The 286,878-nt window shown below is 50.1% G+C and overlaps 2 protein-coding genes and 1 non-coding gene across 10 annotated transcripts; all 3 read right to left on the bottom strand.

Moving 5' to 3' along the window:
* Positions 1-7,922: 7,922 nt before the first annotated feature.
* Positions 7,923-205,557, bottom strand: Sh3pxd2a (SH3 and PX domains 2A). 8 transcript variants are annotated; one of them, XM_051146740.1, is made up of 15 exons: positions 205,141-205,553; positions 162,585-162,665; positions 136,886-136,961; positions 117,993-118,069; positions 107,411-107,502; positions 86,000-86,028; positions 60,233-60,277; positions 54,291-54,422; positions 28,334-28,447; positions 25,804-25,887; positions 21,494-21,611; positions 15,482-15,816; positions 14,020-14,069; positions 11,546-11,665; positions 7,923-10,660 (listed from the first exon to the last, which is right to left on the bottom strand). In XM_051146740.1, exons 1-15 carry the CDS (start codon positions 205,210-205,212, stop codon positions 8,714-8,716), a joined length of 3,372 nt encoding a protein of 1,123 aa, XP_051002697.1. In that variant the 5' UTR covers positions 205,213-205,553; the 3' UTR covers positions 7,923-8,713. The 8 variants fall into 8 exon arrangements, with proteins under 8 accessions (XP_051002697.1, XP_051002700.1, XP_051002698.1 ...); XM_051146743.1 differs by lacking the exon at positions 25,804-25,887 and having other exon boundaries at positions 205,141-205,557; XM_051146741.1 differs by lacking the exon at positions 60,233-60,277 and having other exon boundaries at positions 205,141-205,551.
* A 7,000-nt stretch (positions 205,558-212,557) lies between these two features.
* LOC127190257 (U6 spliceosomal RNA) lies at positions 212,558-212,664 on the bottom strand. Its single transcript, XR_007830754.1, has one exon. It is a non-coding gene; the product is annotated as a U6 spliceosomal RNA (small nuclear RNA).
* Positions 212,665-247,505: 34,841 nt separating this feature from the next.
* On the bottom strand, positions 247,506-286,344 carry Stn1 (STN1 subunit of CST complex). The gene is made up of 10 exons (XM_051146749.1): positions 286,214-286,344; positions 285,306-285,497; positions 277,312-277,407; positions 273,025-273,093; positions 264,253-264,420; positions 263,268-263,391; positions 261,058-261,229; positions 256,342-256,464; positions 253,753-253,825; positions 247,506-247,758 (listed from the first exon to the last, which is right to left on the bottom strand). The coding sequence occupies exons 2-10, from the start codon at positions 285,457-285,459 to the stop codon at positions 247,601-247,603; spliced, it is 1,137 nt and encodes a 378-aa protein (XP_051002706.1). The 5' UTR covers positions 285,460-285,497; positions 286,214-286,344; the 3' UTR covers positions 247,506-247,600.
* Positions 286,345-286,878: the final 534 nt, after the last annotated feature.

Genomic DNA, 286,878 nt, shown 5'->3' on the forward strand with positions numbered 1-286,878 from the left:
CAGGTGAGGGGCAGCAGAGGGTAGCCACTCAGAATCTGCCCCCAGGCCCCGACAAGGCTCATGGGCAGTTCTGTTAACCATGAGGTAGAAGTCCAGGCTGGATGTCTCCCAAGAGGTAGATGAGGCTCTCTTGGGTGGGGGACCACCCACATCCACCCTTGGGTGGGAACTTTGTTAGTATGGTTGCTTCAAGGGCACCTATACTCTAGGAGTCCACCTCTATAAAAACATGGAAAGTTCGAGAAGGTTGGGGAAGATTATTGACTTATGGGCAGAGACCAGAATGGAGACTCTTGTTAGAAAAGGGAGGCTGGATCCTGAAGGCCAGGCTTTTGGCCTGTCGTCTTGTGCTGTGGCCCCTGTAGCCCTCCTACCTGTTCTGGGTTACTGTGGCATCTTAGCCTAGACTCTCCCAGCCTTTCTGATGGCTGGCTTTATACCCTCAGAGGTGGTTTCTGCCTTAACAGGCAGGACCTGGGGCTGTGTCCTGGACACTGGCCAGTGGTCACCCCCCAGCCCCCAACCCCCAGCCCTCAACTCCAGCTTCTCCTGTGTAAAGTGCTTCGGAAGTGGAGCACTTTCCATGTAGTTCCTGGGAGTTCTTCTCAGGTGTCTCTCAGTGAGGGATGGACCTGGGAGGTGTTGAGAATGGGATCTCATGGTGGGCCTTTGCCTGCACTGGCTTTGCAGGGACCTGGGGAATCTGTGCCACCCTTGGTCTCACCTCTTCTGTCACTAGCCCTGGTAGACACCCTTCTGTGGGAGCAGGCTGGAGCTGGTAAGTCGCCCCAGCTAGTTGGGAGCTCAGCCTAGAGAGTGAGAGAAGTCCCAGTGTAGAGCCATCTGGTTGGAGGTGGAAAAGAAGCCATCATCCATTCTGCTAGTACAGAGGTAGCACTGCCTCCTTTGTGAACTGGGTCACTGTGTTTATGAATAAAGATGATTTCCTACTAGCCTGAGGTCTGTGCTGTGCGTCTGGAGGTTGGGAGGGGGACCAGTGTGTGAGCACAACTGAGTGATTAGGGGTTATCAGGAACTGCCCCACTCTTCTCTCTGCTAACTCTAGACCCCTAAGGCCCAAAGGGCCTGTGTGACAAGGAAGCCTAGGAGTCAGGCTCTGGAGCATGGCATGGGGCTTGGGCAGTGGGGTCCATAATACCAGACAAGCCTTTTAGGTTGCAAAGCTGCTGCCCTCCTGCTGGCCTCATGACTCTTGAGTTTGGGTAGCAGAGTCAGGGAGGTTAAGTTACCAAGGGAAACCACAGTCATGTGCTGGAGATCCTGTGGGGTGAGTATCGCCATCTAGAGATGAGCAGGGGGATGACAGGTCAACCCTGTAGCTGGGAACAGGTAGGTAGATTGGGCCTGAGGTCTAAACATTGTTAGAACTGTGCACATATGGCTGGGCCAGGCCTCAGAGACACGTGCGATGCCTGCCCACACCCTTTCCTGGGAGGAGGCTTTGGCCATCTAATCTTAGCCTGCCTTTGAACCGGCCTCAGGTCCAGTTTTTCCTGCTTACTAGAGCCAGGAAGTAAGGACCAACAGTCTGGCTTTGGCTATTCCCAGACAACCACCTGCAGGTGCGGAGGGCAGGTGGGGAGGGCTCAGAGGAGCTGTGGGAACTGACCCCTCCTCCTCCCTCCACCCCATCCTCTTGAGTAGGCTGATATTTGGGCTGGTGGAACTTTGCTTGTCAACTGAATGGGTCTTTGGGGGCCGGAAAGAATCACCTGATTCTGTTCAGTTAAAAAGGCCAAAAACTTTATTTAGTTTTTAGGGAAATACAAGATGCCTGTAAACGTAAACAAAATATGAAACAAAACAACCCAAAATTTAAAGTCTAGAAGCATGCCAAGACAGATCATTTCTGACCAGAGTCCCATCATTTTTTTTTTTTTTAATAAAGGACACCCGGAGAGTGGCAGGTCAAGGGGGCGGGGTCCCTCCCTCAGCGACACTGCGTGTTTGTGATGAGACTTATAGAAACAATCCGTTATTAGAATTATGAGAAATATGGAGATCGCTTAGCACCACCGAGGATCCTGGAGATGTGTCAGCACTTGTATGGACCTCTACTGCATCCAAAGTCCTGTGTCAGTTTCTCTGCTGAGGCGGGGAGGGAAGGAGCTGGGGGAGGGGCTCCTGCCGGCCCCATTAAGCTGGCTGGGGATGAGTGGACACTAAGGCCCTGTGATTCAGAGTCCAAGTGACATCTACCTGCTCCTTCACAGTCCACATTCCCACACTGCAGGAGAGGCCATCCACATCTGCCCTGGAACTTACCTCCCACAGCTCTCAGTAACTGGTAGGGGCACCCATGTTCTCTGTTGCAGGGGACAAGTTGCAAATCTAAGAATATTAACTGTGTACCCTTTGAAATATGCTCAAAAGCCGTGTGCCTCAGTAGACACCCCTAGAAGACAAAAAGTATATGTGGGGATGTTGGTGCGCTTCACCTGGTCTGACTGACTGCAGGAGGCCGACCCAGCAGGTAGAACCGTAGGTTCCAGTAGAGCCTTGGGAATAAATGTCCTAAGTCAACAGGACAGATGAGGTCACCTGCCTCCTGGACAAGCCTGGGCTCTTGAGTTCTGGTGTGGGGATACTGGGTCCCTACTGTGTTGCCTGTTATGGTCAGTGGTCTCTGATTTCTACAGTTTGACAGGCTAGCTCTGTACTGGACAAAATGCACTGGGCAAAAACTACTGGGTTTCTGGGAAAGGGCCTCTAAACCCAGCCAGGCTTATGGCTTGCAGCACCTCTTCCTTAGGATGATCCCTGATAACTGGATCCAGCTGTGGCCCAGTGGGTGAGTTGTCTCTGGCTGGACTCCTGGCTGGTGAGTAACAAAACTACTCCCTGTAAAAACCTGTCCTTTTCAAACACCAAGAACTCACTTCTTCCTGCTCTAAACACAGTACATCTCCAAACTCTCTCTTTCAGCCTTCCTACACCTTCTCTGCCTAAAAGACATCCCTGGAAGCCTCCGCCCGGTGCAGGGACGGTAAGCCCCAGTAATTCCAAACATGCGTACTCGCCTTGCCAACAACATGCCTCCCACTAGCTTCCCAACATGCTAGATACACCCGTTTTGTACTAACACACTTCCAAAGACACAGCCCCTTGTCCAGCATGAGACTGGGAGTAAGGCAGGGACCTTCAGCAGGGGTGACCTCACTCTAAGGCCAAGTCCTATGATTGCAATGGAGGGGGCGGGGTTACTGACTATCAAGGTCTCTTGAGATTTAGACAGGATAGGGGAAGGGCGGGGTGTCACATGCCAATTCCTTGCAGCCAGGTTGGGATCAAGGCTTTGGAAAGACCCTTCCATTCAGCCTACAAGCACCAATATGCCCACTTTGTGGCCTGGAGGCACAGAACAAAACAGTAGTTAAAAGCAGAGCTAAGGTCACTGACCTTGTCCTATCACTGGCTCTCAGTATTGAGCTTGGGAAACACAGGGACTTAAGACGGCACCAAACGGGACTTAGCCAGAAAGCTTGGAAGGTCCTGAGGAGCCTTCCACACACTCTCAGGAAGCACTCGTAAGGCTTGCAGAAGAGACGGGAGCCAAGGCTGTGTGGACACCCACAGGTGCTTCATTTCTCAGCCAGTCCAGCCTGCCTCTCCCTCAGAAACAAGCCAAGTATATGTAGGATGCAGGTGGGTGCCCTAATTTAATCACCTCAGCACTTTCCATACTCAACGTTATCTCTTCCACATCTTCATGTTGGTGCCTGGCATGATGGCCTGGGCTGCTTCTGTTAGCTCTGTTAATGCCAGTGTGAAGTTTCCAACTAAATAATAAAATAATTACAAAAACAAATTTAAAAAGACACATTGCACTCTCCAGCCAGAATCGTGTGAATGACACACATACTTACTGCTAGAAGCTGCCAGTCCCTTGGGACCTGCCCAATGACAAGGACTAGTTCAATGGAGACCGCCTGCCCGGTATTAATTTTCTCTAACCCCGTGCTATTTAGTTCAAGTGGGAAATTACCATCAGTCAGTCTCTCTCTCTCTCTCTCTCTCTCTCACACACACACACACACACACACACACACACACACACACACACACTCATGTAATTTCAATGCACATGGAGATTACTACCACCACCACCACCACACACATGCGCGCGCGCGCTCGCGCACACACACACTCACACACACACACACGCTTTCTCAGCCCTCAAAAAAGCGAGGGAATATGAACTGGTTGTTGATGTGGGCTGCTGGCTTTCCAGAGAGCTGCATGGAGATTCTATCTCATCAGCTATGCAGCAGATCTATTCCAAGGGAGCCCCCAGGAGGGGCCTGCTCCCTCTCCCTATCTGTATAGAAATTCACACAAGGTGGGTCGGAGCAGCAGGCCTACAGTACTATATAAAAGGGATATGCCAGCAAGGCTTTGCTTGCTATCCTGCGGAGCTGAGTCCTGGAACTTGCTCCTCGGCCCCAGGAAGCCATCTTATCCTGCCACTTCCCTTGCTGCATGTGAAAAGGAGGCTGGTGCGCACCTGCCATGGCCAGGGCTCATGCCTTTTGCCCAAGTCACTGAGATGAACAGGCAGGCAGCTGCAACTCAGCCCCAGGCCCGACTACAGGCCTGGAGGAATTGGATCTTACTGGGTACGGAGGGGTTAAAGCACCTACCCTCCAAATGAGTTTGTGGATGGCCAGGATTTCCTGTCCATAAGCTGAACTGAGGTTCCATAGTTTTAAACTCATTCACACATCCAAAGCATCATAGCCCACACATCAGGAGGTTGGGGTGAGAGGGCTACTGGGAAATCACTTCTAGGACGGGTCTCTCTTGAGCAGCTGGCTACGAAACAATGGGAATAAAAACCGAGTGGACAGGGACCCAGGAGGTCAAGAGCACCATGCCACTGACCCAGATCTCCTCCTTCCAGGTGGACCACACTAATGGGCTGTCCTCTGCTAGCTATGCTTTCTTCATGCTGGGGCGTGGGGGTGGCCTGCCTAGAGATCAAAACCATGATCCCACCCATGTGTTCCCCAGTGCTGACTCCTCCCAGCAGCCCCTCCCACTTTCTGCAGAGAAACTCAGCAGGGTCTCTCTCCACTCTGTCCCACATCCCTTTTGGTAGTATTGCACTTTTCCTGTCTCAGATTTTCATTTTTCCATTGAGAATGCAAAGTATTTGGAAGGAACAGGGGAAGTGAGTAACCTTAAGGAAATTTTGTATTAGTCAAGCCTAAGGAAAGTTGGGGCGATTTCACCTGGTTCCCCCAGAACACCACAACTTAAATAGCTCTACATGTACTCTGCAAGTACTAGCCATATGAAAATAATATTCGGCTGAAATTCCCTTGTCTTTTTTTTTTTTTTTCTCCTTAGCTGATAAAAGTAGTAATGTGCCTTTGCTGAGGAAAGCCATGGATATAAATGCCAGTAAAATATGCTGCTCTACCATTCAAAGTGACTACAATGATTCTATATAATGCCTTCGTCCATTTAGGAGTGAGAAAGAGAGGAAAGACCTTGGGGCCAGGCTTGGGTGGGGGGAGATTTGAGGCCTTGCAGACAGAAATGTGCCCCCCAACACACACACACACACACACACACTTTGAAGGGAGCCCCCAGGGCAAACAGGAACCTGTGGCTGGTGGAAGTCCCGCCAGCTCCCTTCTGCTGCCCCGTGAGAACACAGAGGAGCCAGGCAGTGTAGCCAGGCCTGCTAGTGACAAGGAAGGATAAGGTTTGAAGACTTTCCCTCCACCCCGGGAATAAGAAGAAAGGGGTCTTTAAACTGAAAGAAAGACAAAGCACCAAACGATGCATGTTCGGGCATTATATAAACCTCAATAATGACCTCAGAAGGGCTCATTATGATTAAAGTTGCAGTATACAGCAATACAATGTCATTCACATTTTCAATCAGAACTAATGGAAAACTAGGTTTGGACATTGCTGAGATTCCACTTTTTTTTTTTTTTTTTTCCCTTTTAGTCCGATCTGGTTTTCCTCCAGATGGGTCAGAGCCCTGGGCCCTTTCCTCCTCTTCCGCTGCTGCCAGTCAGTCCAATATCACAAAGCAGCTCATTGGCTCCAGGGACACAAGGGCTGGCATCCCTTGGCCACGTCTGGGAAGGCCTAGCATGCACCCTTCTTGTTTCAAGTATTCTTTGGGCTTGCGGGGGTTTGTGCTGTGCCCTGACGGGTTGCTGGTGAGGGACCTTGGCTATCACTATTCGGTGTCCAAGTCTACGTACTGACGCTAGGTGGCAACATTCCCCACTTTCCCCAGACGCCTGAGCAACGCCCAGCCATCCCTGGGGCTGGATGTTACAATGTAAACACAATGACCACACAATAAACTAAAGGGGCGGGAGAGGAACACAGTATTAACGCAGTGAGGGGTGGGGGACCTGCCTGTTAGTTGGGCAATTTGGGGAAATCCATTTCCTGTCTTTGGGCTGATGTGACAAGAAAGGATGGGACCGAGTGACTTCTAGGGTCCAGCTTTTGACGACCTGATTTTAGGACACTGGGAATTGGGAGAGGGCCTTTGGGGTGCAGAGGGCAGGGCAGGTTGGAAAGGCAGGTTCTGGGGATCCCGGTGGTCCAGTCCAACTGAGATGCTCTGTGCCTGTCTGGCACACTAGTCATCACGAGCTGGCTCAATGCGGACATCTGAGGAGTGAGGCTGTGGGCCGTCCCCCTGGCAGACAGCTATGTGGAAGGTCCTTTCACCTGACAGTCACTCTACTTTTAAATTTTATTTTAAATAGTCATAAATTACTTTTTCTTCTTTTAATAAATATGTGCTGTTTAAAATGAGAAGAGTATATACTGCATCTTTAAGTAATGCACTTTGCTCTCCGAGTTTCTTTCCATTTCACCTTAATTAAAGTGCACTAATTAAGAAATAATGAACCACTTCTTTTATCATTATTGCTCAAATAAGTACAAATATCATGAAGACACTAACCCACTACCATTAGTACTGCAATCTAGCAGATTAACTCAACGTCCTGCTCTATTTAATACTGTCCAGCAGAAGATAATAACTAATCTCAATTTAAAACAAACTCATGAACACAGAAGATGAAACAGAGCAATGTCACCGCGGGCTTTTGACAGAGGAGGCTAGCGGTTTGTATGGGGATCCAGGAGGTTTGGGTTGGAAGCTGAAGGCAGCCCTGCCTGGGAGGAGGGGTGAGGGGAACTGGTCTGTCCTCCCGTGTCGGTTGGGACCAGCGGCCCTTGGTCAGGGGAGATGCTGGCAGCTCAGCCACAGGCTGTGAGGCAGGATCTGTCCCAAATCAAGGCACGTGTGGAATCCGCTCCCAGCACAAAGGGGAGTCCTCGGGCTTCCCTCCGGAGGATCCCCTGGGAACATGTCATCTATCGAATCACAACCCAAAGCAGACAGGAGACGGCAGCACACTCCATGCCTTTCCTTCTCTGTCCTCCATCTTCTTGGGCACTCATAGCATTGCCAGCAGGCTAAGGGGCACAGTGGGTGGCGTCTGCTCCAGGCTGACCCAGCCAGAGTCCCTTCTGCCCACGGTTGGTGGTGACTTTTCTACAGTAAGGCTTTCTTTGGGCCCTGCCCAGGTTGGAGAAAGTGGGCAGAAGCAGGCAGAATAGTCACCCAGCAGCCTGGCTTCTAACAATGCCCCCTTTCCCTCTCGGGGCAGGAACCTGAACACGTTGTTTCACGGAGCCGGGGATTTGGCCTTACCCGGTCCCAAATTCCCTGGTGAGGTGCCATGCTCGGGCACTGTGCACACAGTGGAAACCTAAACAAATAACTTGGCTTATGGAAAAGCAAAAAACGTTAAACCAAAATCCAAATAAAACATCCCTCCATGGAATTCAACAGAAAACCCCACCCACCACTACTCCCTCCGCTATGTGAGGCCGAGCCGCTCGAGGGCCCCCAAACCAAACGCATGATATGTAACCTCCAAACCAATAACCCTTTCCCAAAGATGCTAAAAGAGCTGCCTACCCAGAAACCCTTAAGCAATCTCTAGAGTATGAGGGGCCCGGCATCCTCTAGGTCAGCTCCCACACTGTGTCCTCCATGTGCCCTGAGGAGGGCAGGCTTTCTTTTCCAAGGCCAGGCCAGCACAGCAGAGGAGGCAGTCCTTGTTGGCACTGGGAACTCTTTAACTACCAAACATAGGCCGTGGCCTGGCTCCAGAAAGGGCTGAGCTCTCAGGAGCCACTGCCAAGCCCCAGAGCTGGTGGTCTTCCAGAGCACCCCCACCAGTGGTCGGCGGCAGACTAGAAGCCAACATAATCTCAAACATCATTAAGACAACACAAGGGTGACTTCCAGAGGTGAAGCCAGCCGCTGAAGTGGCTTGAGCAGGGGCAGGACCCTGGACGCACCTCATGACATCTTTTCCAGATCTGCAGCAAAGGCACAATTGGGCTTTCCCACACGGCCTGTACTAAATAAACGGTCCATCGGCAAAGCCATCAGTGTGCGTGCGGGGTCCCGGGTCCAGGATAACCGGGCTCTTCCCTTTCTCCTACTAAGTGTGCACACCCGTCACATCCTCCCTTCCAGCTGGAGGGTGTATTGGGGGGGTGTCACATGTTCTGCAGGGTTCAATGGTGTCACCCCCTTCCCCCTCCCGCTTTGTCCCTCCCCCTGTCTACATGCCACCACTCATCCTGTGACAGCCAGAGCAGCACACTGAGGCTGGAAGGACTCTGAGCTCTGTCAGTTCTTCTTTTCAAGGTAGTTGGAGGGGACCCAGCCCTTGAAAGGCTTCACCTCGTCCAGGATCTGGCAGTACCACCAGCCATTAGGGTTCCTCTCCAGCACCTCCATGGACACCCCCTCCTGGAAGCCAGCTGTCTCCTCATCGCCCTCGTAGTCTGCGATAGAGATGTACACGTCTTTGAGGTTATTGTGGATGAACTGAGACTTCTCAATGGGCTTCGGGCGCACTGGGGAGACGGGGATGCCGTTGCGCTGGGCAGACAGCAGGGGTGATTCTGAGCCCTGGCTGGCAGCGCGCTCTGTCAAGCGGCCCTTGGCCTCAGTGGCTGCTGCCCGTGCAGTGCTGAAGGAGGAGTTCCTGCGGACACCCCTAAGGTTGTCGGTGGCTGTTAGCGACTCGTTTCTCCGAAGGGCACAGGACAGGTTGTTGTCCTTGGGTGGGGGAGACACAAACACAGACTGAGGCCTGACTGCCACCTGCCGCACACCATTCCTCATCTTCACTGCTACGGTGCCCGAGGTCTTGCCAAAGCCCCCAGGAGGCTTAGAGGGGATCGGTGGCGTGGCCCTCTTGTTTTGGTTCACAGTGTTCAGTGCTTGCACCCGCTTCTCGATCTTTTCCAGGCTATCCGACTTGCCCTCATTCTGTGTGCCCTTTACTGTGTCTGGCTCCTTGCCAGCAATGTCAGGCTGTTGGTTCTCTTCAGGCACCAAGTAGTGGGAAGGAGCCCAGCCTTCCAGCTCCCCAAACCTCACATACCACCAGCCACTCTCCACCTTTTCCAGCACCTGCACCTCAGCGCCTGCAGGGAAGCTGATCTCGGAGTCCTGGACCTTCTGATAGGCACTGCACGTCATATAGGTGGTGCCTCGCCCTTCCCATTCCTTCTTGGGAACGCATGGGGGGGTGGTGGCTGGGAGCGGGATGGTATCTGCAGAGCCTCTCCTGGACCCCTCAGAGGCTGTCTGGGGGGGCAGCTCTGAGTCCTCACTCCTAGAGCCCTTGAGGCCCCCCCTGAGCTGGCCAGTGGGCCTCAGCTGGCGCCGTAAGGAGCTAATGTCCATCTTCTCCTGGCTTTGAGACTCAGCTCGGTTCAGGACTGGCTTTGGTCGGACCGATGGCTTGGCTCGGCCGCAAGAGGCCAGCCCAGCCTTCACATCGGCATCTTTCTTGGTCCCGACCTTGGGGGTGCCACGAACACCTGCGTCTGAGGCAGAGCGTGGCTTCAGGTCACCACTGTTCTTGGACAAGGAGGAAGAGGAGGAGGAGGAGGAGCAGGTGGTGCTGATGGTGATGGAGGAGAAGGAGACGTTGGACTGGTTTTTCCCCAGCTCTGCCTGGGCGTTCTTCTCTGCCTTCAGCTTTAGGAGGGACGATGATTTGGGAGACCCTGACTTGGGGGAGTTTTTCATGGCAAGAGACAGTGAGGAGCTTCCAGGGGAGTCGCTATCCCCAGAGGAGCATCTGGCGGACAGGGTGTCCTCTGTGTGTGGCCTGAAGGCCTCGTTCTCATAGATCGTCTCCTCTTCCAGGGCCACATCCTCAGAAGACTCGCCCACCTTGAAGCGGGCCCGCTGCAGGGAGGAGGCAGGCGAGACTCTGCGGGGCTGGGCAGGCCGCCTGTCCCCTGAGCCCCTGTCCTCTGCGGGCTCCTCACTCAGCTCGGGCTCTGAGTCAAAGCCAAAGGCAGGGATGTCGTACTCGGGTTCCTCATACGTGGACTTCAGTGGGGAGTCTTGGCCCTCACAGGCAGCCGCGGGGTTCTCCTCTGCCTCCTTAGCTTTGTTGGGGGGCGCGGGGGGCGGCACCTTGGGCCGGGTCAGGGTGCTGGTTCTGCGGTTCAGGTTGGGCTTCTTTCGCTTGTCGATGTACGAGGCGGGGGCCCAGCCCTCCTTCTCTCCGATCTGCACGTACCACCAGCCGCCTGAGTTCTTGTCGATGACCTGGGGGGAAGAAGGGCAGGACAGTGAGTTGCAGGGGTCTCTGAGTGCCTGTGATGTCCCAGCCTGTTTTATAGACACTGCAAACCTGAGCCTTTGAATAAGTGGCCCAAGACCCATGGCAGTCGGTGGCAGGCTGGATTCAAACCCCGGTCCTGATTGAGAGGTTCCTGCTCACTCGCCTGGTTTCCTGGCCCCCTAAGTCTGTGCCAATAACGTCATAGAGAGTAGGTTTCCTCTACAGACCTCCATGACACCCCTCCAATCTGTCACATTGTTCTTAGCCCTTAAAAAAAAACCCAACCTGTGAAGGGTTATATGTCTAAAGAACCAGTGTTCTATTGGCCCTGTCCTCCACCCACGCCAAATATTCCTCGAAAGGGCCTCTCAGATGAACAGGCAGATACCACACAGACCAGCTCCTCCTGCAGAATCTCCTCCCAGACTGCACGAAAATATCAACAAAATTTCATCAGGATAAGAGACTTCATGGGTCAGTACACAGTACTGCCCTCTGATCTCCATGTGTGTGCACGTGTGCAACTGTGCGTACATGCCTAGTCCTTCCAAGTGAAATATTCCCAATGGAGCAAACTGTTCCGCCCTGGGAATTCACATGCCCCCATCAAGACTTCATTTTGAGCCTCTTCAGGCTTAGCTCTGCCTATGCTTCGGAACATGCCACTACGGGGCAAGCACTCCAAGCAAGTGAAGGGCAGAAACCCAAGTCCTGCGCTTTAGACCTGGTTGTCGCCCTGACTAGGCAAGTCGTCATGGCTGGGGGGCTCATTTCTGCTCCCTACTCTGGCTGGCCCTCAGGAACCTTGCCAAGAAGGCAGACACATTATAAAATACAAAACACAGGTCTTTGGCCAGAAGGAGGCTCACCTCTGCCTTCTGTCCCCCGCGAAAGCTGATCCCGTCGGAAATGCACGACTGGAATTCAGCAATGGTGTAGTATTCTACCTCCACAGAAGGGGGCTCCGGTGGCTTTGGCAGCTGGAACCCCTAAAGCAGAAATGATCAGTGAGCAAATCCAGCTACTCAGAGCAGCACCAAGGCCAAGGACTGGTGCCCACTGGCTCCCCAGGTGCCTGTGGCCTTTACTGCCTGCTGGATGGCAGCTGGATGGCGGCTGGCTCTGCAGGCAGCTATTGATGATGCTTCAGGCCTCCCTCCAGGAGGTGGTACTCAGGGTTCACATAGCACTAGTTTGAACTATTGGGGATGTTCACTATAGAGGCCTCAATAGTTGTGCCCCAAGGTGGAAAGTTAAAGACAGAAGAATCATTCTAACAAAGTGGGGACACCACCATTTCCTAAGTCTAAGGGTGGATCCTAAGCCAAGTGGGCAGCTGCTGGGAGAAGAGGGAGAAGGAGTCAACCATCCCCACAACCGTCAAGTAGACATATGGGAAGGAGTCTGTTGGGGGGCGGGGCGCGGGGGGGAGGTCAGCTGGCACACAACTTTTGTTAGTGGTATTCAAGGACACTTAGCACAGTAGGCCCATGATCTGTGAGCCATCCTCCCCACCCCCCACCCACCAGCCATTTGCTGTGCACCTACTAGGTCCTGTTCTGAGGCAGTCAGTATAAGCCACACAGTCAGCCAGCCTTGTGGACTTTAACTACACCCTGGTGCACTCTGGGTGTATTTTCTTGTTATTTCTGTTATTCCTATACTGAGGGGTTAACACAAAGCAACTGAAAAGGCAAGGTGGGGGCGGGGCCTATGCTGTGAAAGGGAGACCTAGAAGACCCCACTCTGAACTTTAGTTTCCTCTTCTGGAAAACAGAACTAAAGTGGGGCCGTGAAGACGATTGCTGAGATATTCTGGTCCAGGGATGAGGAGTACAGGAACAGTTGAACAAAGCCAGGTCACTGCCTCTGGAACTCTCTTTCTTTACCCTTCAAGGCTCAGCTACCACTGTCTTCCAGTCTAAGCTGAGCTGTCTTGGGTCACTCTGAGTGAGAGATGGGAGAAAGATAGTTTTGTGTGTGTGTGTGTGTGTGTGTGTGTGTGTGTGTGTGTGTGTGTGTGTGTGTGTGTCGACGTCCCCTGCCCCTGGAAGTACAGCCACACACGGGGGCTGGCACAGCAGGCCAAGCTTCAGCCCCTCCCATACCCTGACAGGGTGGGATTCAGCCAAGCCTGGCGGGAACCAGCACCCCTGCCTCGGCCAGCCTGCATTTGTAAGTGTGGAAGGAATGATTCTGCTCTTGCCAAAGTCAAGTCTGTCCGAAAATAATTAGCTGCGGCTCAAATAAAGGGAGGAATGGAGAATTCATTGTTTAGTTGAAAAAACAAAAACAAAAACAACCCAAAAAACAAAAAAACCACCTGGGGACTAAGGAGACAGAACTTTTCACTGGGACTAATGGTCATGCCAGAGGCCACATCTTGCGATGTATGTAGGTCTCCCAATTCCCATGGATGGCAGATGTTGCTAGATTAACATGTGGCCAGGTGTGACTTAGGATCTGTCCCATGTAGAGTACCAGATGGTGCCACCTAACACCCAAGAGTCCACATAGCAAAGGAGAACCTAGCCGCCAGTCCTGAATGGGTACCATAGCATCCCATCCTCACGACAGACCTGGTGGCCAGTGCTCTTCCCATCTCTCAGAGAAGGAAACTGAGGACATTGGAGGGCAGGTGACTTACAAAGGGTCTTCCTTTGGTCCCGTGTCAGAAATGGAATCTATTCTCGGTTCCAACATCCCCTCCAGGCCTCGTGCATGCTGAGCAAGCACCCTGGCCCCCTGAGGTGTGTCTTCCAACTCTATCACACCATCCACTGCCCCACTTCCCGATCCTGTAATAGTTCTTATTTCAGAGCTCTCAGCTTGTCACCAACACTGCTGTTCCCCAAGCTCCCGATTACACATCTCCCTGCCTGAGATGTTAGTAGGCTGCCAGTCACCCACTCAAGAGCCAAGGACCTGAGCAGTGTCAGCCCTCCAGGTCTCCTCTCCTTCCTGGAGGATAAGCAGTCCTCTGTCCTCTTTACCCTCTAGGCTGTGACATCTACCATGTCCACTGGGCAATCCCGAGGAAGCTGTAAGGCTTCCGGGCCAAAGTGGCCAGAAGCTCCATTGCTAGACCCTTGCAGTGCCCCACTGGACACTCCTGCTGGCCAGTCTAAATGTTTACGTCTGCTAGTGCAGTGGCTGGGATGGATTGATTTGGCCTTGGAGTGCAGTGCATTTCCGATTACAAACGACTCCCGTCCTTGTCCCCAGCATTGTAAAGAAGGAAACCCAACCAACTCCTGGGCCCTAGGCTCTGCTTCAAAGGTATCAAGCTAGTGAGGGCGCTGTGGGTCATCCCAGAGAAGGAACGGAGAGACAGTCCACATACCAGGCTGGATTCTCTGCGTGGAGGGGGTCTTGTCCTCAGATTTGGGGAGCCTGAAAGAAGAGCCACAGCTTTAAGACTCCCAGTGGACAACGGTACCCACACCTGCCTTCCCTGGGTGGGGTCCACTTGGATTCTTGAAACTTTTTGCTTTGGTTCTGTAACTGTGAAAGACCCTGCGTTCTAAGTTACTGTAGGCATGAAGACTTAGGCTTCTTTGCCTGTTCTTTGGAAGGACCCACAGCCCCCCTCAGATGATATGTACAATCTGCAGATATTGCAGGGAGTTGTCAAGGTAAAGAATATATGAATTTATCACATTTCTAATAGAAGCAGGAGCTGCATCTGTTTGCTCACTAGTCCCGAGTCCTGAAGGTAGCACAAGGCCAGAAAAAAGTCTTGCCCACTAAATAACAATAAAGAGCTAACAATGAAGAGCTAAATATTTAAAAAGCAAAACCCAAAACAGCTCTCCTTTAGATTATTGGCTGGACACAAAAGCCCCCACCCTTACCTCACCCCATAATACCAAAGGGGTTGCTGGGCCAGAGCTGTGTATAGGGGGGGACAGGTTTTAGTAATTTATTGTGTATGCAGGTGGGAGTGGGCATGTGTGCCACAGCTTTAGGGAGTCAGTTCTCTCATCCCACCTTTTTTCCCCCTGAGACAGGGTTTCTCTTGTAGTCCTGGCTGTCCTGGACTCGCTTTGTAGACCAGGCTGTCTTCAAACTCACAGAGATCTGACTGCCTCTGCCTCCCCAGTGCTAGGATTAAAGGTGTGCACCACCACGCCCAGCCATCCCACCTTTTAAATTTTTTTCATTTTATTTTATTTTTTGGAGTTTTTCGAGACAGTTTCTCTGTGTAGCCTTGGCTGTCCTGGACTCAGTTTGTAGACCAGGCTGGCCTCGAACTCACTGTGCCTGCCTCCGCCTCCCAAATGCTGGGTTTAAAGGTGTGCATCACTATGCCCAGCCTGGTCTCATCCCACCTTTTACGCGAGTCCCAGGATCAAACTCGGTTTAGGTTTGAGTGGCACGTGCCTTTACACACTGAGCCTCCTTGCCAGCTCTCCTCCACATTTTCCACCCCAGAAAGCAGATCAGCACAGAGGGCTACAAACTCGGGGGCTTGTGGGTTTGTAAAATCACCTAGATTTCAAAAGCCTTTTCTGGAGAGAAAAGATGTCACTTAATGCTCTTGGGGTCTGTCCCTCTGCTAAAGAGCCATCCCTGATTCTTTGTCAGAGAGAGGGAGGCAGCAGCCTGCTTTGTCCTGCAGTACATCTTCAGAGCAGTAGCACACAGGGACACGGCCACTCCCTGGCCACCTTCACTCTTGTGACCAGCGCCGGGCACGCTGCCAGTCACAGCCCAGACTGCATAGTCCCTGGATTCCCCTGGACCCACGTCTACCCACTCTATGGGAGCTCTGTAGGGAGAAACTGGGGCCTCCTGGTGCTTACTGATCTGGGCCCTCTGAGGGGCAATCCTGGCCACGGCTGGGGAGCCCTGGGCCAGCTTGGATGTAGTCCTCTCGGGGACGCCCAAGGCACTGCCGTTGGAAGCATTGCAGAGGATGGGCAAGCTGATCTCCTTCTTGGAGATGGGGGGTTCGGGTCCCTCGCCATCAGCTGGAGCCTCCTTATCCCCAGATGCCTTCTTGTTGAGCAGGTTACTGATCTCCATGATGTTCCCAATGATCTCCACTGGACCAGCCAGGTTCTTCTTCCGGGTAGGCAGGTCATCCTTGGCCTTCTTCAGATAGGATGCTGGCGCCCAGCCCTCTTTGCCTAGATACCTGTTGAGAGAAAGGACCACGCCATCATTAAAGCCCTCATTTCTGGCTTCCCTTCTCCTCCCAGGCCGCAGTCTCCACTTGACCTGGCCAAGCTGAGCCTTCGCTTTCACGCTTTGCTGGAGGCTTGGCAGTTCCACTGTTCCCGGGGACACCAGAGCTGGGGTCAGCGGGAAAGATACCTGACGCTGAGCTGTGGCTCGCAGACGATGCGAGACCGTAAAAACACTGTTCTGCCTAGAAGGTAGACTGCATGGTGGCCTGTTACTACATGACCCAAGAAGTTGAAGGTAATTCTGGAGAAAAGAAGTGAAGTGTAGGTGGGGTAGGAATAGTCACATTCCTAGAGAGGGAAGTGTGACTAGAGAGGAAAGAACCAAGCCCAGGTGACAGTCCTCACAGTGCCCTCATTCAACACTTTTCTGTAAGTGCTAAAATGGACCCAGCAGGACAGATACCGAAGGACTTGAGACCAAAGGAGGATCTCCATAAAGATTGCTGAGTGTGATGGAACATGCCTAAAATCCCAGCAGTCACAGGGCTGAGGCAGGAGGATTACAAATTCTAGGCCAGACTGGGGAAACCAATTACTTTGGGATTGGATTTAAGGCCTGTGCCGTAGGAGGAGGTTCACGCTTGGCACCATGAACCTGGTCATGAGCCCACGGGGGGTATCTACTATTGCTGTCCTGCTAAATCAATGTTTCTCAACCTTTCTTAGTGCTGCCGCCCTTTATTACAGTCCCTCATGTTGTGGGGACCCCCGAGCCATAAAGTTATTCCTGTTGCTGCTTCATAACTGTAATTTTGTCATGGTTATAAATCGTAATGTAAGTGTCTGTGTTTTCCCTGTGAAAGGGTTGTTTGACTCCCAAAGGAACCCACAGGTTGAAAAGTGCTGTGCTAAATGGACAAGGCTGTTGAGCTTCCTTCTAAGCATTTACTATTTATCTATTTAGTTTTCTATTTAGTTATTTATTTACTTTTTGACATGCTTGTCCTGGACTCGATTTGTAGACCAGGCTGGTCTCGAACTCACAGAGATCCATTTGCTTCCGCCCATGAGCGCTGGGACCAAAACTGCGTGCCACCACACCCAGCTAAATTTATTTATTATTTTATTTATTCATTCTTTTTTTGTTTGTTTTTGTGTTTTTGTTTTTCGAGACAGTGCCTCTCTGTGTTGCCTTGGCTGTCCTGAACTCACTTTGTAGACCAGGCTGGCCTCAAACTCACATCGATCCACCTGCCTCTGCCTCCCAAGTGCTGGGATTAAAGGCGTGCGCCACCACGCCTGGCAATTTATTTTTATATACATAAATTAGTGCGACCCTCAACCTTGGCCAGAGAAGCTTCTTTCCGTGGTGGTCAGTAACTAACGCAGAGACTCACACTGGTTTTAACTATTTTAATTCTAAGTATAATTGACTACTGAATGTTCTGCCCTATATGGATATCTATATCCACCCGCTCCCACCAAAGGCTCTCGAGAAGGCGTAGGAGCCAGAAGGTAGGGAGGAGAGCTGGGAAATGCTGTTCTCTGCATGTGACAAGGCTACTGCACCCATGAGCTCACAGTAGCTACAGTTACCTGTGTAGTAGGTCCAAGGCCACAAGGTCAATAAACACTAGAGCACTAACTGAAGCCAGAGGGTTACATGAACAAAGGGAGAGGAAACGAGGAAGGAAGGGGATGTTTAGGGGTGTCTTCAAGGAGTAGAAAGGGGGATATGGGAGTGCATATGGTCAAAATACAGTGTTTACATGTACAAAAGTGTCAAAGACTAAAAAAAAAAAAAAAAATTTTAAGTTCTAGGTCGGCCTGGGCCCTATCTAGAAAAAGGAGGCAGGAAGGGTTTCAGCCTTAGCACGCCAAGAACAAGCACGGGCACACCTGTAACCCAGCACTCTGGAGGCAGAGGCAGGGGATCAGGAGTTCAAGGCCACCCTCAGTTACAAAGGCCAGCTTGGATACAAGAGACCTTGTGGGGTCGGGTGGGGAGGTAGCCACCACCTAATGGGAGAGGGGTTTGAGTGCGGCAAGGGAGCCAGGAAACATCAAGTTGTCACAGAATAAGTCCATGAATACAACCTTTCGATGATGTGGGGCAAAACAAACCACCCAACTGGTGAGTTAGGGACAATTAGGAAAAACAAATAAATGAGATCTAGGGAAAAAAGAAAACCCAGGCACGGTGGCTGATGTCTATAATCTTACCACTTGGGGTGCTGAGGCAGGAGGATTGACTTAAGTCACACCAGCTTAGGTTACATAGGGAGAACCAGGCCAACTGGGTCTGTATACAAGGCTACAAAACCTTGTGTTTAAAAAAATAAAAAGTCATATTTATGTAATCTTTAAGGTTGAAAACCCTTTTTTTCCCCCCGGGGGGGGGGGGACGGGGGTGGTGGGTTGAGACAGGGTTTCTTTGTGTAGCCCTGGAACTAGCTCTGTAGACCAGGCTGGCTTTGAGCTCACAGAGCTCTGCCTGCTTCTGCTTCCTGAGTGCTGGGACTAAAGGCACCCACTGCCACCAATGGAAAAAGCCCTTCTAACTAGGGCTACAAATCAGAAACATAGATGCACATGAAAGCACATGACTGTGTAAAATCCAAACCACTGTTACGGCAAAACCAAACCAAACCAAGCCAGCAGCTCATAAACAAAGACTAACAGCAAATGACAGGGCCCACTTAATTGTTGGCGATTCCTCGACTTTTAAAAACAAATCCCCTCTCTTCCCTCACATGGTTCTGAGTCTTTACCCGAATCCACAGGGAGCTTGCTTCCGGCCCCAGCACCAGCTGGCCAGTGCTTCCAACTCTAGGTTGCAATGGCCCCATCTGCTCCCTGGGACACAGCTGGCTCTTACAGACAAGATGTCTCACAACCCCTACCACCCTTCCTGATGTGACCTTGATCTTTTTTTTTTTTTTTTTAAGACTGATTTATTATATATTCAGTATTCTGTGCGCATGTGCACCTGCCTGTCACAAGAAGTCACCAGATTTCATTACAGATGGTCGTAAGCCACCCTGTGGTTGCTGGAAATTGAACTCAGGACCTTTGGAAGAGCAGACGGTGCTCTTAACCTCTGAGCCACCTCTCTAGCCTGTGGCCAAGCACTGACCTGAGGATGGCTCCTGGCTTTGATGGGTACAAACAAGCACAGAATGTCAAGGGTGGAGAGGAACAAGGAGTAAGCTTGACTGACCTTACTATGGCAGAAAGGCAAGACAGTTAGCAGAGAGGCCTGAGGAAGAGTGTGTCACACCAGGCCCAGAGTCTGGGGTTCTTGAAGCTCAGAAAAAGATCTCGCTGGCATCTTTTTATATGAAAGTAGCAGAGGCGTAGGGACGGGGCTTCGGGGCAATAGGCCCATATGCAGCCTGGGGTATCCCATTTCATAGCCTTTTTGTTCATTACACTGTATGGATAAAGCTATGTTCCAGGCTTTGTGTTACAGGATACAGCAGGCAGAGCAATACACAGCATCAGGGTGTCTGTGTGTCTGGGATACAGGGCATCGGGGTGGCTGTTGTCTAGGATACAGCATCAGGTGGCTGTGTTTCTGGGATACAGGGCATCAGAGTGTGTGTCTAGGATACAGGGCATCAGGGTGTCTGTGTGTCTGGGATACAGGGCATCGGGGTGTCTGTGTGTCTGGGATACAGGGCATTGGGGTGGCTGTGTGTCTGGGATACAGGGCATCGGGGTGGCTGTGTGTCTGGGATACAGGGCATTGGGGTGGCTGTGTGTCTGGGATACAGGGCATCGGGGTGGCTGTGTGTCTGGGATACAGGGCATCGGGGTGGCTGTGTGTCTGGGATACAGGGCATCGGGGTGGCTGTGTGTCTGGGATACAGGGCATCGGGGTGGCTGTGTGTCTGGGATACAGGGCATCGGGGTGGCTGTGTGTCTGGGATACAGGGCATCGGGGTGGCTGTGTGTCTGGGATACAGGGCATCGGGGTGGCTGTGTGTCTGGGATACAGGGCATTGGGGTGGCTGTGTGTCTGGGATACAGGGCATTGGGGTGGCTGTGTGTCTGGGATACAGGGCATTGGGGTGGCTGTGCGTCTGGGCCCAGCTTCCTCACAGCTGTTTCCAAGCTCTGTAGAACTTGGGGATGCAGGCTGCAGAGGGAATGTGTAGGAGAAAGGGAAGGAAGGAGAGGGGGAGGGAGGGAGGGAGGGAGGAAGGGGAGAGGGAGAGAAGGAGAGAGATGGAGAGGGAAAGAGGGGGAGAGAGGGGGAGGAAGAGAGAAAGAGAGAGAGAGAGGGAGGGAGGGAGAGAGACACTGAGACTAAGGCTGGGGGAGGAAAGAAAGACAGGAAATGAGGATCAACAGACAGCTTGGAATGTTGGGAAATAGCATGTTTAAGGAGGTATCTGGCAGTCTTCTTAAGGTAGAACGGGATCACTAAGGTCTTTCTCAATTCAAGTCCTCACTGGCTAAAAAGGACCAAGTTATAGGGTCAGTAGCTGACTAGAAGTAGCCTAGAGTGATGCTATTCATTATCTTAAAACACACACACATACACACAGAGTCAGACAAACAAACAGAAACCCCAAAATATAAAAGGCAGCTGTCGTGATCACATGCTTAGGCCATCGGCCAGCTGGGATGTCTATCTGCTGGCCTTTGCACATCATGGACTTGCAGGCTGGTTCCAGCTTCCATTGCTTAGAGAACATAGGAGACCAGGCGTGGCTGCTTTGGATAACACGTGTGTAAGTACAGAGTCCCATGCCACATAACAGGATAGAAAGGTGCATCTCAGTCCTCCAGACTGACGGGCACCTGGGCAAGGGTGCCAGGGGTGTCAGTTCACACTCACACTCAGTTATCTGCACCCTCCCTTGCAGCGCACACTATCCTTTAAGACCATCAAGCTCTGCTGTGTTCTTAGCCACTGTTGCATCATTACCTGCACTTATGGGTCACAGGATGCTGTGGCATTGGACCTTTGAGAGCGCCCACAGTGAATCTGGGGGTGTGGTGTACTGTGACAGCTGTCCCTATAGCCCACATAGGGGACTGTTTCTGTTAGCTGGGTTGCAAGCAGTGGGGAGAGAAGCTGAGTAAATTCCCCAAGACCGAAGCTTTCTGAACACAAAGCAGTTTAAGGCAGGTTTAGGGTTGGCAAGAGCAGGAGATCCATGGAGTTTGGTTTGTGAGACTCCTAGACACATGCCAAAATGAGTCTCTCAGCTGAGAAAGCGGCCGAGGCTCTGGGACAGACAGTGAGGGAAGGAAGAGATCTCACTCTTATCCCACCTTACGTCAGGCCTGCAGCGTGCAAAGGCCCACACCCACCAGGGACATGGATGCCCAAAGCATTTGGAGCCTTGAGTGTCGAGCTGTGAAGCACAGTTGGCCTGCTGGGGCTTAGTAGAGCCTGTGGAGGCTGATGTTTCAGGTTGTCTCAGCTGAAGAACCAGCTCGGCAGCCAAGTTCAGATGTGCTGGACCCCTGGCAGATGCACTGGAAGGGATTGCCCCACTGCCTATAGGCTGAGCCAGCCCCCATGCCCCACTGGCTGAGGCTCAGCCTCTGCTTTCAGGGCCAAAGAGACAATCGGTAAGCTGAGCAGAGCTGGCACACCATTGTCTTTAGTATCTACCTGCCATTGGCTACTTTGCACTGGGCTCTGTTGCCCAGGAGCTAGGCTCCTACCTGATGTACCACCAGCCTTCCAAGTTCTTTCGAATCACCTCCACGGTGACGCCCTTCTCGAAGCCAATCTCGTCTTTGCTCTGGCTGGTGTAGGGCTGCACGGTGACATACTTCTCCTCTGGGCATGGGTGGGTAAGTGAGAAAGCACAGTTAGTTGAGGCTGCGGTGCAGAGCTTGTGTCCCATTTCCCTCTGCCCCGCTGCCGAGCCTTGCTCAGCACTCACTAACGTGCCTGAGCCGGCACTGGATCTTCCAGAGAAGAAGAAGGAGCAGGGCTCAGAGAGTGGAGGAGGAGTGTCACTGGGTTAGGGGTCATTGCTGTGCCCAGGATAAGCCAATGCCAGGCGGGTTTCCAGGGTGCCAGCAAAGCCTCAGGCAGCATGAGAGCAGGTCCTCCAGCCAGGGTGTCAGCATACACAGCAGGGGCTGTTAGAGTTTGGAGGAATGTTCTAAGTCAAGCAATTGAGACCCATGTTGGGTGTCTCCTGAATGCCTTGGGAACCCTAGCACATCCCCCTCAGAACATGCCAGGTCCCATCTACACCCCACACTCAAGATTCCAGCCCTGTAAGCCTATTATATTTTCTCTCAGTCTGACTTCCAGATGCTTCCAGGAGTGCCTTCACTGAGCACCTCAGCACCATTAACAGGGACAAGTTCTACAGGAGTGGTTGTGGGTCTTGTTACAGTGAAATTTCTGCCCTCACAGGCAGGAAGACCTCAAGGGCCCCACCACCTGCCCCTCCTGTTGAGCCACATGCTCTATGCTCCGTGTGTGCCTTCGGGAGGGGGGTTGGTCCTCCAAGTTTTCCCATAGCACTGGAATCTTGGAAAGAGCTTGGTGGGAAGGCTGAGCAGCAGGCATATCCCTGGGCACCCCTAAGGGCCTTTGTTCAGGCTTCCATGTCAGCTGACATCCACTCCTATCCTCACGAAGTCCTGCAACTGACTTGGTGAGGACACCTGCCTCTTGTAAGACTGTCTATAGGATGGCCCCTCCCCCCACCACTGGAAGAAGTGGTTCTATGGAGATGCCATTTGGGAGGACTGCCCTGAATCCTGCTGTGCTGGATGCTTCCTGGAAGTCACAGTGGTACCCCCCACCTCCGGCACACACAGCAGGGGCTGCTACAGGAGACACTTGGACTCTCTCAGTGAAGAGCAAAGCAGAGACAAGCAGGGACTGAGTGAGAAGCTTGCTTGGGAACCTGGCCTGCAGATCCAAGCCCTGCCCAGCCAGATTCTGACTAGGGCCCTGGAGAAGTTCCATAGACTCCTGGCCAAGCCCCTGCTCTCCTGCCTGCTCCATTTTTCCAGTGGGGCACGGTAAACCCTGGCCTAGGCGGTGGCCATCGGGACAGCGCCAGGTCTGTGAATCCAGGGCCTGAGGTCCAGGCGAGGAGCGGCCTGGGCTCCATGTTTTGCCTTTGTTCAGCCAGGCTATTTTTAAAAGCCTGTGGTTCTAGCAGGAAGCCATCAGGAACGTTTTTCCTAGGCAAGGCTGCTTTTGAAGAGAAAAATGACAGCCCTACTTAGGGGGAAGATCAGAGGAGGCCTGCCCTGCCCCGTGGCTGAGAACAGGGCCTTGACCATGTGTTTAGCCTCTCGGATGCAAAGCCTGGCCACAGCAGCCTTTTAAGAATGTGTGGTGGGCAGAGTCCACAGCCAGGCACTTGTGGCAGGGCAGAGCCGTGGATACTGGTTCTGGCTAATGAAGCTGACTGCAGAAGACCCTGTACTTGGGGCACTGGGAATGTCATACTCTCCCAGTTAAACTTGTGACCACCACAGAGGCTCACTCCACCCTGGTCACTGTGGGGTTTCAGAGGAGCGTTCAGTCCTGGGTCATGACAGGGAAAGACAGTCAGACCACCTCTCCCTGACTGTCTTTAGACAGGTGGCTTCCAGCTCTGGGAGGCAGGGATGTCAGCCTCTAACTGACACAGGTGACTTGGATCTTGGACCATCCATCTTAAAGAGGAAGAGGATAAGCAGAGCCCAGTCCCCTCACCCTGTGGCCAAGGGGGATGTCTAGACAAGAGAATGTTCAGACAGATGGAAATGGTCTCTGTAGGTAGCTGAGTCTGCAATTGGGTTGGGGGGTGTCTTTAGAAGAGACTCCCCTTTTAGAGACAGGATTGAGGGAAGAATGAGCAGCTAGGGGCTGGTCAGGGCTCCTGGGTTCTATGATCATGCCGTGCAGAGACGATGGCATTCCTGCCCCGGTGAATGAAGGCTGGCCAGGAGGCCGCTGGGTGGGTAGGCTGGGGGAGGTGGCTAGCCTGTCCCAGTTTGGGAGGCAGGGGCTGGAAGCCCTGCAGTTTCCAAACCGCAGAAGCCTCCTCGTTCCAAACACTTTCCTCCCTGTCAGCAGTCTCTCTGCTCCCCTCCTGGCTCCTCCACACTAGCGAGGCCTCTGGTTCCAAAGGCCTGGCCAGCTGAGGTACAGGGGGTGGAGGGCCCGGGACGCACTGACTTTTCTGATCTGGTTACTCATGAGCTATTGCTGGCTTCTCCCTCCAGCTCCACTGCTCACGGTACAGCGCCGGCCACCCCGCCAGCTCTCTGCTCCCCTCCTTGGCTGCCTGATTTCATATAATATAGTTCCTATGACTAGGGCTGGGCAGTGTGTGATAAGGAACATTAAGTTATGGCTTGTCTTTGCTCATGTATAGGTGGCTACAGAGCTAGGATTACTTGGGGACTTGCAACTACACGTATTGTTTTGTCTGAATTTACCGTGTCTTCATGGTAGGAGGGGTTATGTATATGTGTCATTTGTGGGTATTGCTGTGGTTATATGCCGACGTGACTTGACGTGACTGGGAGCCATTATTTGTATGCAAAATCCATTTGTGACTATGTAAATCGGCCATATGTAGGCAGGCTTGTTTGGTGGTGCCCTGGAACTACTCTCTCTGAGTGGCTATGTCTACAAGACTGGATGTACAGCTGAGGTGCTGGTTGGATATTGATATGACACAGCACTAGTCACACCCATAGCCTTGAGGCCCTTGTGTGGGCCTGTCCCTGGTCTCTGTGTGCATCTGTGTGGTCATGCAGGCAACGGCATGTCTGGGACTCAGCAAGTGACGGTATGTAGAACAGGCCAAACCTTTGTCTCTCTTGTGTGATTCTGGGCCTCTGTCCTATTTGTCTTCTAGAGCTGGAGGCCGTGCTCCACCCTAGCCTCCTGGCAGCGCTGTCCCTTCCCTCCTCATTTTAGGGTGGCCTTTGCTTTAAATGTAGCCTGTTGGTGCTTCTCCAACTCAGGCCCCGTGCATCAGCCCCCAGGGCCCCGCACTAAGCCCTTCCACCGGACAAGCTGGGTCCTTTATGGCCAACACTATGAGTCAGGCACAGGCTGTGGCCACCCTGGAGTCCAGACGTTCTGTAGCCTGACTCTTGGGGTAGGCATTGAAATACACTGTCATTTGGGAACATGCTTTGAGGCTGAGCATGTTGAGTCATGGGTACCCCTGTTTTCCAGAGAGGCCTGTGTTCACTATACACCCATGTCAGCTTCCAGCGTGTTGTACAAGGCGTATACACTTCTGTGGGGCAGGAAGAGGCTGACCACCCAGCATGAAGGTCTGCGTATGTTTAAGGGTGCATCCAGAGGCTAGCCCTCCTGTCTCTCCCTCCCTCCCCACAAGTTCCTGGATGTTGGGAAGGATCTGAGCCAGACGGTCCTGACTCAGCAGATGTCAGCTTCTTCCCGGTCAGCCCAGGGCCTCCCTGGAGCCCTTGATTGAGCCCCTCCTGAGAGCCTATGGACCAGTATTCCTGCTGAGAGATGCTCTCTCGCCATGATGGGTTAGGCTTCTGTGCCCTTATTAGTTCAAGTGGAGATGCTGAAGAAGGGCTGTAGGCTGGCACAGCAGCTGGTGAGAGAGCTGCGGCCAAGGGAGTCTTCCTTAGTGGAAGGTGGTGGTAAAGGACAGAAGCCATGGGGGGAGCAGAAAGCTCGGTTCTAATGTGCAGTCCACAGTACCCCAGGACACGGATGGCCTTCCCTTTGAGACCCAGGGACTTCCCTCATGTCTCTCTTCCCTCCCAAGGAACATAAAAACTCATCCTAAGCCCCATATCCCCAATGCCCAGGACACTAGCAAGCCAAAACCACCCCTAGCACTACTCCAACTCCCAAGAAAGGCCCTGTCCCCAATCTGCACTGCAGTGAACGAGAAGCCGAGCTGGCCAGATCTGGGTGAGTCAGGAGACTACAGACAGAGAGCATTGCAGGTGGAGGAGAGGGTGTTAGTGAGAGGCAGGCAGCTGCGGGAGGAGAGGCAGGCGCCCGTGGTCACCTCGGCTGTGCTGCCTGTTGACCATCCCGCCCAGGGTCCACCGGCGATCCAGGCGCCGCAGGTGAGCTTTGCGTCTCTTGGACACTGACGTGAGAGATGGTGATGGTGCCCATGGCCCACACGAACCGAACCGGCGGAGAGAATGGAGATGAGGGTGAGAGGGGGTGGTGGAGGGGAGGAGAGAGGGAGATGTGTCCGCATTGTCAGGTTACTGTCGCCTAGACTGAACCGACTGAACTGAGGGGCACACCCTAGCTGGGTGAGGAATGGTCTGACGGTGGCACTGTCAATGTGTACAGACAAATTCAACCAAACCCCTTAGCTTCTACCTGTGAATCTAGGAGTGGACTGAAGAAATTTGAGACCTGTCCCCTTAAAGACAGGAAGACCTTCTCCTGTGGCCCCCAGAGCTTTCCCTTGAGCTCTGGACAGGGCCGTTACCCACTCAGCAAGCATGACTACCAACCTGCTACCATGGCCAGGAGAAACAAGGGTCCCTTTCCATGCTGGGCCAGAGCTCTCCCTACTAGGTGGGGTCTGTTGAGGGCAATGACCTTGCCTTGCATCTGTGGGTCCCCAGGGCCTTACACATTACCAGGTCCTGGCCCAGGAGAGGCTTACTCAATGATATAAAACATGGGCGGATGCCAGAGACAAGGCTCGGTCCCACTGTGTTATCCCTTTATGTCTCCGATGACCAAGACCCAGCTCCCTCGCTTCTCACTGCGCTTGTCTGCTTGGCTTGGACCCCACCACCACCATGACAGATGGGCACTGAGTTCCCACACACCCTCAGCCCTGGCCTGGCTCCCTACACCCTGTCTTCCTATGTGACTCCTAAGAGAATGTACGCTGGACCAGGGCCCCAGAGTGCCAGCTCACCTCACCTCCTAGCACCAAAGGAAGCTAGCTGCCAGGATGCCTATTCTTGCGGGGGGCAGGAGGTGGGGGTTGTTGGATGGTAGAGAGAATAAAAATAACATTGTCCACACACACCTGGACCAAAATCCAGTAAAACATCTGGGAATAGCCACTTGCCTGTGGCCATGCAACATGATTCTATTCCTCTTCTTCGTAAGCTTTATTTTTATTTTATGTGTATGCATGTATGGCCACTGATGGCAAAGGAGAGCATTAGATCCCCTGGAACTGGGGATTGAAATGGTTATGAGCTGCCATATGGATACTGGAGACTGAACCCAGGTCCTCTGGAAGAGTAGTCAGTGTTCTTAACCACTGAGCCATCTCTCTGGCCTTGCATCCTGCTTCTTACGGGGGCCCAAGCAACAGGCAAGGAGTGCGGGCTCTAGTCCAGACCCACTCCCACTGCCCCACGAAGGTAGGAGAATTCTTAATATGTGACCAGAGTGCTGGCACACAGGGTCCTACCATGTCCAGGTATGCAGAGCAGTAGCTCAAGTGCTGGGATTATAGGCATGCATTGCCCTTCCCAGAGAGCTGCTGTTTTGTGAGGCCTGGCAGGCACTAGGTAGGTGACAAGGTTTTGGGACTGCAGACAGACTGGATGGAACCAGCTCAAGGGTACAACAGAACCAGAATAGAGTCAGATATAGGCTCAAGGACGCAGGGAGGGACCTTGGATCTGGAGCCTGTTACAAGGTGATGTGTACTAGGTACCTCTCTAATCACAGGGCCAAAACAAGGCACTGACACAAGCAAGGAGGGGTCCCAACCACCAACAAAGAAATAGCATCCTGGGGAAGGGTGAATAAAGATTTGGCTCTGGCTGCCTATTTGGCTTGGGCAGCAGAGAGGAATGGGCCTGAAGGTGGCCTGAGCTGTGGGTGGCCTTTAGACGTGGCTGCCTGGGTCACTCCTACTGACTGTTAGGGACTGGAGTCCCCCTGCCATGCCATAGGAGAGCTGGAAGGCATTAGGAGCATGGCACTGGGAAGTGAGTGGCTCACACTTATTAGGGTACTGATGGCTTAGACGGTGGAGGCAATCGCTGTGAAATGCACAGAGAAACATCCAGAAGCATCTCACAGAGCCAGAGCCAGCCAGAAAGTGCTTGTGCAGGAGCCTGAGCACCCCAGTGTCTGGGAAGCTGAGAGGGGGTTCACAGGCCAGCCTGGGTCTGTACCACCAGGCAGATGTCAGTGTCCAGAGCAGGATCACAGAGGAAGATGACACACAGCAGGAATCATGTCCACCTGACTGCTCAAGATTGGCTTTGCCACAGGAAGTCCAGTGTGTGGCTGGGAGTAGAGGCAGGTCTCTGTGGAATTCTTGGGAGAAAGCCAGGGTTTCTAGCACTAAGCCTGGTCTCTACCTCAATGGTATCAAGAGGATTTTCCCTATTCTGGGACCCACATGGGGGCTGACAAAGACAGGCCAGGGTATGAGGTGACCTTGTGGGGGGACTTGAGTAAAATCCAGCCCACTGTAGCAACTGAGGTGGCTTAGGGAGAAGATTCAGGGAACTGTCTCCCCGAGGGGTGAGGGGCTGGCCCCTATACAACCCTTTAGCTGAGCTTTTTTACTCTCCTAAGAACACACAGGCCCTCACCTTCCCCAGTCTTGGAGGTGTTGATGTCCGAGTCATCTCGTGTACCATTCTGGGCCTCCAGGTAGGTGGCAGGGACCCAACCTTGCTCTTCAGACGTGCTCACAAACCACCAGCCTGCAAAGGGGACAAGAGAGAACAGGCTGTGAATGCCGCAGGATGCTTGAGGCAGGTTGGGGCCAGGATGTGGAGAGTAGGAGTGGCCAGGGGGCAAGGCGTGCCCAGGGGGCAAGGCATTAAACCAGACAGCCTAGGCACCTGGGAAAAGCCTTGAGCAGCTACAGCACAAAAGACAAAGAGACTTTCTGAGAAGAGGGCCTGAGAGACTCCACCCACCAGAGACTCCACCCACTGTCATGCACATTTGATGAAAACATTAAAGAGTACTGGAAACAATATTGTCCCTTGCCCCTTGTGGAATGCGTCATCGTTCAGGAAGGTGGAACAAGCTATGCTGGGCACCACTGAGCAATTCAGGACAGGGAGGTACTGGTACCCACCTGCAGGGACAACGTTGTAGACACCAGTAGGCTAGAGGCTAGTAACACTCTACTGATACCCCCTAGCATTTCCTGCCTCTGGGGCTGTACGCAGCATTCAGGGCACCAGACAACCAGGCTCACTTGGCTTCTGGGGAAAAAGTCTGGTCCCAGGTAGCTCATATCCTGACAGAATGTGCTTTCAGCACCACTGAGAAGTGGTGACAGTGAGAGAGGAATGCTCACTTGGAGGCCAAGGGCAGGCAGGAGGTGATTCTTGACTATGGAGACCCCCCATTCACCCTCTGTTAGTCAGTGGTTGGAGAAGACCCATATGGTCAACATCCATGGATATGAAGAGAGGGCTTTCGTTAACCACCCCTCCCTCTTGAACCAGGGAGGCCCCTGAGCACCACAAGCTGGTCAATAAGTGTCAGGCTCTGTCCGAATAGGTTCCTCTGTCTACTCTACAGAGATGGCTGGCAGGCGTCTCTGCGAGGGCTCCCTCTGGCCACCTGTTCATGGAGGGAGCAGGGAGGTAGCCACAGTGATGGCAAGATCGCCAGCTGCTCCTTGACCCTAGGCTTGAAGTGGAAACCTTTCTCCCTCCTCTGCCTGATTCAGGTGGGTGAAACACTTTACCAAGCAGGCTTACCAGGTGGACCCCCCAAGAATTCATGGGATCGTTACCAACTTGGGGTTACTTTTTAAGAGGCTCCCAAAAGCCAAAGTTCACACCTAGGTTTGCAGCCCCAGGTTCTAATGCTGAGAGCACAGCGGCCGGCATCCGTGTCGTATTATCACAGACCCTTCCTGTGCTACAAAAGCCCATTCAGCTATGCTAAGTGGGCATCCAGCAGGGTGCAGAGTGTTTGCAAAGCCTGGCCTTCATGGGATCCGTTCTTCTGGGAGCTCATTTCTCTGGGACAGATCTGGATTGGGGTCAGGGGGTTTCTTGTCATTGGACAAAGATGTGCTTTACAGCTCAGAGGCAGATGTCCTGGTGAGGACTTGTCAAGATCTTTTCATGACCAAATTTCTTCTATGGCAAGGTGTCCCTACTGCCAACGGCATCCTCTAAGGAACTTCTCAAGGCCCCAGGTAGGCAGGTAACGTGGTGGTCTTATGGAGGCTGGCTGGTTATCTTCCAGGATTGGGGCTCCAAAGTCATCCTGGGCAGGAGCTAGGGCTGATCGCCCCTTCTATAGGCAGAGAGCTTGTGGAGGATGCCAAGGATGATGTTTCTTCTGCATATGAGGTCTAGAACCGTGACTTTCCTAGGAGGATTTTTCCCGTCAGTCCTATCCACTCAGTCTGTATCTGAACTTCTAGATGGCAGGTCCCTAAGTCTACCAGATTCCTGTTCCTACCCTCTGCTTCCTGTGTGGACCTTTCTTCTTGTTGCACAGGCTACGACACCAGGAGTCAGGGCCCCTCTCCCTTGGATACCTTGTGTCCTCTCCCCTAATTTCCCTTGTGGGCGCTTTTCCTTGTACATGTTGCTTCCTCCCTTCCTGTGGAGCCAAGGATGTAGAGGAAGGAAGCTCCTAGGCCAGGGGCAGGCCTGTTGTCTGGCCTACCTCTGCTGCACAGTCCTTGGTACTAGGTGTGGGGCTGGACAGAGCCTTGCTAAGAGTCTCAGTGGTTGACACTGGCATCCAGTGGACAGAACTTTATTGCTAGGTTCCTGCGTACCCTTTTCTAGGTGCCCTTTTAAAAAGGTGACATGCCAGCAACTTCTGGGGTGTCTCGCTACACCCACATATACCTTCTCCCCGAGACATCAACTTAGAGGACTTCATTCTCTTGCTGTGGCCCTGGGACCTGGGGTTGAGACGGCTGTCATCCTTACAGCCTAGTGGCCAGCACTGCCTAGGAACACTAGCCTGGTCTTCTCCCACCACAATACTTCCAGGACTGGGGTGGGTAGCTTCCAGGCCCCCAGTGGTGCCAGGTGAGATGATGGCTGTAGAGAAAAGCCTAACACTGGCTCAGCTGTGGGCAAGTCCACCAAACTGTGATGGGCAGGCTGAAACACTGCCTAGGTGGGCCTGAGTGAATATGGGCAGAGGACAGTGTCCACCTAGCTCCATGCAGACTCCCTAGGCTTGCTCCCACCATGACTGCTAGCAGGCCTCTCCGAGATGCCAGTGACTCAGGCATCAGTTGCTGTAACTGAGGTTCCTGACCCAAGATGCTGCTGTTCTACTGAGGAACAAACAGGACCCAAACCCCTGAGTATGGCCAAATGGTATGAGCCAGAGCACACTGCGGGGTTTCCAGGTGCACTGTAATACCCACACTTTCCTGCAGTGTCTGTGCATGTATGTGTGAATGCACAAGCGTACACTGGGGAGCAGGGAGAGGTGGCTATGTATGTGTGTCCATCTATGTGTGGGTAGGCACATGTATGTATGGGAGCAGAGCTAGGTCTACATCTGCATGCATTACACAATGGCAGCCAAACACAGTAAGAACTCTCAACTCCTGACGTAGATTACTTTATTTACTCTGTAGGACATTGAGAAATAATGTCACTGTCATTAAGTTTCCCACGTTACAGAGACGAGGAAGGGCTTAAAACCTATGGAGTTCAGCTAGCGCTCCAAATCTTAGCCACTATAGAAGAATGTGTGTGTGTGCGTGTGTGTCTCACACATGACACATGACTCCTTGACACTCTGGGTCCCTGAGTATTGACACTTAGGGTATCCTAGCTTAATATATCCTAGCTGTGTGACCTTGGGCAAGCTACTAGACCTTTCTGAGTCTCAGCTTCCTTTCTGACATCAGAGTAACCAATAGGCCCATCTCCCAAAGTTGAAGAGGAGAACAGGGAAGACAGCAGTGGCTGGGTTGAGCTAGTCCTATGTGGTGGAGCTGTTAATCACTGTGTCCATACCCTATGGATGGCTGGGGTACTTTCCACACAAAGAGGATAGCTACTCCACCTACAGGACCCACAGGGATAGGTGAGGGGCTCCCGCTCTCTGCTGCTGAATGGACAACTGCAGAGGGACTTGTTTCAGAAAGGCCCGAGGGAATACCTTGTGGGTATGAGACACGCTGGTATTCCCAGCAGAGCCCCATGCTGGGGAGTCACCTTGAGAGCAAACTCCTGCAGCCACTCCTCTTCCTTCCCTGGAATTAAAGGCCCGCAGGAGCGCCAAGTCCTCCTCAATAACCCCCTCCTTTATCTTGGTCCAAGTGCCAGGAAGAGAGACAGAACCAAGAGGCATGACCAGCATGTTTGGCTAAGGGTGGGGTGTGGAAGGCAAGGACCGAGTCCAGCCCCAGGCTACAGAGCCAGATGCCCAGTCTCAGGCCACAGGTAACTCTTTGGTGACCATTCGGCTGTTTGCTAAGAGTCTACCTCACTGGCCAGTTTCTGGGAATGGTTTTAATAGGAGGAAGAGCGATGGGAGAACAGCTGGGCCTGTCTCTCCAGGAGGGGGCTGAGCCTGGCTGGGGGTTGGCAGGAAGTAATGGGCACTCCCAGGCCACTGCTGTCCCCAGGGTGACCAGGCCACAATGGCCTCCTTAAGTAGGGAGGATAATGAGCTCATTAGGGCCAGAGTGAGGCCAGCTGTGTACAATTAGGATGTTAATAAAGTCCTGTGAGGTCACTGCTCAGCCTAGGACAAAGCAGATGGTGGGGGAGGGGAGACCCTATCCTTCCTCTCCTTCTGAAATCCTCCCAATCCTCCCAGATGTTGAGATGTGTGCTCTTTGAGGCCCCCCACTGTCCCCACTCTTCTGGCTCTGCTAACCCTGGGACTGGGCCCGGTCTGGACCCTGGCTTCACCATTTCCTAACTGGGACACTGATCATCTGTGAGCCTCACTGGCATACCAGGAGAATAACTATCTATTGGGGAGGAGAGTTTCCCCTCAGTTGGGTACACAGTATTGTCAATCATCTGGGGGTTTTTATTGAGCTCTTGGTATGTGCCAGGCCGTGTTCCAGTGAAAGAGACACCACTTCCAAGAACACACTTGGAGGTCCTCCTTCCCCACCACCCCAGGCAGGGCCTGCAGCTGTGAGGACCGGACCGGAAACAGTCTGTCCTCTCTGCTCCTGGTGTCAGCCCGTTGGCCCAAACCCAGGATTTGGAGACAGGCTACAACTCTGACTTTGGAATTTAAGAAACCTAGCAACCTTTAGGTGAGCTCCAGGCCTCAACTCACTGCAGACACCATATGTGGCACTGTCTCTAACCCAGGCCCCCTAAGGCTTCCATACCCGGTGACCAAGGGTGTCATGGAGCCAAGCATGGAAGAAACTGCAGACATACTGGATCTTGATGGTTTGGATATGGGGGGGCCAGAAGCCCATCCTACCAGAATCCTCATGCAGCACCCCAATCTGCTGCCATAAATGCCTCCGTCCCTCCGCAAGCCTTCTCCTTGTTAGAAGTGTGATGTGCCTAGGCACTCCTATGGTTTTTCCCTGGGCTTAGAGAAGGTGGGAGAATTAGGATCAGTTAACATCAAACGATGAGAGTCGGGAGATGTAGAGAAGAAGGACTGACCAGGCTAAGTCACCAGCACTCACTACCTGGCCAGGGCCTTAGGCTTCATCCCTCTCTGTACAGAAGATCCAGGGCTTCTCTCTAGAGGGGCCAGGGGAACAGGAAACGCAGCCCGGCTCATACATGCTGTGCCTTTAAGAACAGTGAAAGGCCAGCCTCCCTGGGCCAGGCCTCCCCTGGTCAGAAGGCTCTGTCACTGTATCCTCTTGCCAAGACACACTCCAGTTCTCAGCATGTGGTCTCCACTGTCCAAAGAAAACAGGAGAGGCTTTGGAGCCAGTCAAAGGCTCCCCAGTCCCTCCTGTGTACACCCACACAGCCCTGCCCTCCTGACCCACTCACCTAGTCCTACCCTTGGCACTCATCCGGTTTTGTTGTCCAAGGCCCACACCCTTCCCTCCCATGGAGTCTTGAGGCCATAGGGTCCAGAACCTTCCCAGGGTGCCTGGATTCCAAGACCATGAGCACAAACTGCCTACATCACCATTTGGATGGCTCCGTGGAGCCCACGGCAAGGAGACTGGAGCTGGGTTGCCGCCACCTCTCCCAGCTTAGGCTGTCCACCTCACTGGATGAACCCAGAGTCAGGCTGGGGTCTGTCAAGCCCACAGGGCTCTGATGGAGCTGGGCACGTTAGTGTTCTGGACGAGCTAATGAGAAGGTGGTTATCTACCAAGTGTCTGTGGGCAGAGAAGGGTACATGACAGAAAAGCAGGCAGAGAGAGGTTTACTCAAGAGCTCTCCAACTATATACTACCGGATCAAATCCCAGCCCTGCTACTTCCTAACTAATGAAATGTAGCAGTTTCCTCATATGTAAAGTGGCCCGACATAGTATAGTGCATGTATAAGGAATAGATACACACTAGTATTCTAACAATGTAATAAACATATAGTAATAATAGCTGATTATATATTAGATAAAAAAGATTCAAAATGACACCTGATTTCTAACAAATTTGCCAAGAGCTGGTCTCCCATATTTTAACTGCAAACTATGGAGAAGAAACAAAGGCCTCAGGGCTGGGCAGAAGATCTTAAGTGGGGTGGGTGGGTGGGTGGGTGGGTGTGTGTGTGTGTGTGTGTGTGTGTGTGTGTGTGTGTGTGTGTGTGTGTGTGTGTAACTAAGACGTAGTCTTGGTGATGCTGTTATTTGGCTTTGATCCAGGAAGGTCTCCATTGAAAACACGTGGATCTGGTAAATTGGGCATGGCAGTGCATGCCTAGCACTGGAAGGCAGAGGAGTAGGAATAGAGTTCAAGGTCACCCTTTGCTTCATAGTGAGTTTGAGGCCAGCCTGGGCTTCATGAGACCCTGGGAAGGAAGAAAGGAAGAAAGGGAAAGGAGAAGGCAGGGAGGAGAAAAAAATACAGATCTGGCAATATTTAGGACAGACAGAGCGGTGGGGAATGGAGAGTGATGGGTGGCACTAGGAGCTGCAGGACAGCCAAGCACCAGGGCACAGGCACACACTGGGCAAGCTGTGGAATGAGACTGTTTGGTCAAGTGCCACAGGAGGGCCCAGGCAGCTCCAGCCCTGTGCGTGCTGGTGGCTGATGCAAGGCTTGCTGCAGAAACTGAAGATGCCCAGTGATCAGATCTGGAGTGATGGGAGAATCCAGAGGCGGGCTTGAGCTGACTAGCAGTTAAGGCCTGCTGGGGAGTGGAGGGGTCGGTCTGTGGCAGCATGAGCAACGCAGAGTGGAGGAGGCGGAGCTTGTCCTGGGGACTGATGGGCACTGTTTCCTGTCCATCTCTTTATCCCTCAAACAGGAGGTAGCTCAGAAAGTCCTACAATCCGGCAATGTAATGTTTAATAAAAAGGTAAAGATATGAACCGTAGGACAGAAGTGGTTGTAGGAAGGAAAGCTCTGAAGATGACGGAGGAACGAGAACTACAAAAAGTAAACAGAGGCAGGTGTGAGCTGCTTAGACTTGGGGTTAAATGGTCGCATTCCTAGCAAAGCGCTAAAAGGACAGGCCTCCCACAGCTCCCGACAAGGCCATTCTGTCTACACTCAGGAGTGGGTCCTGGATTGAGCATGCTTCCTAGACATGGGGGGAGGGACAAGTGGACCCAGGGAGAGGAGGCAGCACGGTGAGCTACTGGCAAATGCTGCCGATCTGCTTCCAGAAGGATTCTGTGAGCACTTGACAAAGGTTCTAACCACCATCAGGGGTCTCAAGACACTGAAACAGGAGCAAGGCCAGGGGCCACAAAATGTGCAAGGCCCCAGCTTTCAAGGAAGGGGGTTGGAAACTGCCAGAAGAGAGAGTATAGGACTTCAGTGATGATCTTGGGATTGGCAAGGCAGGTTGCCCAGGATTGCTCACAAGGCACCGGATGGGGTTCTGCAGACTAGCCAAACTATGGCGGACAGAGAGGAAGATCTGGGGTGCTGATAGCCAAGTGATCTGCTAACCTGGCTGGTCAGCATGTGCCAAAGCCCAGACTTCTGGGCCCCAAATCTATGTGATTCCCCCAGCCTCTGGAGCTGCAGGGCTGCAGCAGCCCCAGCTGCTGGCTGGCATGTCTACAGAGGGCTGATAGGAGCACATTCTGCTAGATGTTTTAATCAGCCAACAGGGTGAGGACATACACGCTGCGCTGGTGGCACCGTCTCATTGGAGAAGAGGCTATGTATGCCAGGACCAGAAGGGGGGGTGGGGGGAGTGCTAAACAGATGGTAACGACAAGTCAGAATCTAACAAGATGCTAAGTATCAAATGGAGAGATGAAAAGGCACAGCTTAGAAGTGTGTTTAGAAGTTTGTTTCTACTGGCTCGTTGGACCTGATGGAGGATGCTGGCTGGCTTGGAGATGTGGCTCAGCAGTTAAGAGTGCACACTGCTCTTGCAACTTGGGCAGCTCAGAACTATCTATGACTCCAGCTCCAGGGGATCTGATGCCTAGGTGGCCTAGCTCAGTTACCTGAAGGAGTCTTGTGATATAACCAGGAGGGGCCATAAATGTGAATTGTGTGAGACCAGTAGTATCATAATATAGCAGACTGTTAGAATAATTTTTTAACTATATAAATAGGAGTATATACTAAAACAATGTTAAAAACTACAGTATAGTAAGTCCACATTAACTAACATAGTTATTCTTCAGTTACATATTTTATATACATATATATATCATAATTGTGTGCGCTGTATTTTTATGTAATACTGCAGCTTAAATTGTTGAGCCAGACATGGTGGCACACGCCTTAAATCCCTGTACTAGGAGGGCAATGGAGGCAGATCTCTGTGAGTTCAAGAACAGTTGGGGCTACATAGTGAGACCCTGTTCTAAATAAAGATGGATAGATAGAAAGGCTGTCCTTGAACTTGCAGTCCCCTGCCTCTGCCTCCTGAATGTGGGGACTATAGCAGCATGGGCTTACTTACACTTACATCAGCATCACCAACATGAATTACACTTTCCACTATGACATCACAACAGCTCCATCACCACCAGCAGACAGGAGTTCTTCAATTCCATTCTAAGCTTATGTATGGGGGTCGCCATGGTACACAGGACTTGTCACTAACTGAGCGTTAGATGCTGTGTGGCTGTATTTAAAGTAATTCATTCTTTTACTTCCAACTTCAAAGAAGAAACCTGTGTCCACTATGAATAAATAACCAGGGTAGCCAGCCCCAACCAGGAGGAATGGAGGCTGAGAGTGGATTTGAACTCTGCTACAACTGACGAGCTTGGCTGTATCCTGTGCCCGGTTACTGGGGAGCTCGGAGAGAGCCAGCCACTGCAGAACATCAATGTGCAAGGAACCATGCTTGCAGGGAGGGTAGGTAGGGCGGATGATGGTTTCAGGGGCCACGCCTCATAACAGCATTGACACCTGCTTGTCAATGCAACTGGAGGAAGAGGCTGACGGACGGGGCACTTGGGGGTAGGGAAGGGAGTCTGAAATCCCGTGGCCTGCCAGGGCTGTGGGGAGAAGGGGGTAAAACAAAAGAGCAAAGTGCCTAGGCACATGACTGGCTGTGTTTGGCAGTGTGGAGATAAGGCTATGGACCACCCTGTGGTTGTTAATTTGGGGTGGGGGTGGGGTGGCAGTGCTGGGAAGTGAACCCAAGATCTCATTCGGTGTTCTGTTACTTATCTGTTCCTCAGCCTGCCTGGTCATCTCAGTTGCTTTGTTTTTGTTTGTTTGTTGGTGTTGTTGTTTTTAATGATTTTGTATGTGTCTGTGTGTGGGCGTCTGTTTTGTGTGTGCAGGTGCCTTTGGAGGCCAGAAAAAGGTATCAAGATACCTTGGAATTGGAGTTAGAAGCAACTGTGAGCCACTTGGTAGATACATGCGCTAGGAGTGGGACTCGAGTCCTCTGGAAAGCAGTTCTTTCCAATGACTTGCCTCTTCTCTTTTGCTAAGAGCAGCAGTTCTCTGGCCTTAGAACCGAGTAGGTTTCCACTGAGAGCTGTGACCTCCCTCCCAGCTGAGTCCAGCCCCTTTCAATTGGGCAAAAATAAAACGGGGGCAATTGCAACTTTAAAGACCATCTCCATAAACAAAACAAACCCACTCTACAATTTGTTGAGGGCATTACTCCCTCCAAACCCTCCTTATTTAATTTCTGGGGAATTTTAAATAGAGGGCTTACAAAACTTCTGCTCCGCCTGACGTCAGCGGCTTTCTGACAACGTGGATTCCTCTGCGTGGTGTGGGGAACAGCCACCACCAATGCCCATGCTTTCCAGGCCCTTTTCCCAGTTGGAAATTGGGAGCCACTAGTGTCATTCTAGTATGCTGTGGGCCAGGAGAAGCTGTCCCACTGGGGGGTCCTTTAGACTTCAGTCCTTACCCCAAACCCTCAAAGAAGTCATCACGCTATCTGAGCATCACTTGTCCTGGTGTTTGCCTAAGTTGACAACTTTAAAACAAATACAAGTATGCTTTCAGAATGATGTTTTCCCATGCCATTAACTGAATGCAAAACCACTATCCCAGATAGACGATAACTGGAAAAGTACACACAGCAATGCCTTGAAGTTCAGCAAGGTGCTAAGGCGTTCAACAAGATACTCGACTAGGTCACATTTTTCACTTAAACAAAGGCTATCGACCCACTGTACTGGCTCTTCAGGAGTCCCAGTGAACACTTTATCCTCCACCCAATGTGGAGTGAAAGAAAAACGAGGCGATAAAAGGGCTATTTGGCAGGTGCTCAGCAGCACACACGCACAACTGTTCTCTGGGAAACACTGACTTGGTGATGTGGCTTAACCATCCTGCAGGCCCTGGGCTACACACAACTCGGCCCCCAGCAAACTTTGAGGCGGTCTGTAAAATGGGCGCCTTACCCTTGCCCTCCTTACCCTGGGGCCACAGCTGGGAAACTTGCTTTGGAAAGTCTCTCAGGTCCTGGAGGGTGGGGGCAACTTCGGGAATCCAATAGACCGCCCCGCCCCCCAATCCCCGGTCATTACTGCCAGGGACTCGAGGGTTGCCTACCCCTGCCTGTCAGAGGAAAAGGATGGGGAGTAGCTGCCCCTTGGTTATTTTCTTTCTTTACTGCCACACTGGGCTCAATATTATCCTTGTTTACAGACAACTGGAGCAGGCAGTTAGTTGCACATTGGCCACCAGTTTGCTAGTCAAGGCTGGCTACTCAATAGCGTGGGAGCCGAGCACGAGTATTTCATGGGCCCTTGGGGGAAAGGATGTCTGTCTTGTTTTTTTTGACCCTGTGGGACTCAGAGTTCTCACTTGTGCTGGTTTCTCGGATCCGTCACTGTTCAGGCCCTGAACTTCAAGCCACCCCCTCTGTGACGGTCTATGTCTCCCTATCAGCCGTCACTCTGGTTTCCTCCCCTCAGCTACCCCGGCACCCTGACCTGAGGTTTGAGTTTGACCATGTCCCCAGCTAGAGGAAGAGATCTGTGAGGACAGCATCTTGTCGCTCAGTGTGGCATCCTGTGGGGGGCCCCAGCCTGGCTTGGGTGTTCTGGACCGAGAAGGGGCTTAGAAATGAGAAGGCCACAAGGGCTTCTCACCCCAGTCCTCTCTGCACAGGCTCAAGATTTCCCAAGCTCAGCTCCCAGGGCCCGTGTAAGCTGGTACTGGGCTGGTTCACCTCAGCCCCCACCCCCCAGCCCAGTGCCCTCTGTCCTGCTCGAACCCTTGGGCAGTCTTTCTTTTCCAGTTCCTCAGTGCTGGAAAGTAACTGCAGCACCCCCTCTCACTCAGGGGGATCTGCCACAGGGAACTGAAATACAGAGACTGTTATTGTTGGCTGTCTGGATGGCCCTAGCCACACAGGAGGCAGGCACTCCCATCCATGAGGGCCGGAGCCCCTGCAAACTGCTGGTGAACCCAACTGGAGCATTTCTGCTTGGGCCTCTCCCCTCACGGGAATGGAAAGGCAAAGTCCGGGGAGGACAGGAGGCCACTCAGCAGAGACAGACCTACTCCCTGGTTAAGCCTCCTAAAGGAATGGGGGGCAGGGGGTGGTCCAGGGAGGAGATGCCCATCTGAGGAAGCCATATGTGCATAGCTCCACATACCAGGATACATGAAGAGGCCCTCCTAATGGGTACAACTAGGAGTTCTGTAGTGGGCTGCCCCAGGGACCCACTCCTTTGTCCCTAAGAACAGAGGGGAGACAGCTGTGGCCAAAACAGCTCCCTTGCTGTGGTGTCCTACTCAGTGCTCGCAAAGGAGTGACCAGGGTGCTGCAGGGCGTATGTGAAGACCAGCAAATGGCCTGAGTCTGCGGCCGTGGCTGTTTGATCTGTAAACAGAGGTCATGTCACCACACTGTGCAGGACTGTGGAAATAATAATCACAGGAAAGGGCACTCTGCACCATGCCTGGCATTAAGGGAATTCTAAGGCCAGTCACATCTCCAGAAGGTGGCAAATCTCTACCTCTCCTTGTCCTGGCATGACTGTCTTGGAGCCTTGGAGGGGTTGGCAGTGGCCCCAGTAGGAGGCTCTCTGAACGTTGTGCTCCATTTCACTTCCGTGTCTCCGTGGGTAGACAACAACTTATTCTCTTGGTCCCTGAGAATGTGCCTGTTGTAGATGCTACCCCAACATCAGAGAAAGATCACATCTAACCAGATATTCCCCTGGTCTGTGCCCAGCTCACTACATACTCTCCATAATGATTGGCCAGGCAGTGGTGATAGTTACCAATGAGAGAGGCAGCTCTCCCAATACTACCAACACTAGAAGCAGGTGGGTGGGCAGGGGGTGGTGTAGTGGGGGGGGTGCAGTGCAGAAGGTCCTCTTAGTTGAATGATGATGGATAAAGGCTTAGCTAGAGTCTAACAGCAGAAAGTGGGGGACAGGGATGAGCTATGGGCATCTCTCTCCTCTACATATGTCTTGGCAACGACAGGCCCCAGACACTCCCATCTAAGTACCTAGCCATTAGCCATTGGCATGCTATTATATCATCTCACAGAGAAAAGGCAGTACTGCTAACGCCATGTCCTCAGCTTAGCCTGTCTCTTGAACTGGAATGCAGTGTCTCTGTTTCTTTCCTCCTGCCTTGGCCTCTGGATCAGAACCTGCCCTGCTGGCTTAGAGCTCATCCACTTTCCCACCTGGGAGCCCCATCTCCAAGGTAAGGTGGTGGGCTGTCCCCATGGGGCTTGAGAGATGGGGTCCTTGAGGGCAGACTAGACTGAGATCTGAAATGTTCCCTGTTGCTGTGTCAACGTCAAGGGACTCTGGCCCCATTGTAAGCGGAGGCCCTCCGGATCCAAGGAGGCAAGTTTATGCTGCCTACGCAATGAGGCCCAGGACAGTGCTGGGTCCTGGAAGCAGAAGAGGGCATATACTTATAAGGGAGCCAGTGAGGCAGGAGCCCTGGATGCTAATTTTCCTTATGCAAAGCCCAGATGATGAGCTAAAACTCCTCCCCTCTTCTCCAATGATAACTGGTTATAATCCCACTTTGGTCCACACTGCCCTCAAGTTCTGCTCAGCACCTGGATACCATGCTCCACACAAAGCCATGGCTCTGCATACTGCCACCTAGAAGTGTGACAGTCCATCTGAGGCTTACCTGGGAAGCACCAGTTGAGGCAGGGGAAAAGGAAGAGAAATAGCTCCCACCCCTAAGGCTAGGCTAGATCCCAGCATTCCACTGTCCTAAGGCATATTCTTTGAGCCAGCCATGTGATCGGCCCCATCATATACTGTGAAGGTATATGGTGCACATGCAGAAAATGTCAGGACCCTTGGACTGTGAGTGTGTCAGTGGGGAGGCAGCCCCAGGAAAACAGGAATGACTCTGGGGAAAGTGGGGTTCCCCAGGTCACCTCAAAGAGTAGTGGGGAAGGCAAATTGCTCAGGGCAGTTCCTAGCCCCAACACTAATGGAGCTCAGTGGAGCCCACCAAAACTGGCTCCCTGGCTTGAATTCTGGCCTCTTTAAGACCCAGAGCTGCGGCTTTCACAGATCTTGTTTAACTCGAGAGGGTGGGGGAAGGGCCGAGGAGAACTGCATTCTTCCCCATCAAAGCCAAGAGTCTAAAGTAATACTTCTGGTTGTAAGTGATCGCAGTCTGTTTGTGATTATGGCCCTGGCTTTTTCTGGCAGGGCAGCCCTGGAACCCCACAGTCTTGCTGACGGGAGGAACGCTCTCCCTCACTTGGGTAATCTTGTCCTCATCTGACATGACCAAAGACATCCATCAGTCCCGCCCCCCCCCCCCCCAGTTTCAACAGTTCTCCATGGTAACACCTCAAAAACATCATTTAAAGAGGGGGAATAGCCACCCCAAAACCCTAGCACCAAATTCTTTCTGTTCCAGGCACGACCTAGAAAATACAAGATGCCCCAGCTGCCCCCATGGCTGATGTCATCTGCAGGCGGGTGGGGGCACCGGGCTACCCTCGGCTTTGTCCTTTCATTGGGGAGAACAATGCAAGCACATGGAAGCCCCTCTGCCGCCACAGCTCCACAGCTCACTGCAGCGGCAGCGGCTGGGGAAGCTCAGCTGTTCTCTCTCAGGAAATTCAATCTGCAAAGCATTTGGCCTCGCAAAGTCAATTCCAAAGGTGTCCAGGAGCCCTCAATCCCTGTGATCATTGTTACAAACCCAGGGATGCTTGCAGCCACTGACCCAATTGGCAGCTGGGGAGAGCTGGCTGGGGTGGGGGTGGGGGATGGTCAACATGGCCACTTTCCCTTCCCTGGTGCTGCCTGTGTGTGGAGACAGACTATGTTTACACAGGCCCCAGGGGTGGTGGTGGTGGGGGGGGAGAGACCATAACTCTAGGGATCTCCGCACCATGGGGACAAAGAGGCGACTTCTGGCTCAGTTGGTAAAAGTACAATGGTTAGGAAGGGAACTGGGGAGCTCCAGCTCAGAGAAACAACTGTGGCCACTGCTGTCACCCTCTACCCCTTCAGAAAAGGGCAGCCAGTGTTCTAGGGAACAGAGTCACCCGTTAGCTGTCAGTTGAGCTCAGAGCCCAAGCTGACCAGAAGCATTTTACGCAGTGCCTGGCATTTCTTCCAGAATGGCTCCACAACACTGCCCATTAACACAACACCCTGAGCACTGAGCCAAGTGGCAATCCCTTGGCCCAGTGCCTCAGGCAAGAAGTGGGTGTCTGGAGCTGGCAGCAAGCACCACAGGGCTAGAGAGAGGTTAGCTGGTCAAGCCACCATGGTAGCAGCCTGGAGTTGATGCTGTAGTGCTGGCTGGTACAGGGGCCCGAGGCCCTGTGTTCTTGCCACACCTTGCTTGCTATCTGTCTCCTCCCATCAAAGCAGCTCGAGCCAGCCAACAACTCGACTATGTGAGCACAACCAGCCACAGGCAGGCCGGGGGCCCTGAGAGAACAGAAAACAAATGAGAAAGACAGTGTCCAGGAGTGCCGGGACTGGTATCTAGCCAACCGCAACAGAGACCTTGGTGAAGGGAGAGAGAAAAGGAGGCTGGGGGGGGGGGGGGCAGAGGGGGCAGAAGGGGGCGGGGGCTGGGGCCTGACGGGGACACCAGTCAGCCATGGGCAGCACTACATCAAGCCAGTCTGCATTTTCAGGCTGTGTGTGCATACATGTAAAGGGGGATGGGCCTCTAAAGGTGCAGCGCTGGGGACGTGAGTCTAAAACCTAGCCTGGGCTACAGCCTCAAGTGGTTTGGCAGGGAGAGTGGGTCCAAAAGCCCTGTTCTGGTCCCTCGATGGCTACTACATTACTTCTGGGGCCTTAGAGACTGGCTCCTCAGTACCAAAGTCCCAGAGCCACAGGCAGCCCCGCCTACCTCCTTCCCTTTGCTATCACACTTACTGCAGCTGGGCTCGCCTGCACAGTGAACCCTCTTGTTTCAGCCAGATCACGTCCATTCACTCTGCAGGCCACGCCTGACTCCTCCACTCTTGCAAGTTCCCTGCCTCTGCTTCTTCAGAAGCCTTCTCGCTACCCAGTCCAACCCTGGGCCTCCACAAAACCGGTAGCACCGGGCCTAGCCTCCCGTGGTCAGCATCACCTTGCTTTTGACCTTACATGCTGAATATTACCGGCTCACTGTATCTAGGCCACAGGTAGAGCCCCAAGGATGTCACTGACAGCAGGGGCAAGCGGCTTTCTGCCCACTGCTCTCCCCGAGTCCTATGCATGCCCTAGGTCACACAGCAGCAGCGTCTCCATGCTTGTTTCCATAGCTGCCTGCCTGCTATGGAAGCAGGAACTCCTTAGCACCGAAGGCTGGAGGAGAGGGAGGAGAGAGGAGACAAGGACGGAGGGTCTAGTCCATGTGGGATGGGGCTGGTGCAGAGGGGCTCAGATGGTTCTGTTTGGTTTCAAGCAGAGAGGGCAACATGGACTGGAGATACCTGGATTAGGGCCAGGGGGGCACAGCTCCGACTCTACCCAAACCCTGGCCCCCCACCTGCCACTCACATAGACCAGCCCTTCCTGAAGGACCTGGGGAGCCAAGAATGTTCTCCGCTCTCCTTCAGAGTTTCTCTGGCCTCTAGCCCTTGCTTGTCCTTCGCCTGCTCCAGGGGAACTGACCTCTGCTTCCTAGCTCTTGGGGTGTGGTGTGGGGAACTCACACAGCAAATCTTTCCAGGGCACGTTACCTCACTTTTCTGGGTTTCGATTTCCTCCTTAACAAGCTCCACTAAAAGGTTTTAAAGATCGCATGGTTTTCTATCCTGTGACGCAAAATATTATGATTCAGAAAGAGATCACCTTGGGGGGAATAAAGCTCAAAATCCCCAGATAGCTAGCATGTCCCCAGGAGGTCTTAACCTCTCTGGTGATGGTACCCAGCAGGCAACTAAGAGAACACACATACAGACTTCTGGCCGCTTAGGTTCCAAGACATGGTGAGCTAAAGGTGGCTGTGGCGGTGCAGATGGAGCAGACTGCAGGAGAGGGAGACACGGTGATCACGCATCAGTTTCGGGCCCAGGCACAGTTTTACTCCCTTTGCCACTAGTCCTTGGCAGACTGACTCTGAGCTTGGCTTTCTCTTACCCCCTGTGGTGCCCCTGGGCCTTCCCCAGTCCAATAGAAGCTTGAAAGAAACAGATGAATTTTATCGGGAGCCTGAGAGATGCCCAGCTAGAAGGGAAACAGAGCCTGAGTTGAGACGATGAGTCCTAAAAAATAGTTTCATATCATACATTTCAGTCACAAAGAGATGAACTTGAGCTATAGGAACCAGATGCGTCCCTACATTTTAGGGGGTTCAACAGGCTCCAAGATGGGGAACCCTATGGAACAGTGACTCCCATAAGACTTTTTAGGTCATCTGAGCCAACTGGGTCACCTTAGCTGCTCCGCATCTTCAGACTAGGATTCTTGGTCAGCACTGGACACCCAGAGCATGAAGCTATGGAACCTGAAAAGATGCTGATAGGACTGAGGGTGGTTGCCATGGGCTACCCTCAGCTGCCACCACAGTGATTGCTAAAAACCCAAGTGCTGAAGTGTGTGACATCCAGCAGCCACAGGGTAAGCTAGGGAAAGAACAAGAAAGGGGCAATTTCTCAACCCAAATTCCCCTGAGGTTCTGACAAATTATACTCCCCAGAAAGTGTGTGCCCTACACTTAGCTAAAGCCCATTACATAAGTGTAGAGGGTGTGTGGGAGGAGCTTCTCCCTGTTCTTTAGCTGGGGAGTGAGGCCTGCCACTTCCACTGGGGGACAAAGCGTACATGCATGCCTATGTGTAGAGGGCAGCGTCTCCAGGACTGCCCACTCACAGGCTAGAGCAGCCTGAATCCAGAGAGTCAGGTCACCTCTCTACAGAGACAGCATCAGGTGAGGGTACCTGTCCAACTCAAGCAGGGAGAACATGAGACAGAGGGACAGTCCAGCACCCGTGGCCCTGCCCTGCTGTCTGGCAGCTGGTTCCTGGCATGTGGCTGGCAGCACGGTGCTGACAAGCTCTTGGATGCCTTCCTGACGACAGCCATGGCACATGTAGCTCGAGGGAAGAACTATTTCTAGAGCCTCCTTGTTGCCTGACACCTGCTCCTGCTGCCCTCCCCCACCCCCCGAGCCAGGAAGATGGGCTCCAAGCTCCCCTCATCAGGCAGCAGGGAGGCCTAACTTCCACATTCCTTCAGCTTTGATATCCCTGCCCACCACCCCACATGTCCCTTCTGCCCATTGGAATGTGTTTATTTTCTTTTTTTCTTTCTTTCTTTTTTTTTTTTTTTTTTTTTTTTTTTTTGGTTTTTTGAGACAGGGTTTCTGTGCAGGGTTTCTGTGTGTAGCCTTAGCTATCCTGGACTCGCTTTGTAGACCAGGCTGACCTCGAACTCACAGTGATCCGCCTGCCTCTGCCTCCGGAGCTGGGATTAAACATGTACACCACCACTCCCGTCCCATTTTCTAAGGCTCAGCCCCCGTCCCACTAGACCCAGTCTTGGCCCCCAGCACTGCAGCTCTGCACCACGTGACAGACTTTGGTGGCCAGCACAGTAGTGTCCCAGGTGGGCCTCCTCTCTGCCGGCCTTGCACGAAGCATTCTGATGGAAGGTATCCACCCCTGGATTACCAATAGCAGTCTGGCCTCTGTCACAAGCCCTTCTTTCTTGTCACAGGCTGGGACAAGGACAGCTGTGGAAGTAAGAACTCCAAAGCAGGTGGCTCTGGCGGGGGCTGCCCTAACCTCACAGGTAGTAACTCCTCTGCTGCTGTCTCTGCCTCAGAGACCCACAGAGCTGAGTTAGAAGCGCTGAGTATAGTTCAGGTGGGGGCACTGTGCCGTTGCTGTGTTAGGGTGATGTGGCTTGGGTTTGAGGCTCATATAGTCCAGACAGGCCTCAAACTTGCTATGTCGCCAAGGATGACCTTGAACTTCTGGTCCTCCTGCCTCTACCTCCCAGTGCTGGGATTACAGATGTGCACCTAGCTTACGTTAGGGGTCAAAGCAAGGCTTTTGCCTGCTAGGCAAACACTGCCATTTAACTACACCTCAAGTTCCCAGCCTAGTTTCCTATCTGTGCTGTCATACACTGTCACTTGCTGTGTCTCTATCCCTGAACACGGAGCCCTTTTGAGTTACAATATCCCAGCTCTGGTATCAGGGGCTGTGGCTGTACAGTTATCCCTGTCATATAGGTAAGAAAGTCGACAGAGGATCCAAGGGACTTTCTGAGAGTCGCAGAGTAATCAAAACTACAACTAGGTTTATGTAGCAAGAAGTATGGGATTTTCATGAGGGGGCTATTCTGTAATCTCAGGGCTAAGATGGTCTCTGTCCTACAGTGAGTAAGGCTGAAGAGTCCCAGGCTCACTTGCTCAGGGACTTATGCTCTCTGGCCCGCTTTCCTCCAGCCAGCTTCATGAAGTGAACAAACTGCATACCAGAGATGGCCTTGGACCAGAATGGACTTAGGAAGTGCTGACTAGGCAGATACAGCAGGGACGCACACATGTACTTAGGAAGAGAAGAGCTATCAGAGAGCAAGGCATTGTGATGCTCCTATAGGGCCTCGTGAGCGCCAGACTGTACCTCCAAATGCACACGGACTCGGGGACCCTCACCTCACAAGGCTGTTTGGAGACAGGAATGCCAGTTGACTCATCTGCAATGCGTCTGGCAATGAACTACCCTCCGGAGAAACAGCCTGGAGTGTCTTTACGGGGTGTCCGTCTCTTGGCAGCACAGCGTGGAAGTCTGGGTCAGTATTCAGGCTGTTCCTTAGTCAAGCACAGTCCAAGCACAAGACTTAGAAGCTAAATGGAGTCAATTTAAGATAGAGGAAAGTCAAGCCAGGCATTTAATCCCAGCACTCGGGAGGCAGAGGCAGGCTGATCTCTGTGAGTTCAAGACCAGCCTGGTCTACAAAGCGAGTTCAGGACAGCTAAGGCTACACAGAGAAACCCTGTCTTGAAAAACCAACCAACCAACCAACCAACCCAAAACAAAAACACAACCCCACCACCACCATCAAAAAAAACAAAAGACAGAGGAAAGTCTGTAAAGCTATGCCACGTGGATGAGACGGATCAGTGGGTGGGGATGCTTGCCACGAAGTATAACCACATGAGTTCATCCCCAGGACCCACACAGTAGAAGAGAACCAGCTCCCACGTGTTATCCTCCAACCTCCATATGCATAACGTGGCATGAATGTCTCATACAGGCTTCTACCCATAAGAAATAAATGTAAGTTTAAAAAAAAAAAATGGAAGCTACCCTATCTGCACAACACAGTCCACGTTTTTAAAAAAAGATTGTATTTATTTATTTATGTATATAAGTACTCTGTCTGTATTTATGCCTGCAGGTCAGAAGAGGGCATCAGATCCGAGTATAGATGGTCGTGAGCCACCATGAGGTCACTGGGAATTGAACTTAGGCCTCTGGAAGAACAGACAGTGCTTTTTTTTTTTTGTTTTTGCTTTTGTTTGGTTTGGTTTGGTTTTTGGAAACAGGGTTTCTTTGTGTAACAGCCCTGACTGTCCTGAAACTTTCTTTGTAGACCAGGCTGGCCTCAAACTCCCAGAGATCCACCTACCTCTGGGTGCGCCACCACACCCAACTACAGACAGTGTTCTTAACCGCTGAGCCATCTCTCTAGCCCTACTGCCCACATCTTAAGTGCTTGAATTCTCACACCAATTGGACATGAATACTGTGGGTGTATAAACAATTATCACAGTGCCTGAGACAAAGGAAATATGCAAATATCATGAAATAAACAAATGAGCACTATGTACAGTACATTTCACCTTTTTAAAAAGTCCTTGTTTAGGGCTGGAGAGATGGCTCAGAGGTTAAGAGCACTTACTGCTCCTCCAGAGGTCCTGAGTTCATTTCCTACATGGTAGCTCACAACCATCTAGAATGTGATCTGATGCCCTCTTCTGGCCTGCAGGTGTACACACAGGCAGAGCATTGTATACATAATAATAAGTAAATATTAAAAAAAAAAAGTCCCTGTGTTACATGTCACCGTCCACCTGTACTCTGGAAAAGGAAATTGAAAGGCTGGAGTTAATAGCACTTGGATCTTACAGAGGACCTGGGTTCAGTTTCCAGCATCCAAATGACCATCTGTAACTCCAGTGCTAGGGAATTCAATGCCCTCTTCTGGCCTCTGCGGGCATCAGACATGTATGTGGTGCACACGCATACATGTAGACAGACACTGATACACATAAAGTAAGTAAATCTAAAAAAAATTTTTAAAGAACTGATTCTTGTTTCTAATGCCAGGGTAACATTGGATTTCTTCTTTTCCTCCTCCTCTTCCTCTTCCTCCTCCTCCTCTTCCTCCTCCTCCTCCTCTTCCTCCTCCTCCTCCATCGCACTGAGGGTGAAGTCTAGGCTTGGAGCATGTTAAACAAGCACTCCACCACAAAGCAACAGCCTCAGCCCCCAGCACTAGATCTGAAACCCAGTATTTCAATTCTAGGTTTGTGGTCTTCTCTGCTTACATACATAGCCTCTCAAATAAATGGTTGCAGATACCCATGTTCTGGGGTCACCCCTTACCCAAATAGCACTCTTCTTTAAAACATGCCTTCTAGCTGACAACAATAAACGAAAGCATTTGTCCCACAAGCTGGATGACTTGAGTTTGATTCCCAGGATCTCCAGCAAAAGGAGAAAAGCAACTCTGAAAACTGGTCCTCTGACCTCCACATGAATGCCATGTGTTCTTTTTCTCCACCTCCAACCCCCACAGCAACAACAACAACAACCATGTTTTCAACAGTCACTGCTGAAGAGGTTAGCTAAGTAGTCATAATTACACCCTGTGACAACTCTCCTGGATTCTGCCAATTGAATCAGGCTTGTCTCTAAAAACTGTCAATCCACTGGCTGACAAGAAGCCAATCAGATTCGTATGCATTCATATACACAATCCGTTTTCTCACTGGGAAAGTAAGGAGATTGACAAGAGTATACACCCACACTCACTAGGATACAGACAGGGTATCTCCCTCTGTTTCTCAGAAGAGTCTCCAACTTGTAGATGGAAGGGATCCTCCTGCCTCAGCCTTCCCATGAGCCAGCTCACACTTCAAAATCTGAGCTCAGAACTGGAGCCTATAGCAAGTCCCTCAACTGAAACCTCACAGAGGCTGGGGCTGACAAGCCACCCGGATGTAAACAAGCTGCTATCTTAGGTGAAGGAGAGAAAGAAAGCTGGTCTGCAGTGAGGAGTGCACAGCTCGGCTTCGCGTCCACGTGGAACCAGAGAAAAAGAGATCAGAACACACATGCCATGCAGAGGCAGGCACGTGCACAGAGTGGGAGTGGGGGGCAGAGGCAGAGCCAAGAAAGGACAAAAGTAAGGCCATGCTGACTGTGCGTCCCGGTCCCAGCCCCCCCCCCCCCCCCCCCCCCCCCCCGCCCCAGGGCTGGAGTCACATCCCGCTCTTGGCTTGAGTTTTTCCTGTAGTTTTTCAATAGACTCTTGAGCAAGTTAGAGGAATTTCCAGCCTTTAGTCACAGATCAAATGCACTAAAGAACTAGCTTTGGAGGGTAAAGCTTCTTGAGGCTTAGTTTCCTCCCCGGGAAAGGGAGTGGATTAACACAAAGAGCGCAAAAGCCCTAGTTTCCAAGGAAGGATGAGAACCCTCGGTGTGTCACAGCAGTGCCAGGAAGTAAGGCTCAGGGTGAAAGCTGAGGCAGGAAGAATTCTGTTGACTCACCACCCACACTCCCAGCCCTGGCTGCAGTCTTGGAAGGAAACAATCCTGGAAAGCTGGAGGCAGCTTCGGTCAGCTCGGAAATCGGCAACCAGGGCCCTGACCTCACCAGTCTGCAGATGTCAGACCAGTTATGCGGCCAGAAGGTACGGCTGAGGCAGTCTTCGAGACATAAGAATGTCCTATGAACACACACTTCAGGTACCATTGCTCAGGTTAAAGGTGAAGAAGGGTCAAGGGGTTTCCATAAAGAAACAATGGCTGTTGCAGGCCCTGGCCATGGCCTGCTGGATGGTAAAGCCACCAAAGCTGCTGTATCTTCCTGTTCTCTGTGATGCCACTGGACAGTGGAGAACGGTCTTCTTATATGAGCTCTTTCTTTTTAATCAAAAAGGATGCTTGTAACTTCTGCCCTTATATATGCTCCTTGGGATGGATTATCCTTGGTTTGGGAACACATCATCGTCTTGAGGTCTTTTCAATTGATGCCTGCCTCCAAGGTCAAAGGATCAATTTAATCACCAATAGCCCACCACCTGTGACCACCATGCCAGGAGGACCCGAGGGACATCTTTTGGCACGGGTCCTCCAGGGAGATCTATGATCATCTTGACCAGTCCATGTCTCTAATCCACTCATCACAGACACAGGCATCACAGACACACACTTTTACCCACTCAACACTCCAAGATGAGCAACTTCTCAGCCTCCTCCAGGGCCTTTTTGGAGCGAGAGACCTCAGCTCTTGGATTCTAAGAATCACTTAGACGCTTTGCCTATTTCTTTAGTTGCAAAATGGTTAAAGTGTCTTCTCCCACATAGGATTACTCCATGATGCTGGTAAAATTATCCTATTTAGTATGGTGACCTGGGGCCTGGTGCTTACGGTTTATGGACTTGGAATCACCTTCCATCTCTTTAGATGGATGACAGCCACAGAATGCTGGCATGTCAAACATCCCACATTACCTTGTGGCTGTAGTTCAGGTCACGCAGGGGCCTCTGACAAATAGGCAGAGCCAGAGGTTGCTGGTTCTCCCAATGGACCCTCCATCTGAGCAACTCCCAGCTAAGTAAAAGGGCACACAGGCAGAGGCCTGCACCCAATGGGAGGCCTGGGGGATGGTACTCACTGGGGCTACGGCCCAACAACGCCCGTGGAAATGTTGCAACATGCTCACCATGTCCCAGGTCAAAGGCATCACAATTGGGTCTTTGTTCCGGAGTTCAGACGCCTCACTCACCACTCTGAGACAGCTCACAGGATGCACATGCCTCACCTACAACCCCCTCAATCCAGCCTCCTGCTTCCTTACCAGAGAATTACTGCCCAGGGTCTTAAGTCTGGTCATGTAGCTTTCTCTCCTCTACCCTCTCTCTCTCTTACTAAGCTGGATGTACATACGAGCCATCTTGTGACAGACAGACAGGTAGCCACAGTACTCCAGAGATCCACAGTGTAGCTACATAACGATCTCCACAAAACACCAGAGCGGCAGAGAAGCCACAAATAATGAGGCTCTCCTCCCTCTGACACCCAGGGCCTTGCTGAGTCACCCAGCAGTTCAGACACAAGACAGGGCTCAGGGAGACTGCTTGTTCCAGCCTCCACTTCCAAGCAGCCATGAGGTTATCCAGAAAAAACAGGTAAGGCCCAGAGACGTGAAGGGCTCTGAAGTCACCCAGCTATGTGGCAGTAGCCAGAATCCTGCATCTTATGCGGTCTCTGTGCCAGACTGGGCTTCTCAGAGGATGGGTGTAGGGGCAAGCTGAGGCACCTTTTAACAGCCAAAGGGACTCTGCAGGAAAATAGGCATCTCCACACTGTTTCTAGGTCTCACACAGATGCTTAGGAAATAGTCCATGTATTCTAGGGTTATAGATATGGAACAGGAAGAGAAAAGACAAATGAATCCTGGAGGGTTTTGTTTTTGGGGTTTGCTTGTTTGTTTGAGACAGGGCCTCACTATTTAGCCACAGATGGAGTCAAACTCACTATATAGACGAGGCTGACCTCAAACTCACAGACAGTGCCTACCTCTGCCTCCTGAGTGCTATGGTTAAAGGCGTGTGCCACCACCCTCAGCATGCAATCATGTAGCAAGACCCTCTGCCATCCTGGCCAATGGCTAACTGACCCCAAAGACTCAGGGGCTTACCCCTCCTGCTACGCTGGGTTACATAGTGACGGTGGCGAGACAGGGCACGTGTGACAGCACCCAAGAAAGCACCTCTCTGGAAGAACTGATCTTGCATTCAGCAGTGAGCTGTCTTCCTAGAAGCCTGCTCCCAAGCAAACACCCATCACCACCACCACTTCTCAGTCTGTCATGAGACAGCAAACCCTCCATGGCGCCTCAGGGACTCAGAGCTTCCAGAGCCTGCCCCCAAGACAATGCCAGCTTCCTTACAGATCAGAGAGTTAGGGACACCACGAAGTTACACAGGGAGGGAACCAGTGCGGTGGTCACCTGGAATCAAGATCTAATTGCCAGGTCACGTTCTGTCATGTGTGCAAGTGTCACTGCCAACTGCCCAGGCACGAGGACAGAGCCTGACTTATCAGGGACGGAAGTGGACTATGATGACACTGGCCTAAGGAGGGGGTGTCCAGCCTACGTTCACATCATAGCCTGGTGCTCAGGAGCACCAGGAATGTCCACTGAGATTTCTTTAGTGTCTCCTCAGCCACCCAGAGACATTATCGTTCAGGAGTTTGGGAGTTGACCTCAGAACACTTAACACCCCCCGCAACAGCTCTCTGTGCCTCAGTCATCCTATCTATAGAATGGACACAGTGCTCCTTTAGACTGCTTTCTTTTCAGAATATTTGAAGGGAACAGAGAAGGTGTGCCTCTCTCTTGAGGGGCCCCCAAATACAATCCAGGGGTACATCTATGTACAAGTCCTGCCCCCAGAAAAATGAAACCAAAACCAAAACAAGATCCTGACCCTACTCACATACCACCTGGCAGGGTGTGGGAACGCTGCAGGGGACTCTGTGGCTTCAAGGACCCTCTGCCCCTTCAGGAGCCACATGAGCCTGCAACACAGACCGACAGACTTGACCCCTCTTTTCTCTATCTGCTGTGCCTTTTCTCATCAAGGATATCAAGGGACTTTGGTCCACTCTGCAAGGACCCTGGAACCAGCAGACCCTGGCAAGCCATGGGCGTGGTTCCCATATCAGTTCTTAGTGACAAAGTGGCTGCTACAGGACCCCTCCAGGACCTGGCTTCATCCAGAGCCTGGGCCCTCTTCCCAGGTCCTGCTGCTTTCCAGCTCAGCAGGAGGCAAGCAGCTCACCACCCACTCACTGCCCAGACACTAGCCAACCTCCCACAAGGCCTGGCCCTTCCTCAGACATCTTGCCAGGGGTCTGGGGACTCTGGAATCCATTGTGATGCCATGGCCTGCCTTCTCCACCAGCTGGCTGAGTCCTCCCACTCCTGCCTAGATCCTGGCAGATAGACAACTCAAACTGGGAAAGCTGTCACTGGGCACCCCTGAGCTAAAGCTACCATCTCCTCTGGGCCTGGGATGGCATTGGGGTCCCCGAATAGAGAATGGATGCTCCTGCTGCCACCTTGGCTTTGCCTTAGCACAAGCTGGCTAATCAGCCTCAAGCCAGGGAGACATTCTTCCCCCACCAGGCAAACTGCTGGCCTGCAGCCCAAACCAACAGGGGAACTTCAGACTTCTCGGCCCTCTCCCTTCCAGATGGAAATAACGTATAGCTGCAGAGGTGGGGGGGGGGCTGTGGGGGGGGGAGAGAGGAACAAAAACCCAGCAGGGCCCAGAAGCCCCGCTGGAACGGGGAGGGGACAGCCAAAGGCCAGGCACTCACCACTTTCGTTCTTCTCGATGACATCTACCACCTCCCCGGCCTGGAGGCTCAGCTCTGAGTTCTCTTGTTTCTTATAGTTGGACACCACCACGTACTGTTCCAGGATCATGGGCTCGGCGTTGGTGTCGGCACCTGGCGAGGGCAGAAAGCATGCGGTGAGCCAGCGGCCGGCTGTGGCCCCGCGTCCGGGGCGCCCTCTGTCCATCGCCCTCGAGGGAGGCTGCTCGGTCGCCAGCTCTGCACCGAGGAACAGCCCGTAGCCAGGGCTCGCAGCTTGCTGGGACCCAAGGACAGGCCATATAGCAAGGCCCCACACCGGCCCGCTGCACCGCGGGGACCGGGGGACATGGAGAGCCAGGGGATGGGGGGGGGGGGGCGGAGAAGGGGGTGGAGGGAGGCAGAGAGAGACAGAGATGGAAGCCAAGGGAAGTTGAGGGGAAAGCCTGCTGCTGCGTGTAAAGAGTTAGTCACAGGCCAGCATGGGGGAGTCTGCAGAGAGGCCTGGGGCCTCCCATCATCTCTCCAGACTCTAGGGCTGGCTGGGGTGTGAGAGGGAGGCCACAAGAGCACAGTGGGCGGCCCATGAAGGCTGAGACCAGAGCACAGGGGAGAGAGAGAAGAGAGGGAAGTGGGAGGTTCAGGACACCGGCTGCCTCTACCCCAAGCCTGTAAACCCAGAGAGAAAAGGCAGCAAGGGCTCCCCTCAGGAGGGAGAGAGAGAACTTCTCCACAGCCTAGGTCCAGCAAAGAGTCAAGAGGGTTGGAGACCGCCAATCACTAGGGCTTACTCGAAACCCTTAAATAGAAACACATGAGACCCGTCGAATGAGGAGCTGGGGGTGGAGGCAGGGGATGGGAGGAGGGCCCAGACTGTTTACTTGAAACCCAAGAAGAAAGTCCCAGCGCCAGTGCTGGCGAGCCTAGCCCCCCCCCCCAATCCCACCCCCACCCCCCTCGCCAACTTTTCCTCAAGTTCTGCTCCATTCCTGTCCTCCTGGTTCTTCAAGGGCCGGGCAGACAGCAGCCTCAGGGGTTCTGGAGGAGCCTTCCTGCCCCCCCCCTGCCCCACCCCCCTTCACCATCTCAACCAGCAGAGGCTGCCTGGTCCCTCTTGCCTTGAAGTGCTAGGCAGTTTTTTAAAGCCTCAGAGTCAAAGGCTGGGGTGTATCAGAGAGAGGGCACGTGAGCCCTGCTTCCAGGAGCAAGCAGCTCTTTGTCCTATTTGGCTACTGGACCAGTGTGACATTCGTTAAACAAGCACCAGGCTGGGAAAGGGACGGGCTGGGTGCCCATCTCAGCTTAAAGGGAATATGGCTGGATGTGCTGTCAGATCGTCTCTGCTCTTCAGCAGTTACCTCAGACACTCCGGAAGACGGGATGCCCTGCTAGTGTTGTACGAATCTGCGAGCCAGAAAATGACTAATCACCTCTTTCAGGAAGCCTTCCCAGACCCCTCCAACCCTAAGGGAATTCCTAGCACATTTCTTACACCATATGTTTGCCAGTCAGCCTGTAGTTCCCACACTAGAGGCAGAGGCAGGAGAGTCAGGAGTTCAAGGTCAGCCTGGGTTGCCACTCAAGAAACCTATCTCAAAATCAAAACAAATGCAAAACTCTACTAGCAATATTCCAGAAGGCTGGGCTCTGCACCATCAGAGTAACCAAAGAAATGGCCCAGTGAGTGTTCCCAGTCTCCTGTGGTGCCTGCCTCACCCCTCGGACACATTCCCTCTGCATGACCAAGTCTGACTCACATGCTGGGCAGGTACAGCTTCAGTCTACCTTGAGACACCCTTTTCTCTTCCCGTTCCCACAGCTCATACAGAGACAGCCAAAGCACTCACGGTCTTTTTAAAGGTTCAAGTCCACTTCTCTTCAAAATCACAGGACACTGACCTGTTTCCATACACACTGTCCTTCAGACACAATGACCCTCCACTTAGGAACTCGTCACAGGAGCTTTTAAACCTCCAAATCTGATGCTTGGGCTTTAGAGGGCCAGCTTTAGTGGGTGGGGCCTCTGCATGAGTCACTTTGCATAGCCCAACCTGTCAGTTCGGAGATGCAGCCAAAAGTAAGATTTGCTTTTCTGGCCCCAGCAGGGCCCCACTGGAGACTCAGAAGCTGAGGTGTGCCTCATGAGTGCACACATGCAAGCCCCTGGACGGTCCCTGCCAAGCCAGAATTGTATTTCAGGCAGAAACACAACCAACAGCTGGGCATCCCAGCCTCTATACTCCTATGTCGCCAGCTTGGGCACCAGCTAGCCACAGAATAGGCCCTGGGCGAGGGTATCAGTGCCTGTCCTGTGTAGCACAAACCAAAAGGGGACCAGACACTGAGAGGACCTTAAATGTGACACAGGGGTATGAAGAATATCAGACCTGAGTGGGGGGACGGACGACAGGGGTAGGAATTCTGGACCAGGTTGACACTTCTAAGTCCTGACAGTGGCCAAGCACATGCAAGTCACCACCAGGGCCCCTCAGGGTCGGTCAGTCCCATACTCAGCATCGTGCTAGGTCCTCACCGTACCCTTCCACAGTAGGCTCCACATGGCCTCATGCTACCCACATGTAAACTGAAAGTCACGAGGGGATGCAGTGTCCTGAGGTGGGACTGTACCCAAGCCCCATGCCTCCGAGCACATGATCTTAACTCCTGTACCACCCATGGCCTGCAGGTACTATTGATGCTCAGTCTCTAGGCGTCCCCAGACACCTGACACACAGATGGTGCCTGATAAACACTGGAGTCCGGGATTCTTATAGGCTCATGCTGTCGCCTCTGCTGAGTAGCCCGTGCATCCATGAGTGGCAGGCACTGAGCGTGAAAACGAATGTACTTCCAGACAGATGGCGTGACTGCAGGTTCATCTGGGTAAAGCAAGAAGGGCCTTACCCCCTCCTTCCCCCAAAGGGGGGGGGACAATAAATGACTGAACTGGAAGGGAGGAGAAGGAGATGGCAAACTGAAGCGATAAGGAGCAAGAAGTTCTGGGACCGTGGCCAGACGATGGACAAAGATGTGAGGACAAAGATGAGGTGCCAGTGGAAGGGGACAGATATCAGCTCATTTTGGCTCAAGCCAAGAAAAATCTGAGGCAAGATTTCAAAGCAGAGGAAAATCTACACACCCACAGTCCTCATGCGCGGTCTGCCTGGAAAATTGGCTGGAGTCTCTAACGGCTAGCGCTCTATGACTCAGGAAAGTAAAGCAAAGAGAGCTTCTTCCGGGGTCACACAGCATGGGCAGGCTGCCTCTCTTCTTGCAGACAGCTGCACTAGCTGTGGGTTCCCTCTCTTCCTTCCTCTCTCTCCCCCCTGGCATCTGCCTCTTGGGGTGTTGGTGCATGGCAGCAGGCAACTAAGAGCAGGTATCCAGATGAGAAACGGCTCGGCTTGCTCGGCGGTGGGTGGTGATGTCATCTGTAGAGGCAGCTCTGGATTCTCTCCAAGGCAGGCAAGGCCTGGAAAATTGGGGTCTGGAGGAGTCTGCCTGAGGGAGGGGGGAGGGAGCCTCTTGTGCTCAGATGAGGCTTTGGCACGGAGCAGAGGGGTGGACCCTTCTGGAGAGCTGTCTCTCCTGCATTAGGACAGGACTTGCATAAGAGATGGGTTCTTAAGCTTTACTGGAGTCCTTGGCTGGGCCCGCTGGGCTCCTGAGGGTCTCTGCCCTACCCTGCCTCACACCTGCATCCCTCCAATTACCCTCTGCATAGAAATTTGGGGTGTTTTGCTGTCAACTTAAGCTTCTAAACTAGGTCTTTGCCAAGTCATTCCCTGGCACCCAACCCTTCAATGGCTCCTGGGCACTTGAAGAATCAAGGGTAGATTGGAGCCCAGTCTTTCTTGTGATCGGTGCTCCTCTGGCTCCCTGATACTCCTCCTCCATTCCGCGTAGCATTTGTTGCTCAGCACCGTGTACTGAGTTCTCCCTAAGTCTTGCCTGTAGGTCCTGCCCCAAATGCTTTCCCTTCCCTTCTGTTACTCTCAATCCTACCCAGGCATTTTTGCCTCTCAGGAGGCTTCCTTAGCACTCCGTCTCTCGGTCTCTCCGGGGCTTTTGCTTGGGAATGGTTCTCCAGACTAGTCACCTCTGATTCCCGTGCCAGACAGAACCGTTACCCAGCATTCCTGAGGCACAAACTTAGCATCAGCGTCAGAGGCTCTGGAGTCCAGTCGGGCCTTGCCCTTGCTTGCTCTGTGACCTCGGGGAGGACACTTACCCTTCCTGAGTTTAGCTTCCTCATCTGTAAACAGGAACAGTACCTCATGGGACTGTTCCGAATGCCCTGAAAATACGGGGCCAAAGCCCTGTGCAGAGTACAAACAGCTGGTTAGAGAGCAGAGACTATGGAAGGAACTAGAGACCTCACTACCAGAGGCAGATCATAGCAAAAGCCACAGCACCAGGAGGGTGGAGAGGGAAGCTGAAAGCTACTTCCCCGTGATGCGCCTTTTCTAGACCCATATCCAGGAAGGCACAGGTTTACTAGCTAGAGAGAGCCAGCTCAGAGCCTCCCAGGCCACTCTGGGTTGGATGCCAGGCTAAGCAGCCCCAGGACCCTATCCTTTGGGATCTCTGACTCTCCTGTTTGACAGAATTCCCCCGACATTCCATAAGGGAAACCGAGGCTGGGAGTCTCTAGCCCTGGACTCCCAGTTGGCTGCCCCCCCCCCACTCTAGGGTGTGTGTGTGTGGGCCTCTAGAGAATTGGATTTATCTTGAGAAGCCAGGTCTTATGGGACCTCAGCCACTGGTTCTCCATGACACTCCCAACCCTAGGCACTCCACCAAGCCCCAACGGTCCCTCAGTCTTCCCAGGCTGCACTGGGCCTGCTGGCCTCTCAGCTATACGTTTGGTGAATAGAATGCATTGCCGTGGGCCAAGTGTGCTCTGCGTTGCTGGCTTGAGCAGAGGGGAAAAAGGGACAGGAGCCCAGTGATTAGCTCAGGCCCAGGCAGGCATCATAGGGAACGCCATAAGGACGACCAAGAGGGAAGGGGACCTCCCCTATTGCCTTCTCTCCTGGCCTGTCTCCCAGGATGCTAAACGCCCCCTTCCTTGCCAACAGCAGTGGTGTAAGGGGGGAGGGGGGATATGGAATAAAGCTTGAGCTTTGACCCTGCAATTCGCCCAAGACCTCTTTTTATCCCAGTCCTCTGCCGTACCTCCCCACCCCTCAGCCTGAATATTTGCTCTTAGGATGGAAAGGGTCCTGTTGAAGAGTCTTCTGGAAATGCTGCCCCTCTCCCACTATCTACTTCAAGCCCTACTGTCTTGCCAGCAAAACTGACCCTTTCCCCAGATATAGGCTAGGTTCCTGGGCCCCGAAGGGCACCTCACCAGGCAGCTAAAGGCCGTGGGGCAATTCCAAGCTCTGAACTACTGGGATATGGGGACTGTGATCCACAATCACACTCACAGGAAGGCCCCCCCCCCCCCCCCGTGTTCCAGATCTCTAGCTCCCCAGAGAGATCTCTGGAAAGTAGGTTTGGGAATCAGAAGCTCACTCGCTGCCTCAGGCTAGAGATGGCTCCTCTTTGGCTACTCTCCCTGGGAAGGTCGATGTGATGAGGTCAAAGATCACAGCAGCCCACCATTACCCTGGCACCGAGAGACCCAGAGATGGCATTGTATGCCTTTGGGAAGGTTATGCAGCTCACCCAGGGCAGCACAGGCAGGGCATGGCTGAGCTGGGATTCAAACCCACAGGCACTGAGCCAGCACTCGCTCACACTCTGATACCTGGTCACCGCTCTGCAAGGCTCCATAGCTCATGAGAGGACTACAAAGGGTTCTCCCTGCAGGCAGAGGGCCCAGGGAGTGGGAAAGCCTGCATGCAGATGAAGGGAAGCATGCCTGTGGGCACCAACTCCCCAGCACACATGCTGGGACACATGTTCACAAGCATGCATGCACGCACGCAAGGCAGTACCTGTCACGTCCTTCTTGGGAGACTCAGCCCAGCTGGATAACCACACTTCCGAGTCCCCGGGAGAGCAAGGAGAAGCAGGAGAGAAAACCGTTAGGCAGGCAGGAGGACCACGGATGTGTGGCTGCAGACACTGAGGCTCAGGGCGCCCTGGGCGGAAGGCGGGGGAGGGGAGGGAGTGATTTCCTGGCCTGGGATGACTGCTGGGCGTGGGCCCGTATGATTACAGAGACTGGCTAGGATAATGAGGTGTCTGTAGGAACACAGGAACCTCTGAAGCAGATTCCTGACCCAGGCCCTCCCTGCAATGGGATTCGGCTTTAGTGTGGGTTGGAGAAGGCAGCTGGGCTCTGCCTCCTTAGCCATGTGGGAGGCTGGTCCCATGGGGCCTGGTGGCTCCAAGGATTGTCAAAGGCCAGCAGGCTCAGAAGACCAGCCCCAGGACCTCAAATGTCAGGATAGTTTTCTAGTTTTATGGTACCACATCTACTATGCCTTGAAGTTCTGTTGAGCTCTTGCCTCAGCTGCACCCACCAAGGGAAGAAGCAGGCCTGAGGGGGCAGAAGACTCCCTACAGCAGTGGCCCTCAACCTTCCTAATACTGCGACCCTTTAATACAGTTCCTTATGTGGTGGTGACCCCCCACCATAAATTTATTTTTGTGGCTACTTCATTACTATAATTTTTTTCCTCTTATGGATCATAATGTGAATATCTGTGTTTTCCAAAAGTATTAGGTGACCCCTGTGAAGGGATTGTTTAGAATACCAAAGGGAAGCCAGGCGTGGTGGCACACGCCTTTAATCCCAGCTCTTGGGAGGCAGAGGCAGGCGGACTCTGCGATGTGAGTTCGAGGCCAGCCTGGTCTACAAAGCGAGTCTAGGGGAGCCAGGGCTACACAGAGAAACCCTGTCTTGAAAAGCAAGCAAACAAACAAACAAAAAAGAATACCAAAGGGGTCACGGCCCACAGGTTGGGAACCACTGCTCTTAAGAGACTGTTACTTCACACTGGACCCAGGAGCTAGTGGCCAGGAGATGAAGACCGTATTCTAGGCTCAGACAATGGTATCCTATCTGGATCTCAATTTCCTCACCAGAGAAACAGTGTCTCCTGACAAGAGGGAGGATAAGACCAAAGTGCTGTAGAGGAACAAGCCATGCGCTAGGACACCATTAGCACTGTGATGGGGTAGAAAGGTCTCCACCTGTCACCTCTATGAGCATTTCTAATTTTCTTGTTTTGTTTTTTGAGACAGGGTTTCTCTGTGTAGCCCTGGCTGTCCTGGACTCACTTTGTAGACCAGGCTGGCCTTGAACTCACAGCAATCCACCTGCCTCTGCTTCCCGAATGTTGGCATTAAAGATGTGCACCACCATGCCTGGCGCATTTCTAATTATTTATTTTTTATTATTTATACAGTATTGTGCCTCATGTATGCCTGCACACCAGAAGAGGGCATCAGATCACATTATAGATGGTTATGAGCCACCATGTGGTTGCTGGGAATTGAACTCAGGACCTTTGGAAGAACAGCCAGTGCTCTTAACCTCTGAGCCATCTCTCCAGCCCTTTTTTTAAAAAAAATTATTTATTTGTATTTTATGTGCATTGGTGTTTTGCCTGCATGTATGTCTGTATGAGGGTGTCAGATCCCCTGGAACAGGAGTTACAGATAGTTATGAGCACCCATGTGGGTGATGAGAATTGAACCCAGATCCTTCGGAAGAGCAGCCAGTGCTGTTACCTGCCAAGCCATCTCTCCAGTCCCCACATTTCTAATTTTTTAAGTGTGCATGTGTGTGTTTGTGCGTGTATGTATACGTTGGGTGTACATGACACCGGGGAACTTTAGGGGGTTAGTCCTGTCTTTCCACTTGCCATGTGTCCCAGGGGTTAAGCTTGAGTTGAAGGGCTCGCACAGAAGCTCCTTCACAAGCTGAGTCACCAGGCCAGCCCTGGCTCAGACACTTCTGTACTGTCAAAGGTCACCATAAACACCAAGGACACCACAGGCTCTATCTGCCCATAACAGACCATTTACTCTCGTGATGGACTCAGGGGGTGGGCACATACCTCTGACCTCACACTGTTAGGGAGACATTTTTCACATGGTAAGTGTCCGCCCCAGGCTTCCATGAGATAGAATGGAACCTGGCCTGGCGCAGACCACTGGCCGCAGGAGCCGATCACAGGGCTCATGCTGGGCTGGGTGTGTGAGGCAAACCCTTGCAAGGCCACCTAGCAGTGGCCTGGGGGGAGCCTCCTCACAGCAGATTAACGGCACCCAACACTGACCCAGCAGCTATGGCCCGCCAAGCTTTGCATCAGTATTTCACAAATGGGCTAGTTACCTTTCAAGACAAACCTACACCAACAGGTACTGTTACCCCTCCATTTTGCAGACTGGACCAGAGAGATCAAGTTACTCACTCAAGGCTACACAGCTAATACTGTGTATTAATCCCTCCCCAGGTTCCCACCCCTGCCCTGGCTCCCACCCCTCCCCAGGCTCCCACCCCTCCCCAGCTTCCCACCCCGCCCCAGGCTCCCACCCCTCCCCCAGCTTCCCACCCCACCCCAGGCTCCCCCCTCTGCCCAGCTTCCCACCCTGCCCCAGGCTCCCACCCCTCCCCAGGCTCCCACCTCTCCCCAGGCTCCCTCCCCAGGCTCCCACCCCGCCCCAGGCTCCCACCCCTTAAGGAGGTCACTTACTCTTTTGGAGCCTATTCTTCTAAATTAAATTTCTTTTTCATAACTTTATTTTTATTTTATTCTGTGTATATGAGTGATTTTTCTTGCACATGCGGCTGTGTATCACTTGCATGCTTGGTGCCTGAAACAGATGGCTGAGAGCCACCAGGTGGGTGCCAGGAGTCTAACCCTCTGGAAAAGCAGCCAGCGATCTTAAGCACCTCGAAGCCTATTCTCGAACTTGTGAGATTCAGGATGAAGTGGTATGCTTGCCTTGCTGGTTGCTGTGATGACTAACGGAAGGCATAGCAGTGGACAACATAATGCCTAGTAATTGCCAGTGCTTACTAAGGACGCCACCATTGCCAGCAACACTTCCATAACGTAGCTGGCAGGGGCCTGGCTCTCAGCTTCATTCAGCTCTGAGAGCACCAGGGAAGTCAAGGGTCCGGGGATGGAAGGATGGTGATGCAGAGTGACATATGCACTAGACACACCAAGAAACCCCTGCGCCTGAGATACCTCCCAGCATTGCCCTCAGATCGGGTCAGTTGGGATTATGGACAATCAGGGCTGGGTCTGAGGCCGGAGTCTCTCAGCAAGCCTGGCAGCTGGCAGGACTGCCCTCATGGGGCTGAGACCACCAAGGCTCTGAGTGGCTGCAGACAAGGAGGGCAGAGTGTGATGGAATGGTGGGGCGCTTACCTGCCTGAGTTCACATCTTGCTCCCTCTCCCTTTGGGTTCCTCATGAGGAAGTGTTGTGAGAAAGGCAAATCTCTTCCAGGGAACCACAGCAAGGCATTGTGCCTGGGTGTGGACAGCCCAGGAAGAAATTAGTCTGCTATCCAGGGTGGTCTCTGGGAAGACCGCTCGGCTCGGCCATTATAGTGCAAAAGTGGGCTGGGCATGGCGAAAACTGTTAGTCCCAGCACTTGGGAGGTGGCTGCAGGTTGACCAGAAGTTCAAAGCCTGCCTGGGTCACTTTCATTCTGACTCAAAATATAAAGCGGACTGGGAGTGTAGCTCAGTGGTAAAGTGCTTGCCTAGCATATTTGAGGAATAGGGTCAATCTTCAGTAACAAACACACACACACACACACACACACACACACACACACACACACACACACACACCATCCAGTGATTATGCTAAAAACAGTGACTGGGCCATCTCCCAATAAAATTTTATTCACAGGAGCTGGGTGTGGTGGTACATGTCTTTAATCCCAGCATGCATGAGGCAGAGGCAGGTGGATCTCTGTGAGTTCGAGGCCAGCCTGGTCTACAAAAGGAGTCCAGGACAGCCAGGGCTACATAGAGAAATTCTGTCTCGAAAAAACAAAAATAAAAGCAACAACAACAAATTAGTCACAGAGGCACCAAGTAGGCCGGATATGGCCAGCTACATGAACGTGCACCCATGTGCTTCAACAACCTCGAGACGCAGGCATTTTCTTCCCTGCCCTCAGAGGAAGACGGAATAGACTAGAAGCAAACTTGTGGGTTTTTTTGTTTGTTTGTTTGATTTTATATTTATTTATTATGTATACAGTGCTCTACCTGCATGTACTGCATACCAGAAGAGGGCACCAGATCTCATTGTGGATGGTTGTGAGCCACCATGTGGTTGCTGGGAATTGAACTCATGACCTCTGGAAGAGCAGTCAGTGCTCTTAGCCTCTGAGCCATCTCTCCAGCCCCCAAACCTGTGTTTTTAAAGGCGATTCATCCCCCAGTCCCTGGATGCGCAGAGTAAATCCAGGCCTGTTGCTCCCAGCCCGCCCTGGCAAGCTCCTCCCGGGGTGGGAAGGACCCCTTCCATCTCCTTCTGATGAACAGAGGAGAGCCACTGGCTCTTACAGCCAGGCCCTCCAGCCAGCAAGCAGAAAGGGCTGCTGGCTCAGGGACAAGAGGCAGGCACAGCCAAGAAATAGCTGTGACCAACACAAGCCAGCTGCTGCTTCCCTCCCCTCTCCTCCACTGACCAAGAAGCCAGGGTCCTGCAGAAAAGGGACACAGCCTGCTACAAAATGAGAGGTATGGAGCTGGTAATGTGCACGCTGGGCCTTGTGGAGAGCTAGCTCTGTGGCCTTGGGCAAAGAGCTTAATTGCTGTGGCCCTCGACACTCAACACCTGCCACCGCCAGCACTCAGACCGCTAAGACAGCACTCAGATCGCTAAGGTGGTTGTCTGACGTCCTAGACTTTCCTGGCAGGAAGCTGGTGCTTGCCATAACACATGTGATTAGATGAGAACTGGAAAAAGACAGTCTTGCCAGAGAAAAAGAAGCACTCGAGGGGGCTCAGTGGTTAAGAGCACCATCTGCTCTCCCAGAGGTCCGGAGTTCAATTCCCAGCAACCACACGGTGGCTCACAAGCATCTCTACTGGGATCTGATGCCCTCTTCTGACGTGCAGGTATACATACAGATAGGGCACTCAAATATATAAAATAAATATATAAATCTTAGAGGGGGGGGAGAAGAAACATCTCCCACAAGCTTCCAGACTGGAAGTCTGGTCGCTAGCTGATGGACCACAAGGAACTGACTGGATCCGGAGACCTTGGACCTAACGGGTGGAATGGGAGGCGGAAAGAAGTAGGAAGTGGGGCCTACCTGGAAGGAAGTGGGTCACTGGATGCACCCTGCCCCCTCCCTTCCTTCTCTCCTTCTCTCTCTCTCTCTCTCTCTCTCTCTCTCTCTCTCTCTCTCTCTCTCTCTCTCTCTCCCCCCCTCCTGAGCTGTGAGAGAGTTTGCTCTGCCGCAGGGCCTTGCTGCCAGGATGCTCTGGCTCTCCACAGCCCAACAGCCATGCAGCTGAATTTGTTAGTTCCATTTGCATCGCTGTGACCTGGCAGAAACAACTGGAGAAGAAAGCTGAATGTGGATCCTTGGCTTCGGTCTGTCGTGGTGGGGAGGCTCATTTCGTGGCCATAGCTGTGTGGAATAAAACCTGCTCACACATCCTGGTGGACCAAGAAACAGGAGGCAAAGCTAGAGCTGCAGCACTTGTGCCCTCCAGTGGCCTGTTCCTGGTGAGCCACACCCATCAGCGAGGCACCCCCCAACAGTGCTACAAGCTGGAGAAGCCTTCAGACCGTGAGCTCAGGTGACAGTGACCACAGACGGGTGCCTCTGTGACACCATGAGCCAAAACAAAGCTGTCCTCCCTTTAAACTGTTTCTTCAGCTATGTGCTATTGCCATGAAAAAAAGGGGGGACATGTCATCAGGGACAGAGATGAGGAGCCAAGTGCATGTAGCAAAGGCCTGGGCCCTGTGCTCACTTCGCCACTTACAGAGGCTGAGGTGGGACATTCAACTATCTGATCTTCCTTTCCTCGCATAGTCTGGCAGTGAACCGGCCTAAACCACATCTTCTTCCCAGTATTTTCACACTGACAGGAGCCCCTGCTGGGAAAGCTCCAGGACAGGTAGGAGTTAGGCCTCTAGGGTATGACAAGAAGTGGATGATCCACACATGCAAAAGCTGTGAGTTCCAGGACGGTAAGACAGCGCAGAGACAGGGTCTTTTTTGTCATGTATGGTGTCCGTGCTTGTCACAGCAAGAATCTAGGCCCAGAGAAAAATCCAGTGTCTGCAGATGTGGCCAAGCACTGGGTTTGGTGTACACTTGGGAGGCTGATCCTGGTTCCTGTCAGCTCTAGGTGATGAGGAAGAAGCCAAGGACCACAGACAGGTACCCATAAACTTCCAGAAGCTTCCCCTCCCCAAGGTCTGGCTTGCCTGGCTAGTCTAAATGAGGAAAGGACACCCGCTCTCCCCTTCCCCCCAACCCTTAACCTTGAACAACTGCAGAGCTGTGGAGACCAAGGTCCACACACCCCAACCCAGGATGCTTCCCTGGAGAAAAACAATCTCTGCATTCCAAACTAGTAAGCCCTGAGTGGGCAGCAGTTCTAGGTGGAGGAGCAAGAGAGCCGGGGGCTGCCCACTGCCCAAACTCTATGAAGGATGACAGTGAGCCAAAGGCTCATGGGACCAGGGTGGATCCACCACCCCTTTACCAGTTTTACAGCTCAGAGATTCTGCCAGGCCCCATGGAATGGAAATCTCTGGTCTCCCTGGCCTTCCCTCCTTCAGGATCTCAGGAGAGGCCGCTCCCTCTTTGGGAATTCTATTGTTCGTACTGTGTGCAGCTTTCTGATCTTTCCTCCTCTTCCCTTGCTACAGCTGGACTCTGCACAGGGCCAGTTTCTCTCTTTCTTTTTGTTTATTTACCTTTATTGGTATGTGCATTGGTGTTTTGCCTGCGTTGTCTGTCTATGTGACAGTGTCAGATCTTGGAGTTACAGACAGTCGTGAGCCGCCATGTAGTTGCTGGGAATTGAACCCGGGTCCTCTGGAAGAGCAGTCAGTGCCCTTAACTGCTGAGCCATCTCCCCAGCCCCTGACCAGATTCTTTTTTTTTTTTTTTTTGGTTTTTCGAGGCAGGGTTTCTCTGTGTAGCCTTGGCCATCCTGGACTCACTTTGTAGACCAGGCTGGCCTCGAACTCACAGCGATCCGCCTGCCTCTGCCTCCCGAGTGCTGGGATTAAAGGCGTGCGCCACCACGCCCGGCTCCCTGACCAGATTCTTAAGTTCCTTAGATTCCAGGTGCTTCTTTCCCTTTTTGATTATGCCACCAGGAAACCTGGCCACCACTTTCAGCCCTGTAATTAACAGTAGCAGCAGCAACAGCTGTCTTGGTGAGCCGAGCATGCCCCTGTCTCCCCCACTGTCTGCCATGGACACACAATGGCTCCTTTTGTTACAATGGCCCCACCTGATTCATGGTGTGTTACAGAGCAGGAGCAGGCACAACAGGGTCTCAAGCCTCATCTGTCCCTTCTGCACATGCCTGCCTGCTGGCCTGTCTGCTGTCTGCTGTAGAGCCGAGGCAGCTATATGACCATGGGCTTTTTTGGCCTCCTGAACCTTGAACCAAAATATAAACCCTTTTCTCTGTGAAGCCCTGGATGTCCTGGAACTCACTTTGTAGACCAGGCTGGTCTCAAACTCAGAGATCCTCTTGCCGCTGCCTCCCCAGTGCTGAGAATGAAAGCATGCCCCACTGAACCTGCCTAAACCCCTTTTCTTTATAAATTACCCAAGTCTCAAGGCCGAGGACATGCCTCAGTTGGGAGAGTGCTTGCCTAGCATGTGTGAAGCTGTGGGTTCAAATCCCAGTAGGATATAAGGCCAGGGGTGGTGGCCCTTCCCTGGAATTCCACCACTTGGGAGGCAGAGACAGGAGAGCCGGAAACTCAAGGTCATCCTCAGCTACAGACCAAATTTGGGGCTACCCTGGGCTACATGAGACCTGGCCTCAGGAACCCTGTTCCTATAACAGAGCATGGCCCAAGATGGTCTATGAACTGTTTCTCAGATGGGCAGCGCTGGGAAGGGGACATGAGCAGAAGCCACAGCCCCTTATGCGAACCCACTGATGAGGGAACCCTTCATCTTGGACTGAGGAGCAAGGGGTTACTGCCACCACAGCAATGATTCCGCCACATGCCCTGCGTCCTCCTCCCAGCCTCTCAGGCAGGCTTGCTTCCTAGAGGCTTGCTCTGCATAGCCTTCTGGGATCCTGTACACTGAGACAAGGGCCCTGGGATAGCTTAATGCTATAGTGGGACTGGAAGCATCCATCATTTATGAGCAAGAGGTTCGTGTTTTCATTTTTTAAATTATGTAGCTTGCTTTGCCCAAGCCCTAAGTGGCTGGGCTGCAGCTTCAGAGCCAAGTGGGTGGAAGCACTTAAGGATTTTAGTGGCACTGGGTGACCAATGGGGAGCTAAAAGACAAGAAAATTCCAAATGTCTCCAGTCTCCTCTCTGTGCTACATCCTTGGCTGCCTGGTCTCATCACAAGGGCCAGGAAGATCATGTGGTAACTCGAGGCCAGAGAGAGAGAAAGCCACTTGCCTAAGGTTCAGGTAGATGACATCACTTCCCACTGAACTGGACGCGGAGAGTGGGGCACAGTGCTGAACGGTTAAGTACATTTCATCACTTAATCCTTACAGTAATCTGCCTTCCACAGACAAGGCAACCGAAGCTCAGGGGAGCCAAAGTCCTGTCCCAAGGCCCCATAGCAAGAAAGAGAGGGTGTCAGGGTTGAGCCTGAGCAAGCAGGTAGGAATTGGGACCCTAAAGGGAGCCATCACTTTCTGGTCTTCCCCTCTGGCCTTATTTATTTCTGCTGTGCTCCTCTGTGCAGAAGCAGCCATGTTCTTACATTTTGCAGCTACAAAGGTCTCCTTCCCCAGAGTCTTGCCTTTCCCAGAACCCAGGCTCCACAAGGGTCAGCCCAGCCTCCGGCAGGAATGTACTAGATCCTGAGGCCTGAGCTGCTCAAGGAAAACAGGCCGACTGTCTGCTCAGGTGGGGAGATGGGAGGGGTCCACAGCTTAAAGGACCAAAAACAAGGATGCCCAAGCCAAGGCTGAGACCAGGTCACCTAGCCTAGTGGTGCAAGGAAAGCCACCACTAGGACCACTCAGCTGTCTGGGGGAGGGGCTTCAGCACACTGCTGAAACAGGTGGCCACACTGGGAAATGTGTGGGCAGACAGAGGAGCACTGAGTGGAGCAGTGGATGGGCGCCCCCCCCCCCCAGCATCTGCTTCCAGCAGCTGCAGCTTGACCCCACACAGCCCCTTGGGTGTGGCCTCCCCCTCAGCTCTCAGGTCCTTACCTCTCCTAAAGTCTGAGAATCCCAGCATCCCAGCCACTCCCTCCACTGGGTGGTCTGCCTTGGTGGTCCACCCGATTTACTGAGCCATCTCCCAGCCGCTCCTCCACCCCTCCCCGGCAGCCCCCACCTAGGCCACTGTGTAAGGTCACATACACACAAAAGCAGCTCAGAAATGGGCCAGTGACTTCAATAAGCCAGTCAGCTGCCGCTGCCGCCACCACAGGCCTATAGCCCTTGGCCAGCCCCTTCAGGAGCCAAATGGGAGGGAAGGAGCATAGGGAGGGAGTTACAGGCAGCATGCTCAGGACGGACATTTCCACCCCGGACAGTGTGGAGCAGAACATCCTGTCTCTCACTGTGGACTCTGGTTATCAGATCATCAAAAGAATCAACTGCCAGCTATTTAGAGAGTGCTGCCCGTATGCGCTGCCGGGCCCTGCTGCAGATCCTGCTCCTTTGGATGCCACTCAGCACAGGAGGACGGACAGACAGTATGTACACAGTACATTTTCCTCCCCCCCCCCCCCCCCCCCCCGAGCTACCCTGTCTGCTCCAGAAGCCCCTGCCTTGAGGCGGTCTGGCAGCCTTGGCTACCTGCTTGATTCTCTCCACGCCACCTCTACAGGGTGTCCTTCTCGGAGGCTCATGGAGTGGCCTGGGAGAGAGAGTCAGGGTGAGCCCTAAAAACCTTACTGGTATAATAGGGCCTGACTCTGAGCAAGGGTCACAAGCTGTAGAGGCCAGGTTAGGGGCTCTTATCTGAACTGAAGTTGGGGACATCCCTTTTTTTAAACACAATCTTTTTAAAGGTTATTTGGAAATTTCCCATAATGCACCCAGATCACATTTACTTCCCAGTCCTCCCAGGGCCACCCCTCCACCCTTGTACAAGAAGACGAAGAAGAAGAAGAAGAAGAAGAAGAAGAAGAAGAAGAGAAGAAAGAAGGAAGAGAGAAGAAAGAGGAGGAGGAAGAAGGAGGAGGAGGAGGAGGAGGGAGGAGGAGAAGAGGAGGAGAGGAGAAGAAGAAGAGAAGAAGAAGAAGAGAAGAGAAGAAAGAAGAGAAGAGAAGAAGAAGAAGAAGAAGAAGAAGAAGAAGAAGAGTGCAATGTGTGCTGCCCATATACTCACTGGAGCATGGTCACATTCCCAGTGGCCAGCTCCTGAAAGAAAGCTGAGCCCTCCCCACCCCAAACCCAACTGTGAAGAGCTACACTTCAGCATCCTATCACAATTTTTGTTTTTTGAGACAGGGTTTCTCTGTGTAGCCCTGGCTGTCCTGGACTCACCTTGTATACCAGGCTGGCCTTGAACTCACAGAGATCTGCCTGCCTCTGCCTCCCAAGTGCTAGGATTAAAGGTGTGCACCACCATACCCAGATCCCTATCATACTTTTTAAGAGTTTTCTTCAGGGACTGGAGAGGTGGCTCAGAGGTTAAGAGCACAGACTGCTCTTCCAGAGGTCCTAAGTTCCTGAGTTCAATTCCCAGCAGCTGCCTGGGGGCTCACAACCATATATAATGTGTTTTAATACCCTCTTCTGTTGTGTAAGTGTACATGCAGGCAGAGCACTGTATACATAATAAATAAATAAATCTTTTAAAAAAGCCATCTTCAATGGCTTCCTGTCTAGACTGTTTCTTTTTTTGGTGGGACAGGGAAGTTGTCACAGAAGCCTTTGCCTGGTGGACAGGCTGGCAGGGGTTATCCATTTTTTGGAGGGATGCCCATTTTTAAAAAGAAAGATTTATTATTATGTGTATAATGTTCCTCCTGACTGTACACCTGCATGCCAGGAGGGGGCACCATATCTCACAGATGGTTGTAAGCCACCACGCGGTTGCTGGGAATTGAACTCAGGACCTCTGGAAGAACAGTCAGTGTTCTTAACCTCCAAGCCATCTCTCCAGCCCCCAGGATAGCCATCTTTTAAGGTTGGTCTATCTCATTCATCTTTGCCCTGTACAGTTTCAACTAGCTCCAGAATGCCTGCTGGGGCTATAATCTTAGCAAATGTTTGGCACACAGAACGTGTTGAGTAAAAACACCCTGAGCTAGGCTAGGTGCATATCCCAGTGTTAGAGCACTTGCCTAGAATGTACAAAGACCCTGGGTTCCGTTCCTAGCACACACACGCAAACTGCTGTGTCTCTCCAGTTGGCCTTGATGGTCCTTTTGTCCTAAGCCTGCCTACCATCCTTCCACACCTCACATACTCAGTGCCCAGATCAACCTCAGTGGATGACAGGAGCCCAAGCTTACTTGAAGCCTGTGTCCCTGACCTTAATCTAGTCCAGCCATTCTCAACCTGTGGGTTGTGATGCCTTTGGGGGCCCATTATCAGATATTTACATTACAATTTATAACAGTAGCAGAATTACAGCTATTTACAGCTGGGTAGTGGAGGTTGTTCTGATGTATTTTGATGCTAATTACGCTTGCTGTCCTTTAATGTGCCTCAAGTATTGCTATGTAATCTTACCTAAAAACTTATTCCTACTTGACCAGTAAAAAGTCGACACACCTGGGCAGGCAAATGGAATAGGTGTGGCTAAGGCTGGTGGGCTTTGAAGACTGAGAGGATCTTAGACGAGAGATGGACAGAGGAGGAAGGAGGCGGAGAACCACCATGGGATAGGAAAAGAGCCGTGTGGCCCCAGAGGAGGAATTCTGAAGTTCCTCACAGAAAGAGATGGCCAAAACGAGCAACAATAACAAGTATTTTGGGGTTATGGATGGGAGGTAGCCCAGATAGAAATTATTAGAAGCAGATGGAATGGGATGGAGACTGGGAGTTATTGGAGGACGGCTTAGGAGGTAACATCTGCCTTGCCCCGGGTAAAGGCTCATTTTAAGATACATCAGGCGTCTATGTTCTGACTGATTGTTAGTGGGTTAGAAAATACTGCCATCATAACTACAGCCTAATAATAAGCATTTATTAGGCCATACCTCTAAATTAGCCACAACCCTGGGGTCACCACAACATGAGGAGCTGTGTTAAAGGATCACAGAATTGGGAAGGTTGAGAACCACTGGTCTAGTCTCAAGTTACCCTCCTGAGCCACATGCAGGCATTCTGATGCTGGGGAATGCCCTTGACCTTCCTGGGCACCACAGCCCTCAGGCCCAACCCAACAGCCCAGAAAGGCTGCCTGGCAACATCTGCTTCAAAGCCTTCCAAGGGCTTTAAAAAAAAACCAAAACCCCCATAACCAATACAGGCTTATGGCAAGATGGCTGTCACAGGAAATGGGAGCCTGTGCAAGGACAACATACTTATCTACCATGACTGGTGGAATCCAGGGTCAGTCAACCCCTCCCCCACAGCGTCTGCTAGAAAAGCCCCTGGGCCTCTCCTGACTTGGCCCACCCCTGCTCTGCAAGGGTTTGGTCAGAATGCAGAATGTCCTCTGCATTCACAGATGACCGCTAAACAGTTGTGCATACTAAGCGAAGCACGCGGGCGGACACACTTACACACACACACACACACACAGATGCATGCATGCATGCTTCACTGCTGGGGAAATCCCCACAGCTGGTGCTCACGTGACTAAGCTTTGTCCAGAAAGCAGCTGCAGAGAAAGGCTGCTGGTCAGGGGAGCTCTGGGGGTGGAGTTAACCCTTCCATACCACAGCACAGGCCCAGCTTCCTTCCCTCCAGGGAGAAAGGACAATGTGCAGCGCACAGATTCTCAGTCCTTGTGTTTCCTGCTCACGGTGGGCAGACTACTTCTCTTATACCAGTCCATGTTTCCTTGTGCTAAGAAGAGGAGCGTGTCCTGATGCCAGATACCCAGGTGGGGACCGTGGCCAGGAAGCCAGTTAGAACTATTGCCCCCCTTTTACAGGTGTGAACAAGTGTCTCTGAGCCACTGCCCAAGGATCCCCATTAACCAGAGGCTGGAGGAGGCCCCAAGAGCAAGTTTTCTCTCATTCCGGCACACTATTTCTATTAGCCAGTGGTATCATCAGACCGTTATGTCTCTGAAACAGTTCCCAGGGTACCTGGAGATGTGGAGAAACTAGATGCCCAACTTACTCTGTTTCCTTACTGAGATACTGTGTAGCCTAGGCTGACCTCAAACTCATGACCCATGTGTCTCAATGTCCCAGGTAATAGGCTTTTTAAAAAATAGTCCCATGCCTTAAGTTTAGAGACAATGTCTTAATGTAACCCAGACTGGCCTTCAACTTGCTATGTAGCTGAGCATGTCAATGAGCTCCTGGTCCTCCACTGGGATTGCAGGCATATGCCACCATAGCCAGCCATAGGATATGTTTGCACGCTGGGCCACTAAGTGCTGTAACTGGCCAGTCATCTTCTGCACAGTTGTCTTCCCTCTGTTGGGCATTCAGGAGGCCGAGGCGGGAAATGTACAAATTCATGGCCAGCATGGGTGTGTTGGCTAGTTTTTATGTCAACTTGACATGAGCTAGGGTCATCTGGGAAAAAAACTTATTCAAGAAAATGCTGGACTGATGTGGGAGGTTACGCCCACTGTGGGCGGGACTACTCCTAGGCATCAGTTCTGCATGGTGTAGGAAAGCAGGCTGAGAGGACCAGGAGGAACAAGCCAGTCAGTGGTGTTATTCCATGGCCTCTGCTTGAGTTTCTGCTTCAGGTTTCTAGCCTGCCTCCCCCCTAGTAATAGAGTGGGATCTCAGAATTGTAAGATTAAAAAAAAACAAATAACAATAAAACCTTTTCCTCTCCACATTGTTTTTGGTTGTGGTATTTTATCAGCAACAGAAACCCTAGCTAGGACACTAGACAACTTAGCTAGGCTTTGTCTCAAAATACAAAATAAAATAAGATACAAGGGGTGTGTGTGTGTGTGTGTGTGTGGCAGTGTTGGGGGATATATAGCTCAGTGATAGACAACGTGTTTAGCATGTGTGAGGTTTAACCCCCAGGTGGTGGTTTAAATGGGGATGTGAGCCGCCCCGCATCCCCCGCCCCATAAGATCATATGTTTGAATGCTTGGGTCCTAGTTGGTGTACCTGTTCGGGAGAAATTAGGAGGTGTTGCCTTGTGTTGGATGAGGTGTGTCAGTGGGGATAGGCTCTGAGGTCTCAAAAGTCTCCTACAATCAGCAGTGTGCTGTCTCCTGCGTGTGGGCCAAGGTATGAGCTCTCAGCCGGCTGCTCAGCCACCTGTTGCCACGCCTACATCCCCACCATCACAGACTCTAACCCTACGGAGCCATAAGCCCAATTAAACTCTTTCTGCTATAAGTTACTATAGCAGTGTTTGTCTTAGGTGTTTTGTCTCACCATGTTTTGTCACAGCAATAGAAAAGTGACACACCCTAGCACAACAAAAGTACATGAATAATAAGTAAATTAGCTGCAGGAGGCCTAGCACTTCCCTGGCAGGTCTATGTGCCTGGATTGGCTCACCCCACCCACCTATGGTATTTGTGCTATTATGTTTATTGACCCGCTGGTGGACTTATTCTCCCATCCAACTGGGGGTCCTGGAAGACAAAGACCTCCTCACGTTCATCCCTGGGGCTGGGACCATACAGACTGGCACACAGCAGGTTCTCTCAGTTACTCAGTAAACAAATAGATAAGCCAGCCATGGCCAGAGCACAGGAGGCCAATTCTAGGTCCAGCAGCAGCCACACAGCTCTGGAGAGAAGATCTTAACCCAGCACTTTCTCGGAAATTTGCTTCCTATCTATTTAGCCTTCAAGGACCCCCCCCCCACCCCGTGTCTCCCAGAATGCCACTGCTGTGCACAGGCACTGGCCTGGAGCAGAGGACAGGAGTGTGGGGATGGGCTCTGAAATCAGAACCCTGGGATCAAATGTAAATGATGACCTAGGGGCCACGAGACTGGTGGTGTGAAGTGGGGAGCTGGGGCACCTGTGCATGGAGGGAGGGTGTCTACATCTGTGCAAGGTCTCCATGAGGCCATGCTGACCTACAAAGGCGGTCTTAGTTTGGCCTTGGTCACTGGCCTGTCATCTCTGCTTTCCAAGGACCTCATCCTCCTGCGGGAATGGTTATAGACTCCCTTGGATCTTGTTCAACGCTCAGGGAGCCTACAGGGATCCCAGGTGAGCTAGGGAGACCCCAGAGATGAAGGGAACACTGTCTCTGGGACCACAGATGGACCTCACGTACAAGTCAGAAGCAGAGCTGGGAAGGAGCGACAAGGAGCCAGTGTTCCTCTGACCCCAAGAGTGTGACGGGATCCTGACATGGCCCAGCTATCTTAATGCAAGTCACCTGTCCTAATGTTAACTCAGTCCTTCCTTATGCCAGCTGTTGGTGACAACAGGATCCAAGGGGGCAAAGAGAAACTCAGGGAAAAAAGCATGCTTTTCCTGCAAACTTCTACGTCTCCTGAAACTTTGGAAACATCTCGCTGCCTTCCCATTTCGAAACTGACCAATTATAAAAAGGCTGTGAGCCAACCAAGTTCCACATGGCACATTTCTGTTTCTAAACTAAGTAACTTTAGATCAGAAAAAGGCGCTAAAACAACAAGCAGGGCGCGTTTCCCTCGAGTCTTTGTTTTTCCACTGGCCTCATCGTTACTGGAAGTGTTGCCCCAATGTCACATGTCTATAAACCAGAAAGCTGGAGTGAGCAACACGCGCTTCCTGGCTGAGGCCTGTGGTGGGAAGCACTTCTTTGCTGGACCACAACTTGGGTGCCTTCTTCTCCAGGACCAAAGCCTTATGGCAGAGTCTCACCACTGCCTCGTGATGAGGCCAGCTTTGGGGGGGGGGGGGGGGCGGTATTAGGCAGCCGATCTCCAAGGCCCAGCATTAGTCCAGCCCAGTGTTTTAGGAGTGCTGGGTTTAGAACCTTGTTTCCTGACAGCTCCTTGCAAGTTACCTCCAACTGTAAGCATCTTCAAAGAGCTGGTCCAAGAACAGGGGGAATCCAATGACAGGCTTCCTGCCAGCTTCACTGTCTATCAAGCCTGAGTGTGGCCATCAGTCTACAGAACGTAAGCCTGGGTTGGCTTAAGAATTCTTAGGCAGCAGGCTGGAGACATGGTTCAGCAATTAAGAGTACTGTCTGCTCTTCCAGAGGTCCCGAGTTCAATTCCAAGCAACCACCTGGTAGCTCACAAACATCTATACTGGGATCTGATGCCCCTTTCTGGTGTGCAGGCTTTATGTGTAGATAGAGCCCTCATGCATAAAATTCCATGATGATGATAATAAAAGAATCCTTCCGCAATATAGTATAGGCTCGTGTCTATGATCCCAGCACACACAGGAAGCAGAGGCAGAAGGATCAGGAGTTCGAGGTTAGCCTCATCACAAAGAGGATTTAATGCCATCTTGTACTACAGGAGGCCGGTCTTAAAACAAAACAATCCTTGAGAGTCCATGCTGAGTTAGTTGTCCTGAAAAATCTACATTTTAGTGAGCAGGCCCAGCTTCCTACTTTCCTAACAGGAGAAAGGGGGCGGGGAGGGGGGAGGGGAGGGGAAGGGGGGGGAATGGGAGATGTGGACAGACACAGCAGGATACAGGGCCTCAAGGCTATCTCTACTTCTTTCCTGAGATTCCAGGATCTGGGAAGTGCTCCCCCTCCTGCACGGCGGCTTTGTCGTGTGTCCAGGCCAGCTGAGCAGTGGGTGCTGCCTTGGCTGGAGTTGTGGCATGCACCCACGTATGCGGAAGCGCACAACACGTGAGCAGTACTGGCACTCCATTCACATCGCTGCCACGTGGCTAGCCGTGAAACGCCACCAATCAGCCTCGTTTCCAATTAGATGGCTTTGTATTTCAGGGGTGACGCGAGGCTGAGGAGCCAGTGCCATAAAAAGTGAAACTGTTTCAAAACACAGCCCCGGGGGAGATGTGCCAGACGCCTGGACAAGACAAGACATTGCTCACTGGGGGCCTAGCCAAAGGAGGACGCCAGGAGGATTTTGGTTGTGTTCACAAAACAGCCCAGGTCTTCCACTGGGGACGACTGGTTTAAGTAGATCAGGGAGCCCTGGAAATAGTGGGAATGCTACATTCTCCAAGGCTGCCTCTCTAGTTTTCATCTCACCCTTCTCCTACCCCAGCCCTTTCTCCTCTCCCCACAGCTCCTGCCTCTCCTCCGTGGGTGACATCTCTCCTGCTTTCTCTGGTCTGCCTCCGCAGTCCCTGACAGCATCCTTCCCCACCAGGGGGGGGGATGGGCATTCCATGGGCAAGGAGCCAGCAAATGCCTTAGAGAGGCAGAAGCCAGTACTCTGCAGGAAGATGGCTGGTCAGCACTAACTCGGGGAAAAGCAAACCTCCAAGGCCTCAGGGATCTGCTGGCTCAGCTGCACTGTAGGTCTCCTCACACCTCACTGGGTGCCAGGGCCTTCTGGAGCCAGCAGGAAACCAAGCTCTGTCCAACTTTAACCCTGGGCAAGTGGGCACTCTTGGCTACTTTATGTATAAAAGAAGAGTGGGGGCTGACGTGATAGTGCAGCAGGTGAAGGGGCTTGCCACCAAGATTGACGACCTGAGTTCGATTCCTGAGAAGGACACAGTGGAAGGAGAAAAGTAATGTCCATAAACTGTCCTCTAACCTTCACATGCATGCTGTGGTGCATGCATGTGCACACATGTGCACATAAATAAATGTAAAAATATGCATTTTATTTTTAAAGATTTATTTATTATTATGTATATAGTGCTCTGCCTGCATGTACACCTGCAGTCCAGAAGAAGGCATCAGATCTCATTATAGATGGTTGTGAGCCACCATGTGGTTGCTGGGAATTGAACTCAGGACCTCTGGAAGAGCAGTCAGTGCTCTTAACCTCTGAGCCATCTCTCCAGCCCCCAAAATATGTATTTTAAAAAGTGGGCTGGGTGGTGGTGGCACACGCCTTTAATCTTAGCACTTGGGAGGCAAGCATAGGCAGGTCTCTGAGTTCAAGACCAGCCTGGTCTACAGATGGAATTCCATGACATCCAGGACTACCCAGAGAAGCCCTGTCTCTAAAACCAACACCAAAACAAAACAAAAAAGGAAAAGAAGGGCCCAGCTTTTCTAGATAAGATAGCTTTTTATCGTAGCCAGTATTTATGGGTAAGCCTTGCCAGTACTTATGGGTAAGCCTTACTATTAGAAAAAATATACTTTGTTTAAAACAGAACTTAGTGGGTTGGAGAGATGGCTCAGTAGTTAAAAGCACATGCTGCTCTTTCAGAGGACCTGGGTCTAATTCCTAGCACCCACATTGTGGCTCACAGCCACCTGTAACTCCAGTCCCAGGGCAAACACTGACAAACATAAAATAAATTTAAGATATAAATAAATAAACTTAAAAAATAATAAAAACTAAACTTAGCCAGGCACAGTGGCTCATGTGTCTAATCCTGTACAAGAGAGGCTGAGTCAGAAAGGCTGCCGTGAGTTCAAGGCCAGCCTGGGTTACAGAAGGAGACTGCTCAAAAGTTACAAAGCAAGGGGCCAGGGGGATGACCTGGGCTCGCTCCCTGGACCTCACATGGTAGACAGAGAACCAACTCCCACATGTTGCCTTCTGACCTCCATATATGTCACACATAACCCTACACACATAAAATTTTTTTTCAAATATGTGATGTTTTTATTCTCAAGAATTTTATAATAGGTTATAAAATTAAAAGCTCTTAAAGTAAGAACAATTAAAATCAAAGAAATAACAAAGCAACAAAGCAGGTTGGAGAGATGGCTCAGTGGTTAAAAGCAACGTCTGCTCTTCCAAAGGTCTCGAGTTCAATTCCCAGCAACCACATGGTGGCTCACAACCATCTATAATGAGTTCTGGTGCCCTCTTGTGGAGGACAGGCACACATGCGGGCAAAATAATGAATATATAATAAGCAAATCTTAAACACAAAAACAAAGCAACAAAGCTGCCCAAGCTCATAGCCAGGCTTACGGACACAGGCCTGTACTGTGCCTCTCAGGAGGCTGAAACACAGGGCTGGAGAGATGGCTCCGCAGTTAAGAATCTTGCTGCTCCTCCAAAGGCCCTGGGTTCGGTTCTCAGCATCTACTCAGGCAGCTCACAAACCACCTGTTACTACAGTGCCAAGCATCTCACGGGCTTTTCTGGCTTCTGCAGGCACCCATGCACACATGACATCTACTTGCTGCCTGTTCTGGAGTGGGGAGGAGCCTACACCAGCACCCTCTCCTAGAGGATCCTGGGTTTCTCTCTGCAGCCTCCTGCGTACCATTTTATAGATGAAACAGAGGCACAAGGAAGATGGGGCTCACTTGAGAGCATATAGTAGGCAGAACTAGGGCACAAAGCAGGCATTCTGGGTCAGAATCTACACTCCTTTGGAGCTCACAAAGAGAAAATAAATACTATGATTGAGTCTTTTTTGTGTGTTAGATGCCAAACCGTAAACTCTCAACTCAACAACAGAACCACATCAGGGCTCATCTCATTAAGTGGGCCCGGTAAGACTGGTTACAATGAGGCAGGCGGATCTCTGTGAGTTCGATGCCAGCCTGGTGTACAAAGTGAGTCCAAGGCCACACAGAGAAACCCTGTCTCAAAAACCAACAACAACAACAAAACCAAAAACAACAAAAAGACTGCTTAATGATGGAAGGCAGGCTGAGCTCACCGCTTTTCTAAGTACAGAGTAAACGACTTCGCCAGGAACATTGACACTTGCCCAAGAGAACAATCTTGCAATACTCTTGAGCAACCTTATTTGCATTTAATTTGGAGCTCGGAAAGGAGGAGCAGCAGGCTCCTCTGCGTGGCAAGTGGTTGCACACGGAAGCTGTGGTTCCACTGCGCCCCCTAGTGGCGACTCTTAGAACTCAATCATCTTTCTTGGGAGCAGTGGGAACTGGGAAGGGAAGCCCTGCTGGGGGGCTCCTTTGCCCCTGAGGACCCTGGGAAGAATGTCTGCCCACCATAAGGAGCTACCACAGCTACTTCTGGCCTTTGCTGCTGCTGCTGGTTGGCAGGAGGCCCTCAAAATGTATGGGTTCACCCGCTCCCTCCAGAGTGCTTCTGCAGTTGCTAGTCAAGCAGGTGTGACATTCAGCTAGAGAGGCCAGCCAGCCCGAACACATGCAGTCATTTTCACAAAACATTTTTCTGTTGGTGGCTAAGGCCTATCCTTAGTGGATGTTGTCCAGGACTGAGGCGGAAGTGAGGGAGACCGGAGCCAAGAAGCCATAGCTGCGCTGCACGGAAAGCCGAGACTCCCTGAAGACCCACACAGGTGGACAGCAATCCCAGCCTGTGCCTGGGGTCCAATCTTGGTTTCTTCAGGGCTGCTCTATGGGTTCAGGCTAGCCTAGACAGCCCTGCTGGTGTGTAAACCTGTTCCTAACAATAGCCCCCACACCCTGGTTCCTTCCCTCCTATAAGGTCTAGGCTGGCCTTGAACTCAGCCTTTTGAGTGCTGGGGTTAAGTCATGGTCAATTACAATAAAATCTCTTACTATCTGTCCTCTGTTGCTTAAGGTTCTCCAGCCGAATTCTGACTCACACAGGAAAACAGGTGAGCTCCAGCTGAAGGAACATGTCCAAGGTCACATGACCGACAAACTGTGGGCCTGAGCTAGGAAACTCAAGTGTGCTGGTCAGTTTTTGTCAGTTTGATACACATTAGAGTCATATGGAAGCAGGAACCTTAAGTGAGAAGATGATTTTATCAGGCTGGCCTGGAGGCGAGTCTGTGGGGCATTTTCCCGATTAATAATTGATGTGCACAGTGCCACCCCCAGCAGGTAGTCCTGCCACGGAGAGCGAGCCAGCAAACAGCGTTCCTCAGCAGCCTCTGCTTCTGTTCTTGCCTGGCGTTCCCGCTCTGACAGTGAGGGGCTGTGAAAGTGTAAGCCACATAAACTCTTTCCTCCCCAAGTTGAGTTTTATTCCGAAGGTTTTTATCACAGCAGTAAACTGAGAAACTAGGCTATCAAGCAGTTTGCCTGACACTCTCCAGCGCCCACACCTTCATAGGCTCATCACGGCAAACTCTGGGCATATTTCTTGTAGGTCCAGCATTTGCTCAGCACCTGCCTTGCATACAGCTGGGGCTCAATCAGGTCAGAGAAGCCAAGCCTTGCTTGCCCAGATTTCTGAGTGTACTCTCTCTGGAGAGCCAAAGCCTCCAGCTCTCTGCTCCCAAATCAGGAAAGTTCCTCCCATTTCCAACAGCCCCCAAGCTGCGAAGAGAAGCCACCTTTCCCGACTCTCACAGGGCGGTCCAGGTATTCACAGTCTCCAAAGCACTCAACAAGTGAGCGGTGCTTGTACTGGTGCAAGCCCTGCAGCCCGGTTTCCGGGTGGTGGGAGATGGGCAGTTAGCAAGAGCAAGCACAAGGCGACAGGGGAGGAGCGGGGCTTTGAGAGGGCGAGGCTGGGGTAGCTCCTCTGAGCCTGTAAACAACAAAGAGGGAGCCAGCCATGGGGAAAGGAGGAAGAACAGCAAGTACAAAGGAATGAACACGATGTCTGAAGAGCAGAGGAGGACCGCACGGTTGAACAGGTTCGGCCTGGTGGGAATGTGTGCTGGGGCAGCGCCCGGGTCAGAAAGGCAGCGGGAGTCAGTTATACAGGGCTCTGAAGCCAGAAAAGGGAGTTGTACTTTACGGTGTGGAAGTCCCCCTGGGGCCGGTTCAGCAGGTTTGGAATGTACTTTAAGAGTGCCCCCTAGCGGTGCTACGGGGAATGGCAACTGCTGGGGTTAAAGGTGGAAGCCTCCGAGGGGGCGACTTGGGGAGGTGGGGGATTCTTGGGGAGGTGGAAGGCGGGGACGGGGAGAAGTGAGTGGATCAGTAAGTCGAGCTGATAGGCAGAAGGGAGGGAGGGCCCAAATATGGCTTCTAGTTGTTAGACAGATGGTGCCAGGTCCTGGCAAGGAAAGATTTATAAAGAAACAGGGATGCAGGAAAAGCTCAGGCGACACGCTCTGCCCACGGTCCTGCCCCCTCCATGAGGCTGTAATCATGAGGCTGAAATCACTTTTCTCTGCTCTGTACAAGTCTTGCTTCTAATTTTCTTTGGACAGGGTCTTGCCAACTAAAGAAGCAGGTCTCACCTCAAAGGAACAAGGTGACAGTTTATTCCAGAGCCCGATATGAGAAACCACAGGCCAGGAACAAAGATTCAGGCTTCCCCAAAATACATGTTCCAGAAGAGGGAGCCCAAAAAGTCACAGAGTAATCCGCATTCGCATGCACTGGTAGGAAGCTACAGCTGCACTGGAGGGGACAGCATTCTTAACCCTTTGGATGGCACAGACTAGGATTCTGTGCATACATTCCATAGGATCTACTGATGTCACCAGGTCTCACACAGAGGATGGCAATAAATGGCTATCAATGAGGCTAAAGATGAATCAAGATAATTAGGCTCTGGACTTGCAACATCCCAACCCCTCCACACCACTGAAGTTCTAGGCAGTCAATCAGGCTTTGCCATCACAGCTTCTTTCTAGGAACTCTAGGAATACTCAGAGCATCATGTAACCAAGGCTGGCCTTGAGCTTCTTATATGGCCAGTGATGCCTTTGAACTTCTGATGCCCCCGCCCCCGCCCCGGCCTCTGGTTCCTGAGTGGCATGCACCCCCAGACTGGGTTTACTTGGTTCTGGGGATTAAACCTAGGGGCTCAAAGTAAGTACACTGTCTGTGCAGCAGGACACAGTGACACATACCTGCTCACCTGAGCATGACACAGAGGGCAACCTGGGCCCTACAGCCAGCCTGGGTCTCTAGAAAAGTGTCCTAGGTCCCATCCTCAGCAAGAATCATCCGAGGAGGAGCCAAGCTTTGGAACTAGGCTGGAAAGCAGACAAGATGCCGCCTCTGCCTCCCTGTGTGAGGTTCACTATGGACTGCAAGTGAGCCCTGCCCCCTGGATTCTGATTCTGTGTAGGCAGCTTCTCCTTGTAGTGTGTCTGAGTAGAACATGAGGGAACACTTGTAGGGTTCTGGGCACAGGGTGCTCACTGAGTGACAGTAGCTCGCACCTCAGGAACGCTTCCTCGGCTGCAGGCAGTGTGACCTGAGTACACTCACAGACACTGACCCATCCAGTCTTCATTACCACCGACATGAAAAGCGTATAGCGAATAAAAGGATTATTTTGGAAGTTGGCTCACGTGACTGGAAACTCGGTGAGCACAAAGTCTGACGAGGGAACAGGCAGGAGTCTGGGAACAAGCTGCAGTCAAGTCCAAAGGCAAGCTGCAACAGAGGTCCTGGCTGGCAAGTGTATACATACACGTGTGCATGCATGCATGCGTGTGTGTGCATGTGTTTGTGTATGCATACATGCATGCCTCTGTGTGTGTTCTATTAATGGCTTTAATTGACTAGATAAGGCCCACCCATATTAGAGAGGGTAATTGGATTTATTTGGGGTTCACTGATTTAAATGTTAATTTTATTAAACAATAACAGCATAGAAACACACAAATTAAGACCTGAGCCAACATGCAGGTGCCTAAGGACATACAGCATAACTGTGTAAAGAGAGAAACTTAGCCACCACAAAGTGAATGCAGATGCCCTGGGTTTACAGACAGAATAGGCATGAGAGGGAGAGTCTCAGGGAAAGAGCCTGGCCCTGAATGCCTGCCTGCCTGCCTGCTGCCTAGCTCCAGCCTGGCACTTTAGCCACGACACTAAGTGGCCATTACCATAAGCATACCAATGTAAATTAAATTTGCCTCATCTGTCCTCTTCCTGGATGGAGGTGGAAGGCAGAGAAACTGAGGAGGCAGCCTGGGTGGGGTGTGGGGGAGGGGCAGGGCCCCCAACGTAAACAAGAGGACCGCAAGTAGCCACGACTGCTACAGTAGTATATAATATATATATACATATATGGTTACATAGTACTATAGCTTTACGGTGTACTAAGGGCTATTCTGCATTAAACAGGACAGGCGCTATCATTATTGCTTTATACATAATGAAGAAACTACAAGGAACTTCCCAAAGCCAAACAGGAAGCTGGAGCTCAGTGCACTAGACTGAAGTTCAGGGCAAGTGTCTTGGTTATCACAACCCCAGTTCTGCCCCTCCAGCCCGGTTCTCCTTTTGGGATCTGCTTGATAGTGTTGATGACAACATTTTTCAGACTCTACACTTTCCTTTTCACAAAAGGAGATGCCCGTCTGCTTCAGAGCATAGCTGAGATCCCCTGGCACAGCTGTCAGTCGTGTGTACACACACATCTTACCCCACGAGAGCATGTTTGAAGAACACACAGAGGGCACCCACCCTACGCACACGAAGACGGAAGGTACTGCACAGTTGTCAGCAGGGACCACCCATGTCCACACAACCCGACACTTGGCCTCCCACACACAAGTACACAACTTTGCTCCTCGCAACAAGCAGGTAAGATAGCATTTGTACACAGAACACATCCAAACCTATACTTACAGGGACACAGAATACAATTACTTCCACTTCAGAGCCCACCCATCACGGGCAGCACACAAGGCTCTACTTGGTCTATAGACCCCCAGCATTGAGATGTAGGGGCCTTGAACAGGAGCTATTTGACATATCCCCAAGGCCAGACTCTACAGAAGACTGTCCATAAGGCCCCACCACGACACATACAGTAAACACATATGCCAACATAGCTCGATCAGTCTGTCCCAGCCCCACACCCCCAGAATTCACCACACTAACTTCAAAAGGATCACCCTTCCCCAACTAACTACACCCCGCCCACACACCACTTGGGAGAGCCTCCCCCATCCAGAAAGAATCATCTCTGACCCTCCTGGGACAGCAGAGGACAATCTTGCTCTTGGAGGAGCGCCTACACCTGCAGGCTCCCTCCTCCTACGTATCTGCAAGACACCGCGGCTTCATCGGACCCTCCACCCCACCCCCACCCCGCCTCCCCCCAACCCAGAGCGCAAGCTCAGAGCTGGGGGAGGGTTTAGGCCCGCAGTGTGGTGCAGCAAACTCAAGTCTCTCAAGAGCGACACTTTCTCAGCTCCCTCACTTTCTCACGCAGAAGACCCTGCATATCCCTAAACTCTTCCACTGCATCGCGAAGAGGAGGGGCGCATGGGAAAGCCACAGCAGTACCCAGCAGTGGCTCCTGCAGTTGGGGTGCAGGATCTAGCTGAAGATGTTGCGAGGGTGTTTAGGCTCTTCACAAGTCACCCCCTTCCCCATGTGTCCCCACTCCCACCCAGGAGTCAGAGGGACTAGGGAGGAGAATGAAGGTGTGAGTGGCCGAGAACTTAGAGGGCAAGGGAAGGGGGAGGGGGCATGGATAAATCCCCCAATATACTAGATCACGGAGCCAGCCGGCCAGGCAGACATTCCCCCTCCCCCGAAAGTTCTGCGCAGGATCAGAGGGAAGCGTGCAGGCAGCTGGGAGGTGAGAGAGGAAAGAGCCGAGACTCTCCTACCTGATTTCCTCTTGGAACTGCCATAATCTCTGAAAAAGAAACAACAACAGATAGACATGGTTAGAACTGGCAGGGGCCCGGGGCTTGCTGCAGCTGTGAGGGCGCCCACCGGCGGGCTGCGGCCGCTCCCGGCGCCTCTGCTCATGTGATGCCTAAGCCGAGCCGAGCCGAGCCGCCCGCTCCGCAGTCGCACGCACTGCGCGCTGCTGCGATACCCGCCCGCAGACCCGACAGCCCAGCCTCCCCACTGGGGCGACCAGCCTCTCGCCCCGCCCTGCCTCTCCACAGCCCGCAGCGGACCACGCCCCAGCAGCCTGTCCAAAAGAGCTCACCTTTCCCAAATCCTCACTTGAGAGAGTTATCAGGAGGTTCAAGTGCGCTCCCTAAACAGGGAAACTGAGGCTACGGGAGGGTGGATCATTGCTAGAACCCAGGCTCTGAACCAGTGTAGAGCCCACGCCCACCCCTAGAACACTCCCAGTATTTTGCATTGCTAGCCCGGTGGCATGCTCACACTCCTACAATTAGTCTGTTTGAGTCTTTGACTCAATGGTGCCCTCCCCCCACCCTCCCCTCAAAGCATGCTGGCTGCTTTAAACCACTTCTTTTGGGACTGGCACAAATGGGGGCAAACATCGCCTGCAGGAACAATAGTTTAGCGTTTGTAGTTCTTTTTCTTTAAAGGCTTAGGCTGACACTGAACATTCTGCTCTCCAGAACGCTCTGCAGACATACCAAGGAAGCTGGGAGAGGTAGGAATGGAGACTAAGCTTCTGAAGTGAGCACAGAGTTCAAATCATGTCACTTAAAATAACTGTTGCTAACCTTAGGCATACAACCTGCCCCACACACCATCTTCCATGTCCTGAGTTGGACAGCTTTGGGGTCTGCTCACTTCTGCCCTCCAGGCTCCCACAGACCTAGACTCAGTATCAGGCCGAGGCAGACTCCCCAAAGCTGGCTGCTCCTGCACCCTTCAGTCCTTCAACTTCCCTTTCCCCAGCTTCCTGTGTGCCCACAATCTGAATGGATTCTGTTAATGCCCAGGAAACAGCACAGTAGCCTGCCTGGGACTTATCTGGAGACCAGAGGAACTGCTTTCCTGGTCCTTGGGGACCAAAGAAAATGCCACTTGCTACCCATTTTTGGCCAAGCAAACTAGCTAGCTGGATCTGCTCCCTGGAGGAGGGTCTCCCTGAGAAGGGCAGGGAGAGACTCCCAGCCAACAGAAGTGATTGCTTACACATCACACTGAGAGGCTCAGGCGCTGCCCCGCTGCTCCCTCTCCCAATGGCTGGCTGCACAAGACGCAGGAAGCTGCACTTCTTGTTTGGTATTGAGACAAAGCCTCACCATGTAGCCCAGGTTGGCCTTGAACTTTTGCTTGCCTCTGCCTCGTGAGTGCTGGGGGCTGGCATGGGCCTCCCCTCCTTCCTGTCCAGTTTAAAAGCACCACTTTGCAGATGAGGTTCACTCACTGCCCAGAATCACCCAGAGTGAGGAAGTCCCCCAAGAAGAATCAAATCTGGAGAGCCTGTGGTGGCAGAGGTAGCATTGTGTTGCCTCCTGGAAGAATTAGGGAGGGTGGAGAGCAAGGCTTGGTGGCACAAGTTTGTATCCTATTACTCGGAAGAGAGAGGGCTCGCATCCTGCTTCCCTGGATGTGCTGGCTAGTTTTCTGTCACCTTGACACAAGCTACAGTCATCAGAGTGGAGGGAGCCTCGACTGAGAAAACACACACACACACACACACACACACACACACACACACACACACACACACACACACACACACACCTCCACAAGACCAGTCTGCAGGCAGGCCTGTAGGGCATGCTCTTAATTAGTGATTGATGGGGGAGGGCCCAGCCACTGTGGGTGCTGCCATCCCTGGGCTGGTGGTCCTGGGTTCTATAAGAAAGCAGGCTGAGCAAGCCATGAGGAGCAAGTCGACAGGCAGTACCCTCCATGGCTTCTGCATCAGCTCCCGCCTCCAGGTCTCTGCTCAGCTGAGTTCCTGCCCTGACTTTTCTCCAAGGATGAACAGTGATGCAGAAGCAGAAGCCAAACAAACCCTTTCCTCCCCATTCTGTTCATGGTGTTCCATCACAGCAACAGGGCCCCAACCAGGACACTTGCCGTCGCAGAAGGAAGACGGGCAGGAGCTGCGCCCAAGCCCGCTTGCCCTCTTGATGTCAAAAGTGCTAAGAACTCCCAGCAGGGAAAGGACCATGACATGGTGCCTGGTTCCCACCCAGAGGGAATTCCTTCTCTAGCTTTTCCAGTGAGGCCAAACCAGGGGGGGGGGGGGGCGCAGGACATGGCCGGCCATCCAGAGCCACCATTTCTGCAAAGGGTTTGCTGAGTTCTGGAACTCCGCTGGCCATTCCCAAGGCTGCCAGTGGCCAAGCAGGAGGGGCTCCCTCACTTCAATGGCTACCTTCTCCTTGCTGGAGGCTGCCTAAAGGTTGTCCCTGAGCTGGTTAGCAGCCCCAGTGGGGAGGCCAGCAAGCTGTCCCCATGGGGACAAGGAGGAATAAGTCACATGTCTGGAGTGCCTTTGTAGCAAAGCAGCACACTGGCGAGTCTTGGGCTGACCATTCCATAGCCATCATCTAGAAAGCTGGCTAGAAACTCAGGGTGGAGCCGCCCAAACCTACTTGGTTGTCTGTGCTTCCCTGGGATTCTGGGGCTGAGCCAGGGTTGCATAAGCACCAGGCCCCAGCCACCTCTTAAGAATATCTGTGTGAAGAAGCAATGTGTTCAGATTTCCAGACAAAACTCTGGCCTTGCCCTACAATCAGAGCCTGTAGCCCTTCTCCCAGGATTCCTGGCTCTCTCTCCCTGCAGGTACCATGTTCTCTTCTTTCAAGTAAGAAAGGCAAGGATGAGAGATACTTCCTTGTCCAAAATCAGGCAATGAGTGGGTGTGGTTGGGTTGGGCCCCAACAGGGAACCCTGGTTTAGCTCTGGGGCTACACACTAACTCTCAAGCCCCACCCTCTTGGAGCTCTGGATGCAGGAGTAGAAGGCAGAACCCTGGGGCCTGACAAACAGGTGGGTAGGAGAAGAGATGAGGTGGGGGTGGGGGCGGGGTGTACAGGGCAGCCAGTTTATAACCGAACGTTAGGGGGGCAGTTAGAGGAACCCATAAGGTGCCTGACTTCCAGCCCAGAGGAGGCATTGCCCTAGTGGAAAATCTTTTGGAGGAGGTTTCCGGTTGGGCACCTTTCAGCAAAGCCATTTTGTATTTTTAGCTGCTGAAATGCTGAGTAGCAGCTTAGGTATCTGGGACTCCCCCATCCCGCCCCTCACATGCCAGGCAGGATATGGAAAGGCCGGGCTCTCCCACCTCAGGCACACCCACTCTCACTGCTCTTCAATCAGTCAGTTCTGGCCTGATAGGACATGGGGGACCCTCTGGTGGCAGGGGGAGGGGGGGACGGGGGGAGGGAGGTCCAATTCCCCAGCAAGTCAAATCCCCTCCTCACTTGATTGTAGCTGCCTTGACTATGCTCCACTCCCGGGAAGTCACAGTCTAGCCTGCCTCGGACCTCCTGCTGAATCACTAAGTCCCAGGGAGCCACAGGAAGGAGCAGAGGACGGAGGACAGCATCTCCCTTTCAGGATGCCAGAAGCTAATGTAATTGAAAAGGTCTCCCAGGCTCCAGCAGGCCAGCCAGCCTTTTAGCTGGCCAGGGGTGACTAAGACAACAGGCAGCAACTGTACTGAGGAAATTGGAGCAAGGGTCCTGTGGGGAGCAAACTGGGCAAAATGGGACTGGTGTGTCCTGTGTGGTCCACAGGTTGGACTGTAGTAGAAAAGGCTGAGTTCCACCTTACTGCTCTTTATCTGAGTCTGCAAAGGGAGAGTCTCCTCACCCTGAGGAGATGTGATCAAGGTCATGAGAGGCAGGCTGCTTGTGGTGATGACCCTGAAGCTCCACTTCTCCACCACAGGATGAGGACAGTCACAGGGCCAACGCCCAGGCTTTGGGGAGGATGGAGAATACGGCGCTGCTGTACTGGACTGTTGAGGAAGCCAAACAACAGCCATCGTTGGGAGTTCAGCTTGACCGTTTACACCCCTCATACAAGGGTGGGCGGGGCTGTGAGACCCCTCCTGGGTATCCAGATGCACCATACCACGCGCAGTATGCACCTCTGCCCCAATCGCACATGGCCTGGGAGAGGGGCTTGAGTATATAGTCCAGGGAAGACTAGGGGAAGGAACTCCTCCTATGAGGCCATGACAGAGCCGTTGTTCCTGCAGGGTAAAGACTTTCTGGTGTGGCCTTTTTTTTTTTTTTTTTTTTTTTTTTGGTTTTTCAAGACAGGGTTTCTCTGTGTAGCCTTGGCCATCCTGGAATCACTTGTAGACCAGGCTGGCCTCGAACTCACAGCGATCCGCCTGCCTCTGCCTCCCGAGTGCTGGGATTAAAGGCGTGCGCCACCACACCCGGCATTCTGGTGTGGCCTTTTGAGGGGGAGCCCCCACACACCAGAAAGTAACCCCCAACCTCTGCTTTGTAAGGAAACTCAATAACTGCACTGGTTCCCCCAGAGTGAGCTCTGGTGGAATCTTGCTTTGATTCATCAGCTGAACCTTAGGGGTACAGTGTATGGGGCCATGTCTTCCCCTGGGGAGGAAGTCAGGCAGCAAGTGTGCTGGGAAAAAAAACACGGCCTTGTAAAAGTTATCTTTAACTGTCACTATGACATACTCAAGGATCACCAGGAGGCCGGCCTCCAGGCACACCTTTAAGCACTCTAGATAGCAAAAGTTTCTTTTAAACTTGGGGTGCTTGGCTCAGGAAGAAGGCTCAGCAGGCAAAGGGGCTTGCAGCCAAGCCTGATGACCCAAGTTTGAGTCCAGGGATCCACATGGTAGAAGGAGAAAAATGGCTACAAAAGTTGTCCTGACTTCATATGCTCTAGTCTCAGTCTCTCCCCCACCCTCTCTCTCTCCCTCTCTCTCTCTCACACACATACATACACACACATACACACTAAAAATGTTTTTTAAGTTTTAAAAACAATCTGGGATACGCCTGTAATCCCAGCACTTGGGGAGGCAAAGGCAGGCAATTTCTGTGAGTTTGAAGCCAGCCTGGTCTACAAAGCGAGTTCAGGACAACAGGGCTCAGTTACACAGAGAGACCCTGTCTTAAAAAACAAAACAAAACAAAACAAAACAAAAAACCAAAAAACAGTTTTTAAAAACGAGCTCCTGAATGCAAACATATATATCACCATTACGCTGTGCTTCCCAGCCCAAGGCCTTTAAAAGAAACACAGGCCTTATCTGCAGGTTTTAGGGTGATTCTTGAGCATAGGCCTGTTCCTCTAGCACTGCCTGTTGGGGGTCTTATTAGCCATTAGCCCAGGCTGATCTTAAACTGGAAACCCTCCCGCCTCAGACTTCCCAGGGCTCAGATTGCAAGTACGCATCAACCCTTGCAGCTTCAGCTTCTTTGCTCTCCCGTTCAGTTCATTCTCCGGGCCAGGCCTGTGCTCTTCCCTGGGTGTTCTGGTGACACAGGAGAGGCTGCAGCGGCGGCCAGGGAAAAGACTTGCTCGTTTGTGTTAGCTTCTGCACCTCACTCTGATGGCTAGTGAGGGAGGAGGGAGTCACTAATTTAATTCAGGCACACCTGTGAGGGATTTCTCGGCCAGACTTTGCAAAGATTATCTAGGTTCAGATAACTGAGGTAGAAGAACCCAACAATATGGCCACCATCTTTCTTTAGACTGGGGTCCCCCAGAGTGAAGAAAATGGTGGTTTTCCGTGGGATTTTATCACAGCCTGGGGAAAAGTAAAACAAAACAGCTCCTCTCCCTATACCACCCTCTTGGAGATCTCTAGCATTTGGCCTTCGGAGCTGAGGCAGGTGGATGAAGAGACCAAGGTCCTAAGGGAGCAAGTGGCTTGCCCAGGATCCTGAGGTAGACTGACACAGTCCTGACCCCCAGTGCTCCAGTAGGACTGCACCAGGGCCTGCCAAGAACTGGAGTGGGAGAAGAGGACACCAGCAGCAGCAGCAGGCTCAGACTGCCAGAGTGACAAGGAAGGCAGGAAGAGTTTGCTGAGGCTGGGGAGAAGGGAGTCAGGGAAGCTAGGTCCAGGGTGGCCATGAGGAAGGATGCTAGGTCCTTGCAGGTAGAATCTGGCAAGCGAGCAAGCAGAGCAGCCTGAAGCCTCTATGCCTGCTCCCCCTCCCATTGGGGATGCCTTGGCACAGAGCTAGCTCAGGCTTGCACTTCCATCCCACTGTCCTTGCCCTGCTGTCTGCTGGCTGACTTTGGCTGTGTGGCCTGGGGTGCCCATCTGCAGGTCTGCTGCTGCTGCTAAGAACTGCTTACTTGCTGCCAGGTGGCTGACTTGGGGTGACTTTGAGAGCTGGGACACGGGTACGCCTGAGAACAGGCGGGCTGGGGAAGACTATTGTGCAAAACCTTCACTGAGGCAGCTAGTCCAGGAGAGAACGTGGTAATTCTGACCAGCCCTCAACCTATAAGCACGTTGTAAGCTGCTGCTGTGCGACCTTGGGGCCTGCACAGGTAGGCACAGGAGAGCCTGGTTGACAGGTTTGTGGTGCAAGTGGGCATCATGCCACACAGTACCAAGTGGAAGGTAACATTCTCAGACAACTGATCCTGAGAGTCACAGGGTCCTGGGGCTGAAGCAGGGTACCCTCAAGGAGGCCTTTTGAATCCAAACAGAGGACAGGAGCAAGGGGAAGGTTCCAGGAACAGAGACAAACGGCTTCCAATACAGGCAAAATTGACCTCTGTAAACAGGTGACTTGGTGGAGGGACAGATGGACTGGGTTTGAAGGTCTAGCTGTGAAATCCAGGGTTCGGAGCAGGGAGGGAACTGTACCGAGTCCAGCTGAGGAAAACTGTTGGAACTAGGAAAGGCAGATAGCTATAAGGAGAGCCTAGGGCTGGGCTCTGCTCTGCCAACAGGATCGGCAGCCCTGGGTGAGCCACCTTAAACTATTCATTTTAGCTAGGCATTGCAGGGCATAGCTGGAGTCTCCATTTGGAAGATAGAGGCAGGAGAATTAGGATCAGAAAAGGTTTTCCTTTTTACTAATTAATTAAAGAATGCTGGGGTGTTTTCGGAGAGTCTCGTGTAGGCCAGGTTCAACTCACTTTTGTGGGTTGATCCTCCAGCCTGTGCCTACAATGTGCTAAGATTACAGGAGACCTACCATTCCCAGCAAAACCAACTCTCATCAAATAAACACTTTGTAGTGACCTCTGTGGCTGATTCCAACAGGCACTTTGTTTGTTTGTTTGTTTGTTTGTTTGTTTGTTTTTTAAGACAGGGTTTCTCTGCGTGGCCTTGGCTGTCCTGGACTGACTTTGTAGACCACACTGGCCTGGAACTCATAGCGATCCAGCTGCCTCTACCTCCCAAGTGCTGGAATTAAAGGCATGCGCCACCACACCCACCTAGGCACTAAAAAAAAAAAAAAAAGATTTATTTATTTATTATGTACAGTGTTCTGCCTACATATACATTTGCAGGCCAGAAGAGGGCACCAGATCTCATTATAGATGGTTATGAAGCACCATGTGGTGGCTGGGAATTGAACTCAGGACCTCTAGAAAAGCAGCCTCTGAGCCATCTCTCCAGCCCCCAACGTTCTGTGAAATGTCAGTAGTCAGCCCATCTGTCTGACTCCTCATGTTGGGTTGTGATGTGAGATGTGTTTCCTAATTGGCAGGGACATTTTAAAAACACTGACAAGAACTCTGGGCTTTGCTTTCCCCAACTCTAGAAGGAGGCTGCTCTGAGGAGCTGACAGAGCTGCTGTGTCACTCTGGTTCTGCCTGAGACACACACAGAAGGAAGGAACATGGTCTTCTTGGAGCCAAGTGAGTACGTCTGAGCAAAGGGTGCCCCAGGTCAGCTGAGGTCTGCAGAGCTCTGGGAGCTTTCCTTTCCCCCATAGCCTGGAGCTAGGTTTCTGTTCTGGCCTTTGAAAGCCTTTGCACAGCATGGTCTCAAGAGGCAGCGACCTCCAGGCAGGACAGAGGGAGCATGGATGCCATTCTATACCCTCATTTGTGCCCGATCTAAATTGCTGCACTGAAGGCTCTTGTGTCCAACAAGAAGAATCTGGCCTTTCTCTGCAAGGCCTGCGTTTTCCAGGGTGCTGAGAATGGGCCCCATTGTGACCATGTGGATAGCCCAGGGAGGCCAGATTCCTGCCCTGGGTGAAAAAGCTGAATTCCTGGGGGGAAGAAAGGGGTCTTGGGTCCTCTAGCCTGTAAGCCGGCTGTTATGACCATCACAGACCTCAGAAGACAGCACACACACACACACAGAGAGAGCGAGAGAGAGAGAAAGAGAGAAAGAGAGAGAGGGAGAGAGAGAGAGATTGCTCCCAGAGTCTCTCTCTCTGCTGCTCTGTCCACAGAGAATAGTAAAAAAAAGAAAAAAAAAAACACTGTCTGTCTGTGTCCTCTGGCTTGTCCACCACGGTGGGCAGAGGCCATGGCTGTGTCTGAAGCTCCAAAGTCTGGGCCTTGGAGCAACCAGTGAGGAGGGAGAGTGGGGGGGGGGGGGGGGGCGGTGCTCAGAGCCTGGTCTAGCCACCTGCCACTTCGGAGCTCCCTGAACCTTCAGTTATGAAGAGGCTACAAAAATTCCTGCTTGACGAAGTTGGCCTCAATTTGGGCCACGTGCAAAGCTCTTAGCATGGTATTAGGCACATGGGGAAGACACCAGCTGAAAGCCTGGGATAGGGGCTAGACCTGGAGTGTGGACGGTGGCCCTCTCTCACGGGAATGGATGCCAACTTAGGGTCATGAGAGCGAGCAGAGCCTGATTCTCACCTGTGTACCTTAAAGAGTCCTACCCAATGGGAAACTCTGACAAGCAGTCTATGGGAGAGATGGGGAATGAAGAACCACAAAGCTGAGCTCCTCAGAGAGAGAAGGCGGGACAGACCTACTGCCAAGGGGTAGTACAAGTTCTGCCTTAGGGCACTGACATCCGGCCGCTGCCTCTGCTGCCCCTTAGGTGGTTCATGGATTTCTGAAGGACTCAGAAGTATCAATCACAAAATATAGTGATGGGGTTCCACTGTGAAGTCCACATGGAGGATGGCAAAGCAGCCCTTCCATGTTTGGAGGCATTCTCTGTCTCTTTCAGAGTCCACTGCTTATCCCCCCTCCCCCCCCAGTTAATCCATCATGTACCCTCCATCCATCTCCACCCACCCATCTTCCATCTTCTATCCTTCATCTGTCACACATCCACTATCTATCCAACACTCACTCTTCATCCACATCTTAGCTGAGAGGTTGTTACAGACTCATTCCCGTGCCTGAAGCAGGAGCGCGGCAGAAGATACCCCGCCCTGCCCGAAAGCGTGCATCATCTAGTTAATAAGAGAAGACAAACATGCAAGGAAAGAAAGAAGAACTCAACTTGTGGTTGGATATCAGAAAGCTTTGTCAAGAGTCTTCTGTATTGGAATTCCCAGGGCAGGGGGGTCAGAGTGGCCTGGAGTGGTCAGGGAGGGCTGCTCAGATGAGGGAGGCCCTAAGGCTAAAGGCCAAAAGAGAAAGGACATTTAGAAAATTAGAGCGGAGACAGGAGGGGAGTGGGGTGGAGGGATGCATAGACGCAGGGGTAGGAGTAGGGGTGAGGCAGGAAGGGATGTAGACAGCACGCCTGGGTCTCAACTCAGTCTGGTTTCTCTGTGCATAAGACAGACATACAGGCCCACCTCCCTGTACCTGTCAAGGATCCTTGGCTGTGGGCTCCTAACCTCCCAGGCCTGACCAGTGCCTCAACTTCGGTGTGAAAAGGTGGGAGGAGGAGGAGGAGGAGGAGGAGGAGGAGGAGGAGCTAGAGGAGGAGGAGGAGGAGGAGGAGGAGGAGGAGAGAGAGAGAGAGAGAGAGAGAGAGAGAGAGAGAGAGAGAGAGAGAGAGAGAGAGAAGGTGGGAGGAAGGCAGTCCCTAAGCATCCCCAAGGCCCCCAGGTCCTTGGGGCACATGCACTGCTCTGGCAGGGCTAGGGTCCTGAAGGTCATAGTTTCTCCCAGGAGGTCGTAGACCCTGTATCTTTAAGACAGATCTTTTACTCTAATTTTACTGATGCGACTCAGAGAGGCCAGGTCACTCTCCTGGTGTCACATAGCTAGTAACAAGGAAGCAAGACTGCAAACTAAGACCTGCCTTGCAGGGCTAAAGAGATGGCTCAGAGGTTAAGAGCACTGCCTGTTCTTCCAAAGGTCCTGAGTTCAATTCCCAGCACCCACATGGTGGCTCCCAACCATCTATAATTAGATCTGGTGTCCTCTTCTGGTGTGCAGGCAGACATGCAGACAGAACACTGTATACATAATAAATAAATCTTTAAAAAAAAAAAAAAAAAAAGAGCTGTCTATGCTTATGGCCATGACAGGTACCTAACTACCCTCTCTCTGGTGTGTCATACCTTCAAGGCTCAGGGGGACAAAGGCCTCTCTTCCAGAAAGTCCTCTCAAGCTTTTGACCTCCAATGTGTTCCAATTCTGCACGCCCCCCACCCCGGGGCACTTTACGAGCTGTCCAGATTTGTCCAGATGACAGTAATGGCCTCTGTTGGCACTATCCAAAGCAGTAAGCACTAGCTCTGATGGCCACTAGGCACCCCCAAGTGTGACTACTACCTCAAAAATGTGACAGCTGGGTGCTGTGGCACGCATCCCTAGCCACAGCACTTAGGAAGCCGAGACAGTACAACTACTGTGAGCTGAAGGCCAACCTAGGTTACAAAACAAAGACACCGTCTCACAAAAACAAAACAACCAGTTACACACACACAAACACACAGAAATCGTGGTACAGGCAGTGCTTACCAAAGTTCAATTCACAGTGCTGAAACAAAAAAAATAAGCCTGGAGAATTTTAATTTTGCTTAAGATTTTACTTTAAAGGAGGGATCACGATGGCCAGTGACTTCTCTGAGCCCAGCTCCTCCCTATAACTCTTGTTGTGGGGCAGTTTCCTCCTAGATTAAAATATTCCATCCTGCAGAGAGGCTCCTTAAGACAGAAAGTAAGCTGCTCAAATAGCTTCAGGAAGTTCCTGGAGCTGACCAGACTCACCAGGTCTCTCCCTCTCTAAGAGTGAACAGTCAAGAGAGCGGTTGTCAGACAAGCCAAACTGCAAACAAGAAGCAGAGATTGGGTAAACAGACTGAAAAGAATCAGAAGCTTGGGGGGCAGGGGGAGGGGGGGAGCCTGCCTGACAGAGGCTTGGGGCAACTGAGGCACCTGGAAAGGACACTCTTCAACCTGTTGAGCTGCCTGCAAGCTATGCAGTGTGCTCTAGGTGTCCAGCTTTTGTGAGCTGTCACTGTACTTGGGTGAGCTTTGGTGCTGCAGCTGTCTGTTTTTGAGTTATTTCTTCTGTAAGTAACCCTTCACTCATATTCCTGTAAGTAACCCAAATAAAACTCATTGGTTCACCAAGTTGGACTTCAGCAGAGTCCTTATTTGCTCTATTTGGCCCCTATCTGGAGTGAATAGATGCATGTGTTTGGTCTCCCCAGGAAAAATGTGTCACACAGCTCTGAATGTCATCTTTCCAAAGTAAAGAGACTCAGCACATACCTCCCTGGAGGAAAAAGGAATGAGTGAAAAAGCATAATAAAGTATGGAGTTAGCAGCTAGGCTCAGCTCACACCATCCTCCTCCTGCTCCATCTCCACGGCTGGCCTCTGCACTGGCCCAGGGGAGCCAAGATCCATAGGCAAACTGATAGCACCATCTGGGACAGGCCACCAGAGGTGGTCACTGAGGGGAGATGAGGAAGTTGGGTTGCTAGAGAGGATGGGCCTGGGAGGGATGTGGGAAAAGTAGCCAGGCTGAAATGATGGAGCATCTCCATAAGATGGGAAGAGGTCCCAGCTCCGTGGGCAGAGTTACTCTGCAGAGAACACAGGGCTGCGGGGTTGCAGAGTTGGGGCCCCAAGACCCCGGGGAAATTCTACTGCTTTCACAGTACCCAGGACTCCCCTCTGCTGCGAGGCTGACTGGCCTCTTAGGTCTCAGGGAACAGGAATGAATGCCAAGTCTAGACGTCTTCAGTGTGGCTGGCCAAGAGGAGGACTTAATGAGGCAACTCCACAAAGGGGCAGGCGGCCACCACATTCCACACAGTGGGCTCAAAATGCAGGCCAGGGGCTCACAGCCAAGGGCCGTCTGCTGCTGAGGAAACTTGGAGAAGAGCCTCCCTGGGGCAGCTTTGGGCTTTCTGATGGCTGAAACTCCAATGGACTCCAACAGCAGCTCCAGCACTGGAGTCAAAGCCCTAGGCTTCAGGTCTTGCTTTGTCTGAACAGGGAGTAACAGCCTTCTTTGTGCCTCAGTTTCCAGGATCCGACTGAGTTCCACCAGCTCTAGGTCTCACACAGACCTGCCTCCCTTCAGGCTTTGGACCCCAGATAGGGGCAGGAATGGTGGCAGTCACTACTGAGCCATCCTCCCTATCCGCAGTAAACACTGCTCCTCAGAGATGGGGAGACAGGGTTAGATCATTTGTTGCACCATTACTAATCCCACCATTGGCAAGAGTTGCCACATTTGTCAAGTGTTCCCACCATGTAGCTTTGAAACCATGTCCTTGAGAGTGCTTGGCTCACCACATGCCTGTGGCAGATGTGCCTAACCCCATGTTATAGAAATTCACCAGGAGGCTGCTCCCCACCACAGCCTTTCCTGTATATGGGCCTCATGGGTTCCCCAAGGTTCCTGCCTTCCTGGACTGGGCACCTTTTCCTGTTCAGCTACTGTACCTGGGACACCAGCAGAGCCTTCCTGGGCGTCCTGGCCTCCTCCAGGGAGCACCGAGCTCATGCCTTGAGGCAGTGCCAGCTGAGCCTCCACTAGGTAGGAGAGCACCAACTAGCTGCTCCTCTCAGCACTGCTATTCAGCCATGGTATCTGCTGAGAACCTACTGGGTGTCAGGCTCAAGGGTCTTGGGTTGAAAAAAGGTTCACTCTAGGGAGTGGAGGACCTGGGATGTAGCCTGGAGGAGGATGCCAAGGTGGCTGTGACAAAGAAGGGAGTGAGGGGTAAATCAGAGGGTGAGGGGCAGATCAGGGTAAGACAGGACCTGAGGTTACAGCTAGGGAAGTAGGGTCCCTAAGAACAGGCCCCTGGGGGCACTTAGTCTCCCTTAGCAAAGGGGGTGCTGGGCATCCCTGTAGTTGGGTAGGCAAGCCTGGAGCTGAGGCTACTGGTTCCTGCCTCCCTCCTCCCTCCCTCCCTCCCTCCCTCCTCCCTCCCTCCCTCCTTCTCCACTGGTGTCATCTCCCAAATGAACTGCAAGAATCAGGTGTGACAGATGACAAACCAAGACATCCATCTCTCTTGGGAGCATTTTGTCTTAAGGGGTGTGTATAATAAGACCCTCATAGTCACTAGGTCTGGACCCAATAGTACACAGACATACATGCAAGCAAAACACCCATAAAACAATGATACTGCAATGGTAAAAATGTTCCCATGGAACCGTGATAACTGCACAACTGAAACTGTGAAAGGCTAGGTGTAGCTTAGTGGTCGAGCACTTGCCTAGCACATGCAAGGTCCTGGCTTCCAGACCCAGCACCATTTAAAAAAAAGTGAATTATAATATAAAAAAACACATAATTATATATGTAAATTATACCTTTCTAAGGGAGATCTCCTGCCCTCTGACCCTCACCACTGAGCTAGGCTCTCAGGCTAACAGCCTGTCAGTGGAGGTTCTAGGCCGGGTGGGACATGGGGTCAGCTGTATACACTCCAGGTCACCACTGCCCAGTGACGCGTGATCTGGCTACCTGGTGGGAGGAAGACTGGGCTTTTCTGAGTGCTTCTAGGAACAGGCTCTCTGATTGCTCAGAGCATATTGTACCCACAAGAGGGCGCCCATCCTTAGACTTTCATCTCAGAGTAAGACCCAGAAGCTCTGGAGGCCAGAGGAATGGTCTCCATGAGCACCCTTGGGGGTCTCTATAGCCACATGCCTTCAGGGTTGGGGGTATAGCCTGTTGCCTCATCTGTAGAAGGGATCACCAACTTCCTAGGAGAATACCAGTAGTTAGACTGGACCATTGCAAGTAGCTGTAATACCCAGTGATACCACCAGGTGGCGAAAGATACACACAGCTCTGAAGTGACGCACTGGTTCCAAGCATCCCAAAGTTAGTCTGGTGCTTTACAGACCGCTAAGGGAACATATCACAGGGTTTTCACAAAGCTTGTACCTCACTTTGAGGTTGTGTGTGTGTGTGTGTGTGTGTGTGTGTGTGTGTGTGTGTGTGTGTGTGTGTGTTTATAGTTATTAGACCTGACTTACTGCTCACTTAGACCACTGAAATAGCTATCTAGTTTTGACAGGCCCACAGGTTGTCAGAGCTTCAGTCCCCATATCTGATGCCAGAGTGTTGCCTTGCACCCACCTCCTCCTAGAATACTTCCTAAGGTTCCTTTGGAGACAGACTCCTGAGGTTTTCTGTGGACTCCCTCTGGCCTGGGTGCCCCCCACCTGCTACCTAACTTGAGTAGCTTGCCATACCCTGGTCTCAGGTTGAATGCCCTCCCCTTATGAGAGCCCCTGACCACCTCGCCAGGCTGGCCTGTTGCTGTGGGTGGCCATGAGCCTACACAACTACTTCTGCCTGCGCCACTGGATCGGCAGCTGTCACTGTTACAGGAGCCCGGGAGCTTTACCGATTCTTAGGCACCGTGCACATGGAGAGAAGCTGGGGCTCCAGTGAGCACCTATGATGCTCCCCACAGGGTGAGCCCATGCCCTGCAGTGTGCTTTCCTCCCTCAGACCATGAGTTCCCTTGCCAGGGACTAAGCTGTGCCTCAGGCACTGACCCTTCGGCCTCACATTGTAAATGGGCAACTGATGAAGAGCTTCCTGCCTGACGTCAGCAGAGAAGGCCCTCCACAGACAGCCTAGGACCCAGCTTTACGTTCAGCTATGACTTGGACTGTCCCTGAGAGGCCACCATCCAGGCAATTACAGATAGAGTAGTCAGCAATGCTAAGAATGAGGCTTTGGACTTTGAGGAGAAAGAGGGCTCACCTATTCCAGCTGGAGACGCCTGGGTGGGAGTAGGGCTCACCTGTCCAGCTGGATGCCTGGGGGGGAGGGGTTCACTTGTCCTTCTGGAGATGCCTGGTTGCGGGGGGGACACTCACCCATCCAGCTGGGGATACCTGAGAGGGCACCTGTGCCTCAAACATGAGAGAAGACGCATGCAGGTATGACAGACACCCACACCCCAACTCCTCCCAAGCCTGGGGGTCAAGAAAGAATAGAAAACACAGCATGAGAAAATCCTAGGACCCCAGCACCCCCATATTTTCACTGCATTCTTGCTTGAGGGGCCTGGAAACCCTGTTTCAGCCTGTCTCCATGTGCCAAGCCCTCACTGGCCTTTGCTGGAGTTGTCAAAGCCAGAGAAGAGTTTTTGAGTCCCCTTGCCTCCTGCTGGCCACGCAGCCTGTCAGCAGACTCAGGAGCTCTGTTCCTCAATGCTGACATCCTCTCAAGCGGGGTGGACACATTTCCTGTGAGCACCTTCCTAGCACCTTCTCACCCGGGTGGAAGGGACCATGGCAGAGGCGGACAGAATCCAGTTACATGGAGTTTTGCGCCCTTCCTCCTCCAGTCTCTCTTGGACCCTGCGTCCAGCTGGCTGTCTTGCCCCTCCCTGTGAAGAGGTTTTCTGCGCATTAGCCAGTAGCAGTGGGTGGGCTGCTAGCAGGACAGATGAGTAGAGCTGTCTAGCTGAGGGTCCAAACAGGACACAGCCCAGCATAAGGTGGGGTTGGCTTTCTACCCCAGTCCCTAAGCCGGAGACCAGCTGGGTGCCTAGCCACCCAAGGGAAGAGCTAGAGTGAGGCCTCCGCGGGATGCCTCCAAACACTAACCTGCAGCTAAACCCAGTTCCCTTCTCATTTATTAGTCTGCCCATCTGTACAGGGTGGTGGGAGATACCACTGGATCTGGGAACAAAACGGGAAGCCGAGAACTGAAGAGAAGTGGTCCAGTGAGGGCCACAGCAGGGCTGGGTGTTCCCATCCCATCGCTATGATCAACTCAACGCAAGATGCCAGCCTAGCAGTCACCTTAAGCCTTGCATTCACTGGCTTGTGTAGTTCCTGGCATACAGTAGGTGCTCAATAAATACCTAGGAGTAAAGGAAGGCTGCAGGAGACCTCTCCATGGCTCTTTCTACCACCTTCCACGGAGAGTGGGGAAGAGGTGCGGTAAGCTGCACACCCAGCTCCCGTTGCTCTAACCAGCCATGCTGTGACTACTGCCGTCAAGGCCCAGCCACAATGCAGCCTGGACTCTAAAATGTCACAGGCAAGCTGACTCCCTGCCTTGTAGGCAGGCCTGGAGTTCCAATGCATTTGACAGTGTGAGGACTCCCCAAAACAGTTGCCCCAAACTCTGGGGAGCCTGACTGAGCTGCCAAGATGGCCTTACACTGTCTCCCTGCTTGGTCTGAGGCAAGGCTCATAGCTACTTCTGTCCTAGACCGCTACCTTTCCTATGGGGGAACGTAGTGATCACCCCATCTCCTCCTGGGACCCCCTAGTTTTATCAGCTCATCCTGGATGATCCGCCATCGCCAAGAAGGGGATGGGAGGAAGCTGGACCCGTCTGTGCTGCGACTCTGTATGGCCCTTGTCCTTCTCTACTCTACCTGTTCAGTACCCGCTTCCGGGAAAAGGCTTATTGCTGTTTCTCAAGTATGTCAACAACTTACCCCTGAGCCAGCCTGTCCCTGTCCCCACATCCAGTGCTCTGGCTCAACTGGACCACAGCTCAAGACAGTCTCCTGGGTTCCAAAGGCAGAGCCACCATAGGGAGGCTAGGGTGCATGCCAAGGGTGCGTGCCAGGGTGCTGGGACTGCTGGCAGCAGGGGTGCTGGGGGTGGACTTGGCCTTGTGGAGAGTACAGTGGCTTGGGGTAGGGATTTTCCAGCAACACTTGGGCCCCTGAGTCAGAGAGAAGCTGACCCTCCAGGCAGGCTGGGGCAAGATGGTTCTGATTTGCCCACAGCCCATCCCCTCCCACCTCGAGCCTCTCTGAACATTGGGACATTGTTCTGGGCTCTGTGGCCCCGAGGCTGAAGAACAAAAACCAGCTTAGCAGGGCTCTGCTTGTCCCATAACATCTCAAGAATTTCATAAGGGCCCAGGCTGGTTGGGCAGGGAGGAACAAACTGGAAGACCAGAGCGCTCTGCCTGAGGGGTTCCGGGGGAAACCAAGGAAACAGGAGTACTGAGTCAGCGTAAAAGGCCCCACAGCACTGAACTGGACAAGTGGCCATGTTTATGAGTGATGGAAAGGCACGGGTAATGCACTCCACACTTGTCTGGGCTCCTCCTGGTGGTTGGAAGAAACACAGCACGCTGGGGTTATGTCTGAACTGAATTCCTTCTAGTTTGAAGTGTGGGTTTTAAAGTTTAAAATTTTAAAAATCTGTGAATCTTATCTGGGTGTGGGTGCATGTGCAGGCAATGTGACATGGTGGATGGATCTGCGGAGCCTAGAGGACACTTGTGGTGGTCAGTTCTCTCTTTCTATCACATGGGTCCCCAGACTGAACTCAATCAAGGTCACCAGGTTTGAGGGCAAGCACCGTCACCCACAGAGCCAGACTAAGAAACCCCATCACTAGCCTTTCCTGCCCACTAACCTCTGTGACTATAAGGCGAAGAGCCACGCCCAGGGAGGAAAGGTCTGAGGGAGGCATCTAAGGCAGCGAACCTGTGTCTTAAGACCGACCTCCCTGCTTCTTAGCTGTGTGGTCTGGGGCTTTGGGAGCCACCATTTGCTAAGTAGGGTGAAAGACTCTTCCTCAGGCATGTCAGGTATGACATAATATCGTGTGGGAGACTAGTAAAGCGGACTTCTCCTTCTGCTGCACTCCTTTCTTAGTAGTTTGTTTGCACACACACACACACACACACACACACACACACACACACACACACACCTTTTTATATGCTAGCACTCCAAGAACACAGCTATAGAAAAAAATGTTAATTAAATTCAATGACAGCATTAGATCACGGTGAGGCCTTAAGAGGTGATTAAGCTGTGACAGGGAACCTACATGGATGGGATCAGAGTCTTCTAAGAGATCCTACGGAAGGGGCTGGAGAGATGGCTCAGAGGTTAAGAGCACTGGACTACTCTTCCAGAGGACCCAGGTTCAATTCCCAGCACCCCATGGCAGCCTGTAACTCCAGTTTCCAGAGATCTAACACCCTCACCTGGATGTACATGCGCGCAAAACTACCAATGCATGTAAAATAAAAGTAAATAAAACATTAGGAGGTAGCGAGAGGGCGAGCCCAGACAGTCTGATATCGGATAAAGATGGCTATCTATGAAGCAGGAAGTACCGTCATCTTTGCCTACTTAATACTACTGTGATACAGTTTCTGAGACAGATGAGTGTGGGGCCACACACATTCTGCTGACGGGAGTCAGTACGGAGGACACAACTGGTAAGTTCTATAAAGAAACAGGAAGCAGCAGAGGATGCTGGGAGGTTCAGAGAAGAAGGAAGACTGTCCTCATGGAGAAAGAGGGGTGAGGGGCTCTCTCGGGGGCTGCGTGTCCCAGGCCCAGAAGCAGCAGTATCAAGGCCCCAAGTATGCACGGTCAGCAGGGCTGACCAGAGCTGAAGGAGGAGGAAGAATAGATGCTATCAGAGGGAGGTGACAGGACGAGTGACCCGGGAGTGACATGAGCTCATCACAGGGAGCTGAGGTGACCTGAGAGACCAAACAGGAGGCCGGTGATCCACAGAAGGCTGGCCCCAGGTTAGGCCAAGAGATGGCAAGACTCAGACCAAGTGGAGAGATAAGCTGAAGGAAGCACCTGCAGGGTTTGCAGAGGGAGGAGATGGAGATGTGACGCAAAGATACTGATGTGCCTGGAGTTAAGGTGTAAGTCAGGGGCCGTTAGAAGAGCATTCTGTTCTCCGGTGCATGGGCCAGTGTGTTCACAGTCGGTGGGGGGGGGGGAGTGACAACGGCCCCACAGCACCCTCCTGGGATGTCTGCGGGAGGACGTAGCACCATGCCTGCTCTGTGCCAAACCCATCAAAGGGGTCTAGAGGAATGTCCTTTCTGTGCCAGGCAGCAGCTGGCCACCACAGTGGCCCATGAGGGGATCAAAGCCTGGAGAGACTGTTCACACCCCCAAGACTGGACTCTCCAGATCTTGTCTTCCCTATAAGATGGCAAAGATGGCCCTGGTGACCCGGTCCCACGAAACCGAAGAGCCCCCACAGCAGTGCACTTGAGAGAGACTGGGCTGTCTGCAAAAATTCCAATGCCATGCACTGGCTTTGATAATTTGATAATTCTCTGCAGAGTCGCCACACGTCAAAACATTCTGTTACTTGATCCATATTTATGTTTCTGGAGGAGGGGCAGGAGCATGAACGGTGGCCAGGAAAGGTGAGCAGCCGTCAGAGGGCGGGGCAGGCGCTTGGCTAATAAATCATCAGGCAGTCAGACCAGGGTCACAGGGTCTGAGGAAGGAGGACGGGCCCAAAGGCGGTGGCCAGGGCTAGAGGGTCCCTTGTGAACTCATCTCACACCTGCCACACTTCTGGAGCCACAGGTCATCCAATACTATCTCAAGAAAGAGGCAGCTGGCTCCTGACTCCATGGGGACATGAAAGGCCAAATGTTTTTTTGTTTTGTTTTGTTTTGTTTTTTCGAGACAGGGTTTCTCTGTGTAGCCTTGGCCATCCTGGACTCACTTTGTAGACCAGGCTGGCCTCGAACTCAGAGCGATCCGCCTGCCTCTGCCTTCCGAGTGCTGGGATTAAAGGCATGCGCCACCACGCCCGGCCCAAATGTTTTTTCATGACGTGCTGTGTACTCTGCAAGGCAGAACACACCCTAAGTCACACAGCCTGTTCTGACCCCAGGCTTTTGCAGACAACAGCGTGAGTACTTACTGCGTGCCAGTGGCACTGACTGAGTATCCTCATGGGGCCCTCTTTACCACCAACATGTATCCAGTATCAGTTTGCATTAGAGACAGGAAAATGGGATTCTAGAAGTTGCACGAATGGTCAAAGAGCCGTAAGTGACAATGACTGACTTCAGAGCGTGATTCAGACCAGTCATCCCTCATTGCCTGGGCTGTTGCATGGGAGCTACCATTCCCGGGAGGGGGTTCCTGGGGCTGGGCATGAGGCTAGTCTGTTGTACAGCATTACTTCACAGGACCACACGTGAAATGGGGCCATTTATTTAGCTGACTTGCAAGGAGCAGGAGCTAGAATAAAGGTGAGGTTCCCTGCGCTCAGCCATTAACACTCCCTGCTTTCCTTTTAAGCACCTGATGGTGGCTCTTCCACCACACAGGACTAGAAGTGTTCCCCCCACCCTAAGGGAGGAGGGGGAAAGGCCATCGCGACTGAGAACACTAGCAGGTTGGACCCAGAGCCACGGTTACCCTGGAGAGTGAGGACAGATCAGGGAGGAGCAGGGCAGGCAGGACAGAGCCAGCTGAAGAGCCAGGGCCGCACAGTCTGAGAGCGGAGGCAACCTGGAGGGCTGCAAAGTTTCAAAGGGCTTATTTGCAATCTGGAGCTGCTGCTGTAGCCTGCTTCCCTGTCCATCACATGCAGTGAGACTCTATAGCACCTAGGTACGAGAGCCTTCCATCCCCTTTTGAGACAGGGTCTTACTATGTAGGCCTGGTTAACTTTGATTTCACAGAGATCTGCCTGCCCCTGTCTCCTGAGTGCTGAGATTAAAGATGTGCGCCAACATGACTGGCTTTCCCTTTTTTAAGAATTAATTAATTGGGGCTGGAGAGATGGCTCAGCGGTTCGGAGCACTGACTGTTCTTCCAGAGGAGCCAGGTTCAATTCCCAGCACCCACATGGCAGCTCACAACTGTCTGTAACTCCAAAATCTGACACCCGTAGACATACAATGCACATAAAATAAAAATAAATAAATTTTAAAAAAAAGAATTAATTAATTGAATTAATTAATTATGTATCTATGTATATATGTATGTATATTTTTGTGTGTGTGGTATACGTATGTATGCATAAATGTTCACTGAAGCAAAAAAAAAAAAAAAAAAAAAAAAAGAACTTTGACTATTCCCTGATTTTAAAAGTTTTCTAGATTATGGCTCATATGCCTGCTGAGAATAGGTTGGCCTTTTTAGGCGGGTATCTACAGCAACCCTCTGCAATAGGAGCACTGGGAATGGCGAGCTCTAGTTCTTGGCTGCATCCTTAGCTGGGCAGCATTGGCAGCTCACATCCCCATGGTCTCAGACCTAGCCCACACCTCCCAATCATGCAGAAGAGGTAGGAGTCACTACTCACTCTTTTGGGGGGTTGACATCCTCAGGCCGAGCCTCGAAGAACCGAAAGACTTCATCGCACTGTGAAATGTGAGGAGGCAGCCGGACAAGTGCCTGTGAAGACAAGGAAACGAGGTCATTAGGTAATGATGACCCAGATGGCATCAGGTCAGCCAGGGATGAGGGTGGCCCTGAAGCACTACGCCAACCAGTCAGGCCACAGGGGACTGAAATAAAGAGAAAAGAATAATTTATCAATCCATTCTTCTATAAGAAACAAAAACCAAACCACCACCACCAACAACAAACTATCTAGGGTCTGGGGACATAGCTCAGTCAGTAGAACGGTTGCCTAGCACAAAAGAAGCCCTGGGTTCTACCCTTAGCCACTCATAAGCCAGTCCTTGTGGCATACACCTGTAATTTCAACAGTTGAAAGGTAGAGGCGGGAGGATCCGATGTTCAAGGTGGTCCTTGGTTGTGTATTTTTCTGGTCAATCTAAACTAGTGAGACTTTGTCAAAAGAAAACAAACAAACAAATAACAACAAAACAAAAACCAACAATCAGCAACATCAACTAACAAACATCGTGGCGTGGTGCATGTCCTATAATCTCAACACTTAGGAGGCGGAGGCAGAAGGATCGCTGGAATTCGAGGCCTGCTGGTGTGAGCACCTGAGCTCACATCCTCAGAATGCCCACAAGGCTGGATCTGCAATCCCAGCACTCCTACATCGAGCGGCAGGCAGAGAGAGGAGAGTCCCGGAAAGCTTACGGACCAGCTTAACCTGGTGTAGGCAACAAAGAACGAAGAGACCCTGGGTTTTTTGTTTTGTTTTGTTTTAGGTTTTTTGAGACAAGGGTTCTCTGTGTCGTAACAGCCCGGGCTGTCCTAGACTCAATTTGTAGACCTGGATGACCTTGAACTCACAGCGATCCACCTGCCTCTGTCTCCCCAGTGCTGGGATTAGAGGCGTGCGCCATCATCGCCCGGCTCAAGACCCCGTTTCGAACAAGGCAAGAATCAACACCTGAAATTATCCTGATTGCCACACAATCTCTCTCTCTCTCTCTCTCTCTCTCACACACACACACACACACACACACACACACACACACACAGAGACACACACACAGAGAGAGAGAGAACCAGGCAACCAATCTGCCAGAGCACTAACAATCTTCCAACTAACCATTCCACCAACAATTTCAGGAGCTATGTATGCATGCCGGCTTGAATGACCCCATGGGTTCTGGCGTTTGAATACACGGTCCCCAGTAGGTGGCAGTGTTTGAGGTCTTGCTAGAGGAAGTGCCAGTTTTGAGATTCCAGAGCCTTGAGACATTCCCCGTTTGCGCTCTCTCTCCCTGCCCCAGCCACCACTCCTCCAGCTCACAGCCATGGTGGACTCTCAAAGCTCTGGAACGGCAAGCCCCAATAAAGCCTGCCTTCTCTGTGTTGCCTTGATCATGGTGTTTTATCACAGCCATGGGAACGTAATTAATACACCATGCAAACAATTGGTCAATTAAACAAGTAGAAGTTAACCAAACCAAAGCGATGAGCACTGAGTTCAGGTTTCAGTTCCATAGGGCTGGTCACTCCTCAGGAGCCCTAAAGGAAACTCACCCTATTCAAAGACTAAATCTGAGGGCTTTAGCCTAACGAGGTGAGGCTCACCCTCACCTACAAGTCCAGACCCTTCAACCTATCAAGAGAGCGCTACCTACAAGCCGAGCCACAGCTGTGCCCCACAGTTGCATTTCCGCGACACCCAGCTGCAGAGCTGGTTTTTAGTGATAAGGTGAGAAGGCCAACGAAGGGCAACAGTGTGCTACGAGTCAGACAGGACCTACAACGGAAATGAGATGCAGAGAGGGCCCGGAAGCTAAACTCTGGGGAAGGGGTCTTGCTCAAGCATAGTGACTGAGGAAGCTGCATGAAGCTATAGGCACTTGGGTGCAGAGAGCAAGGGAATTGGGGTGCAGGGGGGCAGTTGGACAGGGCTTGCCAGAGCACAGTTCATGGTAGACTGGACAGTGTTGGAATGCTATGCTTAACAAACTCCTATGATGACTGAGTCAGGCCAAGAGACCCCCACATTACAGATGAAGAAACACAGATTCACGGGGAACACCGCCCTGGGGCACCCGCAGGGGCTGGGAAGACTTTAGTCTGTTCTGTTAATGGCAACTCAGAGCAGAAACTCAGACCAATAGGGCTTGATGTCCAGAGGGCAGTGCCTGAGCAGTGAGGCAGAGGAGGTAGTCCAGGAGAGCACACTTGGCCTTGGGTGGCCACAACTGAGCTACAGTATGGGGCAAAGAGGAGCATTGGCTTCACTCTCTAAGGTGGTCAGACAACCCGACCCAGCATTGGGCATCCAACCAAGAGGCACTTTTCCATGCCCAATCCACGCCAAGGCAAGATGGAACAAGATCTGACGAGACCAGACCTTTGCTAGCATATGAGAGCATTGGGTAGCTCTTCCTTAAACTCCCAGCCATTTTTTTCCCCTAGGCCCTGTGGCTTTGCAAAGGTCTCCAACCCCCGCCCATGCCCCCAACAACAACAACAACAACCAGGAAGCTGCAAAGAAGAAAAATGATGAACAACTCTGCTGGGCATTGTCCCAGACGCCAATTCCCCCGGTGCCCTGACAACAGGAGGGCTTCTCTGTAGGTATGGATGTGATGCTGGAAGAGGAAGGCATGACATGCACTCTGGGGAGCATATCAAGTGACACACTGCCTCTGCTTACAGTGGGGACACTGAAGCCATGATGAGCAAGGAGCTGTAAACAGAGGAGGAGGTGGCAGGAACCAAGTGCCCCAAATGGGAAAGGTGGGTGAATCTGACCCCAAAGTATGACTAAGGGAGAGAGAGAGGAAAAAAGGAAAGAAGGGTGTGGCTAGGCATGGACAAAAAAGACTCCTTGGGGGTTGGGGGGGGGGCGGGCAGTGGTTGCCAACCAAGACTGGCTTTAAGGATGTGAGTGAGGCAGAACCAGGGGAAACCATCACCAGGTTGCACTGTGCGCAGCGACTGTCAGGAAGTTACAGCTGGCCCTGGAGAGGTCCCCGGACCCTACCAGACACCCACAGCCAATGCAGAGGGCTCTTCATGCCCAAAGAGAGCAAGTGGCACTTGGAGCAGAGGATACATGGGCCACAGACAAAGAAGTCTTTAGGTGGAGTGACAATGACATCTTGACTTATCAGGGAGCCTGCAGGGAGCTTGTCAAGAGTTCATCCTGATTGCTAGCCAACAGCAGAGGCTCTCAGCTCGGAGCAACCCTGTTTTGGCCAAAACCACTTGGCAAAAGTGGCCAGTGCTGAGTAGCATGTCCCCGGGCAATACCAGTGCTGGCACTCGAGAACAGGAACCCAAGCCTGGCCACATTGAGCAAGATGCGGGCCGGGGTTCCAGCTCAGGCCTTGGGTTCTGCCTATGGGCATTCATGGTGCACGCCCGCCATGTGGGAAGTGAAGCCGGGCAGCTCTGGCTGTGAGTCCTGCCTCTGCCGTGAGATGATGAATGCCTTGCCTGCCCTCTCTGAGCTCCACACACTGGATTTGACAGCGTAATGTCACCCAATAAGAGGTGACGATTCTGAGGAGGCCAGCACAGTGGCTAGGCTGGTGCTATTATACCACTGTCATTCTTTATTTAGGTCAAAGCAATGATGCACAAGCAAGAACTCCAGAATGTGTCGGGAGCCCTTGACTCTAGTCCCAGCACTGCAGCTGTGTGTTTGTTGTGTGACCCTGGGCAGCTCACGTCATCTCTGGTTATCAGTTCTTCTAGGATTGGGGGAGAAAAAAAAGGCATTCTACAGGAATGTTGCTGAGACCAGTTTAGTATCAGTAAGGACAACCTAGGAGTCCGGCTCGTGTGCTGTATGGATGCAGAAGAAAGGGTGTGACCATGATTCTAACTTCACAGAAGAAAAAAAAAAGCCCAGAGAAGTTAGTGGGTCCGAGGAAAACAGGGGCACACGCAGCTAGGGCCACGTAGCCAGAGAGTAGCATCATTCTGCATCAGTAGCCTGTATCCAGATCTGGGCTTTCTGCTTCTGGAGTTCCTCACTGGTATCTACGAGATGCCCTGGGGGTCCTTAAGCTCTATGGCCAGTACAGTCATCAGTAAGATATCTGTCTGACCCATGGCTCTGACAGCCTTGCTCTAGGGTATGACCCAAGTGAGATCACAGGGTTGACCTCAGGCCCTGGCCAAGGGCCAATGCACCGTCCTCACACCCTTGTATCCAGGCAGGAGGGAATGAGTGGCCACACGCAAAGGGGGAGGGGAATGGGGACATTCCAGCCTCTAGGCTGCTCTGTCTCTGCATGGTATCTGATGAGTGACCTCTCAGGCCTTGCCTTTGGTGACTGATTGGTGAAGCCACTGAGAAGGAAGAAAGGCCAGGGGTATGGGGACTGACACTGTTCTGCTCTGACGGGCCCACCAGTGCCCTCTTTTTCTGTCCTAACCTGTCCCAGAGCCTCTGGTTCTTGCCTCATTCCTACAATATTTTCTTAGCACCCAATGCCAGGGCAGATAGGTCATGTTGAACAGGGTGCAGGGAGGGCAAGAGGGAGGGAAGGCGGGAAGGAGGGAAGGAGGGAGGGAGGGAGGGAGGGAGGGAGAAAGAGACTTCCATTCAGTTGTGGGGAATGTCAGTGGCAGGAGATGAGTACGGTAGGTCAGACCTGTCATCCTGGCACTCGGAAGGCTGAGTGTTACATAGCAGAATCCTCTTAAGTTAAAACCTTCCATCTCGGAGGAAAGCTAGTTAATGTTAGAAATAACAGGATGTTCTAAGTGGAGATGAAACACTGCACTCTGTGTGGAGCATTAAGCACAGGAAGTAGACTCAGGAAGTCCCTGAAACTGATCAGAACCACTAGGCCCCGCCCTCCCAAGAGATTCTCAGATAGCAGTTGCCTGAAAGAAGAATGAACCAGCCAAGCTGCCTGGAAAGGACGTTCATCAACTAGTTAAGCTTCTCGCAGGCTGTCCACTTCCAGCTGTCACCGATGCTGGGATGGGCTTTGTCAATGTACACTTAAGTCATCTCTGCTCCTGTAAGTAACCCTTCACCCATGTTCCTGTAAGTAGCCCCATTAAAACCCATTGGTTCACCAAGCTGGACTTTGGTCTGTCATCACTTCTATCTGGGGTAAGTAGACATTTGTTCACATATCCCAAAGGAGAGTGTCACACAACATTGAGACAAGAGGTTGCTTGGGAGATTTGGAGACGGACAGGGCTACACAGTGAGACCCTGAATCAAACAGCAAACAAACAAAAGGACAGGGGCCGAGCTGTGGGATAAAATACACATGACACTGGCCATGATGGCAGTGGTGGTGGGTAGTAACACTAAGTGGTCAGAGATTGTACCATCTGGTGGCAGAGCTGTGGAAAGCACCTCTGGTGGCAGTGAGCACTGACCTCGGTGAGCACATCTCATCAACCTTGGAAGGGTCAGTGGGCTTCTCAGGCAACTGCAGTACAGACCTCAGCTTACTTGCTTGCTTTTATTGTTTTGTTTGTGGACTTTTGTTTGTTTGTTTTGTTTTGCTTTTTTGAGGCTGGATTTCTCTGTGTAGCTCTGGCTGTTCTGGAACTTGATAGGTAGACCAGGCTGGCCTCAAAATCAGAGATCCATCTGCCTCTGCCTCCTGAGTGCTGGGAGTAAAGGCATGTGCCAGTACGCCAGGCAGACCTCAGTTTTTCTAACTCAGCAGGATTAAAGGCCAGCCTGCATGGCCCTGCTCTGACACATTCATAAAGTCTTGGTTGAGAGGTGACCTTCAGATGGTGGGCCACCAGCCCCGCTCTGGGCTGCTGCCATCCATGCTATTGGGTCAGGAGGCCCCTCCCCCCTCTTACAAACCCCATTATGGTAGCTCCCCTGTTCAAAGCGGAATACCCGGGAGGTAAGATGCAGCTGGCTTCCTCCTCAGGCTGACCCACCATCAGGATGCCTCAGGCTCAGTAGTTCAGGCAGCAGGCTTGATCTGAGCCATAAGTTACAGCTGGAAGGCTTCCTCCTGCCTCTGCCTCACCTCCCTTAGCTTTGCTCATTCATTTACCTTCTTAAAGCAATAAAAAAGCTAGGCCGCAGCCATCAGTTTAGAAAGAGTGAATGTCTTTTAAAGAGGAAGGAAGGATACTGATCTGAAGAAGAGCGCTATCTAGCTTAGGGCCACTCGTTCATCATTTACAATAAGGCAGAACATGTGACCCAGGCCGATCTGGACAAAAAGTCAAACCTGGGTTTCATGGGGAGAAGGGAGCACTTGTCTTCCTAGTGGCTAGAAATGACAGTTAAGGACTCAGTTCTCATTTTAAAATTTGTAGGATGGGTTATTTACTAATCTATAGCTAGGTCTCAGATAGCTCAGTATAGTCAACTGAGGCTGGCCTTACATTCCTGGTCCACTTGCCTCCACCTTCTAAGTGCAGGGCTTATGAACATGTGCCACTATGCCAGGCCTGACTTAATATAAAATATTAGAATCATAAAATCTGTGTCTTGGCTACTTTTTTTTTTCTCTAATTGTACCTAGTTCAATCTAGAGGAACAGTTACATTTGAGGATCCTTCTAGAAACTCGAGACCTTTAAAAAATTTTTATCTATGTATTTATTTATTATGTATACAGTGTTCTGCATACTGTATACATCAGGGTATCAGATCTCATTATAGATGGTTGTGAGCCACCATGTGGTTGCTGGGAATTGAACTCTGGACCTTTGGAAGAGCAGAGGGAGCTCTTAACCTCTGAGCCATCTTTCCAGATATTGGCTACTTTTAAATTGCTGTGACAAGACATTCTGACCAAGACAGCTTATAAAAGAAAACATTTAATTTGGAATTTATGGTTCCACCAAGGCTGGGAGCATGGAGGCAGTCAGGCGACATGGTGCTGGGGTAGTGCCTTAGAGCCCACGTCTTGAGAAAGCAACCATGAGGTAGAGAAAGAAAGCTGGCTGAAAAACTGGCATAGGCTTTTTGAAACCTCAGAGTGACCCCCCTCCCCACAACCCAATGACATACTTCCTCTAACAAGGTCACACCTCCTAATCCTTCCTAAACAGTTCCACTAGCTGGGGACAAAGTATTCCAATATATGAGCCTATGGGGGAGGAGGGTGTTCTCATTCAAAGCACCACAGAAATGGACCTTTCCAGTAAGAGCTCAGTATAGGGACAACATTTCTGAAGTCACTTAACAGGGATGTGTATTTCCACTCAACCACTGTGGGACCATGGTTTTCACTGCCATTTGTTCAGGGTCACACAGCTAGCCAGGCTGTGGGACCAGGCTCCAGGGCTTCTTACCCAAGTATGCTTTAGATAAAACAGGCTTTTCTTCCCTCCTTAGGAATCTTTAATTTGAGTCAGCCCAGGATGGCCTCTTCCATTTCCTTACCTTAGATTCCTGAGCATTAGGTATCACCAAACCCAGCCTCCTTGGGATTGCATGTGTCTGTGGGTGTGTGTCTGTGTGTGTGTGTGGGGGGGTGTATGTGTGCGTGCTCTCACGTGCAGAGGTGAGGGAAGGACATCAAGTCGTGTGTTCTATTCTAAGATCCTTTGTTTATTCCCTTGAATAAAAGCATCTCTCAGAATCTGGAACACACACACACACACACACACACAGACACACACACACACACACACACAGGCTAGGCTGGCTGGCCAGCCCCATGTATCTTCCTGTATCTGCTCTCCCCAGTGCGGGTTACAGGTGTATGAGGCCACATCTGGCTTTGAACATGAATGCGAGGGACTTAAACTCAAGCTCTCACACTTGCACAGAAACATTCCTACCCACTGAGTCATTCCCCCCCCCACTTTTCCCTTAGGATCTTTTAAATACACACACGCACGCACGCACGCACACACTCACTCACACACATACATATATATGGGGCTGGAGAGATGGTTCAGCAGTTAAGAGCACTGGCTGCTCTTCCAGAGGACCCAGGTTCAGTTCCCAGCACCTACATGGGAGCTCACAACCACCTATTCCAGAGAACCCCACGCCCTCTTCTGGCCTCCATGGGCACTACATGCACATGGTGCACAGACATATGTTCAGGCAAAACACTCACATACATAAAGTAAAAATAAAATTAAGCCAGGAGGCAGAGGCAGGCAGATCTCTGTGAGTTCGAAGCCAGCCTGGTCTATAAAGTAAGTCCAGGATAGCCAGGGCTACAAGAAAAATCCTGTCTCAAAAAATTTTTTTAAATTAAAATACGTGCTCTTAATATTCCTGTCAGTTTCTGCCCTCCCTCCTTGTGCTGTACATGTACAGGCCATACATGTGGAGGTTGGAGGACAACATGCAGAAGTTGGTTCTCTCCTTCTACCAAAGGGTGCTGGATTCAAGTCATCAGGCTTGGCAGCATGCCTGCTCCGTCCCTGGAATCCTTGCGTCACATTCCACAGAGGGAACTAGCGAGCTCTAAGTCTGTTTTACTATTTAGAGCCGTGGGGTCAGACCCAGGGCTCTGGACACACTCTACCATTACACTGCATCTTTAACTGCTGCTTTTATTTTTCTCCCTTTTGTTTTTTGTTTGTTTGTTTTTCTGTGACAGGGTTTCTCTGTGTAGCCTTGGCTGTCCTGGACTCACTTTGTACACCAAACTGGCCTCAAACTCAGTGATCTGCCTGCCTCTGCCTCCCAAATGCTGGGAGTAAAGGCATGCGCCACCACACCTGGCATAACCGCTGCTTTTTTGAGACATGGTCTTGTTCTGTATTCTAGGCTGGTCCTAGGCTCATCATCTTCCTTCCTGCCTTATAGGATTACAAGCTCGTACCACTAACATAGCTTAACTAGAGATTCCACTTCTTTTTTTTTTTTTTTTTTTTTTTTTTTTTTAAATATTTCTTTATTTATTATGTATACAATATCCTGCCTGCAAGCCAGAAGAGGACACCAGATCTCATTATAGATGGTTGTGAGTCACCCTGTGGTTGCTGGGGATTGAACTCATGGCCTTTGGAAGAGCAGTTGGTGCTCTTAACCTCTGAGCCATCTCTCCAGCCCCGAGATTCCACTTCTATTAAAGCCAGTGGTATCATGAATAACAATAAATTTTTTAGTGCTTTTTGTTTATTCTTCTTATTTTGAACTTTATATTTTACTTTTTCAGTACTAAGTACTGAACTTACTATGCAAGTACTCTACCCACTGAGAGACGCCCCCCAGACTTTACTTGATTCTAATATTTTAAAATATGTATTTATTTTATGTGTTTGAGTGTTTTGCCTGCATGTATGTCTGTGTGCTACATGCATGCAGTGCCTGTGGAGACCAGAAGAGGGTGTCAGATCTCTAGAGGTCCAGAAAGGTGTTAGCTGCCATGTGGATGCTGGGAACTACACCTAGGTTCTCTGCAAGAGCAACAGGCACCCTCAACTGCTGCTCCATCTCACTAGCAGCCTTTTAAATGCATTTAAAATGTTTACTTATTTATCTAATCCAAATGTCTGTGCTCTGTAATAATAACAAAAGGCCCCCACTGAACGCTTCCTCTGAGCCACACACCACACTGGTACCTAAAGCACTTCAGCTCCCTCTGCCCCACAATGGAGGAAGCACCCTTTTCCTATGAGCAGATTGGAAACAGGCCGAAAATGAGAAGTAAGTTCATAAAGCTAGACAGGGCTTTGAGCCCAAACAGTCTGGATGCCCATAGACTAACAGCACTAATGAGTATCTTCCGGGAGGTCCCAGACTATAATCAGTATAAAAGACAGGATATTGAGGCCTTGGGTTCAGAATTAGTATCATGTCCCCTAAACAAAATAAAACAAAAACACAAGCAGAAAGACAAACAGGCTCTGGTTTATAACATACTGCTGTTCCTGTCTGCTCTTTGACATTGGCTATTTTGGTGTTGTATACACACACACACACACACACACACACACACACACACACACACAGAGACCAGACAGACAGACAGATAGACTAGACAGACAGACAGACCAGGCAGACCAGACAGAGACAGAAAGTGAACCACAGTGTACATTGGCATCTACTACACCGATAGGAATAAACAAACATGTACACCAGATGCCACTGCGCTCAGAACTGATTCAAGCCATACTCAGAAGAAATTCGAAGGACTACCCCTCCCTAGCACCCACCTGTAGGGTCCTGTCAGCACTCATCTCCTAAGCTGGAGGAAAGGGTTTAACCCAGCGTTTAATAAACTGGACGCATTCCGAAAGGGGATGCATCACAGAGCCTTGCCTGTGAACCATACCTGTGCTCTCTGCCCTGACAGTGGTCTAGCCCCAGGAGCGATCCCTCCCAAGTGACAGCCACTCCACACATCCCACCCCCAGGCAGGAGACGCCAGGCCCGAGGTGGGTCCTACACAGGCACCTTCCTTCGCCCCAACCCCAGCCAGGCCCGAGGTGGGTCCTACATAGGCACCTCCCTTCGCCCCAGCCCCAGCCAGGCCCCAGGTGGGTCCTACACAGGCACCTCCCTTCGCCCCAGCCCCAGCCAGGCCCAAGGTGGGTCCTACACAGGCACCTCCCTTCGCCCCAGCCCAGCCTTACCCTGCAGTACTCATCAATGGGCTTCAGTCTCTTCACAGCCACGTCCCGGATATGGCTTCTCCGGAAGAGGATCTTGCCTGGGAGAGAAAGCCTAGTGAGCAGCAATTCGGCATCCTCCCATTCCCTCACCCCCTGGGTTTTCAACTGGTCCCCACCTCAGCCCCTACCAACAAAGCAAGAGAGAAACTGTCACCTCTCCTGGGGGGCAGGAGGCGCCCAAGGCTGAAGGCCCAGGGCCTCTCGCTGGAGGCTGCCATCTTGGGCTTGTGTGAACAACCTGATCAACTCACCGTGTCTGGATCTGTGGCGGGATCAATGCCAGATGCTAGGGTGTGGCTTTCTAGTGACCTCACAAGTGACTATGAGAAGTGTTTTGCCTTCTGGCCCCTCCTTAAGAGATGAGCATTCCCTCCTGCTAGCCAGCAAGGCATTCCTATTCTTAGCTTAGGTGGGTGGCTATTTCCAGGGTGAGACAAACAACCAGAGACTATAGCTGTCCCAGTTGGACTGTCCCCTGGCCTCTCTGAACACAAAGCCTTCAGCCATTCAGGCTGGGGCATCCCATAACATGTATGGGCAAGGCTTTACAGGAAGTCCTGGTTCGTCAGGTCTCACTCAGTCATGATGAACAATTCAGAGTGTTCAGTCATCATAAACGCATCAAGACATGGTCAGCCAATCCTGAGCACACCAATACATGGTTCTCCTCCAGTTTCGTAAATGCAGCTGGTTCTATCCCACAATCCTCATGCTGGGGACTGAGCCCCCCAGGATCTCACATGCATTAGGCAAATGCTCTGAATTGCACCCTCAGTCCAGCCTGTCCAGCTTAGAGTCTGAACTCACGAGTCTGATTTTCAAGGCCTTATACACAGACAGTTCTGGGCCCAGTGAGTGTCAGAGTCCATCCCCTCTGTCATCTTCCTCTTTCTAGAATATCCACAATTACATATTCCTAAGGCAACTGCTTCAGTCTGTTGTGTGTGACAGTGTAGGTGACACACCAGGGGACCCATGGAGCCGGCAGGTGATGAAGGGCACACCTAGAGCTCTACCACCTATCTGCTGTTCCCATCTGCCCACTGTCCTTTGGAGAAGGCCTCCTCCATGTTAGTGCCCTGTAGTACCAATATGGCTAACCACATCCCCTGGCGATTGGTAGACTCAGGACCCGCCTCATCAGCAGAAGACACAGTGACTGGCTCAATCATGGGTGGGACCCAATCTGAGCCAATCAGATTCACCCCTGAGCCTTCTCTTTCCCACTGTGCTAATGTGGCTAGATGAAAGCCTGGCGCCCCCAGTGGCCAATTTTATTATTGCTTGAAAAGAAAACGAAGAAGAAAAACTGCATGGGTTTGTATGAGCTCAATAAAGGCCTCTTGAGTGACACACAGAGAAGAGACCCTAGTGAGGGGCAGATTCCTTCAGTAACTGGGTGTGGCTGTTTCTGAGTCCAGGGCTATCTTTGGACTTTTCAGTTGTGTTTCTCTCCGGGTCCGAGTGAAAGACAATTGAGGCCATTGCCTTAATCCGGGCTGTTCTCCCCACAGCAGCCCCAGAAACAAGAATTTTAGTGCAAGCCACCGACAAGAAAGTAGCACAGTCAACACCACTGAGAGAGAAGAATATGGCAAAGGAGGGAGAATGCTCAAGGCAGGGGCTCCCTGTGGGCGGCTGGCTCCTGGTCCTCTGGGCTACTCAGAGTGCTCCTCAGGGGTGTCCCCTCTGAAGCTGCAGTCGAGACCCACCAGCTCCCTCCTACCACCAAAAACTGTGCCCAAGGGTACCACTCTGCCACTCTGGCTAAGAGGGTTCCTTCAGGTGGAGCCCAGCTGTTCCGTAAAGCAGAGCAGAAGGGAACGTAGGGGACCTTGGGTCCTGCAAGAGGCTGCAGTGGCCTCTGACTTCCCTGTCACCACAGTAGAGGTCACCAGCCCTGCATAGGTGAGACAGGATCGCCAGGACAACCAGCGCGTGTGATCTGCTCCCCTTCCCCACGTCTCATCTTCCCACACATGGTCTACAGCTCATTCTCCAGGCTGCCCCCAGGATCCACCTAGCATGCTTTGTCATACAGCATTGGTCCAGCAAGTACCTGCTGGCATACTCACTCCCCCATCCCCACCTGAGCATCTGCCCCAAGTGCCCTTCCTCCACGCTTTCTCCAGTCAAATGTCTGCCCATCAGCAAGAATCCCCCATGGGATTCCCTTGCAAAAGCTTCGGAAGCTAAGAGCTGATTTATTAAGATCCTAGTGACACCATTCCACATGGAAGAAAATGTCATCAATGTTCCTGCCTCTTGGTCTCTTATCCTTTTTGGTTGCTTGTCACTTTATTGCTCATAAGTCAAAGGTGTGCATGTGTGTGTTGGCTGTGTGGATGCTGTGTAAAGTGGCCTTTATCCTTAAGCTGATGCTTGGTATGGGGAGGCCACTCTCAGGACTGATAAAATGATGGGTGTCCCTGGGTTAGAGTTCGGGCTTTCCACCTGAGCCAGTTGTTTGTCAGAACAGCCAGACTCTATGATATTAGAAGTCTAGAGGTGCCCAGGAGGACCCTGAAGGACCATGTGAGGAATGGAAGAAACTAAGAGCAGCCTAGAGAGGCCTCACCCTCCAATAGTGGCAACCCACCCTTTCTCATCCTATGAGGACAGAGAGGGAGGGAAGGAGATGTGGAGGCCACCTGGGTTCCCTTCCAGCCTTCACCTCAAAGCCAACTGCACCTCTGCAGAGCTTTATCTTACAGGGCTGAAGGTGGAACCAGTGAAGGTTTAAGGATATGCAGTTCAGGCCTCCAGGAAGTTCAGAGGCTTGGAGAAGGGGGAGGGGAGGGGAGATTCCATCTGATCAAAGCTGTCCTGGCTCTGGAGCACAAATCCCTGATGGCTGCTGGAAGGAAGGCCACCACCCTATGGGTGGCATCGCAGCCCCTCATCAAGGCCACCACACCATGGGTGACACTCTCTAGCCCCTCAGCAAGGCCACCACACTATGGGTGAGGCCCCCAGCCCCTCCACAAGGCTCAGGAGTCAGCTGCTCCGGTGCAAGGCAGCTTGCAGTTGGCCTCTCTGAACCCTAGAAAGGTGGCTCTCGTGAGCAATGCTTCTTTTCTATACTTGGGGCTTGGGCCTAGTCAGCCCACAGGGATGAGGGAGGGGAGGCCTGGAAAGATTCTATGGTTTTGACTTCTCCATGAGGAATCCAAACCGCACTGGGAAAGCCAAACCAGGGACCATATTAAAGGAAAAGAGGAAAAGCAGGGGGAGGGAAATCCCCATTAAGGAAGCCGTGACCACAGGGCATTAAAGGCTGCTTGTAAACTGTCCTGCAGCCCCTTTATGGCGGGCTTGGCTGCTGCCACTCTTCAAAGCCGGGGAAAGCTGCCCCAGAAATACGATAAGCACCACAGGGCAGATTACACTGCAACCTGAAATAGACCCATCTCAGCAGGACTTAACTCATTCCTGGAAGGCAGAAAGAAAGCTGGAGCAACCAGCTGGAGTACCCAACAGTATCTGGGACCTGGGTGGAGGGCTGAGGAGGTGGGGCCTCAAACAAGAGTCCTGGGCTCCTGAGGTGCCAGATTCACAGGCAGGCCTTGCGGTGAGAATGTAGCGCACACCTCCTGGCTGGGACCTCTGCATTCTCATCAGATCCTAAGCTCTATAGACGTTTAAGAGGGGAACCCTCAATGTGGGTGGGAACCCTAAAGAGGCAAAAGGAAGGGGCAATGAGCACTAACAGTAGCTAAGGGTTTATTGGAGCTAGGTGATCCTTGCAACAACCTTAAAAGAAATGCTTATTAATGTATTTTAAGATTTAAAAGATTTTCAAATTGCCAGGCATGGTAACGCACGCTTTTAGTCCCAGGATTTCGGGGGCAGAGGCAGGCAGATCTCTGTGAGGTCAGCCTGGTCTACAAAGTTGAGTCCAGTATAGCCAGGGCTACACAGAGAAATATTGTCTTGGGAAAAAACTTTTTTTTTTTTAAATTATGTGGATGTAGGTATCTATGTGGGGGTATGTACGTGTGTGTGCATGCACACACGCACATGCACAAGCATGCACAAATGTGAGTCTGACATTGTGCATGCATACACGCAGAGGTCAGGAGAGGTCGGGGGAATAACCCTCAGAAGTCAGACCATATACGTCCCAGGGATCAGGTCATCCGGCTCAGGGATCACCTTTATCTGCTGAGCCATCTCACCTGCCCTGGTCTGTTCTTGAGACCCTTCACGTACCCACACAGCAGAGACCCTTTTCCAAATAAGGGCCATGTCCACAGTTTCTAGGGCATAGGACTTGAACACATGTCTTTGGGGCCACAGTGAACCCTCTATAGGAAGTTACAGGTGAGAACCTCTCAAATGCTGGCATTACAGGTGCATATCACTACACCCAGTCCATATAGTGCTGAGGTCAACACAGGGCTTAGTGCATGCCAGGCGGGCACTCTGTCCAACTCCCTGGCTCCTACCTGCACGGAAACACTTGCAAACACCCACTGTTTCACCATGGATTGAAATGACCACCATTAGCTGGCTGCGATGGTCCATGCCTGTAACCAGCAGTGGACACCCGAGGCAGGTGGGGATGGCCATGAGTTCCAGGCCAGGCTGGGCTGCAGAGTGAAGCCAAATTCTAACTGTGCTGTTGCCACAACCCACACAGCCTAAGGAAGAGCTGCGACATCTTGGGGAGGGGGGTGATGATTTTTAGCTCCCAGAGTCAGGCTTAAGGGGACAAAAAGTTTTAAAACTTAGGAGCACCAAGCCAGAGGTCAGCTGTGACACCACCATGCTCCTGGACACAGTATGCTCTCTTAAGTGTCAGCTGTCTCACCCACCCAGAGAGACCACGGTGTGGAAAACGGGTCAGAAGCAGTGTAAGGGTCCAGCGCCGTCATACAAGGTGAGGCTACATCACTATCCAGGGCCTATGTGAGTCCTACAGAGCCAACTTTTGAGTCCGTATTCCTTCCTTTCTTTCATCGCTTCCTCCCTCTTAATTGTTTGTTGAGCCATTCTGTCCTCGAACCTCTGGGCCCAAATGTCTTCCCATCTCAGGCTCTCCAGCAGCTGGCAGTGCACCACGGAGCCCACTACTGCCCCTTTCCACCTTCTAGCAGCAAGAATAATCTTTCTGTTGTGGTAGTTGCTGTTGCTGTAACAGGGTCTCATCTGTAACCCAGGCTAGACCTCATTATGAAGCCTAGGCTAGAACTCATTTGTAGCCTAGGCTAGACCTCATTAGGTAGCCTAGGCTAGAACTCATTTGTAGCCTAGGCTGGCTTGAACTGGTGGTAATCCTGCCTTAACCTCACAAGTGCTAGAGTACAAGTCTGTGGCACTGTGCCCAGCTTCAGAAAACTACTATTTCATTTTACATTTCCTATAGTTTTTCACTGTCTTGTGTGTGAGTGCATGTGCGTGAGTCAGAACACAACTTGCAGGAGTCAGTTTGTTCCCAGAGTGCACCACTCCTTTCATAGCACTGCTGCAGAACAGACTACAACACAATGCTATCAGATGTGGCCTTAGGGCTCACCACAGGCCTTGCATGCAGCCCGCCGCTGACTTGTACTGAACGCAATCAATGTACTAGCAAGCATGTATCCACAGTCTTGCTCTGAGCATCTCTCATTGGTGCACACTCATGTACCTACACACGCACTCTCTGTACTGACACACTGGGGCTGCAGTCTCTAAGGCAAGGGCTGGACTCATCTTCCAGGACCCAGACATCGTGGGGCCAGAGAGCCTGGTTAATAGAGAGGCTGGTACTGAGGCCAAGTGTCCTTGCTCAACTCCTCCTGGCTTTGGGTGTGGTGGGCAGTGGCTCGGCCTCCCAGTGGGAACTGGGGATAAAGGGCCCCATTCAGCCTGGCTGCCTCAACTCCACCCCTATGGGGAGCTGTCCTTGGAAAGGGGGTGGAGGGATACTGGCCAAAGCATCCTGGCTGCCTCTCTTTGTGGCATGGCCTACAGTGTGTGGGGTAGCTGGGCCAGGTACCAGGCTGCCAGGACTCTGAGGGCCACAAGAGAAAGGCACAGCCTTCTGGGGCAGGGGATGCCAATCCTTGCTCAGCAGTGACCTGAAGGGCCTTTGTTCACTCCTGATCCACTGGGCAATTGAGAGCTTCTGTCTGAATTCCCTTATGCAAGGAAACATCAGGACTACAGCTAGGCGCGGCCAGCCAGAGAGGAGTTTGCGGGACTCTCCTGGGATGGAGCCTCACCTCAGAGCTTGCTTCTCTGAGGTCTGGCTCAGCTGTCAATACCAAGTCTAGATAGTCAGACCAGTTCTGCCTTCTCCACCCCCAGAGAATTCACCCCTTCTACAAGGATGTGACGACACAGAGAAGACAGGCCAGGCACGTGGTCAGGGCTAATGTTGTATGCCACGTGTCCTAGTGATTGTTATCTGAGCGTCACAGTGACCTATAATTTAGGCACAAGATACTGAAGCTACTTCTGGTTTACAGATGGGTAAACTGAAGTTCCGAAGCTGACTGGCCCACTGCAGGTCACTCCCTAGTAATAGTGGAGCTGGGATCTGAAGCCTGCCCACTGACCTCCACACTGAAGGCACCTGTGCTTTTTTTTTTTTTCTCCCTCAAGACAGGGTTTCTCTGTGTAACAGCTCTAGCTGTCCTGGAACTCGCTCCGTAGACCAGTCTGGCCTTGAACTCAAAGGGATCCACCAGCCTCTGCCTCCCAAGTGCTGGGATTAAAGGCGCTTTTGTCTCATCTACTCCTTTTCCTGAACACAGGGCTGTGTGTCTGCTTCGCCAGCCACCGCACTGGAGGCTGGGATGTGAACATGTCCAACTGACACAGACCTACGTTCACGGTAGACAAAGTATTGTGCTGCGACCGAATAGCTTCAGTGGGTCACATGGGAGGCAGTGGAAGTAGAAAGAATGTTCCAGGTAGAGGCAGGAACCCCTTCAAAAGTCCCGCGATGAGAGTGAGCAGGCTCACCCGAGAAGCTGTAGTAAGTTAAGGGTGGCTGCAGAGAGGGTACATTTATGCCGAGGAAGGGGCGGCTGGGGTAACACCCCAGTGGGTGGATCGTGAATGTGAGAGAAAGCTGTATGGGTAACAGCTTGATCACAGGGGCCAGACAGAGCAAAGTGACCTCCCAGACCAAGGACCACTCATTCATTCATTCATTCATTCATTCACTATACTGCAGACAGAACTCAGAACCTCACACCCATGTTAAAAAGGCTCATATTACTCAGCTATCGTCTCAGCACATTAACAACATTTGGGTTTTGACACGGTCTCTTACTCAAACTCCCTATCTTCCTGCCTCAGCTCCCTGAGTTCTGGGATTACAAGCATGCAACGCCATACCTGCAGAATCACAATTTTTACCTTCTGAGTTCTTCTTTCTCGCCTGGTAAAGGCTGAGGTCAGGCTGGTGATGCTACATGAGCTCAGTTTGGGTCTTGTCATTGTCACCAGGGGCCTCAGAAGCCATCCTTATGCAAGCTTTCATTTCCTTAGGCCAAAGTTGAGCTCACAGAAGAGTCCATGACTTGCCCAACCTCACAAAACCACTGAGAGGCCAGGCTGGAGGAGCTACAGGTTACACTGCCTAGGATCTCCAACTTAGCCATCTTTCCTAGGTCAAAATCCTATCCCAGCCGTCACCCAGCAATAATAGCTACAACCAATGACATTACTTCAGAGCGCCAAGGAACTCATCTGACCCTGGCTATTGGCCCCAGATTCCGACCCACTTCCTGAGATGAAATAAGGCATGGATCCTTCTCTCTACAAATCCGGTGCCTAAAATTCTTATGACGAACGTTGAGCCTGTCCACAGATAGCTTCTGAATGTCTCTGGGACTTAACTTTGCTGTATGTGCCTGGTCACATAGCTGATGGGTGCTGGGGCAGCAGGCAAGGAGGATGTTCCAGAACACTGAGGCGGGTTCACCAGACCCCATTCGCATACTGGAAGCACCCAGCAGACACTGAACTGACAGGAACCCACACTCGCTGCCACGCCTGTGTGGTTTGTGGCTGACTGCTGCTTGGCCAACATTCATGTCTCCAGATATTTGGGGGGCGCCATTACTTATACATTATATTTCTATTTTCATTCAGTTCTTGCTAGCCTTAGCTGCTTTTACTCAGAAAAACTTAGAGGGGGAAGAGAAGAACTCTTTGTTAGAATAAGTCGGGGGCAAAGGTGAAGGTCAGAGCCTTGGCTGTGTATGCAGGCTTTCAGTAGGAGCCCTTTTGCTGGAAAATACTCAAGACAAGGGGGCTTTCTGCGCCTTTCAAAGGAAATGGGAGTCACTGGGGACAGGGGGATAAGAGGGCACAAAGCTGGCCTTATGCAGGGGCAGCCACAAATTTCAAGTATGGCTGGCTTTGAGGCAGGGCTAGAAGACCGAGATGTTTTTCCTTTTGCATAATATTCCATTGGTAGGCACTCATTCCTTTGGTCTTAATGGCTTTCAGAGAAAACTCATACACTAACAGGTCAACCCTTGTATTTCACAGAGATGGGAACTCAGGCTGTGACTCTTCTTATGTGTGGTCTGAATGGATGGAGACCATGTCAGAATTAACAGATGTGCTATCAGTCACAGAAAAAATGAACTCAGAGCCTTTTTCTTCCAAGATTTAGGAATGAACAAGTAAAAACAAGAATAGAATATTTCTCAAGACTCTATTTGGTGCCCCAAATGGAAATTTGGAGAATTTACCATCAGATAGAAAAACAAAGGTGAAGAGAGTTTCTTTTTCAAAATAATTTATTTTTACTTCATATGCATTGGTGTTTTGCCTGCATATATGTCTGTGTGAGGGTGTCAGATCTCCGAGAATTGGAGTTACAGACAGCTTTGAGCAGCCATGTGGGTGCTGGGAATTGAACCCAGGACCTTTGGAAGAGCAGCTAGTGTTCTTAACCACTGAGCCATCTCTCCAGCCCCCAAGAGGGTTTCTTTTGCCTCTATTTTTAGTCTGTGCCAAATCGTGGTTTGGGAGCAGCATTTGTGGTGTTATTATATAGTTTACCACAGAAAGTTAGTATTGCCTGTGGGGCACTATGCCTGCAATTTGAGGATCTGCCAGTAGGTGGCACATTAAAAATAGAGTAGGTTGAGAGACCCTCAAGAAAACTACTGAATAGAAATCTCTATGGGGCATCTAATCGCTATATTTTTAAAAACATGATATAAAACTTGAAACAAGGTTAAGAAATAAGAAAGCCCTAGTGTAAGCAACGTGCCATCATTTTATACCAAATCTCAATGATAATCTCGATTGTCTCACTCTGCAGTGAGCACTTCTAGGCCACTCACAGCCATGACTCTGGCCTTCACCTCTGCCCTTTGCATTGGTAGAAAGACCCAACTCCCCCAAGCTGTTCTCTGACTTCTGCATGCCCCCCACAGAGGCCTGGGGACTGGGGGACTGGTCTTTCCCCTCTCCAGAGATGTGTCTTTAGGCAGATGGAGAGACAAGGTTTTATGAAGACAGGGAATACAAAGCCCAGGCTGCCCTACAATCTTCCTGCCTCAGCCTCTCACTCGTTGGGGTTACACGTATGCTACAACCTCTGGCTAATAGGAGAAGCGTCTAAAATAAAAACTCCAGCAACGTTCTTGGCTCCGCATTCCCCCTGCCTTGGATGGGAGGGAGAGAATCGTGACTCATAGCTGATGAAAGAATCTGGCAGGACCCCGGCATCCTCCTGCTCCGTGTAGTGATGGAGAACAGGTGGCCATGCTGGTACAGGCTCGCATCCCCCTGGATTCAGGCATCTCTGAGATGTGTGAAGACCACATGCCAAGACCCGGTCTTCATAAGCTGTCACCTGAGGCCCCTGACTTCCTGTGTACCTGTATTTTGATGCAGCGATGTCTTTGCTCATCAGTACTTCACAATATATGAATGGACTGAACATAGTTCGAGAACAAGAATGTGCTAATGATAGAGCAGGCGGCCTACCAAGAGACTCAGAGGGCCTTAAACAAGTTTTTCTCACCTCTTACCGAGCTCTTGGTAAGATACAGTACTGATTCAGCAGGTCTGAGGTGGAGACTCCACGTCTGAGGAGCTCCTGGATGACGCCCAAGTAGCTGACCACATTTTGAGCAGCAAATCCTCAACCGCCTAGGACCGTCTAAGAAGAATCCTCATTCCTGAAGAAGATTCCAGAAGGCTGCATTCACACTGGCCCAGAGAGCAGGCTCACCACACAGTCATAACCACACTCACTGCGGCACTGTGGGTGTTCACTGTGCCTCACTGATGGCTTTCCACTGATGCTGAGTCACACTGAAAGTACAGGGGTGCTATGGGGAACTTGCCCAGGGTCACAAAGCTGGAAGGAAACTGAGATGAGATCTGAACCCCAAGTGTGTTGACTCTAAGTCCCCCAGTTCTTAAATAAATATGTTACAGTGCTTACCCATTTCTGCTCACCTTTCCCCAAAGTAGTGTTTTTCAGTCAGCACAGTAACATTGAGTAGGAAGCCAGGTGTAAGAGCAGATTTGAGCCCAAAGCCTGCTAATCCTCCTGAGGCCCTTCCAGGGTCTTTCTTACTAAGGTGAGACCTCTGTGTTTTGGCACAGAGGGAAACAGATAAGACTGTTGTCCTTATGGGCTACCCGGCCTATGATGGTAGAGGTAAGCCAGGAATAACGGCCTGGCCCAGCCCTCTCCCAGGCTTCTCTGTATTCTGGAGGCACAGTCAGATGAACAGACCCCATCTTCAGGCCATGCCACTCCCCTTTGGCCAGATCTTTGCTTTGGAGACCAGGAGCCTGACAGCCTACGCCTCTTCAGTGGATGTCAGTGCTGGGGTCTGGGGAGACAGAAGGCCATGGACTCCCTGGGGGCAGGTTCCATGATCTGATGACTACACTACACTGCGGGATGCCAGGCAGCACCGGCTGAATGATGCACCAGTTTATAAGGTAGGGCGGGGCTCTAAGAGCCAGTTCAGACCCTGTCAGAGGAGAGGGAAGGCTGGGGAATCTCTCTCTTTTGGCCTGAGTCCAGGCAGGGTGACCTAAGCTGGCTTCGAACTTGGTGTGTAGCTAAGGGTGAGCTTAAACTTCAATCTTTCTGCCTTTGCCTCCTGAGTGCTGGGCCCACAAGCATGTACCACCATGCCCTGTGTACACAGGGCAGGGGCTCAAACCCAGAGCTTTGTGCATGCTAGGTAAGCGGTCTACCACCCGAACTACGTCTCCACAAAGCACCTTTCAAATGTTCTAACGGCAATCTGAGGAAGAGAGGAGGAAGCCATCTTCTTCCCTCTTTATGGTGAACACAGGTAGGTCTGGGAAAGGGGCCATTGTAGAATGGTGGCTTACGTTAGAGGCTGACAGACAGGATTTATGGCTTCATCATTCTTGGCCCCTTTCTGCCCCCACTTGCGGGCCACAGCCCCTTAACTGATTCTCCCTCTAATACGTACTTAAGAATTGCCAGTGCTGGAGAGATGGCTCAGAGGTTAAGAGCACTGGCTGCTCTTCCAAAGGTCCTGAGTTCAATTCCCAGCAACCACATGGTGGCTCACAACCATTTACAACGAGATCTGGTGCCCTCCTCTGGCATGTAGGTGTACATGCAGGCAGAACATAATAAATAAATGTCTTCTTTAAAAAAAAAAAAAAAAGAATTGCCTACTTCCCTCACCTTCCACAAAGCCACTTTCCTCCTCTGCCTACCTTGGTCGCCTCCAGGCTTTCTACCTCTTGTGTGGCACGTGCCAGCCCAAGGAGCCTTTCAAGATAGAAATCCGTCCTCTCAGTCTAAAACATCTCCCCGTGCAGGGAAGGATAAGTCCCCAGCCCTTAGTGTGACCTCGGAGGACCTGTTCTGCTCAACCTGGTGGAGGTCGCCAGCCCTCTTCCCTACCTTGCGCTCTGTGTGGCTGATACTGCATTCAGATTAGCCCATCTCTGCCCTCATGGGCCCATGAAGCCTATTTTCCTTCTATTGCCTCAGTTTCCCTCTTGCCCCTTCACCACTACCAAATGTGGGCCGAGTAACTATGCTTAAATGTGAGTTTGCTGACAGCAGCACTCCCGGAGACACCAGACTGTTAATTGTTATCTCTAAGCACAAAGTGAAAGATTTGACCTTGTGGAATGACGCTGGGCTTCCCGAAGGAAATTATTTCTTTCCAGGGTGAAGAGCATGGGGTGGGGAAGGTCATGAGTGTTAAAGAGGCCTGAAGTCACGCCCGTCACTTCTGATGGTGGCGTCTGCTGATAGCTCTGAGGGACTGGACTGGAACCCTGGACTGCTTCCGGGCCAGAGCACACTTCCTGCCGTGTCAAACTGCAGAAGAAGTGGGGGTGTCTGCTTCAACCAAAGGTTGCTGGGGAGAAGCCCTCCGAAATAGACACTCCAGAACTCCAGGCCTGGGCTGACACTCAGGAGGTTCACTCCTCCCTGAAGGGATCTCTAAGGCAGGGACAAAATAAACAGAAAATCCTGACAAAGTGGCTAGTTATTCCTGGCCCTGAAATGTGGAGCTATGGTAGGGAAAGGTTTTGGGCCTTATCCACATTCTCTCTCAAAAGCAAAAAGGACCCCTGCAACGCTGCTGCACGCAGAGACCCGGGGATCCTGAGGGTGGAAGCCTCTGGGGCTAGTGACATTACCTTGGCAGGCAAGGGTCTCACAGTTCACACACTCCTGTGGAGCTGGTGCCCTCTCTTCAGGGGTGATGGCTGTGGCCCCATCTCCTGTCTGCCCACGTCTCTCTGTGGTCAGCCGGCCTGCCTTCTTCTCCACTGGTTCAATGCCGCTATCCACACACAAGCCTTCGTCCTCCTGAGGTCACTGTCCTTGCTGTCCTCTCAGCCTGGTATCCCTGGACCCTGATCTGCCCGTGCCTGGCTCAGTTCAGATGTCACCTCTGCAGAGGCCCCCTCTTGGCCAACAAATCTCAGACATCCTGGGCAACCTCACAGTTCTTTTTCTTCCTTGTTCTTGTCACTATTGGAAATTGCTCATTTGTTTGCACTCTGGACCCCACCCCACCCCCCAACTGAAAGATGAACTTCCTATCAACCATGGCCTGGCCTCCTTGTACTCAGCTATATTATCCGTGCCTACAGCTGGTCCAGGCACACAGTAGGTGCTTGATAAATACCTGCAGCAGGAAAGGAATGAACGAACACCGCTCTTCCGTGCAGAGGTCAGAGCAGTGAGCAGTGAGCTCACGGCAGGCTTTGGGAGACACTGGCCCAGAGTATAGAGTGGGAACTGCAATTACAAGATGAGACCCAGCACCTCCCAGAAGGATGAGGTGAGCAGTGCAGACCTGTGATTTTGTTGATGGTTTTTATACCCCAGTATTCCCAGAAGACACTGTCTTATCCCTATCACAGAGGTTTGTCTTTTTCCTGCCATTTCAGGTCACCAGTGGGATCCAGAAATGCCCCCCAGGCCCTCACTCTCAGAGGCTGCATGCTGCCAGAGCTCAGAGTCATTGCTTGCCTCAGTTTCCAGATCCTCTGAGGAAAGGCTTCTTAGGCTAGAGCCTAGTGGAGAAGGAGAGAAACATCTAGAGCCAGAGCGAGAGGGCCAGCTCTCCTCAGCCTAGCTAAATACTGTCCCTGCCCCCGTTTCCTCTGCTGCTGAACAAACACCGGATCTGCTGCTGGGGGCTCCGCCATAAGGAGAGGAAAGCCTTCTGTCTCTAGCTCACTCAGCACCCTCCTGCACCGTGGCTCCAAACTGCCCGCTCATTAAGGAACTGGTATGTAAACTGTCCAGCTAGTACAAAAGAAGCGAGTGCGCCTGCTGTCTAAAAATACCATCCCGTGAGCAGAAGAGGTCAGCAGGCAGCCTTCGGGTTGGCAGCCCCTACCTTGATTATAGTTATGGGGTCACTTTGTGACCCAAGTCATCTTACAGCTCCATATTTTATTCACCCCGGGGGCGGGGGACAAGGGGCTTTGTGGGGCCAACTCAGCTATTAGGACCACAGGGCTTTCTGCAAGCCCAGAGCTAAAGTGAAGCCAGTACAGGGGCACAGGTAGCTCATTAAGTGGAAGGTGACCCAGCACAGCCTTGGCAGAGTTAAGTACAGCTCTTTCTGCTCCACTGCCTGGCTTCTGAGGTCCCTGGGCCCCTGGTCACAGTTGTTTGCTTTTTACATCGGCAGCCATACACACTCCACTCCGCTCTGTAATGACCACTTCCTCCCAGGGAGGCTCCTTAGGTCAGCCAAGTCAGGATACACAGGAAATGGACTCCAATCCCAGGATGGGCAACAGGAGATGGATTTTCCACAATGGCCTTTTAAAACAAGGCAGAGGGTTCCACGTAAACAGTGGGCTGCACCAAGAGGCTGCAGGCTTAACCACGATTGGCCGAATACCCAAAGCGCACTTCATTTTCTACCCACTCCTTCAAGCAGGCCTCAAATGCATGTGGGAGACTACCACACCTGGCTCTCTGGTATCGGTTTTTTGTTTTGGATTCTCTTTCCAGAGATAACAGCCTGGGCACATCTCTCTCTCTCTGTGGTGAAGAAGCAGGTTTGCTTCCTGCACGTAATAAAAGATGTAGGTTCCCTGATATCTCGCCTCCCTTCCTGTGCTGCAACCCACACTTGCAGGTGATGTCCCCAGATTATCGTGTGACCTCATGGGAATTTGGGGGGGGGAATGAGAATGGTTGTAAATGTGCTGCTCATATTGGGGTGCAGTAAATTCTAATGTCTCTGACTCAAGAGCATTATATTTTATATGGCTAGCCGTGAAATCAATAAGCTAAACTGGCTCATAAAGAGGGCGCAATCAGACACTGTGCATGGGCTTGTTTGTTTGTATATTTGGTTTTGGCTTTTTGAGACCATGTCACATGTAGCCCAAGCTAGCCTTGATCTCGCTTCATAGGCCAGGTTGGCCTTGAACTCTTGACCCTCTTGCCTCCATCTCACAAGTGCTGGGACAGGCTTGCAACACCACACCCTGATCCATTCACAGTTCTTCACAATGCTGTTCCTAGCCCTAAAGCCTGAGAGGTCAAGGTGACTGCCTAGTCTCCTAGTTTGTTTCCAGCAACTTCAAAGCCACAGACTCTGTTGCTGTTGTGATTATATCATCATCATCATCACCACCACCATCATCATCATCACAGGTAGGATCTCAATACATAACCCAGGCTGGCCCTGAACTCACTATGTAGCTCAGGCTAACCTTGAACCCTCCTCCCACCTAAGTATTGGGTAAACTAGTGAGCACCACCTCAAGAAATTTCTTCATTTTGTAATAGCGTTACCACATGCTTCTTTTTGTTTGTTTGTTTGTTTTTGTTTTTTGAGACAGGGTTTCTCTATGTGTCCCCGGTTGTCCTGGAACCCACTATGTAGATGAGGCTGGTCTTGAACTCAGAGATCCACCTGCTTCTGCCCCCCGAGTGCTGGGATTAAAGGTGTGTACCACCATTTCTCGGCTCACAGGATTTTTAATAAAATATGTGGCATATGACTTTAATCACTAGGGAGGCAGAGGCAGGAGGATTTCTGTGAGTTTGGAGCTAACAGTGAGTTCCAGTTCCAGGACAATCGGGACTAGATAGAGGGACTCTGTCTCAAGAAAGCAAAATAAAACTGAAAACCCACTGAGGACAACTGGAAGATGATGGCATTTGTCGTAAGGAATTTGTTCAGGAGCCTTCAAGACAATTCCTTCGTGGAAATCAAGTTCTACCCACAGTTTTTTTCTTGGAAGCAGGAATGCTGAGCATGCAGGGAAGCTGCTCGTGGGCCGCTGTCCCTCTGACTGGCAGCTGGCGTGCTCGCTTAGTACCATCCCCAAATCAATGGTCTAGTTAATTTCAGGTGCCAACATCGATTTCCTGATTGTGATGACACACTATCACTATTAGCTAAGATGGTCCAGGCTGGAGGGGTGCTCAGTGTTTCAGAGTACAGATGACCTCTGCAGAGTGCCTGGGTTCAGTTCCCAGCACCCATGCTGGACCAGTCACAACTAACAGCCTCTAACTCCAGTTCCAGGGGAATCTGGGGACATCTTCTGGCCTCTGGAAGTACTGCACACATATATACAAACTTATACTGACATACAGATGTACATAATTTTAAAATAAAATCTGGGGGAAAAAAAAAAGACGTTCCATTGTGGGAAATACTTTGATGGTGGAAACCGGCTGGCCTGACCGTGCTTACAGTGTACTAAGGCCACCCACTGTACATTCTGTGGTGGAACTGCAAGAGAGGAATGTATGCTGTTATTTTTGCAACATTTCATGAGTCTGTAATTATTTCAAAATTAAAAGTTACATCCAGATATAATAGTGGTGTATTCCTGTAATCCCAGTACTTGGGAGGCAAAAGGAAGAAGATCAAGAGTTCAAAGTCATCCTCACCTACACAGCAAGACCAAGACCAGCACAGGCTCATCAGACCTATCCTGGTTGGTTCTGTTTTTTTGTTTGTTTGTTTGTTTGTTTTTGTTTGTTTTTAAGTTGACCCAAATTAGAGTTGTCTGAATAGAAGAAACAGTTGAGAAAGTGCTTCCAGGAGACTGGCCTTTAGGCAAGTCTGTGGGACATTTTCTTAATTAGTTATTAACGGAGGTGTGGGGGGGTAGGGGGTGGAGGTGCACAGTCAATCATAGGTGGTGACACACCTGGGCAGATGGTCATGGGTGCAGGCTGAGCAAGTCATGGAGAACGAGCCAGTAAGCAGTGTTTCTCCATAGCCTCTGGTTCAGTTCCTGCTTTCTGGTTCCTGCCCTGCTTGAATTCCTGCCCCAACTTCCTCAATATTGGACTGTTACCTGAGAGTTGTAAGCTGAGACAAAACCTTTCCTCCTCAAGTCGCTTTTGGTCATAATATTTTGTCATAGCTACAGAAGCCCTAAGACAAGACCCTATCTCAAAAAGAAAGGGAATAACAGGTATTTTTAAAAGAAACTCTATAGCCGGTCCTGTTAGGGTCACAACTGAATGAATATGGGGCTCTGAAAGCCTTAGAGTAAAGTCAGTATCTGGGACATGGCTACTCTAGCCCCTTAGCCTGGCAGAGACAGCTCCCCTGCTAAGCATGGCTGATGAGATGACAGACTCTTTCCTTGCAGCATCGGCCAGGGGCAGAGCAGAAGAAAAAGCCCTGTCCTTCCTGAGTGAACAGGTGGCTCCAGGTCCCAGGGCAAAGGCCAGTACCCACACAACACTGATGACCTCATGTTCCTCAGGGACACTTCTGCCCATAGCATCCCAGCTGGACACCCATGCCCAAGGTGGGTGCAGCATCCAGACTGCTGCAGATCTAGATGTTGGACGCAGTGCAAAGTCACTGTCTTGTCACTCAGAGGCTGACAGCGGAAGCTGTGCTGTGCCTTCAATGAAGGAAGCCGGTGAGATACCTCCTCTCAATGGCATGTTCTTGTCTTCCTGAACTGTGGCTCTGGCCATTCTTCCCAGGGGCTGGTTATTTCCCTACAAGTCTAGCACAAGATGCGGAAGCTATGTAGCCTTTCGCTGACTCTAAGGGTCGGGTAAGGAACACCCTTTACAGGGGAGCCACTCTCCATGTTTTCAGTCAACAGTCGGTGCTGACCATAGACCACTAGCGTCTAACTGGCAACCCATCCTGGAGGATGGCCTGTGAAGGTCCAGAGCCAGTATTAACTGAGTGGGACTGCCTGGACCTACTGGCTGGAGGACCCGGAAAGCCAGAGGGCAGTGTCCCCCTCAGGATTCAGAGCTAAGCCCTGAGTTCATGCCTTCGTTCTGCCATTTCGCGGGCAGTCCATTAGCCTTTTTGGATCCTAGCAGCTTTGCCCTCATGAGAAATGATAACACGGCTCTCAGGAGGAAGAGCTGTACTCAACAACCGTAAGGAAGAAAGCTATAATTATATCACAGGCCTGTACTCAAACTTTAGACATCCCAGTAATAGCAGGCCGAAGCTTGAGACATTTTCCTCTAAATTACACACGCTTGATTGCATGACACAGGCTCCGAGTGGTGCAGCAATGGCTGGCTAGACCGAGCTGGATTCCAATCCTGTCTGCCAGCTCCCAGGCTGTGAGGAGAGTAAGCCACAGTAGCATACGGCTGATGGGAGATCAGGACTTGGGCACTATGCTCGGTTAAGGAGGAGGGAGAAACAGCTGTGCTTGTAATTAGCAGCCCTTTCCTAGGTGAATTCAAGTCACGCACACACAGAACCAGGCAGTTACAGTGCGCACGTTTAAGCCCAGAATTTGAGAGGCAAAGGCAGGCAGATCTCCTGACTTTGAGACCAGCCTGGTCTATAGAGCGAGTTCCAGGACAGCCAAGGCTACACAGAGAAACCATGCCTTAAAGGGAAAAAAAAAAAAAAAAAAAAAAAAAAAAACTATGTGTATGAGCGTTTTTGTTTGCATGGGCATCCGTCTACCACGTGCCTGTCTCAAGCCCCACGGAGGTGTGAAGTGGGCTGTGGAAGCTCTGGGACTGGTTGCTACAGACAGATGTGAGCTGCCATGTGGGTGCTGAGAAGTGAACCTGGGCCCTCTGGAAGAACAGCCAGTCAGTCCTCTTCACCACTTAAGATGGAGTCTCATGTAGCCCAGGCTGGAACTCACTATGTAGCTGAGGATGACCTCAAACTACCATGACATTGTTTTTTTGTGAGCATGGGGTGGGGGTAGGGGTGTCAAATGTGGAGGTCAGAGTACAATTTGTAGAAGCTGGTTCCCTCCTTCTCCTATACAGGTCCTGGGAATCAAACTCCGGTTATTGGTTATCGGGCTTGCAAATCCTTTGGGAGAGTGGTTAACACACTCCTAAGCCAGTCCCATCTTGGCTTGTGGGGGGCAGGCGGTTCTCCTAGTCACCCCCAGCCCTCCTCGGGCCTCTTGGAGCTCACCTGGGAGGAAGGGGATGATCCTTTGCTTGGGGTCCTTCTGGCCACCTTCGATAGGAAACTTATCCAGAAGCTGCATCTGTGGAGACAGACAGACAGACAGACAGACAGACAACAGACAGGCAGGCTTGAGAATGCTGAACAGAATCACCACTGCCCTGCTGTGCTCACACGGCTGAGTGACGCCTGAAATCCCTCATTTCACAGCCCATTAACAAACCACATGGGGCTTGAGAGGGAGAAGGCCAGAGCTCTCCAGGCATCAAAGGGGTGTCTGAACCTTCTCAGGAAGGGGGAAGGGTCTAGAGACGCTTGAGGGTGAGGCTGAGCCAGGGACCAACAGGCCGGGCAGGCCAGATCGAGGTTTGCAGATGCTCCTTTGGGCCCGCGCCCCCCCCCCCCCCCGTCACCCCCGTTCCTTCCCACTTCATCTTTCTGTTGAGTAAATCCTTCAGCCACCCCGCACATCCCAAACCTTCCTAGGCCAGGACCGGAGGAAGGAGGCAGCCCCACCTGATGCTTCAGACAGGCCACCCACCTTCCAGAACTGCTCTGCAAAACCGGGCGCAGATGTTATTTTAATCACAAAACCAAAGCTATTGTGTTGTCCCCATGGCTGAGGACCCCTTCCTCCTGAGCTCACTACTGTTTTCCAGGGACCTTCAGAAACAGCTGTTTCTTCTTTTGCTATATTCTGGGCTGAAATTCTGTGTGAACTGGAAAAACACACAAGAAGCCGGACGGACAAGGCCAGGGTCCCTGTGTGCAGTTAATGCTGAGTGTCTATGGCCAGAATGCCTGCTGGTGTCCCAGCTGTGACCCTGAGCAAGGCAAAAGCCCTCTTCAGGCCCCTCCTTAGTAGGATGAGGATCTGTCCCATGCACTTAACGTACATTCATCCCCCAAGTCTGCCTATACTGGACATAAGGCAGTCAGCACACATTAAAGAAAAAAGGCCTTGCCCTCAGGGGCTTTGACATCTGGTGAAAGGAGACAAACAATAAATAAGTTGGTCATGTGCCAGAAAAGATGAGTGCTATAAAAACGAATGAAGCCAGTTGAAATAGCTAAGCAAGATGTGGGATCTTCTGTTTGGGGTGCTGAGGAAGATGTCACCAATTCAAAGGTAAAGTCCCTCAGGAGGTGAGGAAGCAGGGCACTATGGGTAAAAGTCCCTGTGTTCCAGAAAGGGAATCAGAAGTGCAAAGCTCTGGGAAAGGTCAGTGTGGCTGGCATGAGTCGAGGCAGAGGGAGGAGGGCTGTGACCTGATGGGTCTTTGAGAAGATGTCTCAGCTAGAGTGCAGTAAGTGAGCCACAGGGTAGAAATGGCTGGGGCCGAGGTATCAGCATTGAGGGTAATGAAGAGGCCCTGTGCTAGACGGTGCGTGCGTGCGTGTGTGTGTGTGTGTGTGTGCACACACATGCTCATGCACGTATTCATCCAGCCTGCTCTAACACTTGGTTTTAGGACTGTCTCTTACATAATCATTACTCGATCTTCACAGAGCATTTAGAACTCACATGGGATGGAGTTAGGTGGATTCCATTCAAAACAAGATTGCACCATAATCAACTTTCACTTCTTCAAATAGATACTTAGCAAAAGCTGGCTCATGAGTTTTAATGTTCTAACTTCAACTCTTGAACATTCGATAACCCTTTGTTGCTCCACTTAAATACAGCTGTTTGGGTATAACATTATGAACTTGTCCTTGGGCGCTTGGGATACGTTTTGAAATAAACACTTCGGGCGGGAGCGCCTACTTTCCTCACCTGCTTTCTATTTCTGTACATTTTACTTCTGTCCTACATAAGTAATTCTTGCTCAGCGAGGAGAAACCAGAAATTACCAAAGCAATTGGGGGTGCGTGTCTGAGGTGAAGGAAGCTAGGTGTAGGGGTGCACACTTGTAATCTCAGCACTTGGGAGGCGAAGGCATGAGGATCAAGAGTTCAAGCCCAGCCTGGGCTGTAGAATGGCCAGTCTTGCTATATAACAAGACCTTGGCTCAGGAAAACACAAACAACAAACAACATTTTAAATGTTAAATGGAAAAAGAATCACTTATATTCAGCTCCCCTAAAAAGCACCATTAGCACTGGGAGGCCGCACATAAGCTCTCTAGCAGTAATGTGTCCAACTAAAATGACCTCATCACCCTCCCACACCACATGCTGACTACTTTTTCCATATAAATGAATACTTCCATATTAGCACTGTTGTAATGTTAGGCCCTTGTCCATGTTAAGCAAGTGCTTAACCACTGAGCTACAGCCCCAGCCCCATATTAATATCAACAGTCTTTCTTTCTTTCTTTCTTTCTTTTTTAATTTTAAGACACTGTCTGTGTATCCCAGGCTGCTCACCCAGCCAAGTGCTAGGATTACAAGTGTGTGGCACCATGCCTGGCCATACTGCCCTTTATAACTATGACACAGACTTTCAGGGTCCGCACAGCCCACAGCTCATGTACCCCTCACCCTGTCCCTGACCCTTCATGCTGTTCCTGATGCTTTATACAGCATTACAGTTACACATCTTAGTACTGCATGTCTCTCAATGCTCCCTTAATAACAACATATTCTTTTCAATTTTATTCTATGCATATTTATAAATGAGTCTTTTACAAAATGTTGAAGATGGATAATAGCATTCGTAGACCAGGCCTGGGGCCTCCAGGTAATGGCTCCAGCACTAAGAGGGCCCAGCCAGACACACCCAGGTATGGAGTGATGTGCTTGTCTGAATTGACTCTCTCTGGAACCAGGATATACCCAGACCACAACAAGCTGTGGAACGTTGCCTAAGTAGCCACTTAGGCTATCATTGAGGAACTTGTGGGAGTCTTGTTATTTAGCAAGATAGACCACTATACAGCCCTGACGCTCTCGTGGCTCAGCCTCCCACGTGCTGTTACAAGTGTGCACCACCATGCCTGGCTTTCTTTATCTCCCATCTGCCCTTCTCCTCTGTGCCCCAAATTTTGCAAGTTCTGGTTTCTCCTCCAGGAGGAGTGGGCAGAGGGACATGGGATATTCATGCATTCCTTCCTTTCCTCCTAGAACACAGGGTGACTTCTAGACGGTAGACCCTCTGCTATATGCTACACTGGCATCAAGGAGCCCTCGCGGTGGGGTTCACAACCTTCACCATGCATATGAGGCAAGAGTGAACAAGGAGAGCGCAGTCCTGGTTTACGGTGTCTGGGCCGGAGCCCAGGTCCCTCCGTGTCTGCAGCTCACAGGTGCTATGTAGAAGCTGCTCACGTGGCTGCACTGAAGCTCAGCAGCTGCATTACTGGCAGGGAACTCTGTCCACACCTGACACTGCTCACGTGCAGTGCAACCGGCCCTGGTTGAGATGGGCTGTACGTGCAAAACATATGCTGGACCAAGAGTGTAAAAGAGGAAAGAGGGAGTGGAATGAGAGGGGAGGGGAGGGGAGAAAGGGGGAGGAGGGAGGGAGGGAAGGAGAAGCGACACATTAAGAATTTTATTTTGGGCCTGGAGCTCTGTAGCTAAGGGCCCTGGCTGCTCTTCCAGAGGACCCAGGTTTGATTCCCAACACAGCTCACAGCCACATGTAACTCTACTTCCAGGCATCCAATGCCTTCTTGTGGCCTCCTCAGGCAATGCACACTTGCAGTACACAGATACACACGTGGGCAAAACACCCATATAAATAAAATTTAAAAAAGAAAAGAAGCCGGGCGTGGTGGCACAGGCCTTTAATCCCAGCACCTGGGAAGCAGAGGCAGGCAGATCTCTGTGAGTTCAAGGCCAGGCTGGTGTGTAGGCCATGCTGGATAACCAATGCTAACGTAACTCCTTCAGAAGTGGGCACGCTGCACAGTGCCAGATGTGTATGGTTGAGTTTCACGAAGAAAGGCATACTGAGGAGCTATCTCCCTGACAAACCTAGGAGGAAGGAGCCTTCCTTCCATGAGGAGGAAGCCTACGAGCGTGGACAGGGAGAAGAGGTCCATGTAGCATGGAGCTCTGCTGTGGCCACCAGTTCAGGCAATAAGTAGATTCTCCTGTCAGTCCCAAAAGGCCCTGAGTCAGGCCGAAAGAAAGGCACGTCTCACGGCCAGGGTCATTCTTGGAGTGAGTGGGCGCCTGCCTAAAGCAGCCTTTGCAACCACACCACAACCCCTTCAGCTTGTCTGTTTATCTAAGGGGTGGGTCGTGAGAGAAACAGAGGACAGCTTGGTTCCAGGAGCTGGCTCAGCCAGAGAAAGCAGATTCATTTGACAGTTCTCCTTGGGCAGGGCTCTGCAGCAATAAACACTGAGGAGGAGAGAGGACGTGGGCCCCACCCAACCGGGGCACATCTGTAACCCAAGAGGCCCAACCGCTGGCCTGCTGGGAGGACGAGTTCCCAGAGAATACCACTAAGCTCCAGGGTTTCAACCTTAATCCTTTAGCATCTGACATTTTCTACCTAGGGAATAAAAAAGAACATTGCTGGAAGCTACTGAGCTCTTTGACATAGAAATTCCCTTAAAAAAAAAGAGACAGGCACCCAGTTTGTACGGCCACGAGGGAGCAAGGAAACCTCTTCTCCATGCTGCACATGGTGGGCTCAGCAGCTCCTGTGTTAAATGCTGGGGTCTTGTCAGTGCACATCATAGAGGCAGTGACAGGAAGTGCAAGCAGGCCATGGTGGTCAGCTTGTAATCACGTCCGTAGTGCCAGCACTCTAGAAGCTGAAACAGGAAGTCTGGAGTTCAAGGCCCACCAGTGCGCACCACACACCGAGGCACCACCTCAAAAACCCCGGATCAAGCTAAATTGAACAAAGCAGAGTGAGCGCGGCTTTTCTTACAGTGTACTTCACCCGCTCGCCACCATGCCACCATTCTTGGACGGTCTTCCCTGTGAGGACGACTCTAAAAGCCCTCTGGGTGGTCCCAGCCAAAGACTGCCACCTCCTTTCTTTGAATCCCAATGGTACTTCCAACCTGTTTACTCCAGTTGACTAACTTTGTGATTCACAGCTCACACCCGTCTCTTTGAGACACGCTAAGGTGGCCCAGAACCCACTACATAGCTGAGGATAACCTTGAACTTCCGACTTGATCTTCACCCGCTGGGATTACAAGCATGCACCCACCACCACACCAGTTTTATGTGGTACATGGTACTTGGAATCGAACTCTGGGCTTTGGGCCTATGAGGCAAGTCCTCCACTGGCTAACTGAAGGACAGCTGCAGCCCTGTGATTCGTGCTTGCTGTTTTATGTCCTGAAGAGGAAGTAGCCTTTGCCCCTGAACAGTCAGGCATCCATGTTGAGCCACTGTGACATGAACTATATAAATAGGAGGAGAGGGAGGGACTGGGTGGCGCCTCCAAAGTAATTATTTGCAAATCCTCTTATATGGGAGGCAAGGGAGTTCAGCAGAATTCTCTGCTCCAATTAGATCTGACATGAAATGTCAACATATATTTCAGGGGTGGTTATCCCATTATCTCAGAGCAGTCTGCTGAGGAGACTCTTTCCCCTTCTAAATTAGCCTCAGTTCTTATCAAAAGTCAATTAATTCAAGTCTATTCCAGGGCTTCATGACCCCAATATTATCCTCTCTTGATTTCTATAGAATTTTGGTAAGTCTTTTTTTTTTTTTTTTTTTTTTTTTTTCTTTTCTTGTTTGGTTTGGTTTGGTTTGGTTTTTCAAGACAGAGTTTCTCTGTGTAGCCTTGGCTATCCTGGACTCGCTTTGTAGACCAGGCTGGCCTTGAACTCACATGATCCAACTGCCTCTGCCTCCCAAGGGCTGGGATTACAGGCGCGTGCCACCACGCCCGGCTCTCTAAGTTTTCAAACATGAAGAAAGGAAGAAAGGAAGGGAAGGAGAGAGGAGAAGGAGGGAGGGAAGGAGGAAATAAGATCTCAATACTGAGTAGAACGAGCAAGGACATAGGACAGAATTGCCAAGTACAGTAAAGCTTGGAGTGATGGGTACCTTCGTTAACTCTGGCCTCTCCCTGAGATGAATTCATAAACATTCCCCCCACTCTTTGTGACACACATAAAAGAAAGCAAACAAGAGTGCAACCTGAAGCCGGGCCTGGTGGTGCACGCCTGTAATCCCAGCACTCGGGAAGCAGAGGCAGACGGATTGCGTAAGTTCGAGGCCAGCCTGGTCTACAAAGCGAGTCCAGGACAGTCAAGGCTACACAGAGAAACCCTGTCTCGAGGGGGAAAAAAAAAGAGTGCAACCTGGGCTCCAAAACCACACTGGCTAACCAGGTGACCCTCTGCAAGTCCAAGCAATGGGCAAGATGCTGCAACTCACCAAAGCCTGGATGGGAAGAGGATGGTGCTAGGTGCACTGTAGGGCAGAAAGAGACAGCCATGGATGGGACTTTCACTCAGAGTTCCCAGATGAGGAGGCTCTGGGTGGTGGATAGGTCGGATGCAAGCTCTCCTGTTAAAATCTCTACAGCACTTCACGCAGCCAGCCTAACACTCAGGCAAACATCAAGGAAGCCAGGGAAAGAGGAAGGAAGCAGAGAGGGCTCTTCCACCCTGGCAAGGGTGACCTGGTTGTTGGGTCACAGGCACGTAAGATGCTAATGCCAAAATGCAGGGTACCAGAACATTCCCCAGTGCCCAAAGGGGCCCACTTGAGTTCTAAAGTCTGTAGCAAGCTAAACCATTGCTTTAGTATATTCTGGAAAGCATGCTGCTGTCACTGCTCCAAATCCCTTCCCTTTACCACGGTGGTCTGCACGCTGCATTAGCAGGACCCAGAGTGTGAATCATGGCCAGGCTCTGAGTGAGCTGGGACCCACACACCAGACTTTAAGTGGGGGTCATGTCGCTTATACACAGTAACAGTTAGGGAAGGGACAAGATCAGTGGTTGGGTGGGCAAAGCAGACTTGACAGAAAAGGCCACAGAGTTAGGCCCTGAATTAGCACAGATGGAGAAAAAGAAAGAGAGCAGCCCAGCGGAGGAACAGAGCAAAGGCTTGCTAGTGTGGTGGTCAGTCAGAGTGGACTGAGCAGCCTTGTTCACGAATGCCACCGTGTGTTAGAAAAAGTGGTGAGATCCGGGGAGGGGGTTCTTGATCACTTATTCCAGGGACTCGGGAGTGAGCACACAGCGGGCACCAGCACTAGTAAGGGTAGAAGCCCAGTGTGCACCTCCACAGTGGGCCAGACATGCTGACGTAGCCCCCAAAATGCAGAGATGAGATGAGCTCATTGCCAGAAGCCAGCTCGAGGGTATTGCTACAGATAGTTGGGGGCTCCTGGGAAGGAGAGTGGTCGGAGAAACACTTCAGAGCCAGCCCGAGCAGCAGCGCTCACCCAGCAGCTATCTCCACCCACAGTCAGTCAGGTGCAGCTGAACAGAGGCAGCTCCTCCTGAGGCTCCAGAAGAGCAGTTTCCCCACGCCTTTGTCAGCGCCTGGAGGCTGCCCTCACTTCTTGGCATACAGCTCCTCTTTTTCTCCCTCTCTCCCTCTCCCCCCGCCCCCCCCCGTGTGTTTGTGTGTTATAGTGTGTGTGTGTGTATATGTGTGGTGTGTATGTTGTATCGTGTTATAGTGTATGTTGCATTTTGTTAGGCTGTGTTTTCTGTGTTGTGTGTGTTTAATTGTATTATGGTGTGTGTGTTGTATTATGTTGTATTGTGAGTGTGTGTTGAGTTGGTTATGTTGTGTTGTATCTGTGGTGTGTATGCTGTATTGTGTTGTGCGTGTGGTGTGTATGGTGTGTTATGTTGTGTGTTGTGTTATGTTGTATGGGTTGTTATGTTATATTGTATTGTGTTATATTGTGTTGTGCTATGTTGTGTGTTATGTTGTGTTGTGTTATGTTATGTTATATTGTGTTGTATGTGTTTGTTTTGCATTGTGTGTGACAGAGTCTTATATGGCCCAGGCTGGGCTTTGCTTAGAACACGTGATGTAGTCAAGGATGACTATGCTATACCTGCCTCCACCTCCCAGTTCAGACAAGGGCCACCACGGACAGTTTATGTTGTGTTGCAGATTAAAGCCAGGACACGGCACACGCTAAGCAATCTCTCCACTAGCTGAGTTGTACCCCAGGCTATGTGTTTGCTGACTGTATTATTTTGCTAGGGCCATCATGACAAAGTATCACAAACTAGGTGGCATAAATGACACCACAGTTCTAAGCCTGGAACCCCAAAACAAAGTGGCGGTGGCCTTGGCTCCTTCTCAGGGTTACTCGGGAGACTGCTGCTCACCTCACCTCTCACTAGTTTTTGATGATGAGGGCCACACAGGACACTGCTTGGCTGATGAAGCATTACCTTTATCTCCACACGCCTCTCCTCATCAGCCAGTGTCCCTTTAGTAGGTTGCCAGGCATGTGACACAGGAGGGCTAGCCTATGCCAGAGCAGACTCCATGTCAATGAAGCATACCTACTTGCATTCTAGTTCCAGACACAGCCATTTCCCGAGGTCCTGCCCTCTACATGTCAGTACGGACGGGGCGGCACAGTCACTCGCACACTCTACACACCTTAAGACAGTAAGACTAAAGGGAACTTTTGCCCTTCTCCTCCCAAAAGACTTGCTGGAGTCACCATGTTGCAACACAGCAAGATTGTAAACCTGAAGGCTAAAGAACGCTGAGCCGGCAGATCAGTTTCCCTGTCTGCCAGGCGGGGACAGTAGAGCAGCAGTATGACCAGCTGGCTCCACCTCTGAGGTCAAGGAGCCAGTGGGGAGGCTGGGGAGCAGATGGTGGGTGTTGCCTTGGCCAGGCCTTACCTAGCTGTGAGTATCCAGGGCCCTAGGCAGCTGCCCAGCTGTGTGCGTGGGCCAGTCTCAGAGTGGACGCCTCAGATTATTCCAGCAGTTCAGCCAGTGAGGAGGGCTAGCCAGGACAAGTGTTACATTTAACATTGGGGAGGCTGGGCCAATGGCCCACCACCTGCTGAGGGGCTCACAGGAAGAGAGGAAATCAGCGACATGCTGACTGTGCTACCCCAGCTATTTCCAGACTGTGAGCCTTCTCTCTAGTGCCTGGCTACCCGACGCTACCCCAAATCTACTCCCACAGGCTCATCCCACAAGCAAGCAGGAGAAAGAGCACTGGAGTTAAGAGGAGGGCCCCAGCTCCAGCCTGCCAAGGATTTGCTAACCTGGCAAACCCTCCATGGGCATCAGTACCTGCACTGGTGAACTAGTTGCCGTGTTCGCACGCACAGGCTTACCAAAAAACACTCAAGAAAGAGCTGCTGAAGCCCAGGAACAGTATTTAGTAGCAGTGGTACTCTAGTCAGTCCTGGGACACTTGAGCTCTCAAAAGTCACAGTTCAGCCTGTTCCTTCCCTGCGTGGCCAGGGCAAGGTCACTTAGTCTGTGCCCTGTCTCCTCATCTCTCTTAGTTAGCGTTGCCACTGCCAGGATGAAACACCAAGACCAAAAGCAACTTGGAGAGGAAAGCCAGTATGGAGCACCCTTTCAAGATCTGTGCATCAGCTCCTGCCTCCAGGGTCCTGTCCTGCACTGTCTTCCTGTCCTCAACACTTTTGATAATGAACTGTGATATGAAACTATGAGTGAAATAAACCCTTTCCTCCCCAAGTTGCTTTTGGGCTTGCTCAGCCTGCTTTTTTCTTTCGCTTTTGTTTTGTTTTTCGAGACAGGGTTTCTCTGTGTAGCCTTGGCTATCCTGGACTCACTTTGTAGACCACGCTGGCCTCGAACTCACAAAGATCTACCTGCCTCTGCTTCCCAAGTGCTAGGATTACAGGCGTGTGCCATCATGTTCAGTTTTCAGCCTGCTTTCTTATAGAACCAGGACCACCATCTCAGGGATGGCCCCACCCATGGGGCCCTCAGTCACCAATCTAAAGAGCGCCCTACAGGCTTGCCTGCAGCCTGATTTTACGAAGCCATTTTCTCAACTAAGGCGCTCTTCTCTTTGAAGACTCTGGAGGGTGTCAAGTTGACAAAACTAGCCCGTATATCAGCTTTGAGTAAAAACAGCATCACAGAGTGGCACGTTGGTAAGGGCAGATTTGGTCTACTGTCAGCCTTTGACAACTGGGCTGTTTTAAGACAGTGACTCCCAACTCCTTGATACCATACCATCTCTGATGCAGCCTTAGCTTTTAGGAAAGCTAGGCAGAGTCTGCTGGGCCCAGCCATCCCTTTCTGTTAATGACTGAAAGGTCTTTGGTGTCCATCTACAGTGACTTGACAGCCCTTTGCATCCTAAAACTTTATCTTAGTCACAGAATGTTAGTCCTCAAGCAACTTCAGCTCTCCGGGGTCAAGAGGGAAGGGCAGGCGTAATGCCAGGAAAGCCGGTGGCAATAGCACCAGAGTGGAGATGTGGGCTCAACCAGCTTCCAGCCTGGCTCTGAGAGAAGGCAGCGGGCCCTGCACATCATGGGCTGTGGTTTCCTACCAGAGAACAGCGTACCCTTACCTATCCCCAGATTGCAGTGAACAAGGCTAGCACTTGGCCCTTCCTCCTTCACTCCTAGGAAGGTGGCCAGTGCTGGAGGCTGATCCTAAGGAGGGCAGGGGTGTGCTCAGCAGGGTGAGGGCAGGGATGAATCTGAGAAGAGGAAATTGGACTTCCTGCACAAAGCAACAGGAAGTCCCTGGAGAATGCTAAGCAGAGAAGGAACACACTGAAAGTGGAATTCTAGAAAGGCGCATCTGGCTCCTACATAGGCTGGGGAGTGGTAAAGAGACATCTGGGGGGAAGGGAGCAGATGGCCAGAGGAATCCTGTTGCCAGGTCAGGGGACCCACACGGAGGGTCCTGGCTACAGTCACCCAACTTCCTCCTAAGGGTCTGCGGTCCCTTAACCCTTCTAGAAACCCTCTTAAGATTTCTAAACTAGCTGGGCGTGGTGGCGCATGCCTTTAATCCCAGAAGAGACAGGCAGATCTCTGTGAGTTCGAGGCCAGCCTGGTCTACAAAGCAAGTGAGTCCAAGACAGCCAGGGTTGTTACACAGAGAAACTCTGTCTCCAGAAACTAAAGCAACAAACAAACAAAAGAGTTCTAAACTATCCCCTAAGCTGCCAACACTTCCCTCTCCCACACAAACCTTCCAGAACACCCCCCCAAGAGAGGGAAGAGGCCCTCTTTTGTGAGGAGAACAGAATGGAGGCCTCTCTCCCTCCCACCCCCCCACCCCAGTTTGTGATTCTTACCTTCCACATGGCCGAGACTGTGGTTGACAAGCTAACTTCCTTCTTTCAGTACTCAGGTGGCTTCTTTCTCCTTTCCTTTACACTGCTCAATTTTTTTTTCCTTTTTCTTTTTTTTGGGGGGAGGGGGAGGTTGTTTTGAGATAAGGCCTTTCTATATAGCTCTGGCTGTCTTAGAATTCACTATGGAGACCAGGCTGGCCTTGAATTCAGAGATTAAAGGCATGTGCTACCTACCATGCCCACCTGTTTGCTCTGTTCTAAAAGATCTATCTATCTATCTGTCTATTTTTCTATCTATCTATCTATCTATCTATCTATCTATCTATCTATCTATCTATTATGTATACAGTGTTCTGCCTGCATCCCAGAAGAGGGCACCATATCCCACCATAGATGTTTGTGAGCCATCATGTAGTTGCTGGGAACTGAACTCAGGACCTTTGAAAGAACAGCCAGTGTGCTCTTAACCTTGGAGCCATCTCTCCAGCCCATTTGCTCTGTTCTAAATGGGTGAAGGTCTTTCTAGGTCTTAGAGCTCTTTCATCACAAATGCCTTGTGCAAAAGGAAAAGAAAAAGAAGAGGAGGAGGAGGAGGAGGAGGAGGAAGAAGCTGAAGAGAAGCCAGGAGAGAACCAGACAGAACCAGCTCTTTCACCAGCCTTCTCCTTGAAGTGAGAATCCTAGTACCCAGGAGCCGCTGTCTCTTTGCCTGGGGGTTAGGAAGCAGCTATGCAGTGTGGGTCAGACCAGCCAAGCCTTCCTAGGCAGAAAAAGCACTGGGGTTGTAGTACAGGGTTAGGCACTTCCTCAAAGCTACCATTGTTGTATGTATGAACATCAGAGTCCAGCAAAGGACACACAGGCCATTTGCATTCCGGCTAGGGTCACATCTGAACTGGTAACTTGAGGAGGTCACCACCCCAGTGCTCCCCTTTCTCTCATTACAAATTTCACAACCAAACCAATGTCACTAAGGGGCCAGTAATCACAGTGCCAAGTAAACACCAGCCCTGAAGTCTGCTGCCTTGGGCTTCATACCCTCTACTTGCCCTCTGCCATCCACGTGGCAGCACGTTAACCACCTCTGCACCACTGGCCTGTGGTCTTGTGTCCTGCCACCTCACGTGTAGCCCACATCGTCCTCCCCAGCACAGCACATTGCCCTACAGCTCCCTCCTCTGCAGGTAGCTTCTGCAGATTGGCCATGCTCCCAGAAGTTCCCTCTTGTCATAAGTATCTGTCCACCTGTCAATCAACGCCTGTAAGTGTCTCAGAAGCCCCAATGTCTACCACAGTGGCCAAAACACAACTAGACACCTCTAACCCACACTTCCCATCCTCGCATGTTAGCAGGACAGTCATGTGACTGAATCCTGATCGGCGGAACATGAGCCGGAGTGAAATCCACCCACACCCCACCCCATCGCACACACAACCAGTAAAACTCGCCCTGCCACCCCCCACCCCCCACATTCTTCCTTAGTAACTTGCAGCCGGATAGAACCATCCATGGCCGTGCGGTCTGCAGGTGTGAGGGTCCGAGCTCTGGAATGGCTGCCTGGAGCTGAAGGCTTCTCTGACTTATTTTGGTTTGGGACATGAGCAGAAAAATGAACACTCCTTATGTTAAGTCACCGAGAGTTTGTTAGATGCGGCTGGATTATCCTAATATGAGGAGCTTAATCAAGGTCTCCCAAATCAAATTGAGAAAGGGAAGATTGCAAGCTGTAGAGTCATCCCATGAGCATTCTGGATCCACAGAAATCAGGCAGCACAGTCGCTGTACAGCTGAACATCTGCACCAGTAGAGCCATCCTTCCCCTAGCTCCTGCCAACCCTGCCTGCAAAAGTGAATGAGCTAGCCACAGCTGGAGAGCCTGGTTCTGCAACTCTGTGGCAAGTACACTGACACGCAAACTGCAGAAGGAGCCGCCACCTCCTCCTCCTCCCTCCTCCTGCTCCTGCTCCTCCTCCTCCACCAGGCACCAACGCTCTTCATGTGTGACCGTTCAAACTTGCCACTCATCCAAGGCAGTCCACATCCTCCCTGGGCAGCTTCTAGAGGTGATCAAACAGTGTTCCTCTCACAGAGCCCTAATTCACCAGGTTCAATTCCTTCCTAAACATGGTGACCAAGCAATCAGCTTGCCCAAAGATCACACTTGAACAAAAACAAGAAACAAACAAAGGGGGACTTCCAATTGGCCCTTCAGTGACCTAGGTCTTTGCTGTTCTAGGTGCAATCCTGAGACCAGTGGTATAGACATCAGCTAAGACTCCCTTGCCGTACCTCAGGGCTCCTAACAGCTGGTCTGACTGACTGCTTCCAGGCTGTGCTGACCCCACATCTGATGACTTCCTCCCTGGTTACTAAGGCTGATCTCTGGTCCACAGGAATCTCCTGTCATTTCTCTCTGGGCTTTGGCAGTCTTTCCACATTGGAGGAAGTAGAGAAAAATTAGAGCTCAGATGGGAAAAGAGAAATCCCAGAAAGAAAATAAAAGTGGGAGGAATTACTGAGGGAAGCCCCTGCAGGGAGCCATGCCCACTGCCTTCCCAGCTGCTCGCCACCCAACCCCACTCAGAGGCTTCCTGTAGGTGCTTCTGTCAAGGAACCAGGAAAATGTCATGGGGGAAATGTCCCTGAGCATCTGGGTGCCGTCCAGCCCACCTCACAGGCTAGCCTGAGGTCACCCCTCCAGTTGCTGCCCAGCCTTGTGGCTGACTCAGTGCTAGGAGTGGCTGTCTACCTAGCGCTCAGTGTGGAAAGAGGAAGAAGTATGTGGGCAGATCATGGTGCCTGTGGTAAGATCTCTGGCACTGTCAGCAGGCCTGTCTGGGCTCCAGACCCTGGTGGCCACAACAGTAGGGGGCCCCTGAGCCCCTCTCAACATCTCCAGGAAGTCCTGCCTCTGCACTTCTGTTCCCCAAGAGCCCCCAACCCCAGACTCTTCTTGTAATCCTCAGTCCTCCTTCCCCGAGTCCTACTTCAGGACTCTCTGCTCAGTAGAACCTCCCAGCACCCCTGTTCCAACCACTGCAAGAGGAAAGGAGTCCTATAGAGACTCAACTGATATTTCTCACAACCCAGCAAAATGTCACATGTGTTAGCTCCAGGCAAGAGGCCCACTGAGGCCTGGCATGTTCTACAGGGTTCGAAACAGGGTTCCGCACCAGGGTCTCGCTATGAAGTCCTAGATGGGATTTGGAAATTTTCAGTCAAGAACAAACAACAGAAAAGAAAAAGCTGATTGCAGTGCTGGGATGTTTCTAGAGCATCAGGGAGACCTGGGAAGAAGGCTCTGGACTCAAAAAGCAAGAGGCAGTCTCCTGGGTGACAAATGGTGCAAAGGCTGAGAGAAAGGGGAGAAGGGATGGAGGAGGAGAAGGAAGAAGGGAGGGAGCGGAAGAGGGGAGGGCGTAGAGAGAGGTGCAGACAGCGGCTGGGTGTGGAACATGGGACAGTAGGTGCGTAAGCGTGACTTACAAGTTAAGACACTTAGCAGGGCCACCTACTGGGGCGTGCACATGGACAGGTCATTCGCCTCCAGGTCAGGCTCCAGGGCAGCTGTCTCCACTGCTCAGCCTGGCCCAGATGATTTGCCCCTGGCTAGTCCTCCACAGTCACCCTCAGGTGCTCACTCCTCTCCACGCTCCAGGTGATGACAGAAACTAGGACTCGAGAAAGCTGTCATTCACCGAGAGAGGTAAACCCTGAAAACCTGCTCCTGAAACCATGTGACTGAGACTGCTGACAGCTGTGGGAATTTGGGGTCCAGCCTGACCCTACAAGAGCCACTGTTCACTAGACAAATACCTACTGTTGATCTTTTCTTTTTCTTCCTAAATCAGCAAGAAGACATGCATCGCATAGAGGACCAGCTAAGAGGGGAGGGGTGTCCATCGATAGAACAGGTAGGTGCCCCTATCAGGCCAGAAGAGAGAGAAGTAAGAGAGGCCACAACTAGATTAGTTCTCTGTGTTCAAAGGGGCCCAGACGCAGTATGGTCACAGAGATGGCAGTAAGCAGTCACTCTCCCATGGGAAAGAAAGAAGGGCCCTCTGAAGACATCAGTCCTTTCCCAGCATCCACTGGAAACTGATGATGCAATAGATGGAAACTACAGATTTGAGTTCTCCTATACAACGTTTCTTAGAACTATGGCCCCCGAGGCTGATGGAGAAAGGAATGGCCATAGCCAGCATCCACTGGGCGCACGCACAGGGGTTCCCTCCACCCTCACTCGTACTGGGGAGTCCTCCTCCAAGTTGAGGAATGAGGCACTAGGAAACCCAAGACAAAAGAAGCCTGTCTCACTGGGGAGGGAGACAGGCTGGCCTTCACAGAGGTGCCCTTGGGAGACACAGTGGGAAGAATGGCCAGCTTGTCACACACAGAGCCACCTCTGCAAGCATCTCCCCGCCAGCCCAGACACCAGCCACATGCTTCCTGTTTGAGTTTTTCTTTTTTCAATTTTATTTTGTGTATCTGAATGTCATCCATTTAGCCTTGGGGGGCCCCCCTTACCAGTGCCTAGCCACATCCCCCATCCTCCAGCATTCCAGCAAGACTGAACTGGCCACTTTGTTCTGCCAGGCAACAGATGAAGGCTCCCCAATTAGCCGACAGAGCCGAGCCCAGGCTGCATTGAAAGCTGTCCCCTCGCCAACCTGGGAACGCTCACTCAGCGAGGCTCCAGAGATGCCCAAGACCCTTCTGTAGCTGGAAACTGTTCCCTAAGTCCAGCTGGACAGCCACTTGCAGAAACCTGGAGCTCCTTCATCATATGGCAAATCTACGCCCACAACTCCCCAGCTGCTGGAGGCGTGTAGGGAGGGTCCCCTGCGCTTAGTCACTTAAAATATTTCATGGCCACAGAGGCAGTTCTTCAAAGACAACCACTGTAGATATGACCGTGGAGAGTTCTAGAGGTTAGACAATGGCCCAGAGTCCATCAGCAGTAAGAGGCGGGGCTACAAGCCCAAGTAAATCTGACAATGGCTGAGCTCCTATCACCCCACTTATGACATCAGGAAGTTGGCACCAGGAATCCCACAAAGCCTTAGAAAGCCAGATGTCATCCAACAGTAGGAGGTCCCTAGGGAGCTGAATCCCTTTCCTCAGCTCAAGCTAAGCTCTGGCTATAACAGAAGCAGCTCAGTTCCTGCAACAGCCCCACTTGAAGAAGCATCCCTCAGATCCAGGGACCGCAGAGCTGCTGAGGCTCGGCCCCTGGGCTGGCTGCTGAGGACTAGTGATGATATAATTCACACCTCCACAAAGGACCAGCCAACTCTTCTCTTAGAAAGACCTCAGGTTGTCATCCCTTATCCTAGCTGTCTCACACGCATAGTTCCACGAGAGTCAAAAGCAAAACTAGCCAGGCGTGGTGGGACACGCCTGTAATCCCAACACTCGGGAGGCAGAAGCAGGTGGACAGCTGTGAGTTCGAGGCCGGCCTGGTCTACTAAGTGAGTCCAGGACAGCCAAGACTACAGAGAAACCCTGTCTCCAAAACCAACCAACCAAACAAACAAACAAAAACAAAAAAAGCAAAACTAACTGTTGCCCTGACTAGAGCTGGGAAGAACAGGATGTTATATTTCGGGGCCTCCAATAGAGAGTACCTGTGTGGGTAGGATGCCACAGCACACAGGTCCATAGGGGTGGTCTGCCCTGAGGATCCTCGCCATGGGAACACTTGTTCTGTCCTATCTGTATCTTGCCAGTAGCTGATGCTGTCAACCTGCCTGTTCTCCTAGAGCCCTCAGGATGGATCAGGAGAGCCATGCAACTCCCCCTGGCAGGAAAGAGTGAACTAATCACAGATGAAACTTAGGAATTCATACACACACACACACACACACACACACTCACACTCACACACAAACTCACTCACATGCATGTGCACACACACATTACCCTACAATCACTCACCCGGCCACCACCAAAGAGCTTCCTTCCCTTCATCCTCCAATTTGGAGGGGCGCACTGTCTTCCCTATGCACCTCTTCACCAACTTTCCTCCAGAGAGGGGTGGGTGGGGCTCTGCGAAGACGAACTGAATTTTCTAGGCCAAGGCTTTGAGCCTGGGACCAAGGAGGGAGGTGCACGGGGCGGCAACTGCGTTCCAAGGCCTCCCTAACATAACGCCCAAACACACCCCAGCATGACACCTTACACCAGGAAAACAAGGTGTGCAGCTCCAGGCAGGTACAGGTGGCGTGCGCTGACTCACACAGACATGGTCCCTGGTGGAGCTGGGTTTGTTATTCAGAAGAGGGAGGTGGTGTGGGCTGAGGGCCAGGTAGCAGTGGAGCCCAAGACAGAGACTGCATGGAAAGGCATTTCTAGAAGCTATGGAGAGATTTCTGCTCCTGGTACCATCAAGAGAATAGGTTCCTAACCCTCCACCTCTCCTCAGTACCGGTGAGGCATCAGGAGTTCCTTCTTCCTCACAAAATTAGAAAGACCCCAACTAGAAGCCAGGGCACCACAAGTCTTACTGGCTTATTGGTGTCATGATCATGATTTGGGGAAAGTTTTGTTTATCTTCTTTTTCTTTCTTTCTTTCTTTCTTTTTTTCTTTGTGTGTGTGTGTGTGTGTGTGTGTGTGTGTGTGTGTGTGTGTGTGTGTGTGTGTGTTTGAGACAGGGTTTCTCTGTGTAGCTCTGACTGTCCTAGACTCACTTTGTAGACCAGGCTGGCCTCGAACTCATGAAGATCCACCTGCCTATGCCTCCTGTGTGCTGGGATTAAAGGCATGTGCCACCACGCCCCGCTTTTTTTTTTCTTTATTTTTTAACATGTGTGTATACATATGTGTAGGCACAAATGTGTATGTGAATATGTACACAGGTGGACACCTGAAGCTGGTGTTAGGAATTATCCCTAATGGTTTTTCCATTTTATTCAATGAGGCAGGGTCTCTCCATCAAACCCAGAGCTTGCTGATATGGCTAGCACTGCTAGCCAGCTTGCTCTTAGGATCCTGCCTGCTTTCCAAGGCTGGAATTACAGGAGAGCAGCTGCATTCATCGGCATTTCTGTGGATTTCCGGGTATCAGAACACTGACCTTATGCTTGCACAGCAAAACTCTTTAACCACTAAGCCACCTTCCCAGGCCCCTGGTGCTATGATTTTTGGACAACACCGAAATCCGACTTGGGATCTAATTTCCTCATTTATCAAATAAGGGGATGAAGTTATATCAGAAGGGGGCCAATCAATTTCACTGCAAAGGTTGTTTACTAAGTGATAGGGAGTGACATTCTGAAGATACTGGGGTTTGTTCTCTTAATGATTGGGAGATGCATATGGACTCACGACTGATTAACAGTGTCTGTCAGAGACTTGGTGGGGGAGAATGTGTGAGCCATGAATGTTTTCTGTTGCAGGCATGTTAGGACTGGGTAACTTGAGCATCAGACACGTATCACCCTCTCTGTCTCTAAAGGCTAACTATAAAACACATTTCTAAACATTCTTTCGTGCACACAGTTAATACCAGTATTATTAAAAGTGTGTACCGTCAATAGTGTGATACTCACACATAGATAATTTCTCCACCCGAGACACAGTCTCAGCAGCCCTGCAGGACTTGGGGAGTAGGCAACAACCCCTCCCCACAGTGTCCTCACTCACAAGGCTTCCCCTAGAAGTTCAGACCCACTGAGCAGTCTCTATGCCAATACTAGAAGACAAAAGACACCCTAAATTCTGTTATGATTTTCCTGTCTAAGGAAGAACTTCCTGAACGTGAGGTAATAACTCCAGCCTGACTCCAGGGAAGAGCAAAGGGTAGAAATGGTTTCAGAATCCCCAGTGCACACCAGACGGGCTGGTCTGATTGGACCTGCTATCTACTAGGAACAGGTTACGACCGAACTCCCTGCACCCAAGAGGTGGGTGTCTTGCTCCAATGTGCACAGCCCCTCAGCTTTCTTCGGAGAAGCCTAGGTGCGGGGGCGGCTACACAACTCTGAGCTGCTTCTGAGTATTGGAAAAATCTAGCTAGAAAGTTCTCCTGCGAGCAGGGCTCTGAACAAGGTTCTCAAGCCTCAGTCAACATCTGGGCCTTATTTCCCTTTTTCACAGATGTGGAAGAACCCTCTCTAACACTGTCCCCTCCTGCCCCATGCTTCCTATGTGTTCTCAGTCAGGTCCTGAGCCCCTCTGGACCTGAGAAGCCCCAGCCCCAGGAACAGTAGAAGGCTATTCCTAAATATGCACAGGCCTCAGAACTTGCACGGGATGCTGCAAGCCTCATGTGCCTGAGATTGGAGGTGGAGGGGGTGGGGCCAGGGGCGAGGCAGCCTTTTCCCTAGACTTAGCTCAGCAGTAAGCTTTCCTATCCCGAGCTGACCTCCAGGGACCATTTCACCCAGGGCCTCTCCTCCCATCCCTCCACAGCCATCCCTCTGCCCTGGCACGCCCTCCCTCCATAGGCTGGAGTTCACTTAGCCCCCCACAGGCACGGGAAGGGAATTACCAGGAACCAATGGAGTTCTCTAGAGCTTTCCCGGGAATCCTTCCATGTTCTTCACAAACAAGATGCCTCTCTCCAAGGCTAAGGCAAAGCTGTGGACCAATAACGGCTTCAACAAAACAAAACAAAACAAAAAACACTGTTTCCTAACAGTGTGACGGTTGGGAGGAAGTGGGTTGGTAATTGAACTTTGGAGGGAATCCTTCACACTGCCATCTGCCTCTCCAGCCGGAGCAGACCACGTGTTATCTGGCAAAAGTGAAGACTGTATTAAGGGGCACAGGAAGAAGCCTGTGCCTACAGCTGGGGGGGGGGGGGGATCCCCAGCTACTTCCTCCTAGAGTCGCTGAGGCTGAACTCAAGATGCCTCTGCCTCCCTAAGATCATCACACCCGCGTTCCTAATGGCTTTCTTTCCATGGACTCTGCCATTTCATCCTTTCTATTATCCTAGGAGGCAGGTCTTTATAGTGACTCCATTTTAAGATAAATCGGGGGCACAGAGAGGCTAAAGAACTCATCAGAGGATATATAATCAGTAAGGCTTGCTGGAGCTCGGTTTTTGGAGCCTCGCCATCTCAGGCCTGGATGCGCTAATCCTAAGCATTGCCCTGCCTCCCCGACTCACCACCACCTCATCAGGACCAGAAAGCAGCGCTGCCAGCGGCTTCCCATTACCAACGCTCAGCTCATGGGTTTTAAGTAATATCTGAATACATGATTACAGTCTGACAAGATGATTTGGACAGGTCCCTGGGGTTAGTTATAACGAGATCTAACTAACTAGTTACATTCCACAAGAATGACCTAGAACGATGGTCCAGGAAAAAATGAGGTAATGTAAGTTAAATTACTATTTTCATTTTCTTTCTCTTACTAGATGCATTCTTGATATAAAACTTTCAAACCTGTTGTTTTCCATTGCTGTAATGACTACAAGAGACAATTTTTATTTTAAAAGTTCTACTTTCCTGCCTTCCCCCCAGATTTCTCTTTAATTATTTTCCTGTTCTTCACAGATGACCTTCAAGTTGCCCTTTGACTAAGCCTCTCTCCCATTGATGTCCCTAATACCCACCAGAAGATAACGGTTACTGAACTGGAGTACATCCTTCCAGATCTTTTAAAAAATAGTTATACAGGGCTGGAGAGATGGCTCAGTGGTTAAGAGCACTGCCTGTTCTTCCAAAGGACCCGGGTTCAATTCCCAGCACCCACATGGCAGCTCACAACTGTCTGTAACTCCAAGATCTGACACTCGCGCATTAAAAAATTAAATAAAATATTTTTTAAAAAAATAGTTATACATTAGCAGGTGAGACAGTTTAGCTGGCACCACGCCAAACCTGCCAAGCCTGCCAACCCAAGTCAGAGTTCTGAAACCTATAGGAGAGAAGGCGAGAACCAACTTCCCCAAGTTGTCCTCTGACCTACACACACACACACACACACACACACACACACACACACACACACAAATGCATGGACACTTGGAATCCACAGGTAAGGCGAGAACTGACTACCATAAGTTGTACATACACACATCTAGAATCCACAAATGAAAAAGCAAGAACTGACTTCCACAAGTTGTCCTCTGACCTGCACACACACACACACACACACACGCACATGCACACACGCACACGCGCACACACACACACACACACACACACGGAAAAAAAAACCCACCTGCTGCTTCTCATCAAGGCTCACTGTTCTCCTAGGGCTCACTGGCCAACCTATTTAGCAGAACCATAAAGACCCAGGTTCAGTTAGAGACCTTGTCTCAAAATAAGTAAGGAGGAAGACACTTAATATGACCTCCCGCCTGCACACACATGTGCATTCATATGTACGTGCATAGACAAATACAAGCACACAGAAAATTTTTCATTAATAGAAAATTTAACTGGGTTTCACCTACAAAGCAAAGGCCTTAGAATAAAAAGTACTATAGTTCTGGAGGCTGCAGTACAGAAATGGCTCAGCCGGTAACAGTGCTTGTCGTATAAGCTCGAGGACCTGAGTTTGGAGCCAAGAATCCATGTAAAAAGCTGAGCATGGAGGCCTGGATCTGCAACCCCAGAACTGGGGGCGGGCGTGGGGGTGGGGGGAGCAGAGTTGAGCTGTGGAAAGTGATAGAACAGGACGACTCTCAGCCATGGCTCCTCTGGCCTCTAATTACTTGAACACAAGTGTGTACGCCTACATACACTGCCCTCACGTACACACACACACACACACACACACACACACACATTACAAAAAGGGACTTTTCTAACTATAAAACTGCAGTGATCCATGACCCGCCATAATAATATTATAAAACAACACATAAACACACACACACACACACACACACACACACACACACACACACAGACACACATCATCATCATCATCATCATCCCGGGGCTGGATATTAGTGATTCGGGACTATAGCTTTGTTCGCCCATCATTAACCAGGCTATTCAAGAGCTAGAAACTGCGTGTGGCCCCATGCCTGGAGCATGGGTGGAGAGTGCAAGAGAGATGAATAAGGAAGAGAGAATAAAAGGTCTTCCAAATAGCTGAGGCCCTGAGGAGACTCAGGCAGCTCTCTCAGCTCTTCCAAGTGGTGCCAGGGAAGCTTAAGGGCCTTTCCTAGCTCTGACCAAATATTGACCCAGTTGCACACGCTGCCAGGAGTCCTCTCAGGGGCCAATGTTTGCAGAGCCCAGGGGCTGTCAGGCCAGGTTGTGAAACTGCCACCAATGGAGCCAGGGCCTGGGAGCCCTCCTGTGCTCCTTTGGTGGGGCTGGGTCACAGGGGAGATATGTCAAACGACCTAAAAGGGCATTTGTGGCCTCTTGCCTGCCTCCTGCTTACCTGCATCTCCACGCAGACCCTTTATAACCAAACAAACTTGGGCCTGAGCACACAGCCTGACTGGCTCCCTGTGGGCGGGTCCCTTTCCAACTCATAGAAGGCTTGAGCAGTACGCTATTCTTAGAAGAACAATGCCCTGCCTTCACCTGTTTCCACCTTGACATCTCAAATGCTCTTCATGCGCTCCCTGGAGTCTAAGCTGGCTTTCAGAGGGGCTTTGGGACTGCTGTTCCCAGGGCACACTCAGTTGGTGGTTGCAGGAGGCAGAATCAAGCCATCAAGCACCGTGAGGTTTGCCTTTACCTGCTATGTCATCTTGTCAGGCCAGCCACCTCGATAAATAAGAAAGTCATGGCCATGAATAAATGAATGAACGCCAAAAAGATGAAAAGGAATGTCCTTGGAACTCCTCTTACGCAAGTTACTGCTACACTGTACTGTACTGTGGAATAGTGACAAAGAAAAGAATCTGTACACATTCAGGATGGAAAGAGAAAATTAATGTTTCCCTTTTTTTTGTTTTTTGTTTTGTTTTGTTTTTCGAGACAGGGTTTCTCCGTGTAGCCTTGGCTGTCCTGGACTCGCTTTGTAGACCAGGCTGGCCTCGAACTCTCATCGATCCGCCTGCCTCTGCCTCCCGAGTGCTGGGATTAAAGGCGTGCGCCACCGTGCCTGGCTCTAATGTTTAAAAAAAGGAAAAAAAAAAAAAAAAAAAAAAAGACAGGGTCTCAAGTAGCCCAGGCTGCCCTCTAACTATGTAGCTGCGATCACCCTAAACTCCTTATCTTCCTGCCTCTACCTCACAAGTGCTGGGAGTTGGGATCATAGATATGTGCTACCGTGCCATGCTGAAAGATACCTTTAGTGCCCGGCGCGGTGGCGCACGCCTTTAATCCCAGCACTCGGGAGGCAGAGGCAGGCGGATCGATTAGAGTTCAAGGCCAGCCTGGTCTACAAAGAGAGTCCAGGACAGCCAGTACTATCATACAGAGAAACCCTGTGAAGAAGAAGGAGAAAAAGGAGGAGGAGGAGGAGGAGGAGGAGGAGGAGGAGGAGGAGAAGAAGGAGAAGGAGAAGAAGGAGGGAAGGAGGAGAGGAGGAGAGAAGAGGAGGAGGAGGGGAGGAGGGAGGCGAGGAGGCGGAGGAGCAGAAGGAAGACGAAGCGAAGCGAAGAAGCAGAACTCCTACTAGAGAAGCGAAGAAAGAAGCTAGAAGCAGAAGACCCCATCGACAAGCAGGCTCGAAGAAAACACCCCAACTATCTTTGGGGTCAGCAGATCTTCTCCGCATGTCAGTGCTTGCTGCCAAGCCTGAGGGCCTGAGTTCAATCCCTGGGTCCTGCGTAGTGGAGAGAGCAGACTAACTCCCTCAAGTTGATCTCTACCCTCTACATGTGGCATACACATGCCTCACCACAAATAAATAAACATCTTTAATCTGAAAGTAACCGGACCTGTAGAAGTGGAACTCGCACACACAGGGACAGAGGATGGCCCACTCAAACCAGCTTGGCCACAAGTGTGGGCTAGTTCCAGGGCCAGGGCCGTGGCCAGCACATCACAGCTGCTCCATGCAGTGTCCTTTCCAACAGCAATAGGAGGCTGGGGTGGGGGTGGGGCAGCATTCCTTTCTTGTGTGGTTCTATAACTTGGGAGGGGGTGGGACCAGAATAGGGATTCGGGTTTGGAAGTTTCCCTAGGCTTCTACACTCCTTCCAGCCCATCAATGAGCCCTTTCAAGGTCCACACTCTGCCCAACTGCACTATCATTTCCTGCCCCTCCCCCAACACACTGTACCCATTGATGGGCAGGCAAATCCCACCAGTTTATCCTGGAAAGATGGAAGGAACCTGGGCAGAACTGAGAGGGGAAGAGGCAGAAGGGAGGAGCCATGCCTGCTCCGACACCCACGCCCAGTGACAATTTCAACCCCATGTTGTTGAACCAGAAGGATCCATCATCTGGAAAATTGGCTTTTACAAGATTTGTCTCGTAGATAGAGTGATAAAGGTCATGAGATAAAAAGCAGGCGTCAGTGCACAAACGATAGATAGGCCTGCATCTGCCTCTCCAACATGGCCCACTGCTAGGGGGCTGAAGGGTTGTGAGGGCTAGGAACGAATGTCTCCTCTTTGTGTTTTTGTGGGTCTAAATCACACTCGTATCCTAAGGAAGAATCCTGAATATCTCGGCTTTCCCTTCCAGATAGAAGAAGGGGGCTGCCCATTCACAATAATACCCCAGTACCTGCTTCTGAGGCACAAGGGTGACACCCCTTCCTACCCTGCCAGGGCTCATGTCTATGCTCCAAGACCATCTACCACTGGGCTTTCTGATTGGTCTGGAGAAGGCACCAGAACAAAGTCTTCCTTGGGATTTGTCAATGTGGAAGTGGGAGACAGCCGGTGTCTAGGGCACAGGGAGCCAAAGATACGAAATCAAGAGCTGCGTCCAGCTACCATCGCCGTGTGAGTTGACAAGGGCCGAGCCCCACAGCCCCAGTGCCGTCCTCAACACCTGGCCAACTGCACGAACTTCTCATATACTCTTTTCTAAGCATGAAATAGTCATCTGTCACCGAAAGATCCTAAAATGAATCAGCCATCATCAAAGGGCTGTGTTCCGTGGTAATATGTAGCTATGTGCTACCATCTTGCTGAAGAAACATGCCTGTGTGAATCAGAGACACACACTTACCATCCACATGTACAAACTGGGTAGCAAGCGCCTTGTTTGGGCAGACAGACGACTGACCCTGGGTTATGTCCAGCATGCAGTTCTATAAGCTGCTTCTTTTGTTTCTGTCTTGTCTGTGTGTTTGCTTTTCTGTACAGCAATGATGTGGCTGGCGGCTTGTGTCTCATCATGGAAGTTTATAGATATGTCTGCCCAGGCTCACAGTGCCCACAACTACCTTCTTGCCTCCCCATGGTTTTCATCCGCAGGCCAAGGGAGGATGACAGAGCAAGATTGTGAAGGACCATCGTGGAAAGCGACAAAGCCTCAAGTGTTTGCATGCAGCAGCCAAGACAGTGACAAGCCCGGCTGCTCTGTGGGGACTCCCTCAGCCACCCCTCTGTGCCAGATTGGATTCTGGCCCTCAGCTCTGGTCAGGGCCTTCCTGTGGGAAACACAGGAGCCCATCAGGGACTCGGGCCACCATCTGGCTCTTGCCAACTCACCTGCAGGTCAAAGAACTTGCTGTACCTCCGGTAGATGGTCTGGGAGGTAGAGTCGGACCAGGTCACGTTGATAATATATACCTGTGGGAGAAGAAGAGCAAGTGAGTAGGTGACCAAGGCAGGGCTCTAATGGGCGCCAGGCACTGCTTAATATTCCTGTAGGAGGGGCTGGAGAGATGGCTCAGAGGTTAAGAGCACTGGCTGCTCTTCCAAAGGTCCTGAGTTCAATTACCAGCAACCACATGGTGGCTCACAATCATCTATAATGAGATCGGGTGCCCTCTTCTGGTCTGCAGATGTACATGCAGGCAGAGCACTGTATACATAATAAATAAATAAATCTTTAAAAAAAAAAAATATTCCTGTAGGAGTGCCACAGCTGAGATCATTCTTTTTCTCATCTGTCACCAGGGCCTGGCTCACTGTCAGAAACCATGTGACGCTACCACGTAGGTGTTAACACATGTGTGCGCATATGCACACGCATACTCCATATACCTGAAGAAACTGTCACTGAAGTAATAGTGAAGATTCTCTGTCTAGGGTTAAAACAAATGCCTCTGACATCATTTCGTTAATATGTGTTGTGGATGAGAAATATAAAATTGAGGTAATTAGATTGGGGGGGTCAGTCAAAGGATGCTTTCACAGGGGGTACCTATGAAGCACAGATATGTACATTACGGTTCATAACAGTGGCAGAATTACAGTTACGAGGTAGCAGTGAAAACAACTGTACGGTTGGGGCTCACCACGGTATGAGGAATTGTATTAAAGGGTCAAGGCATCAGGAAGGTTGAGAACCACTGATCTAGAGGAACAAGTAAGAGTCGAAGCCACGGACAGCCCACGCCACGACCAACCGGAGACAGAACTTGGAGAGCAGACAGAATGAGGCAAAAGCCGGCCAACCCTCAGGCCCAGCAGCTCCCTGATACCTCAGAAAAAGGGCTGGGTTTTCACCTGGGTTATAAGCACTCTACAGCCCCTCCCCTCTCCCACACATGAGCAGATATGTGCCCTCACCTGGTGCTGCCTGGTGTCCTTATGTAATGGGTCCCCAAGTGGCCAAGCCCACCAGGAGAGAGAGAGAAAGAACTTGCCTGCACGTCATTAAACTGGACCATTCTCCTAGGCCTGTGAAGCAGAGCCTAGGAAGGACTTAACTGGGGCTTAACACCCATGCGCCTTCCTGTGTGTGGTAATTAGGGGCTTCCCTTTCACCTCCCAGGGAGAATAAATCACAGGCTAGGGGGCCTGGCTGCTGGAAAGAAGCAGGCAGGCCTGGAAATTGGGAGACGCAGGCAGGCCTGGTAGTTGTTGCAGGCCGAATTTTTAGCAAAGGAGGAATCCAGGGCTCACGGCAGTGACTGGTCAAGTAGGAGTTGGCCAAGCAAGGGGAGAATTCTGAAACCAGCCCCAGCTGGATCTCACACACAGCACCCACTTCATTGACTGTAAGGCCCCTCACCACCCCAGTCCCTCCCCCAGGCTTCCTTCCCCACACTTCTGGGACATGCCACAGGTTGACAGCCTTGGAACCAGACAGGGTCTTCCTGTAGATAATACCGACCCCAGACTCCATCCTCTCTCTGTTTTCTTCCCGACCTTAGATAGCGGAGATTATCACCCTAGAAGAGAGACGGATGCACGGAATTCCAGCCTCTCCCAGCACGCCCCTAGCCCCTCACCCCAACACCAGAGCCATGCTTTAGAGATAAACTATGGAGAAAGAGCAGGTGTTGGGGGGATGGAGGGGAGGGCAGAGGTCACCGGAGAAAGCCAGCTCTGTTTACCCGCACAGATAAACTCCCTCTGGCTTCAGAAGCTGTTAGGTAACATTACCCAGCAGCTGGACCTGCAGAAAGGCCTGGCAATTAAACACCCTGGTTCCAAACGTAGCCACTTGGGCTTATGTTTCCTGAGTGGAGTTTTCCTTCCTAGTGGATTTTTAAAACGGGACTGATTCCATTGCAAGGTCTCTTGTCACTTCAGCAGATGGCAGGCAACTAGGAAACCACCTTAGAGACCAGTAGCCATGTCCCGCTTCCTGTGGGCTAGCCAGTCCATCAATCAGCAGCTCACGTCCAGAGGGGGGGAGTCCCCAGCAGCGCACGGGCAGTCAGACAGCACCTCATTCCTCGACCTCCCATTCTGAGGTCATGCTATCTGCTCGGCACATATGGCCCGGCCATGTCTGAGCTTTCTGACCTTGACTGCTCGGTGCGCTCTGCTGCCCCCTATAAACCAAGCTCCTGTAGGTCAATAAACTCACATGACCTGAATGCGAATCCCTTGCAGATCAGATCCTGAGAACCAGAAATAAAGCCCAGGCTCACGGAGGGGCGTCCAGGATGGAACCTGGGATGTCCCCAATAAATTATTGCAAAGCTGTGGCCCAACCACTCCTAGAAGGCCCCAGACTGACTTGGGTTTAGTCAGTAAAGCTAAGTGTCTGTTGCTGCTTTTGTCATAGAAAGTAGGGCAAGAAGTGCGGAGTTAGGGATTGTGGAGGGAGGTATGCACGCCTATGTGGTGCACACTGTGGCTGCAGTTTACTGAGAACGGCCTTATTTTTCCTGGCCCCTTGCCCAGCCAACCTGGCCCCAGGCCAAATGGAAACTCCAAAGTAATGCTCCCCACCTGCTCACACATGGCTCTGGGGTCAGGTGGCTAGGAACCAGGGCCACTGCACCCTGAGCAAGTGGTATTCACTACCCAACGGTTGCCCAGTCCGGAGGCCGTGTGTGTGTGTGTGTGTGTGTGTGTGTGTGTGTGTGTGTGTGTGTGTGTGTGTGAGATCTAATCTATACTACATTCTTTAAACTACATGTTCTTCCTTGGGGCTATAGACATACAACAAAGGGGACACATTGCCCCTGGCGTGGGCTCTCACTGTTTTCTAGGGCCTGGGAGGTCACAGGATCACTTCAAATCCTCTGGAGTCTGTAGATGGAAGAGAGGCCTACCATTTTGGGTTAAATGGGTTTAAAAAAATTGTGGCTGTAAAAGGCAGAATGAAAACAATCCAAAAACCAATAAAAGGGGTCTACACTTGAGGCCATGTTATTGCACTGTCTTTTTGTTGAGGAAGGGCTCATGCCCCAAACTTTTAATGGGCAAGAGATAGACTACAAATCCTTCTAACTCAGCACAAGGGTCTTTGCCAATCCAAAACCAGTAAAATCATGTACAATAGCCCGTGGCCACTTAGCTCAATTTGAGTGGGGGGAGGGAGTGGGGGGGAATGCTGGATAGTGTGGGGATAGGGGCCTATTAATCCATATGCCCTCAAATTCACAATAGGCAAGAGTCGAGGGGAGATACGGGGGGGGGGGGGCTATGTATAAATAGAATGATCTTATGTCCTGAGAAAAGAGAAGGGCAAACCATGACTTCATTGTACAGGCCTGGAAAACAATGACGTCTGCTGAGAGGGTGCCATACTGTGAAGCCAGAGGCTTTTTCTAGTTCTTTCCTCTCACATTTCCTGGAAGGGAAATACACATATAAGCTGGGCACTCCCAGGATCCTCGGAACTTGAAAGGAAGGATTAATTCACCATCAAAGCTCTATTGTTCAAGTCCCCAGATCTAGAAACTAAAGAAGTCACTCTGCAAACCTTGCTCTTGTCTGTGCAAACAAATGTGTTCATTCGGAGTGCGCAGAAGGACAGCCACTCCTGTTTGCTGAGCACTTACCGAGCTCCAGACACTGCCAGGGACTTTATTCTGACTGTTAGCTATCTTCACACTCTCCTCCAAGACAGCATTAACACCTCCAGCTCCCCAAGAGGCTGCGGGTCACAGGTGTGACCTGCTGAGGTCAGACAGGCCCCTCCAGGAGGCTTTGTCCTCTTTTTCAAGTTGAACTTTTTTTTTTGTTGTTTTAAACAATTCTTTGTTTGCTTGGTGTAGGGGGTTGGGTACAGGTATGCATATGCACGAGCCAAAGCTGGCACACCATGGTGCATGTGGGGGAGTCAGAGGACAACTCAGAGAGTCAGCTCTCTCCTTTCAACCTGTGGGATCATGGGTTGAACTGAGGTCATAAGACCTGGTGGCAAACACCTTCATCTACTGAGCTATCTTGCCAGTGCCCTCCTTAATTGTTCAGTCGCTGTTATTTTAAATTATTTATTGTATATATTCATTTGTACATGGTATTATGTTTCATAAGGACATTTGCAAACCTGTATTCATCTAGGTTGGTTATATGCCCCCATATCGTCTACCCTTCCTTTCTCATCCCTCCATCTTGTTAATTTCACCTCTACTGCCATGTCATACATAACACATGATTTCCACATCTATATAAAATACAGGGACCACTAATGAGCAAAAACATGCAGTCTATCTTTCTGAGACTGCCTCAATTTGCTTTCCTTCAGACTATATTAACATTACTCTTCTTCGAGTTGAAAATGTCCCACTGTGCATACAAACCCTATTTTCCTCTGTTGTGGGACCCTGCAGAGTTGTAGGAGCCCTAGGGTGGTTCTGTAACTTAGCTACTGTGAGTACAGCTGCCATAAACACCCATGTCCAAGTATCTCAGTGATATGTTGACTCAGAATCCTTCAGGTAAATATACTTTGTCCTCCTGAACTAGCAGCAGATTGTGTGGGACATGACAGATGACAGAGTCTCTGCCATGAGGACTGACCCTGGGGGCCAACCTGCAGCTCTGCCTGTTGGTTTCTCCTTGAGTAGGTAACCAACCAATTAATCAGGCAGTACTGCGGCTGCCCATGTCACTGGTGAGTGGGGACCCTGCATTAGGACCTCTGTACTTTGGGTCAGCTACACTTTCCCTGAGCCCCTATTCCCCAAGTGAAGGCAGTAACTCCTGCCTCCCTGTGAAGATCATGAAGAACCCAACGCGGGGGGCACTGTGGGCTCTCAATCCTTGTGACCCCTTTTCCCATGCTTTGATACAAACTGCCTGACACAGCCTTCTGTACTCTAAGAATTTTATTCTCTTTCTCCAGAACACCCAAAGGGCACCCAAAAGCACAGGGCCTGCAAGGGAATCCACTTCGGGTTTCCAGATTTCTGGGCGTGATTCCCACTGGGACATTCTCCAGAACGCTGGAGTACACGTGGTTGCCCTTTGTACCTTCCTTCTTCCAAGCCTGCCACCACTTCTCAGGCAAACCAGTCTGTCAGAGAGGAGTGGGGTCACTCTCGACTACCAGGTGTCTCAGGGGAGAACCCAGAAACAGTCAAGGGGCATCTTAGGCAATGTCCAGGCATCAGAGAAGGTGGCTGACATTGTGTCCAGCTGCGAGGGCAAGGCTCACTTTATGATGGATATGAGGTGAAAAACTTTATTTGGTGCATTTGACCTTTTGGCATTGTGACACTACTATCATTAAATGTCATGCAATCTAGCTATAAAACACATGAATAAACACACACACCTTATGTTTTAAGCAAGCTTGCAATAAACTAAAACAAACAAATAAAATTTAAAAATGAACGTTTGTGTCAGGCCACATTCACAGCTGTCATGTCGGACAAGTCTGCTAGACGCACTGTGACACTGAGGAGCCTGAGCTCAGGAAACATCAAAAGCCTTCAGTGCCTGAGTTGCAGTGGGCGTGGCCACCACTCGGCAGCTCCAGCAGAGTTAGGAAAGGAACTTTTGGCTCCACACATTCCATAATCAACACTCGACCCTGGCCCACTGCCCTCCACATACACATCCTGCCCGTGCGCCTTTGTCACACCATGGAGCCAGGCAAAGGTTAACACGCACAGCTTGGTTCCGCTTCCTGGGCAACGCAGCAGCCAGGGAAAGCCTGAGGTCAGCTGCTCCTTTACACACAGCCTTCAGGGAAGTGACCTTTCCACTTCCTCCCCAGCTGACACACTCACACCTTCCTCTCTGCTGTGCTCAGCAAAGCTTTACTTGGTGACACCAGGCAAGTAGCTGTCATTCGGAAACTGGTGCCTGGTATGGCCAGGAATAAGCCTTTTGGAAAGTCTTCTAGTGATCCTACTCCCTAATCTTACACATTCTTTGACTTAGCAGTGGGAAGTGTGGGGGGGGGGGGTGGAGACAGATTGTATATGTATGCAAAGCCAAGTCCAGAACAGCCAAGAAATACTGAATGTTCACTGACTTTTAAAGTTATATAAATTAGCTGGGCAGTAATGGTGCACACCTCTAATCCCAGTATTTGGGAGGCAGAGGCAGACGAATCTCTGTGAGTTTGAGGCTAGCCTGGTCCACAGAGTGAGTTCCAGGATAGCCAAGGCTACACACAGAAACCCTGTCTCAAAAAAACCAGAGAGAGAAAAAAAAAAAAAAAAAGCCAGGCATACACCTTTAATCCCAGCACTCGGTAGGCAGAGGCAGGTAGATCCCTGTGAGTTTGAGGCCAGCCTGGTCTACAAAGTTAAGTCCAGAACTGTCAGGGATACACAGAGAAAGCTTGTCTCAAAAAAAAAAAAAAAGTTATATAAATTATAGCTTGTGTACATGCTGGTGGTAAGATAGCCTCTTTTATGGCATGCTGAGAAAAAACGAAAACCAAGATCACAAAGCCAGTACCTACACCACAGAGCCATGTGTATCTTCCATGTACGTGTACATGTATGTGCTGTGCTCCTTCATGTACACACACATTAGAAAGAAAGAAGTGCCGCTGATAACTGGTTATTTGGGAGAAGAGAGGTAAGGGGAGAGACAGGAACAGTTTCCTTTCTACCTTGAGCATTTCCGTATTTACTTCCTTTTGCTTGGCTTTCATAATTTACTATGAGATTTCGATCTTGGAAAACACTTGGTCCCCTTAGCCTGTCCCCTGGCTCTGGTTCTGGATGCCCTGCTGACATCATCATTCCTGTGGGGCAGTGGAGAGTTTCTGGTTCAAGGCTGGAGTTCCTGAAACTAGGGTCTATGGCCCTGGCTACAAAGAGTCACCGAGGATCCTTTCAAACCACACTGCCTGGGCCTCGCATACCAGTTAAAGTAGAGTCTTGGAAGTGGGAATGGTTTGGGAGGTTTTAAGAGCTCCCAGGTAGGGTCTCCTCTTAGTCAGGGTTGGGAACCATTAAAGTCAACCAACACCCCCAAAGACCAATGACTAGCCGGGAGGGAAAAAAAGAGGGAGCAGATGCCTCACCGGAAAGCATCACTGTAGAAGGTGTCCTATAGAGCTCAGCTTTGCCTTCACAACGTCTACGACAGGGAGTCTGGACTCAGACTTCTCGGAGTCCTGCCCGCAGGCGAGAAGGGAAAGCCCGAATCAGGCCTGTGCCTCCCACCATCCCTGGGTCTCCATCAGTGATGAGGGGTCAAAACCAGCCCTTCTTGGCTCAGGAGGAGCAGCTAAAAGAATCAGCAGTGCCTGCCCGGAGGAGAGAGCAAAGTGGCATATGTCCTCAGTATTTAAAAGGACTCTCACAGTGTGGTGGGGGTGGGGGAGGGAGTGAAGGGGGGGTGTCAGGTCCAGCAGGCAGTAGATGAGTGCAAGCTACAGGAAAGCAGGTCTCCGTCCAGGGTTAGGGAGAATTTTCCATCTGCCAGAGCTAAGCAAGGATGGAAGCAGATGCCATATGAAGTTTTGGGGTTGCTAGACCAAGGAGACAAGAGATCCCCAAAATGTAATGTTGCTTGAAGACACCCTCTCTCTCTCCCTCTCCAACTTCCAACACCATGAGCCCAGAGGCCCTCTGAGTTTATTGGTTTTGGTTTTTTCCAGTCAAAATCCCCTGGGAAAGCAGCTTCGTAACTAAAAGAAATTTCCTGCTTTCACCAAACTCAGCCAGGCACCGTGCTGGGCACTAAAAGTCCAGGCAGCAAGCCAGGCATGGCTGTTGCTACGGATCTGCTCTAGCTCAACAGAAAACACATGGGATCAGGCTGAGGCCCTGAGACTGAGTGCAGTGACGACCACAGGAGAGGCTCCACGACAGACTGAAGGTCAGGGACCACCTGCCTGGGACCTACATGAAGAAGATAAAGTATCGGTCACCAAGTGGGGAAACAGTGGAATGTCGTTGGTGGGACCCAACTCAAGACTGGAAAAGAATAATACCTCCCACCATATGCAAAACTTAACTCAAATGGACCAGAGCCTCAGCGGGGTGCGCCTGTAATCCCAGCACTCTGCGTGGCCGAGGCCGGTGGATCTCTGCGAGTTCGAGGCCAGCCTGGTCTACAAAAGTGAGTCCAGGACAGCCAGGGCTACACAGAGAAACCCTGTCTCGGGGCAGGGGAAGGAGGAAGGACCAGCACCTCAAGTAAGAGAGACAGAAGGGCAATCCTAACAGGGCGCTGAAGTAGCTCAGTGGAAGAGTGACTGTATCACACACAAGGTCCTGAGTTTGATTCCCTCACTGCAAGAAAGTCTTCACAACCTCAAAACAGTGAGTTCAGCAGTAGGAGACCAAAAACACAAAAATGAAAGGAAAATAGGCAAACCAGAATGCCACAAAAAATCACAGTCTTTTATCCTCCAATGAACGTCAGCAATAGAGAGAACCCACAGCACAGGAGAAAAGTATAATTGTGGGGGCCAGAGAGATGGCTCAGCAGTTAGGAACACTGGCTGCTCTCTCAAAGGACCTGGGTTTAATTCCCAGCACCCACATGGCCGTCTGCAGCTCCAGTTCCAGGGATACTCTCTCATAGACATACATGCAGGCAAAACGCCAATGCACTAAAAATAAATAAATTATTATTTTATTAAGTATGTGATGTCTATTAAAGGACTTTCACCTTTGAAGCTGTGGCATGCGGTTGGGTACAACTGCACTGGGGACTGCCTGAGTATAAAGCCTTCACAGTAAGCAGATCTATGAGCCAGAAAGTGCACAATGGCTTTGCTCAGAGCTGAGGGTGGAGTGGGGTAGTGGTTGCTGCGAGGGTTTCTTTCCCACAAGAAGAAATGTCCTAAAACCTGACTGTGGCAGTAGCTGCATAACTCTGTGACTGTTCTAAGACCATGTGTATGACATATGAGTCATGCTCAAGAAAGCAGCCATTCAAAAGTAAAACAGAAAAAATGCCACTTAGTGGCTGTCCGGCAGCGGTGGTGGCACACGCCTATAATCCCAGCACTCAGGGAGGCAGAGGCAGGTAGATCTCTGTGAGTTTAAGGTCAGCCTAGTCTGCAAAGTGAGTCCAAGACAGCCAAGGCTACACAGAGAAACCCTGCCTCAAAAACAAAAACATGCCACTTAAAGGTATGTGTATAGGTGTGTGTGTGTAGGCCAGAGGCCAATTTGGGGTATCTTTCTCCAACACTCTTCACCTTAGTTTTTGAGACAAGGTCTCTCACCAAACCTGGAGCTTCCAGTGTCAGTTAGACTGGCTGGCCACTGTGCCCTACGTCTGTGCCTGTGTCTGCCGACAAGGCTAGCATTACAAGCATGTGTCACCACACCCAGCTTTTTATATGGGTGCTAGGGTCTTGAACTCAGGTCCTCATGCTTGCACAGCAGGAGCTATGCTCACTGACCTATCTTCCTAGTCCCTTTAAAGGGTTCTTGACTCCATAATACATCGCCCTCAGCCGAATTCCTCCAAAGCCCAAGCAAGACCCACTGCCTCCTAGAAACTTCCTTGAGCTGGTTCCGTACCGGGTGCTCCCCCTGTCCCTCATATGGTGTGACACCCACACAAGCTTGGAGAAAACCTATGCTCGGTCTCAGCAGTCCCTTGTGTGATGGATCAGCAGCACAATCACAGTAGGCAGCGCTGGCTCACAGCAGGTGTGGCCATCGGAGGCAGGAGGAAGCCGCACCTGCTCTCCTAGGTCGGCAAGAGCGAATCCAGGCGCTTAATACCGTGGCTGGAAGGAACCAGTGGTGTACCCAGAAAGTTTGCTGGCCTCAGCACACCTGGTGTGTAGTAAAACACCCAATCCCGCAGTAAAACTGGGATGGCTGCCGTCTCCTGTGTGTCCAGGACAGGGCACTGCAACTGATAACCCACTAGCCTCCTCTGCCCTAGACACTGGTCGGACAAATAAAAACAAACAATGTGCACCTCCGCTCCTGGGGCCTCCGGGCTGAGGAGAAATAATACCCCAAATGGATGAGTTCGGGGAGGCTACCTTCTAGTCTAGGATTAGAATTCCTGAGACTGGGTAATTTAGAAAGAAATGGAGTTGCCAGGCACAGGGGCACATTCCTGGAAGTCCAGCACACAAGAGGTACAGACAAGAGGGTCAGTTCAGGGTCAGCCTAGACTACAGGAGACCCTGTCTCAAAAAATAAAAATAAATAAATGAAGTTTACTTTGGTTCAAGATTCTGGGGGCTGGGAGCCCCGAGGACACAACTACAGCTTCTGGTGAGTACTTCCGCAGTAAACAAGTGTCACACGGGATGATGGGGGCAACCTTGCTTTATGACAACCAGCTGCCTGACGACAAAGCCACTCCCAAGACACAGGTGTTAATACCTCTTAATGACGTCATCACCTTCAAAGGGCCCCAGGTCTCAAGGTCACCACAGTGGCCCAAGACTTTAAAATGAGTTCTGTGGAAAGCAGCTATACTTAAATCATAAAAGGCGTCCCAGAAGTTGTCACACTGAAGGGGAGGAGAGAGCTATAATGGCAAGGGACAGCCAGGACAAAGGGGACAGGCTAAGAAGTGGCTAAAGCTGAGATGGTATACAGCAGGCTGCGCTGGACGGCAGGAGGCTGGACCCCAAAAAAACAAGGAGGAACAGAATGCCAAGTCCCCGTTCTGAGGATGAGGGGATGATGAAGACAAAAGAGAGCATGGCGGTCCACAAAGGCAGGGGCCAAGAGCCAGCAAGAGGGTTTCTCAGACAAAGAACAGGGAACAGTTTGGGAGTGGAAAAGGAGCTAAGATTAGGTGTCGGGGAGTCCTGAAGATGACACAGACAAGCATGTGGCAGGAAACTGAGGGAACCACAAGCTGGTGGCAGGCATGTTAGTAAAATTGGGCCTGCTGGTGAGAAACTTTGGGAAGCAAAATGTTGCGGGGGGGGCTCCCTAAAACCAAACGAAGCTGTGGAAGCCCAAAACGGCCTGCTTGAAGGTGAAGAAACTTCACGCCAAAGGCTTCAGAGACTCCAGGCGGCCTGGGGTGGTCTGACTGGGGCGTTTTGACTCAGAGAGACCCGAGTCGGAGGAGGATTGAGGCACTCCATCTGGGCAGAACCTGGGGAACGTCAACCACTTTCTTTGGTGCAGCTGTTGACTAGCACCTTGGGGCACTTGATGCAGAGGACACAGTAGCTTTGAAAAGGAAAGGAAAGAAAATGCTAGAAGCCATGGTTTTGTCTTATGTTTAGTTCACTCCCAGGCACAAGCTCTTAGGAAAATCTAAGAGTCTCTCTCTCTCTCTCTCTCTCTCTCTCTCTCTCTCTCTCTCTCTCTCTCTCTCTCTCTCTCTCTCTCACACACACACACACACACACACACACACACACACACACACACAAAACAAAACAAAAATTGTCTTAAAATACAGAGTAACTGGAACAACAGCACCAGGTCACATCTTTGTAGCCCCTAAGCCTCGTCTTTCTGCCCCTGCCTAACCTGTGCCCATGAGGGACCCGCTTCTCTGTCCCAGCCAACACTAGGGCGTCATTTGCTCCCAGGTCCCCTTGGGGAAGAAGAGGGCTGCCAAGTTGGCTGGAGGAGAGCCTTGTGCTGAGGCCAGGGCAGTCTGCCAGGCACTGCATCTGCTTGGGCCTCCTCTTGATCCTAGTTCCTCATCAGAGGGAGGCTGGAGGTAAGAAGGCAGGCGGCCAGCCCCCTTCCACCCGCCTCTGCACACAGTCACGTCATACAAGCATTCCCTGGGGGAGGGTGGTCCCCTCCCTCTGACCTCAGCCTGCTTCACTTGGCCAGATCCCACCCCTCTCACACACACCCAAGCTCTCGCAGCCAAAGGCGTGAGCTATACATCCTAGCCCTCCCAGGCGGCACTGGAGGTCCCAGAGAAGAAAGCGCTCCTCCCAGTCGCTGTGTATGTGCCAGCCGCGCTGCAACAGGCACTGGGGACGAAACACTCAGCCAAAACTGCTAAATGCAACCTCTCCAGCTTTTAACATGTGGGTGGGGGGGGGCGGGGGGAGAAAAGCTGGGGATGCCCAATGGGCAATGCAAATTACATGTGTGAAACCTAGCTTTGCCTCTTATTTGGAATGGGGTCTTGAATGAAATATGTAATTCTTGAGCCTTCCACGCCTATAAAACAAGAAGACATGACTTGGAGTTTGAGTGAGGTTTGAGTGAGGAGTACATGTTTTGTTTTGTTTTTAGCATTTTTTTTATTATATTGTGTGAGGGTATGGTGTTGGAGAATGTTCTGTTGACTGTATATTCCAATGCTGATTTCTGCACTCAGACATCTGGTTTATAGTCCAGATGTTGGCACTGTTATTTCTTTTGTTTTGTTTTGGTTTTGGGTTTCTTTTTTTCTTTTGTCTATTGGGTTTGTTGTTGTTGTTTTGGGAGGTTTTTGTTGTTATTGTTGTTGGTTGGTTGGTTGGTTGGTTTTTCGAGCCAGGGTTTCTCTGTGTAGCCTTGGCTGTCCTGGACTCACTTTGTAGACCAGGCTGGCCTCGAACTCACAGTGATCTGCCTGACTCTGCCTCCCTGAGTGCTGCGATTACAGGCGTGCGCCACCACACTCTGCTGGCACTGTTATTTCCATGAAGCATCTCCAGCTTCGATGTTGTGTTAAAATTGTTCTCCATCACTCATGATTGGTTAATAAAGAGCTGAGCAGCCAATAGCTCGGCAGGAGAGGATAAGGCAGGACTTCCAATTCCAGTGACAGGGTCCTAGGTGGAGAGCAGGAAGAGAAGGTCACTGCGAGCAGCAGAAACAGCCAGGGTAAGAGTAAGATGGCAAGTAACAGGGTGCATGGCTGAGAAGTAAGCCAATGCCAAGATTAGTCCCGTCAATGTAGACAGATCTAACAGAGAATCTGCCCGGCTTTAGCGTATGAAGCTTATAAGTAAATAACAGGTTTCCATGTCATAATTTGAGAGCTGGAATAGGCAAAGACAGGCCCTAATTTTACAGCGTGATATGTGTATCTGTGCATGTGCACATGTGCCACAGCACGCATGTAGAGATCAGAAGACAGCTTTGTGGAGTCAGGCCTCTCTCCATCCACTCGTTTGTAGGCTTCGGAGATCAAACTCAGGTCATCAGGTTTGCTCAGCAAGCACCTTTGTCTGCTGTGCCACCTTCATGGCTCTCAAGTGAAGACCACGTGAGAAAATGCCCACAGAGCATTTATCCTGTGCCTAGCCCGTAAGAAACATGCTGCGGCAGTGGCTCCTTCACGTTATTTTCTGGGAATTCTCTGCTGTGCCTGGAGCAGGGATAAGAGGGGTTTGGACTCTACCATCCCAGTCACTATCAGCTGGTTCCCACACGAGTGCAGGATCGGGACAGACCTCCACCCATATACTGACCTCTATGAGCTATGGCCTTAAGCACTGTCCTTACACAGTTGGCGGCAGCCAATCACCAAGCATTTCCTGACACTTGAGAGAGGGATAGGCCATGGCTCTCTGTTGGGGGGCTGCCCTGTATCCATTCACAGACCCTGTGGATGCTTGCCCTATCCAACAGAACATGCTGAAGTTCCAAAGGGGTTCAAAGCTTGCCCAAGGTCACATGACTAAAACAGCCCAGCGGGGATTACGATCCTAGTGAAACTCTTTTCCTACCTTGTGGTAAAACCTTACACTACCACTCACTGCATCTTAGAAAACTGAGGGGACTTGGTGGTATCCCAAGGAGTGAGAGGGAGGTGAGGAGCCCACGGACAGATGCGCTGGGCTGAGGGAAAGGACAAGCAGTGGGCAAGGCCAGTGGAGACAGCCAAGCCAAGCCAGTCACCTTGGGACCCACCCCAAGCCCCACCCAGAATAGTCCCTTAGGCTGGGCCCTAGCAGCTGCTGGCCACTCCCTGCCTCTAGAAGGAAGCTCATGGCCTTGCGGAGCTATTCTGGAAGCTTGGTGCCCCATGGCATGTGTCCTACAGGACACTCCCTAGCGACCTCTTTTCCACTGACTCTTCAAGACCAGCCACCTTCTTTGCACAGGAACCTCCAGAAGATGGAGAAGTGGCCAGTCAGAAGGGACGGCAGGAATGGAGTCTCTTCTGTCGGTGGCTTTGGGACTCAGTTTAAAATAAGAAGCAAGGGAGAAAGCAGAGCTGGAGAGTGACTGACAGGTGTCCCGGCTCCTAACGCCCCCTGCTCTTTGAGATAGTCTGTGGAAAGCCCTCCTAGAGAAAGGCTGCAATAAGCCAGAGCCTCTGCTGCAGGCAACTCGTGCCCAGCTTAGAGGCGGGGGTGAGGGGTTGACAGAGGACACTTGCCATGGGGGGGGGGGTGGTTGAGGTTCACACCCAGCCTCCCAGCCCCACTAGGTCTGAGGCAGGGCCCCGTGTTAAACAAACACTGAGCAAGGCTTAGGAATAGGCTTGTATGGAGGACAAGTGTCTACGCACGCCGTCCTTGCCTCCAGGCCCCGGCCACTGCTGTACTCCATAACACGAGTGGACTCTCAGCGGAGGGGTCCGAGGACCAGGTGTTTCAAGTGCAACACAAAGAGGCAGCACTGGACAATGAAACACAAGAACTAGGCTCTCTGGAGAAAGGCTTTGAACTCACTGCTCAGTGTCTGCACATGTCCAGAGTCAAAGAGAAAGTCGCAAGTAAGGCAGTCCATTCCGTGTCTGTGACCATCCGGTCAGTCTTCAAGCCTATCTGATTCTCCTGCCCCGCCTCCAGCTTCTGCAGAGGCCCACTGCCTATGTCCTCTGCCTGGCCTAGGGATGCCTCACAGAGAAGGAGGAGCAACCCTCACCTGTGCAGATGAGCCTAGGCAGAAGACACACGGTCCCTCTCTCCTTTCTCCAATCTCATCTGCAGCGACTGCACCTCAGAAACGTGAGTTCTAGGGCTACATCCTCGGGACCTGAACATCACAGAGCCACTGTCTAATGAGCAGGTGACCCAGGCCCTGGCCCCTCCCACTTCTGCATCTGCAGCCCCAGACTGTATCTGGGCCCTTGACTTCATATGTCTTTTATGAGAATTAGTCACGGTGAGATGGCAGCTGCTGGGGGTGTGGTGAAGGGAACGGGGATTATTACTCGATGGACAGTTTCCATTTTGCAAGGCACAGATGACATGGGTGTTTTATTCCCCCACGCTACTGTAAATGGAACTGTTCTCTTCATTTCTTCCTCTTGCCTATTCCATTCCAACCTTCTTCAAGGTAGTTTTGAAAGCTAAGACTGGCACCTAAAGTGCTCTCTCTCCTTCCTCCCCATGTCACTTATAAATGAGAAGCCCATCTCAGCATGGGCAAACATTCCAAGTAAGAGAAAGAGAGACAGCCCCGGGGCACATACCAGAGACCATCATCTTTCACTCCACAGCTACACACAGCTCAGTTCTCAATGAACTGAGAACAAGGTTGTTCTTGGGTAAAACACAGTTGTATGTAACAAACTATCTTTTCAAACCATAAAGGAACCCTAACAGAATCATTAGCAAGTGTTTCAGGAAACGAGGGTGCTCTTGCAGGCACATGGACTTGTTTTGCACACCTACAGTTTTATAAAACTCAGTTTATGAAGGTGCCCATGTTTGCTCAAGGCAGCCATAGGCTGGGTTCCCTGCAGAGCATTTCAGGCCTATCCGCAAGCGAGGCTATTTTTGCTCAGAGAAGTCCCACAGTTTGCATAAGGTCACAGACATAGAGATCTAGGTATGCAGCCTTGTCTGCAGTCTTCACACCTGCTCTCTCTACCTAAGGTCACAGACACAGAGACTTGGATGCACAGTGCGGTCTGCAGTATTCACACCTGCCCTCTCCACCTAAGGTCAGAGGCTTAGGGCTTAGATGCACAGCCTGGTCTGCAGATGGCAATCCCGTCCTTGCCACCATGCCACTCAGCATCCTTAAAGAAGGTTCTAGCTGTTTTGCATTTTCTCTCAACTGAGCCCAGAATCCCAACCCATGAGTCAAGCATGCATGCACTCCTGCTCTTGTCTGCAATCAGACAAGCTGCAGCAGACCCATGAGAGACCATGGCGGACCCTGATGAACCCTGACTGCAAGTGGAGCTCAGGATGTGAGCAGGGCCAGTTCCCTAGCCCAGTTCTTTCAGGTTGCCTGTGTACACTTCAAGACCTAGCAAACGCCCAGACCTCCTTCTGTACCAGCCCTGCCTCTACTCAGGAGCAGAGAACACCTGATGCTCTGCCTTAGCTGCCTGCAAAATGAATATGGCAACAGGAATGGGAAACCAAGTCACCTCTCCCCCTTCTCTCTCCCACCACTGTCCTTTGCCAAGTGTCCCTTCACCCCGAACATCTGCCACATCCAAGAACAGCAAGTAAGCAAAGAGGCCTCTGCTCCTACTCAGAGATCATTTCCTTCCTCCTGCTCACATGGGTCCCTTCTGAAATGCTCTGGCTCAAGCTGGTCCAGTCAGTCAGTCTGTGGGCTCCCTTTTCTCTGGAGAGTGACTACTTTGGTTCTACAGCATCTGAAACTGTATCTGGCACACAGCAGACACTTCATAAATGCTTGTTGGATGAATGAAAGGAGATCAGATGAGACACTGCCAATGGCGTGCTTTTACAAGGTCAGCAAAGGGATAGGAGCACTGCTTACAGGGGTTTGTGGCCCATGGAAAAGCATTTTCAGCGGAAGCATGAAGGAGAGACCAGAGAAATGATCAAGGGCTAAATCTAGTTCTTCTACACCAGGATATCCCCACAGCTAATGTGTCATCCTGACAGGGTCATACCCATCACCACAACCACATCTAATCAGTTATCCAAGGAGTCAGCACAGAGGGTGATGTCACTTCCTCAGAGCCAAAAAGACTTAGCCTTCAGGTCCGAGGCATCAGCTGTAGAACCAAGGCCATGTGTTTGGGAGTGTGATGAAGACTGGTCCCATTTTGATAGAGTTCCTGCTGTCCCCTAGGCCCCCTTCTCTTCTCCCCAGCCTGAGTTCTTCCTCCAATCCCCCGTTTCACCACCCCTCAGAGCCTACCCTCCCTGAGCACTCTGGTAAAACAATCTGTCATGGTCTCACACCAAGAGAATGTGTTTTGGCACTGGAAGGGCCCAGCTCCACCACCCCCGAGCTGTACAGTGCTGAGAAAGCTACATAACCTCTGAGTCTTGATTCTGTATTTATAAAACAAATCTCATGGGAGTGCTGGGAAAATTAGAGGGGGTTATGTACCTGAGGCACAGAGCTTACAGCTGGTACGCAGCACACTCAATACACCGTCACTCCTGCCAGCCCCTCTCAAGAATTCTCTTAGGATTTGTGGTACCCAGTTCTACCAGATCCAGTGAATTATGTGTCCCTGAGGTGCTCTTCTATTTATGACTAAGACTAAGGTTTTAGGAGGTAGAACATGGGGCTAAAGGGATGGCTCAGCAGTTAAGAGCACTGGCTGCTCTTCCAGGGGACCCAGGTTTGATTTCCAGCACCCAATGGCAGCTTACAACCATCTCTAACTCCAGTTCCAGGAGATCTAATGTCTTCTTCTTGGCCATTTGGGCACAGGATGTATGTTGTACACAGACGTACACTCAGGAAAAACACCCACACACATACAATAAAAACACTTTTTTTTTTTTTTTTTTAGGTTTTTCGAGACAGGGTTTCTCTGTGTAACAGTCTTGGCTGTCTTGGACTCACTTTGTAGACCAGGCTGGCCTCAAACTCACAGCGATTCACCTGCCTCTGCCTCCCAAGTGCTGGGATTTAAAGGCGTGTGCCACCATGCCCAACAAAAATGCATATTTTCATAAGGAAGAGGAAGAGGTAGAGGTGCAGAAGATGGTGCCACCAGCAGGGGAGGATGGGTAACATAGTCTTGCACGGAACGCTGAAATGCACACCGGACCTAGGGCTACGTTCTGGCTCTGCCACAGTCCATGAAGAGCTGGCTCCCCACAGCTCCTAGGCATGCTCAGAGCTGGAGACCATGGCTGTCATCCCTGCAGGGCTGGCACTGCAGGCCACTGGCACATCCCCTGGGAGCAAGGAGGAGGGAAGTGTAACGAGATGCAGTGGTTCTCTGCTTGTGCATTTTGGGTAGCAGCTGATGTGCACTTAGCCACGGGTGGCGGGAGAGAATGATTCCGCTGAGGAGAGAACCAGCAGGCCAGTGCCAGGCCCTCAGCCGCCCTGCAGAACAAGAGCCCGTTCTCTACACCTGGGAGCTCTTCCCTAGGACTCACAGACAACGTCCTCGTATTTCGGGTCTGGTGAGCGATTTTTATGGCCACCCTTCAAACAGCTTCTCCCAGCCCATTAAAACAGGCAGGCCAGCAGCTCAGAATTCCCTTCCCTGGGGATGGCCCCTCAGATAACCTAGCCTGACTTCTTAGTAAAAGAAAAATGATTTCTAGGTCTCTCTCCAGTGAAAACCTCACCTGTTTAACGGGGTGATGGGAGGTGGGTGGAAGAGGCCAGAAGAGACTCATCAGCTAGCTATGTAGGCCACACGCAGAGTCAGGGACCCTCCTGCTCAGTACGCTGCCTGGATACCAAGGGCTCCACTACAGCCATAAACTCTGTCAACCAGGGTCTAACTTCCTTCCTCTCAGAGGCAGATAACGAGCCTCTTCTGTGTGTGAATCTGCCTTTTGGGTCTTGGCAGAAAAAACATCATTTCTGTTCTGGACTTCCTGTTCACCCTCCTCACCCCTAGCCCAAGTCACAAGCAGACCACTGCAGGACCAAGTCAAGATACATAATTTCGGCCGGGTGTGGTGGCACACACCTTTAATCCCAGTACTCAGGAGGCAGAGGCACGTGGATCTCTGTGAGTTCAAGGCCAGCCTGGTCTACGAAGTGAGTCCAGGACAGCCAAGGCCACCAGAGAAACCCTGTCTTGAAAAACCAAAAAAATAAAAAAATAAAAAAAGATACATAATTTCCCAGGTGAAAGATGATGTCATAGCCACAAGTAGCAGGCACATATACATTCTTCTTTAACGGAACCATGGCCCTAGCTGTCCTGACAGTTCTTCCCTCTTTGAAGTCTCCACTGGGTCTTTTGCCCACTGAGAAGGAAGTTCAATACAGCCAGACTCTTATTTTCTTAACACGGTGGAAGTCTTTGGCCTTTGCTGTAGTATTTAGTTTTCCTGATATAACACATAGACAGCACTTTTTTCATGGTAGGCTTTCAAGGGACTGTTTATTGAAAGGCGATCTGTAGGATACCACACACTGCCAGAGAAAGACAGGCCTGCAGATGGGTGGGGGACAGAGGAGCCATCACAAGTGTGTGCTCCTAACCCACTTATGGGACACACGCAGGCCTCTGATCCCTTCGTAGTGGGTGTGATTTACGATGTCTCTCTGGAATTAAAAGGCTCTCTGAGTCACTCTCCTAGGACTCCCTACCCCAAAAAAGCAATAAATGAGGCTAAAACGAACATTTATAAGGGAAGGGCAGAAGGTAATGACTCTTTTTAAAAGAAAGATTTTGTTTATTTTTTTTTTAATGGTCTGGTCCTAGCCTTTGAAGATGATGGATAGCATGTAATCTGTGTCAACCGCCCAACAAGTATTTACTGAGCATCTGCTAAGTGAAAAGCTCTGTGGAGCAAGGTGGGGGTTGAGCATGGGAGGAGACACTACACTGCCAGTTCACAGCTCACAGCGTGATTGGAGAACTCAGACAACACAGAACACCGGACCCAGCACCATGTTCAGCCTCACTGAAACAGGGCTAAATAAAACGAAGGACAGGAGCTAGAGAGGCGACTCGGTGGTTAGGAACACTTCTTACTCTACCTGAGCCAGGTTCCCTGCACCCACATCCTTGGCTCACAGCCACCTGTAACCCTAGTTCCAGCGGATCCGATACCTTCTTCTGCTTCCTGGGCCACCAGGTATGCATGTACCACACGAAAATATATGCAGGCAAAATAGTCATACAAGAAATATAAAAATACATTTTAAAAATAAACAAATGGGCTAGAGAGATGGCTCAGAGGTTAAGAGCACTGTCTGTTCTTCCAAAGGTTCCTGAGTTCAATTCCCAGCAACCACATGGTAGCTCACAACCATCTATAATGAGATCTGGTGACCTCTTCTGGCATGCAGGCAAAACACTGTGTATGTAATAAATAAATAAATAAATATTTTTAAAAAAACAAATAAATAAAAAAATAAACATACATAAAAATCATTTTAATAAAAAAGTTTTTTAAAAAAGCAGAAACAAAACCAGTAATAGTCAATTTCAGCAATATCAGATGTCACAGAAGAGTTATGACCGAAGTTGGGGGGCATTTGTAGCATTCTTTTTCCTGTAGTTATCCCAGCAGATAAACCTAGTGGATTTCAGCCTGCAAGCCAGGCACAGTTTAAACACAGCTAAATGCCAAGGCTGGCTTCTGAGGTGGAGGAGCGAGCAGGGAGGGCTAGGGCAACACTCCCACACGGTGAAACCACACCTCTCGGCCTTCCGGGACAGTCTACAGGCCCATCAGAGAATGGAAGATAGGAAAGGCTTAGTTCAGATTAAAGGAGAAAACAAAGGAGGTTCAGTTTTGAAAAGCTGGCTGCGTTCTTCAGATAATGGAAGGTTTTAGGTTTCTGGTCCCATTAGTGAGACCTGGGTGGAAAATTATAAAAAGGACTTTCATTGTAGGCGAGGGAGATGGGCTGGAAAGCAACGAGGAAGAGGTTAGAATTTACGATATCACCCAGTAGAGTTTGGATTGGTTTGTGAGGAGGAGTGCCAACAGTCAGGAAGATCTGTAGGTAGTTTCCGAGTGGGGTGCGCACACAGGGAGGTAAGAGCCTTACGTAGACACTGGTACAGCCACCTGAAAAGCATTATGGCTGTATTTACTCAAACTGAGTAATTTAGTAGCAACCCTACCACCAGGTCTACATGCTAGAGAAATCTGTGACATTTGCACAGGCTACAGTGCACGTGAATAGTACCACAGCAATGTTTGCACTAGAGAGACTTGGAGGCAACCCAAGTGTCCGTCAAGGGGAGAGTTAAGCACAATGCAGTGCATATGGGCACAGAATACTATGAAGCAGATACAAGAAAATGCAAAAGGATCTTACAAACAGAGCAGTGGGTAAAAAAGAAGTGACCAAACTTCACTGTACAACACCACCTACGCAAACCACACAGCCTGTTTTCGGGGTTACCTGGGCTTAGAGTAAACAAATCAGAGTAGACATCAGAGAGGAAAAGGGGAAGGAGGAAGGATCAGATTAAGAGGGAAGATAAGATGTGGGTTTCTGCAGTCCTCATAATGCACACACAAAAAAAAGAAAAGAAAAGAAAAGAAAAGAAAAGAAAAATAATAAAAAAGAACCACCAACCTGTAAAACAAGGTTAATTTATCTAGCTGCACCCACGTTGGAAAACCCAGCACGTGACCAGCAACACATGAGGCCGGGCCACGAGTCAGGCAGCACTAGCAAATATTGACAAGTGTTCTACTCAAGGGTTAGCAAAGCTCTTGTCCTAGAGGAACTTTATGTCTATTAGCCTGGGGCTTGAGAGCAGGACCCAGTCCGTCCTCTCTTCATACAGTGCCTGGTACATGTGGAGGAAGCCTGTGTAGCTCAGATGCCTCTCAAATGTCAAAGAGACATTCAAGTGGTGTCTTAAAGGAACAGGGCAGGTAAAACACATAGTCCAAACAGTGCAAATAGCTTGGCATAAGGAGAAAGAGAGAGGAGAGAGAAAGAGAGAGAGAGAGAGAGAGGGAGAGAGATATGGAGGGAGAGACAGAGAGAGAGAGAGAGAGAGACGAGAGAGGAGAGAGAGAGAGAGAGGGAGAGAGATATGGAGGGAGAGACAGAGACACGGAGGGAGAGAGAGAGAGAGAGAGAGAGAGAGAGAGAGAGAGAGAGAGAGAAGGCTGTCACCTACAATGGGTGATGGGAGAGGGCATCCTGGTAGCCTTGATCAGAACTTCAACACTAGGTTCTACACCCAAACCAGGCACTAAGCTGGCCCAGGGTAGGAGCAGGTAAGTCCTAAGGCAACACTTCTTCCCAGCTTCCCACCGAGACCTGGGGACCACTCATGCAACAGCTCCCTGCCTATAAACTGTGAGGCGCACACTCGAGAGATAATGCCTTTCCATATGCTTAAGGCGGTTCTGCCATGGCTGTGTTACTTGCAGCTGAATGCCTCCTAAAGGATGTGCCAGCTTTGTGCTGGCCCAGCTCCAACTAGAGGAAGAACAAACAGAGCCCAACTTCACACTGGAGCAATCCAAAGCACTCTGGACTTCCCAAGAGAGAAGCCACATAGCCCTGAGCCTCAAGGGAAGAGTCCGACTGAAACTATGGTGACCAGAGCTCAGTAAAGAAAGGGTTTGGGGGAGCTGGGCGATATTAAAAACAAATAAAGATGCTATTCTGTCTCTCTCCCCACCCCCTACCGGAAAGAAGGTCCCTGGGAGGACAGATCAGTGAGGGCCTTGTGCAGTTTCCACCCCTCCCCCCGCCAGCTCTGCCGGGGCCAGAGGAAGTACAGCACAGCAGCAGGACAGCAAGACCTATACTGAGGGACCCAACCTTTGAGTGCTGGCTGAGGAAGGGGCAACGGCTCATAGGGGAAGGGGGGTGGGGGTGGGTGGCTCCAGTGTAGCCTGCACTTGCAACCAAGGGCTGGCCCTGCTAGTCATAGCCAAGATCTGTGCCCCCAAGGAATGAATCGAGCCCCCCAAGTAAGCCATCTGAAAGGTGACATGGATGAAAGTATTCCTAATGAAAGCCAGTCATAAAAGACCACATAACAGATGACTGGGTTTATATGTGACGTCTAGAAAATACCAGTACAAAGACAAAGAGTGTGTTAACAGTTGCCAGGGGCTGGGGACCAATTTGGTGGTGGGGGGGGGGGTGCGAGATATCATGACATGTTCTGCAATTGATTATCACACTGCAGCTGTGTAACACTGTGAACAGTATAAATAAATCATTCAACTAGACAGATTCCCTGGGCCAATTGCGCACTAAAGGAATTATCTCTCAAGAAAGCTGGTCTCAAAGCTGGGGTACAGGGGGGATGACTAGCATCACTGACATGGGCTAGCCTCCACCGAGGATAGTTCAGTGAGGACACCAGCCCCTACTGTCCACTCTGTTTCTACCTTTGATTCATTCCTCTCCATCTTTCCATCTCTCCTTCCTCCCCCCTACCCGCACCTCCCCACCCCACCCGCCTTTCTCCCTCTTCCCCTTGTTTTTTGGAGACAGGCTGTATGAGGTGGGTTTCTATGACTGTGAAAAACACCAGGACCAGAAACAACTTGCGGGGGGGAGGGTTATTTCATCACAGTCCATATGACAGGAAGGCAAGGCAGGAACTTAAATTAAGGCAGGAACCTTAAGGCAGAAACTGAAATAGAGGTCATGGAGAACGCTCTGCTTACTGGCTTGCTCCCCATGGCTTGTTCAACTTGCTTTTTGTTTTTTAAATTACGTATTTTATTTTATTTTTTTCAAAACAGGGTTTCTCTGTGTACCCTTGTCTGTCCTGGACTTGCTTGTAGGCCAGGCTGGCCTCGAACTCACAGAGATCCTGCCTCTGCCTCCCAAGTACTTCTGCCTGGCTTCAACTTGCTCTTTTATATAACTGGGAACTACCTGCCCAGGGTTAGTACCACCCACTGCAGGCTGCCCACCCCAATCAATCATTAGTCAAGAAAATGCTCCCACAGACTTGCTTACAGGCCAATCTGATGGAGGAGGTATTTTCTCAGTTGAGGGTCCCTGCTCCCAGATGGCCCTTGCTTGTATCAAGTTGACAAATATACTAACGAGAAAACAGGGCCTCCTGTATTCCATGCAGCTAAGCCTGGCCTTGGGATCTTGATCCTTTTTTCTCTGCCACCCAGGAACTGAGAATACAGGCACCATCACACCCACCAAGCTACCACTGATCTTATCTCTGGGCCGCCCACTGACTATCTATGAGCCTATGCTTTTAGCGCCATTTTACAAAGAAAAAAAACTGATGGGGGGGGGGGGGGCAGGAGTAAGGAATTTGTCCCCAAATCACATGGTTGGTTAGGGTCTCCCACTCCAGAAGCCCTGCCACTCATGACCAGGGCACTATGGCACGATATCCCAATCTAAACTGACACAGTATACAGAGTTCAACACGTCCTGACATACACACGAATATACACAGCCTGGCCTCTTAGTACAGAGTGACTTTTGAAAATGTGTACTGTTCAGACTGTCGTGGGTGAGTTCCCTGCTTCCCAGAGCTAGCCTTGACTAATGCTAAACTCATTGTGGGGTGAAGGTGAGCAGAAGTGACCACTGAAAAATTCTTGGGGCCACAAACATGGTCTGTTTGCTTCTTCGAGGAGCTGGTTTTGGGCTGGCCAAAGAAGGTCCTCTCCAGAACGAAACCGCCCAAATGCCCTAGCTGAATGTCCCCTGTGCTCACAGCTTCTCTGGAGTTCTCTGCTCTCACAGGAAAAATAGCTGGGCCACTCCAGATGCCACCACTGCCTGCTCAGAAACTCACACTAACCAAAAATCACCCTCCATTCTCTCCAAGGATCCAGACCGACACAGTCTGGGCCTCTGCCACCTCCTTCTCCAAGGCTAGACCACACAGTGACACCGCCACAGGTGCCTGAGAAACGGAGGTGATATTTACTCCCAGGGCCTAAGGCACAACTTTCTTTACTAACTAGGGTTACCCTCAGGATCCGCCCCTTGGTCCTCCTCAGCTTTTTCTTGCCACTCCCCAGGTCTTCCCTTGCTTTCTCGCAGCCCTGGGGGTCACGCATTTTCCTGATTCAACTAGAAATCAGGCTTCCAGGGCTGCGGGTCTTCGGTAGAAAGAGAAGGACTTTCTTCTGGGCAAGGAATAACACAGGGGCAAAGACTGGCCCAGTGCCTGCACTACTAAATGTACTAAATGTGTTCCTCGAACGACTGACATTAGCCTCTGATCCTCAGCTTTCTCCCTAGCAAAGGGATGTTAACCCCGGCCAGTGTAACCCTGGCTTGCACAAAGTTGCAGGGAAGGGACTGCCAAACTCTTTCTACAGACTCCTTAGCCCTACTACAGGGAGCTCAGAGGAAGAGAAGATGATCACAGACAGCTTTCATCACACACATACACAAAGAACCGACACAGATACACAGCAATATGCACACATACACCCCACACTGTATCACGCACCACACACATACACAGAAGGCCACAGACATGTATATACAGCAATATGCACACACACACCCCATCACCCAGCACACACATGCACCATTTTACACTCAAACATAAACGCGCGCGCACACACACACACTCCTCTTTTATTGTCTCAAAAATGCTTTTACCAACTTAAGAACACCTGTTCCGTGCCCCCACCCCACTCCCATCATTGTGGAAGAATGCCTTGAGTGGATATGACAGTTGTCAATAAAGCACTGTTTAGCCAATCAGCAGGGCAGAAGGACAGGCAGTTGAAGGCGGGGATTCGAGGAGAGGTTGGAGGAACAAACTTCTGGACAGTCAACACGTGGGGAGAGAGACGCCACCGAGGATGATCAGATTGGCAAGTGATTGGGATATATGTAGGTTTTGAGGCCATAGGATTAGAGTAGTTTATTTTAGTTTACTAGTAGATTAGTAGCAGTTTAGATTCTGCCCAGCATAGTGCTTGCAGCTTTAAAATACACTGCAGCCTCACTGTATCAGTTATTGGCTTCCTAGGCCATACAGATAAGAAACTTTCAACAGATCATTCCAAACAGGAAGCTTTTAATGTTCATTCCCTGTTTTGCAGGCAGAAATTTCATAACACACAGCGTCTCCCTCATGTATGTCTCCTCGTGGGCGCAGAGGCCAGCAGGCAGGACCTACGCCTCCTTATACTGCGCCTCCCGGCCTATGATGCCCAAGCTGGATGCCCACCTTCTCCCAGAGCTTTTTCTGTTGATTTCTTTCCTGGAACCTGCACAAGGTCAGAGTCCTTCACTTCCGAGGCTCCACTTCCATAGCTCCTGCCTGCACTGGCCACATCTATCCCCGATGAGCCCCCAGAAATGTTGTGTCTATCAAGTCTTTTCCAACTTCTCTGTGACGAACGAGAAGGCCAGACCCTGCACCAAAGCGTCTGGCCTGGGGGCCCTAGGCTCAATGTTTCCAGTCCTAGCTCCACCACTTGCTACCAGGAGAAGTTTGCTGCTTTAGGTGGGCTCAGACCTTAAGCCACTGATTGAAATTCACGCTAACTTCGCTCTATCACCTGCAAGTACACCCCATGGGCTGAGAACACGCTATCACCTTCCCATGGCCATTCCCAGGTCCAGGTACACGGACCGAGCAAGCTCCCTGGTCTACGTGAGCCCTACCTGACATGAAGACCCCTCTTCATGCCTGACAGCTGGCTAAATGCTTATCACAGAGAACCCCATGCGTGCTTTTGTGCCCTCAATGATTCTCAGAGCAATCCAACAAAGAAGGTCCAGCTATCTGAGGAAACAGAGAGGACAGAGTAAGGCACCAGCTCACATTTAGACAGCTAGGAAAAGGGCTGGCATTCCCTCACCTGCAGGCTGCCCTCCCCCTAGGATGTCTTTGTCACAGACACCACGTGGCCCTCTCAAGTGTTCTAAATATATGCCCATCAGACCCTGGAAGCCCGGGGCTTCTGGGAAGTTGATGCCACCTGCTGTGTCTACTCAAAGATGGCAGGACTCTGCCTTAGCGCCCTTCCTAGTCTCATTCAATCTTCCCAACAATGCCACCCGGTGGTTCCGGTCTACCGAAGGAGAGGGAAGTGGAGCACTGTATGACTAAGGGACCTCCCCAAGGCCACAGGGCAGAAATGCTGCAGCTGAACTGTGAACTGGCAGTCTGGGTCCAAAGCCTTGAACTCCTATTCTCATTTCTCTCTGGAACATGGCCTCTTTCTGTTCCCTTGTCTATCCGAGGGAGCAGCAACCTCAGGTGTTGAAAATGGAACCATATAGCCTTCTCTTCTTGAACAAAAACTGACAAAGGCCATGGGGGTGAGTGCCTCTCCCCGCCCTGCCCCCCCCCCCCCCATGCCTGCTACCTCTCTTAAAGGACCAGGCTCTTGGGGGAAAAGTACACAGCCAGGTCTTTTTCCTAGGAGCCTGGGGTATTCACAGTGTCACCTGGCACCTGGAGTGCTCACAGTGTCACCTGGCACCAGGGCCAAACACACGCAGGACTAAATGTCAGGTGAGATTTTTGTTGTTGTTGTTTGTTTTTCTCTATTTGCAAATGATGAGTTCTCTGTTTGGCTGCTCTCATGGGGGTTCTCATACAATCTTTCAAGACCTAACCCTGAAGGCTGAAAGCAAGCACAAAGCCAAGATGGCAGGAGTTCCTCAGAATAAGGAACCAGGGAGAAGCCATCACAGCAAGCTGACTCACAGTGGCAGCCGGGAAAGCACCCCCACAGGCTTGGCCAGTAGGAGACAAGGCTCACAGCCCCACACGCCATCTTCTGCTCCCAGGAAGACACCGCCAAGAAGAAAGTCCCTACTCTGCCCCCAGCCCACCTTGCAGGTGTGGATCCTTGCCCTTAAGAAGTTCTGACCACAGAAAGGAGACAAGTACACGCAAATGACCTGAGCAGCCTGGACCCAGTGAGTCACCCCCCTCGCACACAAGTGACCGGTGCTTGACCTGACTCGGGAAGAACCCCTTGTAATACGCAGCTCTATGCCCCAGATAGATCTTCCTCCACACCTGACAATTTTGAGTGTTCTATACACATTTGTCATCCCTCCTCACAGGCAAGAAAATTGAGGTGCAGGAAGCATCAGCAGCTCCCCCAAAGACCACACAGCTACTTTCTGAGTGGCAAAACTCAACTTCAAACCAGGCAGTCAGTCTTCAATAACTCTACCAGGGCCGGAGAAGACAGCCAGCTTGACCAATATGGGTTGGTGGCATCCGTACGTCTGGAATTCCAGCATTCTGGAAGTGGAAGCCAGAGGATCAGAAGTTCAAGGTCATCCTGGCACAGTGCAAACTTGAGGCTTGTAATACATCATATCTGAGATGTGTGTGTGTGTGTGTGTGTGTGTGTGTGTGTGTGTGTGTGTGTAAAACTTGCACTGTGCCATGACATCCTGCAACATTAGCTGCTTTTACAAAGGAAACTGAGCCTCAGAGTTATACTCTTTGTTCAAGGTCACTAGGTTAGTAAGTGACAGAGAAGGACTGAGGTGATTCAGGACTCTGGATCCTATGGACCCTGGCCTCATCCTAGGACAGAAAGGCATGAGGGCAGTGAGAGTGGTTATTAGGCTGGGAGAAGGCAGGCTCTGTAGTGCGAGGCTAATGATCCCAAGCCCAGAGCTACTGATCCCAAAGGAGTCAAGGCTAAGCAGGAGCCTAAGGCTGTTGATAGACTGGCCTTAGCAACAGTGGAGCCAACAACAGCTGTTGTTTATTTTGGGGCCTAAGGACTAGTTAAGACCTGTTTAGTTCCAAAGATAAACTGAGCAGGGTAAAATGTCGGTTTCCCCTCTCCCAAGGAAAGCAGGGCCCCAGCCACCTGCTGGCCTTCCTCCTGCTGGCCAGGGTGTCAAAAGTATCTCGCTAGACACCATAAATGGGCCTCCACCAACAGGGTCCCCACCCTGACTTGTAAATAGCCCAGGAACACAACCTCGCACAACAAAGCCACTCCCTGCAGTGTGGAGTTCCCATAACAAATGGTTTTTCCTGTCTAGGGAAAAGAGAGGGGCTAGCCTCCTGTGGCTTTTGTCCTCTCACTCAGATGCTTGTTAACACCCTCTTTCAAGTAGAGATCTGCGTGCTGCCAGCCTAGGCGGCGGTGTGGCATGGCTGGTGAGTAGGAGTCTCTGGGAGGCTAGGGAGCTCTCAGAGGATTCTGGTGTCCCTGCCTGGCCTTAGTCCCCACTCTACCTCTTCCCTGGCTGGTGACCATTGGTAAATCAATCTCTTCTTGCCTCTTGGTCCCTTGGCAGCACAGCAAGGACCGGGCTGTGCCTTTCTCACAGGGCTGTGGAAAGGACTAACCAAGTCAGGGTGCTTAGGAAAGTGGGCACACACCAGACTGGCCATCATCGGCATTGTGATATTCGTTATTTAGCCCCCTGGAAGACAACTTCCCTGGCCATCACACAGCAGATTTAGGCTCCCAGGTTAGGCCATAACGGAGTTAATGAACAGAGACACCTGGTTCTCAGGCTACACATCTATCTGCTCCAAGGAGAACAGATGTTTCCGTGAGCAGCGCTGAGAGCATCTTGACATCTCTTGACAACAGCACACTGGGAGCAATGTGCATTTCGACATCTGAACAGGCGGCTTCCACAGCTGTGGTAAATAAAAGTGGGCTGAGAGGAAAGATTTCCATAGGCCGGAGAAGCCTCAGTCCACAGGTTTGCCACAGTCATCCAGGGCCTGTCACAACCTGGAGCCTCTCCTGGAAAGCGAGCGATGTGAAAAATGCAAGACTGCTGTGGTCACTCACAGCACAACAATCCCTCTCCTGCTCGCAGCTTTCCTGCAGCACCTCACACAGGAGCCTTAAGATTAACTTGGAGCAGATAAACTTCCCTATAGAGTGCAATGCTTTGGCGGGGGGGACCCTGGGGGCCCTAGCCACGGCACTGCTGACTGCATGTTCCTCAGGGGTCAGGATCACCTCCAAGCAACGTTTGAGCCAGTTTGAGTCTTCAATAAGTCATCAGGAAGCCGCCAGAGCAGAGCAGAGCAGAGCACACCACCCCCAGGATGGGAGGGACAGAGACTCCATCCTGCTCTGTCAGCTGGCTGTGCCTGTGTGTGCACGTGCACATGCGCACCATCCAGCCTCCTTGCTCCTCCTTGGAATGGGCAGCTGCAGTTCTACCTCAAGGCCTTAGCACTTGTTGGTCCCTTCTCCCTCAAATGCCCACAGGCCTCACTGCCTCATGGCTACAGAGGGCTACCCCTGCCCCCTCTATACACTACCACAGGGACCTCCAAAACAGCCTCACCTGCAGCCTTCACTCTGCTCTAGTTCACGCTACGGTATTTATCCCCCATCTAATATATAGTATATTTTTTAATCTTTTATTTGTATGTCAACTGCGCAGGGAGAAGCTTCTTGCCTGCCCCGTTGTGCTCACAGTGCCTGGAGCATAGGAAACATCCATATACTGGACAGATAAATGACAGCTGGCTAAGAGCTGAACAACCTGACGTCAATCAAAACCCTAAGACCCTACAGGTAGTATCTGAAGAAGTGAAGTCAAGGAAGCTTCCAGATGGTTCCAGAAGGTAACAAAAACTGAGCAGAATCGTGAAGGATGGTAAACATGGGAATAACAGCAGCTGACACTTATTAAACATTTGATCACCACAGAGAATCAACAACCATCCGAGGTGTTATATTTTTATTTTTATTTATTTGGTTTTTTTGAGACAGGGTTTCTCTGTGTAATAGCCCTGGCTATCCTGGAACTCTCTTTGTAGACCAGGCTGGCCTCAAACTCACAGAGATCCACCTGCCTCTGCCTCCCAAGTGCTTGAATTAAAGGCCTGCACCACCATGTCCTGCTTTTTTTCTTTTTTTTTTTTTTTTAAGTTTTTTTCCATACAACCCTGGCTGTCCTAAACCTGGAACTCTCTTTGTATACCGGGCTGGCCTTGAACTCATGGAGACCCACCTCCTTTGCCTCTAGCCCATTGACCAGGTCATTCCGCCAACTCTCAGTTATACAGCAGAGAACCCTTCTCTCTTACTGCAGTCGTCTGGGTTTAAAGCTTGGCTTCCACCACTTAACTACCAGGGACAGAAGAAGCCCAGGCCACTGGCTGCACTTAGCAGCGGCTCCCCTGCACACTTTCTCTTGACTCAGCGCGGCCATTTCCCAGGGCCTACCACTCTCAGAAACCACAGTGGGAAACGCTTTGCTCAAGTTGCCAATGAGAGATGACTAACGTGAATAATTAATCCCGGCTTGAAACCAAAGCTCAGGCATCGTTCCACGTGACTTTAACTATGTGTGAGAAGGATCAGCAGACCGACCCACTGGGGCTGGAACCGGCAGCCGTCTCTGCATACCCGAGTCTCACCGGTCAGAGTCGGTACCCCCACCAGAAGCCGGTCTGTACCGCAGCACACCCTTGGCCCCAGCCTGGAAGGTGAACTCAGGAGGCAGCTTCCCTCTCGGAGCCTCAGTGCCAGCCCCGTGCCAGGCAGCTAGGCCTCCTCCTCTTCTGTCCCACACACAGAAATGCTCCCACACAGGCAAGTCCCTTAAAATAGCTTTTTGGGTTTCAGCCACCAGGAAACAGAATAAAGCTGGATCAGAACTGGTTCCTACCCTGAAATGTTTACAAAGGAGCTCCTTCAAAGGACAGGGGCAACCCCTTCTCATGAAGAACCCCCTAGGTAGGCAAAACTGTACGGCACGGTTCCCAACGAGGGGCACATCCCATAGGACAGCACGTGGGTCAGGAGAAGTCCCCATGACCCCTGGGGCAACCCTGGAAAGGGTCCAAGTGTGTGAAGTACAGTGACAGATGAGACCAGGCACAGGTCAGGGGAGGGGACAAACATGCCTGAATATGTCCTTAACTGACAATGAAATCTCCACTCTCTAAACTGGAGCCTTAAAGTCCAACGGCTTCAGAAAGGCAAATTCTGATTAAAAGCCAGAGGCTCGCAGGTGGCCGGCACAGCATGCATGGTGGCTATGCAGTGACTGGCGGTGATGTGACACAGGCCAATGTCTCCATCAACTAAGTAGATAAGTTGATCATGGAGGGTACTCTACTAGGCACAGCACAATAAAGGACAATGGTTCAAAACCACCCACAGGCCTTCTGTTCCTTACCCCACCTAGGATGTAAATTCACCATGGCCACCCCTTCCTCCCTGGAGCTCTGGTCAGATCTGATAAGAGTGATCACTTTCCGACAGGTCTGGAGGTCACGCACGCTTTGGGGATCCCAGAGATGGATCAGACGCCCTCACTGACTTAGCGCCGGCAAAGCACACAGAGGAAAGGACTCTGCCCCATCCCATGTGTGCGTGCCCCGCCCAGGCTTGGGAAGGGTAGTTTCCTTACTGGACAAAGGGAAGTGACAGCAGAGGGCCAAAGAAAGCCCAGTGCAGGGGCAGAAAACACAGCTGTTTCCTCTTTGCTAACTCAGCCACCTGGGTGTCACTTCCCCCCTCAGGTAACGGCAGCAGGAATGGAAAAAAGAAAGTAATCTCAAAGGTTGTACTCCAGAAGATCTTCACTGAGGAGCCAATGTGTCCCCAGTGTCCCCCCAAGACAGCCCTGGCCATGACCCGTCTCAGGAAATCGCCGGTCAGGTAAGCCTTGCTGAGAAAGTCCCCAGGTATCTGGAAGAGCTTTCTATCATACCTGTGCCAGGGTACTGGAGAGATGGCTCAGAGGTTAAGAGCACTAGCTGTTCTTCCAAAGGCCCTGAGTTCAATTCCCAGCCACCCATGGAGGCTCACAATCATATATAATGAGATCTGGTCCCCTCTTCTGACCTGCAAGTAGAACACTGTAAACATAATAAATAAATTTTTTTTTTTAAATTACCTGTGCCGTGTCGGGCATGGTGGCGCATGCCTTTAATCCCAGCACTTGGGAGGCAGAGGTAGGCGGATTGTTGTCAGTTCAAGGCCAGCCTGGTCTACAAAGAGAATCCAGGACAGCCAAAGTTACACAGAGAAACCCTGTCTCGGGGGTTGGGGGAGGCACTTAAAAATATTACCAGTGCCAAATGATTAAGAAGCAGCTTGGGAAATTGGGGGAGGGGAAGGGCCCTCGCACACATTCTGAGGAGCTCTGTAAGGTAGACCCAAAAGGCAGCAGCCATTTCTAGATAGGCAAATGGATTTTGAAAGGGGAAAGTGACACGTCGCAAGTGTCACAGTTTGAGAAGCCAAGCAGCTAGGCCTCATCTAGTCTTTCTGGGAGTGAGGCGTGTCATCTGGAAGCTACAGAAACTCTGTGGGGCAGGGTAGGTTTTGGAATCCTGGAACCTGGGTGAGGGTTTCAGTTGGTGCAGTTTCCACTCTCCAAGGTGTCTAGGAGTGGATGCGGCTCTGAGGCATCTGTCCTCACCTGTACAGTGTGGGTACCATTAGCCTGCGGCTCCCTAAGCCTCCCGTCCTCACCTGTACAGTGTGGGTACCATTAGCCTGCGGCTCCCTAAGCCTCCCGTCCTCACCTGTACAGTGTGGTCCTCACTTGTACAGTGTGGTCCTCACCTGTACAGTGTGGGTGCCAGCAGCAGCTCTACGGTATGAGGTTATCTGTTGAACATCCCTCAGCACGTATGAAGTATTACACAAAACCACCACCACCACCATCAACACATGGGAACATGGGAAGACAAGGCAGAGAGAACACAAAGACCCAAAGGCTGGGAGGAGTACTGGGAACCGCTGTCCTCTGGATATGATGGGACCACTGCACTCATGAACTCAGAACAGAACAGCTGGGGTTACCTGAACGATGTCAAATCAGTCAGCATTCCAACATGGGTGAGGGAGAGGCTCAGGAGACCCACCCACCCTAGCTGAGATGCTACTGACAAGTGATACCTTATCCGAACTGAGAGACAGTTTTTTTAAGTGTGGCCCCTGGTAGGTTGCCCGTGCTCCAAAGGATGGCCCCACATGCATGCAGTAGTGAGAAATACTAAATATACTCAGTGAGTTATGGAAGGAAAAACAGGACATGAAGGTGGGAGGGGACATATGGCTAGGCGGGAGGAAGGATGGGGGAGGGGGAGGGAGGGAGAATGGGGGAGGGGGAGGGAGGGGGAAGGAGGATTGGGGGAAGGGGAGGGAATGGATCATGACACTTTGTATGCATGTATGAAACTGTCAAAGAAGCAATTTTAATTTTTTTTAAAGAAAGTATTCCTGACCATTAGCTGTTATTTCTATTAGGACAATCCCCTAAAGACTCAGGCTACTGCAATACATGGGTGCATGGGAGGGGATCAAATGAATGGAGAGGTAGTATGAAGCACTGTATGTAAAACTTGAGTTCTGATGGGTGGATGTTTCAGAGCGACCCTGGGACTTTCCAGGCATCCATCTGGACTCCCGTTGAGCTATTCAGAATTAGGTCTCAGAGACTACAGGGAAAGCCCTGCCTTTTTCTTGCTGCCAGACAGTATGGGTGGAAAGTATTCCTCTGAAATGCTGCTGCCCCTGTCCCACGTCTCTCTCATACACGCACACACGCACACATGCACAAGCAGCTACCTCCTCACTCCTGGATGTTCCCATCACTTTTCCTCTGCCCCTCTGCCTCCCTTTCTTTCTTTGCATGTGCTGTACGTGCATGTTCACGCATTTATGTGTGGAAGGCAGATGTCAACCTCCAATGTTGTTTCTTAGACACCATCCACTTTTTTTTATTACATTTGTGCATGCACATTGTGTGTGTGTGTGTGTGTGTGTGTATACAAGTACGCATATGTACTCAGTATAAGTCATAAAAAACTTGCAGAAGCTGCCAGACATAGTGGCGCATGCCTTTAATCCCAGCACTTGGGAGACAGAGGCAGGCAGATCGCTGTGAGTTCTATGCCAGCCTGGTCTACAAAGCAACTCCAGGACAGCCAAGGCTACACAGAGAAACCTAAAAAAATTTAAAAAAAAAAAAAACTTGCAGAAATCAGTTCTCTCCTTCCATCATGTGAGGAACAGGGTTCAAAATCAGGCTGTCAGAGTTGGTGGCAGACATCTTGACCTGCTGAGCCCACACCCTTACAGCAAGGTCTATCATTGTCCTAAAAATTATATCCCCACTATCATTGTCCTTAAAAAAGATAAAATAAAAAGTGTAGCCTTCGCCTTTAATCCCAGCACTCAGGAGGCAGAGGCAGGTGGATCCCTGTGAGTTTGAGGCCAGCCTGGTCTACAAAGTGGGGTCCAGGACAATCAAGATAACACAGAGAAACTCTGTCTCAAAAAACAAAACAAACAAAACCAACTATCTAGCTATCTAACTAGATAGACAGCTATCTAACTAGATAGCAAGACTAACTGACTAGCAAACCCCATCCTGCTTTTTTTTTTTTTTTTTAATGTATTGGATCTGGGAGTTGAATTCAGGTCCTGGTGCTTACACTTTCCATACTGAGATATCTCTCTACCCCCTGCAGCTAGTTTTGAGCCGCCAACACACTAACGATCTGCTTATTCTGTCCCCATCCCTCAGGAGAAGAGCCAGGTTCTGAGGTGTCTGCCAGCTGAGCTTGGAATCCCCTTGGCTGCCATGGAGGACCTTACACCTGGCCTTGCACCTGGTCTTGACCTTAATCACATGCTCCTTTCTCCCCACCCACGTTCATCCTGGGTTCTGTGCACTTTCCCTGCAGGGTGTGCTCCTGGCAGGGTGTCCCTTTCTCCAGGGTGTCACTTTTCCTGAACTATATTCCATTTGGGTTCCTGTCTTCCCTAGTCAACCCTTCCCAAGCCCTACCATGAGGGCTGCCTTCTCCACCCGCCTGCCTCCCTTGGAAACTCCAGTTCTTGGAGAGAACTTCCTGCTCTGGGCTGCTTTGAGACTGACCCAGTTTGGCATATAGCGGTCTTGTACTTCAGATATGCAGACACTGTTCTAGAATCTTTATAAGGATGAACTCACTTAATATCACGGAACTAGGTCCTATTTCCACCTACAGTATTTGCAGATGAGGAAACCGAGGCACAGGGACACAAGTAACTTTGTTCCATATGGCATGGCTGTACATGGTGGAGACAGTCCGGGCATCCCAGCCTTTGAGTGCCTCAGGACATTCTGTCTGGATTTGCCCGGACTCAGCTTTGATAGGGAATCAAGTGGCAGCTGACCAACTTATTAGGGGCCAAGGTGAGAACCACGGCCTTGCCACAGAATTACCCTGAGTGCGAATCCTAACTGTGTAACTTCCATTTCTACATGTATAAAACCGGCACAAAACCACCTCCCTGACATTGGTGTCGGGAAGCCCAGATCAGATGCCTTCAGTTTCCACACTGTTGCCATGCCCGGCCCTAACTGATTGCCCAGGTCAGTCCCTACCCTGCTTGCTGTGCTTTGCAAGGCCCTGGCTGGACTGTGGCCAGCCGTGTGTGTGTGTGTGTGTGTGTGTGTGTGTGTGTGTGTGTGTGTGTGTGTGTGTGTGTGTCCCTGCTGCTACAACAGTGACTTGCCAGAGGTCATCTGAGGCCTCTCAGTGGCCTGCCCACTGACCCTCTCTTTCACCTGCTTGCCTAGAGCTCAGAACCCTGTAGACAACAGCAGCCCTACCTACCAGGCAGGGGGCAACCTGCGCTCTGGAGATCAGCCTGTCCAAACACTGACCACCCTGTTGGAAGCTTCCATTATTTTTGGCAATTGTCAGGGGCAGAGAACACCATTGGCCCTCAGAACCGATTTCCAAAGCCAGAATCTCCACCTCATTTCCCACACACACCCCTTGTCCTTCCTGTCCCTGGGGTTCTGGCCCAGCCCATTATCCCTTTCCTGGATTCTCAGCACTCAAGACGAGTAAATGTGACTACCGTATGTATAACCCTATTATTTGTTTTATTTTCTTTAATTAGGAGGCAAAAGAGAACAGGGTTGCCTGTTAGACTTCTCTGGCCAAGAAACTGGTCAGTGACTCAGGATGAGGAAATTAGAAGGCAATTTCCAGGGATGGCTCCGCAAGCCCTAAGTCAGAAGTTCCCCCAGCACTCCCCTAACTCACAACCCCCACTGCTCATTAACTCAGCTGGCCCCAGAATAGCTCTTTGGAAAATGCAATAGCCGGTGCTCATATTTCTGAAGCTGGACGCGGGCTCGCTTGACATCAAATAGGTTTATTTTTCCCTTCCCTTCCCCTGTGCCTGCCACCACACACGGTGACGACTCCAACCCTGGTTTGCCACCCGAACACCGTCTCCACCCCCCACCCCACCCCCACACACACACCAAATCCCTCACCCTCAACTCTGAACAGAGCCATGAGAAAGGGCTGGCTCTGCTCCCTGTCCCAACGGTCTGAAGGATGTGGTTGCTTGTTCCATGGACAGGGAGCCTCCTCAGCCCTGTGAATCACCCATAGATCACTTCCCTCTCCAGAGAAGAAACAGTGTGTGTGTGTGTGTGTGTGTGTGTGTGTGTGTGTGTGTAAGAGTGTGTAAGAGGTAGATGAGGTGTGTGGTGCTCATGTCCTGGCTAGAATCCTCCTTGTCCTTTTGTCCTTACCTGGGACCTGGGACAATTCCTCCCCTTCTCTACCAGCCCGCCTTCTTTTTCTTCTCCCCTTACCAGGAACTCATCACTAGGCCCCGCTGCTCAGCCAGGAGCCCCTCCAGGCCTGAACAGCTGCTCCCTGTTTACTGGTGTCTTATATGCTGGGTGCTTTCCACAGGGCAAGCAGGCCAGTGTCCACTCAGGCTCTGACCAGCTGGGCCTTCCTTTCAGCCTAGTCTTGCCTTTTCTCTCAGCTTCCCCACACTGGTCCTAGTTGTACTTTGGAACGGTATGCAGTGGCTGCCAAGAAACTTCACCAAAGTGCCGTGAGGCTACGGGTGTGGACACTGAGCCCAGAGTCACTGGTCCAAGCGTGTACGGTCAGGAAGTGCCAGAGGCACTATTTGAACCCCAATCTGTCCAATAGCACTTCTTCTGAAATGCAAGTCCTTAAAGGGTTCTTTCCTATGTGAGGCTGCACTTCTCACTCCTGTGGGGCTACAACAATAATCTCAGTGCTTAGAAAATAAAAACGAAGAACAGAGAAATGAATGAGTTTGGTGCCAATTCCTGAAAAAACACAACTCCCGGGACCACAACCCAAATCTATGGGGATCTAAATGCTGGGAAAATGTGTTATTTTCAGAGGTCCACCCTTCATTCATCTTTCCAGGAGTCGTTGGAGACAGATACTGTTCTCCCAGGAACCTCTCTCTCCACGGCCAGTCAAAGCCAGTTTCGTGGCACAGGATGGGCAACCTTTCTAGAAAGGCAGCCCTCGAACACCACGCTGTGTCACACTCTCACTGTCTACAGGCCTGTGCCTGGCCTCACCAGCCACTCTCTAAGTGGGAAGAGCCCTGTCTTGGGCTTCTCCTTGGGAGTCCCAAGCAACTAGCTAACTTCACCAAGCTTTGGTCAATCCATCTGTAGTAAGGACACACTCTCGTGGACACACACACACACACACACACACACACACATACACTACAGTACACAGTACAGTAGATGAAACCATTGGGCTCCCTGTTAGCGTTGGGCACCATGGAAGGTAGCTGCTCACACTGGCTATTATTTGCATTCCCTAGAGTCCTGGGGAGGATCAGAGCACTCGCCCGCTGGTATTTGTCTGAAATAAACACTCAGGAAAGGAAATGACTGTGAAAGCAGAGCACCTCCCAAACCCAAACAGACATAATGCCTCCTTGGCTTTGGATAAACAAGCTCCTCCGCACCACCATATGGCTCAAGACACACCTGGGCACACCTGTGAGTGCCAAGAATGCTATGCTCCTCCTCACAACCCTGTTCAGAAAACTCTCCAATGCCGGCAGCTGTGGCATCTGCAGGGCCATCCTAAAGACAATGGGTCTGAGGCCCAAGCCAGTTAGTTTGCCTAAGGTCTCCCAAGGAACAGCTCATGAGAGCTAGGACAGAGCTAGGACGGAAAGCCCAGCTCCCAGGCACGGAGGCCAACCCAAGCAACAGCTGCTCACCCTTCCCAGCCCCACCCCAGGCAGGAGCTGGCAGCGAGGAAGGAAGCCGAGGGCTGGCTGCACCATGCACACGACGGAAGATGGAGGCTACTTGTCTGCCTCTCATAAACAGACTTCAGAGCACCAGATGCCTCCGATTTCTGCAGCTGCCCCTCCTGGTGAAGATGTGCGCGCGCACTCTGCTGGGTGTCCTGAGAGAACCTTTACATGTGTCTTCATTGCTCTGGTCCCAGCCCTGTTCCCCCTGCATGGCTCCAAGCCTCCCTCATCAGCAAGCCCTGGCTAACCCCGCACAGCATCAAAGTCTCTGCTCTGCAATTCACCAAAGCACAGGTTCAACACGTGCCACCAGCACAGGGAGGTTGGAAGGGGACACGCTTCTTCAGCGTAGAGTCTCCCAGGACACATGTGACTCGAGTGCAACTTGTCCTGCCAGCTAACCATACCAGAGTGCCTTATCCACAACACTTGCCCTTTTGGCAAGTGGGGACCACCTCAGAGCCCTACTGGACTCTTTCAATTATTGGGCACCCCTGTATAAGTGCCCCAAGTGTATAGTGATGTCTTTCTTTCTCTCTTCCTTGTCAACTTCAGACTGGACAAAGTACACACCACAGGCAGCTACCCTGTAAGTAACCCACGTGTGACTCCCTGTTCCCTCATCTGTAAGTAAAGGGTCTGGCCCAGCCAGCTCCACAATGCCATATCATATAGCACACTCTTTCATTGTTTTCTAGAACTCTTGTGATCCCATCTGCTAGGTGACATCACCCTCTGCCCCAGGAATCCCATCATCCATTCATTCTGAATGCGGAAATGGAGATGACCCAGGAAACACTCTGTCTGTAGAAATGGAGGAAATGATCATTTCAAGGGAAGTAGACAGGACTTCTTTTGTATTTCCCAAACAGTACACTTTATTATCAATCTTAAAGCGCCACGTCTCTCTTCCTCTCAGCCAGACCATTAACAGCTATTTTTCAAAACCTTTCTTAGTCAGACTCTCACCAACAGTTAGCTACTATTTGCTGAGTGTATCGAGAATGGGGCTACATCCTTCACAGGGATGATGTCATTTAATTCTCCCGACAGCCCTCTGTAATACATACTATTATTATCCTCACTTTAAAAATGAGGAAACCGGTTGGAGAGATGGCTGCGCAGTTACAAGCACTGGCAGCTCTTCCAGAGGGTCCCCGGTTGCGCAGTTACAAGCACTGGCAGCTCTTCCAGAGGGCCCCCGGTTCAACTTCCAGCACCCACACAGCAGCTGACAACCGTCTCTAACTCCAGATCCAGGGAATCCTACACCCTCTCCTGGCTTTCTGCAGGCAAGTGGTCAACAGACATGCATGCAAGCACAACACCTGTAATATAAAATGATTTAAATTTTTTCTTCCAAAACAAGGACACTGAGGTCCTTGAAGTTTTAAAGAATGTGCAGGGGTCTGGAGAGATGGCTCAGAGGTTAAGAGCACTGTCTCTTCTTCCAAAGGTCCTGAGTTCAATTCCCAGCAACCACATGATGGCACACAACCGTCTATAATGAGATCTGCAGATTTGTTGCCCTTTTCTGGCAGGCACACATGGGGGCAGAATACTATAAAAATAAATAAAATCTTTAAAAAAAAAAAAAAAAGAATGTGCAAAATGTTGCACAGTTAGTGGGTAAGCCCGCCCTTTGAGAAAACCAAACAGGGGCTAAAGAGATGGCTCAGCTTTTAAGAGCACTGACTACTCTTCCGGAGGTCCTGAGTTCAATTCCCAGCACCCACATGGTGGCTCACAACTACCTATAATGTGACTTCATGCCTTCTTCTGGCCTGCGAGGTACAAGCAGGCAGAGCACTGTATACATAATAAATAAATAAACAAATCTTAAAAAAAAAAAAAAAAGAAGACCAAACACAGCTGGGCGTGATGGTGCATGCCTTTAATCCCAGCACTGGGGAGGCAGAGGCAGACAGTTCTACAAAAGTGAGTCCAGGCTGTTACACAGACAAACTCTTTGTGGGTCAAGGTAAGGAGAGACTAAACACTAGCCTATCCTGCCCTTTCAACACTTGTGATAGCAGGTCTTGGTCCTGGTAGCTGCTAGTTTGTAGCCAGTGTGTCTTACATTGTAATCTTGGGCATAGCTGCTCAGAGCTAAATGTAATGTTTCATGGAAAATCCAGAGTTGGAAAAGCACCTGCTAGGGTCTCAGGGCAGAGACTATCATCTGTTGAAAGCAGTACCGACCTCACCTGAAGGCTGAAAAAAAGAATCCTTAAAACAGCATTCAGTGCTTCCCCACAAAAAAAAAAAAAAAAAAAGGTCAAGAACATTGGCACCATGCTTAGCCCTAAGTTGTGTACAAATGGACACCTGTCCTTGGAGCAAGGTGACCACCTGGTAACCCAAGCCTTTTAAAAGTTTTCTCTTTTTATTCTCTGTATTTATAGAAGTGCCTCAAACTTGCTGGTCAAGGGCTTTCCTACTTTGCCGCCTCCTCAGCCCCTAGAGGAGCTTTGGGCTTTTGTTTTGTCTTTTTGTAAAGGCAAGAGCAGCTTTCAACAACAGCTGGCCCAAACTGCAAAGGATCCCTGACTCTGTATCAGGGAGTCCACCCCCAACCCTTACCTACCTCCCTCTCGGATCACTCTTAACCTCCTTCCCAACCTGGGTCCAACCCCAACATTCAACTGTAGAGAACTCTGCCTTCAGGTCTGCTGTGGTGCAGGCAGAAAGAGTAGCCCCAGGCTGGTATTACACCACAAACCCCAGCCTCCTTCCATCAGGGAAATAAAAAGCACTTCAGAGACTAATGTGCAGTCTAGGGCAACAACCAACAGCCTGTTTTAATTGATAAAATTAATGCTCTGAGCATTCTAAATGCTCCTTTAAATGCCGAATTTGCAAATAAGAGGCTGGCTTACTGTCTGCAAGTCTTCTGTGCTTTCGGTACTTTACTGTGGGGCGCTTCTATCTCAAGTCCAGGACCAGAGCTCAGCAAGCCATCCTCAGGCAGCAAGGACAGTGTTTACTTCCAAAGGTGTGAAGGATTGGAAGACAAGACAGGCTGAGATGAAAGGGGACTGTCACACACTCTGAAGCCCAGCTGGTCAACCTTAACCGCTTCTCATTAAGTTTGGGTAAGGAAGGGGGAGGGGCGACGGGGCAGTCAACCGTGCCTCGGAGACCACAGACCACATTTGCCTACTCGTGTCTAGAGTTAGACCATCACTTATGAGGAAATGACCCTGGCGAAGGGTCACGTCCAGAGGAGGGATAAAAGGAAAGGCCACAGTTCTCCTCACACCGCGGGATACAATGGTTTCAAGAAGGAAATCAAAGCTCGAAGCGAAAGAGTGGATGGAGCGGGCAGCGGGCAAAGCGCTTCCTCTATCCCCAGTCTCCAGCCGGTGCAGACAGAGCAGCAAACGTATAAGGAGAAAGAGAAGCGTGGGTCTCCGTTCAAAGCAATTGAAAGCATCCCACGCCGAGTGAGCCTGAGTGCCCCGTGTCCCTAGGGAGCGCGGCAAAGATGCTCTTTCCCAAAGGAACTGCTCCGCAAGGGGCTGACGAAAGCTTCCCCCACCATCCATCCAAGCGGCGGGCGGACACATGACTTCACCGTTGTAACAGACAAGGGCAGCCACTTGCCAATTGCAATGCCAAAAAAAGAAACCCAGGACAGGGGAGTGGAGGAAGGACAGAAAAGGCTTCCCTAGAGATCACAGCCCTACGAACAAACTCCGGAGCCAAGGGCTGCTCCTGGGGGTATGAATCTCCAGGACTGGCCAGCGCCCCCCCTCACGCCCCCCGGGTCAGGGAAGCAATACTCACGTAGTGCTTGGAAGGGCTCCTCCGCTTCTCCACGTCCACCACAGTGGCATCTTGCACGCAGTAGGCGAGCATCTTCCCCACAAAGCGAGCGGCGCCCCCCGGCGGCGTCACCTACTCATCCCGGCCGGGTTCCGGCTCCTTCTCCCGTTGCCCGAGTCCCCGCGGCTACGCGCCACCCCTGCCCCACGCGCCGTTCGCCGCCCCGGCTCCGGGTGCCCGAAGCTGCGGCTCCCGGGCAGGCGACTGTCCTGGAGGGCACGAGGGCTCCGTGCGCCTCAAGCTGCTCCCGTGGGCCTGCCGCGCGCGCCCCTTCCCTCCCGCGCCGCCCCGCTCCGCTCGCCTGGCCGCTCTCTCTGCCGCCCGGTGGGGCCGGCGGGAACTGGCGGCGCAGAGGACGGCTGGGGGTGTGTCCCGCCGGCGAGGGCACGGGCTGGGGGCCGGGCCTGCTGTCAGCGCGCCGGGGAGGGGCCGGCGGTGCCCCTGGGCCGCGCTCGGGCTCCTGGGGGCTCGGCGCTGGCCGACGCTGTGGGCGCAGGAGGCGGAGGGAGGGCGGGCAGGGAAGGGAAGGGAGGGGAACTCAGCTAGGGGAAGCGCGGGGAGGGGCTCCGGGCCGGGGGAGGGGCTCGGGCGGACGACGAGGGGCTGCAGCCCTGCGAGGCCTAGAAGGGTTACTCTGTTCAGTACCCAGACTCAGGGTAGCTTTGGAGGCGGGGAGGCTTAGGGACAGTGATCCCTGGCTTCCCCGTCTCACAGAGGATCTGTGGCCACCTTTCTGTCCCTTGAACCACTGCCATCTCCCCAGATCTCTTCAAGGAAAAGTGGTTTTATTACCCGCCTGTTTCTACCTACAGCTCCAACAGGAGATCGGGACCTAGAAGAGACCTGCATTAAATCTTCCAAGCCAACCTTCTTTTGATGAACCACCTGCCCCCCTGCGGGTCACCACGGGTGAATTCTCCCCGGAAATGGGATCTATTGATCTGCTGCTGCCTTCATCATCGATCAGGGCCTGTGCAACTAACCAGCGACGTCATTTCCCAATGACAAAATTAGAAACATCAGTTTAGCCTTAAGTCCGGACTCCCCTGGGACTCTCCCAAGGCTGGCAACTGGGCACACAATGGTGGGAAAACTCCACCGTGTTGGAGGCCAGATCGTCATTACCTCCGGGATCTGGCTTCCTCACCATCCCTCCCTCTGGTCTGTAAAGCTGGTTTTTCAACTCGCTTGCCCATCTCTGGTCTTGGAGGCACAATTTTACTTAGCTCAACTTAGAAATCACCCCATCGATTTCTTTCTTCTTCTTTCCCCCCCCCCCCCCCCGCTCTACTTTCAAATATTTAACCGAGTAGGTTTTTCATAATGAATCCAATTGTTTCACAATACAGTAATGTTTTGTGCTTGGGGAGCCGATGGAAAGCATCTGAAACAAGAGCAAAGGATCTTGTGAGCTGGGTTTTTTCCCCCCTTGTCATTCTGAGACTTTCTTCCGAATTTTCCTGGCATCAAGTACCCAACGATCCAGCCCGAGAATGGACATACAGACACTGAACATACAGACACATGAAAGACCTGAAGACAGATTCACTGGATAAGAGCGCTGACTGAGAGTGAGGGGGCTGGAGAGAGGATGGCTCCCTAAGAAGAGCAATGGTAGCAGTTATGGCAGATCCAGGTTCAGTTCCCAGCATCCACTCAATTCCAACAACCAACAATAACTTCAGTTCCAGGAGATCAGACACCCTCTTCTGATTTCTTTGGGCACCCAGCATGGTGTACATACATGCAGGCAAAACACCTATACACATAAACTTTTTTTTTTAATCTTTTAAAAGAATTGTTTTAAGAGCTGAGCAAGCATGACTGCCAAGAGTTCAGATCTCCATTACTAAGGTAGAGCCAGGTGCGGCCAGGAGCCTGTGACCCTAACACAGAGACAGGAGGATTGCTTGCTGACCAGCAGCTAACCACAGAAAAAATAAGTTGCAGGTTCAGTGAGAGATCCTGTCTCAAGGAGTAAGGTGGAGACCCACATGCAAATGTGCGTGCGCTCGTGCGTGCGCCCCAGATGGATGCAGGAGTCTGGACACCAGGCACAGGACTTCTCTATCTCAGAGACAGTAGTGGGAGATGCTTGCTGGAGCTGGTAGGAGGCAGAAGAAGGCGCCCTGCTCAGCAGGAGTATTCGGTTAATGGGGAATGGCAGAGCTGAATCCGTGTTTCCCGGCAAGGTTTGTTCTCCAAAGTGTCACCAAGAACATAGATCTGCTCAGCTCTGAGCCATGGAATGTGAGAGGATTGCCAGCCCTGCCCCAAGTCCTCTTTGAGATTGTGTCAAGGCAGCCTGTGTGTGCTTTAGGATAAGCTGATCCGCGGAAGCACTCCTCACTCTGAACTGTAGCTGACCAAGCTTCTAGATGTGCTAATTAATCCTGATAAGGCCCTGGTGTGGCACGGTGTTTGGCGGTTGTAGGGGAAATGGAGGAGCAGGCTCAGTTTGCTGTGGGGAGGGGAGGAGTGGGAGGGGTGAGAATCAGTGGTTAGCTCAGCCAAAACAGCATCACTTTGCTCCTAAGTAGACTGCTCCTCCTTGCTGGGTCTGCATTGAACCAAACACCAACCATAAGAAATGGGGGAGGGAGGCTGGAGAGATAGCTCAGTGGTCAAAGGACCGGGGTTCAATCCCCAGCACACACATGGCAACTCACAACTGTCTGTAATTCCATTTCCAAGAGATTTGACACCCTCACACCAATGTACATAAAACAGAAATTAAATAAATTATTTAAAAAGAAAGAAAGAAATGTTGGGAGAAGCCTGGCACAGTGGCACACACCTGTAATCCCAGCACTCTGGGAGGCAGAGGCAGCCAGATCTCTGTGAGTTCTAGGCCGACCTGGTCTACAAAGTGAGTCCAGGACAGCCAAGGCTACTACACAGAAAAACCTTCTCTTGAACCACTGCCCCCCCCCCACTTAAAAAACAAGTATTGGAAGTGACAGCTCCATGCTGTCCTAGTACCTTGGTGCTCATGTGCCTGGTGACAGCCTTTGTCTGCCAAAGAAACTCCAGACAGCTGACATCTCTCAAATTGAGGTCTTTAAGCACAGCTTAAACATACACTTGGTTCCTCCTTTTGCTTCTGAATTATCTCAATTAGGAAAAGCAAAAAACAAAAAAACAACTGAGGGGCTGGAAAGACGGCTCAGTGATTAAGAGAACCGGTTGCTCTTCCAGAGGTCCTGAGTTCAATTCCCAGCAACCACGTGGTGGCTCACAGCCATCTATAATGAGATCTGGCGCCCTCTTCTGTTTGATGATCTCTTCTGTCATGCAGGTATATATGCAAATAGAGCACTCATATACATAAATAAATACATCTAAAAGAAAAGAAAAAACAAAAACAACAACAACAACAACTGAGCCAGGCAGGCATGGTGGTGTAAGGTTTTAATCCCATCACTTGGGAGGCAAGACAGTTGGGTCTCTGTGAGTTTGAGGCCAGCCAGGTCTAGAGAGTTCCAGGATAGCCAAGGCTACACAGAGAAACTCTGTCTCAAAGCAAACAACACAAAAAAGACAAGAAAAAAAAAACAAAAAAGAAAAGAAGAAAGAAAGAAAGAAAGAAAGAAAGAAAGAAAAGAAAGAAAGAAAGAAAGAAAGAAAGAAAGAAAGAAAGAAAGAAAGAAAGAAACAATTGAACATCACCTTTCAACCCCACCCAATGATGTCAAAATGGGCAGAGGTTTTTCACACCTGTCAGGGTCTTTGAGTGCAAAGTGGTGCCCCCTATACTTCCTGCTTCTCCCTTCAGCGTTCCCAGAATGACCTCCTGTTTACTGAGTACCTCCTGTATGACCCACACCCCTAAAATAATAGAATCCAGCAGAAATGGACCTGCAAATGGGGCCTGTGTCTGATGGAGGTCCACGGAGTAGTCTGTGCTGGAAAGGTCAGCTCAAACACACTGCTGGACATGAGATAAAACCCAGTTTGTCACCCCCACCTATAAACTGGTAGGTGAGTCCAACCCAAGGACACTACGTGAGCTCAAATGAGAAACTGTAGATGTAAAAATGAAAAGAGAGAAAGTTGAGGATAAGTAACGGTAAGAGTGCCCAAACTAATGCTGCAAACTCTGACCTCAAACTCCTCAGATTAAAAAACAAACAAACTTGGACTTTGACCCCGCCTACCTCTCCCTACCCTCAGCTGAAGCATTCTTGCCACCTGCCACCTGCCACCTGCCCTGTCCTCCACCCAGGGTATGGCTGTGAATGTCTAGGCCCTCTGCCAATGGTTGAGACCACAACAGATAGGTGCAGTTGTGGCGGCTTTGAAGGGCTATGTAGGAGAGTGGCTATCTAGAAGAGTGACTAGACAGGAAGCGACTAGACAGGAGAGCTGGAGAGTGGTCTCAGACAGGCCTTATCCAACCTGGGCTTCCATCCCAGCTCTACCACAAGCCAGCCTGTGACCTCGGAGCATCCTGGGGATCTTTTTATTCAGCACCCTTCTGGACATACTCGATGGTGATGGATTGCTATTCTTTAGAATAAGGTCTCATCAGACCATTACCTAGAGATGTGCAATTTTGAGTGAAATTTGGGGCTCCTACCTGGCCCAAGTGCTATGGACTCTGTTAACCCCGGTAGCTGGCCAGGGCAGCATCTGCCTTCCTGACTCTGGCTGACCTCTGGTGGGACCTGCAAGACTTGGCATGAAAAACTCCCAGGGTGCATACTTCTTGCTCAGTTTCTTCTCCTCCTCTTCTTATAGGTTTGTTTTAGAACTGGCCCTCACTGTTAACTCGTTTAGGGACATACTCAGAGGATCCCATCCCAACCCACCCCTGACTCCCTGGACTTGGAATAGAAAGCAAGGTCAATTTCTCAGGAAAGGCATTTGCTAGCTTTAAATTTTTGCCTTTTTTTTTTTTTTAAAGACTGATTGATTGATTGATCATGTATACAATACTCTGCCTGCATGTACACCTGCATGCCAGAAGAGGGCACCAGATCTCATTATACACTGCTGTGAGTCACTATGTGGTTGCTGGGATTTGAACTCAGGACTTCTGGAGGAGTAGTCAGTGCTCTTAACCTCTGAGCCATCTCTCCAACCCTGTCCTTTTTTTTTTTTTTTTTAAACAATGCACACACACTGCTTGATTGATTGATTATTGCTTGATTGACTGTGGGTGTTTTGTCTGCATGTATGTCTGTGCACCACCTGAGTACAGTGCCCAGGAAGGCCAGAAGATCATTAAATCCTCTGGAACTTGAGTTATAGACCATTGTTAGCTGCCTTGTGATCGCAGGGAGTCAAATCTGGGTCCTCTGGAAGAACAACCACCACTCTTAAGGCCTGAGCCATCTCTGCAGCCTCCCTTGTTTTTTGTTTTTAAAGGCAAGGTCTCACTATGTAGCCCTGGCTCTCCTAAAACTCACCCTGTAGATCAGGCAGACCTCAAACTCACAGAGACTCAGCTGACTCTGTCTCCCTGTCACTGGAATTAGAGGTGTGGTGCAATCCTTAATGCTTGGGTAGAAACAAGATGTCAAGACCAGTCTTAGCTATGTGACACACACAGACACAGACACATGTGATAACTAATGCACAGGGGCACACACATATGCACACACACACACACACACACACAAATATTTTTTGTAATAATTTATTTATTTTTATCTTATGTACATTGGTATTTTGCCTGCATGTATGTCTGTGTGAGGATGTCAAATCTTGGAGTTACAGACAGTGAGCTGCCATGTGGGTGATGGAAATTGAATCCGGGTCCTTTGGAAGAGCAGTCAGTGCTCTTAACCGCTGTCCTGGACTTGCTTTGTACTCCAGGCTGGCCTCGAACTCACAGTAATCCGCCTGCCTCTGCCTCCCGAGTGCTGGGATTAAAGGTGTGCGCCACCACGCCCGGCATTGCATCATACTTTCTTTATTCATTCCTTTTGGTTCTGGACATATGGCTTTGGTAAGTTAGCTTTTGTGAAGAACACTACAGCAAACATTGGTGGCCACCTCTAGCAGGTTGACTTGGAGTCATATGGGCAAATACTCAGAAATAGATAATACTGCTGAGTTGCTTCGGAAGATCTAACTTTAGTATTCTGACGTCCATACTGGCTACACTCATTTGATTTCCTAGCAGCAGTGTATATGGTCTCCCTTTCGTCGGCTTCTTCTTTTTTGGCTGCTGGACACGGGGAAGGACGGAGCACCAGAGTTTCCCTGTCTACACAGCCCCACTGCTAATCGCAGTCATGATGACAAGGCGTGGCTGCTTGCTGCCGAGCGAGCCATCAGCTGGTGAGAGCCACCTTCCACTGAGACCCCACGTAGGATGTTCACCCGGCAAGTGTCTGCCCGCTTCTTCACGCAGCGCTTCAGAGGGCCTCGACCTCTTGCTCCACACAGGTAAGAGTTACTGTTAATATTTTTTTTAAAGAACCACTTGGGTTCCTAGCCTTAGAAGACGACCAGGACCCCAGAATACCAGAAAGAAAGAAAAAATCTGGTAGTTAGAACAACCAAAGAAGGCAAGGACACAATTAGATTCATAGAGAGGGAAAAACCTTGTGTAACTGTAGGCAGCACCCCTAATCCTGCCCAGACATCTGGTCCCCAGACCAACACATTATGTGTTCAGGCCATCAGAAATGAAGGCTTGGACGGTTCCATACTGTCTAGAGTCATCGAAAGGGAAGGAACCTCAATTGAGAAAAAACGCCTCCATCAGATCTGATGGTAGGGCATTTTCTTGATTGGCAATTGGTGGGGGAGGGCCCATCCCATTGTGGGTGGGGCTTTCCCTGGGCTGGTTGTTCTGGGCTCTAAAAGGAAGCAGGCTGAAGGAGCTATGGAGAGCAAGCCTGTAAGCAGCACCCCTCCATGGCTTCTACATCAGCTCCTGCCTTCAGGTTCCTGCCCTGTTTGAGTTCCTGTACAAACTTCCTTCAGTGGTGAACTATGACGTGGAAGCATCAGCAAAATAAACCCTTTCCTCAAGTTGCTTTTGGTCATGGTGTTTCATCATAGCAATTCACTAACACAGGTGAATTCCCAGCATCCTCTTGGTCTAAAATATCATCCTGTATATTTCTGTTTTAACCACAAACAACCCTAGATTTTCATTTTCAAAATCCAGATTTTCCAGAAGCCAGAAATTGAATAATGAGAGAGAGAGAGAGAGAGAGAGAGAGAGAGAGAGAGAGAGAGAGAGAATCCATTGGGGGAAATTTTCTCTTTCTTTTCTTTTTTTCTTTCTCAAGACAGAGTTTCTCTGTGTAGCCTTGGCTGCCTTGGACTCACTTTGTAGACCAGGATAGCCTCTGTCTCCTCCAGTGCTGGGATTATAAGCTTGTGCTACTGCCTGGTCTTTCTTTCTTTCTTTCTTTCTTTCTTTTTTAAATGCTTCACAAATTTGCATGTCATCCCTGCGCAGGGGCCATGCTATTCTTCTCTGTATCGTTCCAATTTTAGTATATGTGCTGCCAAAGCAAGCACCTTTTTGTTTGTTTGGTTGGTTGGTTTTTGTTGCTGTTGTTGTTTTGGGATTTTTTGTTTTGTTTTGTTTTTTGCTTTTTCGAGACAAGGTCTCTCTGTGTAGCCTTGACTGTCCTGGACTCACATTGTAGACTGGGCTGGCCTCGAACTCACAGGGATCCACCACCTGCCTCTGCCTCCCGAGCGCTAGGATTAAAGTTGTGCGCCACCGAGGCCCAGCTTTTTTTTTTTTTTTTTTAATATAGCCTGAAGCTAACAAATTAAACAATGGGTTTTGTTTCGTTTGTTTGTTTCATTTGTTTTCACTCCATTCTCTTCCATTTTCTTTCATTTCTCTCTTCAGAAATATCTTTGAAATTAGAGCCTTGTTCTATTTGAACCCATGAGTTTGTTCGTTTTTCAGGTAAAATATTTGAGACACTCACGAGCTCAAGGTCAAGTGTGACTTCAACACAGCCCCCCCTTTTATAAAGCATATCTCCCCAAAGTTGGCTCATTTTATGCCCCACAGGTAACATAGGTGGAGAAGGGTTGAACATCTGATGACCTGGGCTGGCTGAGATGTGTTGTCATAAGTCAGTAATCTGCAAAAGGTGAGTAATCAACCTGAGTAATCTTCCTTCCTGAAACAGGCACAGTGCAGGTCTTCATTAGGACTCAGGGTTACAGGAACTGGACACCAACTAGAGCTGTCTAAAAGGGGATAAGGTGGGACTATGTCCTCTATTTATTTATTTTTCTGTTTTGTTTTGTTTTGTATTTTTTTAATGAAATATGTCCTTTTTTAATGATTTGTTTATGACGCATACAGTATTCTGCCTGCATGTACACCTACCCACCAGATGGTTGTGAGCCACCACGTGGTTGCTGGGACTTGAACTCATGACCCCTGGAAGAGCAGCCAGTGCTCTTAACCTCTGAGCCATCTCTCCAGCCCCTGTTTTGTTTTTTTGAGACAAGGTTTCTCTGTGTTAGCCTTGGCTGTCCTAGACTCACTTTGTAGACCAGGCTAGCCTCGAACTCACAGTGATCCGCCTGCCTCTGCCTCCTGAGTGCTGGGAAGGGACTATGTCTTAGTTAGGGTCTTATTTGCTATGAAGAAACACCATGATCTATGATCAAGGCAACTCTCATTTTATTTATTTTTTTCTGAGACAGGGTTTCTCTGTGTAACAGAGCCCTCGCTATCCTGGACTCTCATTGTAGACCAGGCTGGCCTCGAACTCACAGAGATCGCCTGCCTCTACCTCTCAGCAACCCGTGTGCCCACCCACCACAAGAAGCACCAGATCTCATTACCGGTGGTTGTAAGCCACCGTGTGGTTGTTGCGAATTGAACTCAGGGCCTTCGGAAGAGCAGATGGTGTTCTTAACCTCTAAGCCATCTCTCCAGCCCCAGCAAGGCAACTCTCAAAAAGGAAAACATTTCACTGGGGCTGCCTTACAAGTTCAGAGGCTTAGTCCATTATCGTCATGGCAGGAAGGATGACAGTGTGCAGGGAAACATGGTGCTGGAGAGCCAGCTGAGAGTTCGACATCTTGGTCCTAAGGCCTTAGGGAGACTCCCACACTGAGCATGACTTGAGTATCTGAGACTCAAAGCCCAATCCTAGTGACACACTTCCCCCAACAAAGCCACACCTAATAGTGTCACTCCCTATGGTCCTGTGGGGGCCATTTTTATTCAAACCACCACATTCCGCCCCCTGGCCTCTATAGGCCTGTAGTCGTATCATAATGCAAAATGTATTTAGTCCAACTTCAAAAGTCCCCATAGTCTATCACAGTCTCAAACTTGTTTAAAAGTCCCAAGTTCAAGATCTCTTAACTATAATCCCCTGTAAAATCAAAAGGAAAAAGCAGATCACATCCTTCCAACATGCAGTGGCGCAGGATACACATCACCCTCCCAAGAAAGAGGGAAGGGAGGATAGTGGAGAAACGCTGGACCAAAGCAAGACAGGAAACCAGCTCGGCAAACTCCAAACTCTGCATCTCCAGGTCGAAGGTCAAAATGCTCTTCAGATCTCCAACTCCTTTCAGTGTTGTTGACTGCAACACCTTTCTTTCTTGGGCTGGATCTACTCCCTGTTAAGCAGTTCTCAGCAGGTATCCCACAGCTTTGGCATCTCCCACATTTCAGGGTCTCCAATGCAATCCAGGATTCACCTTCACAGCTTCATACAATGGCCCCTCTAGGCCCCCAAGCAGGACACCCTGACACATGCCTGGCCTCCGTGGCTTGCCTTCGTCACAGAGGGAGATTCCATAGCTCTTTTTTCTATTTTTGACTCTACAGCCAGAACCACACGGCTGAGGCTGCCAAGTTCTGTTGCTTGCTGGGGCTGGAACATGGGCCTCACTCAATTACATCTTCACCAGCTTTCTGTTTCCCATGGTTTCCTTCGCTGCTTAAAGTTTGGCTGTCCTGCCGGACGTGGTGGCGCAGGTACGCCTTTAATCCCAGCACTCGGGAGGCAGAGGCTGTGGCGGGTCGCTGTGAGTTCGAGGACAGCCTGGTCTACAAAGTGAGTCCAGGACAGCCAGGGCTACACAGAGAAACCCTGTCTTAAAAAAGCAAAAACAAAAACAAAAAAAATTAAAATTTTTTTTCAAAAAGTTTAGCTGTCCTGCACCTCTCTCTGTAGACCAGGCTGGCCTCAAATTCAGAGATCTGCCTGCGTCTGCCTCCAGAGTGGTGGGATTGAAAGTGTGCTCCATCACACCTAGCTCTAAGTTTTTCTTTAATTCCTTTCACACCTTGTGACAAGTTGGAAGCTTAGCTGACTGGGATGGTGGCCTGAGGTCACCCTCCCTTTATTCCAGTTAACACCATGCTTCCCTTTCGTCTCTTTCTCCTTGGACTTAGTTCCAATCCACTTCCTGAGATGTGCGCCTTTTATCCTCAAATTGTACATTTTGTATTTTTCCTTCCTGAGCTTGTTTGTTTTTCATTATCAATCTGCAAAACCACGGGACAGAGTCTATACTAGGATTTTTTGAAATTTCCTCTGCCAATGTCATTAACCGAAAACTCTTCAATTTAGTCTTAGGCAGACTTTTCAGACAAGGGCAAAAAGCAGCTATATTCTCAGCCAAATATCACAAGAACAGTTTCTAGGCCACATACAAATATTCTTTTCTGAACCCTCTTTTTTTGTTGTTCTTTTGTTCTGTTTTGGTTTGGTTTTTGGTTTTGGGGTTTTTGTTTGTTTGGTTGGTTGGTTTTTGGTTTTTCAAAACAGGGTTTCTCTATGTAGCCTTGGCTGTCCTGGACTCGCTTTGTAGACCAGGCTAGCCTCAAACTCACAGAGATCCTCCTGCCTCTGACTCCCTGAGTGCTGGGATTACAGGCATGTGCCACCACGCCTGGCTTTCTGAAATCTCTTGAGCCAGGCCCCCACAGTTCAAATCACCATCAGTACCACTGTCTTCCATGCTCCTACAGGATGGCCCATTAAGCCCTGCTTAAAGCATCCCACTGCTTTCCTAACCCAAAATCCCGATGCGCACATTCCTCCGACAAGCAGCAACAACCCTGGTATCAAGTTCCCTCTTAGGATTTAATTGCTCTCAAGAGACACCATGGTCATGGCAACTCTTATAAAGGAAAACCTTTAATTGGGACTAACTTACAGGTTCAGTACCTTGGCGAGAAGCACAGCCCCATGCAGGCTGACGTGGTGCTGGAGAGGAGCTGAGAGTTCCACAGCTTAATTGGGGCAGCAGAAAGAGTACCACACTGGGCATGGCTTGAGCATTTGAGACCTCAAAGCCCACCCCCTAATGACACACTTCCTCCACAAAGACACACCTACAGCTAATAGTGCCACTCCCTATGAGCCTATGGGGAGCCGTTGGGATAATATTTTTGCACACTGTGTGAAGATGTGTCTCTGTCCGGAATGTGTCACCTGCCTAAGGTACCTTCTGATTGGCTTCATAAGGAGCTGAATGGTCAACAGGAGAAGATAGGCAGGACTTCCAGATGGAGAGAGGAATTCTGGGAAAGAATCAGGATCCACGAGCCAGACACGGATGAAGTTGGCTGTACTGGGACTGAGGAGAGGTGACTGGCCATAGGGCAAACATGACTAGAATAAACGGGTTAATTAAGTTATACAAGCTAATTGGGAACAAGTTTAAGCTATAAGGCCTAAGCCTTCATAAATAATAAAAGTGCTCTGTGTTATTTTGGGATCTGGGAGGTTGAGACAGTCCTTTGATAGGGGGCCTTTTTTATTCAAGCCACCACAGGCTCTATTTATAACAACTAGTAGCAGTTTCTCATTGAGTCACAGCCATCTGGACATCTTGAATGAGTAGCATAGCATCCGGAAGTAGCAAATCTTTGAAATACAAGCAATAATTTTCTTTCTTTTTTTCCTCATGCAAATGTACATGTGGGAACCTCCTGTTTCTGCCTCCCAAGTGCTAGCACTGAAGACTGCACTGTTACACCAGGCTTTTTGTTTTACTTTCTGACTATTGACTTTTTTTTCCCCCTCTGCTTCTTTACAGAGGGGTAGAAAGTCTCCTCTGCACAAGGGTCCACCAACCCCTCAATACAGATACATCTAAGTCTCATTGCCTGCCTCTGGGGTCCAGTTCCAAGTTTGCTAGGAAAGAAGAATCTGATTGGCTCAAGTTGGGTCATGTGTCCATTGTGACCCAAGCACTTGTCACCAGGTTGAGTTATATAGAAGAAATTTGATCATAAGCAAACTGATTAGGGAATGAATTAGAGGAAAGAGGGCTAGTCCATCCCTCTTTCTAGGAAAGAAGGTCATACATCCCAAATACAGCTACTTCATTGTTGTTTGCATTTTAGGAGGCTTCATTAATCAATTAATTGATTTTTTTAAAAATTTATTTATTGAGGATAGGGCACAATGAATGCATGGAGGTCAGAGGACAGCTTGTGGGAGTCAATTCTTTCCCACCATGTAGGTCTTGGGACTGAAGTCAGGTCGGCAGGCTGGGCAGTAGGCATCTTTATCTCCTGAGCCATCTCACCAGCCTCATCATTTATTTATCCACTAAAAACTTGTGTTGAGTTACCAACATGAGACACGCACTCTACTGCGGCAGCGGTCAGAGGCAAACTGCCATTTAGGAATTGTATAGCTTGTGTAGAAGATAAGTGTGGTTCAAAAAAAAAATTATAAAGAGGTGGCTAGAGAGATGGCGCAATTAAGAACACAGGCTACTCTTCCAGAGGACCCGGGTTCAAGTCCCAGCACCCACACAGCAGCTCACATCTGTCTCCAGTCTGAGGGTAGAGGATTACAACATACTCTTCTAGCATCTGTGGGCACCAACGAAGGCAAGATGTTCATATGGACATTAAAAAGTAATAAAAATCCAGGTTTGGTGGTACACGCCTGTACTCCCAGCAAATGGGCGGCAGAGGCAAGCAGATTGATGAGAGTTCGAGGCCAGCCTGGTCTACAAAGCAAGTCCAGGACAGCCAAGGCTACACAGAGAAACCCTGTCTTGAAAACCTCCCCCCGCCAAAAAAAAAAAAAGTAATAAAAATAAATATAAAATTACAATAGTGGTGAATTTTATTTAAGCAGAGCAAACATATACCAAAGTATAAATTCTGAGGATGAAAATGGAAAGTTTTACATTTTAAAAGATTTAAAAATGTAAAATAAACCTACCCACCACCAATCCCATAATGCAGTGCACATTTATAGAAATGAAAGATGGGTTTGTTGTTTTTCAGCACAAGGGCTTGGCGGAGGTGTGTGTGTGTATGTGGAAGGATTGGGGGCCATGGAGGGGAAGGGAGGACTCTGAGGTTTTGCAGGTCACCCAGTTTGGACTTTGGTCATGGTTTGAGGTGGAGAGCAGGAAGCTGTAACTGCAACATGGCCTCTGTTTGGCGGGACTGTGGGGATCCTGGTGATACAGACAACTGTAGCTCTTGCTCATGGTTTTAGTACTCAGAAACTCCTGAAGTCTATAAAGTCCTGAAAGATGTTTTAAGGGCTTTTATTGTTGCTTAGTTTTTAGTTTATAACTTTATCACTTTTCTAGAAATCAAAATTTTCCTTTTTTTTTTTTTTTCCTAATTTTGGATATCTTTCTCTGTCTCTAGCTGTGTGTCTCTGTCTCTGTCTCTCTCCTTTTTTCTTTGAGAATAATCAGTTTTCTGGCTCATTAATTTCTTGGGAGGCATATTCATTTGTGCGTGTTTTTCAAATAAATTAGTCCTTCCAAGAGATGAGCGCCAGGCTGTGCTCCTCTGCACGACGCTGCCCTTGCAGCTGGGCTAATGCTGCTGACTAAAGGACTGTTGTGGGCAGGGGCAGGGCTGATCGCCCAGCACGCCGCACAAGTGCCAAGCACTCTGTGCATACGCATTCAACCGTGTTCCCTGAAGATGCAGGGCGGGTGGTGAGGAGCCGGTGTTTGCTGGCTCACTAAGTCCCACTGTGCATTGTGCTAGAAATTGTAGTGGGAAAGTGCTACACTTGTATCATTAATCTCACAAATGGAGCGCCATGCTTCTGTGGAGCTCAGTCTAGCTGGCAATAAATTGTGCAATGGAAAAGCACTACATTTGGGCCCTTCTGGCTTGTTACTCTAAAGGTCTGTTCAGCGTTTATTAGTGAAAGCTACAAGAAAGAAGTTTTCTGTTAAGTGTGTGTCTCCTCTTTTACACCCACTCGGCGTTGGCTATTGTGGTGAAAACTGGACTACTTACAACCATCAGTCCTTGGAAAACCCCGTTCTTTTAAGCCAAGGCTCTCGGCCATTTGCCTGTGTTGTCTAGTACAACTGAAGTGGCCTGCTCAGGCGTTTAGAAGCAAAATGGAAAAATTTTCACCATAGACAGACAGGAAATCCTGTAGACAACTCTGAATTAAAAAATAGTGAGAATGCTGGGCTCAGTGGCGCACGCCTGTAATTCCAGCACTTGGGAGGCAGAGGCAGGCAAATCTCTGTGAGTTCGAGGCCAGCCTGGTCTACAAAGCAAGTCCAGGACAGCCAAGGCTACACAGAGAAACCCTGTCTCGAAAACAAAACAAACAAAAACCAATAACAACAACAAAATAGAAGTTGTGACATCACTGAAACATCAGGTGCAAACTCTCTAAGTGCAGGGAAGATAGCCTAGTTTGCTTACGTGGCGCACACTCCCAGAGCTGAGACTAATATCTGACACACAGCAAGTTTGAACTAAACATTTGTTCCCTGAGTGAGTGACTCTTAGGTCGAACATTTTAAAAAGAACAGTTGAAGAAAACTTTGTCAATTGAAGTCTAACTTGCAGAGTTCTGATTTCCTCACTGACTTACGTAGACAGCCAATTCACAGCTTTCACATGCTGTACGGAAACAAGAGATTCTCTTAGTGCCTTCTAGAGCACTAACATACATGTCACGGGTGACACAAAGGTACATATGTGGAAAGCCGAGCCACCTGCTTTTGTCTTTTCATGATTCACATTACTTATTTTTGTCCAGCCCTGTTGCATGCTATTCCGGAGAAGATGAAGACCCCCCTCCACACCCCTCACCACCCACCCTCACCAGCCCCCCCACCCTCACCCCTCCCATTCCCCCACCAGCCCTCTACCGCAGTCAAAGGACAGGAAAGCCTCTGAGTGAACATTTCAGCAGCATGGAGGAGGAACAGGAACAGACTTCCGGAAGGAAGGTGGATCAACTGAGGGCAGCAGAGAGAGCACGGGTCCTGAGAAAAGCATGGGCTTTGTCCTGGGGTCTGTGGAAATGTAGTATTCTTCATCATCTGTTATGCCATGTAGGACCCAGCAAATTCACACCTAGGAATAGACCCCCATAGCCAGGGGTGGTGGCGCATGCCTGTAATCCCAGCACTCAGGAGGCAGAGGCCGGCAGATCACTGTAAATTCAAGGCCAGCCTGGTCTAGAAAGCAAGTCCAGGACAGCCAAGGTTACAGAGGGAAACCCTGTCTCTAAAACAAAACACAGCAGAAGCTGGCATGTGATTATGCTTGTAAGCTGTAACTTCAGAGCTGTGCAGAGTGGAGACGGAAGGACCTCTGTGGCTTGCTGGCAGCCAGCCCAGCTCTAGAGCAGGGCTTTGGCTGGTCTCAAAAGAATAAGTCATAGTGTGCTAGAGCTGGACCAAGTGTCCTCTGGTCTCTGAGAGTCCGAACACATACACCACACCCACACACGCCAATTTAGAAAGCAATAAAAGTTGATGAAAGATACATACAGCTTATGCATAATGCTATAGGTGATACACATATTTTAGAGATCTATATATCTGCAGTAAAACCTTTTTTTTTTTTTTTTCACATCAGGTTGACCTTGAACTTGTGGCCTTCTTGCCTCATCCAAGTGTACACTGGCACAGGTGACCACACACCAAAAACAGTGGTTATTCTTGTATGAGAAAGAGAATTCTGTAATTGTAGGACTTCTGTTTTGTTTTGTTTTTTCTTTCTTTTTCTTTCTTTCTTTTTTTTGAAAGAGAGAGAGGGGGGGGGAGAGAGAGAGAGAGAGAGAGAGAGAGAGAGAGAGTCTCGTGCATCCCAGGCTGCACTCATGAGCACTAGGATTACAGGCAGGCCTGTGCCACCATGCCACCTTATGCAGTTGTAAGGACTTCCAGGCTTATGTGGTGCCAGGGCTTCATGCATGTGAGATAAGCACTTTACTGACTGAACTACACCCCCAGATTCTGCAATTGTGGTAGTGGTATTATAGGTTGTTCAGAAAGTAATTGAAATCTGGGGGTGGTGAAGATAATTGTAAGCCCAGAACTTGAGAAGAGGAGGGAGTGCAGCAAGTTCATGGCGTATCTGAGCTATGTAGTGAATTTAGGTCTTTGAGGCTATCCTGGGCTACATAGCAACATATTCTATATCAAAAAGAAAAAAAAATTAAGTATGCTAAACTTTTTTTTTTTTTTCGAGACAGGGTTTCTCTGTGTAACAGTTCTAGCTGCCCTGGAACTCTCTCTGTAAACCAGGCTGGCCTCGAACTCACAGATATCCTCCTGCCTCTGCCTTCCAAGTGCTGAGATTAAAGGCATGCACCACCACTACCCAGCTGGTGTGCTAAACTTTTAACATTCATTAAAACTGGGTTATGTGTTTTATAATTTATATAATAAAGGGTTACTCTCCTATATTGTTCTTTGTACTGTGAAGTGTTTGAAATATTCATGGTTTTAAATAATTTATTAGAAGTGAAAACAGGAAGCCAGTGGGGACAATGAGTGAACTCTAACGAGCACAGAGAGCAGAGCTGGTGGCTATGGAGGACAGCTCTGCTCAGTCAGTGTCAGTAATCCACCAGCACGCTGTGCTCCAAGTGCCACATCTAGCAACTTGATGGCACAAAGTGCTTGCTTTGCAGTCCTCTGACATTTTGCAATGTAACTTTTCCAGACGTTTGAAAACTCAGAGAGCCGGGAGTGGTGGTGCGCACCTGTAATCCCAGCACTCAGGAGGCAGAGGCAAGCAAATGGCTGTGAGTTCGAGGCCAGCCTGGTGTACAAAGCGAGTCCAGGACAGCCAAGGCTACACAGAGAAACCCTGTCTTGAAAAACCAAAAGAAAAAGAGAAAAGAAAACTCAGAGAGACTTTTCTCTTTGAAGTTGTATTCAACAACTGCCCCCATTCTAAAGTCGGTTGCATGTGTGGAGGTCAGAGAAGGCTTCACTGCCTCCTTCAACTTCCATTGTTTAGCAAAACACACCCTCAGATACATTAGAACCTTATGAGGTATCCCACTTGAAAAAACTAATCAGCTATCTGTTAGGTGTGGTGACACAAGCCTGTAATCTCACCAGCAGGTTGGGGCGGAAGGACCAAAGAGTCTGAGGCCCACCTGGTGTTTCTCTGTGTAGCCCTGGCTGTCCTGGACTCTCTTTATAGACGAGGCTGTCCTGGAACTCACAACAATCTGCCTGCCTCTGCCTTCCAAATGCTGGGATGAAAGGCGTGTACTACCACTGTACAGCTCATTTTAGTTGTTTTTTTTTTTTTTTAAAGGTTTATTTATTTATTATGCATACAATGTTTTGCCTGCAGGTACACCTGCAGGCCAGAAGGGGGCACCAGATATCATTACAGATGAATGTGAGCCACCATGTGGTTGCTGGGAATTGAACTCAGGACTTTTGGAAGAACAGTGCTCTCAACCTCTGAGTCCTCTCTCTAGCCCCTCATTGTAGATTCTTTTTTTTTTTGGTTTTTCGAGACAGGGTTTCTCTGTGTAGCCTTGGCCATCCTGGGCTCACTTTGTAGACCAGGCTGGCCTCGAACTCACAGCGAGCCGCCTGCCTCTGCCTCCCAAGTGCTAGGATTAAAGGTGTGCGCCACCACACCCGGCTTCATTGTAGATTCTTAATGTGTCTTATATGTTACAAACTTACACATTTGAACTTTTAATACCACTCAAAGTTTCATTTATTTGTCACGTCTATGTGAACATGAAAACATGTGGAGTCCGACAGCAGTTTTCAGGAGTCAGTTCTGTCTTTTCACTTTATGGGCTCTGGAGACTGAACTCAGGTGGCCAGCTCTTCTACCCACTGAGCCATCCTGTTAGTCCAATTGCTATTGTTCTTCTTGTTTTGTTTTTTTGAGACATGGTTTCTCTGTGTAGCCTTGGCTGTTCTGGACTTTGTAGACTAGATCAGGCTGGCCTCAAACTTATAGAGATCCACCTGCCTCTGCCTCCCTGAGTGCTGGGATTAGAGGTGTGCACCACCACGCCCGGCTCCTCAATTACTTTTTTTTTTTTTAATTTGTTTGGTGATTTTGGTTCTATGTAGCCCTGGCTGTCCTAGAACTTTCTATGTAGATCAGGCTGGCCACAAACTCACAGAGATCTCTCTCTCTCTCTCTCTCTCTCTCTCTCTCTCTCTTTTTTTTTTTTTTTTTTTTTTTTTTGAGACAGGTGTTTTTCTCTGTGTAGTCTTGGCTGTCCTGGACTAGCTTTGTAGACAATGCTGGCCTCGAACTCACAGCGATCTGCCTGCCTTTGCCTCCTGAGTGCTGGGGTTAAAGGCGTGCACCACCATGGCCAGGTCCTTTCCACCTTTAAAACACTTTCTTTGGGGTATTGTGTCATATCGGTAAACAGCTGGCTAGCGTAAACAGTAAAGAGCATGCATAACTTTAATGGCTGGATTTGTTTATTGAATGAAAAGCTAAAATCCCAGCCAGGCTTGGTGGCATATGCCTTTAATCCCAGCATACTAAAAACAGAGGCAGGGACCGGAGAGATGGCTCCGGCAGTTAAGAGCACTTGTTGCTCTTGCAGAGGACCTGAGTTCAACCTCCAGCATCCATGATAGCTCACAACCAAGGACACTCCAGCTCCAGGGGATGGGCTGCCTTCTGCTGACATTCACGGGGCCCTGGCACACACGGTGCACATGCATACATGCAGGCAAAACTCTCACACATAAAATAAAATGCCTATGTCTAACAAAAACAACCGAGGCAGGCAGATCTCTGTGAGTTGGAGGCCAGCCTGGTCTACATGCTGAGCCCCAGAACAACATAGTGAGTCCTGTTTCAAAGGAGACAAGGTACAGTCCCCACTGAAGGCAAAGCCTGGACCTGTGCTCTGGAAACTTGAGTTTCTGGAGAAAGTGGGCACCCGCAAACTCCTGCCATGAATGGGTTCTCTTTCTACAGCCCGGGGACTCCAGGCTTCTCCTGAATGGGATGCTGTCCCTCCTGTGCAGCACTGAAAGGGCATTTTCTTCAGCAGGCTTCTTTGCATATGCTGTTTTCAAAAACAACAAGTGGTTCATCCGGGCCCACTCCCTTAGAAGCAGGCTGCTTTCTCACTGCGTGTTTGTGTCATGACGGCTTTGCGGTCAGCGGGATCCATAAGACTCATTTGCAAAATCCTCTACAGGAAACACATTAAGGACTTGGGCAATTTTTATTACTATAAAATGATTCCTCTAAACAATTAGGGATTATCCTTCTCTTCTGTCTTCATGGGAACCCCTCTCCCCCCTCCCCCCTCTTCCCCCTTCCCCCCTCTCCCCCTTCCCCCCTGTCCCCCCTTCCCCCTTCTCCCCCTTCTTCTCCCTCTTCCTCCCTCTCCCTCCTTCCTCCCTCTCCCCCGCCTTACTCCCTTCCTCCTTCCCTCCTTTCCTCCTTCCCTCCCTTCCTTTCTTTTTGCTTTTTTTAGATGAGGTCTCTCTGTGTCTTGGCTGTCCTAGAACTTGCTCTGTAGACCAGGCTGGCCTCGAACTCACAGAGATCTACTTGCTGCCTCTCGAGTGCTGGGATTAAAGGTGTGCGCCTCCTTGCCTGGCCTTTCTTTCTTCAATTTATCTATTTACTCTTGGTTTTTTGAAATAGAGTCTCATGTGTACCAGTTGTCCTTGAACTTGCTATGTATCCAAGGTTGACCTTGAACTTCTGATTACCCAGTTTCCACTTCTCAGGTATTGAGATTACCAGTGTATGCTGTGCCCAGCTAGATTTTCTTTTTTCTTTTCTTTTGTTTTGTTTTTTTCAAGACAGGGTTTCTCTATGTAGCCTTGGCTGTCCTGGACTCGCTTTGTAGGCCAGGCTGGCCTTGAACTCATAGCGATCTGCTTGCCTCTGCCTCCCGAGTTCTGGGATTAAAGGCATGCACCACCACGCCCAGCTGTAGATTTTCTTCTTAAATGTCTCATTTTTCATCAGTGAAGGGTAGCTATCTAAATTGACTTGAAAAATACTACACTAAGGAAATACTCTTCTGGCAGCGACATCTCATGACCAGAGCAGTAGGCCAGCAGCTCTGTGAGCAGACAACGTAAACCAGGTCGCGTTGGGCAAGTGAGCACTGCTGAGCCAGCAGCTCTGAGGTGGCCATGCCACCCCATTTGGAACAAGAACACATTCAGCTATGATTGTTATTGTTTGTGTCTTAATACGGTTCAAACATGTCCAATTTTTTTTTCTGTTTTGTTTTTCGAGACAGGGTTTCTCTGTGTAGCTCTGGCTGTCCTAGAACTCTCTTTGTAGCCCAGGCTGGCCTTGAACTCATAGAGATCCGCTTGCCTCTGCCTGGCTTAAATATGTTCAGTTTTGACTACTGAATCTTTACAAAAATATGCCACAGAATCCTCTTTATATGACGAGATTTATTAGATGGGCATCCGGCGTTGCCCGTTTCCTCTCAGCTCATCCCAGGCGCCGCCAACTTGGGTGGACTCTGGAGTTTCCTTACACAGAGGAGGCTGCAGGGCTAGAGAGATGGTTCATGGTTAAGAGCACTGCTCTTGCAGAAGGCCCTAGAAGCATTGCACAAGTGAGGCGCTAAAGTTGGCGGATACATTTCCCAACTTCCTTGTCCCGGAGGGACAATTCGGAGGCATGTATGTTCTACGCTGTGTCTTTGAGAGTCCTGGGGGGTTGAGCTCCAGTGACCAAAAGGGCTAGCATCCTATCAACACAATGTCACTGGCTTGCTCCTTTTCCCAGCCCGCTTCCCCATGTCCGTCCTTGCCATGCTGTTGTATACTGTGTTACCACAAGGTCATCTGCATGCGCGTCACTGCCGCAGTGCATGGACCCCTGTAACACATACGCGCCATGTGGGAGGAGCCACGCCATGTGGGAGGAGCCACGCCCGGGGTGTAATGGCACAGCTACTACAGACTGAAGTATCTCCTCAGATCACAGTGCTTCTCCCATTTACCACACGCGTGCTCTTGCAGAACTGCTTCCTTCACCGTGAGAACGGCCTCCCCAGCCACAGCAATTACTTGGGGTTGGACATCTGATCCAAGCCACTGATAATATCTTTATCCTTGCTAGGTGTAGATATTATCAACCACACAGCAGCTGGCTGATGGAGACTGTAACTCACAGTAGGCTAAAAGATTCCTTCCTGCCGGGCGTGGTGGCACACGCCTTTAATCCCAGCACTCGGGAGGCAGAGGCAGGCAGATCGGTGTGAGTTCGAGGCCAGCCTGGACTACAAAGCGAGTCTAGGACAGCCAAGACTACACAGAGAAACCCTGTCTCGAAAAGCCAAAAAAACAAAACAAAACAAAACAAAAAAAACCTCCTTCCTTAGGACCGTTTTATTTTTTATTTTTTCTGGTTTCTCAAGACAGGGTTTCTCTGTGTAGCCTTAGCTATCCTGGACTTGCTTTGTAGACCAGGCTGGCCTCAAACTCACAGCAATCTACCTGCCCCTGCCTCTCTAGTGCTGGGATTAAAGGCATTGTGCCACCACAGCCAGGTCCTTAGGATTTTTAACTGGTGCTATGGGAAGAGAAAGCTGTGAAATTAGAGACATAGTTGTCCCCAACCAGGTCTCTTATCACACATGGGTTTCTGTTCCCAGTCCCAAAGGGGAAGACCTCAAGTGAGAAAATGGCTCCATAAGATGAGGCTGCAGGCAAGCCTTTAGATTTTTTTTTTTTTTTTTGAGACAGAGTTTCTCTGTGTAGCCTTGACTATCCTGGGCTCGCTTTGTAGACCGGGCTGGCCTCTAACTCACAGCAATCTGCCTGCCTCTGCCTCCCGAGTGCTGGGATTAAAGGCATGCACCACTACCACCTGGCTCTAGAATATTTTCTTTATTAGTGATTGCGTGGGTAGGGGGTGGGGGGAAGGCACTGTGGATGGTGCCATCCTGAGCTGGTGGTCCTGGGTTCTATAAAAAGCAGGCTGAACAAGCCATGACAAGCAAGACAGGAAACAGCACCACACCCCTTCATGGCCTCTGTGTGAGTTCCTGTCCTGACTTCCTTCAGGGAAGGACTGCTACCTAGAAGGGTGGGCAGAACAAACCCTTGCTTTCGGTCATGGTGTTTCATCACAGTCACAGTTACCCTGCCTAAGACACAGTGAGAGGGCACTGCGTATCCTCAAAGGAAGGCAGATGATAAAGACATCCTCATAGCATCTGGATCCTAGGGACAGTCAATTCTAAGCCAGTTCTCGGGTGTTGGTGGCGCACACCTTTAATCCCAGCACTTGGGAGGCAGAGGCAGGTGGATCTCTGCGAGTTCGAGGCCAGCCTGGTCTCCAAAGTATGGCCAAGACAGCCAGGGCTGTTATACAGATAAGCCCCTGTCTCAAAAACAAAACAAAACAAATGCATTCTAAGCCAGTTCTTTGTCCCTTACTGCAGTCTGGGTTGTAGAGCTTCCCCAGTTAAAGTAAGAAACTACATAAAGTGATTGTTTTTTTTTGTTTTTTGTTTTTTTTTTTTTTTTTGGTTTTTTTTTTTTTTTTTTTTTTTTGGTTTTTCGAGACAGGGTTTCTCTGTGTAGCCTTGGCCATCCTGGACTCACTTTGTAGACCAGGCTGGCCTCGAACTCACAGTGATCCGCCTGCCTCTGCCTCCCGAGTGCTGGGATTAAAGGCGTGCGCCACCACGCCCGGCTTCATAAAGTGATTGTTAAGTGAGAGACTTACTATGGTTATCCAACTGTGGAGGGAACAGCTGTAGAGGGAAAGAGGGATGTTTCACACACTGTGGTTTTCAGGATTTTGGTTGTTTTTTTTTTTGTTAAAAAAGATATGGTCTCATGTAGCCCAGGCTGCCCTTGAACTTACTAGTAACTGAGAAACTTCTGGTTCTCCTGCTTCTATCTCTTGACCTCTTGGGTGCTGATATTACAGGTTTTTTTTTGTTTTCTTCTTTAAATAAAGAAGTTTCTAGATCCTCCACAAACTTCTTCAACCAATATCTTTTCCAATTTTGGCACCTTAGTTGTTCTACTGACTAGGTTTTCCTATCTCTTTATTATTGGGGGAGGGTCACAATTTTTCTTCAGATAGCTAATCGGGGAGCAGGGGATGAGTCCTGGCTAGCCTTGGCTTACACATCCTCCCACCTGAGTCTCTGGAATGAAATGGTTACAGACAGGAGTCACTGGGCTTGGCTGGACATCTAGCAATTTTTGTGAATGAACATTGTGAGTGATTGTGTCATAGACATTGGACTCTATTATTGTCCACTGAAGAACAGTTCCTTTGTTTGTTTGTTTGTTTGTTTTTTGAGACAGGGTCTCTATGTGTAGCCTTGTCTGTCCTGGACTCACTTTGTAGACCAGGCTGGCCTCGAACTCACAATGATCTACCTGCCTCTGCCTCCTGAGTGCTGGGATTACAGGCGTGTGCCACCATGCCCAGCCTAACATTTATTTTATGCATTTTTTCTGTGTGAAGTGGTACTCCTGCTATTGAGTGCATGCATGTGGAGGATAGAAGTTGTTTGCTGCTTCTCTCTGTCCATCATGTGAGCTCCAGGACTGGTAGTAAGTGTCTTTACCCGCTGAGCCATCTCATTAGCCCAAAACCCATGTTGTTGCAGTCGGCAGCTATGTTATTACTGGCAGATCATTGGTAGATCATACCACCTTGAATAAGGCTTGACTTTTAGGCTGATCTATTCTTTAAAAAAAATTTTAAGATCATTTTATTTAATTTTAATTTATGCGCATTGGTGTGAGGGTGTCAGATCTTGGAGTTACAGACAGTTGTGAGCTGCCATGTGGATGCTGGGAGGTGAACTCGGGTCCTTTGGAAGAGCAGGCAGTGCTCTTAACCACTGAGCCATCTCTCCAGGCCCTCTTTGAAATGTTTTAAATTTGTATGTGCATGGGTGTTTTGCCCAAATGTACACATGTGCACCCTGTGTGTAAAAGATCTGAAGAAGCCAGAAGAGGTCGTTGGGTCCTCTGGGACTAGTTATAGATGGGTGTGAGCTAGTACACAGGTGCTGGGAATTGAACCTGGCTCCTTAGGAGAAACAGTTAGGGCTCTTAACCAGTGAGCCATCTCTCTTCTGGTATTCTTTCCCCTTAAAGTGTGGCCCTTCCATCTTTTCAGCAAAAAGTCCTTGGTGAGACTTTAAAGCTTCCCTTTTCCATAGTAGACAGCACTGAGATTTCTGCTTATTCTGGTGTTTGGTTTTGTTCTTGCTTAGACTTCTGTGAGTCTTGAACATGTACTGTTCAGAGGTTGGTCAGGATTTGAGGAGAATTTACACACATATTTGGGGGTTTCCAGTCCTGTGACTTTCTTCCTTCTTAACATCCCCCCCCCCGCCCCAGTTTCTAGCTGTTTCAGATGCAAACCCCTCCTCTTTAACTTTCTGCTCTAATTTAGTCCCTGCATGGCCCCTCCCCTATGCAAGCTGGCCAAAAGCACCAGCATCACCATGACCCAAACTGTGTGTGTGGTGTGTGTGTGTGTGTGGTGTGTGTGTGTGTGTGTGTGTGTGTGTGTGTGTGTGTGTGTGTGTGTAGGGCAGATGACAATTCAGGGGAGTCAGTTGTCTCCATCACATGGGCCCTCAGGTCATCAGGCTTGGTGGCAAGCACCTTTACCTGATGAGCCATCTTGCCTGCCCAAAACCTGTGTTTGAATAAGCTCCCCCAAATCCCAGCATATTCAAATTTCAGGATGCCTTCCTTAGGAGAAAAGGCACACAATTATGGATTTTTTTTTTTTGGTAAATAATAATTTATTTATGTGTACTGGTGTGAGGGTATCACACTGTCTGGAGCTACAGACAGTTCTGAACTGCCATGTGGGTCTGGGAATTGAACCTGGGTCCCTTGGAAGAGCAGACACTGCTCTTAGCCATTGAGCTTTCTCTCCAGGCCACGACTATGGGTCTTGTTCCCTTCTTTTACTGCAAGGTTTTGTAGCATCGCACAGATGTGCCTCTCCTCCTCAGATTCCACAATTGCTCTCTTTGGGAGGGGTTAGCCTACAAATCAATGTATTCTGTTAGACCAGAATTCACACACAGACACATACACACGTTTCAATTCTATTTTATATGATTGAGTGTTTGCTTACCTATATGTGTATGCACCATGTGCTCCCAGTGCAAAAGGATCCCAGAAGAGGGTGTTGGATCCCTGGAATTCGAGTGTTCCCATGTGTGTGCTGGGAACAGGACCTGAGTCCTCTCTAACAGCATCCGGTGCTTTTAATGGCAGAGCCCTATGTTCCAGACCCATAAACCAGATGTGGTGGGGCACCCCTGTAATGGCAGCACTTGGGAGGCAGAGGCAGGAGAATCAGAAGTTCAAGGTCATCCATGATTACAAAGCAAGTTCAAGGCCCACCTGGGCTGGGCGGTTTCAGATCCTGTCTTGAAAAGAAAAAGAAAGAAAGAAGGAGGAAAACTATGCAGTCTAAGCCATATGATGGGTATCACATGGTTTGGGGATTAGCTTCTACCATGCATAGGAGTGTCTCTATGGCAACAGTCACCATAGCACCAGGCCCAAGGCAGAAGTGCTAAGTGAAATTGTGCAGACAGAGGATGCAGTGTGGTGTCTTCCTCATCCTCATCCTAGAAATCCTCAGAGCCTTGCCTTGCATCTTTCTGGTTCCCACACTCCACCTAGCTTTGGGAAGAGGGACCATGGTAATTTACTCAGTTTGTTTTCTCCCTCCTGCTCAGTCCCCAAAGTGAGGAGTAAGAGCCAGGGACTCAACCTTCAAGGGCAGTATTTCCTCTCAGTATTTCACTGTACAGATCCACCAGGGGAGGAGGGGGGGTGTCCAGGGTGAGAACACACATAAAATAACAAAATAACCACTGCCCCTTTCTCCTTTCCAACCCCACCCAAAGGAAGTAGGCCCACCCCAGGGAGATGCTCCACCCAGGTATCACTTTCTCAACAGTAATGTAGACACAAGTCCTTTGGTGATTTCACTAGAATTAAATTCTGATTTAGTGCATGGTAAGGGCCAAACTTTATTTTGTCAAAATTCAGAAGTTGAAAATGCAGCCGTTGGTGCCTCAGGATGTGACTGCTTTGGAGATATAGTCCTTTCCTTGATGCCTTTTCTTTCTTTTTGTTGGGGCAGGGAGTGGGGGTGGGGGTAGGGGCAGGGCTTATGTGTCCCAGGCAGCTTCACACTTATCATGTACGAGCCCCTGAACCACATATCCTCCTCCACCCCCAGAGTGCTGAAGTAGGCATGTGCCACCATGCCCAGGAATTGAACCCAGAGCTTCCTTCATACTAGGCAAGCAGGCTACCCTGTCTGAGCTGCACCTCCAGCTGGAAGCACCGGTTTTACTTACTTACTTACTTATTTTTAAATATATATTTATTTTTGTGTGTATAGTGTTTTGCTTGCTATGTATCTGTATGAGGGTATCAGATTTTGGAGTTACAGACAGTTATGAGCTGTCATGTGGGTGCTTGGAATTGAACCCCGGTCCTCTGGAAGAGCAGTCAGTGCTCTTACCCTCTGAGCCATTTCTCTAGGCCCGAAACAGTTTTTAAGGCAGCAACTAAGGTTAAATGGGGTCATAAACATATGGTTCTAATACAAAATGATTCATTTGTTTGTTTGTTTGTTTGTTTTTCCGAGACAGAGTTTCTCTGTGTAACAGTCCTGACTGTCCTGGACTCACTTTGTAGATCAGGCTGGCCTCAAGCTCACAGATATCTGCCTGCCTCTATCTCCCCAGTACTGGGATTAAAGGCATGTGCCACCACTGCCCAGCCCATAAATGTTTTCTGTTGTTTGTTTTATTTGTTTTAGTCTTGTTTTGTTTTGGAGACAGGGTCTCTCTGTGTAGCCCTGGTTGTCCTGGACTACCTTTGTAGACCAGGCTGGCCTCGAACTCACAGCGATCCGCCTGCCTCTGACTCCTGAGTGCTGGAATTATAGAATTTATGGACATCTGGCTCCATAAATGTTTTTTAAAAGAAGAGAAAGAAGGGGGGGGGGGGAGAGAGTGAGAGAGAGAGAGAGAGAGATTCAGAGGAAGGATCACATGTGAAGGGCCAGGCCAGAGGGTGGCTATTTATAACCTGAGTGCAGAGCTCTCAAAGGAAAAGCCTTAGACTGGGACTTTCCATCTCTGAAACGGTGAGATTCCCAGTGTCTAGGACTCCAAGGCTGTAGTGAGGCTGCCCCAGCTAACCATAGCACAGATCTGGGAGGAACCGAGGCTGCTTTCCTAACAGGCCATGGATGCCGCAAATGCTTCCAGTCTAAGCACAGCATGCTGAATGTCAGAGGCCTAGAAAAAGCGGCTCCGTTCACTGCATGGCATGGTCCCATAGCTGGGGGAGAGGACATTTTTTTTTTTCTCAGATTCTGCCTTCGCTCATTTGCCTTTCCATAGCTGTAGTATCCTTCAGCTTCGACAGCTGAAGGGAGCAGGCACTCTCAGCAAAATGAGAGGGCAGGGGCAGAGGACAACTGGCCTGTGGGCAGTAGGCTGTGCCACAATATCCCTGTGCTAGGATATAAGCTCCATGTGGCTAGAGTTCCTAAAATATCAAGATAAATCAGAAATTTGGATTTTTTTTACATTAAATCTTCAGGGTTTTTCTTTTTTCTTTCTTTCTTTTTTTTTTTTCTGAGACAGGGTTTCTCTGTGTAGCCCTGGCTGTCCTGGACTCTCTTTGTAGACCAGGCTGGCCTTGAACTCACAGCAATCTGCCTGCTTCTGCCTCCTGAGTGCTAGGATTAAAGGCGCATGGGCCACCACGCCTGGCTTTAAGTCTTCTCTTCAGATTTTTAAAACCTTCAAAATGTTGGCAACTTTATCGTCTTAATTTTGAAACTTGTGAGAGAAAAGACCCTTGAAGGGGCTAGTCATGTGTTTTATTTTAGAAATATGTGTGTGTAAATATATACCTATTTTTATATATGTAAAAATCCATCAGTCTGTACAATTAAGATTTGTGCAATTAACTTCTTTCAAGTCATGCCACAATTAAAAAAATCTGCATAGGTGTGAAAACACTCTTGTCTCTGGGGACAAGGCAGGGAAGGGACAAGTGGGTCTTACCTCTCTCTGATACCATGCCTTCTTAAAGAGGTAGAGAGTAAACGGGGCATGACCGGTACACACAGACTCCTAGCACTCAGCAAGCTGAGGCAGGAGAATTGTCTGAAGCCAGCTGTCTACATAATAAGACCCTGCCTCAGAAAATGGGCTGGGAAGATGGCTCAGTGGGTAGTAAAGGAAGGATCAGGCGGGCAGGAGCCACTCAAGCCTGGAACCCTCAGGACAACGATGGCTGTTGTGGCATTTGTCCATAATCCCATCATCCTGCAGCCAGAAAGGCAGCAAAACCAAGAGAGCGGTCTAGAAGCGTGTAGGCCAGCTCTCCTGGAGTAAGCAGGGCAACACAAACAGGGAAGACGCTGCCTCCAAGAAGCCGGGAGGAAGAACTGACTCCTGCAAGGTCTTTTCTGACCTCCTTATACACACTGGTACATGTGGGTGCCCAGATTATAAAACAAACAAACAAACAAACAAACAACAACAACAAAAATCCCCCCCAAATCAAATGAAACAAAAGTGTAAGGTGTAGTAGTGAGTTGGAGCACATGGCGGGTGTCAACGGCTGATCCACTTCCACGGGATTTGGGTGGGGTCCCCTTTGTGAATTTCTGTATGTTTGGAAACTTGTCACAATTAAACATTGCGATATTAAAAGAAGCGATACCTGTGAAGGCATGAGGCCAAGCCACTCCCGGAGGCCACTGGGCCAAGCCCTTGGCTCCCTCCCAACTGTGATACTTTAAGGAGGCACAGTGCTGCCATGTCTCAGCTCTCCTCCATCAGTAAACACCTGCTCCCTCTGCAGCAGGGGTGTGTCCTGAGGTCACCCTCCCCCCACCTAAAGTCCAGCATCCCATGTAACATTTATCACCACCAGTGGCATTCTTGGTGCAACTCAGCTGCAGTCTAGAAAAGCTTATGTGCTGGCCCTGACTTAAAGACACTGTGTTGGGTCTATGGCTTAGGATCACCAGAGAATGGCTTCTCTCTCTGTCTGACCCTGAAAGCAATACATTCTGTAGAAGGCCTGGGTTGCAGACCTGTAGGCAAATTAGTCTCTAAGACTCAGTTTTCTAGTCTGGCAAATAGCAGTGATCATAGTATTGATTGTTTGGATTTACGTAACGATTGAAGTTTGCTGTGTGACAGTGGCTATTACTGAGTAGTTCCTACTAAGTTGATTTTACTTGGAATATCTTTCTTATATCATGGGTTAAGTCTGAGGCAACAGGGTGGTTCCACTGATATCTGACCTGCAAGCCTTAAGAAGTGCCAAGACGTTTGAAATTAGCTTCCAACCTGCAAGGAACCACCCCCGTGTGGCTTTGGAAAGACTTGCAAGTGCTGGAAGAAAGAGACAGGCAGCAGTTGGAGCAAGTTCCAGTTTTGTCCTGTCTCCCTCCAGCCCCAGGGCTTGGGCATCTGCCTGTCCCTTGGGTCTCATGTTACCAGGCAGCCAGTTTGTTGATAAGTTGCCATGTGAGGCGAGACACTCCAGGTAACCGTCTGGGAACAGCGCCCACTGGTGGCCGGTGTTTTCAAAACCGCAAAGGGTTTAACTATGACCCATAAAGCTGTAAAGAATGAATACAGATTCCAGAAAGCACATTCCTTAAGGGCACAGGATTTCGATTACTTTTCAGTTGATTTTTCTTTGTCTTTTAAATCTAATATATGTGTGTGTGTATATACACACATATGTACACACACACACACATACACATATGTATTTTGAGACAGTCTCATACATCCTAGGCTGGCCTTGAACTCATTATGGAATTAAGGATGACCCTATTGGCTCCTCCTCCTGAGGGTTGTGATGATAAGCTGATCCACTCTGCCAAATTCAGGTGTCAGGGATCGGGATTCATGACTTCGTGAAAGATAAACAAGCACTTTGCCAACAGAGCTGCAACCTCAGCCTTCCTTTATCTTTTAATCTAACACTTTTTAAATTCTTTCAAATGAGGAAATCCTACACCTAGTTATATAGGTATACAAAAGAAATATTTACTGATAGTAAATTTAAATTTTTAATTTTAAACTCCGGAGGTAGAGGCAGGCGGATCACTGTGAGTTCGAGGCCAGCCTGATCTACAAAGTGAGTCCAGGATAGCCAAGGCTACACAAAGAAATCCTGTCTTAAAAAATATCTTTTTTAAAATTTTAAACCAGAAGTGGTAGCACACATTTGAAACCTAGAACTTAGGAAGTAGAGACAGGAGCTATCATCAGGTACACGGTGAGTTTGAGACTAACCTGGGCTACTACATAAGACCCTATTTCAAAAAGAAAAAAATATTTATTTTAAATCCTTATTTATTGTTTATTTATTTATTTTTTGTTTTTTAAGATAGGTTTTCTCTGTGTAACAGCCCTGGCTATCCTGGACCTCTCACTGTAGACTGGCCTCCAACTCACAGAAATCCACCTGCCTCTGCCTCTAGAGTGCTGGGATTAAAGGCATGTGCCATCATGCCTGACTTTAAAGCAACTTTTGATATTCATATACTTTTACCACTTTTTTTTTTTACTTTTACCACTTATTAAAAGAAAATACAAGAGAATTTTTCTATACAAATCCAATAATATTTTTACACATCAAAATAACTCCTGGTTGAATATTTGATATGGCAGGACATAGAGCACCTCCAACATTTTTCAGAATTGACAGATATTTTTTGGTTTTATGATTTTCAATGCTGGGGTTTTGTGTGATGTGTCTCAGCATTTAAGAACATTGGCTGCTCTTGAAAACGACTTGGGTTCAGTTTCCCTCACCCACACAGTGGCTCACAATTATAACTCCAGTCCCAGGAGGTCGGATGGCCTCTTCTGGCCTCCTCCTGAATGCATGTGATGCACATGCAAACACTTAGACACCCACACAGACGCATAAAACAGGCACTGATGCTGAGAAGGCTGATTTGCATAAATACATAGCAGGAAAATGGAAGAAATATGGTTAGAGCCATTTCAGAAATTGTTGGAAATTCTGTTATAATCCCAAACCAAATTATTTAATGAGCCTTTTCTGAAACCCAAGTCAGCCATCCAAAGAGTAATTATTATAATCAAATGTCCTTGGACTGTCGAGATGACTCAGTGAGTAGGACCTTTGCCATCAAGCCCAATGACCAGAGCTTGAACCTCAGAACTCACACAGTACAAGGAGAAAGTCAACTCCTACAAGCGACCCTCTGACCTTCACATGTGCAACTTCACACATGCGCACACACCCACACATACACATAGAGGAGAGAGAACTAAATAAATGTAAAAAAAAAAAAAAAATCAAGCACTCTTACATAATATAGCCCAAAAATCTATTTGATACTTACATGCTGAGGATGATGGAAGAAATAAATGGAGTCTCTTTTTTCTATAATTAAGCCATTAATGCTCTTGTAAGAGCAAAGATGTTTGTACAGAAAAAGCCCTGGAATTTGTAAGAAGTGTATCAAATCTGAGCTGAGCGGTCTCAGTGTTCAAATCAAGGCTGCAGCGAAGTCCCATGATGCAATACAGCCAAATACTGCAACGAACACCTCAAAGTCATCACATTTGATTTTTTTTGTTTTGTTTTGTTTTTGTTTTTCGAGACAGGGCTTCTCTGTGTAGCCTTGGCCATCCTGGACTCACTTTGTAGACCAGGCTGGCCTCGAACTCACAGCAATCCGCCTGCCTCTGCCTCCCGAGTGCTGGGATTAAAGGCGTGCGCCACAATGCCCAGCGAACCCACATTTGATTTTTTAAAATTTCATTGTGTTTGATTTTAAATTAGTTTGTGGTGATTCTTTGTTCAGAAACCTCTTACTATTGGTGTGTGTGTGTGTGTCCCTCCACATGCACTTCCAGGCAAACTGTAAACCACAGTTTAAGAAGTTATTTTATGTAGTCTGTCCTTTTTGGTTTTGAGACAAGAGTCTCAGAGCTTTGGCTGGCCTGGAACTCTTTTTTTTTTTTTTTTTTTTTTTTTTTAATATTTTAATTTATGTGCATTGGTGTAGGGGTGTCAGATCTTGGAGTTACAGACAGTTATGAGCTGCCATGTGGGTGCTGGGAGTTGAACCCGGGTCCTTTGAAAGAGCAGGCAATGCCCTTAACCACAGAGCCATCTCTCTAGCCCTGGCCTGGAACTCTTGATGTAGACAGATCAAGCTGGCCTTGATCTTATAGAACTCTGCCTCCCTCTGCCTCTTGGGTGCTGGGATTTAAGGTGTGTGCTTAGAAGAATCTACAGGTGAGCCACCCAACATAGGTTCTGGGAATCAAATGGAGGTCCTGTGCAGGAACAGTGTGGACAAGAACTCCTGGGAAGAAGCTGTGTTTGCAGAGGCTGATTGACTGGTTAGAACTTGAGATGGGAAGAGGTTGGGATGTTGCAGGTCCAGAGTCTAATTATCATTCATTTAGGCTATCCTTAGCCCCTTAAATAAATAGCTATTCTTTGTTCACCTCTGTGCTGGACCTAACAGTCCATGACTAACAGACAAAGTGAAACCCAAGATCCTGTGACTAACAGGTAAGAACCTTTCGGAATGTATTAGCAAGCCCTAGTTCCACCAGTCAATGGAGTCAGAATGCTGTCAGCTGGTATCTAAGGCCTAGCATGCTCCTATATTGCTAGAACCCAACTATCCAGTGGTCCCACCCATGTATTTGAAAGCGTCTTGATTTATGACTTTTTCTTTGTTCTGTCACCATAAAAACGTCATGAAACTCCGTTCACATCGGAACACAGAATTTGAGGTAATCTAAATCTGTATTCCCAGGTTTGGTCACTCATATTTGACTCCAAAATAAACTATTTCTGATCCCCTTTGAGGTACTAGTTATATTTTTTGTGTTGACAGCAGAAAGCGCTCTTAACGGTGAAGCCATCTCTCCAGCCTTTGAGGTCCATGAAACTCTTCTTGTTTTTCACATGTCCTCTTCTGGCATTTCTTCTGCCACCAGTTCAGACCTCCAGAGCTCTCCTGAGGCCCCGCCCCGACCCCATTAGTCTAATAATCCCAAGGCATTTGCTGAGGTTTGCCTGGCAGGACCTAGGAGTTAACTTACCCTCTTTTACCTATATCTGGTTTTTGCTGTATTATCTCATCTCTGTCCCTCTGCTATGATGCTAATTTCTCTGAACCACTGCAGTAGGCATGGGCTATTTAGTCTACCTGTCCCTGGGCTTGCTTCCTGCAATGTTTCTGAGTTCTACCTGCCAAAGATTTTCTCTCTCCCCGGCCCCCCTCTCTTTATATACAGATGGTAACCAATTTTTAAATGTTGCTATAAAAAAATGGTTTAAAAGCCTAAGGTCAAACAAAAGCCTTTTGCATCTCAAAGTTATAAATCATATGCTTTATGAACCAATTGACGGAAAATTCCAAGTCTGCCTGTGCTGGTGGCCCAACCCCTACTGGAGTGCTGAGACCAGCATTCCCAAGCCAGCTGTCATCTCCAGGAGACCAGTTCCTATTTCTTGCCCTTCACCAAGGGCAGGCAAGCCTAGATGCAAGCAGACACCACAGGCACAGGCAGAGCTTACTGACACTCCTGAAGCTTCTGGGCTGGGCTGGGCTGGACTGGGCTGGGCTGGGCTGGGCTGGGCTGGGCTGGGCCAGCTGCTGCCACTGTGAGCTATCATGCGTCTTCATGTTAAGAGAAGACTCATGGCTCAGGGGCTTTTGGAATCTTCTGAGTTTGACTGTATTGCTCACTCACCTGCATCCTCTTGCTCCTGCATGGCCAGGTACAAACTGGGTCATAGTCACACGTCACTTTCCTTGCTAGTCAGCATATTCAAGGCCTGTAGGACAGGGCAGATTTCTCTCACACACACACAGTGTATGGAGTGTTGGACAACTTGCAGGAATTAGTTCTTTTTCCACCACATGAGTTCTGAAAATGAAACTCAAGTCATCAGGCTGATTTCTGCTGAGCCATCGTTTTTTAGAATTAATTAATTACATTTTTTTTTGTTTTGTTTTCCTCTTCGAGACAGGATTTTTCTGTATAGCCTTGGGTGTCCTAGACTCACTTTGTAAACTAGGCTAGCCTCGAACTCACAATGATCCACCTGCCTCTGCTTCCTGAGTGCTGGGATTAAAGGCATGCACCACCACGTCTGGCTAATTAATTTATTTTTAATGTACATCTCGTGTTTGGCCTACATAAATGTCTGTGTGAGGGTGTCGAATCCACTGGAACTTGAGTTATACACAGCTGTGAGCTGCCATGTGGGTGCTGGGAATTGAACCCAGATCCTCTGGTAAGAGCCACCAATGCTCTTAACCACTGAGCCATCTCTCCAGCCCCCCTGCTGAGCCATCTTGATGGCCCCTCTCCCACCTTCTCTGAGGAATGTTTTCTAATTGGTTTCTGCAGTGATGCAGGACAGGCTGTTTTGTCCTGGGAAATAATAAACAACGTCTCCAGAACCACACCATGACATTAGCCCTTTCCTTCCCATTCAAAATAGCATTCTGAAATACAAGCGGGTAAGAATGACCTCATTCTGAGATTCACCTGGAATTTCTTCTAACTGTACATTACGAATTTACTTTCAGAACTCAAGTTGGTGAGACTTGTCATTTTCCTTTTTTTTAAATTTCAAGTTATCTTGGGTGGATTTTCTAGGCTGGCCTGAAAACTATAATGGGAGTGGGTTCACCCTTCCTTGAGGCTCCATGGGAGTCCAGAATTACACAGCTGGAAAGCAGGACAGGACTATCCTCCTCCTGAGACCAAAGCCTATGCTGAGAGCTCAGGGTTCCTGACGTCCCTTGAGGACAGAGGGCTTGTGGTCCCCTTCTTTGCAAATTTAGGCCTGGAATCTTAGCCGAAGCTAGGACTCAGGTTGAGGCCACGCCCTTCTCAGACACATTGCAGAGCCTCTGCCATCCCGGCCTCTGTCACAGATCTATAAGAGAGGCCTTTCCAGTCTGCACTGCCTGGGGTCCACTTATATGGAAACCCTCTTCAGGCTCCAGGGTTCCAAGAAACATCCCGCAGGCTGTCTGCACAAGGAACTCCCCAACTCAGCCCCACACCAAATATCCCTGAGGTAAAACTTGCTTGCTACTTACAAAGGAGTATGGGCAAACAAAAGCTACGTCAGCAACTCAATATAGTAGCCATTCATCTAGTAAATTCATTGTCCATGATCCAGTGTGACACAAAAGGCATCAGAGTTGATGCAACGCTGCCATTATTCTGGAAAGCAGAGCCACGAACACAATGGAAGTGTGCTCTGAGCTCCCCTTCCCTTCCCTCACGTCCTTTATTCATCATTTGTCCTCAGAATGAAAAGTAAAGACCCTTGGCCCCAAGGGTACAATTTCTAGCAGAGACAATCAGAATGGGTGGTGCCCAGTGCTGCAATTAGCTGCATCTACCCAGTCAAGTAATGCACCCCGCCTGTTAGGGCGAGTAGGTTGTGAGACACAGATGGCAGCTGTGCTAAGCCTGCTTCTGCTACAACAAAAGCTCCCTTCCCCACTTCACTAGCTCTTTCCCACAGGCATTCGTGGTTTCCCACGTTCATCTCACTGGTGACAGTGTCTGAGGGCTGGCTCATCTATGAGAGAGAGGTCTGGGTTGGTACTAAGAGATCATGGAAACCTGGGCATGACGGTGCACATCTGTAACCCCTCACTTGGGAGGCTGATGCAGGAGGATCGGGAGTTCAATCCCAGCTTGGGAGCCTGTCTTTAAAGAATAGCATCCAGGCTAGGGAGATGGCTCAGTGAGTAAAGGGCTGGCCACACAAGCGTGAGAACCTGCACTTTTTTCTTTTCTTTTTTTTCTCTTTCTTTTTTTCATTTTTCTTTCTTTTCTTTTTTTTTTTTTTTTTTTTTTTGAGACAGGATTTCTCTGTAGCCTTGGCTGTCCTAGACTTGCTTTGTAGACCAGACTGGCCTCAAACTCACAGTGATCCACCTGCCTCTGCCTCCCAAGTACTGGGATTAAAGGCGTGAGCCACCATGCCCGGCCTTTTTTTTTTTTTTTTTTTTAAAGACAGGGTCTCTCTGTGTAGATTTGGTCGCCCTGGACTTGCTTTGTAGACCAGGCTGGCCTCAAACTCACAGCGATCTGCCTGCCTCTGCCTCCCAAGTGTGCCACCACTCCCGGTAAGAACTTGCATTTAATCACATAAAGATGGGCATGGTAGTGTACTTCCGCACTTCCAGCGCACCTGCGGTGAAACGGGTGGCACCAGGAGAATCGCTGGAGGCTTTGACGGCTAACCTGGCTTATACAACAGTGAAAGAGATCTGGCTTGATGTTGGAGGCTGTACTGTGACCTCCACATGCATACCATGGCATGCTGTGAACCCATATTCACACACATGAGCTCCAGCACGTGCACACACACACACATCACTGCGTTACGTTTTCACATATCAAGGCTGAGATGGGCACATGACTGAATATTTGAAGAAGCAAGTTGGGGCTTTGAAAGCTACATGCCTGTTCCAGCTGTGCATCAACCCCACCCATGCCGACTGTGCTCTGGGTTACTTCTGAGGCTGGTGACTGGCCATCCCCAGCTCCTGCTGGAAGACATGGCCACTGTCCAGGGCAGAACCTAGTCTAAAGGTATCCACACTGAGCGTCTAGATGCTCAAGTCTGCTCATATTCAAGAAACAAATGCAATTAAAAAAAAAAAAAAAAAAAAAACAACCCAGCAGTTATTCGTATCTGTCAGGACCATGATGAAAACTACAGGTGTCTTAGGGTGGGTGAGCTCTGAGTAGCTGACTCATCCACCACTGACGGGAACTAACAGTGGAGCAGCCTCTTCAGTGGGTAATTTGTCAATGCCTGTTCACTTACTTATTTTCAGTGTGTGTTTTAAAAGTCTCTCTACAGGGCCTTGAACTCATAATCTAGCCTTGGCCTCCTGTGTTCTGGCATGACCAACATGGGCCACCAGATTTGGATCAGTTCCCAGGTCAGTTGTTCATGCCCTTCTCCTGGAAAAAACTATGAAGATGGGCCTTACATCTTCTTGGGTGCATCTACTTGGGTGCAACAGTTACAAACCAGAGACCAATGAAATGGTATTCAAGAGGGGTAAGATTTTTCTGCTCATCAGTGGATAGACACTGGGTTGTTTGCACTCTGGGTTATTAGTAATACACTGTGCTGCTAGTTTTTAAGTTTTTAAAGTCAACTCCAAAAAGCTAGACGTAGCGATAGGAACCTCAGTTGAGAAAATGCCTCCATACAATCAGCCAGAAGACTGTCTGTAGGGCATTTTTCTTAATTAGTGATTGATGTGGAAGGCCCAGCCCTTTGTGGGTGCTGCCATCCCTGGGCTGGTGGTCTTCGAGTCTATAAGAAAGCAGGCTGAGCAAGCCAGTAAGCAGCAGCCTTCCATGGCCTGTGCATGCGCGCATGCGCGCACACACACATACACACACACAGTAAACAGGTGTGAAAAACAATCCCCAACCAAAAGCATCCAGTGGTCTTCAAGCTTCCTCTTTCCAACCTCAACTGAAAATTCGGCATTTCACTTTGCCGCAACACACAACTTTGGGGTCTGATTTGGAATTCTTGTGAATACAGACCCTGGTGTTACCCTGGGATTTGCCCACTTGCCCTTATAGATACAGCAGAGGTTAGCAGGCAGTAGATACGTTGACAGACTTCAGTAGAAATAGGCTGGATTAAAGTTCAGCACTAGACACACCTCAGTGATCTGAGTATAGGCTCACATTCAGGCCTTTGCCAGGAGAATGGCAGGCATCGAAGACTGCGCTACAAAGCTCTGTGTCCTGGAACACCATCCCTCAGGATGGCCGTGTGCATCCTTTTCCCAGCGTCTGGTGTCCCTGGTGAGACACTTCATACTCTGAGTTTCCCATAGGCTTCTTATAAACTTAGCAAGGGAACAAAGAGATGTTTTGAGGTAGTCTCGCAGAAGCCACTTGTGGAAGAGAAACCACATTAATAAGAGAGTGTAGATGCTTTTGCCAATGGAAAATTAGAAGTTTGCTTGGTTTCAATCACTGGCACTGCGTCTTGAGGCCCTCACACTCAAATGGACTTTATTCCAGTCGGCTCTTTTGGCCAGTGTCCTGGCACACCATCAGAGAAGAAAATAATTACAAAGAAGTGTCTTAGAGGAATGAGGAGCAGTGGGAGTTACCAGATGCGGGTAGTCACGGCTCTTCACACAGACCCATGGCTAGACAGTAGCACTATTTGTCTTCTCGCCTCCATAAGCTACGTGTGGACCCACGCTTCCCCAAACGAGCACACACCAAGAACTGGAGGACCGTAGTCCGTGCCTCTCCTTCTCAGGGAACGCTCTGGCTGGTCTTTATATATACAGAAGCTCAACTGTATTTAGCTTCCGAGGGCTTCCCGAGACCTTCCCTCCACTCCGCAGGGTCCTTACACTGCTGTGGGGGAAAGGCCTCCCAGGCTTGTTGACTCGTGTTTCTGGTGGATGGGGACGGGAAATATCATTATTTTAAATTATGTGCATCTATGTGGGCATGTGCACAGGTGCTGGTGCGGAGAACAGGGGTATTAGGTCCCCTGGAACTGGAGTGACAAATGGTTTGTGAACTACCTCACGCAGTTGCTGGGAATGGAACTCTGGGAGAGCAGTGCGTTCTCTTAACCACTGATCCATCCCTCCAGACACTGCCCTCCCCCACCCCACCCCCTTTGGTATTTCGAGACAGGGTTTCACGCTGTAGTCCTCTGGCTGTCCTGGAACTTGCTCTATAGATCAGGCTGGACTTGAACTCAGAGATCCCCCTGCCTCTGCCTCTTGAGTGCTGGGATTAAAGATGTGCACCACCACTGCCAGGCCTCTCAGCCTCTCATATTAAATGCACTATTTTTGTGTGTGTGTGTGCATACGTGCACATGGAGGTGTGCATGTCACAGTACACATGTGGAGGTCAAAGGACAACCTTGTCGAGTGCATCTCTCCTTCCACTTTTACCTGGGTTGCAGGAATTGAGCCCAGGTCTCCAGCATGGTCCTTTATCTGCTGAGTCATCTCATAGGCCCATTTATTATTATTATTTTTTTAGAGCTAGGATTTGTGAAGACATTAATTTAATAGGATTTGGCATCTCACTTTTCAAAGGCAAGAGTGGTCAGCCTTTGGTGAGCATTTCTAGAAACGTCTGATGTGTACGACTATCCATGCAACACTCCTCAAATGAGTCAGGGAGCGCGATATAATAGGGCTTTGCCCATAAACTGACCCCGAGGCAAAGACTTCAAGAAAGCAAGAACTTTCACTTGGGAGATGCAGAGAACAGGGATGCCGGGCAGGAATGCTGGTAGATCTCAAAAGGGCTGTTGTGATGGGTGGGCCGCACTTGACCGGGCAGAGAAACCCTGGACAGCACACAGCCACATCTCTGAGGACGAGGGAAGGGAATCTGAGTCTCTATACCCCAGGTGCCCCAGCTGAGTTTGTTCGTGGGGGATGTTAATTCTGAGTGCTCCCAGCCTGAAGAGATCCCCAAACACTGGGAAACCCTCAGGAGAGGCAGACATGAGGAGATGGAAAATTGCCAGCCACAAACATAAGCGGGCTTTCTGAAAGATACACCAGGCACTGCCCCGGGTACTGGGGACACAGGAAACAAGAGTGAACCCTAGCCTCCTGGAGCACTCTGCTGAGGAGACAGACGATAAACAGGGCAAGCAGGCAAACATCTGGAGTGTGTTAGGCAGTAACTAGGGCTGTGGGCAGAACAAAGCTGGGGAGCAGAAATTGGTTACAATCAGCAAAGAGAGCTGGGGTAGGCCTCATGGAGAAGGTGAGTTACATGGAGACTCTAAGGAGAAGAGCAGAGACCTGTGAGCAGGCAAGGACATTCCTGTGCATGGAGCACAACAGAAGTAATAAAGGCTGAGCACAGCGCCATGAAGTGAGACACGGCAGAGCTCGCTGTCCGCGAAGATGCTGAAGAAGACTCAAAGCCACAGAGAGTGGGAGCAAGACAGGACCCTTGTAGCTGCTCTGCTGAGAATGTGAGCAAAGGCTGGCAAAGAGTGAGAGAGGAGGTGCCGGCAATACTCCAGGAAGGTGGAAATAGGAGAGCGACAAGTATATCCTAGCAACATTTTTGGAGGCGTCAAGACCACCTGTAGCTGTACAGGTTTGGGTGTGGGCTGTGAGAAAGGCACTGGCAGCCTTGACCTGAGTGTCTGGAAACGGCGCTGGCATCTCCTAAGTCAAAGGGGGTTATCAGGGGCAAGGCAAGGGCTGGAGTGATCCAGAGACGGGCTCTGAACAGATTCAGCCATCTCTCAGACACCAAAGCTGATGCCAGTTTGAAGTTAGATACAGAAGTGTGAAGATGGCAGGCAGGCCCAACCTCTTGCCAACAGGGAAGTCTGGCGGCATACGAACAACAAGACCCACGAGCCATGAGGCTAAGATGCCCGAAGAACCAGATAACTAGAAATGGGATCTGGGGCTGAGACTGAGTCTTAGGAACTGGGGAGACAGAAGACGAAGTAAAGAAGAGGGTGCATTTAGTGTCCTGGAAGGCAAACGCAGCAAGTGCTTAAGAGGAAATGGTGAGCTGTGTCTGTGCAGACTTGCACTATACACATCTGCTGATTATGTGAAGACACACAGGGAGTTTTCTATCAACGGCATTATACCACACAAATAGTCCTGCAACTTGATTTTCCTCTCACTACATCTCCTGGGAGCACTGCCCCATGGCAACAGCAGCTAGCCATCTGCTCCATCATTTTAGTGGCCATGTAGTAATTTCGCTGTGTGTATGGTTCACATTTAACTTCTTCAAATATAAAGATAAATCACTGCACATTAGGCAGTGATGGACACCTTGTGCATTTGTGCTTTCACATTTGTGTGCGTGTTTTTCCCCTTTGGAGAGGAATCCTCGGAGGGTTGGCCTATCCAGCACACGCCCATTTTACGTCTTGATTCTGGCTCTCTCCCGAGAAGCTCTACTGATCAGGACATAGTCATTTACCACAGGCCAGCTGCTGACCTGGAGACAGAAAGCCACACAGAAGCTATTCAGCTGAGACCCTTCCAAGCACAGGGAAGTCAAGATGGCTCTGTCATCCCTATTAATAGGGAGTCACCAGAGGTCTGGGTCCAGTGACAGGAGACCAGGGCAGGAGTGGTCTCCTGCGGGAATTCTGGCTTATGACTGTAAAACCGCTCATCCACAGAGGAGGGTGGGACAGCTAGCTCCTGGGCCTAAGGGATTTCCAGCTGAGCCATCCAGACACTGTTACGTCAAAAGCTAGCACAGCAGACTAAGACAGATGTGCCTTCTGCAAAATGACTGTAATTAACTCCAAATCTTTCTCCATACTTTATTTCTGCTGGCTGGATCTGCCATTTGCTGTTGGAACAAGCCTGCTCCATAGCTCAGATGTTTTCTTTACCTTGTCATTCTGAGCAAAAGCACGACTCCGTCACCTGTCTGGGCACATACCAAGCCTTCGTCTGGATGGTGTCGGCACGCCCTGCACACTCAGCGGCAACCTTGAAAATAACACCATCAGCCAGATAGCTGACAGCCCCTGCCATCTTCAAGGGCACCAAGGGACCACACATTTAGCTGGGCACCTCTTTAAGTACAGGAGAATGTTCTGAGACAACTTTCAAGTTATAAGGAAATGAGTCGGAATGCCACGCCATGCCTGGGATCCTGTATTCTCCAAGGTCGACCTGCAAACCTCAGCAGCCCTCACTGCTAGTGCTGAAACTCAGGAACCAGAGGCAAGTGTTAATCACTGTAGGAGATATGGCCCTTTGTGAGCTTTTAACACACCAGGGGAGCCTGCTGGGGATGCATGTGGTAGCCTGGAGTGTGAAAAGTCTTCCAGCAGTGCAGTCTGGCCGTTGCCTCTCTAGTTCCAGATGTGTTCCAGTTCCAGAGCCTTTACCCTAGGATGTCAAGACAGAGCCCCTGAATTCAGACACAAAGTCCAGCCAGAGAGTTCACAAGGAGGGTTTATGTGTGTCATGACTGGCATCAAAGCTGTCTGTCTCTGGGATACCACAAGTAGCAGAAATGAAGTCCTATTTTCCCAGTGACTAAATTTATTATGAGATTTATGTACATGTCAGTCTGTCCAATGCCTGAGGGCAGAACCTGGGATAAAGCCACCTTTCCCTCCTCCACAGCTCTGCTCAGAAGGCCGTGTAATAGTGGTCTCCTGTGCTCACGATGTCACTCTGGTCCTCCAGGAGCTCCAGCACCTGCTGCAGCGTAGCCTTGTTCAGGTTCCAGCGGAGGTTCAGGCACACACAGCTCAGGATATGCATCACGTGGCAGCCCTTCTCCACATCTGTGGGCAAGGGCAGACGCTAAGCGTGATTGTGATGGCCAGCTCTCCTCTGTCCCTCTCTAGGCCTCCCAAGGGAGCACTGGCACCATGACATGGGCCAAGAAGATTCTTTTCACATCAAGGTCTGAAGTGCACTGTTCCACACACATGCTCTCCCATGACACAGCTCACTTTTCGACACTCTGATCAACAGTCAAGGACTCTAATTAGCCTCTCTACCCCTGACCTACTAATGGCTGTGTAGTCTTGACAAACTCTTCTCAGTACTGAACCCCTGGCTTCCCAGGAGGCCTCTGGGGATCCACAGCAGAGCTCATTTCTTAGAGGTCCCGACTTGATGCCCCCTCCTTATAAGGCATCCCTACCTTTAGCCCATCCCATCCTTCCTCTCCTGGCTTCCACTGGGTCCTATCTGTCACAGTGTAGTTTAGTAATCTTTACCTTTTGACCCTAAACTAAGACTACTGGGTACCGAGTGATGAAAGTTGAAGGCTGGCAACCTTCTTCCTTCCTCAGTTCCCTCCTGAGGGTCACGGCCATCAGGAGATCATTAACTCTACTTTCATGGGTTAGCATTTCCCCCAAGGAGACAAAAATACACTACAACAGACAAATGAGAATGCACTGATTTATGTTTTGTCACTTTACTTCATGTAGCCATCTTCTGACGTAAACATTAGCCTGAGTCAAATGGGGCATCACTAAAAGCAAGGCCACTCCTTGGAGCCCTAGCCCTGGCACGTCCCAACTGATCTCATTTACATGGTAACAAAAGGGTGTCAGGTCCCAGGAGGCACTCAGAGAAGCAGTTTAACCCACAGGTACTTTTGTTGCCCTAAGCAACTCACAGCACAAGAATTGGTTCTCTTACTGTTGACTGGTTGTGGGACAGGGAGAACTTGTTTCCTTGGTCTCAGGTCCTGGGCTAACCAAGATGAGATGGTGACCTCTAGCGGCTGTGCCTCCTCATTGCCACTAGACTTAACATGACATAGTGAATATATGAGGGTGGCCCTGTGCTGAGAACTAGTCTCCCAGTGAATCCAGGAGGGGTGCTATGTGCATATTTTGTGTTTAATTTTTCTACTTGTGAGAACATTTTCAGAGCCAAAGACATTTTTACCATAGAACTTTTTGTTTTAGGATACTTTACCATACTTGAAGCTGAAATTCAAGGTTTTTAACCTATAAGCTACCTATACTAGAGAAAAATCCATACAAAGATTCATCTGATTTTGCTAGTACTTGTTTCAATATTCAGCTGAGGGGCAGAAAGGTAGAACAAGACTTCAGGACCCTGGCTAGAGGTAAGGGAAGGGAACCTCACTTTTCTCACCCCTTTCTAGCCTAAAGCAGAGAGAGCGCTTCCAACAGCTTTGTGAGCAGCCTTCCCTTACTTCTCATAAGGACCTCTCGGGTAGACACTGCTGCCACCTGCTCTGCAGCCAGACTTCTCCTGATGCCACATGCTGCCCATCCTTCAGACAAAGCCCTCTCAGTCCTTCAAGGATGTAACACAGGCTTAGTGTAGCCTTACTGTTTCCTTGTTGTGGTATCTTTGTCCAGCTACTCGTAAATGAATGAGGAGCTCCAGTCCTAAGCGTCAGTCACTGTTTACTTCATATGAAAGGTAAGAGATGAACTAGAGACCCAGTAAGAATGATGAACTAAATGGCCAACTACCCTCTCTGGACAACTGTGGAACACCATGTAGCTGCTTAAGAAGTTTGAGGCACGGGAGCTGGACAGGTTAAGAGCATTGCCTGTTCTTTCAAAGGTCCTGAGTTCAATTCCCAGCAACCACATGGTGGCTCGCAGCCATCTACAATGAGATCTAGTCTGTAAGCACACTTGCAGGCAGAATACTGTATAAATAATAAATGAATAAATCTAAGGAGGAGGAGGAGGAAGAGGACGAGAGGAAGAAGAGGAAGAGGAGGAAGAGGAAGAAGAAGAAGAAGAAGAAGAAGAAGAAGAAGAAGAAGAAGAAGAAGAAGAAGAAGAAGAATTAGTAGCAGCAGCAGCAGCAGCAGTTGTTTGAGGCCCTTTTCCACACACAGTACAATTGCCAATGACCTCCAGAGGTCAATGCCAGGTTACAAACTAATCTTGAGTTCCTAGAAAAGATGAACTGGGCATCTGCAGGTGCAGGAGCATGCCCAGGTGGGTGCTGGCCTGGTGTGGAGAGGGCACTGGATCACTCTGCAGTTTTGCACTGTCTGACTTTTTAGGATCTGCATCCATTATTATTCAGGAACAATCCTCTTTAGTGCCATAGGTTATGACAACAGAAAGACAAGTGGTCACAGCCAATGCTGAGGGAGTTCCTGCGAGGTCTTGTACCAGCACTTTGTAGGGGTTTATTTGAGCTGGGTGACTGGCCTATGGCTCTTGGAGGCCCATGTGTGTATTGGGAGCACAGCACAAAGGCCCTTACACCCTCAGATCTGTAGGGAAAGCAGGAATGTTAAACATGCAGGACTGTCTTCCCAGTGGGAAATAAGTGAAACTTGTTTTTCCATCCAGATGGTGATCTGCAATATTTGTTGGGCCAGCATTGGAGGTAGCTAGTAATCTAAATGACCCTTACATTACCTGTACAGCCAGGGGCTCCCCCAAGCCTCCTCAACCAGGACCAGAGACACCTAATAGTCTAAATGACCCTTACATTATCCGTATAGGCAGGAGCTCCCTCAAGCTCTCATAACCAGGATCAGAGGTGGCTAGTAGCCCACATGACCTCTACGCTGTTTGTATGACCGAGACCAGGCTGGACTCTTCCCTAGGCCCTTAAGCTAATATATCTCCAGACCCCATCTTGGAAGAAACGACATATGCTCTGAGTTGAGTTTCAGTGTAATTGTGCATTGGGGATTGTACACCAGGAAATTTTTTTTCAAATTATACTTTTTTTTTTTTTTTTAAATTATACTGGTTTTAAAAACACTGGCAAGCCAGGCGTGGTGGCACACACACCTTTGAGGTAGAGGCAGGCAGATCTCTGTGAGTTCAAGGCCAGCCTGGTCCAGGACATCTAGGGCTCTGTCAGACAGAGAAACCTTGTCTCGAAAAACCAAATTAAACCCCAAAAATCCAAACAAAAAACAAAAAAACAAAAGACAAACCCACTGGCGAATAAACCACCCGGCATTAGACTTTGAAAGGTTTGATCCATGTTGGCAATGTCACTCTTTTTTTTTTTTTTTTTTTGGTGGGGCGGGGAGGGGAGGTTTCTCTGTGCAGCCTTGGCTGTCCTGGAACTCACTTTGTAGACCAGGCTGGCCTTGAACTCACAGAGACCCACTGTCTCTGCCTCTCAAGCGCTGGCTCCAAGTTTTCATTCGCACCTCTTTGAAGTTCACTTCCCTGCCTGCCATGGCCACCTGTAAGGGCCCCCCCCCCCTCACGCCTATACAGACCAAGTGGGAGAGCACAGCCACTCTGATAGCTCAGTAGCCCAGGCAGGAGCTCGTCAAGGAGTATATCTAAAGCCTGTCACTTTCTTGCTGGGGTGGTGTAGGTACGCACACGCCATGGCATGCGCATAAATCTGGGAGTTGGTTCTTGTCATCCACCTTGTTGGTTTCTGCTACTGCACCGCATGGTCCAGGCTTGCTGGCCCCTAAGCTTCCTGGACAGTCTTCAACTCCGCCTCCCATTTTGTTATAGGGGTGTTAGGAACACAGAAGAGTGGCACTAAACCCATGTTTTTTTGTAGTTCCAGGCTTCCACAGGGAGTACTTCTACCCACTGAGCCATCTTTCCAGGCAAACTTGTTCTCAGCATGCCTCTGGTCACCAGGCTGTAGGTCTTTCCAAGAAAAGGACATGTGAGCCCCTTTCATGTACTTTACAGTCCTAATGTTTGTCAATCTAAGAACATGGCTGAGGGCTGGAGAGGTGGCTCAGTGGTTAAGAGCACTGTCTGCTCTTCCAGAGGTCCTAAGTTCAATTCCCAGCAACCACATGGTGGCTCACAACCATCTATAATGAGGTCTGGTGCCCTCTTCTAGTGTGCAGGCATACATATGTATGTAATACATAAATAAATCTTTAAAAAAGATTTTGCCATTTAAAAACAAAAACAAAAGAAAAAAAAAAAGGTTGAGCTGAGGAGCCTGGGATTCCACATGGAGAAATGGTATTTTGGGATCACAGCATTCTTTCACCCCTTCTGGCTGAGGATCTTGCAAAGCACAACTCCGTAGACAGTGGACAGACAGGCTTCCTCTCAATTAAAGGATGCCTGTTTGTTTTGTTTTCTGAGACAGTCTTGAGGACTGGAGAGATGCTTGTATGAGAAGCATAAGGGCCTGAGTTTTCAACCCTCCAATCCTCATGGCTGTATCTGATTTGTAACCCCAGCACTGTGTGTAGATGGGGAATAGGGCATGGGGACAGGAGAACAGCTGGAGCATGGTGGCTGCCAGCCTACCTCCAGGTTCAGTGAGAAATCTGTCTTAAGAGAGTAGGAGCTGGGCGTGGTGGCGCATGCCTTTAAACCCAGCACTTGGAAGGCAAAGACAGGTGGTTCTGAGTTTGAAGTCAGCCTGGCCTTCTGCAGAGAGTTCTAGGTCAGCCAAGGCTACACAGAGAAACCCTGTCTTGAAAAACCAAAAAATAAAGAGAGAGAGGGAGGGAGGGAGGGACAGACAGACAGACAGACAGACACTAGGACAGAATCAGAAAGGGAAAGAGCAGGATACATAAAGTTCTTTTTGGCTGGGCGCACACATACAAACAAACAGACAGACAGACAGACACACACACACACACACGAGAAAGAGGGAGGTGGAGAGCGAGGGGCAGAGGGAGGGAAAGAGAATATATAGCTCACTATGTTATCCCTGGCTGACCTCAAGCACTTGACCTTCCTGCCTCAGCCTTCTCAGGGCTTGGGTTCTATAGATCATCATGCCTGCTTATGGTGCTCTTCTTTTTGCTTTCTTTCTTTTTGTTTTGTTTTTCGAGACAGAGTTTCTCTGTGTAGCCTTGTCTGTCCTGGACTCCCTTTGTAGACCAGGCTGGCCTCAAACTCACAGAGATCCGCCTGCCTCTACCTCTTGAGTGCTGGGATTAAAGGCGTGCACCATCACACCCAGCCTGGTTCTCTTCTTACTGTTCTGAATAAACCAAACAACATTCACTCACTAAAATGAGATGCTTTGAGGTAAAGACTGGTTGTCATACCACACTTGGTCCTCATCTCACTGGGTCCTAAACAACAAGGTGGACCTGTCTGTCTGGGTCTGAAAAGAATGAATGACTTCTTTAGAGAGAAAGAAAACAGAATGGAGGGCGTGGGGCTAGGGACAACCCTTTCTGTATCCAGGATCATGTTGACCTACATATTTGTAATTGGCATATGGCTGCAAGAGATAGGCTCTGAAAAGTCACGTTGAAGACTGACAAGCTCCTAAGACTCACGGTTTTTTGTAATTAGTGTGAACGGATATGCACCGAGTCAGACAACCTGCAGTTTGAGTGTCCGGCCACTAGGGGCCGACCTAACTCCACAAAACCAGACTGAATTTCATTCATGAGTCGGGATGTCTGAAACCATTCTGCCTAACACTAAAAGGCCTTGATGTTTGAATTGAGGGCAATGTCAAGCTTATGATCAAAGGCAGTGGCAAGCATGGACAACAAACAATGCGACTGAAAACCTGGAAGCCAGAAGCACATCCGAAAGCTGAGCACGGGGTCAGAAATCCCTGGGCGGGCGGGGGTGGGGGAGTGGGGGAGCGGCGGCAGCACACCCAGTCAGCCTCCAGCGTGTCCCCCTGGGATCAGAAACCCGTGGGTGTTGAAGGAGCTCCAGTGCTGACTCCTCTGTCCAGCCAAAGTCCAAGGGAATTAAAGGAGAGGAAACAGGCGGAGGGAGGACAGAAGTCCCGGCTGTCTCCTTCCCAGGCCATGCTGATTCTGTCTGGTTCTGGGGGACAGGGATGCTGGATATAGCAGCTCACCACCCCCTGTACCTCACAGCACTTACGGTTTGGTTTCTGGGAGTCTTCCTTAATGATCTGGTGGACCTTTTGGTGCAGGTCTTTGTCTTTGCTGGTTACCTAGAAACAAGAGTTGGGAGAGGAAATGTGGTTTGGGCACACAGCAGCTTGTCACTCAGAATTCTAAACCAGCACTCGAGGTGGCTCTGCAGATTCCGTGACAACCACATGCCCTCCCCTGGTGATGTGATTTTGATGGTTGGTGGCTCAGCTCTGTCCCTAAGTATCTGTTCACTGTTGGGAGCTGGTTCGCTGGGGCCAGAAAGGACAGTAAAACTGGAATTCTGTGGCGCAAAGAAGCAATTTTCTCTTTCTACACCTGCAGCACAGTCACAACGCCCTTCCTTCTTGTCTGTTCCGTTCTGAAGAAGCTCAAGGGCTCCAAGCCCCCGCTCTTCATCCCACCACGCCTTCCTCTCCGTCTCCCCTGCCTCAGATTTCTTTAGTTTCTCTTTCTCGAAGCACAAGGAAGAATTAAGGAGGGGATGTGCGTGGGAACACTAGCAAGATAGGGAATCTAGTCTGTCGACTGACCCGCTCTCGGCTCTTGTGGGCAGATACAGCCATGTTTCCCTCTCAACTAGCAGCAGGCTTCATCCTTGGGGCCGGCAGCAAATCTAGTCACAGGAGAGAGGGAAGGAAAGAGACAGCCAAAGGGAAGGAAAGAAAGAGCAAGAGGGGAGGGAGGAGAGAGGATAAGACAAAGAAAAAGGGGGGGACAGAGGGGAAGACAGGAAAAGAAGAAAGGAGGGGGCAGAGGGAAGGAAGGAAGGAAGGAAGGATATAAAAGGAGAGAGGCAGGAGGAGGAAGAGCCTAGGCATGTAAACACAGCTGAAGAACTGGGTGGGACAGACAGGCCACGAAGACCTGTGAGACCTGACTTACACAGTAGGACCTTCTACTCTCAAGGGTTAGTGTGAAGGCAAAACACGGGAGCAAAGGGCAGTGTGGGCACTGGATGATAATGGTGCCCCGCGGGGCTTCAGGAGGAAGGCATGAGTGGAAGGGAGGGTCAGCCACAGAAGGGGGCGTGACATCTAGTCTTGTTTGACTACCCCTTCCAGCTCACGGTGATTCACAGGAGGAAGTGCCCAGCCCAGCCACACCTCGCCCTTGGCAGCTGCAGTGGTCTGTGCTGCTTCCCAGGGAGGCTGCTCTCTACAGACCCTCACAGAGGCCAAACTAGAGCAAAAGGAGGCACAGTCTCCAAGAGAGCCCCAGCTGAGCTTCCCTGCTTGGCGTGACAATGGCGGCCACCGTGTCCTACCCAGATGAGTACACAGCACTCATGCTATACAGGATCACTTCTTCCACAAGTTTCTCAACACCACGGAAAACCCTTCCTACTTAAAAAAACAACAAAAAAACCTCTCCAAAGAGGAAATGACAGGCTAAATAAACCTCTAGTGAGCCTGAAAGCAGTCGGGTCCTGTCTCCAGAAGATTTACTTTACTTTTCTGTTTAGAGACAGGGTTTCTCTGTGTTAACCTTGTCTGTCCTGGACTAGCTTTGTAGACCAGGCTGGCCTCAAACTCACAGAGATCTGCCTGCCTCTGCCTCCTGAGTGCTGGGATTACAGGTGTGCGCCACCACCTCCGGCTGATTCACCTTCCTCTTAAGCCACATCTCTGCTGTGGACTCAGGTGGCTCCTGGAGGCCCATTCGCAGCTTAGGGCCTCCAATATCAGAAGCATGCAACAAGAGGCAAACACTTAACTTGAAAAGAATGAGACAAACAAACAGCCATGCCAGTACTCCGTGGGGAGGCTGCCAGGCCGGGCCTTCAGGGAGGCTGGCTGCAGTGTCACCCACAGGCTTTAACCAAGCGTCCTTGGCTCCTGAGACCCTCCTTCTGGAGTAGTTCTTGGAAATACTGGCATGAATTCACACAGCCGCATAGACTCGACAGCAGAAGTCACACAGCACTACAGCGACCGTCACAAGGGAATGGCGAGAGAGTTTCCGTAAATACTCAACGTCAGAGAGGTGCTGAGGCAAGAAGGCGATGGGGACGAGCCCTATTTACAGCAGTGGGACATTTGGTAATCCAGGAGGAGGATTTGACTGTCACAGCAGGGGAGATGCTTCTGGAATGTAGTGAGGCTAGGGACGCTTTAAACACACTACAGTGAGCATGTGGGTTCCCAGTGCATCCAGCCCGAAGGTTCTGAGGATGAGGAGTTCTGAGTTAGAAGATGGCTTCTTTCTTTCCTTCTTCCTTCCTTCTTTAAATGAAAAAAGCCACAGGAACTGGTTTGTCAATTATACAGCTGTCAGTGTACAGATAAATATCTAGAAGGACATTAGGTTTCAGGAGGCAGTGGGGGTCGGGCATGGTGGCAGCCGCCTACAGTCCCAGCTTGGCGAGGTGGAGGCAGGAGACTATGAGTTCAAGGACAGCCTGGGTTCAGAGTTCACAGAACCAGAGAGTTACATTGTGAAAAGGCAAGAGGCGGCTTTCAGTTCTGAGTTTACCCCCTCCTAATGATGATTTTAGAAACAAGTAGGTACTTCTAAGCATGGCTGTATTTGTCATGGAAGCTTTGAAGGGGGAACTAAGCTGCAGGTCTCTTACATAGTACAGCTTGTCAGAGCCACGGTGCCTCTGGAACACGAGCCCCTTTTCCCACAGCAGCTGTATAGCATTCTTGAACACACCATGCGCTGCCCCGGAAGTGGTGCTGCTCTCTGACTCCACCTGCACAGGGAAGAAAACGCAGTGAGTTTCACCTTCCATCACCTGAGCCTAATTCCCCAGACTGACTGGTTCACAAATTCACCCGACAGGCTTTTCTTGTGCTGAGTCAACACAATTTAGGCATATGTCAGCTGAGTCGGCCGGTATTTAGACAGGGCTCTGGGGGTCACACTTGGTAACTGTTTCAGGTGGGCTTCCATTTTGATTTGTCTGTTTACAGCTTTGCCTCCACACTGCTGGGCAACCAACCTTTCACGTGTGCCTCAGCTCCCTCCTCGGGAAGGCTGGGTTAGGAGGACGTCGTGCAGGCCTGGGGGAGCAGAGGCACTTGCAGCTGGGACTGGGAGCACGAAGCCAACTCAGCTCCCAGTAACTACAAACACCACGGGAAGCCAACTCAGCTCCCAGTAACTACAAACACCACGGGAAGCATCCTTTCCAGAGCCGCTCCCCTCTCCTGACCTCAGGATGTGTTTCCTAGCCTGTGTTAATGGCTGCAGTCCTGAAAGCAAGACCTCTAGGGGTCTCCTCTGAAAAGCCAGCAGCTTCCGGGACTGAGGCCTGTGTTTTGCTTGTCATTTTCAAAAGAACAATGACAGACATGCACGATTCAGGAAACCAAAATCGCTCACAGACTGAGATGCAGCGACTCAGGGCTCAGGCCAGGAACTGGGTGGCTTCCTGAAATATACATAGTCTACACTCCCAAACAAACTCAACCTTCATCCAGCTGTCTGAGAAACAATGGTTTTGCAAGATCTGCTTACCATGTTTCTGGATTTCCTAAGAAAGGTGACATTAGAAAAAACAAAAAATAAAAACAAAACCCAGGAGAAAGGGAAAGAAAGGGGAAGCAAGGGAACCGAGCTTTCAGGAGAGGTAACAGGGCTGCCCGTGGCTCTCGGGTTTCTGCGTGGCCTGAGCATCTGCAGTCTCCCAGGGTGCTATTAAGTGCGATTCAATTGTGTGACACTGACCTCCCAAGCAGTGCAATTTGACCGACTGATTCATAATTAATGGAAGAAATTGTTTTCAAAGAAGACAAATACAGCACCGTATCCGTTTCTTTTAAAATATACAGCACTGGACAGGTACAATTTCCTGCTTTAAGTTTTTTAAAAAAACATACCATATGGCCGGGCATGGCAGCCAGACGTGGTGGCACACACCTTTAATCCCAGCACTCAAGAGGCAGAGGCAGGAGGATCACTTGTGAGTAGGCCAGCCTGGTCTACAAAATGAGTCCAGGACAGCCAAGGCTACACAGAGAAACCCTGTCTTCAAAAGCAAAACCAAAACAAAACAAAAAGATACCACATCATGCCAAAGTTTCTATATAGAACCCTGTGACTGGGGGAGGCCTGAAGTCTTCCAGTAACAGTAGCCATCATGACTTGGCATGACGGTGGGCTACCCTACTTATTAATGTTTTCTCACAGCCAGGCATGACAGCACATGTGAAGTCCTAGAACATAATAAGATGCTGAAGCAGAAAAACTATAAATTTGAGGCTAGCCTGGGATATATAGCAAGTTCCAGGACAGCTGGACTATAGAGCAAGGCCATGTCTTAAAAGAAAAGGAGGGTCTGTGAGATGCTCAGCCAGAAAGGTGCTTGCCTCCAAGTAAAGGCACCTGAGGCCAATGCTAACAGTCTGGGCTTGATCCTTAGGCCCCAAATGGCAGGTTATCCTTAGGCCTCTTGTTATGATGCGCGCATGCACACGCACACGCACACACACTTTAAAAGATGTTTTAAAAACTGGGTGGTGGTGGTGCATGCCTTTACTCCCAGCACTCAGGAGGAAAAGGCAGGCCGATCTCAACGTTCGAGGCCAGCCTGGTCTACAGGGTGAGTTCCAGGACAACCAGAGCTACACAGAAAAAGCCTCTCTCAGGAGGCAGGAAGGGGAGAGGTTTTAAAAGGAAACGGGGAAAGAAGACAAGGGAGGGAGTCTACTGCCAACACACTGAGGCACCAGAAGCCCTAGGAGGTCGGTTTGGCTCTGAACTTCTAAACGATGAAATGAAAAGAAGGCCAATGGGAAGTGGGCAGCTGGGGGCCGAGGTGGGAAGTGGACAGCTGGGAGCCGAGGTGGGAAGTGGGCAGCTGGGGGCCGAGGTGGGAAGTGGGCAGCTGGGGGCCGAGGTGGGAAGTGGGCAGCTGGGAGCAGAGGTGGGAAGTGGGCAGCTGGGGGCCAAGGTGGGAAGTGGGCAGCTGGGAGCCGAGGTGGGAAGTGGGCAGCTGGGAGCCAAGGTGGGAAGTGGGCAGCTGGGGGCCGAGGTGGGAAGTGGGCAGCTGGGAGCCGAGGTGGGAAGTGGACAGCTGGGGACCGAGGTGGGAAGTGGACAGCTGGGGGCCGAGGTGGGAAGTGGGCAGCTGGGGGCCGAGGTGGGAAGTGGGCAGCTGGGGGCCGAGGTGGGAAGTGGGCAGCTGGGAGCAGAGGTGGGAAGTGGGCAGCTGGGAACAGAGGTGGGAAGTGGGCAGCTGGGGGCCGAGGTGGGAAGTGGGCAGCTGGGAGCCGAGGTGGGAAGTGGGCAGCTGGGAGCCGAGGTGGGAAGTGGGCAGCTGGGGGCCGAGGTGGGAAGTGGGCAGCTGGGAGCCGAGGTGGGAAGTGGACAGCTGGGGACCGAGGTGGGAAGTGGACAGCTGGGGGCCGAGGTGGGAAGTGGGCAGCTGGGGGCCGAGGTGGGAAGTGGGCAGAGGTGGGAAGTGGGCAGCTGGGGGCCGAGGTGGGAAGTGGGCAGCTGGGAGCAGAGGTGGGAAGTGGGCAGCTGGGGGCCGAGGTGGGAAGTGGGCAGCTGGGAGCAGAGGTGGGAAGTGGGCAGCTGGGAGCAGAGGTGGGAAGTGGGCAGCTGGGGGCCGAGGTGGGAAGTGGGCAGCTGGGAGCAGAGGTGGGAAGTGGACAGCTGGGAGCCGAGGTGGGAAGTGGGCAGCTGGGGGCCGAGGTGGTTTAGAGGAAACCTTGGCAAAGAACAAAGCTCTCAGCCGTGACCTTCTCCACGTGAACTTTTCCGAGTGTTTTCTGAAACGCTATCCCTCATCTCTCTGCATGATATCCTGGGTCACTGGGCACACAGCCTGTTGCCAGGAACAGGTAATTAGGTGTGTGAACAAATCCAAGAAGCAAGGGTCAAGAGGGGCTGGGATGTGAGATGGAACCCACTCCACCAGCAGCATGCAGAATAAACTAGGACACTCAGAGCAGCCTGGCTGGTGATGGGAAAGACTGGGAAATGTCAGGACAGTGGCTGAATGGAGACTGGGTGTGTGCGTGAACTCACCCTTAGGGTCGGGTACTGAACGCTTTCAGATGATAGCAGAACTCTATGCACTACCAGTGAACAGAAAGGTACACTGTTCCCCAAAAACTCAGGTCTCCTACAGACCACAGCGCCTTCCCACGGGGGTGATGAGAAGGGACGCAACCACTGTCATCAGTATAAGCTCAGCACGTAGCCAAGTACATGCTCAGGAGACTAGCCATGGGATTAGGAACAGGGTGGGGAGGGAACACACTTGTCACTTTCTGGGACCATCTGAACTTTAAAAACAAAAACAGAGAGAAAGACCCATCATTCCTTTCAGTTAGAAGTATCTGGCGTCTGCTTTATCCAGTCCTGTTTGAGGTCCGACGTAGAGAGCGAAGAACTAGGCAGACAGGGCCTCTGCTTCCACAGGACTTACACACAGAACAGGTGTGGGAAAACAGTGTGTGCCAGTGACATCACAGACCAGGGTGCAGCAGGGTGAGGACTGCAAGGGACAAGTGGCTGTGATGTCACAGACATGGATGGAATTGACTGAGGGCAAGGATGGTGAGGGCCAGTGACACCACAGGCAGGAATGCAATGTGGTCAGAGCAGTGAAGGGGGAGTGACATCACACACGCCAATCTGTGAAGACAGTGAGGCACAAGCAGCCATCAGAGCAGATGAGGCCAGAAGATGACTGACTGACTAAAAGTTAAGACATGAGTCACACAAGGGGAACAAACCCAAGCACAGTAAGACGAGGGACAGCCTAGACCCCAAATGTCTGGTAAACCTTGATTTCATACTAACATGGAAGCGGCAGACAACCAAAGCAGTCAGTGGAGAACTAGGAGTGCAAGACTGGGCTTTACCAAGAGGAGCAGGAGAGCTCTTTGGTGATCTTTGTACTTTTTGGTTAGAACTCTGACTGAATGCAACTTGACCTTTATTTGATTTCCTACAGCAAGACAGATTAACCTTTTCCAAGGAAAAAAGAGCAAGTCATTAAAAACCCTAGCCGGGCATCATCTTGCTGATCAATACGTCATCTCGGGTGGAGGGTAATTATGTCCCTTGGCCTCTCAGAGAGTCCTGGCAAGCAGGTACCGTGGCCTCAGCTTGTTATGACCATCTACTCAGACAGTAAGTGCAGAGTGACCAAGGAGGGTGACAGAGAGGGCAGGTCCGGCTGATTTCAAACTCTTAGTGCTCAGTGACCTTCCAGGACAGAAATGGCACATGCTAGAACCGGTAACCTCCACTTTCAGAGTGCACCCGGTGACTCAGCAGTCCCTCAGGGACAGAGGACTTGAGTCCCGATGAGCAAGGCTGCACTTACTTGGTCCGAGCAGGTGCTGTGAATCACAGGCCGCCTGGCCAAGGACTGCAAGGGCTCCACCATTTCTAACTCCTGCTGGTAGAAAGTTTGCATTTTCTTCTCCTGGAGGAATTCTTTGATTTTCTCACTCAACAGAAATGTGAGGCCTTCAAAATCCAAAGTGTCTTTATTGCTGCAGGGGACAAAGTTTTAAGATGCCCTGTAGAAAAGCGTATTTACTTTGCTTCTTTCGGTGTGCATAAAACCAAAAGCTAGCTAGAAGACGCCATTTTATAGCGGTGCCTGGTTGTTGTTGAGGGTTTTTTGTTTTGTTTTGTTTTTTACAAAAAGGGTAATTCATACAGTGGCCCTCATGTAGCTATGGTGGAACTGTATAACTTAACAGTCATTCATGATAGATTATAAACATGGGTCAAGAACAGCATGGAGGGGAAGGCCATTTTTGTGAGGGGGACAAGAAATCCCACTACACATCTAAGTGGCACGCATGCTTGTGCACGCATATAATAAAGCCATCTAAAGGGACCCATGCCACCCTGAGAACACTGGTACCCTCTGTACTGAGACAACTCCCAGTTTCTGTGCTCTCCACATCTACTGTTTGTAGTGTTTGAAAATATGACTTATTGAATAAGTAATATATTTCCATGTTTAAAAAGTTAGAGGGCTGGGGATACAGTTCAGTAGTAGAGTACTTGCCTAGCATGAGTTTGGTCCTGGTTCATTATGTGTGTGTGTGTGTGTGTGATGCGCGCACACACACACACACACACACACAGAGGCCAGAGCTTAAAGACACTGGGTGTCCTCAGATTTCTCATTGAATTTAGAGATAAAGAAACAGACATCAAGCCCCACTGATCGTCCCGTCCCCATCTTCTACATGCTGGGTTACAGCTTTGTGCGTCAGCCTGCCCAGACCTTAATACAGGGCTGAGATCTGAGCGTAGGAGCTCATGCTTGGGGAACATGCACTTGACCCACTGAGCTGTCTCTCTAGCCTCTCTGCCACCAACACAATAAAATAAACAAAAATGTAAGAGACAGAATAAAAAGTACCCCTCCTGTGTGGCTAGTTTTATGTCAACTTGATACAAGCTATAGTCTTCTAAGGAAAGGGAACACTTTAATTGAGAAAATGCCTCCTTAAGACTGGGCTGCAGGAGCCGGGCGTGGTGGCGCACGCCTTTAATCCCAGCACTCGGGAGGCAGAGGCAGGCGGATCGAGGCCAGCCTGGTCTACAAAGCGAGTCCAGGACAGCCAAGACTACACAGAGAAACCCTGTCTCAAAAAACCAAAAAAAAAAAAAAAAAAGACTGGGCTGCAGGCAAACCTGCAGGAAACTGTCTGAATTAGTAATCGACATGGAAGTGCCCAACATATTGTGGGTGGCGCCACCCCAGGCTGGTGGTCCTTGCATTCCATAAGGAGAATGAGCAAGCCACAGGGGAACAAACTAGTAGGCAGGACCCCTCCATGGCCTCTGCATCAGCTCCCGCCTCCACATTCCTGCCCTGTTTGAGTTCCTGTCCTGACTTCCTTTGATGATGAACTGATGTGAAAGCTTAAGCCAAACCAACCTTCTTTTCCCTAAGTTGCTTTCAGCCGTGGTATTTCATCACAGCAATAGTTACCCTAAGTAAGATATCCCTCCAGCTTGAAGCCACCAGGGAGCCACTGAGAAGTATTTCTCTTTACCTCAGCTCATGGTTTAGCAGATGTGTGTGTATTCATATTCCTCCTGGCTTTGTTTGTGCTCCCCACTATATAGGAGTCAAATTCATCCTTGTTGAGAACAGCCCAGTTGTTTCTTGCTCTTGTTTTACAGTGGGGAGTTGCAAGGTCAGGGTCAGGGTGCAGGATGATAAAGTGGCTTATGGTGGGGATGTGACCTGTGTAGTTTTCTCCATGGTTCTCACAGCGAGGCTGACTAAGCTTCTTGGATCTGTGAGTTTATACTTTCTATCTAACTTGAAGGAGTTTCAGCCACCATCCAAATGCTCACCTGTGCTCCCTCCATTCCTTTAGTAACTCCAATTATAATATACTTGGTTTCCCTCAGAACAACCCTAGAACCTCTATGCTATAGTCACCTTCACTTTGCAGGAGAGGAAACTGAGGGTCAGAGGGGTGAGCTCACAGTACTCAGGTGGCTGTTTGACAGCTTTCCTTCTGCTATCACGTTCTCAGCAGTGACAGGGGAACTCACCTCAGTGCCTCCTCTTCTTTTACGGCTGGGTTGCAGAAGGGCTGGTCATACACTTTCTTGTAGAGTGCAGGCAGCTCAAGCATCCTTGCAATTTGAATATTCCACACTGGATCGTCCACCTTATCTAACAACCCAGGAAGAAGATGGCACAGAAGTGACACAGGCAGCACATCTCTCCATGTCCATATCACCCCAGGGCAACAGTCTAGAGTCACAGGAGAGCTCCAGGCCATCATCCCTCAAGAGAAAAGGCAATGCCCTATGTATGTCAGGCACATCCAGGGTGGGGACCGGACTGTCACCAGCACTTTGTATGTTATGCTGACAGACTATAGGGCCAGCACTTGAAATTTATATATTTATTTACTGAGACAAGATCTCCCTATATAGCCCTAGCTGGCTGTAACTCCCTGTATAGCCCTAGCTGGCTGTAACTCCCTATATAGCCCTAGCTGGCTGTAACTCATTATTGTAGACCAGGCTGGCCTCAAAATGCAGGGAGATCATCTGTCTGCCTCTGTCTCCTGGGTGCAGGAATAAAAGCCTGGCTGCTTTTGAGATTTTCAGTTGAAAACCAGCCAACACAGTGTAGAGGGGGTGATTCAGAACTATTTCTGATTAGCTGTTTTCATTAAAGCTAATGGGCGAATGGTGGTCGCGACATTCCCATCTTTCTGAAGAGTTAGTGCACCTGCCCTAATGGACTGACATTTAGAATTCAAAGTACTCCAGAAATGGTAATGCTGTCCAAATGTGCTCGCCAACTACATAGTCAGTAATTCACCATTTCCCAATTTACTTCTAATTAACGTTCTTCAAAATAAAATTTTAAAATGCTGTTTTCATAAAAAAAAAACCCAACACACTAGACATAATTTCCTCCACTAGAATTAAATCTTATGTGAACCTTTTGCAAGTCTGACTTTGAGCTAAACAAGCATTTGTAGAGCACACACTCGGAATAGCAGAAACTTCCCGTGCTTACAATAAATGGTGGCACAGACTTCTCGCTCTTCTCTGAACATGCGCACGTAGCCTCTGACTCGGATAACATCCCCAATTTCTATCTTGGTTTTCTGCTCGGTGGTCTCCTGCAGTTTCTTAAGCTGTGAGGTCACACTTAGCTCTCTTGCAGCGCTTGGGGCAGCTGGGTCTGTTAGGGCCGGGAGAAAAGAGAAGAGGAATGACCAAGTGTCCCTCTGTGCTGGGGACACAGTTGGAGGTCAGAGGAGCCCAGGACCTCCGTCCTCCTGATGAGCTGCTCTGTTACAAGAGATCTTCCTACCGTTTCAAATCTTCTACCCAGAGGCAGAAACTGTAAGTGTCCAAAAGCAGAACAGCAGGAGAAGACCTGGGAGGGAGGCCAAGTGGAAAGTTCCAGGGTGCTGTGATGTCCTTCCCACCCCAGCACCACCAGTGCAAAGGCTCATGTTCAGAGCAACTGGGGGCAGCAGCCTACACGGCCCTCTATTTTGTATGCTTTACACTGTTTCTGAAGCATTAGGGATTAAGCCCAGGGCCTCCTGCATGCTAGGCAAACACTGAACCCCTGTGCTGTACCTTCCCCCAACCCCCTTCCCCCGCTTTAGCTTTTGGGGTGTGTATAGATAGCATCCTGTGGTGTTAACATGGCAGTTCAGTTAGCTAATCTGGCAACATATTTCTCCCCTTTGATGATTTTCATCACCTGCACAAGTCAGGTCTGGTGTGGAAGGCAGCATTTGGCTCCTGGAGTCAGAGAAACCCAACATGCATCTGACGGGGGGTGGGGGGGCGAGGGTGCCGCTCCCCAAGACCAGCTCCAGGAATGGTGAAGAGGAGAGAAGAGAGGTGGATCTGAGGTAGGGAGAATTGAGCAGGCAGTGAACGGCTGGCTCAGGGAAACCAACCGTTGGTTGAACAACCAGCTAGAGGAACTAGTTGAGGAGAGGTTGAGGAATGGAGGAAAAAAGAAACACTTGGAGACTCAGGCATATGCGGTACAAGCTGAAGGTCTTAAAGGCCAGGAGAACTTTTCTTCTGGCTCTCTGTCTGTCTGTCTTTGTCTCACTTGCTGTCTGTCTGACTCCTTGCTCATTATTTCTCATCTTTCTATCTCTCTTGCTTGCTGTTGCCCATCTCTTTGTCTCTCTTGCTGTTCCCCATCTCTCTCTAGCTTGCTCTCTCATGTCTGTTACTTGTCTGCCCCCTCTCCTTGGGCCAATCTCAGTATTTTAGTGAAATGAAGTTCAATTTCTTTCATTACAGATTACATCATGATTTCCCTCCTCATCTTTACAGCCACTAGGGCAACCAAAAATCAACAAAGTAACAAGGAAATACAAAAGGTTCTGTAACGCCTTTAATCCCAGCACTCAGGAGGCAGAGGCAGGTGGATCGCTGTGAGTTTGAGGCCAACTTGGTCCACAAAGGGAGTCCAGGACAGCCAGGAAACCCTGTCTCAAAAAAACAAAACCAAAAACAAACAAACAAAAAAAAGAAGCAAAAACAGTTCTGTAACCTACAACAAAAATCAATCAACATTTGAGCAATGGTAAGCATAACTTGATCATTATTTTTTATACAATACACAGGAGCATTTAATCATAAATTTCCCAGGGGTAAAGCCAATGTGTTTGTAGGATGGTCATAGGAACTAGCTTGAGCTAAATGTTCTCTAAAGAAAAAACTTGACCTACTTCCAGTCCCAGACCAACAGCTGTGTTATCCAAGCGTAGGCTAACTACCAAGGGGTCCTCTGTTGTAAAACATCTGTAAAGCATGACGTTCCAAGCCTACCTTCTAGTGCTCTCAAAGCAGATTCTAAGGAATCGTTTCTACAGCTATCAGTATCTAGCCAGGTACTGTCATGTCCATGTCTTGACCTTCTTACATGCAGTTTCTGCTTGGGTGCTCACAGTCAGAGCCCAAGATTCTACCATTGTCTCAAGTCTTTGGCCAGATGCCCTCTTTCAACATTCTCTGTGGGAAAAAGTTTTCCTTAGGGCTGAGAAATAAAGAGAAAAAAATAGTTTTAGGAGAAATAGCAGATTTCTAAACAACATTACATCTGGACCGTACATAATATTTAGGGGCAGTAGTAATCAGCCAGAGATCTTTGGAGCTTTGTCAAGCAAAGCTTCAACAGCTGCTCTGGATGTCTAGTGATCATGCTGGACAGTCGGAGGTCACTGGAGCTTTGTCAAGCAAAGCGTCTATGGCTTATCCTCATGTCTGCGACGGGGCACTCTCAGCTGTCCTGACGCCTCCCTGTGTATGCTGCTGCTCCACTCTGATGTCCCTCTCTCTCCAACTGAATGGGTCAAGGCAATGAGAGTGATAACGGCTGCGGCTGCACCACACACACATGAATGCACGCAGCCACGTGCGCGCGCGCACACACATGAATGCACGCAGCCATGTGTGCGCGCCCACACACATGAATGCACACAGCCACATGCGCGCCCACACACATGAATGCACGCAGCCATGTGCACGCACACACTCGTGGCTGCCATGCATCAGTCAGCTTTGCATATCACGGACAGAGGAAGTGACACCTATGTGTTATTTGTGACAACAAGTGACTGGGCTCTCCAGATAATCATTTTCTTTTCTTTGGGGACTTTCACTGAGTTTACAACCTGCCACTTGTTATAATGTTTGCCAGAACCACCCCCAACCCTGCGTTCACACACGGCATCAGCAAAGCATATGTGCTCACGGCTCCCTCGCTAACCCATCACTGAAACCTGGAAAACTTACACAAAGCCCAATTCTGTCAAGTTTGTTTGTCTGTTAAAACAGCAAGAGGAACTGGCAGTGGTGGCATCTGGTGGGATCCCAGCACTTGGAAGGTAGAGGCAGGAGGATCAGAAGTTCAAGGCCAGTCTTAGTTATGTGGTAAATTCAAGATGAACCTGGGTTATAGGAGAGACTGTCTAAAAGCAAAACAAAACAATATAAAGCAAAACAAGACAGGTGGTGGTGGTGGTGGTGGCGGCAGCAGCAGCAGCGCGCACCTTTAATCCCAGCACTCAGCAGGCAGAGGCAGGCAGATCTCTGTGAGTTCAAGGGCAGCCTGGTCTACAGAGTAAGCTCCAGGACAGCCAGGGCTACACAGAGAAACCCTGTCTCGAAAAATCAACCAAACAACCAAACAACAACAAAAAACCCACTAAAATTTTAAAGTAAATTAAAAAATAAAATAACAAAAGAAACCATATCTGGTTTTTGGAATTTTGGTTTTTGAAACATGTTTTGGTGTAGCCTGGTTTGGAACTCAATAGCAAAGGTGAATTTGAACTTTTGAGTCTCCTGCCTTTATCTCCCAAATGCTGGGATTACTGGTTCATCCCAGACACTGAGCTGGCTACTTTTATAGACAACAGACTATGTGTTTCTGTACTGATAAACCTGCACTGTTGGTTTCAAGCAAACTGTGTCGGAGATGCTTATCTGCCCATTGCTTTTTTTTTTTTTTTTTTAACATTTATTTGAGTTCACTCTGCTACATAGTAAGTATCTTGATTTTTGACTCCACTCCTCTTGTCGCTCCTGACTGATGTTAGTAATTCAGCACCTGGGACTCACTAGAGCAGAGCGTGTTTATGGGATAGACACAAGGCGGCGTGTCTTCTTCAGGATCCTTTGTCCAAGCTGCAGGCAAGGAAGATCATGCCTAACTCTTTCCAGATATTATTCTCTACCTGAAAAGACATTTTTTGTTTTGTTTTGTTTTTCGAGACAGGGTTTCCCTGTGCAGCCTGGGCTGTCTTAGATTCGCTTTGTAGGCCAGGCTGGCCTTGAACTCACAGCAATCCACCTGCCTCTGCCTCCTGAGTGCTGGGATTAAAGCCGTGTGCCACCACGTCCGGCTGAAAAGCCATTTGTTAAATGCTGATGTATTTCCTACAGTTCTGATTTGTCTCGGCAGGGTTGCCATGACAGAGTGCTCTCTCTTTTTGTCTTTTACTCAAAACCTCTGCTTTCTGATCAACTACAATTTTGACAGCCATGGTTTTGTAATGTGTGGCAGCACTTGAGCACTCGCTGGAACAAGGCCCATAGCAACACAGGGAGCACAGTACTGCGCGTGCAGTAACCGACACCTAGGAAACTAGCTGCAAAGCAATGGCTGCTTAGCTCACAGGGTCTCTTCTGAAAATATACAAGAATGGCCTTTTTGGGGGGCAGAGTTTGAAACAGGGTTTCTCTGTGTAGCCTTGGTTGTTCTGGACTTGCAATGTAGACCAGGCTGGCCTCAAACTCACAGGGATCCACCTGCCTCTGCCTCCCCAGTGCTGGGATTAAAAGCGTGCACCACTACCACTGCCCAGGGAAGAATTGCCTTTTTAAAAGGCTGTTCTCCCCATGTTCCTGTCCCCAGGCCCTCGTCTACGCAATCTGACGTTTCGGGGTGTTTATGGACTTCACTGCCACTATGCGGACAGCACAGGAGATGACGAATGGCTCTGTGTAGCACCACTGACGTTATCGGGCTGACGTGGCTCTGAGAGGAGGCCTAGCTCTCATGTAAAGAGTCAGCCGAACTGATGGGAGAGGGCTTTAGCATGTAATTTAATGAACGTAATGAGACGCCTGGGGCCTGACAGAACTTCATCTTAGCAGTCTAGTCCATCCTGAAGATAAGTCCCCTTTAAGATTCTAACATCGAGGGCCAAGATGATTCCACTTTGCTCCTGAGCTACGTGCAAATGGTATAGTGGTCAACATAACATTCACAGCCGTTCACATTAGAGTCTTTAATTCACTGCAACATGGTTTTGACTCAAGCTGAACTTTGTTTTTTTTTTTTTAAAAAAAATGTCTTTTTTGGCCACATTCCAATGGAAAGCTTTTAAACTTTGGGCAATTAAATTAAAAGGAGAGAATGAGTGAGTTGGGAGTAATTTAAAAATACCTCTTCCTGTATAACATGACGAGAACCCTTTCTAGGCTTTCTCATGACACCATCTCTCTATATTTGAAAGCTGTTTTAAATGAAAACTAATTGTTCATTGATTCATTTGCTTTCCGACATTTCAAACATCTTCCTCTTGGAGTGCTCAGTATTAACAACCATTGTGTTGATCTAAAAACACTACTATTACTAAATATAGGGATTGCACAGTGCCCCTGATCATGCCACTCTTAAAAAGAGTGACTTAATCTGGATGTGGTGGCACATGCCTCTGACCCCAGCACTGGGAAGGCGGAGGCAGAATGGGTCAGTGTAAGTTTGAGGTCACCCAGACCCTGGCCCCCTCCAAAAGAGTTAACTTAGAAAACAAAACCAGTATCTAAACCACAAATCAATCTATAGCCTATTTAGAGTTTTGGGTTGTTTTTCTTTTCTCTCCAAGACAGGGTTTCTCTGTATAACAGCACTTGCTTTGTAGACCAGGCTGTCCTTGAACTCACAGAGACTCACCTGCCTCTGCTTCCCAAGTGCTGGGATTAAAGGCATGCACAACCATGCCCAGCCTCCTATTTAGAGTTTTATTGGGACAGAATCATGCCTGATTGACTCGTGTATCATTCATGGACCACTGAGAGCTAAATTGGCTGTGTCAAGTAGTTGAGGCCGACCGCATCCACAGAACAGAAAACATACACCATCAGTCCCTTTATAGAAAAAGTTTGCACACCTTCCACCTAATTCAGGCGTGGCTAGACAAACTGCACTGTCTGACTGAAGATTGTGAGCAAAGCCATAAATCTGCAAATGACTTACAGTGCTGCTGTGGTTTTAATGCTTCTGTACCCTTCAAGGCTCATGGTTGGAAACCCATGCCAAACTGTAGTCAGTGTTCCATCACAGCAATGAAATGCCAGTTCAGATCACTTATGAAACAGAGCTGTCCTTTGGCTTACAGTTCAGAGGCCCAAGGTCAGGCAGTCTCTGTGCTTTGTGATGAGAGCAGCATGTCCTGGCAGGAGTGTGTGCCCAAGTGAAAGTCCCATACTGAGCCAGGAAGCAAAAAGAGAGCAAGGCAAGGGACCATAATCTTCTTTGGTGGCATGAACCTAATGACCTAGGACCTCACATTAGTTCCCATCTCTTTTATGTCCACAAGATCTTCCATTCCTGCCAACTCTGGGGACCAAGCCTTTACCCAGCCCTTTGGAGACAATCACCCAGACCACAGCACCAACACAACAGGGTTGGGAGGTATTTGGAGCCCAAGGACAGCGTGGATGAGTCAATGCTGCTGTGAGGCCTGCAGAGGGCCCCTTCCTTTTGCTCTTTTGCCATGAGAGGCACACTCCAGAGGAAGGAACACTCAAGGAGCTGTCTTGGAGGTGGACACTGGCCTTCCCCAAGCATCCTGCTCTGCAGGTACTTTGGACTGCCCAACCTCCAGGCCTGACAAACTGTTTGCAATAAGTTCCTGCCTAGAGTAGTCAGTCTAATAAATAGCACTGTGGTGGTTACATTTACTCTTCATTGTCACTTGGCTGGACTAGAATCGCTATAGAAACATAGTCTGGGCCAGCCTATGAGGATGTCTGTGGAGGAATCCTTCCTGAATATGAACAAAAAGGAGAAAGAGAGTGGTCAGCAGCATTCTTCTTCCTCTGCTTCCTGAGGATGTGGGGTGACCAGGTATGTCACTCACCTGCCTCCATTCCTTCCAAGCTAAACTGTGACAAGCTGGGAATGGTGGCACTTGCATTCAATCCCAGCAACTAGAAGGCAGAGGCAGGTGGATCTCAGAGAGCCTACATAGTGAGTTCAGGCTGTTCAGGCCAGCCAGGGCTATATAGTGTGGCCATGCTCCCTCACCCCCAAGAGTTCCGTTTGTCACAGCAATTAGAAAAGTAGTTAACATAAGCACAGACTAAGTATCCCAAACCATAGATATCTGACTATCGTACAGATTTGTTTCTTGTCTTAAATCTATTTACAATGCCTTCTAAGCAAAGTAGAGCCACCGACTTGGATGTTCTCAAACTAGGAACAGAAATGCTAAGATTACACAACATGAACAAATTCCTAAGTATAAGAACATTGGGAAACTAAACAAATGAGCACAACACTGGTCAGGACAGATAAAGGAAAGTTGGGATTTTCCCCCCTGAGACAGGGTTTCTCTGTGTAGCCCTGGTTGTCCTGGAATTTGCTTTGTAGACCAGGCTGGCCTCAAACTCACAGTGATCTGCCTGCCTCTGTCTTCCCAGTGCTGGGATTAAAGGGGAGTGCTACCACGCCCAGTTAGAAAGTTAGGATTCTGACACAGGATGGCAAAAGGAGGAAACCTCATAAGTAGGAGACATTCCTGCAACACACAGTACGAACTGACTGACACCAGAGGGTACATACTGGAGCAAGAGCCTTGATAACCCCATGTGGACCTGAGAGACTTGATGATAACCGCCTGTGGAAGCCATTATTTTTAAGACAATTTTTAAAACAGAAAGAGAGAGCCAGTATCTGTGAGCCTAAAAAGATCACTAACCCTGCAGAACACCCTTTAAGTTACTGTGAACTTAGTTTGAAAATTAATTGTGTTAGATGTACTGCGTTTTGCCTGAATGCATTTGTATGTGCCACATGCATGCCTGGTGCCTGGGGAAACCACAAGAGGACTTTGGATGCCCCGGAACTGGAGTTATGAATAGCTGAGCGCTACCATGTGGGTGCTTGGAACTGAACGTGGGTTCTCTGCAAGAAAACTAGTTTGTTTTGTTTGTTTGGTAGGTGTTGGTTTTTTGAGACAGGGTTTCTCTGTGTAGCCTTGGCTGTCCTCAACTCGCCTTGTAGACCAGGCTGGCCTTGAACTCATATCAATCCACCTGCCTCTGCCTACCAAGTGCTGGGATTAAAGGCCTGTGCCACCATGCCTGGCCTACAAGAAAAATTTGAAAGTTATGTAAGGGGCTGGAGACTTGGTTCAGTGGTTAAGAGCACTTCCTGCCCTTGAAGGGGACCCAGGTTGGGTTCTAGCAGACATGGTGGCTTACAACCCTTTGTAACTCCAGTTCTAGGGAATCCAACCCCTCTTCTGGCCTCGGTAGGACACTGCACGCATGTGCTACATGTACATATACATGCAAGTAAGACACCCATATATAAAAAATAAAGCAAATAAACCTAAAAAAAAAAGTACGCAAGGGGCATGGGGGCTGTAAGTTCATGGTAGAATAGTTGCTCAGCATGTTTATGGTCCTAGATTTTATCCCTAGCAACACACACACACACACACACACACACACACACACACACACACACACACACCCCACACACACACAATCACCACTGAAATATATTCAGGTAGCTGCTTCAGTTAGTCAGTGTGCTCAAAATACAATTTTACAACTTATATGACCTAGTGGCTAACTTCCAAAGGAGCCCTATCTTAACAAGCTTTGAATTTCTGCTATATAGCTGAACGTATTAGAGTTTTCAGAAAATCTGGATCATGGTAGCAGAGATAGTGTGAGGCATGTGGGAGGAGCGATCTTAAGTCAGAGTCTTTGGTCACGGAATCTGACCTGATTGGCCACTGGGCTGGAAAATAATGGGCAAGGTAGAGCTTGTACTGTCGAAACTTCCAGGGATCTTTTCTCTGTCCCCAGGTTTAGGAGAGAATAAGGACCAAGGAGGTAGGAGAGAAGCAACTGCCCTTCCCCAGTATGGGGACAGGGTGTCAAGGCCACCAACACAACCCAGCAGCCGCTTAATGTGAAAACACTGACAGTTGTTTGATGAGCTACACTGAGCAAAAGTCCTTTGTTTATCAGAAAATTAAAGGAACGTGGCAAGTAAAGTTACCTGATGAAGACTCGGTACTGCTCAGCTTTTTCCAGCAGACACACTTTATAACTCCGGTGGCATCGTCCACTGAAAAGAGAAGGATCAACAGGCAGGTGAGACTGGAGCATGTGGGCCGATCCGCATGTCATCACTGCGTTCAGCCATTAGGACCGATGACAGTTTCAATAGCCCCGCAGAGCAACTTCCTACAGAACTCTCCCTCTGTCCATACTCCACACCAGTGTGAACTGCTTGCTTGTGAGCACGTAACACGAGTCCAATGGACACATCCCACAGTTCCCTCTCTACCGCTGTGGCAGTGAGGAGACTTATCTGCTCTGTGCAAAACACCCGAGTGAGTGCCCACATCCATAACCTGCCTTTCTTCTCTCTCTCTCTCAAAGGAGAAAGGACCATGTGGTCTGTGGTCAAGGCACTGGCACTTTGGACTCAACCTCTGCCACCTTGTCTTTCATTAGCTTGCTCATTACCCAAGCGAAGTGGTCACACCATTTGGCCCTGGGGCTTCTCTGAGAAAAGGCTTCAGCCCCGTCCTTCCCTCTGCAGGAATGTAAGGGAATTCAAGCTCACCAAGGACCCAACTTCATTTTCATAACAGAAATAACTGTACCCTGGCCACAAAACCAGACCTGCTCTGACTTGCTTTATCTATACTGTCAAAAGGAAAAAACATCAATTTCCCTGAGACTTGATTTGTGACCCTAGAGGAACTTGGAGATCTTTGCTGAGAGGAGACAGGATTTTCTCTTTCCCTGAATTCTGACAAACTCCAGACACGGGGTGCTAAGCAGGGAGCAGTGGGCCTCATAATGAGAACAGAACAGGTGGACTGAGGTAAAGGCCCATGTGACACAGAATGTAAGGGAAATGTTCTGTTGTTGGCTTAAAGCTCCATAGAAGGAAGATTAGACTATTCTTTTTTTTTTTTTTTAAAGAAGAATTCAAACCTTTGTGGGACTTTTTGTAAAAAATATTTATTTATTTATTATGTATATAAGTACACTGTCTTCATGTACACCAGAAGAGGACATCAGGTCATAATACAGATGGTTGTGAGCCACCATGTGGTTGCTGGGAATTGAACTCAGGACCTCTGGAAGAGCAGCCAGTGCTCTTAACCACTGAGCCATCTCTTCAGCCCGATTAGACTATTCTTATAGGGAAATAAGTTCCTTTCGTAAACATGAAACAGGTACACCTGGATGACAGGAAGACACAGGTGAGCATCTTTAAGGTAAAGCTTAAGCATCTAAAATCTAACTCATTTTGCTGGCGTAAAGCCAATAAGAGAGAGGCACTTTCCCACTATTCAGTTACTACTGTACTATATAAAGGGCTCAGAGGAACTAGTAAGAAAAAGACCAGGACCTCAAGAAAAGCAGCACCAAAGAAAAGGACTATGCAATGCATGGAAAATGTGTAAGTGGTCAAGAAATGTCAATATGCCAAATCCACTAATGGCCTGAAAAAAAAAAGAATCAAGCTTAAATAATTTGCCAACTGCTGGATTGACAGTTAAAAACCCTGGTAACCAGCATGAGGCTACGGCCCGGTTGTACAGCGCTCACCGCATCATGGGGCCCGGTTCAATCCCCAGGACAGAGCCAAATACACGACGAAATGCTGGTGCCCTCACTGGCTACAAGTGGGGGAATAAATCAGCAGTTCATTTCTAAACAGTAAGATTGGCAGCACGTATCAGATTCTAAAGTGCACACACCCTTTGACTATGTAATTCTAGTAAATTATTCTGCAGAGGAAAACAAGTGCATGGATATCTCCATCTGGAATAACGTTGCTCACTGAAGTATTGCTTATAACCCTGAAAACAGGAACAACATAAATGTTTACATAGCATACGAGATTAATGTGCTATGATGAAGACCTAGGTCCTCATGGCTGAGAGACACACATCGCATCTAGATTTTAAATTTTAGATATATAAAAATTAAACTATACTTGAATGGATACTTTGAAGTATGGAGGAAGAAGCCTACACTCAATGTGAACATTAACAGCCAGATAAATTTCAAGAACAAAAAGAGACAGGGTCTAACTCGGTAGCTGGCCTGGACTCTACACAGGCCTGGCTGGCCTCAATCTTGCAGTAATCCTTTGCCTCAGCTGCATGTGTGCAGGGATTGCAGGCGCGACCCACTGCAGCTGGCTCGAAGTGTATATTTATATTGGAAGCAAGACTAATAGCAGATGAGCGAATGCTTGTTCTCGGGGATGTGAGGTTATCCTGGTCTAACCCGAGCCTCCTTAGGGTCACATGAGAGAGCCTGAGCCACTGCCAGGGCGCTGTGTACTATGGGCACCGCCACCAAACCTGACTTCTCTGGCCTCTCCAAGAAGGCTTGGTAGCATGGTTCCTGAGGCCTGCTACTGAGTGGCCGAGGAGAGGAAAACCACTGCTCGGCCGTACCACATCCTTTCCTGGTGTGATATGAGTCACTGTGGGCAGAAACACCGCAGTACATGCCTACCGCGAATCAGAGGAGGCAGGTACAAGGAGAGCCATGCTGGGCCTCAGACAGCAGGGAGATAAGTGGCTCTCTGCTTCAGCGGGCCACACAAGAACTTGAGTGCAAAAGCCTTTCTTAATTACTTCCACACTGTTGTTTTCCTGCTCTCCGCAGATGTGTCATGCTCTCACAACGCCCACTTGGAGGGAAAGGCTTCTCAGGGAAGAGAGGAACACGTCATTTTAAACATTCCCACAGTGGGAAACCGAGCTAAGTGAGGTCCCTTTATGTCACAAGCCGGGTCAGATCCAGTTCTGGGGTCAGAATTGAAATCCCCAACTGTCTCATTATCTGATCTGAAAACATCGACTGCAGATGACCGGGGCCAGGGAGCCTGGAGCAGGAAGGGTGCCAGAGAGGAGCGCTATTTTGAGCTCTATGCACACAAGAGAGCACACTGGGGGCCAGTTAGCAGCCACACGGGCACACAAGCCTCTCCCATCACAACCCTGAGAAAGTTAAGAGGGTCACAGGTTTCTCACCTACAAAATAGAAATATTTGTCCTTCTTATTCCTAAACAAAGTGGGGGGGGTAATATGAAATGATGAACATAAAAGTGCTTTGTAGCGGAAAGCCGTGACTGTGTCATCGCTGGGGCAGGGACAGAAGTGCTGCATTGTACTATGGATGATGCTCTGCCCACAGCTGGGCAAGTGCACTGTACTGTGTACATTTACAGCCAGAACACTGAGGGAGAGGGGAAAACCCTTCTGTTACTCAAGATGTAAATACCGGCTATCAGACTGGATGCCCTTCATATCAGAGCCTCCGTGTTATGGACTCTGGAGAGTTGCTAGAATATGCTTCTGTATAGTAGGTCTTGCTTTTTTGAGCTTAATTTAAGTATCTTTTTCTTTTATAAAAAAAAAGAAAAGAAAAGAGCGGAACACGTCATTTTAAACATTCCCACAGTGGGAAACCGAGCTAAGCGAAGTCCCTTTATGTTACAAGCTGGATCAGATCCAATCCTAGGGCCAGGACTGAAATCCCCAACTGTCTCATTTATCTGATCTGAAAACATCAACGGCAGATGACTGGGGTTCCCAGCACCCACACCGGGTGCTCACAGCTGCTTATAACGCCAACTCCAGGGGATCACACACCCTCTTCTTGTCTCCCCAGACACCTGGACTCACATACACATAACCACACCCACACCCACACAAATAAAATACATTCTTTCAGAAAGATACTTACATTAAACTAAAAAAAACCTGAGTCATACTATGCGGAAGCACGTTGTAGCAATCCTCTGGTGTCCAAATATGAAGGTTCTTTTCAATATGAGGAACAGGCAAGTCTGACAATGGATATTTACCTCTTGAATAACAAAAAGTTTTTTCCTCTCCCCTGCCTGTTCAGATATAAATCTTTTTTAAAAATGATTTTATCTAAATAGGTTTGTTTTTACACTTACTGGGCCTCTTTTAAAAGGGATTGCTATAAACCCACAGTCTGATCCTTGTCTGTGTCGCAGGTGCCAGATGTCTTTCCTGACCATCAGTGACCCTACACTGCAGCATTTCAGTCTTTCCACCCGTGACACCCCCCCCCGCCACACCCCCACACCCCGCAGCAGCAGGGGCCACACAGGCTTATCAGGGTTATTCTTATCTGTGGCTTCATTACTTCATATAGACTCCAAGAGCCTCTCACAAGAGCACTCGGTTTTGTGAGGCCCTAGCTGCTCACAAGCGTGAGGGCTGCTAAGAATTCAACTTGCAGCTGAGTGGGGACAAACTCAATTGCTCTTACCGCCGTAGCTGTAGAAAGCATCTTTTTCTTGCATGCTGACGACAGTTCCCATGATATCTACCCGTCTTATTGGATGCCCGTTGTAAATATATATACCTAAAATAAAAACAAATTAATAAATAAAGCAGTTCATATAACACAACCACATTTTCTGGCATTAAATGTCTCTTGGGCATAAGGTGTCACAAGTCAGTGGAATGCTGTGTATTCAAGTTCCAGCCTTAAGAGTCAGTTCTTGGCAAGAGGCCGGCTCCAAGACATTAAGTGGTCCTTCCACGGAGCAGAGGCAGAAAACTGGGACTGGGCTCTTGAAAAGCTTAAACTAGTACAGCAGAAAAAAGCAGGATCACCCATGCAGGCTGGTTAATTTCCACTCTGAATAGAAATTGTGTTTCTATGAACAAGGCTCACCCAGTCTGAGCGCAGCTACTGCCTAATGACACCGGTACACCGCTGCATCTGACTGCCGGGTATGGTGGTACATACCCTTAGTCCCAGCACTCAGGAGGCAGAAGCAGACAGATCTCTGTGAGTTCAAAGCCAGCCTGGTCTACAAAGTGAGTCCAGGACAGCCAAGGCTACACAGAGAAACCCTGTCTCAAACAAGAACAACAGCAGCAACAACAATAAGATATATTTATTTTACTTTACATGTATGACTATTTTGCTTACATGCATGCATGTATGTGCACCTCATGCATACCTGTCGGATCCCCTAGAACTGGGGTATGCATGTTTGTGAACCACCATATGGGTGCTGGATATTGAGCCAGGGTCTCCGCAAGAGTAGGTGCTCTCGCACCTTCTCTCCAGCCCCACAGCTTCTTAAACCAGAACTTTTCTAAGAAACCACTTCCCACTAGGGCCAGCTGACCACAGCTCAAGCATTTCTTCCCGCTCCCCCGCCCCTGCCCCCTGACCTGAGACAAGGTTTCACTTTGTAGACCAGGCTGGCCTCGAACTCACATCCATCTGCCTGATTCTGCCTCCCAAGTGCTGGGATTAAAGGCTTGCGCCATCACAACCAGCTCAAGCACTTCTTAAAACCCTGTTTGCAAAGCCCAGGCTATATAGAAGCTGGGAGGCAAGTTTCTGCCAGTGGGGAAACCTGTGGGGGAGAGCTGCCACAGACACACAGCATTTTTTTTTTTCAGATGTGGAAACACAGACCTGGGGGCTTCTAGACGCCACAAGCTCCTAATTCCAGTTTTTACTCCCAGGGCTTCCTGGCTGCTTCAGAGCCTCCCTCCTAGACTCCGTATCCTACACAAGCTCCTGTGTCAGCCTCTACCATGCACTTGTATGTATCACCCATGTACTTGGATGTCCCACCCATGTACTTGTATGTATCACCCATGCACTTGTATGCATCACCCATGTACTTGTATCATGTCTCTCTGCCTTCAGCCTCCTCCAGCACCTGCATCCTTTTACTTTCAGATACAAATGCTATACATTCATTTTTTATTATTTCTATTTTTGAGGGCAATATATTATTTTAAGATATACTATTTACTAATGGGTGTGTATGTGGAAGAGGGAACCCACAGAGGAGGGTGTCACATTCCATGGAGCTGAAGTTAGAGACAGTTGATTGTCAGTTGCCCAATTGGGTGCTGGGAACCAAATCCGGGTTCTCAGCAAGATTAGCAAGCACTCTTAAATGCTAAGCCATCCCTCTAGTCCCACAGACATGTTCTCAGACAGCCTTTTCCTTTGTAAATAAACATGTAAATGTAAACAAAGAAGCCACAATTGCTTCAGACGTTTGGCCACTCTCTCCTCACCTCTCCGTCAGGGCTGGTCAGGCCTCTGGATATCATTAGGAGATTATGGCCTGAACTTTCACACTGACCACTGCTGATGGATGGTTCTCGCTGAGGGAGACAAGGAGAGTGGGTGTGGCTTGGAGAGAGAAGCACAGCAAACTCAGGCCAGAGCTGGCCCCTCTTTTGTGGGGGCAGGTATACTTCTAAGGATGAAATGGTGGCTGGGAGCCTAGGCTTAAGGCAGCCTATGAGGCCAGAAGCTGATGGTGGCAAGGCTCTCTGAAGGAAGGAGCCCAGGATACAGTGTCACCCCTGAAAGACAGCTGCTCACACAGGCTGACTGGGTGTGACATGCATCTACAGTCAACAGCTGAAATGTTCTGACCCTTAAGATGGGACAAGAGGCTGAACGAAAGCCGTATTTCCAAAGGCGTAAGAAGACTAGCAGAAAGCCCACGCCAGTGGCTCCAAGTTGCTGATCCTCAGCACACAAACTATATCTGGCAACAATAAATATCTAAATAGGTTTTCACTTGAGAACGTATTATACCTCCTTGAAAAAGGATAAACATGACCTCATAAATGTCCACCTTCTGAACTAACAATGGCTCACTTTCAAGACTGGTCACTTGAGGCTGCAAGAAAATCCTTCTAGTCCCAAGGCACTCAGCGGAAGAAAATCTTGAAAGCATCACAGAACAATAGAGTACTACAGAACTAAACAAACAGATGGTTTGAATTGGTGGTGGTAGTGGTGGGGGGACTCTGAGGAAACTGGTTGAGAAACAAATGCGCTGCTTAAAAACACAGAAGAAACTCCTCAAAGCATATTAGGATACAACCCACAGAATAAGAAGCCAGGCCTCTCGAAGATGGCTTATGAAACGGCAGAAGAGAGAACCACTTCCTTCCACCACAGTGAGCTCTCTTCTGGAGCTCGAGGTCGCAGCTCTGTCCACGGAGGGGGAAAAAAAAGAGGCAAGAAGCGGAAATGACCAGACATGCTTACAGCGAGCTCATGTCCCAGCCTCTTCCACAGGGCCCGCAGCAGCCTAGAGGATCCTGGGTATCTGTGCTCCCCTATGCTCAGACTCCTAAGAAAAGGAAGACCTGCTGTGAGACAGACTTAGAGAGCCGGGGTCACTGGCAAATTTGATTCAGATTTTAAGCCACGGTCCATGAACATCCACAACTCCAGGAAAATATTGTCTGTTCCCTGTAAATAGTACTTTCTTTTTGTTTTGTTTTGTTTCCGAGACAGGGTTTTTCTGTGTAGCCTTGGCTGTCCTGGACTCACTTTGTAGACCAGGCTGGCCTGCAACTCAAGGAGATCCGCCTGCCTCTGCCTCCCGAGTGCTAGGATTATAGGCATGCACCTGGCTAAATAGCACTTTTATAAAAGACCAAGCTCAAGACAGTGGCGCACACCTTTAATCCCAGCACTCAGAAGGCAGAGGCAGGCTGGTAACTGTGAGTTCGAGGCCAGCCTGGTCTACAAAGTGAGTCTAGGACAGCCAAGGATACACAGAGAAACCCTGTCTGGGGTTGGGGCGGGGGGCGAGAACAAGACCAAAAAATCGTTCAGAGCCAGGCTGCTCTATATAGTGAACATCTGGTCAGCCAGGGCCACATAGAGAAGTCCTATTTTCTGGGTGGGTAGACACAAGAGGGTTGCTTTGTTTTTGTATTTTTGTTTTTTCAAGACACCGTTTCTCTTGTAGTCCTGGCTGTCCTGGATTTGCTTTGTAGACCAGGCTGACTTTGAACTCACAGAGATCCACCTTCTTCTGCCTCTCCAGTGTTGGGATTAATGGAATACACCACCATGCCTGGTTTAAAGATTTATTTATTTATTTTAGGTTTCTAGAGACAAGGTTTCTCTATGTAAGAGCCCTGGCTGTCTTGCACCACCACACCTGTATTTTTATGTACATTGGTGTTTTTCCATTATGTATGTTTGCATGAAGGTGCCAAGCCTCTTCTATCTGGAGTTACAGATAGTTGCCAGCTGCCATGTGGGTGCTGAGACTTGAACCCAGGTCCTCTGGAAGAGCAGCCAGTACTCTTAACCACCGAGTCACCTCTCCAGATACAAGCAGTCTTTAATGCATCAAACAAATGAACAAACAAATAAACCACACACTTAAGTACCACAAACTTCACATTTTTACCAGTGAAACCCAAAGTTCAGGTTTACAGAGATGGTATTTTATAAGGCAAACCAAACAGTACTCAGTTAGGTAAAAGCTCTCCAGTTTCCAGAACTCTCTCCAATAATATGGCCCCCTTTTCAGCACTAGCTTCCAGCTTTGCTGGGACCCTGTTACTATGTCCAATCTGTTACAATGCTGTTTCTGTGACTCCTTCAGCTTTGATAATTAGCTAAAACTCAGGAAGGTGCCATTTACAATTTTATGACAAAGGGCACAAATCAGATAAAGTGGAGAGGAAGGTGCGGAGGGCTCAGTGTTAAGGTTCTGAGACTCTGACACAGTATATTTAACTAACCATGAAGCCTAAGCATCAGGTTTTAATGGGTTTTCCTTGTGTAGGCATCATTGATTCACTGGTCATATGAATGAATAACGTAGACGTCCAGGGTCAGGCTGATTGGCTCTCTCTTTGATTCCCATCCCTCAATTTATAATGTTGATCTACTGGGTAGATTGGTCCATTCTGAAACTAGCAGCCCAGGATAACATGTCCCATTAGCATAAACTAAGGTGTGGCACCCTCCCTCAGAAACAAAGACACTCCTATACTCGGGAAATTCCAAAGATTGGGAGATTATTGCCCAGGACCAAGGACAAAGGGCAAGCAAATTAATCACTAAAGAACACTTTTGTTGCCCGCTTTGTCTTTTGTAGTTGTTAATCTCTATTACATTGTTCTAGACAGTTTCTATCATTTAGATATTTCTAAATTTTATGAAGTCACAAACATCTTGTTTTTTGTTTTTGCTTTTTTTTTTAACTAACCTTTATTTTATGTGTATTACTGTTTTGCCTGCATGCAGGTTTATGTGACAGTGTCAGATCTTGAAGTTACAGAGAGTTGTGAGCGGCCACGCAGGTGCTGAGATTTGAACCCAGGTCCTCTGGAAGAGCAGTCAGTACCATCTCTCCACTGAGTCTCTCTCCAGCCCTTGTTTGTTTTGTTTTGTTTGTTTGTTTTTCTGGCCTTCAGCCCACAGATATCTGCCTGCTCTGCAACCTCTCACCACATCCTTCTTGTTTTGTTTTTAGAGCCAGTGTATCATGTAGACCAGGCTGGCCTTGAATATAGCTAAGTACGGATGCCCCTGAATTCCTCATCTTCTACCACCATCTCCTGAGCGGAGGATCAGAGCTGTGCAATCCACATGTGGCTCACAAGCATTCTCTTTATGGTAAACTAAGGCACAAGCCAAAAACCAAAAACCTACAAAGCATCATATGTAAAAAACAAACAAACAACAACAAAAAAAAATCCTAAAATTACATTTGCTTCATCTATGAGATTTCCTCTTAAAAATGAGCTTCTGAAACATTCTCGCCAGAGGGTGAAGATCACCAGGGCTGGTTTTCGGTGGATTTCTTTTAACACATCATCACATCTTTTGCCTACAGCAAAGTTGAATCCCACAGTTCAACTCCTGGGATGCCCCTGGTACTTGCTTGCACTCTCACAGATCTTTTAAGAAAGACTAGCATTTGGTGTGAACCAATTTCTTCCCAAGGAGATGAGCTATAAAGAACAGCAGATAATTCTAGAAAACTCTGGAGGCGGCTGGCTGCCTTCCAAGTGGAGGAGGAAAAATCCACAGACCAAGTTCAACAGTAAGGAAGTAAAGGCGCGGCAAAGGGAATTCTATACAAAAACCGTTAGTAGAAGGTCATCCAAAATACATAAAAAAAAAACTGCAAAAGCCTTATTCATTATAACTGCGCGCGCACACACACACACACACACACACACACACACACACACACACACACACGGTTTCTCTGTGTAGCCCTAGCTCTACTGGAACTCACTCTGCAGACCAATCAGGCCTTGAACTCAGAGATCTGCCTGCCTTTGCTTCCCGAGCACTGGAAGTAAAGGCATGCACCACCACTGCCCAGCTCAAGCTGTGGGTATTTGAGATCTTGTTATTTATTTATTTATTTATTTATTTATTTATGACTCAAAGCCTTTTATTCAGAAGGTCCTTAATTGGAAAGCTCCACAGAATCGCAAGGAGTTTAACCAACCTTTTCAAACAGCACAGTATTAAACTCCTGAAGGACTATTTGAAGCCACTTAGACTATTCTGATCTATGTACTTGTTAAACGTTTAGGGATGAGCCAGGCGTGGTGGCGCACGCCTTTAGTCCCAGCACTGGGAGGCAGAGGCAGGTTGATCACTGTGGGTTAGAGGCCAGCCTGGTCTAAAAAGCGAGTCCAGGACAGTCAATATAACACAGAGAAACCCTGCCTCAAAAAACAAAACCAACAACAAAAAACAAAACAAAACCGTTTAGGTATGATAATCATGTCTCTAGTAATAGTACTCTAGTTTTAAAAACTATGGCTGGGAGGTGGTTCAGTTAGTGAAACGCCTGCCACCCAGCATAATGGCCTCAGTTCTGACCATCTGCTTCCACAGAAAAGCCGGCTCCTCTGAAAGTACCGGTAACCCTACAGGGGACCAAGCAGAGAGGAAAAGATCAAGTTCACTGGTCAGCCAGCCTGCCGGGTTCAGCATAAGACCTTGCCTTAAAAGATAAAGCTGAGCTTGGTGTGGTGGCACACACCTTTAAGCCCAGCACTGGTGAGGCAGAGGCAGGCAGATCGCTGTGAGTTCAAAGCCAGCCTGGTCTATAAAGCAAGCCCAGGACGGCCAAGGCTGCAGAGAGAAACCCTGTCTTGAAAACAAAACAGAACAAAACAAAACAACAACAACAAGCTGAGTTCACACCTTTAATCCCAGCACTTGGGAGGCAGAGGCAAGTGGAACTCTGATTTCTAGGCCAGCTTGGTCTATAGTGAGTTTTAGTGCAGCCAGGGTTACACAGCTGCTTCCCCATAAGGTGAAGGGCTAGAGAGATGGCTCAGTGGTTAAGAGCACTGGCTGCTTTTCCAAAGGACCTGGGTTCAATTCCCAGCACCCACATGGTGGCTCATAACCATCTGTAACTCCAGTTCCAGGGAATTCCTCTTCTGCCCTCTAAGGGCACTGCACACACATGGTACACAGACAAAACACCAATACACATAAATAAAAATAAAACACATTATAAACAAAATATAGAATGTGAAAAGTCTAGGAACACGCCTGGACGTGTACATAAGCATGTATGTACAAATATACATACACAGAGCTTTAACTCCTTCCACTGAGTTTCTCAAGGGCCCATCTACTGCAAGCAGATGCTGTCAGACAAGACAGAAGCTGCCCTTCCTTCCAGGAGTTTCTCTCTCTCTCTCTCTCTCTCTCTCTCTCTCTGGTTTTTCAAGACAGGGTTTCTCTGTGTAGCCTCGGCTATCCTGGAGTCGCCTTGTAGGCCAGGCTGGCCTCGAACTCACAGTGATCCTCCTGCCTCTGTCCGGCCCAGGAGTTTCTCTTTATTGTGATCACGATTAACTCAAGCAAAACCCAAGCCCCACATTTTGCAGAAAGTGGGGCACATCCCCAGAAACGTACCACTGCTTAGTCCAGTGGTATTTCCACTTAAGAACAGGCCCCTCAGGGCTGGAGAGATGGCTCAGTGGTCAGGAGCACTGACTGCTCTTCCAGGGGACCTGGGTTCAACTCCCAGCACCCACATGGCAGCTCACAACTGTCTGTAACTCCAAGATCTGACACCCTCTCATAGACATCCATTCAGGCAGAACACCAATGTACATAAAATAAAAATTTTATTAAAGAAAAAAAAAAAAAGAACAGGCCCCTCAATAAGAATCTTAACTATTTAAAAATATGGAATACTTTTAAGCGTATGTTATATGCAGGTGTGAAGTGGGGTGGGGCTCGGTGTAAAGGTTACATCCTCAGACTTCTATTTAACTTAATAAATTTAATTGCTCTTACTTTGCACAAAAATCACAGAAATGGAACTCCTTCCAAGGTTGAGGCTAGATAACTTTCAGACCGCAGCAGGGCTCTTCCGGATGCTCTAAGGCCCCAGCTTTCTGTATCTTGGGGAAACTGAGGGGGCAGAGGGCAGCACAGGGCACTGATCAGGCTGACTGGCCACATACCTGGCACTTGGTAGGACTCCTTCATCTCCAGAATATCCCTGATGTAGAGCTTTGCAAAGGCTAGAAACACAGGATCCAAACCCCAGAAGAGGGACGGGGCCTCCTCTTCCCTTGGACTGGATTCACACTGCATCAAGAGGCAAGGCTGCGGCATCTGCTAACCCTGGGACGCTCTGTTTCAGAGCCAAGGCTCTGTAAGAGACACAAAAATAAGGTTTCAGGGTGTTTAATGTGCGTGAGGGTCATTCAGAAGTCTTTTTTTTTTTTTTTTTTTTTTGGTTTTTCGAGACAGGCTTTCTCTGTGTAGCCTTGGCTTGTCCTGGACTCGCTTTGTAGACTAGGCTGGCCTGGAACTCACAGCGATCCGCCTGCCTCTGCCTCCCGAGTGCTGGGATTAAAGGCATGCGCCACTACGCCCAGCCATTCAGAGGTCTTAAGAGAGTAAAACAGGGGGCTCAGGACCCTGTCAAGCGCTATGCCTCGAGGACGGAAAGGAGGTGCTCCTCATGTGGTGGCCCCTTCCCAGAAAATACCAACTCAGAGCCAGTTACACAGTAAATTTCCTTGTCAGACAGGGTCTCAGATAGCCCAGATTGGCTACTGATCCTCCTGCCTCCTCCTCCAGTACTGGGATTAGAGGTGTGTACCATCACGCCTAGTTTATGCAGCGTTGAGGATGGAACATGGGGCTTCATGCACGCTAGGCAAGCCCTCTACCAACTGCGCTACATCTCCTAAACACTAACTCTCCACACGGGCGTACCCCAAAGGCGCTTTAACGAATGAGTCCGGAGACTAGTGGAGCACCTGTGGCCTTGGACTTTGGGCCCCGGAGATGGGTCTATCCATGCTTCGATCTTTCTAGGAAAAGCGGAGGAAAAGGAGACAAAATTTGAACAGTTTACAACCTCTCCCGGGAGGAGCAGTTGGCCAAAATTGCCCCAACAGTTCCGGTGGTGAGTTGGTGGTGCGCACACTCCCGCCCGGGTATTTCCTTCCCGCCACCGGCGCCTAGCTTCCGCCACCCCTTCCCGCTGAGGCCACGCCCCCAATGCGTGCTTCACAGACCACGCCCACCACCACGCTCCGGCTCCGCCCGTGCGGTCTTCCAGGTCCACGCCCAGCGCATGCGCAGGCTCTTCAGGGGGGGGGGGGCTCTCGGCTAATCTCGTAGATTTCGGAGCCAGCCCGGGAATTCCTGCAGCTCAAATCCCGCCTTTCGTGTCTCCTTTGTCACCCCGACTCCCTCAGACTGTTGCAAGAAATTGGGACGAGATCAAACTTCTATTTATTTATTTTTTAAATGAGGGCAGGAGGCTGTCCTGACTTACAAAACCAACAACAAAATTAGGCAATGGAGAATTTTACGTGTTTCTTCACTGCTGGTAAATGTAACATAGCTCGCAGATCTAAACTTGAGGCCCGGACTGACTATGAGGTCTTGTCTCTAAGGGAAACCATCCCTACAAGACCAGGGTACATCTTGCCCTCTTTCCCTCATTTAAGAACTCTTTGAGCGACGTGCAATTTTGTAAACCATGGCCAGCTTGATGGAGCTCCGTCTCCAATGTTT

This window comes from Acomys russatus, chromosome 5, assembly GCF_903995435.1.
Source record: "Acomys russatus chromosome 5, mAcoRus1.1, whole genome shotgun sequence".
Lineage (NCBI taxonomy): Eukaryota > Metazoa > Chordata > Mammalia > Rodentia > Muridae > Acomys > Acomys russatus.

What these genes read in the sequence shown, in the direction of transcription:
- Sh3pxd2a (XM_051146740.1), bottom strand. Translation starts at nt 205,212, where the DNA reads ATGCTCGCCTACTGCGTGCAAGATGCCACTGTGGTGGACGTGGAGAAG. An exon ending in TCCCAAGAAGGACGTGACAG is followed by an intron (nt 54,423 to 60,232) that starts GTACTGCCTTGC and finishes TGCCCTCGCCAG; the next exon opens with GTGCCGACACCAACGCCGAG. An exon ending in CACGCAGAGAATCCAGCCTG is followed by an intron (nt 11,666 to 14,019) that starts GTATGTGGACTG and finishes TTTCTGCTTTAG; the next exon opens with GGGTTCCAGCTGCCAAAGCC.
- Stn1 (XM_051146749.1), bottom strand. Translation starts at nt 285,459, where the DNA reads ATGCCGCAGCCTTGCCTCTTGATGCAGTGTGAATCCAGTCCAAGGGAA. An exon ending in AAAGAAGAGGAGGCACTGAG is followed by an intron (nt 261,230 to 263,267) that starts GTGAGTTCCCCT and finishes TGTCCCCTGCAG; the next exon opens with CAATAAAGACACTTTGGATT. An exon ending in AGACTCCCAGAAACCAAACC is followed by an intron (nt 247,759 to 253,752) that starts GTAAGTGCTGTG and finishes CCTTGCCCACAG; the next exon opens with ATGTGGAGAAGGGCTGCCAC.